At 46.7% G+C, this 288,358-nt stretch overlaps 2 protein-coding genes and 1 long non-coding RNA gene across 11 annotated transcripts; 2 read left to right on the top strand and 1 right to left on the bottom strand.

Moving 5' to 3' along the window:
- The first annotated feature begins 64,078 nt into the window (after window positions 1-64,078).
- On the top strand, window positions 64,079-222,399 carry MBNL2 (muscleblind like splicing regulator 2). 9 transcript variants are annotated; one of them, XM_084767659.1, is made up of 10 exons: window positions 64,082-64,323; window positions 111,596-112,197; window positions 164,585-164,749; window positions 172,423-172,623; window positions 176,047-176,310; window positions 183,247-183,300; window positions 183,990-184,143; window positions 190,773-190,808; window positions 192,100-192,194; window positions 219,629-222,399. In XM_084767659.1, exons 2-10 carry the CDS (start codon window positions 112,024-112,026, stop codon window positions 219,641-219,643), a joined length of 1,158 nt encoding a protein of 385 aa, XP_084623785.1. In that variant the 5' UTR covers window positions 64,082-64,323; window positions 111,596-112,023; the 3' UTR covers window positions 219,644-222,399. The 9 variants fall into 9 exon arrangements, with proteins under 9 accessions (XP_084623792.1, XP_084623785.1, XP_084623789.1 ...); XM_084767660.1 differs by lacking the exon at window positions 64,082-64,323 and adding an exon at window positions 94,887-95,012; XM_084767666.1 differs by lacking the exon at window positions 111,596-112,197 and having other exon boundaries at window positions 64,079-64,323.
- Window positions 152,199-154,743, bottom strand: LOC311589361. Its single transcript, XR_014776520.1, has 2 exons — window positions 154,555-154,743; window positions 152,199-152,467 (listed from the first exon to the last, which is right to left on the bottom strand). It is a non-coding gene; the product is annotated as an uncharacterized lncRNA (long non-coding RNA).
- Window positions 222,400-261,290: 38,891 nt separating the features above from the next.
- Window positions 261,291-288,017, top strand: RAP2A (RAP2A, member of RAS oncogene family). The gene is made up of 2 exons (XM_084767131.1): window positions 261,291-261,996; window positions 284,622-288,017. The coding sequence occupies exons 1-2, from the start codon at window positions 261,683-261,685 to the stop codon at window positions 284,857-284,859; spliced, it is 552 nt and encodes a 183-aa protein (XP_084623257.1). The 5' UTR covers window positions 261,291-261,682; the 3' UTR covers window positions 284,860-288,017.
- The last annotated feature ends 341 nt before the right edge of the window (window positions 288,018-288,358 follow it).

The raw sequence follows: 288,358 nt of genomic DNA, 5'->3' as shown, positions 1-288,358 counted from the left end.
TTTGCTGTGAAAGGGTGTTAGACTCTTGCAGCCTTCTAAAACCCAGCCAGTTCCCAAATAATCTAGACAGAGACCGTTTGTGAATTAATAAGCTTTAAGGCACAGTAACAGGGCAGGTATCAATCCTCTAAGCTATTTTGCTATTTCACAGCTACACATCTCAAGTTATTTGCCATAATTGTTCATGCCTGGGCTGCTTCTGTTTGATCAGGCCGGCCCTCACAGACACACGGCCCTCACGGACACACAGCCCTCATGGACACACGGCCCTCATTGATACGCGGCCCTCACGGACACGCGGCCCTCACGGACACGCGGCCCTCATCGATACACGGCCCACACGGCCCTCACGGACACGCGGCACTCACGGACACACGGCCCACATGGATACGCGGCCCTCACGGACACGCGGCCCTCACGGACACACGACCCTCATGGGCACATGCTTATGGTCTTTGCTGCCCCACGGTGACTTTCTTCTCTCTGGCTTCATCTTCTGCTTCTCTTCCCACCTCATGGTCCCCATCTGATCCCAGGCTGGAAACCCAAGCTCCACCTACTTCTTTTCTGCCCAGTCACAGGCTTCAGCAAGTTTATCAACCAATTAACTTTAAATTAAGTAGAGCAAAGTTTACACAACAAAGACCAGCGTACATGAGGGTGTGCTCGGCTGGGCCACAGTTGGATATGGGAGCCAGTAACTTAACATTTGAATGCATAGCACCAGACCAAGCCCCAACAATAGTTCTCCCTCACTGTGCTCTGCTTCCATAACAAAACCAAAATAAGAGAAATGTGACAGTTTCCTAACATGAATGAATGTTCAATAATAGTGAATTAGGAATGCATGGATATTAAAATATTAACAGCAACTTAACTGCATTAAGAACACAAAATAACAGTATTTTTGTTGAAAGCTCAGGAAGTTAATCTAATTAATTAAAAGAACAAAGTTAACTTTATTGTGACAACTGTAGGAGAATGCCTCCACCTTAAAGAGATGAGTGCGCTGGGTTGCTGTGAGGACCACTTGACTGTAGGTTCCATACACATGACCCACAGTGTATTCCCATTGCCCAGCTATGATAAGATCAATTAATTCCTTTTTAAAAGGTAGATTTAAATGGGAATCACAAAGTAGAAATTCCTATAGAAAACCAAAAGAGCAGCTAGAGAGATGACTCAGCAGTTCAGCGGCTGTTGCACAGAGCCTCGGTCAGGTGCTCAGCACCCACACTGTGCTCTCTTTGGCACGCACAGGCACCTGCATACTTGGGCACAAGCCCGCACATGGGCACATACCACACACACAATAAGAATAAGAAAATATTTTTAGAGAAAAGCTAAAATATAAAGAGGCACCAAGTGGAGAGCAGGGGGGGAAGAGATTCTTTCATTCAATAGATCTACATTTTATTGTTTGTTTGTTTGTTTGTTTGTCTTTCAAAAAGAACAACTCAGGTATATTTTCCTCTTCAAAAAGATCAGCTTGTCCAACACATTTAGACATGTTATAAATGATTTTTTTTTTAACCATGCAACTGAGTATTTTTTTAAAGGGCGTCATTCTGCAAGGATTGCAGGCATGGCCTAGAAAAGACAACCCTGCTTTCACCTGTTCCTCAGAGCTCCGTGTGTTCCCAATGTTAGGGAACATTCTGAGAATGGAAATGAGGTCACAGAAATATGTGCATTCCATGATGTCTCAGAAAAGGTCTGCACAAGTTGTTCCTGAATCTATATATTTATCAGTTTTAAGTTCATTTCTTACAAAATTACCAATATTACGGAAGATGACAGAAAGAGATTCTGTAACGTTTTCTGTTGGCCTTTGTCTGAGTTTTGTTTTTGTTGTGTTTTTAAGTGCTCCAGAGGTTTAAAAAAGAACAGCCTCAAAACTCATCAAACCCAATTAATCCTCAAATTAACTCCCATTTCCCTTGTGGCTCTCCAGATTTGTCATACGCACACATGCACACACACGTGTGCAAACAAACACACACACACACACACACACACGAGTGCAGGGCTGATAATATAATTCTACCCTATCACTTCCTTCACTCTTCTCAACGCTTGTCAAGTTTTAATATTCCACTTCATTTTTACTGGTCCTTATCTTCCTCTTCCCCCAGTGTTCTAGTTTGATCTCTGTCATGGCGAGAGCCACTCCGATCAAAAAGCGACTCAGAAAACGGAAGGATTTACTTGGCTTACACTTCCGGGTCACGGTCCATCATTAAGTGCAGTCTGGACAGGAACTTAACTAGGCGCTTGAAGGAGAAACTGTGGAGGAATGGTGTTGCCGGCTTCATCCTTCACAGGCTCATGCTTTAGCTTTCTTACCCAGCCCAAGACCACGGTGCGCGCACCAGTGACTGACCAAGGGCGTCGCCCGACAGGCTGGCGGCCTGACATCATCTAGACGGTCTCCACATGCAGGCGCCTCTCAGACAAATCCAAGTTGTGAGAGGTTGACAGTTAAGCTGAGCAGGACACCTTGCTGGAAATAAATTTACTAAAGACACTTTTCTGGTGTGAATATTTTCAGCGGCCCCCGGCACACAGTAGGCACTTTATATTTGCTGAAACAAATAAGCACAGTAAATATCTAAAAACAATCATAGACAAATGACTGGCCTGAGTCTCTCTCTCTCTCTCTCTCTCTCTCTCTCTCTCTCTCTCTCTCTCTCTCTCTCTCTCTCACCCTCTGTTTCATTATATAAAAACCAGGGGTCAACCTTTGGTGTATTTCCTCAGACACCCTGTGCTTTTTTTTTTTCCTTTCTTTCTTTCTTTTTTTAGACACAACGTCTCACTGCCTTTGAGCTGGAAAATCAGGCTAAGCTAGCTGACTGGGGATCCTGCTGCCTTCGTTTCTCTAGCAATGGGGTTACATGCACACGATTCCATGCCCAGCTTTCTTTTTATTAAATATTTTTTCTGAGTCTAATTAATTCATTTAACTTTTAACTTTTTTTTTAATTTTTGAGATTATAATTATATTTCTCCCTTCCCTTTCCTCCCTTCCAAACCCTCCCATGTGCCCTTCCCTGATATTTTCCAAATGTGTGGCCTCTTTTTTCATTGTTATTGTAGCCATATCCGTATATACACATTCCTAAATATAACCTGCTCAGTGTGCGTGCTGTCACTTGCATGTATGTTCTCAGGGCTGCCCACGTGGTATCGGATCACCAAGTGGCATGTTCCTCCTTGGGGAAGACTACTTCTCCTGCTCCGGTCAGTCCGTAGTTGCCTGCCGCCTCCATCCTTGTACAGCTTACTTGTGCATCTTCCTGACTTTCTTTAGAGTTCTCAGGACCAAAGTCAGACACTTATGCCTTCAGGGCCAGCACCCGGCTCCCCACACTCCTAGCCCTGATTTCCTGTCATGATTTACACAGCGGACTCACTACCAAGAGGCGTCTTACAGAACCACACAGCTTCCCAGTTCTGAACGTCCACCAGGCTCTATGGGCTGTACCCAAGCTGACCTCTATGCTGTAGCCCGATCAGTGGCCAGTTCATGGGCCAGTGACTTCTCGTGCCAGGCTCAGCTGCGGGAGCTCCTCCTTGAGGGCCTCGTTCTCGCTAACTGCCCTGCCCTTACTGTATGAGGCTAATCGTCTCTGGTGGGTCTGTTTCTTTCACCTCTCCCAAGAGTGGACTGGAAGCAAGCAAGGCAAAGCATGTCAGACACTCAGCTAGCCGCCAGGCAGAAAGCTATGCTCAAGAGAGACTTGGGAACAGGTGGCCTGTCTGACCTCTCCTTATCAGCATTTGGGCTCTTCTCCAAATGGCTCCGACTAGAGGTAAATTGGAAATTTATAAACAAAAAAAGCAATATTTCTCTACACTCATAGCTTTGTGAGAAAATTCAAACAAGTACAGTCAAATTTGCCACTCTTTTGAAAGCTTTTAATGTCCCTAAATGGCATCATGAGCTCAAAGTGATAGTGTAATTTACCTTCACATTTAAATACTTCATCTTTCCTATGGTTTATGGCTGCATTTGTGAGAAGGTCAAGTTGAGAAGTGCACAGGATTCCTGCTGTCTACTGGACCTCTTCCCAAATGCTATCCGATCTCGCTCTCTGTCTCTCTCTCTGTCTCTCTCTCTGTCTCTCTCTCTGTCTCTCTCTCTCTCTCTCTCTCTCTCTCTCTGTATGTGTGTGTGTGTGTGTGTGTGTGTGTGTGTGTGTGTCCCTCCCACCCTCTCCCTCCCTCCCTCCCTCCCTCCCTCCCTCTCTTCCCTCCCACTCCCTCCTCTCTTACTTTTTGCAGTTCTTGCAATTGAACCAAGAGCTTTGTCACTCAGCTATATCCCCAGCTCAAGCTCCCCTGCTTACTGCCTGCCAAGGGGGCAGTGGGGGCGGGGAGGTGGAATAATGGGAGAAAATGTCTTTGCAACAGTACACATTGTCTGATGTGGCCTGTCAGCCATGTCCTGGCGCATTGGTATAGCTATAATAGGCATATGAGACCGAGTAATCCACAAACAGCACAACCTCATCTCTCAAGGCTCTGGAGACTAGAAAGTCCATGTCCCAGAGTGAGCAGATAAGCACCCACTGCCATCCCTTCTCAAGGTGGCACCCTCATGTGCCAGCAGGTAAAGAGGCAAAAATAACTTTTAAAAATCTAAACTGTTTCTCTCTTGCCATTTTATGTCATTAGAGTCATCTTTACTCATGGTTGAATCCATCCCCCCAAAGTCCACATCTCTTAATATCACACAACAGAGACTGTGTGTTATAAAATTGGAGGGGACATTCAGATAAAAATAGTATGGAACTCATAATGGTCCATTCAGTTTCATGACTTTAATCCCAGTGAGACAGCCTCAATTTAACGCATTTTGCCAAAGAAATTCAACTCCTAGAAAGAAGAATCTGATGTACTTTACCCACATTGCAGCCACACCCTAGCAACCCCCACTGTATTGTGCAGAGCCCCAAGGATGAAGTCTTAAGTGACTGTTAGGGTCATTATGACACTGCACACCACAGCGCCACCTTGAGACAGGGTCATCTTGAATCCTTTCCCTCAGGCATGTCTCTGTGACTAGAACATTCACGTCTTACTTAGCCAAGGCCATGCTTCATCCTATGCACATTCACAGCGATGCTCAAAGCCCATGTGTGTACGTGAATGTTGACGTCAGTTCCACGCAGCCAACGTCAACTGTGAAGCAGCCATTAGGTTAAGAGTTTCACGATTCTATCAATTTAACACCTTCATGTACAGTTATGGAGCATAATTAATACAGGCTGGGTGAGTCTGTGCCTGCAGTTTCACAATAGGCTTTATAGGCTCGCCTGAGTTGAAGTCTTGCGTAGGCTGATTCTCTGTGCCAGTCTTAGAACTCTCTCCAGAGTCCAGCCATGTCCAGTTAGTCACAGTAATTAAGCCTCTGTAGCCTACAGCCCGGTGGAAGCTTCTGGTGTCTGCATCTGACCTGCCACTCCCTTCAGTAAGAGTTAATATGGAGCAGTCACCCTGAGTGAGGCACCGCAGCACATAACATTGCTTATACATGGAAATGACCATTGCTAGAACCAAGAAAGTTGAGACACAGACAGACGTTATGATCTTGCTCAAGATCAGCCAGCTTGTAGGTCATGGAATTGAAATCTGAAATCAAAGATCTTCGTGTTGAATTCTTGGCTAAAGATCATTATATCAGTACACTGGTTTCATGGCTTATCAAGCATCTGGGAACACAGCTTTGTCAAGCCATTGTATCTAGAAGATGTTTTCTTCGAAGCCACCTATAATCATGGTTCTCTCTCTCTCTCTCTCTCTCTCTCTCTCTCTCTCTCTCTCTCTCTCTCTCATTCTCTATCTATCTATTTATCTATCTATCTATCTATCTATCTATCTCTCTCTCTCACACACACACACACTTGGAATTCTACTACTCAGGGGACTGAAGCAAGAGATGCCTGAGTTTAAAGCAAACAAACCTTAGCTAAACAGAAAGACCCTGCCTAAAAAATATTAACAACCAAAATAAAAAAAATGATTTACTTCTGGAGTTACTTAGCTTTTGAAACTCAACAAAACCAAACATAGCCTACCTAGCTGGAAGTGACGCCTGTGTGTGCCTCACCTCGCATGCGTCCCTATGGATGCCAACCAAATATGATATAAGTACAATGAGTCTATTCCTACAGTGCATTTTGGATCCACCATTCTGTTTCCAACAGCCAATCGCAGAATATGAGCACGGAGTGTCCTATGGAGATAGCCACCAGGATCAGCAGACACAGGAAGGGTGACCCAAGGGACACAGTGCTCAGGGTTCTTCCTGGCGCTGACCCAAGTTCCTGGCCTCTGACTGGTTCCACTCTTGTGCCAGGGCCTCTTCCCACCCGGCCCTGGGGACACTGTCGCCTCTTTAGCTTTGTTCTCCAGGTAAAGTGCTAACATTCTATTCATGGCAGAACACTAATTTGGTTGCCAAATAAAATTGATTGATTTTATGATTCAGGAAAGGTCGCCTCAAAAGGTGAAATGATTTCTCCTGCAGAAGATCACCCATAAATCCAAGCTACCGTGACAAGTTTTGTCCCACTTTAGGAAGATGGATTCTCAGACCTGCATCTGTCCTAGGAAACGCACCTAACTTCCTCACTTGATTCTTTCTCTCCTCTTCTTTTCAGTGCTAGAATAGAACCCAGGGACGTTCACGTCCTTGACAAGCATTGTACCACCCAGTGACATCCTCAGTCTCCATTAGATTTAGCTCTGAAACTCATGGTCTTCTGGTATGGGGGTTTGAATAAAACTGCCCCCTCCCTTGGGCTCATATTTGAATGCTTAGTCATCAGGGAGTGGAACTGTTTGAACCAATTAGCAGGATTTGTAGATGTGGACTTGTTGAAGGAAATGTATCACTGAGTGTGGACATTGAGGTTTCAAAAGCCCACACTAGGCCCAGTCTCCCCCTCCCACCTCTCTCTCTCTTCTCTCTCTCTCTCTCTCTCTCTCTCTCTCTCTCTCTCTCAGATCAAGATGTAAAACTCTCAGTTACTGCTGCAGTGTCCTGTGTGCCGCTATGTTCCCTACCATGATGATAATAGATTAACTTCTGAAAGAGTAAGCAGCCCCCAGTTGAATGCGTTCCTTTCTTTCATAAGCGTTGCCTTGGTCATAATGTCTCTTCACAGCAATAGAATGGTAAGACATCTGGTGTAAGGAAGTTTAAATATCTTTTCTTTTTCTTCTTTTTGTTTTTAAAGACAGTATTTTTCTGTGTAGCCTTGGCTGTCCTGAACTCACTTTGTAGACCAGACTGGCTTTGAACTCACAGAGATCCACCTGCCTCTGTCTCCTCAAGTGCTGAGATTATAGGCGTGTGCCACCGTGCCTGGCTAACTTTAAATATCTTAAGACACAACTGCTCAGTGAGAATTTGTTGTCAAATTAGTCTGAACATAGAACTATAGAAATAAAAACTTGAACCACACACCACACTCTGGCAAAAGTAAAAGGATATCTGACACGTATGTTGACTACCTCATTGCTACCACATAGAGGCCCTGACTGTGAGTTCTCCAAATGACTGAGAAGGACAGTGTGCATTCAGAAGCGTCTCCTCCATCTCCCCCATCTCCCCCAAAGCAGAGCAGGGAAGTTTTCCCTTTAATATTTTTCATTTTGTTCAAATGTCTATCACACAAAAAAAAATGCTTACCATAACATTAAGGTGCATGAGTGTACAACTTTCACAGCATCTCTGAATCACTTTGGGTTTCTCATCATCACAGTGCCTTGGCCAAGTGGATGTGGCGAGCATCAGGAAATGGGCAGATGTGGTTGAAGAGTGAAGAAATGAGGCGTGCTATTGAGTGGGATTTACACCGGTCTAAAAGAAGATGGCCCACAGCTGAGTTGTCATTCCAGTGCTGCTGAAACAGTGGCCAGGCAAAGGTAAGACACTGGGAGAACTTGAAGTTCTTAGGAGCAAGAAGGAAATGAAATTACAGCCTTGTACCCTGGGAGTTGCAGGAGACACATGGACTAGGTGACCATGGCTCCCTGGTGGATAGAACTAGGGAAAAGACAAAGGCCATGGCTCTAAGTGTGTGGGAACGTGGTTGAATGGTTAACCCCACAGGACTGGCAGCATGGTGCCAGCAGTGACTTTTGACACCAGTGGTTCTACTCAATTCCTATGATCACCACCTTGGTGAAGACACCTCATTGTCACTTGTTAGTGTGCCCTGCACTCTCTGTAGAGCCAGTAGCCTGAGAGAGGCTTCTGATCTCAACACCCAACACACCACTTCTCTTCTTGGATGCCTTGAAATGCTAGCAAAGGTTCTCACGGTCCGTCTCTTGCCCTTACCCTTTCTACCACTTTCAAAATGACTCACAGCCTCTTAATTTCCCCCTCTATGCCCAGTGTTCCCCAAAGGCAGCAGACACTTATCACGTCCAGAGCCTAGTTACTCTATGAGCTTTTTTGGTAACATTTATCCACCTGTTTTTACCTGGGTAGCTTCCTGAAGCATTTAGCTAGGATCTTAATTCTTCCAGGAAACTTGCTGTATTCCCAAATAGATGTAGGTGCCCTCTTCTGTGTCTCTATGGAACCTTCCTTTTTTATATATATACTATAAACATGTATCACACTATGTTATAGCAGTCTATATCACCTGGGTCACTGGGTCACAGGTTCTTTAAAGGCCAGAGCGGAATGCTACACAGTGCCTGTAACTACCCACCTATCTGTGAGAGAAAGACAGGTCTCACACTCTGCAGCCCACGCTGGATTGGAACTCATTGTGTAGCACTTATTGTCCCCAACCTTGTGACCTTACTGTCCCTCAGCCTCCAGAGCTCTGAGGAATTCACCAGAATGCTTGATTCACAAGCTATATTTTAGAAAGCTGTACTTTCTTAATCTAAGAGAATCATAAAGCTAGGGGATTTTTTAAGAGTAAAACAATGTCATCCATTAATAGGATCATCTGTAATGATGCCTGTGGGCGGGATGGAAGCCACGCTTTCAAAAGGAAAAATACAAGAAGCCTCCAGAGGGGAAAGCCTCAGCTTCCCACTCTATAGACAAGAACATGCTTGTTAGTGTCTGTGCTCGCTCTGTGCTCCCCTCCTCCCTCCTCCTGGCCACACGCAGGGTTGATCCTTCCCCCCACTGGGGCTGTACCACTCCCCTCACCCAACCCTAAGTGTGAGAGACAGGCATGGTGCAGAATCCCTGGAATAAACAGGAAAGAAGTGCACAGAGGAAGACAGATGGTTACCCTTAGAAAGGTGGAAGGAGGTGGAGATGACTGCTGAACTAGCAGGAGGAGGAGAAGCACTAACAAGAAACAAGCGGGCTCCTGCTATGTGTCCCAACGCAAGCCGGAGGGCTGGAGGCATGGGTACCTTGGAAGGCAGGCTTGGAGTGGGAGGTAAAGGCAAGATTAGCTGCAGAAGGGGCAGCCTTGAGATCTCACCTCTCAACCCCAGGAAGGCAGAATCAGAAGGATTCTTTTCTACAAAGCCTCAGCAAAGAGCGCTCAGCCTGAGAAAGATGGTGCTCATAAGAGAGAGGTGTTGAGCGACTGCCCCGGGAACAATGATATGTGACATCCGGGGAAGATGCACACACCGGCATCCTCGGTCCCTTCATTCTTTCTTCCACTCAGCTCATAGACTTCTAGCGGCCACACCTGTGTTCTTTGGGCAACCCTGGGGATGGGCTCCAGGGTCTTGTGCTTGGCAAGCGAGCACCTTGCCGCTGAACACAACCCCCTTGCCGACTGCGCAGCCGCTGCCACCAGCATCGCCCTCCTGTTAAACAGTACTTACCTAGTAACAGCCATGAATGTGTGTCTTGGGTTTCCTTAAAGAGAATGCCTGTGGAGAAAATGGTTATTCTGAGCATACAGTTTTTCAACTAATGACTGAATACCTCAGAGACCTGAGCCTAACAGGGAGCTCTTCCAATGGGGCTCCCCAACAGTCTAGTCTAGATACTTCCAAAACAAACCTGTCTGAAGTCTTGGGTCCTCATCGCCCTCTCCACTCACAGGAGGCAGGTGTGCGGTACAGTCTGAAGGCTCTTCCCACCCTGCGCTCCTCCCCTTCCTGTATCCTTCCTTTCCATCTCCACTGACTGTTTCATCACTTCCGGCTCTGGGTCTTTCTCTTAGAAGATCTGAACCAACACAGTGGTTTAAGGAGTGTCTGAGGAAGCAGGTACTGACCTGGAGTTTAGCACCTGGTGTATTCACTCCCTTGGCTAACAAGGATTCCTTCCCCATCCCAGGCCCTTCCCAGGATATAGCAAGAGTATGGGTAATCGCTGGCTGAGGCAATGGCCAGAGCACTGAAGATCTCATGGGCGGTAACCAAACGTTGCAAGGACCAGGAATGTGAATACCCTTTGTTTGTATAATGATCCCAAGTAATCAGGCATTTACAAGCTAAAAGAATAATGCCTAGCCCCACGGTGGAGTTGGCCAGGCGAATGCTAATTTGTACTGACACACTGCAGAGGGATGCTGAGAACCCCCCACCTCCCCACGAGCAACAAACGCACAGTGAAAGGCCACTTGTGAAAGCCGGGGGCCCTCCTCTTGCTGGCACTGAAGAATAAGTGTAGTAAAGGAACAGACCCTACAGCAGATAGACCTGGGACCTACAGACACATCTAAATACACTGGAAAGGAAGATATCCTACACTAATGCCACTGTAATGGTTTATCTTCCTTGTCAACTCAGATTCACTGCAGACACACACACACACACACACACACACACACACACACACACACACACACACATATCTCTGGGTACATCTATTAGGGTGTTTCCAATAAGGATGAACAGAGCAGACATGATCTATCCTAAATATGGACAGCACCTTCCAAAGGCCTGGGTCCGAGACTGCACATCAAAGAAAAAACAAGTCGAGTACCAGCATGCAGCTCTCTGCTCCTTGACGGAAGGTTCCATGTGACCAGTTGCCTCATGGCTGCGCCACCGCCACCTTTCCAGCTTGATGGGCTATACCCTTGAACTGTGAGCCATTTTGTGTGTGACACTTTTTTTTTTCTTCACAACAATGAGACACATCATTAATGCAGCTGGGGTCCTGGTGCTGAGAATCCAGAACGCTGAGCTCTGAAAGAAATAGAAGTATTTCCTCAAGGCTGTTAGCTCTGCACACGTCCCTGATCCCTCAACATTCTGGCTTGTTCTTGCCATCTATAATGAAACATTGTTTCCTCTGCCAGCCACTGCTGAGCCTTGTTCTCTGTGAGGTGAGCCTCTCCCTCCTCGTCTGCCTGCAGTCACGTGGCTCATGGTAAACCCCAGTACAATCAGACTATCAGAATGAGCTTAGTCCTAATAAAGAAAAACATGATTCCCAAAGAAGTGGAAATATTTAGGAGGCATCTTTTGGGTGGAGCTAACAGGGTACCAAGAGATGAAATTTTGAGGGTGATTCTATCAAGGGGACCAAAATGTAAAGATAGATACATGGGAATATATTGACTTGGTGGTACCATTTTGTAACACAAGATTAAATACACCATGTTCAAGGCCCAGAGTTGTGTCACAGTCACAGTTCAGAGAAGCTTAGACGTGTGTGGATTCTAATGAGTAACAACAAAATGCTTTCCTTTCACCCCCAAAACTCATCCGTCTTAGTGAAAGAGGGAACAGAAAGATCGGGGTGCAGGGATGGTGGGTGACTGCGTACACAACAGAGAGGCTGTGCATATGAACTCACAGTGATTGTCATCGCACATAAATGAAACCTATGCAAGCTCACCCCAGAACGTGGGATGGGGGCATGGAATCCCATCACTAACTGAGGAGATCCTGGCCCACCAGTCAGGCTTCTTTAATGGTGGAACCTGTGGCAAGTTGACTATGCTCCAGGGCAGGGCCCACTCTCAAGAGTCACTAAACAGCATTAACTGGACTCCGAGAGTTTTTTGTTCTTTTAAGACTAAAACTCGAGGTTGGGTATGTAGCGAGGGGAAGGGGAGAGTGGGTTTTAGAGGAATTGGAGAAGGGGAACAAATATGATCAAAATACTTTGTGTGAAGTCTCAAATAATTAATAAAAATATTGTTTAAAAACACAGGAAAACACCTACATTTCCTTGTACTGGAAAAGGAAAGCACAAAGGTGGATACACTATACGCCATAGGAGGCCTGGCATACCTTCTGGGGACACCTGTTAGGGGATCTGGGGGGGTCTTCACTCTGGCCAGAGAGCAAACAGTGCTGTTTACAAGCACAGAAGTATTACATAGTGCTTTAAAAAGAAAACAGCTGAGGTACATTGGGGGTGGGGTGGGGTGGGGGTGTTGCCATGAGCACAAGAATAGTGTTGCCTACAGAAAAAGATTATGAGGAGAGGGGAAGGGGGGGAAATGCCTAAGTATTATATCACTAAATGTTGTGATGTCAATGTGAAATATGCCCCTCAGACATTTGTATGTAAAGACTGGGACATGGCATGGTTTTGAGAGGTTCTAGGGTACATCTGAAGAAATAGTTGATGGGGGAGAAGGTCCCTAAAAGTGAAAACTACTTCTAGTTCTAGAGCTCTCTGCTCCCTGATTGGCAGCCCAAACCCGTTAAATCAAGCACATTTCTTCACTTAAGTTGTTCTACCCCACAGTTTGTCACGGAGAAGAGAAAAACAATAAATATACTTAGAAACACAGTAGGCAGCAAAGTCACTAAGTTTACATGTGGTGCTGAGAGTGAGCAATTATATGTCTTCTTATTTGTCCTTGACTTTTTAAAGCTTGATATATGGATTGTTTTTATTAAAAATAAACCACTAAGCCAGGCACGGCAGCACACGGCTTTAATCCCAGCACTCGAGAGTCAGAAGCAAGCAGAGCACTCTGTTAGTTCAAGGCCAGCCTAGTCTACAAAGTGAGTCCAGGACAGCCAAGGATACACAGAGAAACCCTGTCTCCAAAAAACAAAATAAATAATTGAAGATTATCCTTGGTGACTTTTAGCTGTCAGCTTGACACAGACTAGAGCCAACCCAGAGGACAGCCTCAGCTGAGGAATTTCCTAGATCAGATTGGCCTGTAGAAGCATCTCTGGGAGACCGTGCTGGTTAACAATAAGTGCCTACTGTGGGTGGCGCCACTCCCTAGGCAGGTATATAAAAAGCAGCGCAATCATGAGTCAAGGAGCATCCTCCATGGTTGCTGGCTCACTGTCTTGGCCGGTGAAGCCAGTTCCTTGGTGACAGAAATGGCTGCGTGGAAGAGCAACCAATCGTGCCCTGAAGGTCTTTCCCTGGCTTCCCTCCATTATGGATTGTGACCCAGAACTTGGAATTAAAATAAACCCCTTTCCTCTCCTAAGTTGCTTTAGGTCAGAAAATGTTATCACAGCAACAGAAATGAAAGTAGAACACAGTGTGAAGGGAACTCAAGGGACACATCGCCTGCTAGGCATGATCCAGTCACGCCCCTCTGAGGGGGACAGCGCTTCCTTCGAATCTGGCTTCCTCAAACTACTATCCTCTTTATAGACTCATGTCAGCAGCGCTGCGGTTCTTCGTCTCTGCTACGCGATGGCCACTCACTGATCACCCTTTGTTAGTGATCACTTTCTTTGACCCAGTGATCTCTCTTTTCTGATTTTACACTGTTTCATCAGCTTCTTTTGGCTTCATTACCACATTTTTTCCCTCTCTCTTTCCCTCTGGCTATTTCTCATCTCTGAAAGGTCAGCTGTGGGTGTGGTCAGGGGGTGAGCCATCATCCTGAGGGAGGTCACTTTTCTGGCTAGCATGGGCCCTTCCCTAACCTTATCTACCCTCTGCACTGTGTGCTCTGGCTGATCCTAGCCAACTGACCTCTCTGCTTCCTCGGACTTGGATTCCAGACTTCTTGCTTCCCCACCTGCTCACCAGGTACCTTGAACTGTGTCCTGAATCTCTGTGCTTCTTGGTCATGTCTCTGGTCCTCACTTCTCAGAGTTCCACTGAACCACAGAAAAGTTACTGCCTGGCCTCAGAGTTAAAGGCAGCATCACAATGGCCCTAGAGAGAAAACTGTGGTCTGTTGAGAAAACAGTAAAGGGAGATGGGCACAGGTACATGGCGACAGGTGCATGGGCACAGGTGTGTGAGCACAGGTGCATGGGCACAGGTGTGTGGGCACAGGTGCGTGGGCACAGGTGTGTGGGCACAGGTGGCTGGGCACAGGTGCGTGGGCACAGGTGCGTGGGCACAGGTGCGTGGGCACCACTGCAATGCATAAGTATGTGGTAAAGAGATGGGAGAGAAAGAGAAGTGGAATGGTTTGTGCACTATGAAGAGAGGAGGAACTGGAGATGCAAACAGGAAAGGGAACAGCCTAATGTGAGGCCATGATGTTGTCCGGGCCTGTGCTGTTGCCAAGGGCCATGCCTGGGTCTGTGGTCCTGCAGCCACAGAGGTGTGTCAATGTCCATGGGCCACTGCACCACCAAAGGCCATGCAGACATCCCTGATCTGGGCTGCCACCTGGGGCCATGCTGGTGTCTGAGGGCTGCACAGAGCTAGACCCTCACTGAATGCAGCACTTGAGTGAGCTGAAGCTTCCGGTCACATGAGTAGCATGGGAGAGCTGTCCCTTGCTGGCTATAGCACTGTGAGAGCAGGACCTCATTTGGAGGAGAGGTCACCCACTTTTGAGCTTGAGGCATATTTGGGACATCATAGTGATGGCTCCTAAGAAGCCAGCTGGATGCACAATTTTTGAATATAGAAGAAAGTCTGAGTTTACAATCACGTGTGATGGAGTCACTGGTGGGACGGCTTCCTTATTGCCAGAATCTGTTACTTGTTAGAGAGAAAAAAAAAACATTTTTTAAAATAGAAAAAGGGGATAGAAAGAGGAAGTTTCTGATTTCTTTGAAGACTCAGTTGTGCCACGGGGTGTTTTGCCGAAAGCTGGCTTGTAAAAGGTCACGTGATTCTTTTCTGGAAGAGAGGGCTTGTGATGTTTTGCTGGAGCAGACACGGGAGACGGCGCGTGATGGTGGGAAGGAGCATAAAGAAACCCACGGACCGTGAGACGAGGCTTTTGGCATGTCTACGCCGTGCAACACTTCCCTGCTCTTTGCTGGACATCACTGGTCGTCATTGGTCCTCGCTGGTCTTCGGTTCGCAGAGAGAAACATTCCAGGGACCCTCTCATGGCACTCCAGCAGAGTCTGGCTGCTTCCTGGGACCCGTGCCGACTCGGCAGAACCTTGTGGCTTCTGCATGATGGTGTCACCTCTACGGATCGTGTGTTGGTTGGTGTTGGCTTTTGGAATGGACTGCTGGTACCCTGACAACACAGAGCCTGAACTGACCAAAGGAACTACGTCTAAACAAGTCCATAACCCATTTTCCTATCAACGTTCCTTCTCCCCTTCCTCTGGTCAGTGGGATAGGAGTGAAGTTGAATTGTTTAAGAACCCTTTAAAAAGTAGGTTTTTTCCAAAGTAAGTTTCCTTTAGCCAGAGTCAAAGCCTTGGCATGGATGCGATCTGTCTGGAGCCTCTAGAGGGATCTATTCCAGGGCCTCCGCTTCTAGAGAGCGCCTGCTCTTCCTTTTCAGGCATAAGGCAGTGTAGCCGCAGCTTCCCTGTATCTCCAAGGGAATTGTTCTGTCGATGCACAGATGTAGAAACACAGCTTTGTTGCTGTTCATTAAACGTGTGACTTTCTGAAAAGAATGAGGCATTTAAATGAGATGATGTTTTCTCCTCGTCTGAGCAGTCTCGGAAGGATCAGGAAGTAAGGTGAGTCCAGGGAAGCAGTGAGCCTTGTAGCCTTCCTCTGTAGCAGTTACACCCTGTTGTTTGAGGAGGCCTTATTTCCTGCCTCTGTGGCTCTTACATCTGCTGACTGAAGCAGCTCGGGGCTGGGGGTGTCGGACTGCATTGGGGGATGCAGGATGGCTCTGGCAGGGTAACCCTTTTCCCCAATCTGGTCACCTCGAGCCCCTCGCAAGGCAGACAAGAGAGCAAAACGAAGCTACTGCTCAGCTGGTGCATTTAACCCTGACTCCAAGGCATAACAAGCAGCAGCCACCCCACTCTGGAAGGAAAAGGTGAGGGCAGAACCCAGGCCTTACTCTGGCCAGTGAGTGACTCACGCAAACCTGAGCAGGTGGATCCAGTAAAGAGCTCATCACAGCAAAGTCAGAACAGGCGTGGAAGAGGAAGTCACGGGAGCTCGGCTTCACCTGTTGACAGGTCACAGCAATCACAAGCACAGTATTGTTTCCCTCCACTGCTCGGCATGGATTAAACATGACCTAGGTTTGCTTATTCCCTCTCTGTCTCTCTGTCTCTGTCTCTCTCTCTCTCCTCCCTCCCTCCCTCCACCCTCTCTCACAGTGACTATCAGTGGCATATATGCTGGTTAGCTCCCAGGAGGGAGACCACTGGTGAAAGATGACAATGGCACAAAGGGAGGGGTAGCATCACCCAGATGCCAGTGGCTTGGAGGTGGCTGACTTGAAGTCTCACCAAAGCTTTGGCACGGTTTCCTTTTGCAGGTTAGCTCACCGGCGTATCAGTAGACTGTGTTAGTGTGTTGGTGACATTGTTTGATCAGTCAAGTCAGGGCTCAAAATGCTGTACGACAGTCAAGAACCAGGCTGCATGGTTTCTGTGGCTTTCTGTGGCTGCCACGGCTGCCACTAATCTTCCACGCGAACCATGAAGTCCTTCCAGGAATACGTCCTCTCTGTTATGTATTGGTCTTGGCAAGGGACTTGGGTTGATATTGGAAAGGAGGATGCAGGCCAGCAGCCAGTAATTTAAAAAGAAAAGGATAATTTGTGAGCTATAGCAAGTATAGACATGTTTGTTGCTCTATTTAGAAGAAAAGTAAGCTCAAGGCTTTTATACGGTCGATAAAAATACTTGATTCACTATTAGAGACTGAAAATACGTATGGTTTAGTGAAAAATCATGATACCATCTCATCAGCATGAATGCAGTTCAGAAGTCAAATGCTACCGACTGTGGGTCCAATGTCAGCCTGTATCGTTCAACAAGACGCTGAAAAGAGCTTAACGTACAAGTAATTTCCCAACTTTGTTTCCTGGTCTGTTTTCCAGTGCCCAGTTCAACTGAGCTTTACCTGTCTCGACCTCATCCCTTCCACACACACACAGTGGTAACTATTCAATTTGTAGCCACTATGTCTCCCAGGCAGTTGTTTTGTTTTGTTTTGTTTTGTTTTGTTTTGTTTTTAACTTCACTTCATTACAAACCAGAAGACTGCCCCCTTCTTGCATGCCATGAGAGGCCATTGCATTTCTTTCCTTTCCTTGCTGCCTGAGGCTCCCATCTGGGAGACATAGATTGGCAAACACCTTCTCTCCATCCCTCTGGTCTCTCCTCCCCGAGCCCCTCCCACCCGCATGCAGCCCTGAAGACTCCTCCCTCCGCCTGGATCCCCAATCCTGTGGCCCCCAAGCACACTGCTCTTTTACTGTTAGATAATTTCACTCTCACAGCTCCGTCCACCTCAGAAAGTGTATTAGCCGGTTGAGTGGGCATTGTACAGTGTGCTCTCAGTTCCCTTTATTTGTGTCCCTCTCTTCCTGGCACTCTCCTTTTCATGAGTGGATAACATGTGCTTATCTGTCCTCCCATATCCATAAGAGAGATTACCACCCGAGTCTTCTGTCACTATCAGCTTTTTTGGAAGTTGCATGGCATGCGTGGATATGCTTGCAGGCAGGCAGGCTGATTTTCCAGCTTGCACAGGAGAACACATTTGACTATAAAACCAAATCCCTCGTCTCTTTTCTTCCCCTGTTATGCTTTGGGCAGATTGTTCCAAGGAGAGCAAGAAACTGTCTTTTCAATGGGGCTGGAGGTTTAAGGCAGGATGCGCAACACTGCAGCTTATGTAGTCACTAGAAGCCTCCAGATCCAAATGCACACACTAAAGAGGAGGAAACGGAGGCTTGGCAGGCAGGGTCTTTCCCATAGCTAACTAGAGAGCATCAACCTCATCCACTGCCAGGCAAGACTTCTTAGAAGATAAAGTGTCGTCCTAGGAAAAGCAAAAGCATGTTTCAGTGTGATGTGCTCTCACTACTGAGATTGCCTAAAGTTCTTGGCAACAATTAATGGTGCTTTTCCCTCTAAATATAACTACAACACTAAGGGTCAGTGAGGTGGGTGCTTGCTGTCAACACTGACAACCTACATCCTCTCCCTGGGACTGACGTGGTAGGAGAGAACTGATGACTAAATTGTCCTCTGACCTCCACTCATAGACCATGCCATAGCACACTTAAATGCGCACGTGAGTACACACACACACACACACACACACACACACACCAACTTTTTTTACTAAGGAAAAAAACAGTTACCACGCTTCAGTGGCGTTCCCTCCAGTGGACTTCAGTGATATTTGGTCTCCTCTTCCTTCCTGTGGCAGCGGTCCCCAGCTGCTGGCCGATGGTCTATGCCATATCCTCATCTTCTCACTGTGTTCCCACCCCAACACCCAATGCAATTCTCCACCAATCACCAGTGACCCGATGCCTCTCACATCACACAATTGCTTTGTGTTCACTACTTCTTGCCTCCTGTCTGCAGTTGGTACCAATGACTCATTTCTTCATCTCTTCCCTGAGTCAAATAAGTATTCTTTGGCATCTCATGTTTCTAAAAAGTGTAAATTATTTTTTATTATTATAGGATCTTTGAGAAAAAGAAAATAGAACCAAATCATGGCATATACCTAATATTTTTAATGAAATAACAATTATTGGTTGGATATTTTTTCTCTGGGTCTATGTCACATTTTTCCGTAAGAAACCTCAGCTATTTGAGGGGTTCCTATATTTTTCATCCTTTTAAGTATTGCATGATATCCAATAGCACTATCATGCATGCATTTACAATAACACATGATAACCAGAATAAAGAATAAAATCTATATCTAAAAGAAATTAGACAATTGTTTCTAGGCCCATAAAGTATGCATACTCCATTATGATACTAGACTCTAGTAAGATCTAGATCCGTGTGCCTAGTCACTTATTGGGTATGTCTCCTTGGATTCTCTTTAAAATGCTTAGGCTCAGCATTTATAAAGTTGAAATAGTCATTTCCCCAAATCTTTATTACTCTAGGAAGACCCTCAAAATGAGAGGTAAATACAAAATGTGGTGGTCTCCTAGTGACCTAGTATATTTATTGCAGTTACTGAGTAAATATAAATGTAAATATTGCAGATGGCCCCCAACTTGTAGTGATTTCACCTATGACTTGATTTGACTTTATGATGGTGCAAAAATGACATTCATCAGTGGTAAGCTAGGACGTTTAGTATCAACTTACATTATTCTCATGTTGCTGTGAGCTGACCGGGACTCATTTCCATCACAAAGCAAGGAGTGCCTGATTTCTTAAGGCTGGAATAAGGCTGGATGGGCATCTAGTTGCTCAAGCCCTCTCCTAGTACATGCAGCCCACAGTTATCTCCCTTTACATGGCCAAAGAGAGTTAACAGAAAAGCTCAAGGTCTTGGGATAAAGAAGTTGTTTTAAATTACCCACACTATCCTCAATAAAAACCGTAAGCATCCTTCTAAGGGGGAGATAAGAGCCTGTGTGGGTATGTGACCATAACAACTGAGATTGTAGGATATGCTCTGAAGATGGAGGCAGCAGCCAAGCGGCACAGGCATCCTACAGAAGCTGAAAAGACAGGGCCTTGAGAAGAAATGTAGGGCTGCCTACAACCACCCCCAGAAGTGTGTGATAATACATCCATGCACTCCGAGCCACTGACTTCCCGGAAGTTGGCTACAGCAGCACATGAAAACCAGCCCTTCTCCACACTGAATGCAAAAGATGCAAGAGCCTCATCCATCCCCACAGCTCTGCCTCAGAGACGGGGCTTCTTCATGGGAATTCACCCCTTCTTTCCTGCCACAACCTCACTTTATTTTATAATATTTGCCCCAGCTTCTCCTCGATGCCCAGCTAGTGTTGATCTAGATGTCTACCCTAGACTGCTGTTTGTCTTTGACAGGCAGCAGTGACACCTAGACTCTCAGCCAGCAATAAATAGCTCTCTGAGCTCAGCATTTGTCCAAAAGCATTACACAGAGGTTTCAGGACCCATAAGCCATGCACGTTTATCATGACACCAGCATTGCCCTGAGATACAGAATCATGTGTCCAGTCTAATATTGGGTATAGCTCTTGTTATATATGCTTAAAGAGATGTCCACAATAGAACTGATGCTGCTCACAGATCTTTTTCTCTGTTAGCAAACCATGTACCTCCACCACAATTAATTTAGACCCTTCCACCCCCCATTCCCAGGCCCCAGTACCGAAAGATATCTAGTTGTTTGCTTTGAGCTATCTATATTTTCTGATTAAAGTAGATCTTTGCTATTACTCTACTAGAATTAAGCTATCATTGTAAATTGTTGAAAATTACAATATAGTTTTATATAAGAATAAATATAACACTGAAAGTGCTCCATCAGTTAATGCAGGACTCTTCCACCAGCGGGGGGGAGGTACACATCTACCTGTAAAGCTGAGGCAAGATGACTCATTCAAGGCCAGCCTGGACCACACGGTGAGTTCCAGGCCAACATGAACTACGTAGCAGTCTCCTGCTTCAAATAAACAAAACAATAACAAAAAGAGTCCATGGGAAACAGCAAGCATGCCATAGTCCTGAACAATGCTGTTAAGCCATGAGACCTAAATGGCATTTGACATATGTTAGATGTATTGTTCCTTTCCTAACTGGAATGTTGCCCTGAGCCATCAGCGGCCACTCGCGGGCGCTTCCTCTCCTCTTGTGGAGAGTAGCCTAATGTTGCAAGAAGAGGTTATTCCTTGTCACGTGTTCCTCTGATGAACATTAAAGTTGGACACTTAACTTCATTAATACAATCTATTACAGAAAAGAGACACTTTTCTCTTGTCACCTCCTATGCCCAAAACTGAAATTGGGCCCCAGGGGGTTCCCCCAAGTAATCAGAGTGTGGCCCCTTGTTGTAGGGACCCACCTTCAACTACAGTCGTGAGAATTTCTCTCCAAAGGCTTCCCCGTGCTTCGCATTTTTGTCATCCAGACTATGACATTCTTCAAGAGTCTCCCTGAGTTTTGTTGACATCTCACAATGTTCAAAGTGCAGACAATATGGAAATGTACAAACCATGTTCTTTTGAAGCGTAGATGAGGGAGTGTGGAACTTCTGTTTTTCCAAATGGGATCTACTGATATAATTCTCCTGCTCATAAAAAGTCAGTTTCCCAAGGCCTGGGGAGATGGCTGGGGACTAAAATGGTTGCCATGCAAGCACAAGGACCTGAGTTCAAATCCCTAGAACGCATGTAAATCCAGATGCAAAGATTCTATAATCACCATGTTTCTGTGAAGATTTCTGGAATCTAGGGTTCAGCTAGTCTGGGGTACTCAGTAGAAAAACAAAGACAAATAAGACAGAAGTCAAGGACAAACACTCAAGGTCACAAACTGACCTCCACACACTCAAATGAGCACACATACATTTTGACTTTTTTAAAAGTCTACTCATTATTTAAAAAAATACTATATATATACATATATACATATACATATATATACATATACATATGTATGTATGTATATATATATATATATATATATATATAGAGAGAGAGAGAGAGAGAGAGAGAGAGAGAGAGAGTAAAGTACCCCCAAGTAGATAGAGCTGCCAAATAAGCGCCATCTCATTAACAAACTTACCATTGGCACTTGGTTTATTTCCTCATGTTTTTATCTAGTTAACCAATAACTCAAAGCTGTTGTCTGTGTCATAGGGGAAGAAATGACACAGCGAAGCTGAAAGGTTCAAAACTATGGAAGCAGCCTGCTGTCTGTGCCATGGCAGCCGGCAAGCATAAGGCGCGATCAGAGCCCAGAGCCACACGTCATTCTCCCTGATGTAATTAGGAAGCCAAGCCTATCTGTTCCCTCTGCCACTGGGAGCGTCACACTAGGCAACAGGAAAAAAAATGTGGAAGTAGAACAGGGTTGGCCACAATGCACCATGGGCTGGGACATTAGACCCCAGCCAGTGGGAGACTGACTGGGCACTCTGCCAGGGGACATTGGGTTTCTCAGTGCAGCTCAGACAGATTCATGCTCATAGGAAGCTTGGTTTCACTTTCAGAGGGGATGTTTCCCTGAACCACTCACAGAGTAAATGTCCTTCGAGTGAACCTCAGGGTGGACCTTAGGTCCTTAGAAAGTCAGAGGCTGAAGAAAGGCCTGGCTACAGTCATCGACAGGAAGAGGCTGCTTGTAACACCTCGGCAGATCTCCACTGTCCTCTCTGTGAAGTGGCACTACTAGTAACTGCCCGCAGGGCACCTCACAGGGCACCTCACAGGGCACCTCGAAGGGCACCTCCAGGGCACCTCACAGGGCACCTCACAAGGCACCTCACAGGGCACCTCACAGGGCACTTCCGTGATAGCACAGAAGTGGAGATAAGGACACGCCCAGGTGAGTGCTGTCATTCGGAGGCATCAGAAATTATCGCCTCTCCTAGAGCCATAATCACCCTGTCATCACACACACACACACACACACACACACACACACACACCACACACACACACACACATACCACACACACACACACACACACACACACACACACACACACACACACCTGCCTGTTGTTGCTGCTCACATCACAGAACCCACATCTGCCACACTTACCGACATGCCCATAACCTGGCCCCTTGCATCTTAGTTCCCTGAGTAAACTGGCAGAAGGAACCGAACATCTGCCTGCCACTAATGCGTGAATAATTTTTCCCAGAAAAAAGCAGCCGCACACATGCACACCAAGCCAAACAGCAATGAGAGGCAGCGAGGAGAAGGCCTGTCTTGGGGGCTTGCTTTTCTGTAGGCCCACGCCGATTTCCTTCTGGCAAGGGGCCAGCGCTTCCTCCACACCAAGTCTAATCTCCTTAAATCTAGTCTTCCCCGTTAGTCCAGTTCCCTCAGCCGCCCCCGCCCGTCCTTCACCATCCCACGCCTGCCACCTTTCTCCCGCTCACGCCTTGCTCCTCCTCCTTTCTCAGCCCAAACTACCTGAAGTTCTGGAAAGACACCTTCACCTGTATTCATTCATTCATTCATTCATTCATTCATTCTCCCTCTCTCTCTCTCTCTCTCTCTCTCTCTCTCTCTTTCTCTTTTTTTCTCTCTCTCTCCCCACAACACCAGCATATCAGCTGAACAGCTCATACATACCTTTACCTAGCATCTTCCCAATGTGGGATACTAGGCCATCAGAACACAAATGTGCTCTCTCCTACCTGGTCTCTGTAACTGTCTTAGGAGAGAATGCCTTCCACGTTGCTCTATAGGGACATGTGTGTAGTGAGAACCAGTAGGAAAAAAAAGCAGAAGGGACAAAGCGGGGAAAAGAAGTGAGGAAGTCAGGGAGCAAATGTGCAAATTACAGGTGTAAGTAATGCTTTTAGCTTTGCTAAGTTAAAACTGATATCTGATAGAAGAACCAAATTAATTTATTGTCTCTATAGAAAAATGTATATATGTATACTTATATTATTTATGTGTGCATTAACACACATACATATATGTACAAATATGTACATGTGTATACCTACATTACCTGTATACATGTATGTATATTTGTACATATATACACAAGTATACATATGGATGTGTATGTATTATGCATATTTTCTGTCTAAATACAAATGTATGCATGTATATATGCATTTCTATTTACAAACACACACTAAGAATTATGCAAATTCTTAGTCTCCCTGGCCCATCTATTGAGCCAGTTCTAGAGCCCACAGTATGCATATTAATATGATTCCAAGGATTGTAATCAGGGTTCAGCCTGCTCTTATTGGCATGTACTTTTTGGAAGCACCTGAACAGCATGTGTAGCTTGGAAGACTGTGTGGGCCACCTGCTGCCTATGGCCTTTTCAGTCATGCCTGATGATGACAATGAGGGAGAAAAATTCCAGCGAGTTCAGCCAGATATGAATTCTGTCATTCAGTGTGAGTTTGGACAAAGAAGTTCAACCCACGGGTGTCAGCCGTGCAGAAGGTGCAAGATCTCTGCCTCTTGGCACCGTGTCCACGTGTTCTGTTGGCGTGGTGGGACACAAACTCCAATTGGCCACAGTAGGTGTCAGGAGCTAGCATTCATCCCTTCCTGGAAGGACCCATGTCCTCACTCACACCGACAATGTTGTGAATAAATTTTTCAGATCCTTTGTTCCGTGTAAATAAATGTATGAAAAGAAATAACCGCCGTTTTGATTCAAATGCTTGGTGAGGGCCAGCATCAATCGGCTGCCTCCCCTTTGGCTGGCATCTCAGTCTGTCCAGTGTTTTTTGTAGCATTACATTGGCTGCCTCTCAAAATTAAGGAAGAGCGATGGAATAATTTTGTGTTTGTTTTCATAAGAAATAAGAAAATTAGATCCAAGAGGTAAAGTTAATTTCCCAGAATTATCCACTATAAGACGTGAAGTGCCAGGTTTATTTCAGGTCAGAGATTTATTTTTAAACAGAGTGCATTCTCTTACAAAAATGGCAGATTTCAAGGGAGCCGGCCCTGAGTTTATGCACATACAGCTTTGTGACCCGAGGCCACTCGTCCTCCTTGTCTGGAGCTGATGAGCTCATTGTTAAAATGGAAATATTTACTATTCACACAGAGAAGATGCTGTCCTGAGAAGAGCAGCAAACACTGGGCAATTACCGTCCCTGTCCGAGACAACCGCTGTGTGCTCCTTCGTCACCCACTGTGGCTTCCTCCCAGGGCCAGCCGGACAGCTTCAGGCCTGAGGCTGGCCTTCCCATATATAGATTCAAATCCTAACAACCTACGCAGAGGAGACCAGACTACACATTAGTAACTCAGAACCAGAATTTATCTTTCATTATAATTTATTACCTATTGACTAGCACAGTCACCTGTTGTTTTTAATAGAGATAATAATAACACAAAAATCTGTTGCTGGTGTGTGGTGTGTGTGTGTGAGTGTGTGTGTGTGTGACTATGTGTGTCTGTGTGTGTATCTGTGTCTGTATATGTGAGTGTGTATTCGTGTGTCTATGTGAGAGTGTGTGAGTATGTGTATATCTGTGTGTGAATGTGTGTGTATCTGTATGTGTGTTGAGTGTGTGTTTGTGTCTGCGTCTGTGGAATATGTGTGTGTCTGTGTCAGAGGAGAGTGTGTGTCCTTGTGTGTGGGAGTGGGAGTGTGTGTGTCTGTGTGTAAGTGTGTGTGTCTGTGTATAAGTGTGTGTGTGAGTGTGTATGAGTGTGTGTATGTGTGTGTGTGAGGTTTGTGGAGGGGTGCTCATGCCAGGAAATGCATGCAGAGGTTGGAAAACAACTCTGAGAAGGCATTTCTCTGTTTCCACCGTTACCTGGGCTCAGGAATGAACCTCAGGGAGACCAGGTGGAATGGTTGTTGTTGTTGATGATGATTTGCTTTTTGAGACAAGGTCTCTGTGTAGCCTTGGCTGTCCTGAATTCACTTTGGAGACCACGTTGGCCTAGAACTCACAGAGATCCACCTGACTCTGCCTCCAGAGTGCTGGGATAACAGGGGTACACCACCGCGCCCTGCTTAAATTGAGGTTTAAATGAGAGCCTAATACTTTTATTTGGCATAAGTCAAATGAAGTTGGGGCTGAGGAGGTGGCTCAGTCAGTAAAACGCTTGAGCGCAAGCGCGAGGACTTAAACTCCACACTCCAGCCCCACATAAAACCCGGATATCACATGGGGAAGGTGAGGCAGGCAGGACTCTGGGGTTCCCTGGCCAACCAGACCAGCCAGATAGTGAGCTCTCAGCTCAGTGAGAGACCTTGCCTCAAAAAAAAACCTTGAGGCCTGGGCCAACAAGACGGCTCAGGTGATAAAGGTGCTTCTCACAAACACTATGTGTGTGTGCATCCTCCTCCATGCACACACCCATACTTACTTGCCCCTACACACAAATAGATAACAATAAATAAAAATGTTAAAAATATTTTAAATAAAGTAGATAGTGACTGAGAAAGACACCTGACACCACCATCTGACCATCACAAGCACGCACACACATGTGCTATACCCACACACTCACACACACACATAAACGAATTAATAATTTCCCTGTCACACCTATACTCTCATATATGCAACAAAGGATTAGTTCTGTCAAAGGTTCCTTTGTCAACCCTACCCATGTCAAAGCAATTTTCAACTCACATCACAGCATGTTCCTAATGGTCCCTTCTAAGTGGCCTGTTTGAAGTTTAGACTCAAGTTTATCCAGATCTGGCCACCCTTCTCATGAGGATACCATCACAGCATGGACAGAGTACGAGAGCAACGCTGCTTCTGTGCTTTGACTTAGAGGGAAATCTGCATTAGGCAAGGCTGCTTACTCACTGTCTCTGTGGGCAGACATGTTTGTGAATGGTGACAAAAGATGTCGTGGTGACATTGCTATTTTCAGGACAGTGGGGAAAGATGCCACCCTGCCAGTCAGAAGAGGCTAAGGAAGGGAGATTCCCTCTACAGCTGCAGCAAGCAGCTGGCACAGGGCCAGAAGGATCACCCATTCTGCATCTGCCATGCCTCTCGAGGAAGGAAAACAGCATGTTCCAGGCACACGCTGGGGCCCAGAGCAGGGCATTCCTATATATAGGACACTTACATTTTAGGTGTTTATGGGATAGGCAGCGATTGTGTTGCACTTTCTAATCTTTATTCCTTGCTACTCCTTGCTATAGACATAGACGCTTGTTAGCTGTAAGATCTGAAACACAGAAATAACCTGACCCCAGTGTGGTCAGCTCTGTTACTATGGCAGCTTGGCTGGTCTTTATAGGTTACCATTTAAATCCTCAGCTGGAAGAAAAAGGGCAGGGTGTGGGGTGTCATCTTTAGAGATTGAGGCATAACCTATATTAAAGGGTATTTACTCAATTATTTACTCAATAAAAATAGAGGACAAAAAGAGAAATAAAGTATTCATCATTCATTCTGTCACACACACAAAAATAAGTACCAGGTATTTTATTTATCTTTGATCTGACGCCATCACCTATATTTTTGCGACATATTCATTGCCAGCAGGATGGAGGTGGGCTTGAGTGAGAACTGATCCGTTGTTGGAGGAGACACAGCCAGACAGAGGCTACCTGGTGGGTGTCAAAAGTAAACAAGCAGAGGCTGAAATGAGACCCAATATTTGAAACTGAGGGTTTAGCTAGCATCGGGGCTTAGAAAAATAATTACCCCAAGGATGATGCGAGGGAGAATGAGAAGAGAACCGAGGAGCCTGTTACACACAGAGCACTGCGATATTTTTAAATCCAGGCAGTCTTGCAGATGCCCAAGTGAGCTGCCCTATACTACCCCAGATCCTAAGAAAGCACTGGAAAGAGTTTTGAGCCTATACATCAAGAGTTAGAATTGCTCAAGCGCTCACCAGCACACGCGGGGAGGAGGGGTACCTCCCAATGCATCGCTGTGCAGAGAGGGTGCAGAGGCCCCTGAAGTAACACAGGCTAATTTTTGTTACTCTTGGCTGCCCACCATAAGCAAATGGAAATACACTATCAGTGAAGACAGACACATTTCGGTTGCAGCGCATAGAGAGATCAAGTTGCAGATGACCTTGAAAACTCCCTCTCTGGTACCTTATTTTCATAATCGCAAAAGATGCTATGCAGGCTGCTCGGGAAAGAAAACTCACCGACCCTCTTATACAGTGGTGGCGCTTGCACGGTACAGTGCTGATCTACCAAGCCATGTGTGCCCACAAGTGCCTCATGGCGTGAGTGCTGTGGCGCTAACCAACTGCTTTCTGGTTTGTTGGGTCCCAGCCCGCGGGGAAAAATCAAATCAGGGTTCACCTGAAAGAGGGAGTAGGGATTGAAAGTAGGATACAGAGACGTGAGAAATAACAAATCAAGTCAGGACATTTCTGATCAAGATTCACTTTATTGCCGACTAGCAGGAACATATATAGGGCAAGGTCAATAGGATCTGTTCTTATCTCACTCACCCTAGCCCCCGGGCAAGAATACAATAGCCTAAATCGCTCCCTCTAGAACTTCCTAGTTCTCTGAGTAGTTCCTTGTAAGAACTTCCTAGATCCTCTGGGTGGTTCCAAGTTGAGACTTCTCTACTTCTTTCAAAGGTAAATAGCCCAAGGATAGCCTAGAACACAAGACCTCGTGGTGAGGTAAAGGTCAGCAACTTGAAGGTCACAGCATACAGCCTAAGCGCAGGATTTCTGACATGGCAGAATTTGTCATGGGTCCCCACACTGGTTGGAGCTGAGGTGCACGGCAGAGGGGCAAGTTAATGCCTCATGCTGTAAGCCTAGCCAAAAGCCCATAGCTGTAGTAGACACGTGCTTTGCTAAGTGAGCATTATATTAAGCTGCCTTCTACACACCTAGGTTTATAGCCATATACTAGAGCTACTTTCAGCCTTCATCAGTGGGCAGCAGTTAATGTGTGTAATCCTAGTTGCTGAGAACAGGTGACTGTTGAAGGTCTGGCTACAAACAGAGCATCAGGCACACTGTGCTGGGCAATTTCATGTCAACCTGACATAAGGCCACTTGGGGCTATGTCTTGCATTTGAGGCTAGCCTGAGCTACATGAGACCTTGTCTACACACACACACACACACACACACACACACACACACACACACACACACACACACACACACACACCACTAAGCAATTAGGATAAGGTTCCATGCAGGGGTGAAGAGAGCAGGCCCCTGATCCATGTTCTCACTGCCCGGCTTGAGTAAGCACAGGCAAAAATACTTGAATCTCAAATACTTTACCAGTTGCATGGAAGCAATTTCAGGGCCCACTTGGGGCTCTGTGGGGATCACACGTGGGAAGCACGTGGCTGGCGAGCATTAGATGCTACCTGGGATAGAGAGAGCTGCAGAAAGGAGTCTCTCCTTCACTCCCTCAGCCCTGCCTTTATTAATCACCCGCTTCTCAAGTGCTCTCAGACTATTGACTGGCTCCCCTCAGTGTGTGTGCATACACGCTGGGATCAGCCTGGGCTTTCACACTTCAGCCCAAGCTCACTCTCAAATGCAGCTGCTTGAGAGGCTCATCTCCACTCTGCCCTCTGCCCGTCTGCCTCTGTCCTTTCACAGCCCTGTGCCATTAAAACACTTTCTAATGGTTCTGTGGCATTTTTATCAAGCCTGTAGTCATGTGCGGGTAGGTCTCATGAAGGTCTCTCTGCCTTGTTTCGGGCTCCGACTTTCTGTTGCTTACCTCTCTCTCTCTCTCTCTCTCTCTCTCTCTCTCTCTCTCTCTCTCTCTCTCTCTCTCTCTCTCTCTCTCCCTCTCTCTCTCTCCTTCTTACCCACCCCCCACAGGTTCACCTGTTTTCCACTCAGTAAACACACTGGACTTTGTCAATGTGTCTTTTGCTTTTCAGTGGCCTCCACCATGTGTTAACACTTTAGGCTCCTTATTTCTCAGTGCATTTGCCTCTACTTGTAGCTCATGCCCTAGTGTGTCAGTTATGGCCACCTCCTTAACCTTATGATGAAAACTCCTGTCTAGGGTTGGGGGGTTTCCCTCTCTCTCCATGCCTCCCACACTCCTCGGAGTTTAGTAAACCTACTAAACCACAAACAATATCTTGTGTCTAAAATGTTGATTTTTAAAAAATATATTTCCTATCTTGCCACCACTCCTAGATGCCTGCATTTGAGTGGTTTTACCACTGACAAAGTTATCCAAGTCAAAAACACTCAGACTTGATTACTAGGATGCTTCCTCACAGCCCACGTCCAGCTTCCAGAGGACCGAGAAGTGGTTCCCCAGAAAGTATGCCCATAACTGGCCACTTCTGCCGCCACCACCTAAAATCTCCTGCACTCTGGCCATCTTCCTTCTCACCTGGCTTCTGGTCCTCACTAAATGGCATCCGTTCTCTAGCTAGCAGCCAAGGCCACACCCTCTTTAACCATCTTCCTACACACCTCCAATGATCCCTGAGACATGTTGAGTTGCTCATGGCAGCCTCCCTTAAGTAGGCTGTCCCATGAGCCCTCCAAGGCCACCATGGCAGCCTCCCTTGAGTGGGCTGTCCCATGAGCCCTCCAAGCCCATCTCCATTCACGGCATGCTGTCGTTCGAGCATTCGTCTACATGGAAGATTCTTCACCCACTCTGCGTATGGGCGAGTCATTCTGAGCCTTCAGGTGTTTCCGTGGTAACGTCGAACATCCACTCTTGACTCCACCTACATGGCCTATGGGGCTCAATGCCGACACTACCTTTCTCTATCCCATAACCACCTATACGTATTTATGCACCTCATTAGAGTTATTTTACTCTCAGTGTCCACCCTGACCGCACCTTCATTAAGATCAAGGGTCCAAAGCTCATTTTGAGTCACACATATCCTGAATCCTGCTTTTGTACTGGCCCAGTACACTCCTCAAACATGTGTTGAGCAGCCCAAAGAGTTAAACTTACTAAAACTTCAGCGATGTTCTGAGGCTACTTAGTGCGGCTCATTCCCCCTTAGTGCACGTACACTGTGTCCACCTGCCCGACCCTAGTCTCTGAGCATCTTCGTGCAGTCATATCAATCCACACATCTTCGGGATGAAATGCTCTCATGGGGTATTACTTCCTGGAAATTCTATCTATGCCTTGTCCTCCTTAAAAATTTCAGATGAGAAGTTATCTCATGTGAGGGTCATCTCTTCCTAGAGTTCTATAATTCCCCAGATTACCCTGGGTGTGAGCTCACATGCAGACACCCACATGAAATGTGGCCTGATTCCTCCTCCCTTGAAAGTGTTTCAACTGTCTAAAACCATCTTCTCTTCAGTGTTGCATTAGTTCCAAGAACATATTATCTGTTATTATAGAGTTGATGACCTTGCATACCACAAGTGGTACTCAGAAAGAAATGATCAAATTTTAATGAATGAATGAGCATGTGTTTCTCAGCGGGGTTCTTGCCTTACTACAATCAATATGTTGATAATTTTAGGCTAGGAATTCAATATGGCACACAGGGCGAATTAGCATGACATAAGCCGTGGCACTAAAATTATACATAATAATGTAGTTATAGCTGGTATCAGTTAAGTAGAAGTGGCAAGTGTCTTTAAGAGGTTTTAGGTGCACCTTTCACTAATAGTTGATTCCTAGTAATCTTTGGCATTTTAATATTGTCAATAGATGTATAACTGGTGATGATCCACTTCACTCGTGAGAGCCTCATTTCTGCAGACTACTGTTGTTTTTTTTCTTTCACCACAAGTCCCATAAACATTAATTACCCTGGACAGCAGCAGGAAAAGGTAACTAGAAAATAATCTCCCAGGACTCCCAGAGTCCCAGGAAGACTAGCATGTACAGATGACTGCGTTCCTTTTAGTCCAGAGAGTCTTAGTTTTTAAATATTTTAAATATGTAAATATTTCTTGAACAATCCCAAACATACATAGTTGCATTCTTATCACCATCTCCCACACACTGTTTCCCTCTCATCCCCATTATTCTCCACTTTCCTAAAAGTCCCTTTTCACACTCGTGTCTTCTCACTTTGTGACTCAGATTTTAACCCGGGCCATCTATTGCAGATTTATAGATCAAGAACTAGTCAATAAAACCATGTTATTAAAAACACACACCCCTTGGTTGCAAGATAGCTGAGAAATTAAGATGTAAGTGAGCTGGACACTGTCCCTGCTGGCCAGCTTTCAAGGCACCGGACACTCTGTCCCGGCTGGCCAGCTTTCATGGTGCTGAATGGCACAGTTCAGGCTGCGAGAAGGTAGAAGTCTCAGTCATCAGCTGAGAGCCCTACAAGCTAAAATACCAACTTACCACATAAGATGTGCCCACTAGTGTGATAGTGGCATGGCCCTTGTGTGTGCAACCAAGCACTTTCTGATTGCATTTGAGACCCATTTGCAAGAGGGAATTTCTGACTACAGCTGTAAACCTGGTTTAAAAAAACACATATTTTTAGGAAAAGGTTTTTGGCCCTAGTGGGGGAAGCCTACCACTGTTGTTTATTCAAATTGATACAGAGCCAAGCCACTTCCTAAATGCTTGTGTGTGTATCCATATATAAATGTTATTCTTAAGTCTTCATTAGTGAAGTTTCTCCTGTAATGAACGGCAGTAAATGTAAACTCAAGACTGTACAAGATTGTCAGATTCAGTGATGGTTGAACGCTCTAACTTATTCCAAGAGGCATGTGTTCTGAAGAGTTGAAAGCCCCATTATTGTTGGTGGACATGAACAAAGCATCAAAACAGAAACCACTGTTCTTAAAGCAAGATGCCTCTGTATGATAAACTAAACACCTTTATATATAGCCTATAATTCACCAATGGTTTCTGTACATAAGTATTAAGATTGCACAGAATTAGAAGTATCATAGAAAACACCCTGTAGATTATAAAATTACACTTCAGTATTTCTTCTCCTCTTAAAAATCACTTAGCACACCTATGCCATTCAGGGGTAGTAAAATCTATTTTAAATGGCTCAGAAGATTTTAATCAGGGGTCTTCATTTATAGATGGACTATCTTGGGAAACAGCACCGAGAAGAAATACCGAGACACCCAAGATTAGTAACAAGGAGAAGACACTGTCCTCTTAGATCCCAAGGAGAGAAGGAAGGAGCCATGGAGAACATATACCACATGGCAGCCAGTGGAGTTAGTGGGCTTCCTGGTGACTTCCGGAAGTGAGCCTCAGACTGTCCCGTCCCGCAGGACCAGAAATTATGGGGTCGCGAGGGGAGCCATACCTGAAAAGATGGGACGAGAAAGAGAGAGCCGAGACCAAGTAGCATTCCTAGCAAAGTCTGTTTATTGAATCAAAAGCAAAAGCTTATATGGGGTAGAGGCAAGGGCTAAGCAGCAGGGCAGGGGGTGGGGGGCGAGAATGCCTCCAGATGATGCCATCAGGGGAACATCCTGTGGTTCATCTCGGAACACTATCTCTCGGAAAGTCCCGAGCTATCCTGCTGAACAACATCTGCAGAAGGTGAAAGGAGGAAGTTATGCAGAGGCTGAAAGGAGGAAGGTATGCAGAGGCTGAAAGGAGGAAGTTATGCAGAGGCTGAAAGGAGGAAGTTATGCAGAGGCTGAAAGGAGGAAGTTAGCTTTGGAATGGGGCATCAGTATTTTGCCATAGCCAGTAGATTCTTTTAGCCTTGAATGACCCTGGGCCAGCTCCGAACAGACCAGCCCCCACAATAAAGCACAATAGGTGTCTAACTGCTGACCTATGACAAGGTCAGCTAGTTTCTGGTGAATGGCAGACTTCTGGAGAAATAGGAACCTAGGTTCTGACAAGATGGTTGAACATTGGCCATGTAGCCCGTCCCCAACATCAGACCACTGGGGAGAGTCCTTCTTCCTGGATTCAGTCCACAGACAGGCAACCTCTGGACAGATGGAGAGGAGAGACACAATAAAGACAGTAACTCGTCATTGAACAATTCCCCTTACACACTTTCTCCAGAACCTTACCCATTTCCAAGATGCTGTTTGTAACCACATGTTTTTTTTTTTCAGATTCATCTTTGAGAACCAGCAGCTTTAGAAAGCTGCAATTTAAACTGAAGGTCCCCCTAACGTCCCTTCTGTGACCCTTCTTATTCAGATTGTTTACAGAGACCAAGGGTCACCAATTACTTTGCCCCCAGAGCTAGACTGTGGAATGCCAGGAAATTGCTTTCAGTGATACTGCAAATTAAAAAGCAGAGTCACAGAACCTCTGAAGACGTTGATTATCCAGCCTGCTGCTTCAAGAGTGAGGTCAGATGCCTCCCACATCAGCGCTCCTGTCTGTAGACAGGGCACAATGTTTTCCTCTAGTTTGAGTAAAAAAAAAAATACCCTTTGTTTTGGGAGTAGACAAATTGTCTTGGTATCATGCTTCTACTTTTATTTAGAAAATTATTACTCTCTACATGTGTAATTATCCTGCCGTATAGCCTACTCCTTTTCACTAAATCAGAGCAAACTGAAGAATAAATCCATAATTTCTGCACTACTCAAATGTTTTTGTGTGACACTATGCACCCTACATCCACTGTAACCGTGTTTTCTGGCTCCTCGCTGCTGCTGGCTTTCTCTGTCCACCCACCTGTGTGGCAAGAGCCACTTCATGTTTACTTGTTTTCCTGGACCCTTACTGATAATCTCTGGAACGTTTTCTGCTATGACTGGGTTTCTTGTTATCTGTTCCAGAGGCAGTATTTTATTTGCTCAGGCATTTTCAGATTAGATCTTTTATTTTCCAGTCATTTTCGTGCTCATTTTCTGTTTTCTTTCTGGCATTTACATCTCTTACCATAAGTCACACAAACACTGTCTCTGTGTTTTTGATCTGCAAATGCACCACTACTTTATCTGAAATACTTCTGACTCCCCTAATTTTGATTTTAACATCTGAGCGTTTTTCAAGAGAGTGGTATTACTGGGTCTTCAGATTGTGTTGGCCTCCAATTAGACTAGTTAAGGTTATTAACTTAGGAGATGTCTGCCTGGTGTCTATCTCTGTTTCCTCTCTACCTCCATGGTTGGGGAAGAGTGCCTCTGCTGCTTCGTTAGACACAAACACTTAGCAGGGTCAGATCCTGTCCTCGGGGAGATGCCAGTCTGATTGTGAATTCCGCAGCTCCAGGCTCTTACTACTCCATCCTCCTTTGTGCGCGCAGGAGGCATCTGCAGTAGTTAGTTTGATGTGTCGTCAACTTGACTGAGACATAAAATGAACTGCCCAGCTATTTAGGCTGTTTCTGTGTGGATTTTGGGTTGCTTTTGGGTTTTGGGTGTTTTAGGTTTGGTTGGTTAGTTTGGTTGACATTTAAATCAGTGGGTTGGACAGGTACACCACCTTCCTTAAGGTGATAAGCCTTGTCTGTGCAGTTGACAGGCTGAATAGGACAAAACTATATCCCTGAACTAGAGGTAATTTTCTCATTTGGTTCTGCCTCCCTGGAAAATTCAGACCAATACATCACTTCAAATTTCACACACTTTTAACTGACTTTTTTTCAATCCGTCAGTCTTCTCTACTAGCCTCTCTGGTTTCAATAAATGGCAATCCTGCACTTCCGGCTCATGAGACAACATTCATGCAGTCATCCTCGGCATTGGCTTTTCTAGAATGTGCTGCAACAGTTCTTCAGAGAATTCTCTATTCGATCTGTCTCCAAAGCATAAGCAGGCGCTCCCTGTTTGTCACCTCCTCTGCTCCTCCTCTGACACAAGCTATCATCACTCTGAGTCTTCTACAGTGGCCAACTGCCTCCTCCTAGGCCACTGTGTTCAGGTCTCTACTGAAATAGGGGGTGCATTCCTCCATTTCTGGTAGGAGTGGAAACTTGTAAACCACTTTGGAAATCAATCTGGTACCGTCTCAGAAAACTGGGAACAGTTCTACCTCAGAACCCAACTATGTCACTCCTGGGCACATACCCGAAATATGTTCCAGCATATAACAAGGACATTTGCTCAACTATGTTCACTGCAACTTTATTGGTAATGACCAGAATATGGAAACCTAGATGTCCAACAACTGAAGAATGGATAAAGAAACTGTGGTACATTTACACAATGGAATACTACTCAGCTGTTAAAAACAAGGAAGTCTTGAAATTTGCAGGCAAATGGATGGAACTAGAAAATATCATCCTGAGTGAGGTAACCCAGACCCAGAAAGACACACATGGTATATACTCACTTATAAGTGGATATCAGCCCAACATAGAAGTCCTCTGAGAGGCTCCACCCAGCAGGAGTTCGGGACAGATGCTGGGACTTGCATCCGGACGTTGGGAGGTTGGGAGGTTGGGAGGAGATGCTAGAAAGCCAACAGGGAACACGCCCTACACTGACTTTTTACCATCATGGGGCTTACATTCCAGTGCAGGAGACGCCTGAAGGTAGTGTATTTGTTCTACTCATTGATATAAATGGCAACAACCAACCAAACAAACCCAAAACATCCAAAACCCCAAACCAAACCAAAATCCACACAGAAACAGCCCCAATAGCTGGGCAGTTCATGCCACCCCGGAACTGCAACTGTTTTGAATGCCTCCTCCATGAGGACCAGCTCTCATTGGACCAAAAAAAACAAGCTTCCAAAGGAGGGAGGCAACCAACAGTCCCACCCAGCCATGACATCTATGAATAACAACCTATAACTGTAGGGGAATTTTAATCTAGCAACATGGGTGCTCTGATCACACCTAGAGACCTCTAGGTCTGTGTGATCCAGCTGGAAGGCAGACACGCCCTTAGTACACACCTTTAACCCATAGCGATTAAGGTTAGGGTTTGTTTTTCAAAGGAGGCAGTCATGTTTGAAAGTGACATCTAATTGAAAGGCAAAGTGATGACGGAGAAAGATTTGACAGAATGAGTCAGAGACAGGATGCACCCAACTCTCATGAGAACAGACAGGAAAGAGAAACTACTTAAGACCAGCACCGTAGAGTTAAAGGAGTAGGGTGCAGAAGAGAGAGAGAGTGAAAAAGACAGTAGAGTAGAGTAAATAAAGTAGATAGAGTAGAGAGTGCAGTAGAGAAAGGATTTTGAAGAGTTGAATTGAGTTCCCTCATCAGTTGGAAGTCAGTGAGGAGTCGGTGTGGTGAAGTTGAGTACAGACAGTTTGGTGCAGTTCTGCTGAATTCAGTCCGGGGCAGTTCTTTCTGCTGAGTTCAGCTGAGTTTGTGTTTTCCGTCCAGTTTGTAGCATTCAGAACACAGCCATTCAGGAGACGCCTAGAGAAGCCATTTCGAATCAGTCAGCTCGGAGAGGCGTTTGAGCCAGAACAGCTGAGTTGAACCAGCCAGAAAAAGTTCAGAAAGAACTAGAAAGGGTAAATTTATTCAGCAGCAAGTCTCCAGGACGACAATTACATCTCGTGAATTAAAGTTAAGTTTACTTATAACTGCCACTTCACAAAATCAGAATAATCCCTAAGTGCATTCTAAACATTTGTCCTTATACCCACAGATAAGCATAGCCCTCACTCCTCGTCAAGGAACCTTTTGTTTTCAGCATATGGAGACCATTACAGAAAACTACAACCAATCAAAAGGCAGAGTTATAAAGCCCAGTCCCAAGAGGTTCATCTACAATATAACTCCCACACCTAAGACTCAGAAATCATTACAGAGAAGGATTGGAAAGAATGTAAGTCAAAGAAACTGAGAGTTTGCTGTGAGATTGTGTCCCCTAGGAATGTCAGAAACTGTAGTCGTTAAGTCTCCCCAATATGACTGCCTAACCCTGAGCTGAGCAAAGAAAGCAACACTAGACCTAATGTGGACAAGGTGGTATATGAAGCTCAGAAGCCCCAACCTTACAAAAAGAGCTCCAGTCAACTAAAGGAAGCTGAGGAGAGGAGAAATAGTCTTTCCTAAGACAGACAACACCAATTGGTTATCCAGTGCTAAGCAATCAGTCCTAAAAACACATCTGTAACATTATACAGACCGAGCAAGTTGTACTTGTATATTTAGAAATATATGTACATATGACAATTAATGAAAAATGTGGTCATGAATTTGAAAGAAAGCGAGAACTACATGGGAGAGCTCCGAGACCTTGCAACTGCTTAGAACAAATGAAAATTTAGTGGTTTTGTTTTGCACACCTCCTTTAGTCAGTGCCTTTACTTATAATGACTACACTGAGCTACTAATCCTACCAACTAAACTGATAAAGAGAGCACACAGAGAATCAATCAGGTCTGAAGACTGTTTCAGAGGAGCAGCAGCATGCAGAACATACTGCAGGCTCTCTGGTTGCCATGGAGAACAGACACAATTCACACCTCGGAGTGGGGCGGGAGGAGCCAGCCCCTCACCTTTGCTTCCTGGAAAGCAAGAGAACATCCAGCCACTACCTTTGCAATTCCATCAGTATCCGACGGAGTCTATGGGTGTCCTCTAAGTGGAGGTTCATCAAACAGGCACAGTCCCCACATCATAGTAGAGCTGTGAACAAGGCCAGCAAAAAGATCTTCCTGAGCTGAGACCCAGGACAGGACGATGGCAATTCCCCGGACGTGGAAAGGGGGCATCTTAAGTCTTCTTGGAGACCAACACAAGTAACCATCACTGCTGCTCATACTATTTGCAAGCCAGGGTGAGAGAATGTTACTAGGCAGTGGTGACACTTTGAAGAATTGAGCTTGGGTTTGAGCTCCTGTGGGAGATCAGTGGGATATGCCTGGCAGACATCTGGAACCAGGAAGGACACTCCGGGGATGTTGTACCAACATGCAGAGTGGCGTGCCCAAGTGGAAGCAACTGCCTGCTGGACCCTTAAGGGTAGTTTATGTGCATCCATCCTCGATGGCAGTTCTCAGTTTCAAGAATACATGTATAGCTGGTAAAATAGAATTAAAAAGCAAGCCCCAAAGATTTAGCTTGACTTTGCTAAGTAATACATGTGTCTTCTTATTAGCTAAAATGATGTCAAATAGATTGAGAACCTCTGGAATGTTTTAATTTCAGAGCTGTCAGTCTTACTGGGCATAATACTGATTGATAATCATGTTGATGCATTGGCAAAAAAAAACAAGGTAAACTTTCAGCTTGGCATTCAAATAGTTTGCCAATTTGGGGGCTGCTGATATAGATTGGAGAGAGTTTGCTTCCTTCCTACTCTCAATGAATTTCAATTTTGCATGGTTTTGCTGTTTCTTCAGTCAAGGATTGGTCAAGAAGCAGGATTACTGTCCGACACTGTGTAAAGGATGTGTGGGTGCTCAGCCTTCACTTCTGTGTGGAATCTGGAGAGGGAGGCACTCAAAGCTTCAGACTTTTGCCCCTTGTACTGCATCTTGGAGTCTAAACTGTGGAAACCATTGGCTGTTTGTTATACTGGTAAAGACAGAAGAAAGCTGAGTGCGACGGAGAGAACGGCAAGCGAGACCTTACCTTGATGAACTAGGGCCCCACAAGGTCAGTTGGGACAGTCTGGAGGCTGGTCTGTGTCTCATGACCTCTGTCACCAAGGTCTGGTGAGACCTGCTGGAGAGCTACGTAAGCCTCAACACAGTCACATACACATTCTCCAGGCCCTGGTGGCATTGAAGGAGCTCATCTCTTGGGAACTGAAGCAAGGTCAGACGCTGAGTCATGAAATCTCATCCAGCTAGCAAAGAAAAGATGGCTTCCAGCTGATGCTGCTTCAAATGCCAAATGACTCTGCCTCTTATGGTCCAAACTAACCCAGAACCTTCCATGGAAAGGAATCTGAGGAAATGCAGACCCCTACCCCAACTCACCACAGTTTATAGAATATCTACTCATAATATTTACATTTTATAACTTATCTGACTCTATGGAATATTAATACACATTGAACAAAAAAAAAACCTCGGTTACATTCTTCAAAAATTACATTTGTCATGAATTAACTGCAAATGGTTTTTGTTTTGTTTTGTTTTTAAATGGGGTCTTTCTGTGTAGTTCTGGTTGTCCTAGAACTTACTATGTAAGACCAGGCTAAGCCTCAAACTCACAGAAATCTGCTCCTGTTTCTTGAATGTTACTATTAAAGGTGTGTGTTATCACACCTGGCTTACAGAAATTTTTGGAAGATGCATTTATTTTATGTGTATGAGTGTCTTGCATCAAGGACGTGTGTGGACCATGTGCATGCTTGTGGCCACAAAGGCCAAAGAGGGAATGGAATCCCTTTTACAAATGTGAGTGCTTGGAATCACACCCAGGTTATATGAAAGGTCATCGAGTACCCTTGGTCTCTGAGCCATTTATCAGCCCCTTAAAAGAAATTTTAGCTCCATCTCTTTAAAAACCTATGGTTCTCTGCATGCCTCAGGCTTGCCTTGCGTTTGGGTATTTAATGATTTAGTATCCTAGCACCTACATACCCCACCGTGAAAGATGACCAGAGTCACTGTGCTGTCTTCTAAACCAAGTAGACCAAAGTAGACAACTACTGAACTGTGAGGAAGCTCATTGCTTCACCCTTCATTCCTGGACCAAATTCTCCTAGCATCGAGAGGTGAGCGAGATGGCTCCTCAGAGAAAGGAGGCTTCTGACCTCTCGCTGACACTCCTGCTATAGTATAGACCTTCTTATTCTGAGTGTGTGTGTGTGTGTGTGTGTGTGTGTGTGTGTGTGTGTGTGTGTACCAGAATGTCTCATTAGCCATCACAGGATCCAATACCACCTGCCATGCTTAAGTTATACAGACAAGAACAGCCCAGCCTGCTTTTCTTTGTGGGTGCTCAGGGATTGAACTCAGATCCTTGTGCTAACCCGTTGACCCCACTCTCCAGCCCCCCACTTCCCACCTCAGACTCTCTTCTCTCCATGAGGTCATTTCCATCTCTCACTCACTAAGCTCATAAACTCTAGAAAGGGAGGAGAAGGGGAAAAAACTTCCTTTGAAAGCCTCTTCTTCCTTGAAGACCTTGAGTGATGGGCATCTAACGACCCATCACCTTCCTCTTGGTGAAGTGAGCTGGGGTCAGAGGCATCTAACAGGAGGAGAAAAAGCATAAGTGCCTTGCTTTGGAGTCACACAAACCCTTCCTTCTGGGTTGCGTCTGATCTTGCAATTATTTCTTTTCCTCCCTTCATAACACATAATAAATCAATGATATTTATCATGTTCTTCATGTGCTAGACTGTAGGAAATAATAGTTTATATTATTTTTAAAGCCTCTTTAGCTGAACACGGTGGTACATCTGTAATCGCAACAACTTGGAAGGCTGAGGCAACAGGACTGAGAGTTCAAGGCCAGCCTGGCCTATATAGAAAGACCCCTGGCAAAAATAAATAAATACATAAAAACTACTTTTCAACATGTACCTTGCTACATGTGCAGGTAAGCACACAGGTCAGTAGGTAAGTGAACACATTGGTGGATGGCGAATGTGTCATCGCATATACAGGTGCGTAACCAGAGAGAAGGGAATCACTTCAAAGCATTGACTATTAACTTTAAATTCTAACATTGCTACTTTTACAAATCTTCATAGATTTTTCTACTGGGGGGACTTTATTGAATAAAAATCATTTAGGAGCCTACCAGTAGTAGAACTATTGACATTATAACCTGCAGAAAGTTTGAGAATTTGAGATTTTTATATTATAAATCAGTGATCATTCAAGCCCTTGGCTGTCTACAGACCACAGGGGTTGTGGGAGTGTTTGTGAGGCATGTGCACATGGGAACTGGAATTTGTAATGTTGACTTTCTCATTGTTGATCATATTGGATCACTGCCCAAGCAACTTGTGTGTAAAAGAGTCTCACTTGATCAAGCGCTGTTGATGCTCAAAGCCTGAATACAGATGTTGTGATTGGTGGGGTGGTAGATTTGGGGTTTTTTTCTCCCATATAATATCGTACAAAGACTACTAGATCATGACCTTGTAGCTAAACCACAGCCTGCCAGAAGAAATTTGAAACGAGAGGCTTCTCATGGATATTTTTAGATGTAATAATGGTACAGTGATTGATTATATATATATATATTAATATATTTTTTAAGTTCTCATTCAGAAGCACATGCTTGGGTCTTTACACATGAAATGTTCTGGTGTCTTGGATTTAATCAAAATAATATTTTGCTGGAGAAAAGAGATGGAGAGGACCGGCTTTCTGTGACAGGTCTTGAGGCTGGGCAGTGCACGCATGAGGACTCACTACATCCATCCCACTGCTTCTATTCATGTTCACGGTTTCCCATGACAAACGCTTAAAAATAAATAAATGAGCCTGCCCCAGGACTGTAGCGAGCCGCTGATGAGAATGGACCGCAGGGTCAAAGCGTGCAGGATTCTAACAGCAGACTGGCCAGGCCCCAGCTCTCCAAGTAGCAGAGGGGCGCGAGGCTTCAACTCCACTGCCACCTTTGGCCCGGCGCTGGACAGGAGCACAATTGGCAGACTTTGTCATTTGCCAAAGAAACTGTCTCCTCTTCCGGGTCCGTGTTTCTCTTCTCCTTCCTTCACGGGAGGCAGCGCTGCTAGAGAAATGAGCATGCCAGCTGCACAGGTGTCCAGGGGCTGTGCCAGAGATAGAAACTATAGCAGAATCCGCCTTTCGTTAGAATTCGCATTCTAGAACTTTAGCCTCAGCACAGACCACTTGTATGTGAGGAACCAAAGTGAACTGCTTTGCAAAAGATGCTTAGGCGGTTAGGTGGTGGGAGCCACCAAGGTTGGTTCCAGGCTCATTTCAGGGGATAAATACATGTGGAAACAAACCCTGGCGTTGTAATCCATGTACAGACTGATGACTTTAGTGGATAAACAGCCACTGTGCCTAGGCACGGAGGCCCAAACCTCCAGGATGCTATCTCATGCCCAGAGTGGAGCACTTTGGTCATCCTCTGGTCGTGGCACTCTTTTCTGAACACCGCAATTGCTGCCCCTCTGGGCTCCAGGGAGCACACGTCCACATCGATATCTGTGCGCTGTTCTTTCCTCCATCTCAGAAATACCTTCCTCTCAGGCATCTCCATGGCTTTCTCCTCTGCTTCCTCTTGGTGTGAGATCAAATACAAATTCCTTGGAGTGGATGCCTCTGTCCGCTAACTGATATTGGAGACGCCCATCTGACCCTGAATTCTGTCTCTTTTCTCTCTCTTATTAGTCTGCATCACATTTATCATGTTAAACGTGGTATTTCATTTATTTAGTTAGTATCAATCTTTCTTTTCTCTGTAAAGGTATTGTCTATGTATGCTTTACATTTCATTTTTTAAACTTATTTTATCGTATATGTTTTGCCTGCATGGATGTATGTGTACCACCTGAATGCAATGCCTACAGAAACCAGAAGAGGGCATCAGATCCCCTGGAATGGGACTTATAACTGGTTATGAGCCATCATGTGCATCCTGGGAAATGAACTCAAGTCCTCTGCACAAGCAGCAAGTGCTTTTAATCACTGAGCCATCTCTGCAGCCCTTATCTTTCAACAGCTCCACAGTTTCTAAAACCCTACCTGGCACACAGCCTGAAAAGCATATGGATTTAACTGAATGAACGATGAATGAATAAATTAAACCAACAAGAAAAACAAGTACAAAAATGTAAACTTTGGAACTATACATGGTAGTTCGTTCATTTATCCATTTTATTCCACATCCCTTCATGATAAAATTCTCAACAAATTAGGTTCAGAGAGAGCACACTTCCATATCATGATGCTGTGGTTCAAATCCACAGACAACATCATACTGAACTTAGAAATTTGAAAGCATTTTCTCTAAAATCTGGAACAAGAGAAAGGATTTCCTGTTTTGCCACATTTGTTCAACATGCTAGAAATCCTAGCCAGAGCAATCAGGCAAGAGAGAGAAATAAATAACATCCAAATTGGAAAGAAGGAAGACAAATTATCCCTATTTGCAGACAACACAATCTTATATAGGGAAAAATGTAAGTTCTCTACCAAGAAAACTGTTTGAGCTGGTGAATGCAGTGGTTGCAGAATAGAAAATCAGCAAAACCCATAATATTGCTGTGGACCCATAGAACACTAGCTAAAAAGGAAATCAAGAAAGCAATACCATTTCCAATTGCTACCAAAGAAACTATGAATAAATTTTACCAAGGAAATAAAAGATATCTACAATAAAATTTATAAGACACCAAAGATATTGAAAAGACACTAAAAATCAGGAAGACATATCTTGTTCATTAATTGGAAGAGTGAACGTTCAAATATCCATATTACTCAGTGTGGATTAAGTTGTATGTCTCTGTAAAAGTCTGCTGATATTCTTCACATAGATAGGAAAAATCATATAAAATTCATATAGAAGCACAAAGCAATCTTGAGCAAAGATGAAAAACCAGGTGGCCTTGCAATGCCTGGCTTCACACATTACCACAGAGCCATAGTAACCAAAGTGGTTCTTGTCTTCAGCAAAGCTGAAGAGCCTCTGCTGACCACCTACATGTGCCCCTGGGGGCAAAGTGTCAGTGAGAAACACTGGCCACAGTGACACACGACTGCTTCCTGGGATACAGCGGGTAGGTGACCTTCCCCTGCAGGCCACACATAAGATCATTTTCTCAATGCAGAAGGCTCTACTTTCCCAAGGAGCACCATACGTAGAGTGAGGCTTGTTAATGCATCCAGGAGAATTTCTGCTTTTTAAATATTTCCAACATCTTTTCAAAAAGATGGTGGTTTTATTCAGCCATGACCATATAATCAAGCTGTTAGTGTTGTGCAAGCAAGCTGAAGAATCCTACCCTTGTTTCTAAAACATAAATAATTCATTTTTTATTAAGGAAGTTTACTTCCATATGGCTGGTGAAGGCGGAATGGCTTGGAGAGGTGGCTCAGTGGTTAGGACGTGTTGCTGCTTTCACACAAGAGCAGAGGTCAGTCCTCCATACTGTGTGGATCACAACCATCTAACCACAGCAACCAGAGATCTAGTGCCTTCTTTTGGCCACTGCTGGTACTGTACACGGGTGCACAAACTTATACACAGATACACGTAGTTTTTAAAATATTGAAATGATTAGTGGACTTATTTATGAAAACTCTTCTTAAAGAGTAGGGAGTGGTGCTGGCCGTCTCCTGTCAGCCTGGCTCCAAATCTCTGCAGATACTGGGTTCTGAGTCAATGTAGCTGTCTGTTGAGTCATTGAGTGGCGTTTTCAGAGTTCTGTGTATAAAACAAAAGCCAAAATCCAGGTGTGATGACACACTCAAAAGATGAAGAATCACCAAGCTGATCCTGTCCCAGGAGCCAAAGCAACACACACACACACACACACACACACACACACACACACACACACACACATACACACACACGGCAGAACAAAGGTTTGGAACTTGGCTTGATGGCTAAGAGCACTCACTTCCTGCATAAACATGAGGCTCTGAGTTCGAACTCCCAGCACCCACAGATGTGAGGGAGGGGCCCTGTGTCAAGGAAGTAATGCACAGAGTAAAAAAGGAGAATATCTGGCATCCTCTTCTTCTGTCTGCTAAGTGTGTGTGCAGGTCTCCTAACACACACACACACACACACACACACACACTCAAACATGCACACACACATGAGCACACACACATAAGCACATACACACTCACATGCATACACATGCACATGAGCACACATACACACGTGTACATGAACACACACATCTACACACACACACACTCATGCACACACACTCATGTACACATCCATGCACACAGAGTAAATAAAATGAAGTAAGAGCCAGGAGCAAAGTGTTTCCTTTGACCCCACCCCTTGCACTATATTCCTTCTTAGTAGGAAGCTGGGGTCCACCCGGTGGGCACGTGATCACAGAGCTTTCCTTAATGGACTCTAAATGGGACGATGCTGTTGGACTACAAATCCTCACAAGAACTCTCCTTCAGACAGGTATCTGTCAGGGGGCAGCAGCTGTTTTTGTTGGATGTAGAATTAAGTAAACAGTTACGACAGCCGGGCTTTTACTAAGATGATTTAATAAAGCTCATTAATGCTGTTGATTTACTCAGCTGACCCAGATAGAACACCAAATCCAACCCTGCTCCACAGCAACGAGGCATCAACGTGGATCCATGTGTTAAATGCACACTCGGCGTTAAATTTAAATTTTAAATTTAATCAAATATGTTAAGACAAAAACACAGAATGCCGGGGCAGTGGGGGGGGGGGGGGAAATACAGGTAAGCCTGGTGAACCTGATTCTCTGCCTGTTCCCTCCGCTTTCTAACCCAGGACCTCCTCCTCCTCCTCCTCCTCCTCCTCCTCCTCCTCCTCCTCCTCCTCCGTCCTCACAACAGCAGCTTCGCTCTTACATAACACACAGTCACTTCTGAGACCAAAGATCTAGGCTATTAAGTCAGTCGATAGAAAGCCAGTGAGTAGCTAGAGATGGCGTCAGCTCTCAGTAAACATCCCTTTGTGTCTCTCTCGGCTGTATCTGTACTCATGAATCAGCAAGAGATCACTTGACCCAGCAAAATCTACCTGTGGTGCATTCGCTGCCGAGCCTCAGAGTAGAAAGAAGGAAACAGGAGTGCTCTCCTTCGCTGTGCCAGCTCCATCCACCTTGTTAACCACACAGGGATAACAGCGAGGCCACGCTACCCGCAGCCTAAGGTTCATCCTGGACGAGTTGTGAAGCAAGGGGACACTCTCCCTTTTGTTCCTGATGGTGAAAAGCAAGCCCCGGATATAACACTTGCACAATGGTAGAATTAGGCTCTGAACCACACTAGAAGCAACAGGCCGTGTTTATTGAGTAGTATCTCCTAATCCCTAAGGTTCTCACAAGTGTCGTGTGGGTGCCCTTTTCCATTGCACGAATGAAGACTCCGAGGGGCCAGGGGTCTCAAGAAAACACTAGGATAGAGGAGCCTGCACTGGGGGGCGTGGGGGGCACTGATTGGTGTCTGTATCCACCCAATATTCTCAAATGCCTCTTTCATCACTTTGATAATGTTAATGACATGTAATGACATGACAAGTATCAAAGGGGAAATGAGCTTGGGAAAATCGTGGTATTTGGGGATCGGCAACTTGAGTCTACATTAAAAATCCAAGCTGTAGCCGCCTTGAGCAAGGAACTCAGTAAGTAGGGGCCAAGCAACTGGCCTGGCTTCCCTGGGCGCCCTGGGTCCCTCTTTGGGTCTCCTTTTCTTTCACTTATTGTTTCCTCCCTATGGGTCAGTCTCCCTCCTGACTCTCCACGTGCAGGCAGCCATAAAAGCCCACCAGCTGTGCAGAACCTCAGGTGGCCACTTGCACTGTGGTTACCAAAATGGACTTGCAAAAGTTAGCTGCTCAGCCAAAGTGAGTCCAAAGGATTGTTTCAGCTCAGATAGAATCCTTACCGGCTGAGCTTGTTTTTCCGGTTTCCCAAGGTATAACTATTATATCAGTAGGAGTTACCCATCTGGGGTTCAACAATATTAAATGTTTCCCTCCTGAGGAACTGCTCAGAGCCGTTATTACTCCGATGTACATTGGGAATCTCCAAATGTGCACTATTTCCCAAATAAATCCCTTTTTAAGTCTTCTTAAACCATCTTACAAAGGGGATATTTTAGGAAAAAAAAATGACTCTGGGAATGTCTTGGAGTTGGGGGTACGGACTAAATAAATGCAGGACTCAAATATTGCATCTCTGATCTGCGACTCATGGAGGATGAGGTGACTACACAAGCCCGATTCATTCACACCTGTGCCTCATTTAAAACCTTGGTTCACTTGCAAAGCTGAAACCAGAGCCTTTTGAGAGACCTGCAGCCTGGCCCAGACAGCACAACTGTACAGGGCCGCTGCTCCTTGTATTCTTGAAGGCTAATTCATCATTTATCTCACTAGCCTCCTGAGATACAGAAACCTTGTCCTTAGTCCCTGCACCATCAGGGACAAGTGAAGGAATCTTAGTGGAAGGTACATGTGGGTCAAAGGCCTTGCGAAGGATTTCAGAGGATCCTAAGAAAACTAAAAAAGAATTGAGAACATAAAGTATATCCCATGGTGGCCAGCCCCTGTGAACCCACCTGGTTCAACCTTCACCCAGAGCTGTTGGCTAGGCAGGGGTACAGGTTGTACAGGCTGTGTACCACCCAATTCTAAGTGTCCACATACTTCAATAATGTTGACTTGGAAGGATGACCAGTACCTGAATCATTTTCTAGAGATTTAGCTATGTGATGCCATGGTTACAAGAGTATGTAACCCATGGTTACAAGAGTATGTAACCCATAGTTACAAGAATGTGTTACCCATGGTTACAAGAGTGTGTTACCCATGGTTACAAGGGTGTGTAATCCATGGTTACAAGAGTGTGTAACCCATGCTTAGAAGAGAATGTAATCTGTGGTTATAAGAGTGTGTAACCCATGGTTACAAGAGTGTGTCACCCATGGTTACAAGAGTGTGTCACCCATGGTTACAATAGAATGCAATCCATGGTTACAAGAGTGTGTCACCCATGGTTACAGGAGTGTATCACCCATGGTTATAGGAGTGTGTCACCCATGGTTACAAGAGTGTGTCACCCATGGTTACAATAGAATGCAATCCATGGTTACAAGAGTGTGTCACCCATGGTTACAAGAGTGTGTCACCCATGGTTACAAGAATGAATAATCTTGTATATTGCTTGGATGTTCATCCAGCAATTGAGTGGATCAAGAATGGGTTCTCACAAAGCACTGTTGGGCTGAGTGATAGCTATGTTTTCTATCAAACATTTTCTTAAAGGTGGGATCAAAAATTCAAGCTGACCACATCACCAGCTACCAAGACATGGAAATGATAAAAATTCCCACAAAGACATAAGATGGACATATAAAGTGCATTAGAGTTAAATTTCTGTGTATCTTTCAGAATATTCCAGTAAGTTCTCTATATTTTTGTTTTTCCCAAGACAATATTGCCCTTATTCTTCTGTAGGAACAAGAGAATGTACCAAAATTTCACCTGCCAAATCTTAGCCCACTGTCGTGAAACTGGGGCTGAATCCTAGCTTGAGTTCCAGCGCTAGCCCATCCCTGAGAATAACTCAAGTCCACAGCTTACAGAGGGGCTGGTTTAGTGTGTATGCTCCCCTCTCCATACCTGAAAGAAGTCACTTCCCAGACCCACTTGGAAGCAATAAATTACTGTAAAGTGCATTTCAGGCATGTGTGATGAATGCTTAATAATCTTTCCAGGACTGCAGACCTGAAGACAGATAGCTAGCTCTTTTGTCCCTTTGAAAGCAGTGACATATTCCTTACTGGGGCATCAGGTTGTCCAATTAAAGCAATAAGTACTTGTTAGTTGATTCAGGACAAAAACAAAAACAAAAACAAAAATGTGTGATCATCACCCACTTAGTAAAATTTCAGTTTCCTACAACTTTGGTAACCCTATATCTAGTTGTTTTCAATATGAAAATTCCTTTAAGGATTAGAGAGCTGGCCAGTGGTTAAAGGCTCTTGTTGTCAAAACTGATGACCTCAGTTCAACCCCAAGAATCCACATGGATAAAAAAAAGAACCAGTTCACTGTTTGTCCTCTGCCCTCCTAGCATGCTGTGTCAAGCACCTACCCACCTATGTGGAAAATAAGTAACTAGACGGGTGTAAAATAGAAACGGCAAAGTCCTTTAAAGGAAAGACATTGGTTTGTAACCAAAAGAAAATGTTCTCATTATATCTAAGTGTGAAATCTTGAGGTGAGAGAATTTTTCAAAGTGCCGTCCAAAATAATAGTTCAGTGAGTTACGTAACTCAAAAGTGTGTATCTTTAAAGTGAGTTATAAATGCTTAATTGTGTTAAAAATAACTCTTAAGATTTAAATAGATGAAAAATATCATCTGCGTTTCTCAGTCAGGAACCCAGCAAAGAACGAAGTTTCCCAGTTCCTTTCAGAGCCTGACAGTTACTGAGCATCCAACACAGGTAGAAGAACCCTGTGCCTCCAGCCTAGCGTGGCTGGGAACAGCTTCCCGTCTGTTGACCATGATTATCTTCATGTCAATAGAAACAAGCCCATGGGTGGAAATACAACAACAAATGTGGATTTTATTTATCCTACTTATTTTGAGATCAAGGCCAGCCTTGGGCTTTCCAAGCAAATGAGTCATGGCCCAGTTCCTGGGACATGACAGAGTGTTTGATGTTCAGATTCAGTCATTTGGACAACACGAGTTTTCTGTTATGGAGGACACTAGGAAAAAACGAAGAGGGAAGGGTCCTGCTGGCACCACAACGATAACCCAACTGCTAGATTAAAGCACAGGGAGATTTAGTGGCAACCTGGAGGCCAGAGCAAGCCAGCCCTCAAGTCATTTTCTGCTGTAGGTGCAACGTTCTCCATCATCTCCTGTGCTTGAGAACTTGGGCCCCGGTTGGTGACAATCTCTGTGAAGGTTCTGGAACTTTTAAGTTGTAAGTGGAGTCTTGCTAGAGAAAGTGGGCCACTGAGGCGGGCCTTGGGCATCTATAGGGTGACCTCACTTCCTGTTTATTCTCCCTACTTCCTGGCTGAGGAAGGCGGCTTGTGAGTAGCAGCACCTCCTGGTCTCCATCACGTCTCCCTGACTAGAACAAATGCCTCCCACAGGAAGGTAAGACAAAATAAATTCTTTCCTCCCTAAATTGCTGCGTGTCAGGCATTGTGTCACAGGAGTAAGAACAGCAGTACACAGGTGATGCCTTTCAGAGTTGCTCCTGGATTCTGTGTCTTCAGCTTAAAAGAGTCCACAGAGGGCCTGTGTCATGGACATTTGCTTAAAGGGCACTGTCAGGCTTTGAATCCTAAATGTCCCCATGGGTTCAAGTTCTGAAGATTTGGTCCCCATCGGTGGCACTGTTTAGAGGGGTTCTGGTGGCTTTGAGGTGTGGTAACTAGCTGAAGAAATAGGTCAATGGGGTGGGTCCCGGGGGAACCGTTGACCACTTCCTGCTTTGCCTTCTGCCTCGAGTGCACAGATGCCAACATCCTCAATGGTATGTTCCCATAGCCATAAACTGAGCTATACCCTGATGGACTGAGGCCACAAGCCAAAATAAATACTCCTGCCTTTAAGTCCTTTCTGTCAGGTGTTATTGCCAAAGTGACACAAAATTACCCAGTAACAGGCTCTTCCACCATATACACAACAACTTTCCCTCCTGGCTTTGCCTCAGATGCCTGGTCTTGCTTCCAATGTCCTACTTCCTCTTGTCTTAGCATGACACCTTCTAATGTGCCATGTGACTTTTTTTTATTATACTGCAGGATTCTTATTCAAGAGCATAGACTGAAAAACCACCTGCCTGGAGCAAACAGCTTCCTGTTTTGACTAGAGACATGTTACTGGGGAAATTATCCAGTCCCTTGGGTTTATTTTCTAGTGCACAAAGTAAGGACAGAAATGGTGTAATATGTTAGGTAGTGCTGTGCCACACATAGAGTAATCCCTATGTAGATGTTTAATAGGTGGCCTGTTTCTGCTCCTACTCTGTAGGAGCATGCTGGAGTTCAGCATGGGAGGTATTGAGCAGAGGAAAAAGGCATGAAGCATGTTTTCCAGAAGTCAGAATTCTCACTAAAGATTTTTAGACAGTTTTGCCGAGGCAGCTATGTAGTTCACCATCCAAACACCAGGGGGCACTCTGCTAGTCAGAAAACCTGGGCAACTAATCTCTAAAATGGCCGTCTAAACTGAGAAGACTGGTGGCCAAACTAGGCTGGAGGCGCAGAACCTCCAGCTTAAATGTGATTCCCCAAAATGAGGACAATGTACCCGGGAGATAATATGCTTTGCAAGTCGTTGGCCACAGCGAGGACCAAGCAGAAGATGTCGAATTGAAGAAAGGAAGCATCTATGGGCAATGCGAAAGTTAAAAAAACAAACAAAGTGACAACAAACTGTATCCCCTAGATCACAGTCGTTAGATGTGTTTTAAACAACAGAGTCTGTGGTGGAACGAATTCTCAAACACAGTGACCTACACACTCCTGGAGATTCACAAGGCACTTTCTCAAGGCTCCAGGAGCTTTCAAAAAACCGACCATTTCAAACTCCTCATCTTACCACAGAGCCTTTCTGGCGAGAGCATTAAGAGACACACACCTATCCACCTATTTCACTCTGGGGGCCATTCTCTGTGTCACTCATCTTTCATCCTCTGCTCTCAGATGGGGCCCGTGTATTGTGACCAGGTCGCAGACCCTAGGCAGCTGAGAGACCAAGTGATAATTCTGGTCGGACGAGAATAGCCAGTGATAGGAAGAGATACACCCAGAAGTCTTTCAGAAAGGAATATTATATTGGACTAACTCAGAATCAGTTGCTTCCTAAAGAGCAATGTGATGGCGGAACCTGAGGACACAGTCTACCCACCACAGCCAGCCCCATGCCTCCACTGCTTCATTGTCACGAGCACTCAGCCATAATCACACAGTTTTTCCTTTTCAGAGGCACTTAATTCTGAGCCTTTTGAAGAATAGGTAATCCTCGTTTCATGAAAGACACGCTCTAGGGGGACCTGGACCCAACACGATCCATGAAAATCCGATTCACCAGCAGCATAGACCTTGACCTGAGGACTCTGTCCTGCCCCTGGTTTTGAACACTTGGCTCTAGTAGCTCCCCACGTGTCCTTCAGAAGGGTTTGTCCAGCTTCGATGTTGGCCTTGTACATCAAGCACAATTCACATGAAAACCCTTGTTGCTGGGAACTGAACTGCCCAAAAATCAGATAGACGATCACCAACAAACACCAAACAGGTTACTGGTTATGACAAAGCGTGGTGAGTGCCATGGAAGAGCACAGGAGGTAAGGCAAGGTCTCCTCCTACCAGGTGAGTGTCCTGTCCCACCCATGGTTACCCTGGGCTCCCACTTAGGAAATGAACAAAGGGTTATAGGTGAAGAAACCATTGCAGCCAGTCCCACCCCTGGGGGCGGGAGAATCACACTCTTAAAGTATTCAGAATTGGAGGAGGAAACAGGGGCAGGGAGTCTTCAATCCATGCTGCAGGATGAGGTCATCTCAGTGCTGTGCCTCCTTAACTAGCCACAGGGCAGGCAAGGTCCGCTGCTGCAGGGAACAGTCTCCTTGCTGCTGCCCCCATGAGAGTATCGTCACAGTTTCCCAGACAGGAAGGTGGCGATTATTACAAGCTCTGGGCTATAGGAGCTGGCAGGACCCAGGCTTCTTTGCTTTCTCTAGTAACTCCCTTTGGGTCACAAAAATCTGCGGTTTTAGAAAGGTCATAGTTTCACACGTATCTCAAACCTTGTGAAATTTCAAATGATCCTGTCCCTTACTCTGCAGCAGTTTGTTAGAGCAATCGTTTGACTGTTGTTCCCCAAACTGCGGTGGTAAGTATCCTGGGAGCGAGCTCATGGGGATTCTGTGGACGGTTTTATATTTTCAAGGGCAAGATAAGACTTGACATATGTTGGGCGCTGCCAACGCTTAGGCCAAGGTGATTTGCCATTTCTGTATTAGAAGTCTTCTGCCTTACTTTTGATGATTTTTTTTTGTCTTTGCAAAATGAGATTCTCAGCAGCTGTTAAGATGAAAAGCAAATATCTAATATGCAAAAAATAAAAAAATTAACATGGAACAGAAATAGGAATACTGATTCCAGTTGGATCCCAATACTTGAGAGTTACATGCAGCATATGTCCAATAGAAAAACACAATCCATGTGGGGGGTAAAGATGGAGCAGAAATTGAGAGAATAGCCAACCAATGAGCAGTCCAGCTTGAGACCCACACCATGGGAGAGAGCCCACCCCTGACATATTGATAGGATCTTGCTATACTTACAGACAGGAGCCTAGCATAACCATCCTCATAGAGGCTTCCCCCAGCAACTGATGGAGACTGATGCAGAGACCCACAGCCAAACAATAGGCGGAGCTTGGGGAGTCCTGCGGAAAAGGTGGGGGAAGGATTGTAGGACCCAGAAGGAGTCAAGGACACCACACACACACACACACACATACACACACACACACAGCCAGAATCAACTAACCTGGGTCCATAGGGGCTCACGGAAACTACACTGACAACCAGGGAGCCTTCATGGGACTGACCTGGGCCTTCTTCACAAATGTAACCATCATGCATCTGGGTCTTCCTGTGGGACTCCCAGCAGCAAGAGCAGGGGCTGTCTCTGACTACATTGCCCACCTTTGAATCCCTTTCCCCTAACTGGGCTGCCTCACCTTGTCGTCTCTATAGAAGAAGATGCACCTGGTCCTACTGTAACGTGCTGTGCCAAGGCTGGTTGATATTCCACAGAAGGCCTCTTGTTTTCTAAAGAGAAACAGAGGAGGAGTGGATGGGGAGAGAAGGAGGAGGAGGAGGAGAGGAGGGAAAGAAAACAGTGGTCCAGATTAAAGTAAGTTAATTAGTTAATTAAGTAATTAATTTTTTTAAAAGAGAAGAAAAATGCAATCCATTAATAACTAACTGGGGCCAGGTCCAGTGGCACACGCCTGTAGTCCCAACACTCTGGGAGGCAGAGGCAGGTGGACCTCTGTGAGTTCGAGGCCAGCCTGGTCTACAAGGCAACACAGGGAAACCCTGTGTCAAAAAACAAAGTAATTGGAGTTAAATAAAATCTTATCTATGTCAAATAGTTAAATAAAATCTTACTTGTGTCAGATGTTTTAAATTCTTATTTATGTCAGATATTTTGCATTAACCCTCTAGCTACTGAACTTTCAAAACACAAAGTGTAGGCTGTAACCATTTAGTAAGTGTGACGTCAGGACCAGGGCCTTTGTGCCCACACCTAATGTTCATAGTACTTGAAGGTACGATGCATGCTTCACCAGAGCTGAAAGGTCAACACAACCCTTCAGTATACAGCGGTGACCCATCTGCATGACATAATAGTGGCACAAAAGAAAAGCTGTAGGAATAACCAACCACTGTCTGTATTTAAGGTCCGCCCTGTGTGATGCCTGTCACTTCTCAGATGGCCAAGAATCTGAGACTAGACAGATCATGGACCTAAGGAAAAAAATAATACTGTTCCACTAAAGGAAAAAATAATACTGTTCCACTAAAGGAAAAGCAAAATGACGCCGAACAGAATTCTGCTCTGCTCATAGAGCATGTCTCAGTCATCGTTAGAGAAGCTTCTGCTGGCAGCACACAGGGGCTGACACAGAGACCCACGGCTGGACAGTGGGAGACTCCTAACCCATCCTAAATGGGATGTCTTCATCAAACCCGTCCTCTTGGAGACCAGGAAACTATGCAGAAGAGGAGACAGGGAGATAGTAAGAGGCAGAGGGGATGTGAGACACCAAACCACAGTGTCTTATGGACACAGCAGGTCTGAGCACAAAAGAGCTCATAGAAACAAGGCAGCGTGCACAGGGCCAAGCCAGACACAGTCCCAGCTCCAAGATGCGGAAATGGGCACAGCTCCCATCCCAACCCCATTTTTTCTCTCCAATTAACAACTACATGAAAAGGAAAAGTTATTGTCTCCAAAGGAGTCTTACTAGGTATGTAAATCACCCTTACAGGCCAACTCCACGCCCAGCAGTAAACGGCCAACACAAAATGGACTCGAGGGTATTTGGGGAGATATTTTGTCTCATATTGCTCTGTTTTGTTTTTTTTCTTGTATACTGGCTAGTGCACAATTGTATATTATGGTTTCTGATTTGGGATTTTTTATGGAGTGTGTGTGTGTGTGTGTGTGTGTGTGCATTTTTCATGTTATTTCTTCATTTTTTTGTTCTTTTTGTTTGTAACTTTCTTCATTTAGTTTTACTTTGTCTGTTTTACCTGTTTTCCTGAGAGAATGAGAGAGACAGCTTAGAGTTGGAAGGGTGGGGAGGTGAGCGGGATCTAGGAAATGGGGGAGGGGAAACTGATCAGAATACACTGTACGAAAGTAACTATTTTTAAAAGGTAAAGAGTGTATCCACTAGTTGTGTCTTTTTGCCTAGGAATGTGGGGAAGACATAACTGACAACATAGTTCCACAAGGCGAAAGTGTGGCGATTCCTTCCTCAGCCACTGTTTCTGTCTTCTTCTTACCACACAGCAATTTCCTTTTCAGGTGAATCTCAGGAAGGTTCTAGAACTCAAGAGTAATGCTAAAGGCAGCCATAGCAGTGGGTGGACCTAGCCCACCCTGACCACTGGGCCACCCTGACCACTGGGGCCACCCTGACCACTGGGCCACCCTGACCACTGGGGCCACCCTGACCACTGGGCCACCCTGACCACTGGGGCCACCCTGACCACTGGGCCACCCTGACCACTGGGGCCACCCTGACCACTGGGCCACCCTGACCACTGGGGCCACCCTGACCATGGGGCCACCCTGACCACTGGGGCCACCCTGACCACCGGGCCACCCTGACCACTGGGGCCATCCTGACCACCGGGCCACCCTGACCACCGGGCCACCCTGACCACTGGGCCACCCTGACCACGGGGCCACCCTGACCACTGGGGCCACCCTGACCACTGGGCCACCCTGACCACTGGGGCCACCCTGACCACTGGGCCACCCTGACCACTGGGGCCACCCTGACCACGGGGCCACCCTGACCACTGGGCCACCCTGACCACCGGGCTACCCTGACCACCCAGGCACCCTGACCACTGGGCCACCCTGACCACCCGGCCACCCTGACCACCCAGTCACCCTGACCACCCGGCCACCCTGACCACCCGGCCACCCTCACCACCCAGTCACCCTAACTACTGGGCCACCCTAACCACTCAGCCAGCCTGACCTTGTTCTACCTAGGGGACATCTTACACAGGGGACACCTCACACAGGGGCCATCTCACACAGGGGCCATCTCACACAGGGGACACCTCACACAGGGGTCATCTCACACAGGGGACACCTCACACAGGGGACATCTCACACAGGGGTCATCTCACACAGGGGACACCTCACACAGGGGACATCTCACACAGGGGTTCCTCTACACATCCTGTGCAATTTACTTAATTCTCTTTTTCTCAAGCCAGAAAAAAAAAAAGTTCCTGTTTTTCCTCACCCTCTGCCCCTAGTTCTATTAAAGAGAATTGAGAAATGTGTTAACATTTCTTATGAAAAATTGGTTAGTTTTTCTGACAATCAGAAAGGCAGTGTTCTGTTTCCTGTTGTGCTTTCAAAAAAACCCACACACTAAAAAAGAAAAACACGGCATCTTGTACAGAAGGTAAATTTTCTTGGTAATTTTAATTGACCAACCAAAATTTATTCAGTGGTATGTCCATATCGCACATTGTAAACGATCTGTTGTTAATGAATGTTCTTTCCTCAAGGGGCCCACAGCCTCGTTTATACAGGCAAAGAAAAATAAAAAATAGTGCATGATAAGGGCTAAATGGGAAAGTACAGGCTCGGAGTGTCATGTTGAAAGAGGAAGGGGCCTCAAGTTGGACTGCCCAGAGCAGCCGCAGCGGCCCATCAGGTTTCCTGTCTTACTTTGTTGTGAACAGTTGTTACTTCTTCCCGGCTCCTCTCTTCTGGCATGGCAAACACTTCCATATTTCCAAAATGCCTGCCTTTTCCCACTCACAGCAAGTCCTGATTGCTCCCCCCCACCCACGGTTTAGTTAGGGTTTCTACAGCTGTGATAAAACACCACGCCCAAAACATTGAGGAGGGAGGGGTCTACATGGCTTACACATCCAACCACAGCTCATCATGGGGCACCCCAGAGGAAGGAACTGAAGCCAACTGCTGCCTGCCTCAGCCTACACCCCAGGACCACCTGCCCAGGGATGGCTCCCCCCACAGTGGACTGGCCTCTCACGCACCAGTCATGACTCAAGAACATTTGCCACAGTCTTGCCTACAAAGCCCATCTATGGAGACGCCTTTTTCAATTGAGATTTTATCTTTTCAGGTGTCTCTAGCCTGTGTCAAGTTGACAAGCAAGCAAACAAACAAACAAAACTAACCAGGGCGCTCTTGGATTCACTGCCATGCTAAACATCATCAAAAAGTAACGCTCTCCTTGCTTGAAAACTTGCTGACTTTGTTTTGACCATCAAAGGAGGTGCATTCACCATGCGATGGGCCTTTTAGCTTCAATATCACCTCTGCTTTCCTCCCTGTATCCAAACTTTATAAAACACACACACAGTAGACACATATGCACATATACAGACACACATAGATGTGTATATACATATATATCATACATTTTTCATTTGTAGTAAGTGCCCAAGATAGATCTATTACCATATATATGTATAATGTATAATTTATGGATATAGTACTATATATAATGTATCGATACTCAAAGGAAACTGATACTGTCTGTCTATACACACAGACATTACATATTGGCCATCACTTCTGTGGCCTCTCCATCTATCCCTTGTTTTCTTGCTGGTGCCATTTCAACCTTGTCCCTTTAAGCAAGTCAACCACTTAGCCATCCAACACCTATTTAGTTGCCTGTTCAATAACTGTACATCCCCAATACTAGGGATAAGCTGCTGACAAGAAAAGCATTCTTGTTTCTTTCCTTAAGTTTGTTTCTTGTATTAGGCACTTTTCTGCTGCTACAATAATACCGTGACGAAAAGCAATTTAGAGAAGAAAAGGATTTATTGTTGCTTGTAGTTCCAGAAGGGAGAAAGTCCATCGCGGCCAGGAAGGTATGGCAGTGGGAACAGGAAGCTGGCAGATCATTCATACACAGGAAGGAGACGGGGGGGGGGGGGGGGGCAGGGAAGGGGAAGGAGGAGGAGGGAGGGGGAAGGAGGGACAGAGGGAAGGAGGGAGGGACTGAGGGAAGGAGAAGAGAAACACGGACCCGGAAGAGGAGACAGTTTCTTTGGCAAATGACAAAGTCTGCCAATTGTGCTCCTGTCCAGCGCCGGGCCAAAGGTGGCAGTGGAGTTGAAGCCTCGCGCCCCTCTGCTACTTGGAGAGCTGGGGCCTGGCCAGTCTGCTGTTAGAATCCTGCACGCTTTGACCCTGCGGTCCATTCTCATCAGCGGCTCGCTACAGTCCTGGGGCAGGCTCGCTTATTTATTTTTAAGCTTTTGTCGTGGGAAACCGTGAACATGAATAGAAGCAGTGGGATGGACGTAGTGAGTCCTCACGCGTGCACTGCCCAGCCTCAATATCTGTCACAGAAAGCCGGTCCTCTCCATCTCTTTTCTCCAGCAAAATATTACTGTGACGCACATCTTCCTGCAAGGCTCTACTTCCTAAAGGTTCTTCAACCTCCCGTACTGCACCATCAGCTGGGGGACCAACTGTTCAAACGCACACATCATTCAAACCCCCATACTTCTCTTGGGGGAAAAGTGAAGTGCATAATGGAAATGTCCTTTAATAAAAGAAATACTAATTCAGCAAAACAAACCTTATCAAAATAATTGTAATGCGAGACCAAAGTGAAGTTAAGTGATCTCTGCAAGTGAGGAGTGGGGTCTAGATGCCAAGAAATCCAGATGGGGCCACTACGTCCAAGAATCTCTGTGGTCATCCTATGGTTGTTTTCTGGATCATTCTCATGTTTGACGTGGACAGACGGATCTAGAACCCATCACTGCTGAAAGCTGCTATCGGGCAAATCAAAAGTATCTTTAATTTTAGCTGTTCTGTTTCCTTCTTACTTTGGACACAATCTTTTTTTTTTTCCTTAAAGTTTGACAGGAAACCTGATGTGTGTGAGGCATCCTGCTATAACGTATAATCAGCAGTTTTTTGTTTTTTGTTTTTGTTTTTTTGTTTTTTGATTCATAATAGAATCTTGCTAAGTATCCCAGGCTAACCTTGAACTCTCCTCTTAGACTAGGTTGGCCTTGAACTCATAGTATCCTTCATCTGCCTTCAGAGTGCTGGGATTATAAGCAAGTGCCATTGACTATGCCCTGACATGTCATCTGGATGTGTTTTATGGTTGTTTCTTAGCCATTTCCTGTCTCTTTAACATATAGCATCAATAAAGACTACAGGGATTTTTTTTTGCTTTGTTTTCTTTAATTTTTTACATATCAACTCAGTTTCTTTACACACTTTCAAGAAATGTATATGGATCTATAAAAAGCAGAGAATAAGGACAAGGAAGTACTGGAGAGGTTAAGAAGGAAACAGAAAGGAGGGAAATTCAGCTTGGTTCTACAGTGGTCGCATTTGTCAGTCTGTCCCTTTAATGTGCATTGTAGTTGATCGCTTCCTCCCATGTGCCTAAAGATTAGACGCGCAAGAGACCTTTGCTGTCTTCTGGTGCTCACAAGCTGACAGGGAAGGCAAACCTGAAATAAATAATTAACCAAATTAATGTATAACCATACTCTATAGTAAGAGCGGCAGAGAGAAAAGCACCTGTAAAACTGTGCTGTTTGGAGACTCATCCTGGACAGGCAGCAGCACGCTCACCTGGGAGCTCGTTAGGAGAGCGGGGTCTCAGTGCTCACCCAGGAACTCCTGAGACTGGATCTGCGCTTTAACAAGATCCTGTGGGGATTTGCATGCACCATAGAGCTTGAGAAGCTCTGTAGTCACAGGCTGTGAGAGAAACAACAGGTGGACCTAGGCTCAGCCGTGGGTCAGGGAACGGTTCCCTGTGAAGATGGCCTCTGATTGCCTTAGGACTGCAGAGGCTCTGTGGAGTCATTGAGGGCAGGTGGAGAAGTTAACACATTTTTCTTCAGAGCAACTCAAAGAGAGAGAGTTTATATTATGTACGATGAGAGAGAGAGAGAGAGAGAGAGAGAGAGAGAGAGAGAGAGAGAGAGAATATGTGGGCATATATGTGTGTAAGTGTATATGTGTGTGTTGTATGTGCATATGTGTATGTGGCGTGTATGTGTGTGTGATGTGGATTTGGGTGTGTGAATTTGTGGGGAAGTGTATGAGGATAGGTGTGTGCCGTGCATGTGGAGGTCTGAGGATCACTTGGAGTCAGTGTTCTCCTTTTTTTTTTTTTTTTTTGGGGGGGGGGGCAGGTGACTTGCAGTTTGCTGCTCTGTACATGGACCTAACTGGGTGGCTGGCACATCAGCTTCCAGTGATTCTTCTGCCCTCACTCACTGTCGAGTTCTAGGTTTGTAGATGCGCAGGCCACAGCAGGCTTCACAGAGGCTCTGGGGATCCGAACTTAGGACTGCCGCATTAACAAAATCATGTAAATGACATGGTTATACAGTAGAAAGCCATTTTTCTCATAAGGGAATGCTGGAGCTCTGAGGGGAGGAAGTGCCCACACAGTGTCTGCATCTGGTGAGGACTCTCCTCTTGGCTTGAAGAAGGGCATCTCACTGTGACCAAGTCAGAAAGGGAAAAGCACCCCTCTCCGGGATCTTCTCTTAAAAACAGAGATATCCTCAGGAAGATCCCGGCCCTGTGACGTCATCTAACCCTAATTACCCAAGTGCCCCACCTCTACATATCCCTTCAAGGCTTACCTCCTCAGCATCTAACGTTTGGCTGGGGATGTGTACAGATCAGTCCCTAATAATGTTTTAAGCAAAGAAATATGAAAAATAAGATTAAAAAAAATGTTAACTTCTCTGGATGACGTACTCTCAAAGGCCTGAAGGAAGCCAAGGGCACATCCACTGCCAGGGTTGATGCTCAGGCCTGGAACCCCAGCTGCCTCCGGAGGTTGAGGGTGCAGGAGCTCAAACTGAAGGTTGCCTTTGGCCACAGAGTATGTTGTCAATAGCCTGGGCAATAAAAGGACTGAGCTATGTGCAGCTTGGTGGTGGAGAATTTACACACAATGTACAGGGCCCTACACATGTAGGACATCATAGGTTCAGAAAGAGAGAGTGTGGGCAAGAGAGAGAGAGAGGAAGATGAGGAGGAAGAAGAGAAGACAAGATGAGAGGCTCGGGAAGAAGAGAAAGAAACAAACACATGACACGACAGCTGTTATTTCAAGAGCTGAGGCAGAGGAAGTCAGCCGGTGAACAAGGGGCTATTGGCAGAGAAGGAGCCAAGTAAAATGCTCTAAATGTTCAGGTGTTTAACTCAACAGGCTTTGACAATGGATTTCAAATTGTGGTGGGAGAGGAAGGTCAAGAAAGAAAAAAAAAGCCAAGTGTTGGGCTTGTACAACGTGTGTGGTTGCTTGTAATACAAATAGTGTGTTTGCGTGTGGCCTCTTGTCCAACATAGACATTTCTCTAAGGACAGCCATCATTTAGTGGTCCCTCTGTCACGCTAGCCCTTGCGTAGACCTTAATGTAGGGCACAAACCTAGCCTTCTGAAAGGAGATCAGCTCGGGCAAGCCAGCTACAGGACAAGATCAGCTCGGGCAAGCCAGCTCCACAAGGCTACATTGTTAGGGGCTTAAAATAGTCTGAGACAATGAACAGTACAGAAAGCCTTTTGAACATCAGAGAAGCCAGTGTGGGTGAGGTCAGGCACAACTGAAGCAATGCCAGGGGGACTGAGGTGTGCACACTGGGCAAGGAACAGATAAACACAGGGTAGGGAAATGGGAGGCCTGCTTAGGACGACAGTAGAGGTAACGCTGACTGTAGAGGCTGGGGCCACATTTTGCAGGACCTTGATAGCCTATAATTTGGATTTTATGGAGGGACAGGTTTGAGTGTAGAAGGAACATGACTTTACAGGACTTCAGAAAAACCTGTCTGGCAACAGGGCAGGCCGGAGCTGAAGGGTCTGCAATCCCGGAGGCCGTGACTTAGCGTTTGTAGCACATAGGAAAGAGGTCACCGCTCTGACCTAGCCGGGAGGAAAAAAACCTACCAGACTTAATTTCTTTGAGTGAGAGTGAGGCTTGATAGGTGTTAAATTTTAAGGAATAAGATTAGGAAAATGGAGCCGGAGCCGGGCGTGGTGGCACACGCCTTTAATCCCAGCACTCAGGAGGCAGAGGCAGGCGGATCGATGTGAGTTCGAGGCCAGCCTGGTCTACAAAGCGAGTCCAGGACAGCCAAGGCTACACAGGGAAACTCCGTCTGGAAGATTAGGTATTTCATATCAAAAGCAGGGGGAGGTGGAAAAGATAATTTAAGTCTGAGATCACACAGGATGTGTGGCCTAAGTGAAAAGGGTTTCCACCTGTTTGAATGGAACTAACTTAAATTTTCAGAAAATAACAGACTCAACCAAAGCCTACAGATGAGGATATTAACTAAAAATATAAATAAGTATTAAAATCAAAAGGATTAAAATAAGATAGTCTACTGTAGAAAATTAGTCCACAAATCACAAGAAATACTACGTTTTTAAGGATGCAATTGCAAAATTAAAAAAAAAATTACATTCCACTCTGTTGCTCCATCCAGATGCATTAAACAGTTGCTTGTAAAAAAAAAAAAAAAATAGAAAGAGAGAAAGAGTTAGGCTCAATCTTCCAGATGAATAAGGTCTTTGTTCTTGCCGGGAGTTAGTCACGGGACCATGATACTTAATTTTTAAGATCCAAATTGTTGTGCATTGTGGGAGGAAAACGTGTGCTCACTGTGTTGTCTAAGGCCCATATGTTTTTGTTTTTGTTTTTCAAACCATGCAGAAATGCTGTTGGCTGGGGTGAGCTGGGGTTGGGGGATGGGGTGGATAACCCTTTCTGTTCTTTTTTCCTTCTTCTTCTTCTTGCTTTTTCTTGGGGAGTCCTGGCATCTCTGGGCCGTCTTTTTGTAGACTGGGACTGGAGGGTGCCCCTTGGATCAGCTCCAAGCGTTCTCAGCAGTAAACACCGTCCAGCACATGGAGTCAGGCATTAATGACAGGGTGGGCCGACGTGTGAGGACTTAAGACCCGCGCAGTGCCCCTGGGGTGCCAGCCAAGAGCCTCAAAGCTTAATGTATAGATACTAATCTCCCTGACTGAAGTCCCTGGTGCCCTGGAAACTCAGATGGAAGATATATGGGTCCTAGTGACCAACCACTGCAATGACATCTGTCCTCTAGAAAAGCTGTGTGCTGGGGCTTCAAGCATGCTCTGCTCTTGAAGGTGTGCTCTGACTTGGTTATTCTCCCTCGGACATGGGAATTGCATGCAAATGTTCTGTGAGGTATTATTTTCCATGACAAACACTGAATTGTGTGTGTGTGTGTGTGTGTGTGTGTGTGTGTATACACACACACATACACACAATATATAACATATGTAATATATACATATATATTGTTTACACACACACACACACACACAATTCAGTGTTTGTCAAACTGGCGAGAGGACTTCAGTTTTGGGATACAACTGGATTTCTTGGCCATCTTAGGAGTTTCGTGATTTCCGGAGTGTTTACGACGCAACTCCCAGCTCTGGGCTGGCTGTCTCGAAGCATGCTTGTCTGAGCTACCCCTCTCTGTGCTGTGCCAGTTACGTGCCACTTTGTCTCGGTGCTAGCGCTGCTTTCTTCGGGAGAGGGAGATCCCTCTTCCATCAGTATGGACGCACTGTTTTCGGAGCCTGCCAGCGCCGTGTTGCTGTGTCAGTCATCCTATGAGGGCCAGTTTCAGACGAGAGGGCTGACGAGCTGGCCAGGGATTGGCCGGCCGCGCCTGGGCGGGGCCTGTGGGAAGGAAGGGCTGCAGCTCGCAGCAACAGAGTTTAGACTGTCTTTGCTTCATCATCTGAAGGTAAAAATTTCCAGCCACGGCCGGCGGCTCGCAGAGTACAATAAACAGGGACGGAGAACTACTTGCATGGACCCCCCTTCCTCATGATGCGGTGGAGAAGCCGCGGCCACTCGGTCCTGCCAGATATTCTTGGGGTCACTGTCCATGGACAGGAGAAGCAGAGCTAAACACGGTAGGAGGACGACAACACCCCCCCCCCCCATTTTTTTCCCTTCAATGTTTAAAGAGTTTGCTGCAGTGTGCTGCATTCCGTGTGTGTGCTTAGGGAAGCCAGGGCGACCGGATTCCACTCATTCGAAGGGAACACTCACAGGAAACCCTGGAGTTTTACGTAACATTTGGATTTGAGAACAAGAAATGGCAAAGCTGGAATCTACGCCGCCCCGTTTGGGGTGAGGCATAAAACCGAGGTTTTAAATTTATTTATTTAAAGAACAGATTCATTTATTATTTTTTTTAATTATCTGAAAGATGCAGGTTATTTTCTCAAGATAGACAAGGTTTTTACTGACATAGTGAGCTAAAGAATAAAGTTTGCGTGGATCTTATTCTTTGAAAACACACTTAAAATTAAGAATGTTTTAAAAATCATGGTAAATAATCATCGGTTGAACGTTTGGGGCCGAAATATGTCTGTTTCTTGGAAATCAGGGGCCACCCTGGTGCTACAGGGCAACGGCTTTAATTGAGTTTCAAAAGCACATTTTAAGCACCATGGCAGAGGTAGCTTCCTGCCTGGTCTTAGACACTGTAGTTCAATGTTTACATTGCCTTTCCTGGCATCCCCGTCTTTGTTTCCAGCTTAAAAGTGGGACCATTATATTCAAAAGTAAAGCTGGGTTAATAATGCTTACTGCAATTATCTGATCTGTATGCATTTTTAATGAGAACACACAGCCAGCAGAATAATTTAATGAGAGCTGGCTAGCTTTTAAAGCTGGGCTCTCACTATGGCCAGCCAGATCAACTTTCTTGCCGAGAAGCAGCGGCTAGAAAAGGTTGAAGCAGATTTATTTTTAACACACTTGGCCCAGGAGAAGGGAAGGATTTCTGCGTTAACGCATTCTTTCTGCCCTTTTCCGTTTTAAATTCCTGCCAGGCATGAGGAAACCCTGCTTTTTTGTTAGGCCTTGGAAGCATGTGTTTACAATAAATGTGTAACATTTTTAGAATAGTTAGCAAGCACTGGAGCGGAGGGGAAAAAAAAAGCTTGCCTAACCACCACCCCCATGACTGTTCCAACGCTCTTCAAAAAGCGTACTGTCTCTTTAAAAGACAAAGAGTAAGTACGAAAATATCTATTAGGGCATATGTGTATTTAGGCAACAACGAGGAACAAAAATTAGACAGGAGACATTTTTCCCATCTACATAAGAGGAACTTTCTTCCTCTCTTTTGCTCCGTCCTGGGGGACAGCAGTGCTCATTTGAATATGGGCAATGCCACGTAGATTCTTCTAGACCCACTGTTTTTACTTTCAAGGAGAAGTGCAGGACACTAGCCCAGAACTTCTGACGTCATCCCCCAACTATTTCTGCTGTGTGTTCTTTTATTCAGCTTGTGGAGAGGACTGTTTCTCTCCGTTCAGGCCAGGAACATTCGAACTCCCAGTTGGCAGGACTTGAGTTATGTCTTCGCATTTAAAGCCACAATCACCCTTCATAGGCCAAATAGGGCGACTTCTCCTACCGGCCTGTCTGTCCATCTGTCTGTCTGTCCGCACAGGTTTTCTGCAGGCTTTTCTGGCTAGGCCAGTGAAAAGAGTAGGGAGGCTCAGGGAGCTGAATTGCACTTTCTTTCTGGCCTAGCTCGCTGCTCATGGTGTGGACCAGGGTCCCCAATCCCAGGTCCCCCGGATCCATTATCTAAGGCCCAGGGTTTGCCACCAAAGTTCAAGGTTGATTGGATGATGGTGGCAGCTGCTTTCACAGATAAAGCACCACATCCTGGCGCAGATGGCTCAAAGGAAATAAAATACAATAGTGCCTGCTGTTAACCCTGTGTCACAGGTGGCACTCGTGTGACACCCTTGATGGTAGGGATCAGGGGAAAGGTTAGTGTTTATTGAGGTGTCTTTTAAAGAAAGAATTTGGGTTGGAGCACACTGCAGTTCCCAGGGGTCCCCACTATCAGCTGCCCTCCCCTCCTTCTTCCCAGACACCACTTGCTTAATGTGGCCTTGGGCAGACGCCTACCTCAGTTTCCCTCTCTTCACAGAAACAGGTTCTGTCTATTCCACTTCCTCTTATTCTAGAACTCTAGGGAGGGACTAAGTACAAGCAACAGTAGCAAAAGTTGTTTGTCTCTTGGTGCCGTATGTTTTGTAAAGTACAAAGGTGGCAACACTGTTGCCAGTGTCTTGGCACGCTAAGATATAAGGCCACAAATACAAAACCCTGCAGTCTCTGTCAGTTTCATATGATTTTCCCAAAGACTGTATATGCCTATGCCAACAAATGAAATTTCCAAGGAAATCAAAGCATGGTTGTTTGAGTTTCCTCCATCGATCTAGTCTGATGTTCTAGAGGTTGGGCCAGCCAGCCTCTTCCAGCAGGAGGCTTCGCCGAGCTCTGGTGCCCAGTGCTCCGTGCTAGCTTTCCTTTAGTTCCTGCATGAAATTGTGAAAGTGGAGTGCATACGAGAGAAAACTGGGCGGAAGGCAGAAAAAGATGCCTGTGAAAAATACTGGTCATGGAGCTTTACCGCTTAACAGCCTGCCTTCGCTAGGCTCCTTGTTTTAATTTGCTGTTGCCATGGTGAAAACAAATCAATATCACATGGCTCCCAGCCAGTCCCGAGCCAGAGGAGCGCCATAGAAATCCAAGAGCAGGCCCTGGGGATTTCCAGCAGGAACTGGGAAAAGAGGACTTAGCTACTGAGCTTGAGAGAGTTCCTCCTGGAGAAGGAGCTGGGTCAGTCTGACACACATTTTCTTGTCCTTTCTTCTCACATTCCCTTACCAGCAAGAAAAATGTGAGAATAAAGGCAGTTACTTGGCTTGTCTACACTTCAAAATAACAGAAGAACAGCGGTGCAGAAGTAGGTAGGGGACACTGCAGAGGGTGAAAGGTGAAAGGTGAAAGGTTAAGGAAGAGATGGACAGGGACGAGAGGCAACAGTTGTGGAAAACATAGTTTGGGTACTTCAGCACCTCCACACAGAGAGCTGTCCCTGAGAGGCCCTTGGGCGGTTAACAGCTACTGCAGCCTTGTCAGGCAGAGAGACCTGGCAAAGAGGATGCAGGTGGGCAGTGGGGGGTGAGGGGTGTCAGAGAGAGGAAAGCGGGCAGGAGTCATGACAGACCCGCGGGTCAAAAGTCAATCAGGTGAGCCCAGACTGACCCCAAGGTCAGGACCCACAGAGAGCAGGACAAGCTACAGAGGGCCCAGCCTGAAACCCTGTGAGGAGAGAAGGGAAGAGACTGTGGGGAAAATAAAATGAAGGGTTAGGAGCCCAAGCTTCCTTTCTGGAAAGAATCACTCAGTTTAGTTAGACAGGCCCTGTGGAGCCGGGAGCGTGGCATCTCACTGTGGAGGGTGAAATAGTTCTAATTTGGGCCTCATGGATCAGTTACAGTACTGGTTGGCTTTTTTTCCCCCCTCCAGGATTTTAGTCAGTCCAGGTTTTGTTTTCCTTCTTGAAAATGTGTGCAAAGTGCCTCTTGCTGTAAGAGTGATAGTCTCAGCCAGGAGTCAAAGGTGATAGTAGGGCGCTTGCTTCAGGCCTGGGCCTCCAAGGGCCAGGCTCTGTCACAGCTAGGCCCCACCTCTGCCTCCACAGCCGCCTCAGCACGGGGTGCAAGCAGGTATGTTCAGTCAGGCTCCAGCTCTCTTTGCTGAGCCTGCGCGAGGGTGGTGAACAGTTTTAAGCTGGCCTTCTCTTACTCCCCCACAATATGACAAAACATCTTGGACCCAACCATGTTCTTTAGTGTTTTGACAAAGAACGCATTGTTTAAGGTCTCCTCGGCCAGCTAGTCTATCAGTCAGTCAGTCAACAAGTGTTTGTTAAGCGGCCTTCAGGCAGGCTCTTGCATTTTGCGGAAACACCAACCTACCTAGTACTTGCCTTTGTGAATAAGTACAAACGCAACTGCCATAAAATCCTACATTTCAAAGGCTCTGCATCAGGCTAGCATTGTTAGCCGCCAGATGTTGATTTTAATCCAGATGTGATTCTGCTGTTTAGGGATAGAACAGTTTTCGGGTTTTTTTTTTTGTTGTTTTTGTTTTTGTTTTTTTGTTTGTTTGTTTGTTTTTTTGAGCTAGATGTCCATACTTTCTTCACCTCTGCCCCATTCCCTACCGTTAGTGTTGTATAATTAACGTAAAGAGAGGTAAGCCACAGTGTGTCAGAGTGCTTGAAGCATCCAGGAGAGATGGCTTTTGGGAGCACTCACTCTGAGTATTGGCAACCAGAGCTTCAGCCCTTAGTGGCAAGGGGACCGTGGGCACGTCATTTGTAAAGCCTTAAATGCCAGCCAGTGAACAAAAGGAAATCTTAGACCCTCTCACTCCTGAGCTGCTGCCTGCCGCCAGCAGCCCATGATGCAATTATGAGGAAACTCGAAGCTGCCTCTGGAGGCTTACACGTCCTCGCATTCTTTCATAAATGCAGGGGTTTGTTTTGTCTTCGTTGATTCCCCCTCTAAACTGTAAGTTATTTTGATGGCAGTGGTTTGGGAGATTTTTTTTTTTTTTTTTTTTTTTTTTTGCCCCTGAACATCCTTTCTGTGGACAGATGCAAACTATGTGGGGCTAAAGGGTGCAGTTAGGGGCAGAGCTCAGAGCAGAGGCTGGAAAGGCAGCCTGTCTTTTTAAAGCTTTTTTTTTTTTAATCGGCCCTGGGTCTCCCATCCATAGAGGAGCTAGGCCAAGGTTAGGAGCATCCATGGCAAGCTGGCATTGAAGAGCTGTGTAAGTCACCTTAGTGGAAGCAGGAGTGACTGCCATGCTCCTGAAACACTGCAGGTCTCGGTGCTGAGCCGCCTGCAGTGCACAGAAGCTGGGAAAGCAGATCCTCCCACATAAGATAAGAGCACAACTTCTTCCGACGAATGGTCAGCAGATGCGGGGCTCCTTGTACCGGACAAGGGCATTTGCTGGCACTGTCTCCATCAGCAGCGCCAGTGGGGACTTAGGAAGTGAGAACCTTGAGTAAGGCACTCTGGCTGAAACTCCAGGAGATGAGCTATTAGATTTTAAAGCTTGTGTTTGTTAGGAGGCTGGGGATCTAGCCCAGCTGTGGAGTGCTTGCCTGGCATACGAGAAGCCTCCCGTCAATTCCGACCTACTATCTCATAAAGCCAGGAATAGTGGGGGCAGACCTCAGTCGCTAGCACTCAAGAGCTGGAGGCAGAAGTTCACAAGCATGCTTTGTAACATAGTAAGTTCTAGGTCGGCCTGGGCTACCGTGTGTGTGTGTGTTGTGTGTGTGTGTGTGTGTGTGTGTGTGTGTGTGTATGTATACACATACCCACTCCAGGTGTGAGGACATAGATGCACGTCACTTTATCAGACAGGATTTGTTTAGACCAAGGCAGCCTCAGAGACGGACATTCTCAGCTTGGATTGCTTAGGCTGCAGGATGAAGCCCCACACCCCAGTGAGGGGTTATAATGTCCTGAAGGCCAGAGAACAGGCGGAATCAACAACTCCACAGCCTCTGTTTCCCTGAGAGCATCTCACCGAGTCTCTTAAACCCGTAGAAAGATGGGTGTGGGCAGTGGACATGACTATTTTAGGGGCACTCGCCACAAGCAAGCTGAGACTGCTGGAGCCCCGCCCCATCAACAGCCCTCTCAGTTTGCTGATAAAAGATAAGAACTCTCTGAAGACTTGGTTGCAGCAAAAGCCCGCCTGGCCACCACTTAAATTCAGGCCTCTGAGCCTCTCAAGTCCTACAGATAGCCAGCATCGTAGGTTTTCAGCTGAATAAATAAGAGAGATGAAGTAAATAACTTACAGAAAGAACTTTGGTCTCAAGGTAGAAAGACCAATTGTGTTAGAAATTTCAGATATATTTATTCTCTGTTTGATTAAATTCCGAGTGTAATAGTCACATCTACAAATGTTTGCTATTTCAGGTTTTATGTTTATTATCTCCTCTATTGATCAGAACACCCATTTCCTGTTTAACAAATTAAATGAAAACAGGATTGGGGTGAGGGTAAGTAACATGCGACAAGCTTTAGTAGCCCCAAAGTGGAACGGACAGGAACCTATGCGTGTGACGTCTAACGGGCAAAATGATTCACACACACTGGGGTCCAACTTGTAGCTTCTCATACAATATATGTTACATAATTGAACAGGGGCTCAACTCTAGCAGTTTGGAGAGGACAGTAATGTTTTTAATTAAGAAATTGAATTATCCTTAAAAAAAATCTATAAATTTCTGGCATCCTAAATGCAAGCTTCAGTTAATCAAACTGAAAGTCTTGAGGAAGTGTATATGACGTAGATAGTTTAGTGCCTGTGGCTTTAGAGTTCTGAGACGCTGGGAGAGAGAGCTGCTCTGGGGTCAGACAGTGGACAGGGCTTCGTGGAGGAAGGGGCACCTGCTCTGGCTCTAAGTGCAAACCTTTGTCTGCGTCAGCCTCCCTAGTGTGCAGAGTCTACAACTCAGGCCAAGGGTAAGACTGTTCATTCCCAAGAGGGGGCCCAACTTGTATACTATTTAGTGTATCCTTTTGAGCTGCTGATTTTCTTGTGCATTTGATGATGTGTAGGTCACATTGGCATGGTTATGCAAGAACACTGTTTGTAAATAAGGACCGATTATTATGACGGTTGTTTCTGATTTACACAATGTTTCATAGTAGGAGTGTGTGGTCAAAAAGTGTGGAGAGCTCAGGGGTCAGGGAAGAGGATCAGTGGTGAGGTCAGGGACCCAGGAACCGGGAGGAGAGTGGACTGCGGATAGGGTGTTGGGGTTGGAGGACGTGGGGACAGTTGGAACCCACAGGGGAGGGTAGAGCGGAAGAGCCACGCAGCAGAGTTTAATCTTACAGCTTACGACACCTATGTGATACTTAATATAGATCCTATTGGAATCCGTGAGATAGGCCTAGTGGTTAGACCATTTGCTGGGACTGATGGCACTGGACAGGAAAAAAAAATTTAGAATATTCCGGGCATAATGCAAGGAAGAAGTGGAGGAGAAAAGTTCCGAAAGACATCACAACGGGAAAATAAGAGAAGCTGCAAGAGCTCAGAAATGCCAGAAATACAGTATGCTTTCTATCACAAGAGATGCTGATGGTGCGGTGCCTGGGAGGGGGTATAGAGATGCTGATGGTGCCGTGCCTGGGAGGGGGTATAGAGATGCTGATGGTGCCGTGCCTGGGAAGGGTATAGAGATGCTGATGGTGCCGTGCCTGGGAAGGGTATAGAGAGAACAAGAAACCTGAAGGGGAGAGGGTTGGGGGAGGAGGAGGAGAGATGGTGATGAGCTGTGAGCTTTCCACGTGGCGCTCTAGCCAGTAGTGGAGTATACCTGTGGAGCTATCTTATAGACCCTTGCCAACGAGCGGAGGGGATGGCAGTTTCTGAGCCCGAGAGAGAGGTCTCGAAGCTCTATTGGTGTCATGCGTACTCACTGTCACACAGACAGCAAGGGTGGAGAGAAGCAGGCAGCTGACCAGTGGGGAGGAGCCTTGAGAAGAATTAGCGGTGGCCCAGAAGACACTGAGAGCTAGCGAAGAATTAGGAAACTAAATACATGTAAAAGAAGAAAATAATAAAAAAATAAAATAAAATAAAAAAAGGAAAACTCAAGGACAATATCCCAGCCTGCATGAGTCCATAACAGTCATTTGTTTACTCTTCTTGTTGCTGGGCAAAATTCAGAACAAAAGCGCCAGGCAGAAGGGAAGGCTGGCCTTGGCTCACGGTTCGAGGGTGTGGTCCATCACCAAAGGGAAGTAGGGGTGAGGAATGGAAAAGGACATTCTTCGTTCACCCAGGACCCCCCTTCCCCCCCTTCTGAATGGTAACCACCCACATTTTAGGGTGGGGTCTGCTCATCTCAGTCCACCCAATCTTAAAACTTTCTCACAGACTTGCCCAGAGGTTTGTTGCCATGGTAATTCTAAATCCCATCTAGTTGACAATCAAAATTAATGATCACAGCCTCCTACACTTATTTTACCCTCTTCAGCATGAGTCCCTGGCAGTGATCCTGTTGGAGACAAACATTTGCTCATAGTCATGTTTGAAGCCACAGAACAGTGGGTGGATGAGGGAACAGTCATAGCTGCACATTTCGTATGTACAGGTGACTTTAAAAAATAGATTTTTCAAAGGTGAAACATTTAAAAGCAAAATTATCGAGACTTTTGCATCTGCCTTTTAAGATGCGTATTTTCAGGATGTCACCGGTTAGGATGGTAATTCTAGAGTGAAGTGTCACCAGACACTGGTTGTCTTGTTCATGGGTCGGTCACAGTCTCCTGAAGCCAGCCATAAGGCCTGCTTGGAAACAAACCTTAAGATGAGAAAGTACTTGGTGTGGTTTGGAGGTGGCTGGTGCCCTCCTGCCAGATGCCTCTAAGGGGTAAACCAGAACAGCACTGCTCCAACTTTCAGGTACCCGCAGGTCACCTGGGGATCTTATTAAGGATGTAGATTCCGAGATTCAGTAGGTCTGGGGTGGGGCTGACGCTGCTCTCCTAACAAGCTCCCAGAGGGTGAAGATGATGGTACCATTCATTGTACTCGGGCGGGGTGGGGATCTGGGACACTAGGGCGGCCTCGAAGAAATCTGAGTGCCCGTAGATGCTGGGTCTGCAGTAGCTCACCTTAAGGGCCCGTGCGGGGTGCAGGCTGGCGTCTGTGGGGTGCTTGGAGGTCTTACTCAGCAGTCAGATTATGCTGATGTCACCTCCCAGTCTTACAGGAGTCCAGCTAGGGCTGAAAGGGTGAAGGCAGGGATGACAGCAGAGGTGAGAACCTCTGAGACCACACAGAGCCCATCTGTGGAAACCTCCCATGCCTGAGATGTCTGTGGTTGTCATGGACACAGACTCACAACTTGCACGAGTTTGGTCACTACCCCAAGGTGAGGCCTCTCTGCTTACGTATCTGCTTCAGAGATTTTTTTTTTCATTCCCTTAAAAAATATTTTAGAAATCAGCATTGAATATTGCCCCCAAAAGTCTACTGAGTGCACTGCAGACCTTAAACCCCACCTTCATTGGGCCGCGCGTTTAACATCACTGCATTTCAGTTACAGTCTGTAAATGAGACTTCATTACAGAAGACAGGGAAAGGTCCAGGCCTGAGGAGAGCGCTTGCTCTTCTTCTCTGGGGTGTTGCCTCTTTCTCTGTCAACCAAGAAGGCTCTCTCCTTTCTGGAGCCAGGAATGGACCTGAACTGATTTAGGGGAAGTCTTTCCTGCTGGATGGATGCCTGTCAGTCCACACGCAGATGAGTGGGGGTGGGGCAGGGCGTGCTTAGCTGACCTGCCCAATAACCTTTTAAGAGTGAAGCAGAGCAGATGTTTATCGAGTTTATTGAGTGCCTACTGTTGAGGGCCGTGTCCATCAGTTCCGTTAAAATGTCTTATGAAGAAGGTGAAGGAGAGGGAGGATTGTCTGCCAAGGTCACCAGCTCGTCAGGAGCAAAACAAAGGCAAGAGACACTTGGAAGGAATCAACACCTGAACCTCAGTCAGGAGAGCTTCCTTGGGGATTGCAGAAAGGGCCTTGCTTAGGAAAATGCCTGTGCTGGGAGGGGGCGTGGGGGAGGCTTATTCAGAAAGGAACATGGTGTAGCACCACGTCATGGGGCTTGTGTGAGACAGGGAGGGAGGGAGGGACGGAGGGAAGGAGGGAAGGAAAGAGGGAGGGAGGAAAGGAGGGAGGGAAGGAAGGGAAAGAAGAGAGAGAGGGAGAGAAGAGAATTATTCAAGTTTTGTGCTGTTTTGTTTTTGTTTTTGTTTTTGACATTGCTATTGGAGCAAATTCCCCAGAAACACATCTGTGCGCACTGTGGGATAGTTGCAAGCCCACTGAGCTACATTCTTTGTTCTTTCTCTATGTTCAGTTTTGAGGCAAGGTCTTGCTAAAATATCCAGTCTGGTCTCAAACTCTCTGTAGCCCGTGGAGGCCTTGAGTTTGTAAACTTTCTGCTTTGACCTTGCTGGTAGTTAGGATCAGGGGCCTTTGCCACTGGGCCGGGCTAGGAACACTTTCCATCTTCTGCGTCCCTCATGCAGTGTGTTTCCTGCCAGGACTTCCATCCTCCTCCAAGGGCTCTGAGAGGCTGCTCAGGATGTCTGCCTTCCGCTCTGCCCATGCTATGCTAAGCCTCTCTCCTGCTTGCTCCCACCCAAAAGGCCTTCATAGATGTAGCATTCCTGGGGATCTCCTCAGATCGGATGCTTGCATGGGAGACGGGATGGGGATGCTGTCCTGCTTAGCAAACTCATCACTTGGGCCCTGGGGTACCAGCTTCCTGGCAGCCAACAAGAAGACCTTCTATCCCCCCTCAGGAAACAAAACAAGCCCCATCTCTCAAGTCTCCCAGTTTCTTTTCTTTAAAGTTCCCTGGTGCAACTAGGCTACAATTAAGAGGCAGGATCAAAGGGACCTGCTGCCTCTGGGGCTGCAAGGGCCAGCAGACAGCTTTGGTCTTTTTTTTTTTTTTTAACCCTTTACTTCCCACGACTTGCACTCCAGCTGCTCCCAGCTTGCTCTGGGCTCTTTGGCACTGGAATGGGAGACATACTCAGATGGGGGTTGGGGGGGGGGGACACACTGCCTCTGCCACACAGATGGGAGTCAGAAGGGAGCCCTGAGTGAAAAAAAAAAACCAAGTGAGACTCTGGTGCAGGCCATGCCCACCCTCTCCCAAAGCTCTAAGAAGCAGTGTCTAATGAGGGCAGCCAGTGAGTGGGCCAGCACAATCCAGATGCACAGAAACAACCTTCTCCCCTGTGAGAAAATGGGAGTGCTCGCCCCTTGTCAGCTCTTGGGACTCCACATAAGCAGCCTGGATGTCTCCACAGAAGGCCAGGCCTTTGCTAGAGGCTGGAAGCTTCTGATGCGGTCAGTTTCACACCTCCCTTATTCAGGGTCTCATACTTTCATTTACGCCACCTTGGACCCCATGGACCGACCGTTACCGAACCAGCACGGATAGAGAAGGGGTGAGCAGCATTTTCCTCAGTTCTTCTCCTCAGGTCTAAACACAACGGGAAAAGCAGTTGAACGTTCCACAACATTCTAAAATTATTATCGTCTACCCCAACAGTACACTGCTGTTCCAGGGCCCTGGAACCCCTGCTGGCGCACTGGACCTTGGCTTAGACAGGAGAGATGGGCTGGTAGCCGGTGTCACACAGTGGGAGCCTCGGGGTTCGGGCTGCCTTGGACTTTGCTGTTTGCATTTCCCTCCCTCTCCTCCACCCACGTGGAGTGCCGATCATTTCCGTCCTCCTCAGCTTCTCAGAGACCTGCTGCACTACCAGTAGGCTCCAGGGTCACCCCCAGCTCCCGTCAGCAGCAGGAGGAACGAGGAAAGGCTCTCTGGTTTTTCTCCCTCAGTGTGCCCAAACCCACTCAGGAGACCCCAGTGCAGCAGGGGCGGGGTGCCCAGCCTCCCCGCCTGAGACCAAGTTAAGGTGAAGAAACCAGGGCCTACTGCAAGCGTTACCAAGGGGCGCGCCCTCAGGCCGACTCTCGCTAGGAAAGCCCTTAGGTTGATGTTTAACCTGAGGAGCTCTAGGCCTCTAGTCTACCACCACACAGTGGGCTCTCTCCGCCCTCTCCCTTCCTTTTCCTCTCTGCCTCTCCCTGTCCTTTTACTTGTCTCTCCCCCTCCCATCTTCCCTTCCCACCCCCAGCCCCCCACCTCCTTCTCTCCACGCTCTGCCATACTGAAATTTTGCCTTTTCAAATTTGCCTTGCCAATTTTCTCACTGACCACTAAACAGCACAACCCCACCTCCAACCCCGCCCCCCACCTCAGGCTGAGATGTATGTTGCCTTACCCAGACCAGATTAAATAATTGATGAGAAGAAGTAATTGAGGGCCCGATGATTTGTGGAAATCCTGGGCCGCCGGGGGAGAGCTCAGTGTGCGGAGTGGAGGCATGTCGGCTTTCCACAGCTGCGGGTTCCTCCCAGGTGTGTGCGGACTCTCCCCTTAGCGGCCCTGTGGCTGTAGGACTGTGTTTGCCGCTTTCAGCTGCATCTCCTGTTTTGATGAGTTAGAAGGCAAGAAAAAGCAACAACATGGCCTGCACATTGTGTCAGGACAAGAGAGTGGAGTTATTCTGAGGGCCTGAGCATATGGCAGCCAGTGGCCCTTTCTGTCCCCTCTTCCCTGATTCCCCAAAGCTGTTGAGGTGAAGGGCGAGCTTCCTATTACAGTGTGGCAGGGACTCAGAAAACCCTGGAGTTAGGTTGGACACACACACACACACACACACACACACACACACACACACACACCCCAACCCTGAAGGACACTAACCCTTGTGTTTAGTCCAGAAGCCTGTTCCCGGGGAGCACGCTGCTAATTGCTCCTCACCTATCCAGACACGCTCACGTCCTGGGCCTGAAACCTGTGTTGGCCTGGGCTGGGGAAGGCAGGGTAGGAGAATGGCGCAGCTCTGGACTCCTTCCAGCCTCTGCAGGGACGTGGAGCCTGGAGGCTTTGACTGAGTCCTTTGCCTACCTCACGTTTCCCTTCTCCTCACATTCGCAGGACTGAAAATTAGAAACACTTTTCTCCTACACACAAAATGACTCCCTCACGTACATTACCCCCCACCCCCTCCTGCTTTGAAACGGCGATTGCTGCCAGAGCAGGCTTCTTGAAGGAGAGAACCCGCTCTCGTGGTGCAAAGATGGAGCTTTGCCGAGAGCCAGGCAGCGTGACCGAGGGAATGTGGTCATCCCCGGGGAATGATAGGGCCAAGGAGGCGCTAAGGTGCGCCCTGGGACCCTGCCTGTGTCTTAATTTCGTAGTCTGGGTGCATGTTGCACAGATGATGTTTGCTTTGTGAAAGCTGAGTGGGCTGAACACTCAGGGTTTGTGGTCACTTCTGTCTTTAATAAAAAATTTTTGTAGCTGGCTTCTAGCCGCTGGCTGTTATAAAGTACCGAGAAGGCTCATGCGGAAGGCTCATGCGGAAGGCTCGTGACCGCTTCCCCTCCAACCGTGACCACTTCCGCTCCCACCCAGGCCCCCGTCTGCTGCCCCATCTATGTCTCTTCGTCCACTCCGGGCTCCCTCACGTGGGTGTGGCGGGTTCTCAAGACATCAGTGACCTCACCAGAAACCAAAACTGCAAAAGTCTGTGCAGCCAGTCAGCTGGACGTGCCACCCCAGGCCCTGCGGAAATCAATGTTTCAAACTTGAAAAGGAAAGAAATCTTCACAAATGATAAGGACAGCAATAATTATTATCATTGCCCCTTTCATTTTACACAAAAATAATCGCCTTTTCTTCATTTTTATTTTATTTAGATACATGAAAGTTTAGTTTCTAGGGTTTTTTTTTTCTATGTGGGTTTTAAGATTAGTAAAAAAGAAGAAAGAATGGGGTACCTCGGATCATGGTGCCCTTTGCCTTTCATCCTTTATAGTGTGGCCTTTAGTTACTGTTACTTCATAAAGATGGAGGGAGTCTATATCTATATCTATATCTCTCTGTCTGTCTGTCTATCGTATCTAATCTATCTATCTGAAACTGGCAAAATGGCTCAGTCAGTAAGAGTGCAGCTTCACTTGATCCTCAGAACTCACATAAGACACAGCATGGCAAGACAGTGGGTGGTTGTAATCCCAGCACTAGGGAAGCAGAAACAGGCGGATCCCTGACACATACCAGACAGCCACTGTAGCCTGCCTGGTGAGTTCCAGGTCAACAAGAGACCCTTTCTCAATAAAGGGTTTGCCTCCAGTCTCCCTCCACAGGCAGTGTGTGTGTGTGTGTGTGTGTGTGTGTGTGTGTGTGTGTGTGTGTGTGTATCCTCACACACCAGAAAGCACATGCCTCTAATATGCACATGCATATTCTCTCTCTCTCTCCCTCCCTCTCTCTCTCTCTCTCTCTCTCTCTCTCTCTCTCTCTCTCTCTCTCTCTCTCTCTCACACACACACACACACACACACACAGAGTAAATGAAGTGGTTTAGGGCAGCAGGCTCCCACACTCACAGGCCATAAACACAAATTCAAGTCCTGACTGCTATAAGATGCAGGACAAGTGAGCAAATCATTCAGAAATTTGTTTATGTCTTTTGCAAAATCCAGGATGATCAGGTGCAGAGGAGATGGCTCAGTGGGTGGAAATACTGTCAATCTTGAGAGCTTGAGTTCAGTTCCAGAACTGACTTAAAGCTTCTGCGGTGACACACAGCTGTAATCCCAGCCCTCCCACAGCAAGATGGGAGGTGAGACAAGAAAATTCCCAGTGTGGCATACATGGATACATGGCAGAGAACAACAGAGAGACAAGACCATCTCAAGCAAGGTGGAAGTTGGTGATGGAGACAAACATCCTCTCACCTCCAAATGAATGCTATGGCATGCCTGTATCTTCATGCACACACATGTATACACACACACACACACACACACACACACACACACACACACACAAGATTTTTTAAAAGTCAGAAAGATCAGCCAGGTGTGGTGGCACACACCTTTAATCCCAGCACTTAAGAGGCAGAGGCAGGAGGATCCCTGTCAGTTCAAGGTCAACCTGGTCTACAAAGTGAGTCCAGGACAGCCAAGAAACCCTGTCTCAAACAAACAAACAAACAAACAAACAAGAATGAAAGTCAGAAAGATCATGCTTACTTTCTAGAATTGTGTAAAGATGCAGGAAGGCAGTCCTGGAAGGGCCTTGTCCACAGTGGGGGGCCCTTGGTTGGCCTGGGGTTGACAGTGTTGTCAATTTAATCTTGCCCCTCAATACCATTGCTTTCAACTTCTTCCGGTTCCTGTTGACTATAAAAAGCTCTACAGAAACACTATACTAGAGGGAAGATAAGTGGACGCATCATCGCGGTAAAGGTCACATGGGCCACAGTACTCCCTGTGAGTAGATTTCAGCCATCCAGGCGAGGCATGGAAAACTCCCTGCAGGAGACAGCATCATTAGTGGCCTTGGAAAAGAGCGCTGCACACACTACAGAAGCACCCAGGCGTGCCTCTCTGGACCACAGCCTGCAGGACAGGGAGCCATGTAGGGTCTGAATGCCACAGCATGGGCTTCAGGCTTCGTTCTGATGCGAACAGATGTGAGATGGGATCCGTTGTGGCTGAAGGCTGATTTAGACCCAAAGGACGGGTCCTTGGGTCCTTGGGTGCGTCCTGAGGGCTCCAGGGGCTGGAATAGTGGCAGAGAGCGAAGCAAAACGTGATGAACTGATGCAGACCAAGAGCTTGGGTAGGAGTTATAGTAAGTCAAGGGAAATAGAAAACCAGGGAGGACCTGGAGACGCAGAGATGCTCAGTGACCCGGATGGTGGGAGCGTGTAGGAGGCTGGGGTCCCGGGTGTCCTGGGGAGCGCGGGGTGCAGATCATGGTACGAATTTGGTATTTATCTGCAGAAGACTGATATATAGGATCAGAACAGGGCAAAGTAATCCAGGAAAAAAGTTGTTGGCACAGCCTTGAAGAATGCATATTTAAGAAGCTATCCCAGGCACTTTATGGACTTACGCATACAAGGTGGATGACATTTAAAAGAGTGCACCTTGGCACAGGTGTGTGGGCCCTATGGCCTCCCTAAGTGCCTTGGAGTCTGCATAAAGGGATTATGCTATCCACTTCGTCCTACATAAAGGGTTTATATAACCAATGGGGTAGTGCGAAATAATGGTAAACCCTGCAGTTTAGGGAGGATGGGAGTTGGGCGTGTGACTTGGCATGTTGGGGTTAAGAAGCCATGCTTGGCCTTTGGGGACGCCTTAGGAAGGGTGTTGATTGGACCACTGCACTACAGGGGACTGCAGGTGGGGAGTGTAGAGTGTGGAGTGTGACGTGTGTGGCAACCAAAAGAGATGGCGCGGGCAGGGAAGGGTAAATGGGCCACGATGTGGTGGTGGTGGTGCCTGTGGGGAGGTGTGCCGGGCTGGCGGAGGGCACGGTGCACCTTTTTCGCCGGAGGCAGCTTTTGGGAGTGGATTGCCGGAATCCATAGGGAAGAAAGAGTTTGAGAGCAGTTACGGGAACAGGCTTGAGTCTTCCGTGGTGGGAAAGGTGGCTGGAATCAGATAACTTTGCTGGCCGGTGGTAAAGTGAGGTCTGAGTGCTTCTCCAGGAAGCTTCCAGAGCTTCGTCGGAGTGAGGAGTCGAGCTCAGCAGAGTGAGTGTCCTGGGGGGGTGGGCAGCAGACAGAGCTGTTCCCCGTTTCTAATTATAGACAAGCCTTGTATCATATACAGGCTCAGCTATGACGACACAGCAACACCGCTGCTCTCAAAAGTGGGAGGCCATGGGACAGTTGTATTTCTTTTGTTTGTTTTCCTTGATTTTTGCTTGTTCCCTGGGCTTTAGTAAAGGACTGTTCTGGGGGTCTGGCTCTGCTTCCTTAGCTAACATAATCTATCATGGTAGATGTGTGTGTCTGTTGTAGTAATTCTTTTGTATGTTATGCATAAACTGGCATCTGATAATTAGTACATGCTTAATAAATGTTTCCAGAATGCAATGAAATGAATAAAGTATTTTATTATCAATACAGGAATTTTTTTTTTTAAAGATGAGAATTGGCTGTGAGTTAGACTCACACAAATCCATTGCTTCAGACAGAGGTGGACTTTTTCCATTGCAGTGTGAACACAGCACACAGCTCTGTGAGGCAGCGCTTTGTAGTGCTGCAGAGAGGCCAGCGAGGCCCTGCTATCTTCAACCAGGGATCCTTATTATTTGATTATTTATTCAAGCTTTACAGAAGAATGGTGGCCAATAAAGAGAGTGGTCAGAGAGAGAAGGGCTGAAATGCTGAACCGGGAGGTCCTAGAATGTCTGAAGTGTTTTAAAGCAAGCTCTGGTTGCTTAATGGCCACAGGAGTGACACTTTCGGTTGTCATCTGCAGAGTGTCGCCATCACCTCTCACAAAAGGGACTGGCCTGTTTCTTCCACCTTGAGCACCTGGCCACTTAAAAATCAAATAAGAGACAGGAATACCATGGTCCCAGCCAGGATGAGATTTGTAGCAAGGTGACAAGGCCGCGTATCTGTACTTCACCCACTTTCCTCAACTATGATTTCAAAAACTCATCACACCACTCCAAACCTTGGCTGCCCAACTCTATGGAAGCTTGGTTAAAAAAAAAAAGCAGGTATCTTGGCTGGGGCCCCAAGACTCTGACTTGGGGTGTCTGGGGTGGGGCCCAGGAATCTACACTTACGGGAAGAATCCAGTGATTTAATTATTCATAGACCTCTTGGCACTCAGTCTTAGGTCCAGCCAAACTCCATGTTCAAATCTTGGCCTTGTTGCAGAGCAGATGCACAGCTTTAAAAAACTTACAAATCTATTTGAACCTAAGCTGCCCCATCTTTCAGATGGAGGATGTTATCTACTTGCCTGAAGAACAGGAGTAAGTGGAATCATCTACATAAAGAGTAGCTGTTGTAAAAATTACACAGATTTAAAAATTAAGTGCATGCCGGCTAGGATATGTTTTCTGAGGTGCGTATGCAACTACAGTCCTATAAGCGGTTCTAGAAAGATCAGCAATTTCAACAGAGGATTTCTGCCAACTCGTCGACTTCTGTATCCCTCACAAAGACCCCACTGTTCCCAGCAAAATGCAGAAGGCCTTGCACGCTGCAGCAGAACTTCGTGCGAGGCTTGGGGGTGTTTACGTTTGGGGGAAATGGTGAGCCCCTGGCCCTAGGACATGGCCTCTCAGACTAAACGGATCGCTGTATTTCTAGCATAGCTGAAACGCGGTTGTCTCTGTAAACAGGAGGGCCTACATCTGAAAACTTTCTCATGCTGAATGTATGAAAATGGGGCACTTGAGCAATCTCCGTAGCAGGCCATGCCTGGAGCAGTTTTGGCACAGATAAAAGCAATCCTGTCTCCACTCAGCCTATATTTAGGTTGTTCAAGCATATGGTAACGGGACCATGCTAGGACCCAACTCCTGAATTTAAACTTTTGGAACTGAATGAGTGAGTGAGTGAGTGAGTAAATTTCCTCTGGGACTAAGATGTACTCTGTGACACCTGCCAGTCCGGCCTACCCTCTGCTCCTCAAGGAAGGACAGTGGCTTTGTTTCCCAGAGGAAGAATAAGCCAGGGTGCTCCCAGGTGCCTCCTGGATTCAGACCCCCACTTCCTCCCTGGATGTGGAGGTCCAGCTGTCAGTGTGAGAAGACTCTGTCACAGCCTCTCCCCGCACTGAGACCCCATCAGTGGCAGAGAGACTTTCTCTAGTCAGATGCTTGCTGGAGTGCTCGGTCATATGATTTGGGTTACACACAAAGAGAAACAAACTGCGTGCTAGAACGCGTGTGATCAGCACACAGGGAGAGGCTGGAACAGTGTAGTGGAGAAGAAATCTAAAAACAGAGAAGGGGTGAAAATGGAAACATATAATACCCTGGGGTCTGAAGTCTAAGGTTCATCTTTTACTTGAGAAAGGTTTTCCAGCATTTCCCAATGAATATATAACTGAAAAATCTTCAAACACATTCTGAATCTTCTTCAAACGCCTCAGCCTCAGTCCCCTCCCTTCAGAGAATGTGGATTAAGCTCTGTTTGTTTCACATCCTGTTGCCAAGGGAAGAAAGCAAAGCAATTTGATTGGCAGCCAATCAAGAAGTCAGAAATATGCATAAGGACCAACCCACAATGCATGAGCACATGCACACATGTGTACCTGCACACGTGTGTAGAGCAGAGACGGGAGAAACTGCCATTAACCCTATTTGCATTGACCCTGGGTAAGTGACGCTTCGAGTAAGATAGAGAAGCCGGGAAGGCCGGGCCACGACAGGCAAGTTGCGCGCAGTTGCAGTGGAGTGGGCCTCGCCTTGAGCTGTATAGTTTACCTGGAAGAGAACGAGAGTAAAATGCACCCTGTATCAAAGGAAGCTGCTCCAACAATCGCCAATGGGAGGAAATGAGCTCCTATTGTGTGTACACATGGAGTTCCTGGAAAGGAAATTGCCGGCTTCAGTGCACTTCCGATGCCTTCCAAAGCTGCCAAGGAAAGGCTGGGCCTCGACTCACAGTCCAGAGATGGCGTGTCCCTCAGGCTAGACTTACCTGCAAGGAAGTGGGTAGGATTTAAAAAAAACAAAACAAAAACAAAAACAAATCTGCCCATATTCCTAGACTTCCAGAAGCATCAATTATAGACTGGGTCTTGGAAACGCCAGGCGCTCTTACTAAGGCTGTAGTGGTTGCTGTTTTCTAGGCTGTTTGCATGGAGTGAAGGGTGCGTGGATGGCGTAGCCTGTTCTCTGATTGGCCTTTGTCCATTGCTTCGGCTCCATCAGCCTGTCACGTAGGGTTTGACCACTCAGGACCACCTCTCTGTAGGGGAGAAGCCACCAGAGATGAGGCCCTGTGATTGGCTCAGGGAGGCTTCACTTCCAGGTCTCTTGGATGGACAGTGAGACACCAACACTCCTGTTACCTGCCGTTAGCTCTAGAAATGCAGTCTTCTTCATCAAGAGCATTTGATTCTGTGAGGCACAGGGTGGTGCCTGGCGCTTGTCCGGAACCACAGAGACTAGCCTTTTTCCATCCTGGCAGATGCAGGGGTATAGCAAAGGTATAGGATCGCATGTTCCAGTTAACATGCTACATGAGTTACACAGGTCTCTGGAGCCCTTAGGGTGGGGCTTGGAGACACCTAACAGTTTTAAAAGCGCTTGGTTTGAGAAGGGTTTATTATTGTTTTTCCTTCATGTGGCTTGATTGACAGTTTGAGTACAGTTAAGCTCCGATCTGTGGGGACGCTACTATAACTGGCGTGCATGTATGGTGGAGTCATTTTCCACTGACGTCACCCTCTGGAAGCGGTTCCTGAGGGAGGGAAAATGAAAGCAGAGGAGGGAGTGCGGTCCTGCCGTGGAGAGCCGCCATCTTGCCTGTTGGCTCCACCCCCATCCCCAGCCTTGGCTGCAGCTCAGTGCTACTGACCCAGTCCTGTCCCCTCCCCTGAGTTCCCTAAGGGACTGTCTACAACTAGGGCCATGACATCCATGGACATTGTGTGGGAGTGAAAATTTTGATTCAGCCAATATTCCCTGAATGCACCAAGTTCCAATGCAGTTTCAATTGGTGATTTTCAGTTTGCCCTGGAGGGTCAGACAGTCTTGGTACTTATTTTCTTACAAAAGCGCCATTTGATGTCTCTCAGTTAACAATCGGAGGTGAGCAGACAGCCCGTGCCAGACGCTGTTCAGGGTGCTGGGCCTCAGAGACCCTTGCCTGGCCTCAAGATCCTGTTGTCGATTCTTCTGGCTGTGAACAGGGAGCAGCAGGGTCCACCTCAGGGCGATGAGGCCAAGGTCAGAGCACACAGTGCTCAGCGTGGGTGGCCGAGGTCTTTCCGCAGCAGGAGGTCAGAGGACAGGTTGCTTTTTCTGAGACGAGAGGTTTGAACTGAGGCTTCCAGGTTGTGCTGAAGGACAGCAAGCAGAGAAAGGGGAGAAGGGCGTCACAATGTTCCAGTCCCTTTAATTAACACATTCCTTCTAATTACTTGCTCCTGGGATATATCAATTCTCATCTAGAAACCAAAACTAACGGGCAATTGAGCATTAAACTGTTAGCTTTGCTTGCTTCCTGCTTGCTTGCCTGCTTCCTTCTTTCAGGGGAAAACCCTCACGAATTAAGAGTTAAATTTGCCAGCAAATAACATGAGGTGACGGAGAGGAACAAGACTGCTTTGTGCAGTGTGGACAGGGCTGGGGAGTGGCCGTTTTTGCCTTCTGGCACACATCTCTGAGCTCATTACGGTTCAGCAAGACTGTGGGGAAGAGAATACAGGGAAACTCCTGCCTGGGCTCTTGCTTGGTCGGTGCGTACTTTGTCTTCTTAGCAGGGCAAAAACTTCCAAAGCGGCCACATCCTTCCTCTCAGGCCATGCTGTGGACAAAATTTTACTCTCCCCTCAAGCTAGAAACGCCTGAGAAAACAACAACAAAAACGGCTCACATGACACTGAATAATGGTGATTTCAAAACTCCTCCTAGTTTAGTCTAATTTGCAGGGTGAGGTCATAGGACTGCCTGGAAAATTCCAATGTGACTTTTATATTTAGTTTATTCACATAGTAGTGGACGTCAAAAAATTTTTAAAGCTGCCTCAAACTATTTGCCATTTATGTTTCCATGCATTTCAAACATCGTGACTTTTGTAGCTGTCCTGGGTAAAAACAGGCTGTAATTTGAAAACAATAAATTGAAGGACATGAGAGAGAAATAGGCCAGAGTCTAGTAATACAGTTGTATAGACCAAAATCAGAAAACCTAAGGGAAACATAGCATCCGAAGGAAAATTATATTTGGGGGTGACTGCCCTAAAGCATTGAAGTTTGCTGGAAACTGTGGAACTTAGACTTTTTCATGGATTCCTGGTGCTTTTTGGTGACTTTGTTCTGCAATGCGGACCAGCTGATAATGTGCCCTGTTCCTTGCTGGCCTTGTAACCTCAATTCTTTGCCCCTTGTATAATGGCCTGTTTGTTCTGAGGCTGGTGCACACCAGCCAAAGAATCAGGCATTTGTTCCCTGGTGCTTGTTTTGAAGGAATCAGTTCTGGGTACATCTTCACACTGCCCATCAGAATAGATGCTTACCGGGTGAGCTGTGCTATATAGGCATGGGAGGAAAAAATATATATGTATGTATCCCCACTGCGGAAAATGAAAGTGAAATATGATAAAACTTTATTCCAATCTAATTACTAATTATACATCATTCATAAAGATGTACAGTTTTATTAATTATGATGACATACAGCAATTTGAGCTGACCAAGGGTATCTTATCTCATAATGACCCTTAAGAAGCTCTTATTAATGAAGAGATAAGAATGATTTATAAGTGGTGTTAAGATATTTATATCTAAATGAACGGTAATGAAATGCCTGAGAAGTTTGGTCTCCTAAGTAGGGTAAATATTCACATCAGAATTATGTTAAGGCTTCAAGCCGGGCGTGGTGGCGCGCGCCTTTAATCCCAGCACTCGGGAGGCAGAGGCAGGTGAATCGCTGTGAGTTCGAGGCCAGCCTGGTCTACAAAGTGAGTCCAGGATGGCCAAGGCTACATAGAGAAACCCTGTCTCAAAAAACCAAAAAAAAAAAAAAAAAAAAAAAAAAAAAGAATTATGTTAAGGCTTCAATTTATTCATCAGGCAAGCCCTTATACCTTTTAATCTCATAAATGTTCAGAAGTAAACTTTGACCTAGTCTGTGAGTGGTTTCCATTCACAGGTGAATTCCGATAATTTCTGGTGGCTGTCTGCTTGGAAATTTGTGGTGAGATGTTCCTTGGTGCCAAGCCTAAGTTCGAGGGGGAAAATAACCTGGGATCACTTAGTGATGCCTGCCGTGAACGGGACCGGGGAAGGGGCAGACCGGATGGCATTCGTCTTCTATCCTTGGCCAAAGCTCATCCAAGCCATCCTTGGGAATCATCTTCACTATCTACCACATGGCAGCGGCCGTGTGATGCTGTTACACAGTTTCTGGGTGTCTTCAAGACCTAGCAAGTCATGATTTTTTTTTCCTATAGGAGTGGTACTTATTTAAGTATCTTAATTTACTTCTAGCCTGAAGAAGAACATTTGAGTTGAATTTGTTTAGCTACATACATTTCTATTTTCACTACTTTTGAGAATCAAAATCATTTTATAACTTTTTTGAGTGTGTGTGTGTGTGTGTGTGTGTGTGTGTGTGTGTGTGTGTGTGTGTTTTGTTTGTTTGTTTTTTGGTTGCTGTTGTTGTTATTTTATTTTTTTAAGTGGGAGAAGGCTGTTACTCTGAAACGGTCCTTTGATGTTATTTTTTAATGTTACATGTTTAATTTCAAAGGTAATTGTTACTTTAGTTTTTGAAGTAAAGCGAGGAAGCACTTTACTTACCTCCACTAAAATCTGGGCCAAGTTCTCAGACTGCCACCACCTTCTTTCCTCGTGAAGCTAAATGAAACATAACCGTGTAAGACAGAGAAAATAGGGCGACTACTCCTCACGTGTCTGCTAGGGCCTAGGACTTCCACAGTTACTGTCAAAAGCTGTTTTTTAGTATAATGCTATCAGCTACCCAAGAAATGGATATTATTGTCTTAGTACACTGACCAGAAAAACGAGGTTTCGAAAGGCTGACTCCTCACTCACTGCAGAACCGAGTTAGGACCAATTCTCTTTGGAGTCTTAGATTTAAATACGTGTCACCTGTCCCAGCCATTAAACAGGACTCTTGCAGTGATGGTTTGTGCATGGCGCACCAAGGACTGGAGACCTCAGCAGTGTGAGAGCTCTCTGTTGACACTGGGATGTTAGCTACTTCTCTCTCTCTCTCTCTCTCCCTCCCTCCTTCCCTCCCTCCCTCCATCTCTCCCTTCCTCCTCCCATCTCTCCTCTCCCTCCCTCCTTTTTATTAATTTCTCTTGCTGATTTTTCACTCTGTGCAGAGAAACACCTACTGCCCAGAGCACACTTGAGGACCAGCCTCCCAGATGGCGTTCTCCTTCCTGTTGAAGGACACAGACCTGGGCTTTATGAGCTGCTAACAGTCAGTTTCTAGCACGGACCTGGGAGCTTGTCTTAATACACTTAGTGCTGTTCCAAAACTAGCATGGGGTGGGGGTGGATCGTAAATCTGAGTCACTCACAGGGTCACAGTGAGACCCGCCAGTGCTGGTGATCTAGGGGAGAAAGTGTTATGGACCTAAAGTATTAAACTAGCAGTTGGGATTCCTTGCGCTGTGCCACAGCCCGTCTGTTGAATGCCTGTTGTCTGCTGGTGGAATTTAAGGAGGTATGCACGCTGGGAGCCTCTTTATTCACTGGGCAAAACTGTGTAAACATCAGCTGATAATATCCATGGTAATAAATATATGAAAAAATTATAAAACTGTGAAGAGAGTTCCAGGATGGTTCACTGTGTTTCTTTGGAAAGCCGATTCATTTAAAAAAGTGACAGTATATTATACTTTTGTGTTTTTTGTTTTTTTGTTTTTTGTCTGTGTGCTTGTTTGTTGATGTTGTTGTTGTTTTCCTGTTTAAGGCTGTTTAAGGCATGAGCACCTGGATTCTGGCTCATGTCTACAATATCCTGAAAGATATCTTTCTCCTGAAAGATGTTTGTTCTCTGGTAGATTTCTATTCTCTATTAAGGGTCTGCTACTTTGATTTTGAAGATTCCATATTGTCATTTGACCCCTGCTATGCTCTCAGGCCAGGGGTGGACAATGCTAAGACTTCACACCAGTGTTGCTAGTGTTCTAAGGGATGGTGTGTCACACACACACACACACCCACACACCAGTGTTGCTAGTGTTCTAAGGGGTGATGTGTCTCACACACACACACACACACACACACACACACACACACACACACACGCACACACATGCACACATGTGCACATACACGCTGTATACCCTGCCTTCGTGTTTATTGGTTGGAGGTCATGGAGCAGAAGCGATAGTTTGTGTGTTCCAACACAAAGGGTCAGGGTTAGAGCAATGGCAGAGCTGCTCGTAAAACAGCTTAGGAGTATAGATTAGTTCATTCATTAAACAGGTTTAAAAAGAAAGGAAAGAAGAAGATAACAGTGAATTCATTAACCGTAGCACTCCTTATTTTAAGTCACATTTTGGTTTATTAGCATTATTTTTTTATTTTAAATCCCTTTATTGATAACTAATATTTGAATCTCTAGATTAGTCAATTGATCTTCCTGCAAGTTTATCTCCCCAGATAAATTTACCTAAATCTAGAAAATGTTGAGTAAAAATTAAATTTTTTTTTCTTTTTCCTTTTTTTTTTTTTTTTTACAAATCTCTCGCCATGTGCCGTAAGCTTCTGTCTTTGCCACGGGACAGCCTTGTTCTTGTCTCCTGTTTTTATGTCCCAAGGGAAATACCATCTCTTGGCAGACAGTCCTGTTATTTATTACTCCCCAATTTAGCATGTAATTATTTGTTTTTCCATAACAGTTTATTCTTCATAATATTTTGTAGTTGTAGTTGAGACTCTGGTACTTGGCTGGGCAGCCAAGTTGGTGAAGCATCAGACACTGATTAGACCTCCTTAGCACCCCGGATTCAGGATTTTCCACACATGCTGGCCACCCGTCTCCAAGCCAGAGCAACCGTTGCACAGCACAGTATCTCCATGTAAACCCATGGGCGATCAGAACCGATGTGCCCACCACTGCTGTGAGAACAACGCAGTCACACTGAGACTCTCCTCAGAGCCCTCCTTTCCTTCCGAACTCCTCTGAGACCAAAGCAAGTGACTCCCTTTTGGGGCAGAGCCCTTCGTGCAGTGTTCTGGCTGCCACTTATGCTGTCTTGGTGGTTACTTTTATATTAGTTATGTTTTATTCTTAGAAACAATAATAAGCAGTTATAGTTCAACATTTTTTTTGCCAAGCCTATGAAAAGTGTTATGCAAATTTTACTATTATTAGAAAGCTACAATTTTCAAGCCATTGTCACTCTCTTCTATGTCTTTTTTTTTTTTTAATTTGATCTCTTAAACAGTGGCCAGCCCCTCACTACAGCCCACTTACTGTGAATTGGAATTATCCAAATTATCATCACGTTGTTCAAATACTAAACTGTATTTTACCTCATGACTTTTTCTTCATAGCACATAATTTCTGATACACAGTTTGAACAACAGACCCTGATATGTAATACGCCTCTTGTCGTGTCTAAGGCAACATGGCTCTCAACAACAGAGCTGTATGCAGGCTTAGTGAAATCATGTGCTTTCTCTATTTCTTCACCTTTTTTTCATTTGGGAATGTTCTGGTGTTCTGGAAGGTACCCACATTGCAAAACTGATCATGCCTTGATCCTAGTAACATTTGACCTACTGTTCACTTATAAATGGAAAATTACATGCTTGTAAACCTAAAGGCCCAAGGGGAATTTTCAGATTTAAAAAAAAATCTTAGATTGTTTATATTTCAGTTTATTTTCTGAGAGTGAAACCCTTTTTCCTTAAAAAATGTGTTTAAAATCATATAGTAAGTATTTGGACCTGCCATCCTAGAAAATCCACTTTTAAAGTTTTTAAAATACTGTTCTTCAAATGCCAACAGATTGAGACCATATTTGTTTTAACGTTTCTTGTGACTTAATACTGTTGATTCAAATTGCTTATTTTTATACATTATACTATGGTTATAACCTGAACATATAAGTTTTAATTTTCTAAATGTTTATTTTTACTTATTTATTTGGTTTTTCGAGACAGGGTTTCTCTATGTAGCCTTGGCTGTCCCAGACTCTCTTTGTAGACCAGGCTGGTCTTGAACTCACAGCGATGCTTCTGCCTCTGAGTTTTGGGATTACAGACATGTGCCACTGTGCACGGCTAATTTTTTATTTTTCTAATTTCTGATTGCTTTTTCTCTCCAAATGGGATTTGATGAACTGATATTTTTAAGCCCTCACATATTTCAGAGTGTTTTTGTTTGCATATTAGAACTCTGATGTGATTGGATATTTTGTAATGGCTACTAAATTTCTTCCTTAAACCTTAGACATGCTGCTGTTGGCTTTTACTGTTTTGTGTTGCCAAAGAGAAACTGGAACCCCTCAGTTCACTTGTAGTTCATTTTGGGGCCAAGGATTGCAGTAATTTTCCAGATCTTGCACTGTCCTCGTGACTGCTGGGACAGCCCAGAACCTTTCCACGGTGCAGCCAAGCCCGGCGTTCCCGCTGCATCTTCATTCTCCACTCTTCCATGAATCCCTGCTTGCGTCTACTTTATTCTTTCATTTCATTATTTTCCATCCGTGGACATTTAATAGTTCTTCGACGGAGTCTTTGTCTTCTGACTTCCATATCAGTCAACAGCTCTCAGATTACTTTAATCTCTTCCCTTTTTTCCTCTGCAGCTCATAAATTTAGTGTGTCTCCATCTCATGGATTCTATTCTGAGCGTTTTATAGTGCGTTTTACCAGATTCACTTTAATTCTACAGTCAAAATGTCAGTGGTCCCCCCTTCTGCACCAACTGGCTCTGCCTTTTGTTTCCTTTTCAACTCCTCTTCTCTTCCTTTTATCTTTCCTAAGTTCAGCTTTCTTGATCTCCATTGAATATGAAAACTATGCAGCTACATGACATCTCTCAAGCTTTACTTTTTCAACAGCAGACTCTGTACAATCCTCTTAACCCTCCTTTTGGTTTGTGGAATGTCTCGCTCAGTCCTTTCAGGTCGCCCTGGCACACCTAGCTGTTTGTTTTTATCCGTTCATTCATGTCGACTGAGAGGAGACCTGCTCGGGCCTGCCTCTGCCGCCTTCCAGCCAGGGCGCCGTGTCTTACAGCCTATGCTTATACGTAGAGCCCTTGCCGTGATTTCACTCAGCTCAGTGTTGCAGCCACTTCAGAACATCTTGGCCTCAGTGTCCCCAGGAGGTACGTCATCTTTGCTGAGGGTCACAGTGTCAAGGGTCACTTCTCCCTCCCAGTTTGCTTCCCTTCACCAGGATGCCAAGCATGCAACTCCTTCCTGTTGCTGCTTCCACTTGGAGGAGAGTGCGCTGCGCTGTCAGCTCTTTATTTGGCCTCACTACTGGACAAAGCTGAGGGATTTGCTTCCACTGTGACCGGTGGAAGCCGAGAGACTTCAAAGTCCTGTGCCGCCCCGGTTCCTAATCACTCTTAAAGGTTTCTTTGCGCTGCAGACTTTGTGGGACAAGTTAGGCCTGCTTAATGGTCAAGCAGACTTAAGCTATAATCAAAAGCTTTCATTTTATAAAGATTTATTTACTGCTATGTCCACAGTGTTCTGACTACATGTATGGCTGCTCACCAAAATAAGGGACCAGATCTCATTATAGATGGTTGTGAGTCACCATGTGGCTGCTGGGAATTGAACTCAGGACCTCTGGAAGAGCAGCCCCTGCTCTTAGCCTCTGAGCCATCTCTCCAGCCCCTTGAGTTTCAACTTTAAACCATTGGATTTTATATCATTTTTGTTTGCTTGTAGTAGTTTTGATTCTCCGAGGGACCCTTGTGCCTGTTTTTAACAAGAGAGTCCTATTTCCCCTCCCTTTTGATTGTATTTTAAATCTAATCAGGTGGTGACTTATTGGAGAACAGTGTAAGTTTACAAGTTAGCTTACTCTTTTTATTTTCCAATTTCCAAAGTAATATTTGTAGAGTTGAGCACTGTTTCTCCACATGTGGTTCTGTTATCTGTTATTATGTACACTAAGATCCCGTTCAAGAAGCTTGTAGTTGGGGGTTCCGGTGAGAGCGCTCAGTGGGTACAAGGGCTTGCGTACAAGCCGATGGCCTGAGTTCAATCCCTGGACCCACAGTGAAATAGGGAATGAACTCCCCAAAGCTCTGCTGTGACCCCCAAATGCACATGGTACAGGTGCACACATGCACTGCCATGCACACACATAACAAATAAAAAAAAATTAAGAATTGATTCCACTGATTTATGTGCCTGTTTTCTCAGCGGTAATAAATAGTAGTGGCTTTCGTTGTTTTAAATAGCATCCTCATGTTCTAAGCCTTATCCCCGTGTACTCTGGTTTCTTTTTGGAAATCTCTGTTCAGTTCTGTTTCTTCTTTCAGAGAAATACCAGAATAAATATTCAAGCTTTCCCCACACTTAACACCAGCTTTCCCTAACACTAAAAACAACCTCTGAGATGGTAATAAAATTGTATTGAATCAACAAATTTTGGTTAATAAGGACAAAAATTTTAATTCTCATTGATTTTTATTTGTGTGTGTCCTTGTGTGTCTGTGTGGGTGTATGCCACATGTGTTGGAGTACCAGCAAAGGCCAAAAGAAGGCATCGGATCCCCTGGAGCTGAGCCACCCACATTTGGTACTAGGAACCAAAATCAGCAACAGAAGCAAGTGCCTTTGAGTGCTGAGCCGCTTTTCGATTCTAAATAATAATGATAAAGTTGGAGAAATGCGTCAGTGGAAAAGAATTTGCCTACTCTATGCAAGCTCCTGGGTTCAATCCTGAGAACAGAGACATTAAAAGAGAAACAACACAAACCTGTTAGCCTTGGATTTGACTCGCTCAACTGCAAGGGAAAATCAAAAAAAGAAACAGAAGAAGGAGAGAGAGTTAGTGTGCACCTTATTAAAATGTTACTTCTCACCCTGAGGTGAGAGGTCCGCTGATGTTTCCGTTCATCCAGCATATTGCTCAGTTAGAGCCATTCCTGATGCTACTGTAAATTAAATATTTATATTATGTACTCTATCGGGTTACTGGTAGAAAACTCTTGCTGCCATTGACCTTTGTTTCTCATTTCTAGCAATCTGACTGAGCCCACTTTTTGCATGTGAGGATTGAACTCACTTCTCTCGGGTTTCCTGTGTCTGTAATCACACCGTCTCCAGATGATAGTGTGTCCCCTTCCGTCTAGCAACTGCGTCATATATATTCCTGTTTCATATCAATGCCCATTTCTTGCCTTTTGAAGAATCATGAGTACCTTGTATTTCACATCCCCCAAGAGACTTCTTAATGAATGACAGCACCCAGCATCAGAGGTTTTTCATCCTGATAACTAAAATCTACTTAGTGCTGCAGATTCATTAGACTTTTTTTTGTTATAAATGTTTCAAGTCATACATTTAAGGCCTGTTGCGTGTAAAGCCGATGCGTTATAGAAGGTTTGGTTGTGATGTGCATGTGACTTAGGGATGACTGTCCTTTCTTGATTTGGTTCATTTCTGCATCTACCTCGCATTAGGTTCATTAATCCATCCACCCAGCTGCTCCTGTCTCCTACAGCTCCTTAGGCTGCCCTTGCTAGGGATCTGTAGCTCTGCTTGCATCATTTTAGTCTCAACGTGCTCATAGCTGAGAAATGCTGCCAAGCAAAAACATGCACACTCACTGAGCTTTTCTTGTTCCAACGAATGCTAATACGTCGGAGACACCCATGAAGGAAAAGTTAAAGTAGAGCTCATTTGTTGACGCCATCCACTTCTTACTGGACGTCTGGATTCCTGGGCCTCACAGAGTCTCGTCTGAAGAGAGCTTGGCATTATACAGAGAAGTTAGAGAGAATTTAAACAAGTTTCAAGGTTGATAATTTTCCTTCTAAAACCTTTTACTTTATGGAAGGGTGGCACATGGACGTTCTCTTCAGAGACGGCACTAACACGGTATTATATACTAGCACACAGCAATGATTGTAAGATTGTTTTCTGGAAACGTACCTTGATGAAAGTATGTTAGATTTTTCTTGGGAACTGTCAGTTAATTTCTTTTTCTGGACATGCCCAGTTTTAATTATTAAATGCTGCCAAAGAAGCATTTAAATACTTAGATAAAACTTTCATAAAACTGAGCCACGTGCTGGTTAGCTTTTTGTCAGCTTAACGCAGACATCCCCGTACCTGGGAAGCAGGAGCCTCGATTACGGCATCGTTTTTTCGGCAGATTGGCCTGTGGACATGTCTTTGAGGCTTTTTTTTTTTTTGATTGCTGGTTGGTGTGGTAGGGCCCAGCCCACTGTGGGCGGTGTCATTCCTAGGCGGGGGGTTGGCCTGGGCTATATAAGCAAGCAGGCCGGCGAGGCAAGAGGGTAAGCTCCACTCTCCCATGGCTTCTGCTCCAGCTTCTGCCTCCAGGCTCTCACCTGGAGCTCCCGCCCGGTTTCCCTCCGTGCTGGACTGACACACACGTAAGTCAAATCAACCCTTCCTTCCGGGTATCGGATGTCTGTCATAGCAGTAGAGGAGCAAACTGGAGCAAACCATTTCCAAATTGGGTAATAATTATAACTTTTCTTTGTGAAAGTAAGCTATAACTCACATGAAGATTTTTTGAAACGGTGACTAATTCGAACTTCAGATACACAAGGAAAGATTGGTTATGACGATTGGGAAGGAAAGTGCTCAGCAACACTATGAAGTTAGGCTGAAAAGATTTTGCTTGTAAAGGTTTCAGCGAAACAAAATCACTGCTATCTACTGTGCCTATGAGACGTGTGTTTCCAGAACTTAAAAATATATATATATATATATATATATATATATATATATATATATATATACATTTTATTTAAACTTCCCTTTTGACATGTTTATTTTCCTGTGCCCCTCCTTTACTTTTGAATTTTAAGATTGTAGGAATATATGCCCCTCTACAATTCTCAATCTCTTCCTAATTTACTGTATTGTGTTTAGACAGAGTGTAAATTTTAAAGAAAAATGGGTATCTGATGGATATTTTGGAAGCTATCATGCCTCTTACTGAGATGAGCAATTACAACTGAATGCCGTGGCACACACACTACTTTGCAGAGGCAAACACAGCCGATTTCCTTATTTTTCAGTAAATAAACTGGTGCTTTGGGTTTCCCAGCCGGGCGGCGGTGGCACTGACGTCAGAGGGTTCTTGGGCGGTCCCAGGCCCTGGGCTCAGAAGCAGCAGCGTCATTACCTCCTCTGAGGAGGGCTGAAAGTCAGACGGATTATTAGCCATAATGAATCCCAGCTTCTGCCCCAGGGTTAACGAAGAAAATCCCGTGGGTCACAGGCATCTCCCTGGAGAGCGAGAAACACAGTTGTTAGTGTGTCCGAGGTCCGAGGAGCCTGGGATAGCTTGCTCATCAGTATTTCTCTTGCCGCATCTGCATAGCAGGCCCTCTTCAGGCCTGAAAGGGTGAAGGACCCTCCTTATTTATTTACAAAGGCTTTCAGATCTTAACTTTCTACCCTACCACTCCCTGTGCTATTATCAGAGATACATTTTAAATTACTCGCCACTTCAAGTCTTTGACTTTTTCTTTAGCTACCCACAACTGGAAGTCCAGCCATGCTACTGAGAGCCACGGCAGTGTTTATATTCGGCTCTTCGGTGGCTTACATCTCTGTCTGACAACCACTGCCTTGTGTGTGGGTAAACTGAGGCTGAGAAGGCAATTGTGATTTGCCCCAGATCTCCCAGCTCTGTCCATTTTCAGACAAACAGACACTTAGAGTACTCCCAAAACGGGCCCTGTAAATGCACAGAAGGGGCTTTCCTTTCTGCACTCTGGAGGAAGGAACGCTGGCCGTCTTTTCTCTCTGGAACCTAATGAGCCTTGCACCTAATGAGCTGTGTTCAGGGTGGAGGAAGAGGGCAGCCGAGTCAGTGTTCTGTGGAGCATCCGCCATCCACACAGGCTCACACATTCCAAGGGCTCCTTGTTTGGAAGGAAAGCAAGGGAAACTAGGCCACCAGTTTATGACAGAGAGCGGCGAATCCTTAACAGTGGGCTAGCTTGGGGTCATAGATGTTTGCTTTCTGATTGGTTTAAAAATATAAAAAATATATATATAAATAAAACCCGTAATTTGCAAAGGTTTGGAATGCTTGCTGGCTGAGTGACGAGGAGGCCTAGTCACAGCAGCTGCTGCCAGTGATGAAGAGATAGCTGACTTGAGCATCTGCAGCTCATGAGTCATTCTTACTGGAAAAGCAGAGACAGGCAGAGACTTCCATCCCGGCCTTGCTGCTGCAGGGCTGGGCAGTGACCTCAACCAAAGTCCCATCGGCCCTTGTTGCAGCCTCCCCGCCATGGCTTCGGCTGCCACAGTGCCTGTGCTAGACTTCAGGTCTTCCGGAGTCTTCTATGGGCCGGCGTAACACTCGGGGCTCAGTGGCGAGTAGAGACGCGGCTAGTGAAGTTTCAAGGTCCAGGGTTCCTGGTGGCGCCTCCCTCAGCACTGTGAATTTAACTGAGCAGTGTGTATTTTTTTTTCCTCATCGGAGGCATCTTTTTGATAAGTTGTGCGTGGGGTGTTTCGACCACCACCAAGAAGACACATTTCAGTAAGTGAAATGCCGTTCATGTCCTCATACAGGGGAGTTCCCTTCTAGTCATAACAATCACGTCACATTCCATTGCTAGTTAAAAATAGGTGGTGTCAGCAAAGTCACACTTAAAAACAGAGGAGTGATGCGCGGTCACGATTGCCCTCTCAGACATGGGCTAATGACAAAAACAAGTCAGAAGTAAACCACTTTGCTTTTTTGGAACATGTCAGGCACATATCCAAAGCACTTTAACTAAGTAGCTATATAATAATCTGCATAGCAAAGAAAAGTGTTACTTGGATTCATATTCTCCTTCTTTCCCTTCGTCTCTCTCTCTCTCTCTTTCCTGATTCCCCCTCTCCTTTCCCTCTCCTCCCTCTCTCTTCTCTCCCTCCCTCCCTCCCTCCCTCTGTCAGGTTTGGTTTGATTCTAAGCCATTGGTTCTCTTGAGAAAGAGGTCAGACCAGTTGGAGGAACCGGCAGGCTTAGAGGAGCAATTGAGGTATGCACATGGGAACATGGGTGATAAAATCATTTCAGGAAAATAATGAACAAGTAACTTGAGAGTTTGTCTTGAGGGTGGTATCACAGGTTATGCCGGGTTATTAATTTTCCAGCTCAGCAGTGTGTCTCTTAAAAAAAAAAACCCAACTTAAAGGGAAATAGATATGTTCTTAGAAGAAGCGCAAAGCCCTGGGTAGAGGGAATGTCAGGGCTGACCGAGTCCCTGAGACCCTGGGCCTGGGAACCCAAATGCGCTTACATCTGGGCGCGGCTTGTGTGTTGGGAAATGAACAGTGACGTCAGTTGTGCTGGGCGCACTGCAGCCCAAGGGGTCGCAGTTCACAGACAAAACCCTAAAGCTGAGAGAGAGGTTTGCTGCAATGCAGGCTCGGCTTCACTGTAGGCTGCACGAGTTGTCCCTGGTGCTTTCAGCTTCCGTGGACAAAATTTAGAAGACCCTTGACTTCCTGTTCCTCAGTTTCCCCTTCCATAAAGTGGGAAGAAGCCTGTTTGGTTCCTAAATGTGACTGGGGACCAGGGCCAGAACAGCAGCTTTCTTTCTCCCGGCTTCTCAGCGGCAAACTGTTGGCCCATGGTTACCATGGTGACACAGTGAGGTTGCTTAGAAATAATGACAAGTGGTGGCAGTAGGGAAGCAGGAAGCAGCACTGGGTGGTGATTAGCCTCTGTGGAGTGCCTGGGTCTGAGGGAAAGTAACAAAAGGAACCAACCGTGCCCAAGGAAAGGAAGAGACAGAGGTGCCCACTGCAAGGAGCCAGTCACTGGCGCTCCCTCTGCCTCACCGACGTCATTTTGTAGTGCCCACGTGCGCCTGGGCTTATATGTTTTACACAGTGGCCTGGGTCTTTTTACTCCTCAGAGTTTGGACTTTAAACACACTAAATGTCGGTTGTTGGTTCCAGAGTCTAACAACTCAGTTTTCTTTAAGATAAGACAAACTGTTGACTCAAACCCGCTTCTGTAGCCCAGCTAATTCTCATGGCTTGAGTCACTCCGTGTCAAGGGCAATTAAAAGCAGCATGGCTGGAAATTGTCCCCCTTCCTTTGGAGTTAAGTGAAATTGTTGCAAAACAAAACCTTTTTGTGAGCTATTGTCAATCATTTCTTCCTGGTGCTCCTGAACCCTTGGGTTCAGGAATCTTCTTAAGTCAAATGGTAGGGTGTGGGGGAAGCCTTGCTCTGTTGGGCAATTAACGGAGTATTGTCATCTGTAGGTCACATGTCTGTCCATGCTGAGGCCTACAGGCCTCAAATGAGAGAGCAGGTTTCTATCTTTCTGTGGCCTCAGAAACCCATGGAACTTTCTTCCCCACATCTCATATCTGGCTCTGTTCCAGGATTGCTGTGTCCTGCACAAGTCGTGGGGTTGGGTCAGATGTGGAGAGAGGCCGAGAGCTGGGCTATTCTTCACCTCAGAGAGCACACTCTGGCCCTGTCTCTCGGGAGCCAACTCTCCCAGGCATCCTCAGAGATGTGCCCTTACCAGAGTGTTGCTTACTCTGAGCTGCTGCTCAGATTGCTAGAAAATGCCAAGCCGAGAAGGAGGCCTGTGGAGCGCCATCTTTGAAGGGACCTCCAGCCCGTAGGGAGCCCAAGGCAGCAGCACCGCCTGCCCCTGCTGCACAAGGGAGACTGAGGTGGCTCTGCTTGAGACCTAACGTACAGAAACAGCCCTTATCCTGTGTTGGTGGGAGAGAAAACAGGAGGAAAGACACTTCCACCAGCGAGGTGCCAGGTGTCCAGACCCATGTCCCTCAGGCAGCAGAGGCTTTGGTCCACTCAACCCTCTTCCTTCCCGACCTCCTTAGGTGCTGAGCTACCTCCACTCCCCCCTAGACTCCCTTTTGTCCTAACCCCTCACGTCTGCACTCTGCAAATGTCCCCCTTCCCGTGACATACGCTCCTGTTAAATCCCAGGGCTCAAAGGGCCTGCTAACAAATCTAGGCCAGATGCAGTTGACTTGATAAGATTTTCACAAGAGTCCCTAAAAATACATTTCTCCTTAAATCAGCCTTGCTAGCCGCCAAACAGCCGCAGAACCTGAGGGACAGAAGTGACTTTAGAAGCTGCCAGGCCCCCTCCCCCTCGAAACCAGGTTCCTGAGGAGCAGAAGTAACAGCGAGAACACCAGTGGCCCAGGACGATTTCCAGCCCCGTCCTGAGGACGGAGCAAAGCTCGCAGCGAGGGCGGGTGCAGGCAGCGAGCTCTGGGGCATGTCTAGCCATGTGTTTGCCCGCTCATTTGCTCACTCCTCATTCAGCAAGCATTTGCCCAGCGTTTGCTATGTCCCAGAGCCCAGAGTTAGGGCTTTTACTAGATGTCACCAGGCCGGGGGTGGGGGGGGGGTGGGGGGGGGATGGGGGAAAGGCGGGGGTGGGGTGGGGAGGCATATACAGAGCTTTCTCCCAGCCATTCCATTCCAGCTGTAAAGTTACTACAAGGCCTGCGGAGGGAAATGCAGCAGGGTGAGCCGGCAGGAGCCAGGAGGACTGATGCAACATTACATCAGAAAAGGTCTCCCTATAGGGTGACTTCCAAGATGTGACTATGTGGGAGAGTGTTCCCAGCAGAAGGATCCATGAGGTTAGAGCTTGGAGGGAGGCTGCATCTGGTCACCCAAGGACCCAGATGAAGGCCAGAAGGAAGCACAGAGAGAGATTGCTGAAGCAGCTGTGGGACCGGTTACGAAGGTCATTGCAGACTGGTGGTCAGTGAAGGCCTGGGGCCCGACCATGACGGTCATTTCAGACCGTTGCACGGCTCTTCGCTGTCACATCTAAGGGGGAGGGGGGTGGGCAGGGAGGTGAGCCCATCTGCCTACCTTCGTGACTAGATTGCTTTATGCTAATTTGTTTGATGGGAAGTAGAGGGGAGGGTGGGAGGTAGGGGTGAGGGTGGGAGGTAGGGGTGAGGCGGGAAGTAGGGGTGAGGGTGGTAGGTAGGGGTGAGAGTGGGAGGTAGGGGTGAGGCGGGAAGTAGGGGTGAGGGTGGTAGGTTGGGATGAGGATGGGTAGTAGGGGTGAAGCGGGAAGGAGGAATGAGGGCAGGAAGTAGCATGGGTAGACGGCTGGAGAGGCTATAGCAGAAATAAACACAGGAGAGAAGTAAAGGTGGTGTGGGTGATGGAGAAGCACAGATGGATAGCCCAGATCTCTTAGGAAGGTGGCATCCATGTTGGCCATCTGTGTATTATGTACAGGGTATCCGAGGGAGGAAGGGAAGGACAAAAGAGAGAGAGGAGCAGAGAGAATAGATGTCTGGGAGACATCATTGTCTACAGTTATAAAAGCTGATGTAAAACTGGATAGAGACGTGCTTAAGCGGAGGCCTAGTGTGTGTTGCGGTTGGCCCGTGTTCCAGTCCTTCCTGCTCCTGCATGCGTCCCCTCGACCTCCAGTTAGCACAGACCACCAGGCATGACCTCTGCGACAGTTCTCATCCTTATTACCTCCCACCTGGAAAGCCTTATCGGGGATGATGCTCAGTCAGTGTTTGTTCTAAGCTCTACCCTGGTCTTATCTCTCCGTTAAATATGCTAACCCCAGGGCAAGAGCTGTTATCTACCCGCCAGTCCCACACTCCCTGCAAAGCTGTCCAGCTGGTGCCTTTTTCTCGGTGACACCTTGTGTGTTTGGGGAAGCCGCAGACTCTTGTGCCTTCTGAGCGTGTGCCATTGTGGTGTGCTGAGCCCTTCTCTAACCGGTCCTGGTGACAGATATCAGCCACACCCACTCCCTGTGGCTGCTCAGCATGTGCACAGCCACACATATGCACACATGGAGGTATTTATGGACTCCGTGATGCCATGCGCAGTTCCTACTCACCCTCCCACCTCAGCTGCTGCCTCTCGAGCACTAGTCTCCCCAGCCCTCTGGACCTTCTGGTAGTGTACGGGGCATCCTGAAGCCCCTAACCCTTTGAGTGTGCTGCTTTCCTCTCTTGTCGCTGCTCTGAGCCACAGGAATGGGTAAAGAAAGAGACGAGTCTAGAGGCTTCTGTCCAGGACAGTGTTGCCATGGAAGCCCGGCTCTAACACAGCAATGCTCTGCCTCTGCTCTCCTCTCCTGTTGCACTTCTACCTGAAGTCCACAGTCTCACTCTCCCAGGTGTCTGAGGCCCCAGCCCCACCCCTCCTGCAGGGCAGACAGGCAGTGTAACTGACTGGAGGGCAGGGCTATGACACAGCCAGCTACTTAGAGTTGATTTTCCAGTAGTGTGGCTTCCAGCTGCCCTCTTTCCACCCATGAGGAAGAAGTGAGCAGCTGCCTTTTCATCCCAGGGGCCAGTGGCTTCTTCCATGCTTCCCCTTCGGGTCTTGAACTGTTGAAAAATGCAGCAACTGTACAATCTGAACTGCTTTTCTTAACTGCTTGAGAATTTAATTCAGGCAGGTGCTGTGCGCGTGCACACGCACACAAACACATGCACACACACAAACACAAACACACACATACACACACACATACACATACAAACACACACACATACACACAAACACATGCACACACACACAGGCACATACACACACAAATACACACACACACACACACACACACATAAACACACACACACACACACACACACACACACACACACACACACACACACATACACACACACACACAACCTGTTCTCTCTGAATTATCCCTTTACTACTGTGGGCAGCCCTGAGGTTCCGGAAGCGGAACTGCCCAGGGTTCCTATCTGACATCAGTGCAGCTTGGAAAAGTCATGCCGCTGGCCGTGCTTATGACAACCTGTTTCTGTGCCCACCAAACATATGCCCCATCCATGCCGACATCAGCTTTTGACCACTTCCTGTTGTCCGCTAACATGTGCCTGGGTAGCTTGATGGCCTGCAGTTATGGCAGTGCAGTGGTTGTTTTGGACATGTGTCCATTGAGTTTATGAAGCATCCCTTCCACTTGACAATATTAAAGTAGGTCTAAGGGAGCCCCAGCATCTGTAGGGCTGCTTGTTGTCAGCCTTTTGTTTCCCTGTCCCTACAGCACCTGACAGAAACAGCTTACGGAACGACACCATTGTTTTGGCTCATGGTTCCAGGCGTTTAATAAGTCCTCCTGGGGAAAGCATGGTGGGGCTCTCAGTTCAGGGTGAGCAGGAGGATGCGACAGAGCCTCTCACATCCCAGCAGCCTGGGAGCTGACTGAGAAGTCCTGCATCCTCTCAAAGGAGCGCCACCAGCTGAGGAGAAAACATTAAAAGCAGACGTACAGGGGGTGTGCAGACTCCAGCACTCCAGCGCTAACAGCAGGCAGAGGAAGTCACCATGAGGCAGCTGTCCAGGAGCAGAGAGAGAAAAGGACAGAGGTCACCTGGACAGAGTTCTGTTCACAGCAGACTGTGGCCAGGGAAGGAAAGGGGTATTCTACAGAGAACTGTGGAGCTCAGTCACCCTGCTTAGCTGCAGCCATGGGTTTCTGGCCATCCAGAAGACAAACGCTATGTCATACTTGCTTGTCACCTAATGTGGGGTTGTGCTGTGTCACTCTTGACATGTGACCTAGTACATCACCTTTCTTCTAATCGTAGCATCTCCTGAGTTGTATTTTTATTTAAAAAAAAAAAACCACAATAGGGAAAAAAAAAGCTATTTGAATACAAACATGTGCTGAACATATTCTCTCTAGCTGTGGGCTTAGGAGTATATTTAGAATTTTTCTTTCTTCTAATTAAAGATGAGATTTCTGTCTCTGGTGTTACTGGAATTGGCTATGAAAGTAGATTGAAAATGTTCTCATATTAAAGGAACCCTGGGTTTTTATGGCTTTTTCACTTATACTCTAAGAAGACATGCCACACAGATAAAACATGTTTAGCTGATATTCTTTTCCTTCATTGCTTTTGTCATAGATAATGTTGACCTGTTGTGTGGCCTCGGTGTGTGTGTGTTGGGGGGGGTTTCTGTGTCATTTCCTTCAGAAGGAGATCAGAAAGTGTGTTCAATAGAACCGAGCAGTGTGTGAAATGGAGTTGCCGCTGACAGTCAGAGCTCTGTTCCCACGCGGAATGAGAGCTTGCATTGTTCAGAGGAACCTTTGTCAAAGGTTTCCAGGGCTGGGGGGGGGGGGGAGGCGCCATAGCTCATATCTCTTGTCATAGAGAGAGTTCTCCACACACACATACATGTGTGTGTGTGCATGCATGCATGCGTGTGCATGTATGTGTGTGCATGCATGTGTGGGTATGTGTGTGGGGGGGTGTGTTTAAATATAATACATATTTCAGAGGCTTTCAAGGCTGTTAGTGACACGGGATCTGTCCACCTGTCATTGTGTGTCTGCATGGCCATGTGCTTACTAACACCCAATAACATGGGTTTTCAAAAACTCCTAATTCGTTCTGGTAACATTCCCAACAAGGCAATGCACAACTTTATGCCAGTTTATACAATTGCCTTGTTCTTAAAACATGAGTCTACTAAGACAGCTCACGTGGTAAAAGTTAATGCAGGTCTCGCTAAGAATCTAAACGAATATAGGTTAGCTACCGTGAGGGGCGGCCTTCTGATAAACTGCTCATCGTGCTACAGTAGGTGCTTATGGGGGCGGCGCTATCGCCCGCTTCATCAGAACGCTCAGAGTTTAAGTCTGACTTGCAGTTACCTGGAGGGAGGACTGGAAGCCAGGCCAACAGAGTTGCTTTTCGTCCCTTAATCTCTCAAAGCAACATTTTATAGATAATTTTTTAAATAAGTTAAAAAGACACCAATTTAAAAGAGTTTGGAAGAACATATCCTTCTGGAGATAACCAATGCCCGCTGCCCTCTGGCTCTTTCCTTTGACTGCCTCTCACTGTCGCCTGTCTCTTATCCCCTGGCTGACTGAGGGAAGCCTGGTTTGACGTCTCTTCTCCAAGGCCGTGATTATTGCACGTTATCACGCCCCACTCCTCAGAGTCAAGTGGCTCTCAACCCTGGTGCTTCAGCTGGTGGCTGTTCCAGAACCTTCCCAAGTCATCAGGGTGTCTGCACCTGGCGGGCCAGGCATGTGGCTATGCCACTGACCTGCGGACAGAGCTCGCCCTGCGCTCTTTTAAACCAGTCTGTAGACATAGAGGAAAAGATGCACAAATATCAAGCTGCTCCTAGAAATGAAAGTGTGCTTTCTTTTCATGTATTTAAGTCACGTGCAGCGGCATAACCTATAAGTCCAGTCCCGGCCGACTGAGGCAGGGGAATTGCCAGAGCTCAAAGCCCATTTGGGTTATATACTGTATACTCTGCTAGCCAAGGCTACAGAGTAAGGACCTGTCTAAAAGATCTCTCCTGCTTCCCACCACCGCACCTAAAAAGCTCAGTGGGGTGTCACACACCCGTAGCCACAGCCCTCTGGAGGAGGCCAAGGCAGAAAGGTCAGTGTGAGCTCCAGGCTTGCGAGCGCTACAGGGAATAGAGAGACCCTGGCTCAAACCAAGAAACAAAACATGTCTCAAGATTTTAAATGTTAAAAATAGGAAACCCAAAGACTGTAAACATGAGAAATAGGAAGTCAAAGAGGCAAGAGCTCTTCACCGTAATTAGATGTATCCAAAATAAACTGAAAGGCATCCTATCCTGTGCGCTTCTCAATGGTTAATGAGTCCTTGACTGTCTGACTCAGAAACTGGTTTGCCTTGTGAGGATCCTTTAATCAGTGCCAAGGGAGGCCTTGTCTGGCAGACAGCTAAAGCAGCCCAGGTGACCAGAGAGGGAACCGGAGGGCTGAACTGTGGTGCCGAGCGGTTTCCCTTCAGGCAGTCTTAAATTCTGATCAGGCCCCGCCTCAAGATTGGACGTGACTGACTGACATTTTCTCCCTTCAGAAATGTGCAAATTACCCACAAAGTGGGACACCTGGGGGGTCCTCGGCCTGGGCTTGTCTGAGGGCGCTGAGCACAGGGGAGCCACCTACCTCCTCCTGTCCCACAGCGGAGGGCCAGGCATTCCAGACTTACTGGCTGCATAATTTAGCTATTGTCATAGAATCTCAGCAGCAAATTCCTTTAAAATATAGTCCAGAGTCACAGCTCTCAAAAAAGCTAACATGGAGAAGGGTTTTAAACAAGTTTTGAGAAACAGAAGCGCCGTCTGAGGAAAGGACCCTAAAAATAGTTGACATCCGCGTGTGGAGTTGAATAGAAGGCCTCCTGAACTCCAAGAAATACTATAGAAAGCCATTTGTCTTTGAACTTGGAGGGAGTGATTCTCTCCTTTGAAAGTAGGGAGCTGAGTATTGGGCTTAGGAAGGATGTGTGCATGTGTTTCATAGAGTAGCCCTTTTTCCTCGGTGAGAACGGAGTCACAGGAAGAATGCCCGCCCCTCCCCCAGAGGCCTGTGCCCGGAGCGTGGAACGTGTTGGTCTGAGCCCTCACTCCCCAGGACACTCAGCTAGAACAGCTCTCCTGAGTGATTCTGCTCACCAGCTTTGCTTTCTTTTGATTGGCTAGACTTGGAGCCACTTAGCTGCTTCTGTGGGACTGTGTGACCTCAGAGACATCCTGCCGCTGGCTGGCCTGAGGCAGCCATCTTTGTTTTTTCAGTATCCAAGAGGAAGACGGTGTACAGAACAAGGCAGCAAGGAGAGCTGGTTGAGTGGCTCTCAAGCTTGCACACTGGTCACTCCGGACGGTTTATTGAACACAGATTGCTGGCTTGCCCTGAGCTTCCAGTGTAGGGTCTCTGGGGGCAGGGCGGGGGCGGGGGAACCCAGGAATGTACATTTTTTCACAAGCTTCAAGGGGCTGCAGTGCTGCTGGCTCGGGTCCTGCGCGTTGAAACTCACTAAACTGAGGAGACCAGGCGTTGAGGTTGCGATGATCCTCACTGGGGCAGCTGCCTGCCTTCAATCTGCTTGACAACAGCAGTATGAAGCAGGCACCTGCCGGGAGGTTGCTATAGGTTAGAGCCAGATGACCCCCTCAGAACCTTATTCCTGTAGCCTTGAGTTTGGTCTGCATTAAAATGCAGATGTTCATCGGAGGAGGAGCTTGTTCAACAAACGTTCATAGAGCGTTTTCTACAAACCAAGTACTGAGCTGAGTTCAAGAGATCTGAAATAAGAGCCAAGATGTACGTACTATACACACAAAACAAACCCCTAGGAGTTTCACTGGGGTGAGGTGATAAGTCTGCATTTCCTGTTATATCAGTATTTATACTTGTCTAAGAATAAATGGCCAGGCTTCAGGGCTGTCACAGGTGTGGGCCCCATGCAGGCATGTCCTCTATAAGACAGTGTCTTGTTCACAAAGATCCCACCCAGATGCAATCGTAGAGCTTCTGTGGGGAGGAAGAGACTTGAACGTGGCCTGCGTCAATGAACGCTTGTGGCAGGACCTTTCCAGTGCTATGCACTGGAGTGCCATGCTGTTTACAATGTGCATTTGGATTTCTCCTCCAACCAGTCCTGAGGCAGCCACCATGAAAAGGTGGGAGAAACTGAGGAAAAGTTGTTGCCTTGCGGGGATCAGGGACACTGGTGACACACGGTGTAAAAGTTTGTTTGCATGCTAAATTTTCATTGTGCACATACAGTGTGTATTTAGATTTAATAATGTTTACAAACTGAAAACGCGAGCCCATATACCCAATTTGGAACAATCACACTTGAACAGTTTTCCCAATAGCTGACTCGAGGGTCAACTTGAAGTTGTATTTAAACGAAAGGGTAAAGATTTAAAGTGTAGGGCTGGAGAGATGGCTCAGTGGTTAAGAGCACTGACTACTCTTCCAGAGGTGCTGAGTTCAGTTCCCAGCAACCACGTGGTGGCTCACAACCATCTATAATATGATCTGATGTGCACTGTATACATAACAAACAAAAAAGGTTAAAAAAAAAAGATTTAAAGTGTAGTCCCTCGGTCACACTAGTCACATAGCCACATGGAGGGGCCACTGGATAGCCCAGCCCGAGCCCAGCCGTGTCCAGCCTAGCAGGTCCACTATTGAATTAGGTCTCTGTGTAGGCATAGCCAGCCTGGTCCCTTGGTAACAACTTAAAACTCAGTCTTCTCCATCATCTCTTGTCATCATCATTGGTCATCAGCTATGATGGCCTCACCCAAACCTACTTTAAGTCTGTTTTGTCTTCCAGAGTCCCACAGCTCCTTGCTTGTATCCACTTATGACAACAGGAGGTAGTGCCTTCCTTAACTAGCTCCATAACCTCTAGAATAGAAGCAGAGCATGCTGGGGAGGACACATGCTGCAGATTCGTGATAACAGACTTAAAATAGAAGTGTGTTCCTGTTACAGCGTGCACGCCCCTTTCTTTGACATAAAGTAACTGACATCTAAAAGCTTGCCAGCTGTGCTCTTAAAAGCAAGTTTATATTAAATATTTACATATGGAATCTTTAAAAAAAACATTTATGCATGGAATCTTAACCCCTCCCCTGAAAAAAAAAAGAACTTCCAGAAGCCAAATGTATAATTGTGTTAACCAGGGACTATAGAACAGGGCATTGGGGAAGGTTGATCAAAATTTTGAAAACTTCAGTTTGATAGGAGTGGAAGTTCCATAGTGCAGTGACCATAGTTAAAAACAAGCCACGGAGTTCTTGAAAATGGCTGGCAGTAGATGCTAAGTGTTCTCACCAGAAAAACAGAAAAGTATGTGAAGTGGTGCATGGTTGATAATCTGCAATGGATGCTTGATTTAAACCATTGTCATGCTCCATAAAATGTACTATTCCACTGGCCAGTGAAAATAAACACAATTAGGGGCCAGTTTGTCATGATAGTCTGTAAGCCCAAATTCTTGTGGCTTTTTTTTTAATCAAACTCTAAGTGGGAACCCCTTTTTCTAGACTGAAAGCACCACTGTGTAGCTTTTGTGACTAAAGACTACTGAGTCTATTCTTGTCGTCTATGTAGAAATGCCTGGGTTTGCCTGATTCTGTCCTACCTGGGAGGCCTGGGGGACACTCCTGCCTTTGAGGACAGCCTCATCCTTGTTGTCCTGAAATCTGCCTAGGATTTGAGGGCTTTGTATAATGGTTCTGAGTGTGAACTGAGTGTGTCTAGGACATCATCTGAGGTCCCCTTATCACTGACGCACCACGCCCACTGATGAGCAGAAACAGTTCTTGGCTCTTGCTTCCCTCGTCCTTTGTTCTCCGCCAGGTTTGGAGGTGGAGAGGAGGGAAGGAAGCTGCAGGTCCAGGCCAGTCGGTGAAACCTGAGACAGGGTAAATTTGGTTATTAAACTTATCCTCTTAAGCTCCCCAGCCTAAGCTACTTGGTGCTGCTGCTGCTGCGAACACACACTGCCAAACAGACAAGCAGGAGCCTGCCTGACTCCCTCAAGTATTTTATAATTGAAGTTAGCTATGTGCCATGGCTTTCCTTGTTGCCCGTTTCCTTTAATGTGCACGCACATATAACTTGTCCTAGAACTTCCACAAACAAATATGAGACCAATGGGGAAGAAAAAGCAGGTCCCACCAGCACAAAAGGAGAGTCTAGCTAAATCAAGGTAAAGCACCAGACAGCTTGTGGAAAACTGCTGTGGCCTCTCCCCTCTGAGGGTCATGGCAGCGCTCTCCAGGATGGGAAACCCCCAACTGCAAGAAAACCTGTTTGGTTTGGTTTGCCTGAAGTTAACTATTCCTCATCAATTCGGGGACTCGCTTTTTCTGGGAACCTTTGTGAACCACCTAACAATTACTGCTCTCTGAACTTACTTAGCACATGCTATTCTGAAACACAGTTGGCGTCACTAAGTGGTGGGATACATTCTGATAAGTGCATTGTTGGGTGATCTCATTGAGCACGTATCATCAGAGGTATTCTTGTGAGCCCAGATGATGTAGACCAGTCACTTGATGTGACCTTTCGATGCAATCAAAGGTTGTGGTAAACACAAATGTTGAGGCTGCTAGTTATGCAATGTGACATGATGCGTACCATAAACACTTTTTCGTAAGTACGAAGAGTGCCTGCCACAGTGGTGTAAGGTACAGTGACTTCAGAACACAGTCACAGACTCATTCCTGACCACCAGTGTTAAGGCTATGCTCCACATGACAGTGTACCAGGAGCATGCAAACCCACGAGAAGTGCATCACAGTTGAGTTTGGAAGTTAACAGAGACCAAGACCTCATCCAGCCATGGGAACCTTTAATACCCAATCTAATTTTATGACAATGCCTTATAAGTGGCATGCCATTGATAGAAATCTCCTTATGGGTTTAGCATGACTAATCTATTTCCAATCTTCATGAAGTGCCCTTAGCTATACATTTTTAGGAGGGCATCAAGGCTTATGTTACATACGATTTCTGCAAATGGTCAATTAACAGGCTATAGTCTTTTATTAGTGTTTATCTTGATAATGTTCAATTTTAATGACACCAATTTCCTAATCCTTGAAAAATGAAAACAAATGCAATATGTTGATCTAGACATCTGAACTTTAACCTAAAGTATTGTTGTAGGTATGATTTTTAATCCTCACATTCTAAATACATGAGAACATTTTTTAAAAGTTTATTACATTTTTAAACTTTATTGTGTGTGAGAGGTGTGTGGAAGTCAGAGAACAACCTTCAGAGGTCAGCTCTCTCCTCACACAATGGGAGGTGGGTGGGTTCCCGGAGATCAAACTTGGGTTGTAAGGCTTGGCATCAAGTGTTTTTACCCACTGAACCATCTCACCAGCATGGGGAGGATAATGTTACGTTATGTCTCAGTTTTTAGTAAGCTGAACCGAACTGAAGTTCATGTGTATTCATCCCGTCCTAAGTTCAATTGGTCAACAAGCATTTCTTGGGGTCCTAGCAGAAACCATGAAGTATGGCATCTGGGAAACAGAGACTTACCCAACAGCACATTGCAGGAAAGGCAGGCATCCACCCAAGTAGCAGAAGCAAGGAAGCATTAGCGTTCAGAGAGAAAAATCTCAGGAGGCCCATCTTCCTACCCCAGCATCAAATCTCTGTAAACTCAAAAGAACTCAGGGAGCAGAGAATTCATGCATCCTCCAAAATAATATTATCTCCACCCTGTAGGAGAGACACATCCCTATAGTTGTTTATAGACTTCCCCACAGTATGATCAATGACCTAAATGTGAAATTAATTGGGAACCACAACCCCAATGCACTGTGTGGTGACTAAGCATATTAGATGGGATTGTTTCAAAGGGCCTAATTACCGTGTCTGCCACACTCATCTGTTTGAGTCACTCCTAACTCTTGGGCTGCTGCCTAGGTCATTCTGCCATACAGTGTCATTTGTTTCATTGCCCCTCATGATACTGAGAAGCAGAGGTCTACTCTACTCTAATTCTAGACCCAAGCTTAGTAGATAGTTCAAGCGTTTGATTCCTCTGAGCTTGGATACAAGTTGATGTCGTATTGTGTTTTGCAGGTCCATGGTTTTAAATTGCCTTGTACTATCACTTTTGCTGGCATCATCCCTCAGGGAGCTCTTTTTGTGTTCACCCATTGTGTTTTTTGGTTGGTTGGTTGTTGGTTGGTTGGTTGGTTGCCTGGCTGGTTGGTTGATTGGTTGATTAGCTGGTTAGCTGGCTGGCTGGTTCATTGGTTCAATGGATAGATGGATGGATGGATGGATGGATGGATGGATGGATGGATGGATGGATGATTGGTTGGCTAGTTGGCTGATTGGTTAATTGGTTGGTTGGTTGGTTGGCTGATTGGTTGATTGGTTGGTTGGTTGGCTGGTTGGCTGGTTGGTTGGTTGGTTGGCTGGCTGACTGGTTGGTTGGTTGGTTGGTTGCCTGGTTGGCTGGTTGGTTGGTTGGTTGGCTGACTGGTTGGCTTGTTGCTTGGTTGCTTGGTTGCTCGATTGGCTGGCTAGCTTGTTGTTTGGCTGGTTGGCTGGCTTGTCGATTCGTTTTGTTGAACACACTTTACACTGACCCTATTAAAGAATGAACTGATCTGACTTTGCTAATCGTTTAATTTCAGAATTTAAAAAGGACGAAGGAAGGAAAACACCATCTCACTGAAATATAAAGCTCTAAGAAGCATTCTCAAAGCTGTGAGCATCAGAAGCAACATTTTCCCAAAGAGTGCCATTGTAGCGAAGTCACTTTATTACGGAGAGGTCTATCAGCAACACAGTCTCAAGACTAGGACCCTGAGAGCCAGAGATGACAGTGAGCAGGCGCTGCTTGTGGCTCAAAGTCTTCCAGTGGGGCCTGTCAATCAGTGAGTGCTGCTGCTGAGACCTTCCCTCTTCCCCATTCCCCGGAGACTGGACTGCAATCAGGAGTTCATTGCTTACCTCCAGACTTACATGTGGGAGTTTCCACAACAGCAGTTTTGAGATCATTGAGACTTGGATTGATTTCATCCTTTAACAGAAAGGAACAGAGTCCAAAGTAGTCTTCATCATGGCCTTGAACGTTGCCCCAGTGAGAGACACAAAGTGGCTGACGCTGGAAGTGTGCAGACAGTATCAGAGAGGGACGTGCTCCCGCTCCGATGAAGAGTGCAAATTTGCTCATCCCCCCAAAAGTTGCCAGGTTGAAAATGGAAGAGTAATTGCCTGCTTTGATTCCCTCAAGGTAAGACACTCATTTTACATGTCACCTCCAGGCCGAGCTGGGTTTGCAAAGGGAGCACTTTGCACTGAGCTCTGCAGATGTTACCATTCAAATTGGTCCTGTCTTCCTTATGATGGCTGCTGGGGGAGTGAGTGTTTTGTTTTATTGGTTTTTGTTTTCACTAAAACTTATTTATACCAGGCATACATAATTTTTTTTACATATCTGTGCTTAAATTAAAAATACATGGTGGTGTATTTCTGGTTTGGCTTGACACTCTGGTACCCAAGAGTTTCAAATTAAAGTCAGGCTATTGACGATGGCGGGAAATATCTTATTAGCTCTTGATCTTTTCCGGGTCACATAAAGGTAAAAAAGCGAAACCTGTCACTTCTGTGTGCCAGTCACCCTGACTCAAGTCTCAGTTTCTCCTCTGTGGCTCTCCCTCTCAACTAGAGCCTTCCTAAAATGCTTCCTAGGATGACTGATGGCTGGTGGGGATTACTGAGCGTACACTCAGTTCTGGTTCTGCTGTCTGTGAGGAATGTCGTGAAAGAATCATCATGATTCAGATGTGTCCACTTGATGAGCTCATGTCTGGAGGAAAGTAGGGCACAGTGGCAGATAGTTGTGGCACAGGAAGAAAGATGTGTACTCTATGGCAGAAGACAAAATGCTTCCCTGGGAGATCTGACGAGAGAGCTGCCTTCCACCTGGCCAGAAGTGTCTGTGGAGACCAGCTTGCTCCAGTTGTATATTCAGATGAGTTGAGTTTGGGTTTGAAGAAATGGGAGAATTCAGTGAAAAACTGGTTACCCGGTTTAAAAAAAATATGAGGGATGCTCTCCACATCCTGTCTGAGAAACCGTGGTGCTATGAGTTTACCGATGTGATCCAACCCCATTGTCAGGTGTTGAAGAAACTGGATGTTTAAGGTGATTGAATCATATGTCAAAAATTATGTCTCAAGGCAGGAAAATACCTCAGTTTGAAAAGGCCTTGTGAGGGCCTGAGTTATTGCCTAGAAGTCATATGAGAGGGGGGAAAAAGTCAGGCGTGGAAAGATGCATTTGTAATCCTAGTGTGCGCTTGCAAAGTGCAAATAGGAGGAGGCGTGTGGCCAGCACAGCCTAGTTAGCCAGTTCCAGGCCATGAAAGACGCTTCAGCAAAAGGTAGATTGAATCTGAAGACCAGCACTGTAGGTTGTCTTCTGGACCTACATGCACACCACACACACACACACACACACACACACCACACACACCCACACACTCACACCCACACACCACATACACACACACACCCCTACACACACACACACACCACACCCCCCATACACACACACACACACACCACACACACACACCCCACCCACACCCACCCACACCCACCCACACACTCACACCCACACACCACACACACACACACACACCCCACACACACCCCTACACACACACACACACACACCACACCCCCCCACATACACACCCCCCCACATACCACACACACACACACCCCACTCACCCACACACCCACACACCCACACACTCACACCCACACACCACATACACACACACACACCCCACACACACCCCTACACACACACACCCACACACACCACACCCCCACATACACACACACACATACCACATACACACACACATATATACACACACCACACGCACCATGCACACATTCATGCACACCCACCACACACACTCACACACATGTACATATACCACATGCATCAAACATGTACAAATTACGTCTTAAAAGACTTATAATTCACACTTACCACTCTTGCAAATGTCTTCAAACCAGTATTAATATGTATGGTTCTTTTAGAAAGGAACCGCCTCTGTTCTAAAAGCAGAAGAACCTGCTTTTAGCCCAACAGAAGAAAAACGTGACAATTCAGACAGGCTCTCCACATAGTTGGGAGGCCGCTCAGTTGCCAGACTAGAGGAACAGCAAAGCTGGGCGATGAGCCGTAATCGGTCGCATCTGTGGTTGCTGACGTCCTCTTGCGTGTTCATACTCCTTCCTATTGCTGAAGAAGGAGAGGCAATCTGAATTTGCCTTTCAATCTTCACCAGTGGACGTGCTCCCTGGGAAAAGCAGTGGGTGTCTACAGCTGGCTCCCATGAGCCTCAGCTGTGAGACCAGGGGAGACCACACCACCCAGACACCTCGCTGGTGACGTCATGCACATAAAACATGTCGTATCGCCTGCACACTCAGAGGTACCGCTAGGACCTGAACTGGTGAGTCACCCAGGGTCACGCAGCTTGTAGCAGCTTCACCTCCGGCTCTTTCATCTAGGAAACTATACTGATTATATATATATATATATTATATATATATATATATTTTTTTTTTTTTTGCACCCTTGTGACATCTTGACATCTTTTTTGGTGTTTTTTGTTCATTTTAATTTCTTTGTTTGTATAAGTAAAGGTATATGTTAGTTTGTTTTGACGTTACCACTAAAAATATCCAGTGAAAGAGGAAATGAAATGAAGAAACAGGCCAGATGGGGAATCTAACTTGTCAGGTCTTCTGTAACTCCTTCTGCCGGTCTAGCCTTCTCTAGGCGCACCGATAATATTAAGTCTCATCATGTTTGTAAGTGTCTTATAGTTAGAGAAATATAAAGGAATCTTCCTGACCGCCGAGGCGCAGTGCCCATTAATGACCTCTGAGTGAAAACTCCCATCCAAAGCCCTATTCCTTATACTTTGCCATATCACCACGGGCTCACCAGGACTGCACTGGGTCCCTCACCGTGTCACCACAGGTTCACCAGGACTGCACTGGGTCCTTCACCACATCACCACAGGTTCACCAGGACTGCACTGGGTCCCTCACCACATCACCACGGGCTCACCAGGACTGCACTGGGTCCCTCACCACATCACCACAGGTTCACCAGGGCTGCACTGAGTCCCTCACCACATCACCACAGGATCACCATGACTGCACTGGCTGCCTCCTCACATAACGTTATGGTTAGCACAAAACTCAGTGAAGGAGTCACAAGGCTGTTGAGCTACTCAAGTGCAGAGAGACTGCCAGATTCATTTCCAGAAGTTTCTGGTGCACCCTCTTTCAAGTGTGGGAGCTTCACAGTACGTGGCCTCAGGTTACCGGTCCCCTTTGAGAACTGTGGACTCCAGGTGACTTAATTTGAATGTGGTGTTATATACGTTTAGAGTTAGCAAACTAAAGAATGTGAAAGGAGCCTACAGGCACAGGACCTCGGTCTGAACACCTGCTCACCTCCTCCCTGCCTTCCCTGGGTGATTTACGACTCAGCAGCAGTGGGAATAGATACTGATGAAGACGGCGGAGGCTCGCAGAGCACCTGGCTCGCTAGCATGTGGATTTTGAAGCATTGTTTTAAGGTTAGAAGTCCCTACAGCGGGACACACTGCTCACAGATGCAGAAAACAGTAGCTCAAGACATGAGTCTGACCCCCTGGAGCTCCTCTCCTCATCCCCCAGACCTCAGAAGCGCACACCTTCCATCACGGGCCTAATTCCACCAATGGAAAATTCTATGTCAGACTTCATGGGATGAGTCACAGTAAAATGTAATTAAAAAAAAAAAGATTTAAAATCTGGGGAAGCGGGGGGGGGGGATCTGAAATGCTTCTAGATAGGCATCGGGGGTGAGGAATAGTCAAGCTGTATACTGAGCGGAAGAGCATGGTTGAGTGAAGGCAAATGTAATGGGCAGCCGCTCTCAGCCACGCCTCCCTGGCCTCAAGCTTCTCTTCAGGACGGTTATTCTCTCTCCTTGACTCAGTTTCCTCTTTTTTTAGAGTTGATGTGATTCCTATGCGATTCCTGTGTCGTAAGGTTATTGCACATTTGACCTGACTCCCTGCGTCTACGCATCTTAACCCAGGGCTGTACACATCAGGAAGCAGCAATGCTGTTTTTTTTTTTTCTCTCCCTTCCAGAAGTTTCCCAGTACTGCCTCTGGTTTTGATGATGGGCTCAAAGGGCAGCTGTGTCAGAATCACCTGAGTGAGGGATGGTGGCTCCTCAGTCCTACACGTCACTCATGAGATTAAAAATAATAGTAACAAGACTTGAGATGTTGATGCCATTTGCCACAAGGTGTCTTATAAACACTACGGGGTGCTTGTGACCGTGAGTGCAGTCTCTGCTGCTGCTGCTGCTGCTGCTGCTGCTGCTGCTGCTGCTGCGTCCATAAAGGGGCCACATTTTTTTTCTCTTGTGTTGATATATTTGCACATTTGGCTAAACTTTCTATAAGAACATGCTGAAACAAGTTTGTAGGTGTTGAAAGAAGTTTGCTGAGGTGTTTGGAAGGGAAGTGGTACATATAAGAAGATGCTTTAATAAGATCTGTTTTAGAAAAAGAAAAACGTCATAGAGTTCTGACGGTGGCGTTTGTGCACCATACCGCCACAGGAAGTTCCGTTCAGTTGTGAACTGGCATCACATACACGCTTTCCAGAGGGGCTGTGTTTACTCTGGAGCACTGCCCCATGCTAGTGTGACTCTACAGAGGCAAGCTGGACAAAATTATCTTATGGGCAGAGAATTCATTGGCTGCCAGGGCTTTGACCTTGATCAGTTAACCCATCTGCTAGGACTCTGTGAGCCACGAGCTGCTTTTCCGTCACGGTTGCCATGTTTGGGATTTTGTGTTTAGATTCTTTTTCTTGTAACTGTCAGGAATTAATCTAGGCTATTTTGCAAATAGGAACATCTGGAAAGAAATACATGAATTAACGCTAATGTTTACTGAGACTAAGGGTTTCCGTTTTCTTAAACAGTTGAATTCAGCCTTTAAGTTGGAAGCCAGCTAATAAAATCATATTGCTAATTTAGGTTGAAAAATGTTCTTAGAATAGCTGGGGAAACTGTTTACACAAATTTTAGAAATGTAGACGTTACCTTTCTAAATAAAACTGAGTTGATGGGCTAGGGATTGCCTGACTATGCAGTGATCACCACCACACAAGCAAGAGGAGTCCAGCCCCCGTATGAAAGCCGAGCCCGAGGATGACCTTGTGGCTCTGTGACCCCAGCACTGGAGAGGCAGAGGCATGTGCATCCTGGGGCTCACTCGCCAGCTGGCTAGCTGAAATGGCAAGCTCCACGTGCACACACGCATACTTGCACCCCCTAGGCACACACACACAAGCACCTGCACAAACATACTGGTTCCAAGAAAGATGGTGTGACTCTTTTGGCACCTCAGTCGGATGTCACTTCTCTCTGTTCAGAATCTTGGTGTGGCTTCTTATGTCATTCAGAAAACATAGCCGCACATCTCTGGCCGCAGTGCGATGCGTCGGCACCCACCCGAGCCCCAGATTTCCTGTGACTGTTGTCTGCTACCCCAGCAGGGGTTTTGCTCTCCTCTCAGTGCCCAGCAAGCTTTGCTTCTGGGCTGTTTTTGACCTTTGCTCTCCTCAGGGCTCTTGTGCCTCAAATTCTGGAACAGTTTGTCCTCTTGTGTCCTTTCGCAACTTCTCTAAAGCATGTCAGTTTGTTAGTGAAACGATCTGCCAGTTCTACCGTGTCTGGGATCCCACTGCCCCTTCCCTGGGCCTTCCGTTTATTGGCATTTCATCAGTCTACTACCTCGATCCCGTGAGAACCGAGACTGCGTTAGGACAGCAGTCTTGTAAGCTGAGAGCACTGCAGTGTCCCCAGGCCTAGAATGGAGTCTTATGTATAGTAGATAAAAGTCTGTCGGAAAGGTAGCATCGTAAAGGCACACCAGCCTCTCGGACGGTTGCAGCGTCTGAGCGTCTGGAGTGTGCATCACTTCAGGTAGATGCTCTGACTATAGTCTGTGACCTGGCCCCTGACTGCCACGCAGTACTCTGCGGCCTTGATGCAAACATTACAGTAGCGGTTAAAAACAGGAGGCTGCTACAGGGATCTCAAGATAGGTGTGACTATGGAAATACAGTGGCCTCTGAAAAATGAACAAACCATTTGCTTTTGTAAACTGTGTGTGTTGTTGTCACATCTGCCTTTTCCTACCCTCTTAATTCTTTCTAAATTTTAAGATAAAAAAAAAAACCCTCACTATTTATCCATAGGATATTAGCCATAAGCTAGCTGGTGGTAAATATAATTTCGGCTTATAATTTATGAGTAAGAATTTCAGAATGAAAAGTGAGAAATCGTTTAAAACCTTGTCAGAATGTATAATTGACTTTGCCCCAAAGGTCAGGTGCTTGAATTGCTGCCGGACTCTAGAATCCAGGCTAATTATGGGCAGTAATTACCTGGATATTCTGTAAACCCAGTTTTGGCTAGAGTTACAATACAACCTTATGCATTTGTTGACTTTCAGTAGTATGCAGTCCAGGCATATAGGACTGTCCTCAGACCAGTCACTTTCTGTGCTGTCTCATAACCCTGCTGGGCAAATATGGTTAATCAATGTGACACATGGGGATATAGATTCAAAACTTTAAATGTTTCACTTGTGACCCATGAAACATATAAATGATTGAGAAAGGACATGACCTCAGGCAAATGTGACTCCAAATTTGATATTATCCACTCTTTCCTCTCAACTCTGCTTGTGGAATATACACTGCTGGTGTGGTTAATTTTAGAATTCCTACTATCTTAACAACATTTGTATTTAGTGACTTTAGTACATTAAGTGAAATGTTTTTAACATACAAGCCCCCAGGAATAAACATAAAATGTTTTACATGCTAGAAATTTTAAACAAGAGAGAAATTATGAGGAAAAGGTAAGCTATATACAAAGTTTGGTTTTATTTGTTTTGTTGTTGTTTATTTTATTTATTTTTAGTCACATAAATTTTGCCTACATATCCCTGACTAGCCTGAAACTTGCTCTGTAGACCACACTGGCCTTGAATTCATAGAAATCTGCTTGCGTCTGCCTCCTGGATGCTGGATGTGTGCTTGAATTGAAGGTGTACGCCAGCATACCTGGCAGGCTCTCTCTCTCTCTCTCTCTCTCTCTCTCTCTGTGTGTGTGTGTGTGTGTGTGTGTGTGTGTGTGTGTTATGCCAGTACTATATTACCTATCACTAGGTTGATGTCACAAAAATGATTTTGGCTCACGTTGCTGTCATGGGGTTCATTTCATGTCATGCTTTAGGGACCTCAGAGTCACTCCTTTCCCTTCGTGTACAGCAAGGCCCCTGTCTATCAGCTGGCTTCTGCGCTGCACACGCCCCCGATGGCTTTGTGCCCTTCATATACCACCTAATCCTGGAAGTCAGGGCTTCATAAGCCTCTAGTTCCCACCCCACAGGAACACATCTCAGTCCCGTAACAACCAAGTAGAGAACGCATGTGTTAACAAAGGGATGGCCGGCTGAGTGTCATGGCTGCCGCTCGCCACCTCACCACTGTATTTAATGCACCCGTTTCGCGGTGCAGCCTTGGTCATGCTGTTCTCTGGACTCTCTGCCCTCCCTCCCCTGTTTTTGTCTCCTGGTGCCACCTGGTCTGTCCGTGGCTCCCCAGCTATGAGTACATGCAGGCTTGCTGCTTCCTGCTCAGACTCAGGCGTTTGCGCTCAAAACTTGTCCACACTCAGGGGTTCATGTCCCAGATCTGGGTGTAGACCTTTCCCGCCCCTTCCGTGCTCCCACGTTACTCTGTAAGTCCCCATCGGAGTGGCTCATTGTCACCTCCAGTTCAGCAGATTCAAGTCCAGACCCTCGCCAGGCCTGTGGTGGCCTCTGTCCCTGGACTTCTTCCGCTGGTGTTTTCCTGTGTGTCTCCCTCCCTCCCTTATATCAGACTGGGGCTCTAATTCCCTAGCATGGCTTCACCTTAATGAAGTAAATCAGAAATCACTCTTTTTGTTATTTATTAATTCATTCATATTACATCTCAATTGTTATCCCATCCCTTGTATCCTCCCATTCCTTCCTCCCTCCTGCTTTCACTCTCTTCCCTTCCCCTATGACTGTGACTGAGGGGGACCTCCTCCCCCTGTATGTGCTCATAGGGTATCAAGTCTCTTCTTGGTAGCCTGCTATCCTTCCTCTGAGTGCCACCAGGCCTCTTCATCCAGGGGACATGGTCAAATATAGGGCACCAGGGTTCGTGTGAAAGTCAGACCCCACTCTTCACTCAACTGTGGAGAATGTCCTGTCCATTGGCTAGATCTGGGTAGGGGTTCGAGGTTTACTTCACGTATTGTCCTTGGCTGGTGCCATAGTTTGAGCAGAACCCCTGGGCCCAGATCTGCCCATCATAGTGTCCCTCAGTAGAAGAATGGATAAAGAAACTGTGGTACATTTATACTATGGAATACTACTCAGCTATGAAAAACAAGGAATTCCCCAAATGTGTGGACAAATGAACTGAACTAGAAATGATCATAATGAGTAAGTTAACCCAGAAGCAGAAAGACTCAAATGGTATATACTCACTTATATCTGATTATTAGCCCAAGGGGCATGTCCCATGAAAGTCTTTACCAACCAGGAAAGTAGGGTAGATGTGAGAAAATCCTACTGGGACTCTAGGTGAGAGAAGTATGGGAGAATGGGGAAATAGAAGGATCCAGAGGGTCCTAGAAACCTACAAGAAATCACTCTTTCTGAGTGTCAGGTCCTACTGGTGGGTGAGCTGGAGGTTACCATTTTAACGCAGATTTTGGAAAAGCATAGTTTAAGAGAAAGCTCTACAGAGAGCTAGTGCATAGTGACACCTGTAATCTCCACACTTGGAAGCCTGAGGCGGGTAGATTGTTGCAGAGGTAGAGCCAGCCTGGGATACATAATGAGTTCAAAAGCAGCCTGTGTTACATAGTCCGCCCCAGAAAACAAACAAACACTGTCGTCTAATTCAAGCCTAGTTACAGCAGCCTGCCTTAGCCACAGGGGCATTCGGGTAACCGAGGGCTAGAAGTTTTATAAAAAGGAATTGCTTCTGAGCTGAATCCATGCGGACCTGTCATGCCCTAAGCAACAGCGGCGCAAACATGCACCTAGCGTTTGCGTCCCGTGAGGAATTCTGAGTAAGCCAGCGATGAGTGCATATGGCAAGTATGGAGGGTCAGCAGTTTAAAATGCTGTGGGAACTTTAGGTGTGGACACTGTACCATCTGATATAAGGAACCCGGGAATCTAGGGAGCTTAATATCCGCTGCGGATACTGGACTGTGTTTCCTATGCTCACTGAGGGACGGATCGTTCGTTCATTCATCCGCTCACTCTTGGTCATTAACCAGTTGGACAAACTGAAGTGAAACTAAAAACATGACACACTAGTGCCTCAGCTCTCACAGAGACTGGGCAGTTGGTGGACAACGCGGACATCGGCTGCAGAACCTACGGTCCCTCTGAAGATGACAGCTGCCACCTAGGAAGGCACAGCTGTTGCTGCCTTATGGTGACCCAGGTACCAGAAAGAACCAGTGGTCTGACTAAACTTGGCAATCCCTGGGATAGCCTTAGACCACAGCAATCCCTGGGATAGCCTCAGACCGCAGTAATCCCTGGGATAGCCTTAGACTGCGGAGTCCTAACAGAATGGACCAGGAGGATGTGTTTGAGCAGCAGACTGCCTTGTTTATCCTCTGAAATAAGTAACCTGGAGCGTGAGCTAGGCACTGGCACACGCTGAGCCTAGCCCTGTGCTCCGTGCCTCCCATCCACACAGCGCTAGAAGCACAGTGACCCTGTGAGCTGCCCTTATGCATGAAAGACTTTAGCACTGCACTGGCGAGCGATCCCTCTCTTGATTTCTCACAGCAAGGTTTCCCCATCCTCACTGATCACTCCTTCAAAGCCCAGTGCTTGCTGACCCGTCCGCCAGAAATCCTGACTCTTGCTATGACCTTGTCGGACACAACGTCCAGAACTGTTGCTGAGTATTTCTTGCATCCCGTCTTCAGCCCTCATTTCTACCCTAACTCTGAGCGTCCACTGCTTACCTGAGTCTCTGCATAGGTAGGAGTGATGAGCGACTCAGTTTGTCTCCTGGCAAATTCTTTGTCTCCCATTCTCATTTTTCCTGGTACTGGGGATTGAACTTAGGACCTCACACATGCTAGGCTAACACTCTACCACTGAGCCACATCCTCAGCCCCATTCATACCTCTGTTCCCAGCATTCTCATTCTCAGTAGATGGTACTGTTTATTCAGTTGATTAATTAAGGACCTTAAGCCATGTTTGAGCCTGTTCTCACCGTCTGTGGTAGTTCGAACAAGAATGACCCCCATAGGCACATAGATTTGAATACTTAGTCACCAGGGAGTGGCACTGTTAGGAAGTGTGTCCTTTTGGAGGAAATGTGTCACTGGCTTTGGGATTTCAAGGGCTCCCACCAGGCTCAGTAGCTCTCTCTTCCTGCTGCCTGCAGATGCAGATGTAGAGTTCTTGGCTCCCTCTGCAGCACCATGTCTGTCCGCACTCTGCCATGCTTCCCGCCATGACGATAATGAAGCCCCAGTTAAACGCTTTCCTTTATACGAGTTGCCTGGTCATGTGACTTCACAGCACTAGAGCACTGACTGAGACAGGCGCCGCCATTTTCAGTACATTGCACGACGTGTTCTCTCTGTCTTCTTTAATGGTGTGTTATAACTGCCAGGGGAGGAGGGCTTGCTTCTGCTTCCCCTACTCATTTAATATAAGAAGCGTATGCTATTGTGTGCCCGTTTCCAGAAGTTTCCTGTTTCATTCATGAACTCTGAAGATCCTTGAAGCCCTCTGGGATCTGGCCTCCGCTGTATAGCTGGCCTGGTGGACTTTTCATTCATCCCTGAGCATTCTCCAATCACAGAGCATGTTTGCTGTGCAAGGCCTTGAAAGCAGCTCTTATCTTCCCCTGGGCTGGTCTCGTCCAGGCAGCTGCAGCCTGGGGTCTTCATTTTAGTCTGGCATTACCTTGACTATCACAGAGCTGCCACAGAAGCCCATCTAGATCTTGTGCTTCAGCGGTGTCTTCTATTTGTCCGTTCCCTGTTTTCCCCCACAGGGATGTAAAGCTGGGAGGCAGCTCTTGGATGCCCACGAATATGGGTTTACATCCCAGGAGACGTCTCTGGGTCATGCTCAGTAATGCAGCTGTTCTAACAGGCAAGATACATGGAGACCTGCCACAAGTGCCATTTAAAGGCTATTAAGATGCATGGAGAAGTGGGCTGGGTGTGTGGCTCAGTGGTAGAGTGCTTCCATGGCACACGTGATGCTCGAGGTTTGGTATACACACACACACATACACACACACACCACCACATGGTGGGGCGGGGGGGGGGGGTGGGGTACAGGGTGTGAGTGGCTTTTTGGATCACCATGGGGCATTTCTACAGTTCTCCAAACTCACTACAGACAGAAGCTAGTGTTTGATCAAGTTTTTTCACCACTCGTTCTCAAACTAGAACACTGAATTATGTCGTTTTTTCTCTGAAGTTAAATTCCTTCAATTCAGAAGTTTTGGGGATTTTTTTGTGGGGGAGAGGTTAATTCTAGGGTCTTTTTCTTCTTGTTTTCCCAGTTAGAATCATTATCTTTAGCTGCCGTTGCTTTTTCACTTCAGTGCCCTGCCTGGGCACTAGCACTACCAAAAGCAGTCAATGCTTTGTCCTCTTCCAACTCTAATTAAAGAGCACTGCGCCACAAACCCAAAGGCAAGGGTCTGCCCTATGCACAGCCTGCAGTGAGCTGTCTGTCTGCGCCTTAGCTCTCTCCCTATGTCATACATCAAAAAAAAAAAAAAAAAAAACCAAAACAACAACAACAACAAAACTGCTGGTAAACTGTGCGTTACCGGAGAGGGCTTTGGAAGTTCCTTGAGCAGTTTGCTGTTTGTAAACACAGACGGTTTGGCCCATCAGACCAGTACATTTGCATTTTAGAATGGGGGATCCCCTTGTACCCCTACCTCCACTACAGAGACCCTGAAATATGGAGTGTGTCTGTCCCTACATAGTGGAACAAATACCCAGAATGCCGAGGGCAGGTGTCAGACAATGGCAAGTCAATTCCATGCCAAGGGGCACAATCCGGGAGCTGTGGAGACCAGGCTTGCTCGGCAGGGGCTACACCAACAAGGAACTTCACCTACTTCACCATTTTCCCGTGAACTGACCCTACTCCTGCTAAACAGTATGTCCTTCCCACTTGGTGTGATTCCATTTCTTAAGGCTCCGAGGTCCCGGCGCAGTCTGCGTTGCTCTTTCTCAGCAGCACCCTGAGCTGGCACAGCACAGCACGCTGAGGACAGGTCCCTCCCCAGTGCTGACCTTAGGATGCGGGAGTGAGTGGGTGTCGCTTGTTTCTTTGTTGTCACACTTAGCTGAAGCCACCATGCCAGCCAACTAGAATTTTAGGGGTGTGACCAACGGACAGAACCATTTTCCTCTAATGTGAGGCTGTGCACCACACCGAGGGTTGAGCCTCTCCAGAGGATGAGAGACAAGAACGGCCTTCCAAAGCCTTAGCCTAGTTAAAGCCGAAGAGCAACTTCCCACTCGCTTTTCACTTCATTTGAACTACCGTCACCTTCACAGAATACTTCCCTTAAAACCAGACTAGCGCACGTAGTTTTTGACTTGAAGAGTTCTTGGCTGCTGAAGACGTGTGGATAATCCAGTGCTGGGGAGATGGCTGAGTGGGTGAAGTGAGTGGGTGAAGTGCTTCCCGGGCACGAGTGGGGACCCGAGTTCAAATCCCAGCAACCGTGTAAAAGTCAGGTGTGAAGAGAAGCATGTGGAATCCCAACATGGGGGTGGTAGAAACAAGAATATTTAGTGTGTTAATTTATTTTGAAACAGGTGCTCACTAGACTGACTGGCTGCTAAGTCCTATCTCAGTTAATTAATTAATTTAGCCAGATAATGATTGGGATGTGACACTTTGAGGTAACCTCAGGCCTTCATGTAAACCACATATGTCCACACACATGCACGCACGCCCCGCCAAGCCACGCCACGCCATGCCACGCCACGCCACGCCATGCCCAGAAGATGCATTTATCATCATCTTAAAAATAGGAAGCGCTCACTTGGGGACCGCATAATATGTAAGTTGTTATTAAATATCCATCCAGCTCAGGCCCAAATCTCATATGAAGGAGTATTTTCAGTGCTCCCAGCCCTTAGGAAAAATCATTAATGACACCAAAGAGATTATTTCCACACCTGCCGTGAAACTCGGCTCTGACCCAGATGCTTGGAATCTAAAATTAATCATCTGTAGGCTTCGCTGGAGCTGGCTAACTCATGGAGCCCTGTTTCCATCCCCACTGGGCACCGGCTGTTCACAGAGGCTGCAACATCTGGGAAATGCAGGGTTACAGCATTCTTCAGGAGGAAGTCCACTCAAACCGGTGTGTTCCAGATGGGCCGTGAGGCGGAGAACAAAGAAACTGCACTTTGTGGAGAACTTTAGACACCCGTGTTCATCATGAGGTCTGCAAAACGACCCTTCAGCCTCTACTAGGTGCCGAGCACTGTATTCGGTTCCTGAACAAGAGCTGGGGGACCTTGTTCTCATGAAGTTTGCAGGGTTTGGGGGGACACAGGGACAGCTGCAACACAAGAGCAGACCAGGTTGAAATAGACACCGGTCCTGAAAAGCTGCTGAGCAGACACACCTGAGCCTCGCGTGTGACCTTGGCTTTGTTTAATTTGCAAACATAAGCAAACCTTAGCACTTAGATATTCACTCTAAGCGCCTCCACTAAAGCAAAGGGGAGTCCAGGCTCACCCGATCCGAAGCACCCAGCAACTGAATTGCTCTTTGTTCAAATAAAAGCTTTAAGCTTTCATTGTTCCTCGGCTTACTCTTTAACAAAGGAAAATGATCATAACTTATCAAAGGCACTATTCATTCATGAAATAATGAGCGAATACAGCGTGTCCACAGTGTGAGCACCCTCGATCCAGGCGTTGGAGGTTAGTTTGTTGACCTCGTAGGGTGCCGTCATCCTATTGGGGGGCTACATGCAAGTAAATCGGATGTAGGTTTCCTCCCCTTCCAAGAATATGTTCTGTGTTTCCCACCTTCTGTGTTGGAAAAGAAGCAAAGAGCACCAATGTCCTTAGAGAAAGCTTCGTGCAGGAGCCATGGCTCGGGTGCCACCTCCAAGGTGTTGCTTTGGGGGCTGAGGCCTTGAGGAGGAGGAGGAGGAAGAGGATGCCCTGTGAAGAGGGACTTTCCGGTATAGAGAAAAGGAAATGGCTAGCCAGGCATGGCAGTATTTGCCAGTGCCTGGGAGCAAGGTGCCTGGACAGTGGGTAGGAGAAAAATCGTGCAGGAGCTAACACTTCCTGTTTGACACATGATCGCAGTACAGGGTGGTAGGCCCTGACTTGTCTTGTGGAAGGCCACTCTGCCATGGGAAGCCACAGAAGGCATCTGGGACAAAAAGCTAAGATGGACAGTGGACCTGCCTGGGGGGTTGGGGGCAGATACAAGCAGGTGTGTGGGCACTTACAGTGTGTGTGGGGTGCACACAAGAGTTCATTTTATGCCCTCTGAGGTTGTCTTGCAAATTTCCCACCACTCCTTTCTTCCGCCTCTAACATTAACTTTTCCTAGCCTGATACCATCTCACCCTGTGCTTGGTGTTTCCATGTTCTCAGAGTATTTTTAAGGTTCTGCCTCACATCAATATGAGCATGACCTTTGGTTTAGTTTATTCATTGACATGAGTAAAGACATGACATGAGTATACAAAAAAAAATTCATGCTTTCCTGATGTATCTCGTTCCATTGTTAAATTTCTAACTTCATTCTATTGACTTTTAACTCATGTGAGCATCCTTTTTTGAATTTGACATTTAAAATTGGGATAGATCCTGAATCAACACAGAGTCACTAATCTTGAACTCACAGTCACTGTGATGCTAGGCTACATAACAATCTGAGACACCCGGGATGCTTGTTTGAACACTTTTATCAGGGACCTGCAGGGTGAGTCACCACCATATTGTATCAGCTGAGAGGTTCGCACCCAAAGAGACAGAGCTCATTGAGCTCCATCGCTTATGTAGGTTTAACATAGAAAGCGCGCTAACTGTGAGTGTCATACTGTTGGACACGCAGCATCAGTAGCAGGTCTTCCAGGAAACAGATACATCAACTACCACAGTCAGCAAAGAATGACCAGGAAGAAAGCTTTAGGGGCCAGATGGGTTTTAGCTGAGGGAAAAGAACGCTCTTCGTGTTGACCCCGTGACTCCATGTCAGTAGCCTCCCAATGCCTTTGCTGTGGGGGAGGGGGCAACTTCTGGGGTTGTTCATTGGTCAGGTCCAGGAATGGACTCTATGTTTACATGTAGTTTCCCCAAGGGATTTCGATGCATGGCCAGAAGCACATGCTCTCATCACAGACCCTGGAGCTGCTTTTACGGTGTGCAAATCCATTGTGCGTATCTTGCTGGCTGTTTCCATTAGTCTTACAAGGTTCAAAGAAGACACATAACCGTGATAACTAAACACAGTATTTTCCAAGTAAGTCCAAACTCCAAACCGCTTAACATCTTCCTCCTATGTCAGTTTTGGTTACTGCCTGTAACTCACCGACTAAGACTCCGGGCAGCAGCATGCAATCCCAGAGCTATGACTGGCTCAAAATAACAATGGTGTCATTCATCAGGAGGGGGGAACAGTAACTGTGAGAAAACATGTGGTATTGAAGAGCCAAGAGTTGGCATGTAGAGGAATAAGGAGGCTTGGTCTCTATGAAGAGTGGGGCCAAAGGAGAAGATCCGCAGAAAGATGGTCTTTGCTCAGTATGGGAGTGCAGGAGCAGCAGGCCTCAGGGCCTGAATGTTCTGGTCTTGGGAACTACTCGAATAGATGCCTGGGATTGATTTTTTTGGATTAAGTGTCTTTTTAAAATTTGTTCTACACCAGGGCCACTAAGAGACAGTCCCATGCAGAGCTAATTGCTAAAGCGACTGATCCTAGCTTGGCAGTACATATTTCCTCTGGTGTGTCCTTGTTGAAATATTTGGTTGCCCAGCAACAAAGTAAATATCTGCCATGCATCAGAAAATGGTTGGTTTGTGTGGGTGTTGACTGTGCAGTTCCTGACACCACATTGGCTCATCCCAGTCCTCACAAAGATTCCCATTAGAGGTTGCTATATGTCAGAATGGCGTCGAGCTGTAACTGGTACCGTCTAATGTTTGTCAGCTTGGCCGCCATGCACCCTCTGGGAATGTGTCTGATCCAGGCAGGCAGTGGTGAGACGGCAGCGAGAGCATCTTCAAAGCTGTTAAAGATGGTCCCACCTGGGCAAGTTCTTGGATTGGTGGCACAAGTTGAATCATGAACTTCAACTTTGGAGTCCTGTGAATACTTAACGTATGACTCACACCAGCATTTAAGGTACAGAACAGAGTGTAGACACATAATGCACTTTAAGTTGTAACTTTCCATTCATGGTCTCCTAGGAAACCAACAAAACATATCTGGATCATTTAAGAGTTTGATCTCATTTATAAACAGCTGCTTTATGTTATAAGAAGCAAAGGACTATGATCTGCCGTACTTCCACAGTAAGCATCTGCTAAGATGTCTCCTTAGCTTTCCTTTGCAATAATGACTCAGTACATAAGATAAACCCCAGAACCTGTCTGCCTGTCCACACTAAATAATAGAGACACTCATTTCCACTCCTTTGTGTGATCTCGCAAATCCGAAGTATAGTTTTAGAAAGTGATTGATTTTTGAGTAGTTTCTCTCTCTCCTTCCCTCCCTCCCTCCCCACCCCCACCCCAAAGATTTAGAGATGCTCTAGGTAACTTTTTATTAGCCAGTCCAAGACATTGGTGCACAATAGAATTAGTCACATTTTTAATGAAAATGATGGCACATTAATTGGTAATTTGGGGATGAGAGTTCTTCCTAATTACTTATTAACCTTTAAATCGGATATACACAAGGGAACAGAACAAGACTGGTGTCTGCATATCAGGAAGTTTTTTCAAGGTGCTTTTTATAAAAAGAATCTAATGAAAGTGTCCCGCCTCCCACCCAGAGGAGCCCTTTTTACATTAGGAGCTCAGTGGCATGATGCTTAACATATTAACTTGCTAAAGAAGGTTGCAGGTGTCTATTCTTGGCCCATTGGTGATTCATCATTAATAGAATAATGGTTGAATAAGACAGAAGAAGTGATGCTATCAAAAGGATTTTCTTTCTTTCTTTCTTTCTTTCTTTTTAATTTTAAGCCTGCACATTGGTTGCAAAGGATTCTGGTAAGAGGTCAGATGCTATTTTTAGTTGAGATGGTCTATTTGAGAATCTTCATCCACATTCGGGAAAATGAAGAGGGTTGCATCTACAAACAAGCTCTAGAACTTTGGTCTGACACTATGTATGAAGACACGGAGCCGCAAAGGTTAGCTTGGTAAGCTGTGGCGTGAACTAAGCTCACTGCCAGTTTGAACAGTCAGTCCCTTTAACTGGTTGGACATACAGTGGACGAGGAGACCAGTAAGTGGGTTTCAGGGGACCAGGGTCCAATTTCATTTTTTCTCATGGGAAAGCACCCCCCCCCCCGCCGCCGACCCTGGGGCTGGTCCCCTCGCTCCTGTTCACTGAGGACAAGTCGTCTAAAGGTCAGAGTCCCTCTTCTGTCTTGTCTACAAATTTGTTTTCTGTCTGTGCCTTACCTGGGGCCTTCGCCCTGAGGACTTCCCTACTTCTCCCTGTGTCTTCACTATCTAGTGGGAGAACGTACTGAGGGCCTGCTGGGTGCCCAGCTCTGTCTGAGGGTACCACAAGTGACAGACTATTCTCACAGGAGTTGGAGGTGAGTATCAATCAGGTAACTGTCAGGCAGGGTGGAGGCCAGTGAGAGGGCCATCAGGGAGATGGAAGTATGTGCTGGTGAGGCCCATGAGTGAGGGGTAGAACTCTGAGAAGTCTGGGGAGACGGCTCACGGACTCGGAGAATGGGGTAGAAATGAACTCAAGGGCAGTTTAGAAGTCTTAGGAGGTTGCTTGTCCTCGGCCACCCCACTTTTGGTTTCCTGCATCTGTTCCATCACTGTTCCATCATCTCTCTGTCACTGGCGAGGACCACCCATGGACCATTATGCTTCAGTACAGAATGATGTGCTGCTTAATGGACACGCTGTGGTTTATAGAGGAGACAGAGCATCCATTCCACTGCTGTGGTCTGCATCCCATTTCCAGGAAACTGTGGCTCTGTATTTTTCCACCCTCCCCCCTCCAAAAAAAAAAAAAAACTGTAGTGCTAAAAACCACGCAAAGAAGATGATTAACTGGCCAGAGTCACAGAAATAAATAAATAAATAGTCAAAGAAATAAGCAAATACGCAGGTGAATAAATAAAATCATTCAAGGGAGGGAATGATACTTACAGATGTCGTTTCCAAAGAGGGTACTAGATGTAGTGTCCTCGGTGGAGCCTTTTTGTAATTCTTCAAATAATTTCGGAAGGTGGTAAAATAAACTAAAATAACAACAACAACAACAACAACAACAACAAAAACCCAAACCTCAGTTCTATGGATAGTAGTTGCAAATGGGGGGGGGGCTATGTTGTTTTGAATAAAAACGGCCCCCATAGGTTCATGTGTTTGAATGCTTAGTCATCAGAAAGTGACTTTGTTGGAGGAAGTCTGTCAATAGGAGGTGAACTTTGGGGCTTCAAATTCTCAAGCCAGGCCCAGTGTCTCTCACTTCCTGCTGCCTGCAGATGTAGGGCTCTCAGCTACCTCTCCAGCAGCAAAGTCTGCTTACCTGATGCTATACTCCCTGCTTTTGTGACAGTGGACTAAACCTCTGAACCGGAAGCCAGCCCCAGTTAAATGGTTTCCCTCTGTAAGAGCTGCCACCACCGCCATGGGGTCTCTTCAGAACAACAGAACACTGACTAAGACAGGGATTTAACTCAATAATTATTTCTTGAGTTAATTAATGAATCTGTATCTTGGAATGTATCCCCCACCCCACCCTTCTCCCCAGAAACAGATGTTTCCCAAGGGCAGACACCGGGAATGAAGGCTGCCTCAAGATCCGTACCTAATGGTACTTACTGCCTTACCTAAAAGATGGCAAAATGGAGGCTTGACAGGATTCAGCACTTGGTGCAGAACTGCACAAGAGCCAGGATGACGGTGACAGTTAACCCATGCTCCAAACAGCATCTGCTACACCCCAGCTTGGCTGTCTCCTTCTCCTTTATGCAGCTGCTCTCTAAGTTTCACGGGCCACTCTCAAATCCAGACATACTGTCTTCTCTCTCTACTCACCAACAGGATTCTGTTTTTAGGACACTGGGGGGTTACAGTGAGGAGGGGGTGAGTGTGTGTTCCTCCTCCTGCCTGTGCCAAAAGAAGCCAGACAGATTGATTGGCCTTCAACAATGGAGCTTATTCTCCACGGTGCAAAGTTGAACCTACCGGCACAGGAAAGCTGGTCCCCATTACTACTGCCCAATGCCATTCCGGGAAACTAGTGTGTAAATGCCCTGTAACCCTGTAGGATCGCATGGGCGCAGTGAAGAACTCAGAGTGTGACCGCATGCTTTTGGGGAAGGCATTGGGGGAGGAAGGGGATTGGAGCTCTCATCCTGAGAAGTGCTAGTGAGGGAGGCGTCACAACCATGTGCTGTTGCAAATGGTTGAAGTGGTGTGGGCAGAGGTAGCTTGTGCCCCTCACAGTGCTACAACTGTGCTTCAACTGCTTTTTTAAATAGTTGATTTACTATCTAGTTACTTGTTTCTCTGTTTTCCTATGAGCTGAATAAAATGTGAAGACCATGGATAAACGGTGTTAAAGGGAATTGTCCAGTTTCATATGGGCATATATTTGTTTCTACCTTCATGGAAATAGAAATTGGCTTTCACTAGCAGAACATTTTACAAACACATTGTATCATCCAACGTTCTTTCTCTTCAGCTCACCTGTCCATCCCACTTCTAGGGACTTTTTCTAGAGGAATACTATTGTACATGTGCACAAAGTATGTCTGTGCCAATGGTGTTGGTAATAGTGAGAAGTGGATAGTTACGAAGCTGGCAAGTGAAGGCAGCCACAAAGGGAATATTGAGACCAAACATGGCTCATCAGTATGATGAAATCTATAAGATAGTTCAAATTTTTATGATTCTGCATATCTATTTGTGTATTTATCTGTCGTTTATAGCATGCTTATACTTGTATGGCCAGAAAAAAAGAATTGCCAAAACATATAATTTAGAAAGAATGAAGCTGGCTGCAATGTTTTGTCCACTATTAATCTGTTTGTATTTAAAATACAGAAAGTGTGTGGCTACAGTTACATATATTACTTACAATATCTGTATCTCCTTATATGTCAGTAGTAGAGGACCCAGCAGTTATGTAGCTTTTAATTGTATGACTTGCATGAATAAGTGTTTCCTCTCTCACCAGAGGATGTATGATAGCGGTTACACAGTTAAAGGCCCAGGTTCCTTCCGTGTCATTGCTCTGAAATTCTTCAGACCATAGGACGCCCCCTTCCACCTAGAGTTTGGAGATTCTAGCAAAATGACCACTTATACAACCGCAACTGCATTGTAAAAGGAGCAAAGGAAATGATTCACCCTTCTCCCAAAGCTGCACGCATAAAACAGAAGGGCACACTAGATTTTAGTCTAAGGTGATAACAAGGTGTGGTGCAATAGGAGGACTTGGGCCACTTGTTGCCATTCGGGCAGACTATGACTGGGCCACCACCTTTCCCTGCCTGTGGTCCTGTCTGAGTCAGCATGCTGTGGCTCTCTGCAGCGCATTTGACCTTACAGCTGATTTTCATAACACTGCCTTTCCTTTCCACTTGTATTCCCAATATTTTAATCCTGTGCCCACATGTTAACCACTGTTGGAATGCACAAAAGCCCCTGGTTGCCCCTAAGCACCTGATTACAACCAACAGGAAGTCGGCTTGTTGCTGCTGCTGCTAACCTCTGATGCTCACTGGAATTTTCCTACTCGTTTCTTGGCCCCCACAAACACACTGGTCATTCATAATAATGATAGATAGAGCGAGAGGCTGGAATTGGCATTGGCACTGGCTTCTCCTTCAGAGACACCCACCTACGAGACCGTGTAAGGCAGCTGCGTCAGAATGAGTGAATAACAACGGCAGGTGGTATGCTCAAGCCAGCACTCAACCTGTTAAGCTAAGTGGGACTTGAGAGTGGAGGTGAGGGTGAGCACCAGGAGGTGACGCTTGCTGGAGGTGAAGGTGAGCACCAGAAGGTGACGCTTGCTGGAGGTGAGGACGCGCACCAGAAGGTGACGCTTGCTGGAGGTGAGGACGCGCACCAGAAGGTGACGCTTGCTGGAGGTGAGGACGCGCACCAGAAGGTGACGCTTGCTGGAGGTGAGGACGCGCACCAGAAGGTGACGCTTGCTGGAGGTGAGGAGGAGCACCAGAAGGTGACGCTTGCTTAAGGAGATGAGACCGGAACTGCTCAATCACAAAGATGTCAATACGTTTCAGGAATATGTAACTCAGCACATCGCTAGAATTGATAGCCTAATTTTCCTTATCTGTAAAATGTGGCTAGAGAGATGGAACCATAGTTATGAGCCCTGAATTTTCCTCCAGAGGGACCCAGGTTCAAGTCCCAGCACCCACATATCAGTCAGCTCACACCCATCTGCAACTCCAGTACCAAGGTGACCTAGCACCCTCTTCTGGCCTATGTGGGTGCTGCATGCAAATGGTGCGCGCGCGCGCACACACACACAGCATGCAGGCAAAACAGCCATATGAATAAAGTAAAAATGAACAAGACTCCAAAGTTTAATTAGACAAAATGGCTGACATTAGCGATTCAGGATTACATAAGTAAGTATGAAGAAGGATTTGGACCCAAATCAAAGATATAAATAGTTCTAGCACTGTATGGGTTCCAGTTACCTCACTGCGCCTTCGAGCGGTTCAGACTGGACAACCCTCAGTGATGCCATGGCGTGTGGGGTGGGCAGGAGACAAGAAACCCGTGGCGGGGTGTCACTGAGGCCTCTTAGGAGAAGGTCACCCTGGTGTCTGAGGTGCTGTGGCACAGGAAGATTGAGTTACCCACAGGAAATGCTGTATCAGGCTCCACCTGGCTCTGTGTTCTCCCTCAGCCCCAGGGAAAAGAAACCCTATAAGGCAGTGCGGCTCCCTGGCCCAATTTTACAAATCAGTTCTGATGAAGGTTTTAGCAGGCAGAAAGAGAGCAGCTTGCATTCGCTCTGAAGTAGCAAAGGCTGCCAAAGAGTCCCGGAGCCTTCCTGTCGCGAGAGCACCAGTTCCTCCCTGTTACTTGCGGTCACTCCCTGGAAACAAGAGCAGGCTGGCTCTTCCTGTTTCCAGAACTCCTGGCCCCCAAGCAGTAAACTCTGCACCTCTCAGATTTCCTCGGCTCAGGCTCTTCCTGAGGTCACTGTTTCCCCTGTGCTCACACTCTTTAATGTCCTCACGATTTCCTAGGGCTGCTCTTGGGTGACCTCGAACTCAGAGGTTACGGTTCCTTCCTGGCACATCTGGCTTCTGCCCTGTCTCTCCCCTACAAAGCCGCTCCCCTCCTGTGGAAACTGAGAACCATTATGTGTCCTACTCGTTTGTTTTCTGACCCAAGCCATAAGCAAGTCTCAGCTTTATAAAGAGTTTTCCTCTAGTTTCTTTTTCTTTTCTTTTCTTTCTTTCTTTTTTGGTTTTTCAAGACAGGGTTTCTCTATGTAGCCCTGGCTATCCTGGATTCATTTTGTAGACCAGGCTGGCCTCAAACTCACAAAGATCTGCCTGCCTCTGCGTCCTGAGTTCTGGAATTACAGATGTGCGCCACCACCACCTGGCTGTAGTTTCTTGTCAAAGCTTTCAGTAATATGGAGAAGCTGGCTGGCAGAAGTGTTTCCACTGAAGGAGTTGCTACTCCTCAGAGGCCTTTGAGCAGAAGGGCAGGATACAAGAAGCCCTCGCTGAGTGTAACGCCTGGCGTTCCTCACAGGCTGGCTCCGGGTGTAAAGACTGCTCACTGCCCCTTGTGGGGCATATGGCCTGCACCATGCCAGGCTCCTGAAAAAGTATCAATTCTCAAAATCTTTATATGCAACGCTGAGGTCATACCCATTTGTCGGCATCAGAAGCCTAGAGAGGTTTAGTGTTTGACCACAGAACGCCATTCCTAAATATGAGGGAGGTAAGTACCTAGCTGTCCCCTTCAGTGATTAGAAAACACGGGCACACCCTGGGGGATTCATGGGATTTGAATGGTGGCTTCGAGGACAGAACTGAGAGGAGAGATGAGGGTACCTCAAGGAAGGGCCACTGGCTGAGCCTTAGAGGACAGTGAAAACTGGCAGAGAAGACATTAACCAAGGGCCAGACCAGGTTCCCTCAGTGACTCAGTAACTCTGTGAAAAAGTTCTCCCATTGTCACTTCCACAGTTCAGCAGACAGGCTGAGAGACAAGAAGTAACCACAGCTCCCAGGTGGCTAGGGAGGGATTTGAACCAGGTCTCCTAGCCCACCGAATCTGGAGTACTTGGTGACCTCTCTGCAGTGTTTCAACTGTGGCTCCAAGCTTGGGTCCCGAACAAGGAAATTGTACTGGGTGGTGAGCATAGAGTGTTGACAGGGGTGGGTCAGAAGGAGTCTGTTCAAGTAGAAACTTCCTAAGTGTCTGCGGTCAAGAGGTAGCAGGTTTGGGTGGCAAACATCATAAGACAGATACCCAGGGAAATGCCAACCAAATTGAGGGCACCATAAGCTGGGCAGACCAAGGTGTGCCCGCACATAGAGTCCAGGAGAAACTACAAATGCCAGTTTAAAAAACAAAACAAGAGAAAAACAAACAAACAACAACAACAACAAAACAATGGAGGGCAGACAGTTGACATCACAGGGAAAACTTAGAGAGAGCCAAGGTCAAAGACACTCAAGGTAGGAGACACATAAGCAAGGCTCCAAGCTCAAGAGTGTCCCAGCCAGCCAGCTTTTAGCTCACTCTAGCTGGCCTAGGATGCTACCATGATGTTTTTGATTACGTCAAATTTATTAGGATTATATTATGTTCCGGTAAATGCGGAGCCGTGAAGGACGATGAAGTATTTCCTCTCCCAGGCCCCACTGCTGTGGTTACAGAACGCTCTGTTTCACGGTGGCTCCCTCTGACTGCGTATTGTTTCCTAATAAAGTGTTACTGCACATTTACCTTACATAAACAAATAGAAAAATAATAATAGTTTATACTCCCACTGAACGTTATAGGAAAACACAGGCTTCCATTTAATGATGTCTGGAGACAACATAGCAATTTTGATATCCTGTCAAGCTTGTTAAATTGCAATTCTACTAGGATTTTACATGGAGACCGAATTGGCACATCCCAGGGTACAAATTAGGCATAATTGGATATGCACCAGCTCCTTCGGGTCACTGGGATATAATTTAATGCCATAATTGAATAAATAGTACTGTTGTGACCTGGAAAACCCTCTCCCAAACTTTCAGCCCTCCATCAGAAAGTGACTGGGAAGTTGAGGCCATCGTGTGATTGTCGTAATAACACAATCTGTTGACGCTAAGCCCTCAGTCAAAGAGTCACTGTGATTTCAGAACAGTTGATGGGTATCTCCTGTTGAGTGAACAAGGGTTTGCATTTTTTAAAGTTCTCTGGTTAATTCAATTGGAAAGTGGCATAGGAAAGAAAGCGTTGTCATATGTTTTATCCTCTTAAACTTTGCAGGAATTGAGCCAGCCAGTGGGACTAAGTGCCAAAGGCAATTTCTTCTTGCCTATGCTAGCTGTTTGTCTGAGTTCAAGTTTATATTTAAAACATACCATTTTATGTAAGTCAACACTATAAGCAAGCTTATTTACTTTACTAACTTTTATGGGTGGTATTTTGGTTTTTTTTCAAGATAGAGTTTCTCCATGTAACCTTGGCTGTCCTACTCTCGCTTTGTAGACCAGGCTGGACTTGAACTCATAGAGATCCACCTGCCTCTGCCCCCCTGCATGCTGGGATTACAGGCATGTGCCACTGCATCAGGCTGCTAACTTTTTGTGTAATAGTATTTGCTAATATCCTTTGCTTTCTGTGTTCTCTGTTCCCCATCTGAAGTTATAATGACCTGAGGGGTGACAGATGCCTTAGCCTTGGTTGACTTTCCCCAAACCCCAAGTCCCAAATCTATAAAATTAAAAAACAAAACAAAACTAAAGCCTCTGAAATGCCACACAAAGTCACCAGTGGGTAACTGTACACTCTGAAACTTAGCTTCATACACGAAATTACTACTACGGCATTTGTCTGCCTTCAGGATAGGCATATAAAATGCACATAAAACAAAGAAATCTCATGTTTAGGCTTGGGTTTTAGGTCCAGGTAATCTAGACCCTGAGACCATCTGAAATAATAAATAATTCTGGTCTTAAGCATTTCAGCTAAGTTGTACTCGACCTATGTGCTCTGATAGTGGCTTTCCTTCTGCCCAGTAAACCTACATTTTTTAATAATATTTTTAGTTATTCAGTTAGATAAAAATATTTTAGTGTATGTGCTTGCATGCATGTGCATGTGTGTGCGCATGTGTGCGTGCGTGATTGTGTGTGTGTGTGTGTGCACGCGTGCGCACACATGCATGCCTGTATACATGCTTTTGTGCCATGCAGGTCACAGGACAGCCAGCGGGCGTGGCTTGTTTCCTGTGATGCGGGTCCTGAGATTGGACCCAGGTTGTCATGCTTTCTCTGGTGCCTTCACTGGCCCCTGAACCTTACCCTTTATAAGGTAAATGACATCGTGCCGTGCTTCAGTGACAGCCTCCGTCAGCTGTTACAAAGGTGACATGATGGCCTAGAAATGCCTACAAATACAGCGTGTCACTCCATAGGGTCAGGGTAGCGCGCTCTGTGGACAGGTCTTGGGAAGAGGACATCGTAGAGTCGGGCTCTGCTGAGCTGAACTCGGCCGCCTTTGAGCCTCAGGCCTGCTCTCTGACTCATAAGTTGATCAGCCACCTGGGGCTCCAGGGGAATTTCCCTCTTCTGTGTCCGTTGGGCTTTCTACCCGTATTCTTCCTTCTTTTAATTACCATTTCCTCTCCCTGAAAGCAAGGAAATGTCCATTATGACCTTTGTGAAACTGTCAGAAAGATAACATTCTGTTTAGCTTCCTGCCTCCTTTCATCAGTATCCGGGCTGCATTCTTTGGTTGGAGCTAGTACCAATAGTTAAAGTGTATTTTTGCATGAATTACTATTATTTTCAAATTCTCTCTCTGCTACTCTTATGTGTAATTAAGACCTTTCTCTAATAGGAGTGTTTCCTCCTTAACTAAGTGCAGCCTAATGCTTGGCAGTGAGAATGGAATATAAGATATACATAAATATAGGAGAAATCAGCAAGTGAACTGGTCCCCAGTGCTCAGCCAGTATTGGGCTGGTATAAATTTAGACTAACTGCCCGAAAGCCTAGCTTGTTACTTTAAGATCCAAGTTCTCTTTCAGTGTATGCTTCTCGTAGCTTTCACATGAAAAGTTCAGTGCATTTGGACCAGGCAGTAATTGTATCTACTGAGACCTGAACAAGGGGAAAGGGGGAGAGCAGGGTTAAAAACAAAAAAGGTCATAATAAATGGAGCGATTGCTGTTGTCCATGTGTGTGTATACACACCCATGTGTGTAGAGAGATTAAAGGAATTTGGAGAGAGTTGGCCCTCAGTGCCCTGACTGAGTCACTTCTGTCGCTAGCCCACATCTCTTTCTTCCCGACTCACATACAGGAAAGGTTGAAAAATGGAGATTTTTCTCTATAGTATTAAAATCCATTTTCTTTCCATCCTCCAACCTCCCTGGCCAGAAGAATCTAATTTAATAGGACATTTCAGATGAAAGAATCATTCAGCCTTATTTTCCCCTGCCTCCCAACTCTCGCAGCCCTGCCTTTGATCTCATCACCAGGATGGATTTGACCGACACTTTACGTGGTCTTTTTCTGAAACCCTTATTTTCCTTGAGTTCTGCTCAGTATTTAACAGTACCGAGGGCTCTAGCTTGCTTTCTGTCTTCAAGCCTGGCTTTCGCTTCTCCTAGTACATATTTCTGAACCCTTCCATTATCACCTGGGACAAGCTGACGGCAGTGTGTGTGCCGCAGGATGTTGCAGGCTGAGCGATTGGTTCTGGGCCTGAGTAGCAGCTTCACTCCTCCCCTGTGGTCCTCCCTTAACTCCACTCCTCCTCGGTGATCCTCCCTTAACTTCACTCCTCCCCTGTGGTCCTCCCTTTACCCCACTCCTCCTTGGTGATCCTCCCTTAACTTCACTCCTCCCCAGTGGTCCTCCCTTAACTTGCACCATCTAAGGCAGGAAAAGAGGAGCAACTGTTTCTAGGGAAATCCCAAAGACTCCAAAGAGAAGCAGGACATGAGAGCATGCACGGGTAGACGTGGTCTTTGGACATTGGTCTCTTGGTGTTCACTGGTGCCTGATTCTGGCTCCCAAGTACCCGTGACTTCCTGTGGGGCTGGGAATGGATTCTTCACGGGATTCCTGGGAACTTACAATGTGAGACCTTGTCTGCACTTTGCAGAGGTCGTGAGGACCCCTGCATCCACTTTAGATCCTCAGTTCCTAGCAGCATAGCACTTTAGTATTCTGTGCGTGTTCCGTTCGCTCCCTAGTCAAATTCATAACTTTCTTAAAAGACAGCAAGAAACAGAGTCTTATAGATTCTGTTTCCCAGCATCCAATGCAAGGTATATTTGCCATAAAAGCATATTGATTGAGGGCTGGGGAGATACCTTAATCAGTAAAGTGCTCGCCACAAAGGCACAAGATGAGGGCCTGAGTTCAGTCCCCAGCACCCACATTCAAACGGTCGGGCGTACTAGAACCCCTGGAGGGCCAGCTGGTCTAGCCAGCCAAAGTGGGAGGCTCCTGCTACAATGGGAGACCCTGTCTCAAAACAAGCAAACAAGCAAACAAACAAAATAAGGGAGACACCCAATGTCAAGCTCTGGCCTACACATGCACACCCACACACGTGTGCGTACACACACACACACACAGACACACACACACACAGACATGCACACACATACACACACACACCACTACAGACAGCGTATTCACTGACTGACTGTCTGCCCTGCCATGGTATGGTACCTGGTTGTTAGAATCCTTCCTTGTGTTTTTCTCGGTAGACACAACCTCAGGGACATGTGCAAAGACATCTTTTGCTTTTCAACATTTAACTTCCATTGATTTCTTTCATTCTCTGTGCCAGAGACTTAAATTGATTCCAGTTGTTTAAAAGTAATGTATATTTTTTCTTCTACATATTTTAAGGGGAAAATATTTAATGTATTTTCCCTAGACTAAACCAAAACCATATTCTTTTTCCAGAAATGTATGAATGGACAACAAAGTGGTTACTTTGGAAGCCAAAATACCATTAGATTGGGTTTCAGAAAAGTGAAGGGAGAGCCCAGGTGGAAGAGAAAACCTTTAGTCAGCAGTTGGAAAAGGAAGACTCAATCCGGCCGCTCCGCTCTCTTGCTCAGGCCTGTGATGGAAAAACTTCATGTAGAACCCATGGAGTGGATATAAATGGATTTCCTAAAACAAAAGAATATTCATGACATTTTTCTGTCTAAAGATAAAACAGTCCCCTTTATCGCGCAATCATGAAATCTTGGGTCTGGAAACTTTGGAGAATTGGATTATTTTCTCTCTAGTGCCAAGCTCCTGTAGGGCAAGGATCATAATGTCTATTTTCTATTCGGAATGCCCGCAGTGCTGAGCCAGAGCAGCAGCGCCAGTCCCCCAGATAGCGGGCGGCAGCGAGGAGGTGCTGAGGGCGCGAGCTGTGGGGGAGGGTAAAAGAAAAGCCCTCGCTCTCAGGACTCACGCTCCCCTTTGATAAAACCCGCGCGGAGACGCGGAGCTGTTGTGATAATAGGGATTATTCCCCTGGGGTTTCCCTCCTCTTGCTCAACGAAATGACATGCAAAGCTCTACCCTGGCACTTCTGTTGTGAGAGCACTGGCCCGCTGCCACGGCGCCTGCAGCCCAAGTTCCTGTAAGCCCTGCGCACTGACCCGCCGTGTTGTGAGAGCCTCTGTGAACACAGTACAGCGCCTTACACCAGGAGTTCAAGATCAATGCCCAGCTCAGAGCCGGTTCAGGAAGTCCTACCAGCTGTCCTGTAAGGGCAATTAACACGTTTCTCTCAATTATGCATGCTGGTGGAAGAATTTCAAACATTTGGCTGGATAACAAATCCATCTCCCCCTGTTAGAGAAAGGTCATCCCTCTGGCCATCTGGATATTTGCTTTTCTTTAGAAATGAGCTTCATGGAATTTTCTGTTGGTGGGGGCAGAATGCTGAGGACAAAGGGAATTTTCTAGTAAAACTGATACTGTCCCACATTCAACATGGCCCAAGCCTACACACCGGGAGTCTTGGATCTCACATTAACCCTTGTTGCTTTTTATTACGTTGTTAACACACGCCATGTTTCGCCTGGATGTCATCGTGACAAACACAACCACAGATAACACTGAAATGTTATTACCATTGACCGCTGTGGCCATATATTTCTTTCTGAACTCAGCAACTGGCAGAGCCAGCTAGACAGAGGCCTGTGGAGGAGGTTTGCCTCAGTCAGGAGCTAGGAACTATGGGAGGTAGGCCTGAAGAGGCAGGGTGGTGCGAGCAGCAAGGCACTCCGCAAAGAGGAAGGGAAAGAGCCTGTTGTATTTGGAATCTGAGAGTAATGGGGTGGGTGGCGGGGGGGGGGGGGGGGGGGGGTGCTTCAGGGAGAAGAACTGTGAGGCAGGTGCGGGAATTATTGCTGATGAATAAAATAAAAGCTCTTACATCAAAGTAAATGGAAGTTTATCTGAATCCAAACTTGAGGCAGTGTGTGGCCTAGGCAACGCGAGCTCAGTCACTCCAGGTTGTGTTCCCTGTGGAATTCGGTGGATTTGTACAGTAACAGAACAAAGGGAATTGTAAGTCAAGGGGGTTGAGGAACACATGGGTGGAAACTTAGAGAGGCCCTTACAGCAGGATGGCAGAATCTCCCCTATAGGCCTCAGACACCCTGTGATCACATTCTTAGCCTGTGGATTGGTGGAAACTCATGGCCAACTAAGCTAGCAGAGTCCAAAATGTTTTTCCCTATTTGTCACAGGACACAGAGGTGGGCGTGGAATGGCATCTGGATGGTGGGGGCTGTAACCTGGCCTGAGATAAACTGTGCTGGACCTGCAACAACAAATGGCCCCTCCCCATACACACACACACACACACACACACACACACACACACACTGCAGCTCTAACCACTCGATCAGTCTTGGCAGACATGGACTCTTCCTGAGAATTTTTGTGCACAATAGAGATGACAGTGACACCATAAAACAGGGTTGGGAAAGATCCAGAATGCCAAAGAGGTGAATCTAGACATTATTATGTTTGCAACAAGGAAAACTGTTGAACAGGGGAGGTTTTTAAAAAAAAAAATGGAAACACTTTTGTGATCATTAGGGAGTAAAATGCAAACTCTTGCACCTCACAGCTTGGCTGTGGCTTTTGGAAGACATTATGACATTTTCACACATGCATTGTTTATTTATTTTAGTAGCATCCATCATTCCACATTATCCTGTTGTGTCCCCGCCTACTCCAGGTGTCCCCGCCTACTCCAGGTGTCCCCTCCCACTCCAGGTGTCCCCTCCCACTCCAGGTGTCCCCGCCTACTCCAGGTGTCCCCGCCTACTCCAGGTGTCCCCGCCTACTCCAGGTGTCCCCTCCCACTCCAGGTGTCCCCGCCTACTCCAGGTGTCCCCTCCCACTCCAGGTGTCCCCGCCTACTCCAGGTGTCCCCGCCTACTCCAGGTGTCCCCTCCCACTCCAGGTGTCCCCGCCTACTCCAGGTGTCCCCTCCCACTCCAGGTGTCCCCGCCTACTCCAGGTGTCCCCGCCTACTCCAGGTGTCCCCGCCCACTCCAGGTGTCCCCGCCCACTCCAGGTGTCCCCGCCTACTCCAGGTGTCCCCGCCTACTCCAGGTGTCCCCGCCTACTCCAGGTGTCCCCGCCTACTCCAGGTGTCCCCGCCTACTCCAGGTGTCCCCTCCCACTCCAGGTGTCCCGCCTACTCCAGGTGTCCCCGCCTACTCCAGGTGTCCCCTCCCACTCCAGGTGTCCCCGCCTACTCCAGGTGTCCCCGCCTACTCCAGGTGTCCCCTCCCACTCCAGGTGTCCCCGCCTACTCCAGGTGTCCCCGCCTACTCCAGGTGTCCCCTCCCACTCCAGGTGTCCCCGCCTACTCCAGGTGTCCCCTCCCACTCCAGGTGTCCCCGCCTACTCCAGGTGTCCCCGCCTACTCCAGGTGTCCCGCCTACTCCAGGTGTCCCGCCTACTCCAGGTGTCCCCGCCTACTCCAGGTGTCCCCTCCCACTCCAGGTGTCCCCTCCCACTCCAGGTGTCCCCTCCCACTCCAGGTGTCCCCTCCCACTCCAGGTGTCCCCGCCTACTCCAGGTGTCCCCTCCCACTCCAGGTGTCCCCGCCTACTCCAGGTGTCCCCTCCCACTCCAGGTGTCCCCGCCTACTCCAGGTGTCCCCTCCCACTCCAGGTGTCCCCTCCCACTCCAGGTGTCCCCGCCTACTCCAGGTGTCCCCGCCTACTCCAGGTGTCCCCGCCTACTCCAGGTGTCCCCTCCCACTCCAAGTGTTTCTGAGCCTCTTTCCAGCTAGTTCCTGTCTAGTTTGCTCTGTTTTTAGGGTTGGGACCAGTGAGTTCCAGGCCTCTGGCAGGGACACTGAGTGAAACGCTGTTTACAGGAGCGTGGACTTCTTACCAATGTCCTACAGTACTGAAGTAAGTGGAGATGGCATCTTTAGAGAAATAAGCAAGTAAAACAGGGACACTGGGGTCAGGCGTAGGTCAGCACGTCTGGTGTCCTCACTAACGGGGACATTTGAACAGAGACAAGTGTAATATGAAAAGACATCCAGGGAAGACATTGTCTAAAGCCAAGGAGAGAAGCCTGGAGCAGACCCTTTCCTCTCAACCCTCAGAGAGGGCAAACCTGCTCACCTCTTCCCTCACAGCCCCCAGAAGGAGCAAGCATGCTCATTTCTGTCCCCTAGGGCTGTAAATCTATCCTGTGCTGTGAATCACATGGCTCAATCATGTGGTACTTTGCCTGGGTAGCCCAGAGACACGGGACAGTGTGTAAGTGTGGAAAGTGAGCAAGAGTGGAACCATGCGGGTCTAAGATGACAGTGGCAATGACAAGAACAGTGACAGTGTCATAAAGAGATGCTTCTCTGAGTGACAACAGCAAGGTCAGGACACGGAGAAATGCCAAGGGACTTGCACTGTGCTCCATGCCTCTCTTTGTGCCTCTGTGGATAAAAGATTTCAGGAACCATCTTAGACTTCCTAACCAAGAAATGAAATTACAGTGTCAGTTACACAGAGTGCTGCGTTGGATAGAGTCAGTGTGTGCCCATGTGCGCCTCTGCAGTCGGGGGAGAGTCACAGCCTACCTGTTCTTAAAAGGGATTTCAGGGACGTTTTAAACTTCAGCCTCTTAGCCAGAGGCTAAGCCCAGCACTTGGGAGGCAGAGGCAGGTGGATCTCTGTGAGTTCAAGGCCAACCTGGTCTACAAAGAGTTCCAGGACAGCCAGAGCTATTACCCAACCCTGTCTTAAAAAAAAAAAATCTAGCCTCTTTTTTTTTCTTTGTAAAGGAATAACCAGATAGAAAACTGACCCAAGGAAAGAAGAAACATATTACAGAGATGAACTCATTATTGGATTTGAGCTTTAGCTCTGAGTTTCCTGGCAGTTAAGGCGAAAAGGAAAACGTGTGCTTAATGTCTGATACAGATCAGGGTAATGTGATTAGCTCTTGAGGAGAACGTGTAGATAGTCTGAGTGCTCGTATGAGGTTACATTTCAGAGGAGACCAATTCACAACGCACTAAGAGCCATGCGAAAATCCATACTCTTCAACCCAGCAGTTCTACTTATACCAAGGAAATTTGAAAAAGCAGAGAGGCGGGAGTGGGTCGGACTGTGTGTGCGGAAATGCTTGTCTCAGAGTCCCTGTCAGAGTGCGGAACTGGGAGGAACCAGAGCCACTGTGCATTTGCTCAAGCGCGCGTAACACAGACTTTGCAGCGGAGAGAAGCAAGGTTCACGGAGGCTCACGAAGAATAGTCCAGCGAGGACCTGGGTCAAGATGGCTTGCTCATTTAAGTGCCAACTGCACAAGGCTGAGGCCCCAAGCTCAGGTTTCTAGCACCCACACAGGCAGAGCGTGGTGTCACGTCACTAGAACCCAAATCGTGGAGAAGTTTAGACAGAGGATCCTGGGGTGTTGAACTTTCTGGTCATCTGGCCTTACCCAACTGGTGAGTTCCAGGTTCAGAAAAATTCTGTCTCAAAAGACATGATGGAGAGCAATAGAGGGAGACACATGACATCAGCCTCTGGCCTTTGCACTCACACACACACATACACACACACACACACACACACACACACACACACACACACACACACACACCAGTCGGGAGATGAAATCGTGTATACCAAGATTACCATTGTATAAAAGTATGAAACGTATCAAAGGCGGTTCCTCAGTGCTAGAACTCTGCTCATGAAAGTGAAGTTCACTCCTCATACCTATTTCCCCATTTTTGTAATGTTTATGGTTAAATGTAAGAAAATAAGCAAAGAAAATGAACCAGTTCACATACTTTAAGCGTTACATTTAAGTAATGTTTTATAGAATTATGCTTTTTAATTAAAAACAAAGAAAAGGGGGCAGAGGCAGATGGATCCCTGTGAGTTCAAGGCCAGCCTGCTCTACAGAGTGAATCCAGAACAGCCAGGGATACACACAGAGAAACCCTGTCTCGAAAAACAAAAAAGAAAAAAAAAACAAACAAAGCAAAAAACAAAGAGAAGACAACAAACTGAAATTACGTTACCTAGAAAGAAGCACTAATGACTTTCTTGAAATGGCTTTAGTTAGAAGTGTCTTCCTGGAGCACAGTCATGTGGATGGTCCACACTGCGGTCCTCGCCTTTGTCTTGAGGCCACTGAAGCTGTGGACGCAAACATGTGATGAGGAAGGTGCAGTGAGCCCTTAACCCTTAAGGCGTTTCTGAGCTCCACACTTGGGGTCAGTTCTCAAGGGAACTTCTGGGTACCAGTAGTTCTCCTGACTAGCCTGCCCGTTCTCCTTCTTCTGCGCAGCTCCCGACATATTTCTCTGAAGTAAGGAAAAGTTCTCTTTATTCCTTCGGCCCACTTGATTGCAAACAGTTATGACCAATAATTCACCTTAACTGTTCGGCTGAAGCACTGTAACTTTTTACATTCTCAAATCTTCATGGCGTGTAAGAACATTCTAGAAAAGACTCTGCCTAGGCCACAGCTTGAAAAGAAATGGCACATAGAAGAAACATTTTGGTGCACACGTCAAAAACTGCTCCATCTTTGGGCAGAGCCCTTCCAAGCCTGTGAAAACCCATCACTTCCAAGCACAGTGATAGAGTTGGGCGTCACTTTAACTATTGAATAAATAGACATTAATAAAAGCCAGTGTTCTCTCATGATCAACACAAAGATGTTTCTCTTCCACCTTCAGCGCTTCTGAGTTCCTTTGCTAACTAACTCCATGGGCCCTTTGGGTCACGAGTGCTCCTATTTCCTACTCTGCCATCTTTGACTGGGACAGGTGATTAACAGATTTGTTTGCGCTGCATTTGTTAACGGCTTCTGAGTTGTTTTAATTGCAACAAATAGGCAGAGCAAATAGGCATCACCTCCAGGAAGTGAGTGCACAGTCGGAGACCCATGCAGCGGCTCCTCTTCCCAGTGTTCTTAATGACTTGTGGTTTGTCCTGACCACAGCCAGTGAGTACGAGGAGGGAGTTCACAGCTACCATTCCACGTCTGACATGATTTTTGGCTTGTGTGTTTTTGAAATTTTTTAAATGTCTCTTTAAACATCGAAAATTTTCTACTGTTTTTTAGCATCTCTAGAAGAAAACATACCTTCTAGAAATCTCTGCATATAATTAATGATTGTCTCAGTTAGGGTTTCATTGCTGTGAAGACACCATGACCATGACAACTCTTATAAAGGAAAACATTTAACTGGGGCCGCCTAACAGTTTCAGAGCTTTAGTCCGTTATCGTCATGGCTGGAAGTAGAGCAATGTGCAGGCAGACATGGTGCTGGAGGAGCCATCTGCAGCAGATGGAGACTGTGTGCCACACTGGGCACAGCTTGAGCATAGGAGACCTCAAAGCCCACCACAGTGACACATTTCCTCCAACAAGACCACACCTATTCTGAGAAGGCCACGCCTTCTAATAATACCATTCCCTATGGGCCAAGCATTCAAACGCATGAGTTTATTAGGGCCATACCTATTCAAACCACCACAATGATTATATTTGAATCTCTATTTTGTGTCTCACAGTAGAATTTATAACTTTGGAAATTGTCGTATGGGTCTTCGCCAAAAGCTGTTTGTCTGCAGCTGATATTTGGTGGCGCATGTGACCACATAGCCCTGGTGAAAAACACACCACTATCCCATGGACAACAGTGCTCACTAAGAGGAGCAACCAGAAGCCCAGAGAGAAATAAACTCTAGAAAGTTCTTAGGAGAAATTGCATGTGTACATGACAAAAAAATGAAATAAAAAGTAAGTGCCCCTTGCCTCAGAACCTTGGCCTTGACAGTGGACATCTTAGTTCTGTCCCCCAGATCTTTGAGTCCACTGGCTTCTTCTCAGCCATCTACTTGCCAGGCTAAAGGCCCATCACATGGGTTAGCTTAAATTCTAAAAACAGAAGCTGAGCTACCAGGCTGGCTACTCTGTGGCAGTGCTCAGTGGCCCCTGCGTTTCCTTCCTGCACATTTTTGTCCCCTCGGGGCTCAACTTGCCCTGCCCCTGCCCAGGGGACAGAGCAGGAAAAGCTGAAAAGACTTCAGGGGGATCTGGGGGTGTATCTCAGTTGGTAGAGTATTCGCCTTGCACTTACAAAGACCTGAGTCCCATCCCAAGTGCCTTACAAAGCTAGGGTGTGGCCGCACACACACACACGTGCGAACACTAGGGTGCAGGAGGTAGAGGCAGAAGGATCAGACGTTCAAGGCCACCGTCAGCCACATAGGGGCTTTGAGGCATGACACCCAGAGTACGGGAAAAGAGCGAAACGATCAGCGGACGGATGAAGTTGAGTGGCGGGCACTGGAGGGCTTCCCTTGGGAATTTCAGACTGGGATGGGACGCTGGTAAATGACACCCAGAGCTCTTCTCCGCCCTGTCACAGCGAAGCTGCCACTGCCACCAGGGATGAATGGCTTTGTCCTCACCACGTAGCTGCAGGGGCGGCTGCAGCAATAGCCTGGTCCTTTCCCAGACGTTTGTATCTTAAGGTTGAGATGAGGCTTCTGGAGACGCTGAGGGCTGGCGTCCTGGAAACTCGAAGCCCAGTGCCTCTGCGCTCCTTGTATTTAAGCCTCCCGGACTCTCCCAGCTCCGACCTGCTTCCCCATCACAAGGGCAGTGCTAAATGGAGTTCTGTATGAGATCAGCGTATTTAGCGATTGCAAGTTTGACATAATGCACTTCCTCATAATTTATTAAAGTTGCTAATACATCTAAAAAAAATATGTGGAGAACATGGAGGCCTCCCGGTAATTCAGTGCAGTGCATTAACCCTCCATTGATTTTTGCATCTCACCAGAGTGAAAGCAAAGCCTCCTGATGACCAGTGGGCCCCACCCTGGCCACCTTACCCTTCTCACTCCTCAGACTTAAGTCTCGCCCTCACCTCACCAGTCAGCGCAGTGACGCACCCTGGTGGCCATTCCGAGAACACTGGGGCCTGCCTCCTGAGCCCCTCGAGTGGCCTGCACACATTGAGATCTTCCTAGGCTGCTGTAGCAGAAATTGAAGCGCCCTCAGGTCACACCCTCTAGGCCCTTACACTGCCTTTTCCCCAAGTGCTCACAACCATTGTTCTTGCTGTAGTGTGTGTGTGTGTGTGTGTGTGTGTGTGTGTGTGTACGTGTGAACATCCACTTGTGTACTGAGACCAGAGGAGAGCATCGGGTGCCTTCCTTAATCATTTTCACCACATTTGTTGAGATAGGACCTTTCTCAGAGCCTGGAGCCCCCCAATTCAGCTAGCCAGAGTAGGCTGCAAGCCCCAGGGGTCTCTGAAGCTCCCTCCCCATCCCAGGACATCAGGATGCACCACCCACCCACAGCACCCAGCCTTGTATTTGGTGCTAGGGCACTCAAGCTTGTGAGGCAAGCGCTTTGATGACTAAGACAGCTCCTTGGCCCTTCACTGCTTACTGTTTCTTTTATTAATCGTTTAATTAATTATTTACTGTTTGTTTATTAATTTTATTAATTTATTTATTGATCCTGTTGAATGTCTATCTTTCCGGGGGGAGGTTGTTTTGTTTTGTTTTGTTTGGCTTTTTTGTTTGTTTTGTTTTGTTTTTTGTTTGTTTTTGTTTGGTTTGCTTTAGTTTGGTTTGGTTGGTTGGTTTTGTTTTTAGAAACAGGGTTTCTCAATGTAGCCTTCGCTGTCTTGGACTTGCTTTTTAGACCAGGCTGGCCCAAACTCAGAGACCTACCTGCCGCTGCCTCCCCAAGTGCTGGGATTATAGGTATGCGCCACTGTGTCCGGCATTATCTTCCTGTTTTAAAATTTAAGTTCCATTTAGAGAAAACTTTTGCATTTTTTCATTGTTGCCTTTTCTCTGATGCTGAGAACAGTACTTACCACAGACCACAGTCAAATACACAATGAGTGGGTGAATGAATGAATGAATGCATGCATGCATGAATGAATGAATGAAGTGGACCTGGTAGCATAGTCCCTGCAAAGACACTCCTGTTGCAGTCATCTTCCTGTCACAGTTTCCTTCACTGAGCTAATCGCTTCGTGAACACCAGGGTTCGAGCTCTATTGTCTGGGGAGGAGGGCGGGTGGGGGGGGGGCAGGGGTGTGAGGAAGTTTTTGCCCTTGGCCTTGTAGAGAAGCCCATCTGAGTCTTTATGGTACCACCCGCAGCTCTGGAACCAGGGCAAGCTATCCGCCTTAGGCCAGTTCCTCCCCAGCCTTAGCTCCCTGCAGAAGCAAGAGCGGCGATGAGGACTCAGGATCCCAAGGCTGTTGTAAGAAACAGAAGCAGCCTACGTAAAACAGAGTGCGTAGAGAAAGCCTTTGTGGACGCGAGATCCATGCTCCTGCTTAAAAACACCTGAATTAACGTGCAGACGACTGCATTACTATCCAAGTGGGAACCTCTTTCCTTGTTGGCAGTTGTACTTTAGGGAGTACATTGAATCTATGTCTAAAAAAGAAAAATAAAACTTTTGGCACTAGTATCTTTGCTTTGGTCGGGGACAGATCACTATATACATAACACAAAGACCTCCAAATGCAGAGAAACAGCGCCCACATCTGCGCAAGGCCTGTTTGTTCACCCATAGGCCTCATTCATACCCCAGAGTTTGCGAGGCTCTTGCCTTGGGAAGTCTATCTTTCAAAAGCTCATCTGTATCTCAAGTGCAGACTCAGCCTTGCTCTCCTGGGGGCCTGCCGTTCCTCGCTGTTGGCTGCTTACGGAGGCTCAAGTGCGTGGCTGCTTGCAAAGAGCTTAGAGGGTGTAGCCAAGATGGAGCCCGGCATGGTAAGGGCGGGCATCTGGGGTCAGGTGCCACCCAGACATGCCGGTTGTTTGAGAAGTGCACAGAAGGACAAGTTGTTTCCCCCAGAACTCCAGGGATTGGTTGGGGAGTCAGTCAGGTGGAGGAAGGTCAGCTGAGCTAGACTTTGGCAGACAGCTTCCAAATGGGAAAAAGGAAAGGAGACTATCACCTGCGTTCATAGAGACACCCTCCTCCTAGGTGTTAGTAAACAAAAACACTGATGGGTGTATAAATGGAACAAGTAGAAGAATAACTACAGTGTTTTAGGCAGTTGCTCCAGGTCTGTATGCCTGAAACCTGGGGGCTCAGGTCTGCCCCTTAGTGGGGGCAGCCCAGAGCCTGTTTACTAGAACCTTCAGCTCCAGCAAATAAAAAAGAGACCAGAGCAGCCTGTTAGGGTCATCCTCTCTGATGATTAGTTTGATGTATTAAAATCTAACCAGATGTATAAGATGTACTCCATCACTTTAATTGAGTTTGTAAAGATGGATGATTTATGGGCCATTACATGGGGCCCCTCTGGCTAATGCACTAGGCTCACGCGTAACTTATCACTGCAGTGTCTTTTCTCTCTGTCCCCATGTCTATAGACTACAGGTCTATGTGTCTACTGTTCCTCATGGGTGAGGCCATCTTGCTTTTCATCCTTGCCTGCCCTCAGGCCTAGCATGGTTCCAGACTCAAGGCAGGAGCCAGTGATATATGTATTCACAGCTGGTCCTTGGACTAGACAAGTGAGTGGGATCAGGCCTGGGACCTTCCCCCTACAGTGTGTGACCTTGGGCCAGTTGGCCTCCATGCGTCTCGGCTCCCATACTTGAAACTAAAGATGAAAACAAACCCCACGACACAGGTGAATCGGGGGCCTTAGTAAGGTCGTTTCTGTGAGCACTTACCACTCTGCTTGGCGCAAGGTTTCGATCGACGTAATTTCTGATAATTACGTGAACATGTGGAAGGGCAGTAGCCAAGAGGGCCTTCAGGGTCACTGCGCCATGTTCACACCTTGGCTCTGCCTCTTGCTGTGTGTGTTCACAAGGGTGTGAGCCGTAGTCTGTGCAGGGCCTTGTTCTGCCATCTGTCGAGTGGAGGTGTCTCCAGCTCTCACCACTAAGCAAAGCACTTGGCATAATACCTAGTGTGTAGCTGAAAAGAATCATTTAATAACTAATAACAAAACTGCATATTAGTCAACAAATGTCTCCAAGTGTTATCACCACACACACACACACACACACACACACACACACACACAAACATATATATATATGTATGTATACATAATGCTCTTTTTCAAAAGTATTATTTTTTAATAATGGATCAGTTCATTTACAAATAAATCAGTTTGACAGGCAATTTCTGGACTGCTCTCAATCAAATATCCAACTGGTAATGGTGGATGGGTCACAGTTAGAGTTTGCTAGGAAAATTGATGTGAGGAAGTGATGTGTTGCTCGGAGTTTGACTTCCATCCGGACTTAGTTCCGTTCAGCTGCTGCTGGGGAGCCCGGTTACCTGTGTCCAGACGGGCCACAGCAAGAGCCGTCTAGATGGGCCTTGAGAAAGAAAAAACCTGCGTATGATCAGGGCTATCTGCGGTGTGCAAGCTCCCCACACCTGACAGCGAGGACAAAAGCAGCCCTGTGGCGTGTTCGGCATGAGATCTTCGCTATCCAGTGCCTGATGCGAGGCAAAACGTTGAGGCTGAGAAGAAAATAGCCCCGTGCTTCTCAAAACTGGGATACCAAGGGGGCAGCAGCCAAGGCGGAGATTCAGGGTCACTTCCGGCTCATGCTGCCTGGGGAACTTGGACCTACCTTAGGTCAGTCAGGACAAGGAGACATTAACGCGTTAGTGACTGTGCATTAAACAGCAGAAAGTCTTCCCTTCTCTCTCTCCGTACCAACTCACTCTCTGCTTCAAACCGCCCTGGTAGGTGGCCTCGCCTCATGTGTGAGACTGTGGCACCCTGCGCAAAGCGACTGCAGAATGCTTGCTGCCCAAACAACGTCTCTTCGCCTTCCCTTCTTTCTCGCTGCATAGTCCCCTCCCCCCAGGCAATTTTAATATTAAGGACCATTTTTATCAAGTCACTCTCTGTAATCAGAATTTAAAAATTATCCCAACATTTCTCTTGGAGAACAGATCTTCAGAGGCTCCGTAGGCCTTCCTGAATTACTAATGAGATCCTCAGTGAAACATTTTTGTCTGTTACTAAAATAAATCTCTCCTATTAGATTTTTCCATATGAAAAATTGGGTAGCATCTAGACTGACTGGTTTCATTGGTAGAAAATCACTGTACTTGATAAAGATTTACAAACAGTGGCCTTTCATTTCTAAACAAGCAAGGTGATCTTGTCTCCCAAGTTAATTAAAGAAATTAGTTCGTCTACAGAGGCAAACACTGCAGTATGGTGCTGTAGTCCCCATTCCCAGGAAAAATACACATTAAAGCTGTTAGCTTCTCACACTGCTGTAACAGATCCTGGGCACAGGGTGACTGAGAGCAGTGGGAGTCTAGGCTGTCGCTGTTCCGGACGGCCACAGTCAGGGTCAGCAGAGCGGACAGGAAGAATCACTGTCCTGCCTCTCTCATCGACCTGCTGACCTTGGCTGTCCCTCAGCTTAGAGTTGCCATCTTCTTTTTGTGCCTCATCACACTCTCCTTGTACACATTTCCCTTATTTGACAAGAAGCTGGCGCTGACGGCCTGGCTCTGTACTGTCAGCCACTCTGGAAGCTGAGGCAGGAGGATCACAAATTGAATGCTTGTGAGGGCATACAGACAGCTTAGCGAGTTCTTTCTTCATGTACCTTGTTTGTTTTTATAAGAGTCAAGTGAGGTCCAGGAGGGCACAGCTTGATGGCAGGATGCTTGACTTGCCCAGTATATGCAAAGATAATTCTTACTACTTAAAAAAAAAAAAAAAGGAAAGTAAAAAAAAAAAAAACTAGATCCCCGGTCACGCTGGCTCAGGCTCACCTTAGTCGCATCTGAGAAGGCTCTAGTCCAGGTCACGCTCACTCTCAGAGGTCCTAGGCATTAGGGCTTTAGTATATCTTTTCCTTGGAAACACAGTTCCGTGCAGAACGCTGACCACCCAATAGTATGCCCACCCAAAAGTTTAAATCATGCCAGACCATAATCCTTGTCTTCTTAAATTAATCTTTCAAACGTTGAGCCAAAAATCTGTCACTTGAGAGTTTCTCCCACTGTCCCGAAGAGGCGGCAGAGAGGGTTCGTGTTTTAGCAATGCTGAACCAAAACGTGCCCTTGTTTAACTTTGACACGACCTTGGCAAGTGCCTGTAAGTCTCTCTCTGCGTCTCTTCCTTCCTTGCCCTGAATTTTGGGTAACAGATTACAGGAGTGTTGTGCAGCAGCAGTGAGGCGCCCTCTGTGAAGACTGCTTTGTAAGGTGTGATGTGAGTGCTCCGGTGTGGGTGTGAGTCTCTTAAAAATGGCTCTCCTGCAGAGGGCAGACAGCATGGGTCGGAGGCCAGTCAGTCTGCCTGGATGGCGGCCCAGGTCTGCCGCTTGTGAGCTGTATGCATGGCCTTGGGAAGCTGTTACCCCAACGCCCACCCCACCCCACCCCCATGCCTCTCTCCCATCCCATAAAACAGGGCTGTTAACAGTACCTCTTTTAAGAGCTTGTAGTAAAGATTAAACAGGAGCACTCTTGGAGAAGCTGCCTGGAAGCTGCCTGCTACATGATAGGTGCAGTATTACATAACTCTGCTATTTTTGTCAAGGACAAGGCCACAGCGTCATGTCCCGTGTGCAGCTCCACTCCTGCTTCTGGCATAAAACAGATGCTCTGAAACTATCTGTGGTGGCGGTGGGGGGGGGGGATAAAAGGGATGGACACACCGCTAGCCCCCACCCTCACCGCTAGCCCCCACCCTCACCGCTAGCCCCCACCCTCACCGCTAGCCCCCACCCTCACCCCTCCCCCTCCCCAAAACTGCTGCACCTTCTTCTCCAGCCAGTGCCCCCCCATGTGCTATGGTGCAAGCCCTGTCCTGCACCTACCCAGCCTGGCTTTTCTGAACAAAGTGCAGGCTCCGTCCACTTCAGTTGGTCCTGTAGGTCATTCCCTGGCCACGGAATAGGGCAGAGGCCACCTGAGAAGAGTGTCCTTTGCTTCTGTGACTCAGCAAGAGAGCACTGTTGGAAAGTCCCCCTGCTTTCTTATTTTCCCATATTTCTTCCTTCTCCTCGCATCTCCCTACTCTCTCTTCAGCCCACCCATTTCCCGGAGCACCATCCGTATGACACCCAGCCCCCTCCCCCCCCCTCCCTGAAAATGGACCCACCTCTAGTACAAGGAGCAGCCATGCCCAGTCACTTTGTCACAAATGTGTTCATCACCAGGTGCAAGATTCAGACCTGTTTACCTTAAGTGCCTGCCTACTGGGCTTCAGGCTTCCTGCTAGGTTGAGTTTAACTTTTCATGGCTGAGATCCTGCACTGTCCGGTTTCAAATTTTGGGGGGTGGCAGAGGAGTGGTCAGAAAAAAATGGCAAAGATATTTGCCACCAGGCTTGGGAAAGTGGCTATTTTCTGTCTAGAACAGTATTCCCTGTGTTTTAAAAGATGGCACAGACACACGACTGCATACTCGCTAAATGTCAGCCTTAAAGGCCGCCTGTCTATCTGGGTCTGAGCTCCAGGAACCGAAGTGGGCAGGAGACTCACCAGACAGCGGTTCCGTTAGCAGGTAGTGTGGGTAAGATTGTGTGCCTCTGTATAGTCAACACATTCTTGGAGACTGAGCAGCCTCTGGGGTGGGTAATGACTGGTGATAGACATGGCAGGCAGCGTTAGCCAAGCGTTTATTCTCCGAATAGCCATGTCCTACTCTCTGTCAGGACCCTGTGCTCTCAACTAGACAATCTGATTTAGAATGTAACATCAGTGCCCACCCCTTTCTGCTAAGGCTGGCAGGCAAGCTCCTGGCAGTGTGTTCACATGGCACCTAGAACCCACAATGGCATTCACCTCTCTGAACTTTTTGCATGTGTGTGTGTGTGTGTGTGTGTGTGTGTGTGTGTGTGCTCGTGTGTCAGTGAATGCTTCTGTGTGTTCATGAGTACGTGAACATGTGGAATCCAGAGGACAGCATCAACTTTGATATAGCCTATCTTATTGGTCAGGAACAGGTAAGCAGCCTAGGTCGGCTAGCCATGGGGTCTCAAGGGTCCCCACGTCTGTCTCCATGCCCCCAGCACTGGGATTACAAGTGTGTGCTTTGTACCACTCTGAATCTTAATTATCATTTCCTACCATAGAGTGTGGCACATACTTGTGGAAAAGAGGAAGGAAGGCCGTTTGTAACATACAGTGCATGCCACCATGTGACAGTGAGTGTGAGTACCTGCACATGTGGGCTCTACGATGAGGTAACAAAAGTGCCTCCCCTCCCCCAAAGGAAGAACCCTAGAGCCAGGCTGTGACTATTTCATGGCGTCAGTTCTTCGCCCTCGGCACTGCACACATTTGCAGGTTTCTTGCTAGGTTGGTATGTATCATGGTCCACACTAACAAACACCTCCTTGTGACTCAGAAGACACATTTTAATTGGGGGGGGGGGGAACGGGAGAATAGAAGCAGAAATTTTTTCAAAGGAGGCCTTTGCTGCCCCGAAATTTGTCTCCCTGAATCTCTGGAGACCTTGGGGGTTATTTTTGGTTTCACTGATTTCTTCTTACTGCCAGGTTTTCAGTTCTAGCATATAAAAGGAGGAGGAGGAAGAGGAGGAGGAGAAAGCTCAGCATCAAGACAACAGTGAACACTCTCCACCACGTGGCACGGTAGTGTGGGAAACCAGTGCTGCCAAGCAACCAAAACTCATTTCCAGAAACGATGCTTACATAGGCTTTGAGATGCTGAATGCCGAGTGGTTGACTCTTTTACCTTTGTTCTCCGTTTATTATTTTAAGGTTTTATTTATTTAAATTTGTCACAAAATTAAAGGAACGCACCAGTACCACTAGCTTCCACCAGAGCGGGCAGTTCCTTGGCGGTCAGCCTGCAGACCTGTGACAGAGAGCCTCCATTGCCCACCCTCTAGTCAGGACATCTGCCCATGACGTGGATGTAGAGAGCAGTAGCAATGACACTCAGTTCCTTCCAGAGTAGGGCTCCAGCCCTGTGGGGCAGAGCGAGCACCCTGGGTGGCAGAATGACACCTGTAGGCTTTCTGGGAGGAAAAGACAGCAAGGTGCACAGCCCCCTGTGTCCCCAGCCTTCTGCTCTGCTGAACTCCAACTGTGCTGTCAATGGTCGGGCACAGCTAGAGTCACTAAAGGCTACCTGCTAGCATCTGTGGCTTCTCCCTTTACACATCAGCCTCCTCTGCAAATCTTCCTCAGAGCTTCCTGCATGTTGCTTCCACACCAGAGAAGTGACACGGCAGGGAAGGCACATGTCCCAGAAGAGAGGCAGCTGCGAAGATCCCAGTTTAATACCTTTAATAAGTGTAACGGTTTTGTTATTTACCAGGAAATCGTTGCATATAAAGTCTACAAAAGATGAATTGCATTATAGGTTGAACCAAGTAATAAGCAGAAAAGGCCCATTTTAGATCTGTGCGCAGTGCCAGCAACACGAGCAGCTGCTCTGGTTGTCACTTCGCTCCCAAGCCTCCAGCCTCCTCCTCATCCCAAAACCCTGTGTTCTTATGTTTTATCTGCTGTATCTTGTGGTTGGTGCTAATAATGCAAGAACTCATGCGGCTCGATTAGTTTATTTAAATTCAAAAGAAAGCTCAAAGCCTAATGGGTCGCTTGCCCTGAGCAGAGCTGTTTCAGGCCCGTAGTTACTGTTATCAGTGAAGTCTGGTGCAAGTAGCCGTCCCATCCCCACACTTGGGAGTTCGAACCGAATGCTCAGCTCAGCCTGGCTTATCTGACTCCTGACTCCGACCCCTAAGAACAACAAAGCTGTAAACGTGTACTCACGGGCAGCATCCCACCCCACACTACCTCCGCATCACAGGTTTTGAAACTACAGGGAAATCGAGGCTGCGGATATCTGGCCCAGACAGCTGAGCCTCTTTGAAAATATCTGCTGAGCTACATCCGGTACAAGGATGGAGACGGTGGTCTGTCAGATGAGGGTTTTCATTTCCAAGCCATGTATACAGTTGGCACCTAATAAATCCTCCTAGTCCTAATTAATTTGGACTCAGTCCTTCGCTGCCAATATCCCTCACAACCGACTATACCAACTTTTCATAATTCTCAGAACCTTTATGGATCTTGGCCAGCAGCCGTCCCCAAAGCCACCTTGGTTTATGTGGCTTCTTGTCCTTACCAGGTGGGGAGGATTCAAGAACAGAGAATTAGAAAAACCATACTTGGCCTTTTATGTATATTTTTGGGTCAGCTTCTGCTGTCCCTCAGGCCCTAGCAACTGTTAGAAGGCATTAACATAGGAGAGTAGAATCGCCCTCATTTCACAGATGAGAATGCTAAGACATAGGCTTTTATAAGGCACTAGTAAAAGTTCCCACAGCCATCCGGGGAGGGAGTTACACCCAGGACTTTCCGACTACAACACTGACTGCTTTAACTCTGGGTGAGTCATGCTGTGTGGACCAGCCCTGGCAAGTGTCAGCAGAGGAGACACATATTAAAGAGAGACAGACCTAAGGCTCTTTGAAAAGATAAATATCCAAAGTTGGCACCGAGTGTGAGAACAGGAGTAACAAAGGGGTTAAAGAGCTTGGTGCACAGCCCAGACAGAAACACAGCTGCAGAGAAAACTACACGCAGTAGAGCGGCTTTTTAAAATAGTATCATTACCCGTTGAGTAAAGAAGGGGTTAATAGTGGTGAAGATGGTAATTATGAGAGTAAAGCCTAGATGCGGCTTACTGTGTGCCAGGCACCATTCCAACTACCCGACGCTGGGTTTTTATTGAGAAGCCATGAAGTTTAGTGACAGGTAGTGTCTCTGTTTGCAGATGGGACAAATGGCGGCCATAGGTCACACTTCCTACGTTCCCCCCAGCAACAAGAGTAGAGAGGGTTTGTGAAACCTGGTAGTCTGGTTCCTGGTAAGCTTCTTAATCCTTAGTTTAAACTACTTCTCCAGGCCACAGAGGGAATGTAGCCAAGGGCTAGGGCGGACTTCCTGAGTGCAGGTTTCAGGAAGTGGAGCCCGTGGAATGTCAGGAATCTGAGAGGCTCTGAGGTGACCATTCTACGCCGGTCAGTGGGGCCCAGGAACCACTCTCATGGCAGCAGTGGGCTCTAGGACGAAAGTGTCCCCCACCGGGAAGACTGCCACTTTGAAGACACATGTCACCTGCCCTGGTAGCTGCAGTCTGCATTGCCTGCCCGTGCATGGCTCTGCTTCTTGTGGCCTGACCACGTGGACAAGGCTGGGAGGGGGCGGAGATCAAAAGAGTAATTTGGGAGCTGGTCCTCAGCAGCTCCCCAGAGGACCTTTTCAGAATCCAGGACCCACCGAGGCTGAGGCAAACACACAATTACAGTTATTGCTCATCAACTTGTTGGTTCTCTTAGGGGTCTGTGTTCAAGTTGTAAATCCACTAACTCAGGGAGAGAAGTGGGATCCTGTCTGTCAGCTCCTGCAGGCAGAGGGCAGGTCCTCTGCTCCCTAGCTGATATCCTGCTCCCATACTCTGAAAGTTACTTGTTAAAAAAGAAAAAAGACAGTTTTAAAAACCCCACTTCTCTGTTACACTTTCTTTCTTACTCCAACCGATGCTGGAGTCTTTTCTTTGCCTAGGCTACAATTCTTTGCATCCCTGGCCATATAACTCAAAGACCATGCAATGCTGATAGCTCACGTCTGTTCTTCTGCCAAAGACACATTACGTACTCAGGATCTTGCTCCATCCTGTTGCAGACTGACTAATAAATTCAATTCTGCTTGAAATTCAAACTTCTTTCTAACCACCGCCCCTAATCTAAATCTTCCTGGGACAGATCTTGCTTAAGGAAGTAAAACAAACCACACAAATCCAATCACAATCCTGGTAGGCCTTTCGAACAAGTCACACCAGCAACAATAGAATTAGGAATGTAAAAATCGAATGATCAGGGTCCGCACTTAAACGTACAGTATGTAATGCACAACTGAGATGTGTTGATCTCCTGCCTAAACCTTTTAAAGGCATCGAGGACCAAGTCCCTTGACTGCAGTCGCATTGCTCTTGTGATTTGCTTTCTACCCACTTCTTCCTGCTTCGTCTTTTCTCACCTCCCCAACTCCTCCTCACGCTCACTGGGGGCTCCAGCCTGGGAAAGCACATGTGTGTCCCCAGATGGGACATCCCTTCCCATGGCATATTCTCTTCCTCTGGTGTTCTTAAATTTTGTTCCTCCCCCACTACAAGCAGCAACACGCCACAAACATGCTCGGTACATGTGAGCATGCCAAGCACAACGTGTGTAACCACATATCACGTGCACCGGCCATTCAACATACATGTACAACACATTAAACACACAGGCATCGGCCACCATCCATCCCTTGCTGGATTCCTGTGCATCTTGCAGCTCTCAGTTTGGATAACACTTGTGATTTCTGGTCCTCTCCTACAACTGTTGCTCAGCATCTCAGCATCTCTAGGGCACATCTCATAACTTGTAATTGCTCAGACTTTGGTCAGCAAGCATCACCTTTACCACCAGCCCATGGGCGTCGTGAAGGAAGACAGTGTGTCTTGTTTGTGCTCACGTCTGACAAGCATTGAGCATAATATTTAGTAGGAAACGTCTGTGGAGTGGATCCGAGACTTGGCCTGACGCTGACAGCCGTCCGTGCCCCTGGCAGGTCCCCTCATAGGAGGTGAGCAAAGCTTATGTGAGCCGTGAGTCCTCAGCATCGGCCTCCAGCTGCGTCTCGCTCAGCTGTCCCAGGGCTAGGCCTTGCTTCCTGCAGGCCCTGAGAAACGTCACCAGGAAGCACAGAAGATAAGGAAAATGAGAAGCAAGGCCTAGCAGCCACAGGGAAATTTTCTACATTTTTGTTTTCATCTCTTGGGCTAACCTCAGGAGACGCTGTCTTTGACACCTTGTTATTTTTTTTTTCCACGGTGGTCTGTGGAGATGCTTTGCCGTCTCCACAGTGCCCCTCTCAGTCACTTAGGGACAACCTGCTTTGAGGAGCGGCAGCTTTGTGTACAAAGATGCATGTCCCGAGAAATCTTGGGCCTTCACAAGAATTTTTCTACAAATTGTTTACTGTGTCAAATAGCTCATTGTATTTTGACAGCAGCTTTTCTGTTAAGGTTTGGGAATCCTATAGGGTCCCTTACTAAAATCCTGTCGCCTGGAGTCTTGCAGTGCTTGAGTTAGAATGCCTCAGATAGCCACAGACAACATTCCTTAAAATACCCAATGCCAGCCTGAGCGAGGGTTCAAAGCTGTTTGTTTATATAGGGACAGTTGCAAAAACAAAAACAAAAACAAACAAACAAACAAAAACACCAAACCAAAACAAACCCTACTCCATAGAACTGAAAAGATGCTCAAACACAATATTTGAGTAATATCATTAGTTAGTCAATCTGAAAGCTTATCCACAGGAGAAGCAAAGAGCTACTCAGAGAGTAGTGATCTGCGGTCTTACACTTAACTCTAAACAGTACCATATTACAATTGCTTTTCTTTCATACTTATTTTAATTCTCAGAACTTCCTGTACACCAGACAGCTCTGGGAACGTTATCCATGTCTTAATTTACTTGGCTGCATAACAGTGCTAAGAGGAGGGCACAGGCATTACTTTCAGAGTATAAATGAAGAAAATAATCAGTCGCTCCACCTCATACATGTAGAAAAAGGCAGAGCTAAGCTCTGAGCCTAGAACATGCATGTTCACTACTCTTTGGCACACTCCACCAAGCATAGACCCGGCAAGTACCTGTCTCTCGGCCCCAGAGCGTCACACACGTGGAAAGCGCTGTACTTAACTTTTGCCCTGCTTCGTGTTGTTTTGTGAAGGACAGCGTTACGTTTTTATCTCACTGAAGTGGTAGGACTGAGTGGAGCAAGCCGTGGATTTGCAGTCCAGCCCCACTCCTCAGCAGAGAGATGACCCGGAAGTGTTCCCTTACTCTTCGGGTCCTGCTTGCTATTCCGTGAAGTGGGGAACCGTCGCTGCTGTTGTCCAGAGAAAATGAGATAACCACTTATAAATTGCCTGGCGCATTTATGATCAATAATATTCTATACTCTGGGTGTGTAAGTGAGGACAGTAGGAAATTGGAGTAATTCTCGTGAAAAGGAAGGTTCTATTACAAACCATGTTCCGTCACCAGAAAAAAAAAATGGTTAATAGAGTTCCCCAAGGTTCCGGTTGTAAGAAAGGGCAGCAGTGTTAGCAGAAACCTGTATTTCCAGCCAGTTGAAACCTGTATGAGTCACAACAAAACATTAAATGAGAAGATTAGTGATCCAATTGATAATTATACGCCGAACAATCTCTCATCTTGATGCATGTGGACTTGCTGACTTCATCCCCTGCCCCGCCCCCTTAGAATCCTGCTTCTCCAAGCCCCTGCGCATGTGCACACAGACCCACGAGTGCATCGTCCGAACAGTTCCTTGGGTGTCACATGCCAAGTGCAGTGTATATGGCTGAGGAGCTGGGGCTGAGAGCGGCAGAGGTGCCTTTAGTTTTTATACCAGAAATGCCCTTCGTTTTAATCCCTCTGTGCCCAAGCTGATGGGAGGTGTCTGTGTTTCGGATCCCGTCACTGCCTCCCCGGGCAGATGACATCAGATGTGAAGGCGCTGGCTGTCTGATGGGCTGCTTGCTGGACCATCTGAACGCCCGCTCTCCCGGAGATTAAACTTTAACAAACCAGGAGACTAGGGGATTGTCAAGAGAGAAAAGAAAAGAGATGTAAAGTAAAAGATGGCTGAAATAAATTCATAGGCATGATGGGGCCCTGGGAAGTCACAGAGCATTGAGCAGAGCCTGGAGTTCTGTGGCAGTGCGATTCCCCGATGTCCTGACCGTTGGCATTGCCTTACGATGTCTGTTTGCACACAGGAAGCTGAATAGGAAATCTGCAAGAGCTTGCGGCTAAGAAGCTGGTATTGCTTTTGCTAAGGATTCATGAGATACCCAAGCCAGTGAGGCAATTTGTCATGCTGTTGAGCTTCAGGGTGGCATGGGTTGATGGCACAGACCACCAGGACGGAGCCTGGGACTCAGCTCTGCCCATCACCGTGGCTTCAAGGGGAAACCCTCACCAGAGGGGAGGCTAGAGATGCCAAAAGTGCAGCTGGAATTAGAGAACAGAGAGAGGACTCCAGATGTTATATATCAGAATGCCTATAGAGGAATTCATTCCTCCAGCTCCACCAAAGTTGCTTTAATTTTTATTTTTTAATGTGATAAACAAACCCATACTCTCCTTGCCTGGTTGCGAGTAAACTAATTCTGCAGGGGATGGTGATACCCAACTGACTGACACAGCTTGCTCTTCTTTCTCTGGAAGTTGCGTAACTCACACACACACACAAGTTTAATTCTCATATGACTGGTAGCTTTGCTAACTGTGGAATTTTGCAATTCCATATGCAATCGCTTTTCAGGGCTGCTTGGATACCCACCCGTCACCTCATGGTTTTTCTCATTGTTACCAGCTTCCGTGTCCCGATGATAGCATGGCCATGAGTGCCCCTCACTCTGTCACTTTATGATACTAAGTCGGAGTCTCCTGCCATGGGGAAGGGCGAGGAACAGGAGGGCACCCTTGTTTACAAATCAGACTTGCAGACTCTCGCCCCAGCTCACCCCAGGGAATCACCTGGGTGACAGCACAAGCAGTCCCAGGAGCCCTGTCCCTGTTGCCTCACCATCAACAGTTCAAACTGATATCTTTAGTCTGTCTGGGATACACACTTAACACCCTTTTTTTTTTTTTAAAGATGTATTTATTTATTATTATGTATACAGTGCTCTGCCTGCATGTACACCTGCAGGCCAGAAGAGGGCGTCATGTCTCATTATAGATGAGTGTGATCCACCATGTGGTTGCTGGGAACTGAACTCAGGACCTCTGGAAGAACAGACAGTGCTCTTAACCTCTGAGCCACCTCTCCAGCCCCACACTTAACACTCTTACTCACATCTTCATGGCACACATGTGGCAGCCAACTACTCACATGTTCACATCACTCTAGCATGTGCAAAGCAGTGTGCAGTAAGTTCAAAGACTCACGGGTCGAGATAAGCATGCCCCTCTCCTTGCCCTCAGCTGTCATCTCTTTGAAATGAGTTATCTAGGTTTAACATAGAGAAAGAAGGAAGGGAGGAAGGGAGGGGAAGACAGAGGGAGCGGGGAGGGAAAGGCAAGGACTTTAGATAATCCTGCAATATTTGATTCATTTCCTGTAACACACATATATGCACACAGACACGCACACCCAAGTGCACACATCCACACACATACATATACACATGAACACACATATACATACACATACACAGGAGTGCACACACACGCACACACACATGCGCACACACAGACACACACACACACATGTGCACACACATGCGCACACACAGACACACACACGCGCACACGCACACACAGCGGAATGAAAGCAGTGACTATGACATTGCTGGCACTGGACCCGCTGACTCCCAGTGCTAACCCCAGGCTGTTGGTTTTGCAGGGCCGCTGTTCCAGAGAGAACTGCAAGTATCTTCATCCTCCAACACACTTAAAAACCCAGCTAGAAATTAATGGGAGGAACAATTTGATCCAGCAAAAAACCGCAGCAGCCATGCTCGCCCAGCAGATGCAGTTTATGTTTCCGGGAACACCGCTCCATCCTGTGGTGAGTGTACTTTTCTAAGGATGGGCTGGGTGACTGCAGTGCCATGGCACTGTGTGGACAGCACTGTGATGGCCAAAGATGGCCTCCCCCCCATACTCTGTCACCGTGGCTCCGATCAGGGAGGGTAACCCTGAAACTCAATGGGTGATGGAAAATGAGCTGCATGTCTCTCTTAACTCAAATGGAAAGATGTGTAGAAATGAGACAAGGGCAGCCTCTAATCAATATCGGGGAAGTGTACACTAGTTCCTCCTTATCGGTGAACTGTGTTTAAACCATCTTCGTGTGGGAATTTTTCTGAGAGTTTGGGCTGTGGTACTAAAAGAAGGTCGGCAGTGTAGCAGATGCTCCGTGCAGCTTAGCTAGCAGCATCGTCTTCGGGATGAGGAGACGAATGGGCCCCCGCTATCACGCAGCTAATGAGTTGAACTCGAACTAGGTCATTAGCCAGGCTGGCTCTGTACAGTGTGCTGCAGCTGGGAGCAGACAGCAGCCATGTCGGGATGATGTCACAAGCAGCACAGCACCAGGAAATGGCCCGGTTGCTCCATCTCCTGTCTCTCCCAAGCCCGAAAAGGGTGTGGCAGCTACTGCGAGGAGAGCCACGGATTCAAAGCCCCAGGGAGTTGAGCCTATGAATATGGATTGTGCAATCTTTTCTCCCTGGTATCAGTGTTTGAGACTGCCTCCTTAAAGGTCTAGAAATTGCTTCAGAGCCGAGGGCCTAAGGGAGAAAGGAGTGCATTTGACTTCAGCGGGTCTCACTTACAATGTGAATTATTTGTCAAAAACAAGCTAATTTTTTAAAAAGCCAACGTGAGTGAATTTTCACAAAAGACTATTATATAAAAAATCAGCGTTATTGTACTAAAAGTCTGTGTGACTGAGCGCAGCTAAATTGAAAGGGGTGGCGGCCAGGGAGAACCATCTTCTCTGTTGTGTTTCTGTGAGAGGGAGGATGGGCAGGAAGAGTTGAGACACTCCAGCTGCTTTTAGCAATTCCGCTAGCCTCCAGGCAGAAACTGACTCGAAGGTCCAGCTTTACCCAGAGTGAAGAAAAAAATGCAGATGATTCCAAGGTGAGACAGATCTAGCCTTTTGGGATAGAGACGCACTGACAGGAAGAGAAGGTTGCTTGCAGGAAGGAAGTATCAAACACGTCATCATGCAAGGCTGGAAAGAGCTATCCCAGAAGCACAGGACAGCGCAATACACTTTATCCTGAGCACCAGCCATATCAGTGGCTCTATTTAAAACTGCCCACGTGCGTAATTTATGGTTCATTTTTTGATGTGCACATATAAATTATTTTATTAAGTTACTTAAGTTTTAAAAATAATGTACTTACCCATATTGAATAACGTCTATGGCAATAAATGTAATATGAGCCAGGTCGATGTAACAACAGTGTGTTACGCATTTTATTCATCCAAAATATACACTTCCTGTTGATTTAGAATTAATAAGAATTGACCCTGGTACTTGGTCATGTTCATTTTAATATGAAAAAAAAACCTACTCATGTCATTAAGAATTAGTTGAACTGTTTTTTAGAGTAACATTTATGTATTTGCCTCAAATGTTAATTAGGAGTTGGCGTTAGTCGCCACTCTGCTAGGAAAAGGAGATGGCCCATTAAATACTATAGTGCTGCCTTTTGACTATCACATGCTTCAGGGTGGAGAATGCCCGAGTCTCCCCTCCACTGCTTGACCAACAAACATCTTCAGAGTTTTAGAAATGAGGATGTGTCCTAGTCAGGTGCAGGTCCTCTCTGCAGTGAAAGCCTAGGAGACCTCTCGAGAGCTGTGGCTATTAACTTCGTGTTGAAAAGTGGAAGATGCTGGAGGCTGGTGCACATGGAGAACAGGGGCTGCCGTGCAGGCAGTGCACGTCCCCAGAAAGGAGGGACCGCAGCAGCGCACATGCTCAGCTTTTGCTTCAGACTTCTTCTTCTTCTTTTTTTTTTTTAAAGATGTATTTATTTATTATTATGTATACAGTGCTCTGGCTGCACATACATCTGTAGGCCAGAAGAGGGCACCAGATCACATTGTAGATGGTTGTGCGCCACCATGTAGTTGCTGGGAATTGAACTCTGGCCCTCCAGAGGAGAAGTCAGTGCCCTAACCTCTGAGCCATCTCTCCAGCCCCTCCACCCACCCACCCCTTTTTTAAAAAATCTGGACCACCTGCTGGGAGGCGTCCGACAACGCTGAAGATGCCCCCACCCTTGGCCTGTCACCGTCCCATATAACAATCCTGTGTGGAAACGTCCTACAGACACGCGGGTGTGTTTCACCAGTGCTCAATATCTCTTAGTAAAATTGATATTGAGGGCCAACCACCAAAGAGGAAGTAGGAGCCCTAAGGGGTGGGATCGGCGTCCAGAGGAAAAGAGATTTGCCAGAAGCAACCATCTTCCACCTAACAGTAGCCAGCCAGATGCTCGGTGGCTAAAGCGCTTGCCACCAGGGTGGACCTGACTTTGATTCCCAGCACCCACATGATGGAAAGAGAGACCTGATTCACACAAGTTATCCACATGAATTCATGGGGTGTGACAGACAGACAGACAGACAGACAGACAGACACACACACACACACACACACACACACACACACACACTAAGCATGTAATATGAACCAGCACGTGAACCCTCACTATACATTTAATCAGCTGATACCATCACCTTGGGTTTCCCTGCCTCTGGGCCTGTGGTAAATACATTTCAGGTGTGTAAACACCACCCAGTTTATGGTATTGTGCCCTCACAGACCAGATTCACGAGTGGAAGTATGCCGGGCCTCCTAGCTGCACACGTATGCGACCCCATCCCGGTACACAGTCCCTCGCATCCCTCGTCACTGTCCCTTCTGCCTGATTCATGCTTCTCAGCTCTGTGGTGAAATATCCAGAATAAATATTTCAATATTTCTTTCTATTTACCCTCTTTTTGGTAACCTAATTTGTTCCAAAAGCTGTGATTTTTTTTTTTTTTGCGGGCTCAGCCCCCCAATGCGTGTTCACATCACCAGGCCTCACCCTCTCCCCAGGCTCATAGAACCGTGTTTGTCTGAGCTCGCCTTAAGCATGTGTTCAAGGCCGAAGCCTTCACTCCACTGCATCCCCATTTCAGTAAATGTAGCCGTCATCGAGCGGCAGCCTTGAGCGGAGCCCAGCAGAGGCTCGCCCTCTGGCAAGCGGGTCACCTCAGGTCCTGTCCCGTCTGCCTTCAACACCATCCACCTCTCCACTTCCTGTCTCCCTTACACGAGCCACCATTAACCTGGCTGTCAACATGTTCCATAAGCACTGTCCTTCTAAAGTCTCAGTTTCTCCTCTTGCTGTCCTCCAGGGTCTCCTGTGGAATCGTCAGGGCCGGTGGTCTTTTAAAGCATAAACAGGGTGTTACAACTCCCTGGATTTTATTTTTAGCTTAGAAAGCAAGCCTTTCATTTTGGCCGAGTCGCCCCACAACGCCCTTTAGCTCCACTTCATCTTTCTACCCCCGTCTTTTTTTATTGTTCCCTTTTGCTCACCCCCCAAGTACCTAAGGACCCTAAATGTTCCCCATGTCACTGGGGACAATGACTTAAATATTAAACTTGACTGTGGCCCATAGAGTCCTGTGAATTCCACTTTCCCCGCAGCTCTGGTTACCTCAGAGCCACTGGTGTAGCGTTCTAGGACAGAGGAGTGGAGGGCGGGAATATGGAGGGAACGGGGCGGGGTGGGGCAGGGGGAGAGAAAATAAGAACAGCCCTTCAGAAGAGATTTTCTTCAAGAAGCTGTCCGGGGCTCTTGCCCTCCGGCCTCTTCAGCTGCACATTGGCGCTGAGAGTGGACAGGCACCAAACGGATAGTGGCTCGGACCTCTTGGCAGCAGCACGTGCAGAAACTATGAGCTGGTCATCAAGGCTGGAGCTGATGTGCTTCTAAGAATGGAGTCCCCCAGAGTGACTGCGCTGCTCGTGTCTCCGCTGCCTGTGGGAAACTGGGCAGAGACGATGTGATGCATGGCTGACATGGGCTGTATCTCAGGAGTCCCACTTTAATCTAGGATCTCAGAACCCACTGTCCCTGGTTCCGGTCCAGCTGGTCAGGGCCGACTCACACACCCTATCCGTGGAAGGCTCCAGCAAGGGGCATACGGTGCTCTCTGTCGATGCTCCACAGACATGTAGACATGGCGTGTGGGCTCCAGGCCTTCCCCCATCCATGCTCTGCTCTAAGAAATGACTGACACAGTCTGTGGAACGCAGCAGAGTGGCTGTCAGCCCACAATGGAAGCCTTTGCTTTGCCTCACCCTGGATCTGCCTTTGACCAGTTCTCACCTGCGAAGGTGTAAATGCCCCTGCTGTGCTTGCTTCTTGTGGGCTAGGTCCAGGAGACTACACGTGTGACAGTGCTTTGGCTGTGCTAGAACCATCCACAGATGCCAAGCATTACGATATGTGATAGTGCTACTAGCAAATACACATCTTAGCAAATGGCCTTAAGTGCCTTCCTTTACTCATCAACTTCAGTGAAAAACACTGTGTACGGAAAGGAAACTGTCGCGCGTCTAATTGAATCGGCCTCTATAAGGCCTATGAACTTGAAATGTCCACGTTTCCCATGACAGAAAGTATTTTCCCAGCAAACATTTTAAAAAATGACGACAAGGCATTGGCTGCAGTTAAGGCCCGCGCTCTGCATGTGTTGAGCGTGTTGTCTGCTGGTTATGTTCATGCTAGAGAGGCCTAAGTTGAGGCCAAGGCTGTAATGATGACTATTAATGCTATCAGTGAGAGCAGCTACTTATTGAGTTGAGACAGTGGGAAAAAGAAGAGAAACCGCCATTTGTTTAGCTGATCTGTTGTGTGATTTGACCTGTCCATTACAGATGAGAAAACTTTAACCCAAAGAAGGTAATTTCCTCTTCAGGAAACAAAAATAGGTGGGAAAGGACTGGATTTGAATGGACCGCTCGGTACACCAACACCTGTAATCTCTTTATGCTAAATGGCACTGTCTTAGTGAGATGCTACCTCCACCCTCCATAACACATGCTGGATGTATTTCAGAGCCTAACACTGGATAAACAAGCCAACCACAATTTGGCCTCTTACTGGAATAAATTTGTTGGTATCAAAGGGGACTTTGGGAAATACATCTTTGCGATCTCACTAGTAGATGCCAAGGTTGATGTGCAGTTATATCTCCGTGCTCATCTGTGGGAAGAGGGGGATGGGATTCTACATGCATTAAATGGGGGGGCGGCTAGAGAGTGGTTCAGCAGTGGAGAGTGCTGGCTGGTTTTCTAAAGGACCCGAGCTTGTTTTCTAGCACCCATGCGGGGCAGCTCACAACTGTGGGAACTGGAGCGCCAGGGCAATCTGATTCCCTTTCTAGCCTCAAAGGCACCTTTAGACACACGTGTGTGTAAATAAGTACATAAATAATAAATGCAAAAATATAAGAAATCTTTATATTCTTAAAAAATCAAATTGGAGATTTGCAGTGAAGTTCTGTCTTCTAAATACATGCTTTGTTAGTTCCTCTCTGAACTGAATCATGCGGTACAAGTGTAAATACCTATTTTCATTCCTCGTTTATGAGAGCGGTCCCTAAATTTGGTCACACACCCCTCTCCTCACATAGTAAGTCTTTTCAATGAGAATCTGAAGGTTCCTGCCAAGACTTATTTATTGCACCAGCATTTACCATTTTAAAAATCCCCACACACACACCCCAAGGCAGTTCAGATACAACGGGCCCATTGACTCGCTCATGTGTGTGGCCTTTCAAGGTTGATATTTTTAATCCTAGCATAACGTCGTCCTTATACTATTAAATTACTTTATTTTTCTTCGATGGTACTGAATTACCAAAGTGACAGTTACTAAAAAGCCACAGCGGTCTATAATTTTGACTCCAATGAGTAACACAGCACATCCATGGAAAATTCTGTCAAAAGTCAGGGGAAGAAAACATGCTAAACTGCTGTCCCTGCCCAGTATGCCGAGATCATGTTGCAGTTTCTCCCAAGGCAAACATTATTTCTGAACCATAAAGATGTAAGGGTTCCTCATGGAGAACTGCCCGGTGTCCCTCCGTGACCACTGGAATCACTTCCTGTAGCCTGCGACCTCTCCTGTAAAGATACTGCATCCTCTCTAGAAATCTCTACTAAGATCTGCCATTTCCCAACGTGGTCATTCCTAGCAGACATTGCTCTGTTGTCCTAGAGGAAACTACACTGACTAACACAGACTGTTAGTCTCCCCACGTATTGAACAACTCGTCTAGAGCCTGAACAGACAACAAGGATGTTACCCGCGATGTAAAAACAGAGCAATGTTATGACACGTGGCAACAACACAGCTCCGTGCCAGAAAGCCACATTAGATATGACTGGGAATATCTGAAAACAAATAGGTTATGAAATTGTCTGTAAATCTGGGGAGACAGCTCAGTGGAAGAGCACTTGCCTGTCACATGTGAGACCTTAGATGCAAGGCCCAATACTTCAAAAAGGGACAAAAAAAAAAAAATCCATAACTGAAAAACCAAGCAAACAAATAAAGGGCCATTAGTCCAGTTCATGTACAGTTTATTCTTAGAAAAATCTTTGGCGACCATGTTAAGAGTGGTTCTTCAGAGGCAAAAATGCAGCGCCTGCACAGTGACTCACACTGGAATCCCAGCACGCGAAAGGCTGAGGCAGGAGGACTGCCAGGTGTGCGGCCAGCATGAGCTATATAGTAGCCTTCTATCCTGGACTGTATGCAGAAACTTTGTTTAAATATTAAATATGAAATAAGATTTGTTGTCTAAGTGTGATAATATCTTTCCTGAAAGATAGCACTAAGATATTTATTAGATGGAACAACTAAAATTAATTATCCTACCAAGAGGTACCAACGGTGTACCTCTATTTAGCCAGGACTAGGGTGATGAAAGACACACTTGGCAAGGCACTGGGCGTGCTAGTCAGCTCTTCTCTGATTGTGTGACCAGGAAATAAAACTAAATTTCAGCATCATGTGAGAAGCTGATCAGTTGAAAAGCGCAAGATCTCCCACCCAGTCTTTCAAGAATAGGGTAGGCCTTGGCACACAATAAGGCGGAGCGGCACATACTAGGTCCACATGAAAGCTGCCTATGAGTTGGGGACGTACCTGCTAGTGATGAAAGACTGAAACATCCATGCGTCCGGACAATAAATCCCTAGGAAGTTCCCCATTTGAAACTGTGAATCTGGCTAACTTAAGTATCAGGCTGTCCGTCATCAAGGGGTGTTCTATCATGTGCCTTATGGAGACTAGAGGGAAGTGCAGCTCTCAGCAGTTTGGAGTGGCAGGCTGGATGGAGATGAGGGCACTACCACAGGGAGAGTCTACTTAACCTGTCCCTTGACCCTGGGTTTCTTTAATGCTCTTCGATATGCAAGAGAGGACGTAGGACGTTCTCAGTTTTGAGGAGCAGAAGAAAGAAGAGGAGGTATTTGATGAACTTTTTCCATTCAGAGTTGAGTTTCATAGCTGATACAAAGGACACTCTAGGCAGTGGATAAATTTCTCTCAAATGACCATGTCCTAGTGATTTTGTGAATTTGCGTTCAAATGACACTTGCTGGTAAGGTTTGTACTAAGAAGGGCTTTCCTGTGTTCTTCCTTCCTGCAGCCCACCTTTCCTGTAGGTCCCACCATAGGGACAAACGCGGCTATTAGCTTTGCTCCTTACTTAGCGCCTGTCACCCCTGGAGTTGGCTTGGTCCCGACGGAGGTTCTACCCACCACACCGGTCATTGTTCCCGGAAGTCCACCGGTCACCGTCCCGGGCTCAACTGCAACTCAGAAACTTCTCAGGACTGATAAACTGGAGGTACTTTAATTACGTTTGTGTGTGGAGCTGCTTTGACGGCAGCAGTGTTACGTCTGTGGGAGTGGATGGATGCGTGCCGAAAATCCACGCACACTTAGTGCACACGCTGTCGCAAACATGTGTGTTCACAGTTCTGTGCTGTAAAGTTAAAGCCAAGTATAAAGGAAACTAGCCCGAAGGCAAAGAATAACCTTGGAACGAGCAAAAGTCAGCAGCATGGGGTCTGTGCGTAAGGAGGAAATACTAAGCTAGACATGATGGCCCTGTGTCTGTAACCCAGCAACAGGAAGGTTTAGCAAGAAGCCTTGCCACAAGTTCAAGGGCAGACTGGGCCACAGAGAAGTTCCTGGTTAGTGTGGCTGACAGCGGAAGGCCCTGTCACAAAATAAATATCCATGGACAGAGTATGGATGCCATCAGAGTGGGCTATTGGCTGTAGCAGTCGCCCTGCTGTGCTCCCCTGCTGTTCACAGCAGCAGTAACCCTTACCAGACTCCAGAATGTTCTGGAAATGGTCAAAAGCCCAGCAGCCAGGGACTTGGGAGCACTCAGGGACAAGAGTGGGAGTGAAAGCGACTTCAGCTCTCAGCAGCTGTGTGAATCCGGTGTGGGTGCTTCCGGTGTGGGTGCTTCTGGTGTGGGTGCTGAGTCACCACCGGTCAGAGTGGTTTTGTTAGTAAATAGAAAGTCTGGGCTGAGTTAATGTGTTGTTGATATGTTGTCTTCAATGTAAATCCAAATGTTCTGTAAAAATTTAAAGGATTAATTATGCACATACGCTTTTACATTTGCATCAAACAAATCCCCCTGGACTTTGTTGAGTAAAGTTTTTCTTTAATCAGAGCCAAGCATTTTCCTACTAGCCATGCCTCACTCTCCCTGTGGTAGTCAACCGAGGGTGCATTTGTAAAGATTCTGACAGATTTTTGAAAGGCATCCTTTAATTCCATTATTGATTAGAACTGTTAGGTAATCTGCATATGCTTAGAAAGCAGGCCTCTTAAGGAATATCCTTCCAGTGTGCATTCGTTTAAATAGTAACCAAATACATCTTGAGGGCAAGAAATGTTTACTGCTTAGCCCTTGGCGAATGTTTCAGAATTCAGGATGTCAAACTACAAATATTCTCACAGATGCATTTTTTCCCCACCCCACTTCTGTCTAGAGTATGTAGTTCTCTGGATGAAGAGAATAAAAACTCTAGCCACTACTGTTTGGGAGACTTTAGGCTAGCCTGTGGCTACGGAGATCTGTCCTAAGAATGGAAAAGTTTGGGGCTCCACCTGCTGGGGCAGAGGGAGCTTAGGTGCTCAGAGTAGGACAGAAGAAACCAAGTGAAATGAGAGTGGGGGGGGAGCAAACGGTCCTTACCAACAGGATTGGTAGCCAAGGCACCTGCTCTTCACAGATGGTCCATTGCATCCAGGAAATGATGTCAGCCGCACCCAGTACACCTGGGTGAACTCCAGCTGTACCTGTGAGGGTCAGTTAGAGCAGCTCAGAGCCTGGGTAACCCTGACTGTGTGATCCCATCAACAGGGAGGTAGAGGCTTGGGGATTAGGGTTCAAGGCCAGCCTCTGCTACACGGTGAATTTAAAGCCAGCCGAGGCGACAGGAGAATCTGTCCAAAAACAAAATAAATGAACAGGAACAGAATCTAGGTGTCTATCTGACTAGAATTTAGTTTAGAAATGTTTGTACTGATGGTGGAACTTTGGCCAGTACCCACGTAGGAAGAAATTGTGGAAAACTTTGAGGTTCAGCCACGGGTCAGAGAGATGCTTTCCCAGAAATGACTGACTTTACAGACTTGGGCTTCATATCTCTGTCCCTTCAGTCACATCACAGAGACAGGAAACAAACCTGTTTACATTTATTGGCCGTAGGGGGGTGGGGGAGGGCAGAGCCCATAAGAAGCAGCTTTACCATTCTCTGGGCTTTTTCCTGTTGATATGCATAAGCAGGAATGCATTACATAAATAATATGCATATGCCTTTCTTATTTTATACCATCTAGAATGAAGAATACTCTTCCGTGTCTACAGAAATCCATCTGTATTTAGTACAATCTTGGCTTACTGAAGTTTTCAGAGGATAGAGAGGTTCAGTTGTTTGAGATTTTAGGAGACAGGGGAGCTAAGAAATTTATAGAAATCAGCATTTGTAACTACTCTATTCCTTCCATTTATTTTACCTTTTTTTTCCTCTTACTGTATTTCTCTCTCTGTCTCTCTCTCTTTTTTTACCTTTTATGTTGTTTGGGAGCTATCAAAAATACTACAGTGAGCTTAAAATGAAAGTTTTGGGGTCTCAGGTGTCCCTGGGATTGGGTGTTTTATGAGTAGCCCCTTTGTAGAGTGGAGAGGGAGAAGGGGAGGCGGGCGTCCCCACAGTCACTGAGCTTTGACCCCCTCATCCTCAGGCGAGCACATGAGTCGTTTGCCCAGGACTAGTTGCACCCTGTGGTAGCTTGGTATACAGGCAAACCACCCTTTTGTGCCAAGAACCTATGGAACTCCAGAGTTACTATCAGAGTAGGAGGTACCAGCTGTACGAGTGTGTGTGTGTGTGTGTGTGTGTGTGTGTGTGTGTGTGTGTGGTGTAACCAGCACACACTCACTGTAAGACATCGGTAGGTAGAGTGACTGAAGAGAACCTTAAGAGAAGAAAAGGGGAAAGAGGGGAAGGGAGGGGAGGGAGGGGAGGGGGAGGAGAAAAGAAAAGAGAAGGAAAAAAAACGAAAGGAGAAAAGATGCTGTGTGTGAATTACATAACTGTGGCCACATACGCAGTGTAGAAAGGAGGCAAGAATGACTGTAGATAGATGATGGACGGGTAGATAGATAGATAAATGGATATATAGATGGATCGGTAGATAGATGGATGGATGGCAGGTGATTGATAGGGAGACAAATAAATCACCACGCACACGCGCGTGTGTGTTATGTGATGAGTAAGTATGTGCATGTGTTACATAACCGTGTCCATACAGGCATTCAAAGACATATGTAGGTAATAAAAATAAACACGATGTGCTTTGCAGGATATAGTGGCTTTGCTCAATTATTTTTCCTTTGTTGTTTTTAGGTAAAGAAAAGATTTCAGATTAATCTCTCCATTTCAATGTTCACCCTAGAAAAAGGGACAAAGCAAAACCCAAGTCATTTTGTTAACAATCTCCGTAACTTGGGTACTAGACCAAAACAGCTTTACGCTCTGTGAACCCAAAAACACCGTGAGAGGAAGTGGAAACGGTGTCTCCTCGTCCTCCTTCCTCTTCTCCATCCTCCTCCTCCTCCTCCTCTTCTCCTTCCCCCTCCTCTCCCTCCTCCTCTCCCTGCTCCTGGTCCTCTCCCCCACCTCCCCCTCCACTGGCCGCCAGGCTTTCTTCTGCAGCGCTCTGCTCTTTGCTGTTGTCTCAGGTATGCAGGGAGTTCCAGCGAGGAAACTGTGCCCGGGGAGAGACAGACTGCCGCTTTGCACACCCGGCAGACAGCACCATGATCGACACAAACGACAACACCGTAACCGTTTGTATGGATTACATAAAGGGGCGTTGCATGAGGGAGAAATGCAAATATTTTCACCCTCCTGCACACTTGCAGGCCAAAATCAAAGCTGCGCAGCACCAAGCCAACCAGGCCGCGGTGGCCGCCCAGGCAGCCGCGGCCGCGGCCACAGTCATGGTAAGTGCGCCGCCCGCGCCGCCCCGCACTGCGCCTCCCTGGCCGCACGCGCGCGCGCGGGTGGTGCCTGCGGGTGGGAAGGAGGTGTGCCCCGGACAGCTGGGAGACAAGGCTGCATTCCCGCTGCTCCGCTGCCTAAGTTCTGTTGTCATCCCCGCCCCACCCTGCCCCTCCCACCCCGCCCCTTTTTGTTTTGTTGTGTTTTCCCTTTTGTCCCTTTGCAATAACTAAATCCCCAAGGCGCAGGGAACCCAAGCTGTGAGCTCTGTCCCCCTGGCGATCCGGCGATCCGGTCTGTGAGCCACCTCCATCCTTAACTGGGACCTTGGGCCTAGGGTATTGCAGTGAACCAGGCTCAGAACTCAGAGAACAGAGAAAGCAAAGATGCTGCCTGCTACTGAAGTCAGTCCAGGGCGGAGGGCAGTGGAGCTGTAGCCCTCAGAGATGGCCAACAGCCGCTGATGCTGTCAGGCACTAGCTTCTCCTGTTCCCAACAACCCAGGGAAATGTCAAGCCCAGCGACAGCTCAAGAAAGGATGGCACTGAGCTAGCCGATGCTAAAGCAAACGAACTAAAAGACCTAAAATCCAGGCTAGCCCTTTGCTTCACCCCACTGTCCTTCAGGAACCAATGCTGATATAGCTCCTGAATTGCAGTCTCCCCTTGGCCACCGGGGCCAGCGTCATTTTGACCACCTCGGAGCCTGTCTACGAAGACTCTAGAACCCTGAGACTCACCTAGGAACTGAAGTTAACTTTTAGAAAAATAAAATAAAATCCCAGTTAGGGCCCAGGATATAAGCTAGCTAGATGGTTAAGAGTGCACAGCCTTTGGGGGGACTATAGTTTGATCCCCAGCACTCAGGTGGCTCACAGCTGCAGGGCATCTGACTCTGGCAAATGCATACCCTCAAACACACATATACACGTAACATTTTTTTAAAACCCCAGTCGCTTTGTGCGCATGTTGACATTTGAGAGTCACGAGTCCAGACTACTCCTCGCGTTTAGCAATCAACTGAATGGTTTAAAAAAGGATCTGACATTGACTGATGCCTAACCCCAGAGTAGCTTGTTGGAGTGCTGTGGTTTGGGCCGGGACCAGGAGCAGGTAGCCCCTCTGAATTTTCCAGGTGGCTCGACTGCAGTGCTCACCCACAACTAAGAACCACAGGGCTAGGTCACACACGTTTCCAATGAGTTTACTCTAAAGTGAGACGTCTAGCTCATCAGAAACCTACTCTAACGTTCAGTGGACACGGTGCCAGCTGCCAAGCACCTGCTGGATAGCGTCAATAAGGGAGACAGGTTGCTTTGCCCTCAAGGAGCTTGGCGTGTGTGAGTGTGAGCTGTGGTGCTTCTCAGTCCCAGGATGGAGACACCATGGGCTCGTGAGGCAGGAAGGGCACAGAGGCCAGGCCTTCCTGGCAAAGGATGGACAGGACCTCAGAGAGGAAAGGGACAACCCAAAAGCCCAGCCTGCGGGCTGGAGAGATGGCTCAGTGGTTAAGAGCACTGGATGCTCTTCCAGGAGACCAGATTCTATCCCAAGCACCCACACGGTTCAGAGCCACCTACAGGCTGCTTCCATGGCACCCAATGCTTGCCCTCTCCTGGTCTCTGCAGCACTGCCCGCAAGTGGTGCACAGGCACACAAACAGGTCAGACACACTTACATACAAAATAAGAATAAAGGTTTCGAAAGTGGTCTCAAGCGCATGTTCTGGCCTAGCAGATACCCTCTCACAGTGCTGAGCATCCGAGAAGGAAGGAAGAGGAAGCGCACCACCCAAAGGCCTCCTCCTCGCCACCCAGCCCCGTTTACATGACGGTTTCTGGAGGTTCAGAGCAGCCCCAAGAGGTGGTGTGTAGGCAGAAAGGCGCTCTGAGCTTCCCGCCACAATCTTTTGTGTTATACAGGCCTTGATGGTCTGAGCTCCAAGCATCTTCCGAAGTGTGCCTTGCTGGGTTTTCTCTTTCTCAGGCTCTATCACACTCTTGTTTCTGGTATTCTTTCCTTTCCATGTCTGTCTGCACACAGTACACTGAGTCCCTGAGTTCCTGTGCATGTGAGGTTAAATGTATCCACGTGAGGGGAAACGCTCCCGTTAACTAAGGCTTTAGTGAGGGCGAGACCTTTAAAACACATTATACTTGAGAACTAGGGGAGGCATGGAAAGGTAAAAAAAAAAATACAATAATTGAAAGTATATAAAAAGTGAAATTTTTTAGAGGAATGTGTCCTTCACATGTGTGTCAGTGCCGAGGGCTGTTTCCATCCGTGTAGCCCTGTGTGATTCTTGGCCCGTAAGGTCATGTTTCTTCATGTCATTCATTCTAGAAGCCACACTAGGGACTTGGGACACTCCTTGGGCCAATCAGGACTCAGGTGCTGAGCAGTGGTTAATTGACTGAAGTGGTTAATTGGCTGAGCCAGACTTTCCTGCATCCCTTCTAATACAGTTTCTACTCTCTGAGGCCAGCTTCTCCCCGTGACCCTGCCAGTGGCTACTCTCTGAGACCAGCTTCTCCCCGTGACCCTGCCAATGGCTACTCTCTGAGCCCAGCTTCTCCCCGTGACCCTGCCAGTGGCTACTCTCTGAGACCAGCTTCTCCCCGTGACCCTGCCAATGGCTACTCTCTGAGCCCAGCTTCTCCCCATGACCCTGCCAATGGCTACTCTCTGAGGCCAGCCTCTCCCCGTGACCCTGCCAATGGCTTGAGACATCTGAAGGACACATCCTTACATCCGATGAGAGAGAAAACATTTTTTTTTTGGACACAAGTTATAATTAAGGGGGAAATCGCTGTCATTTTGTCATCTTTGTGGCTTTCTCTGTGGCCAAAGTGAAAGGAGCTGATGATTCTAGGTCACTGTGCCCTCTTTTAGCATGAGACACAATATGCTCTGGAGATGAACGTGGAAACGTTTGTATCTCTAACTAAAATACCTGTAAAGCTTGGAAGCCACGGTAGTCACAATGACTATCATGCTCCGCCCTGACTTGGCTAGCTCCGGCTTTATTTGTTTATGTCTCAGAAATAGGCGTTCCAACACACACACACAGTCAATACCAAGTTCAGTCCTGAAGGGACCTTGTACCTAACCAGTGTCAATGTCAGGTGAGCCAAGGCAGTGGGGCTATGGGCAGAAATTTCCATTTACCCAAACGGGTCGTCCCGGAGCCTCGCAGTCTGAAGCCACAGATGAGCTCTGCCACAGGCCTCGCCCACGTCCTCACGTGAGCTCATCAGAATGCATGAAGGTGACTGCAGTAGCTGCTGTGAGAGGCAGTTACCATAGCTCCTTGGGTTGTTACGCCATGCCCAAATTTGGAGTGCTGAGAAGTCACAAGATCTCAGAGCAGCCTCCGAGGCGGCGGCCCAAAGCGATGTAGCTGCAGAACAATGCCAGCATCTTCCTGACAGTGACAGGAAGATTACTGAATCTGTCATGTCTTTCCAGTTGACGTGAGAGGCTCATTTGAAACCAGTCTAGGTACAGTTTGATGAACCTTACAGTGAGATTACCCAGAACACCACAGAAAAGACTGGTATTCCCTTTCCTTGTTTAGTGGGAGAGCCGGGAGTGATGGCTGCAGTAGAACTTGCTGAGCTGACGGCAGCACACTTCCACGCTGGAATTCCTTATTAGTGTCCGGAGACTCCCCCTTTCTTTTAAATAATCAGACATTAAGGAAGAACTTGAAGCTCTGACTATTGAAAGGAAGAGGCCTTTGTCTCCAGTTGAGCCCGTCGTAAAGCACAACGCTCACCGGAGTTTTTCCGACGTGAGGCTAAGCTAGTTGAGGGGCCCCTGGTAGTTTCCGCACAAAGAGTGATTGAGCTCCGTGTGTAATCTGTCTTTGTTCCCATAAACCAGCACGGGGTGACAAAAGGAAGAACTAGTTTGCAAAAGGAAACAGGGCAAGCTGCTCTCCACCAGAGTAGTTCCGGTGTTCCCGGAAACACACACAGGAGCTCAGCCCCACGCCTCTCCTCTGCCTCGTTCTACGGCCCTGGTAAAGAGGCGAATGGAACTGTTTCTGCCGGGGGCTCCTGACTGCTGGCTTAGGTCCTCGCCTGTAACACTGGCCTGGACAGTTGTTTACTCTCATCCTTGGTCTGCAGTGCAGTGGGTCCTGGTCTCATCTTCATACGTGTTTTGTCATGTGTGTCCATCCGTCCAGACCTGGCCACAGAGGACAGTAATACCAACAAGGCCAGCAAGGACGGAGGCCACGTGCCTGGCGTGCAGTAGACTTAAGCTCAACTGCCCCCCCCCCCCTTTTTTACTGGTGCCAAGCAGGCTCCTCGCACACAGCGTTCGGTCCTCCATCCCTGAGGTGAGGTCTAAGCTTGAAGGTTGATCATTCAGAGCAGGGGAACATGCCACAGCCAGTGTCACCTGGAGCAGCTCCTATGTGCCACAAAGCCCGTGGTGGTCCCGTTAGTCATCTACACAGACTTAAAAAATGTTCTACATGTGATTATAATGTACATAAAGCCTTAATATGTATGAAAACCTTCATACTTCAAGGCCTCAATGTATTATAGAAAAGAAAAGAAACACACTGTGCAGTAGAAAGGAAATTGTCAACTCCTACGTTATTCTAAAGTCTAAAAACTAGGATTTAGCAACCAAAACAAATGACCATTAAAGTTCCATATGACTGCCATAAAATAATTACTTAGCATTATTTATTCTGTTTGGAGGACTCGCTAAAGTTTGCTCTGTTTAATCAAGATTGTGTTCCTGCATACCAGAAGACCCACGCACTGGGAAGTTCATTCTTAGACCCTGGGGGCTGGGAGTGGGAAACTCCCCGGGGAGTTAGGGAAGGAGCGATGTGGGACTCTCCAGCAGTGAGCATTCCTCAGGTGGTTGGCAGAACCGCCATGTCCCCTTCTTTACTGAATCAAGATGAGTGTGGGCTCCAAACCCACAATAAACCCTTGGGTCAACAAGAAGGGCCAGTGAAGAGCCGTCGGCTGACAGCCCTGATGACCCATAGTGAAAGGGCAGCTGTCTCCACAAGTCCGCACATGTGCCATCCTGCATATGTGTACAGGAGTACATTCATACATGCATACATACATGTATACATGTTTACATACATACATACATATATAGTTACATACCCTGTATTAGGGAACATGTAAAACTGTACAGGGATGAAGGATTTGAACCAAAAATCGAATCATGGTAGTTTCATGGTATTTGAATTTACATTTAATAATATCCAGGAGTTGCTAGGCATTGTGGCCCATGCTTGTAATCCTAGCATTCTGGAGGCTGATGCAGGGGAATTGCTGTGAGTTCAAGGCCAGTCTGGACTACAAAGTGAGACTCTGTATCAAAGGCAAAACAAAAAAAGGAGTATCTACGACCACAGGCTGTTTTTATTTTCAATATTGTTTTATTTTGGAAAAAAAAATCAATTCCCTGTTATTCGATGACCTTTATCCAAACTGCCTTCCAGAACATTCTGTTCCCTGTTGGCCGTTCTCTGCCCACAGCTCTTTGCACTCCATTCCTAGTCTTACCCGCCCAGTTCTGTGGCTCCTAAGCTACCTTCTCTCACAACTTTTTATCCTGAATCATCGAATGATGAGCAACCCTGCATTTACGAGAGAAAATACCACTAATTGTTCCCACTGAGCAGAGCCGTTCTCTCCCGCAGAGCTCGGACTGAATTCGCCCAGACAGGCCTTGGGGATTTACCTATTGTGCTAACCGTGAAAGGGGGATGCCCATTGTCCCTCTCTGCACTGAACCTGCTCCCTGGATCTCTTTATTTTTCGCAGAATTCTATCATAGAATTTTTCCACCTTTTAACAACTAACCAGAAAGAGGAAATTTTTTCCGCTGTGGTCTAAGTCAGTCTATGTCCACACTACCTTGGTTGTTTAAATGAAACTCTCTTCCCCTAAGTATGGCTGTGGGTTAAAGGCAGTGGTCCGCCTGCCTGAAAGCAGTCCTCCGCTGTCTTAGCTGCTTGTTCTAGCCAAAGCCCCACTTGTCGTTAACGGGCTTGGTCAAAAAAGTACAAATAATATCACTAAAGAGAAATGTACACGCAAGGACACAAAATGCCTTTTTAAAGGGCGTTTTCTTAATATGAGCCGGTAAGTTGTTTGAAATAAAGTATAATTTCAAATGTGGTAGAAAGAGAACGGACGATAAGTTAGTACCTGGAAATGGAGCAGAGTAAAAGCAAAAACTTTGGAAATTTCCTGTTTAAATTCAAATTGTGCCCGCTTTGTCACATTAGTCCACATGGTGAGATCCGCGCCAGCAGAGTGAAGAAAAGAACCGAGACAATTCCCCACGTGATTCAGCCAAAAAATAATACCCCAAGCCCAAACAGTTTTGCCTAAGGAATCTTGCGTTTGAATATTTTTTGCCTGAATTGTTTTGTCTCGGTTTGCCCCTTCATTTTGTTGGGGCATCCAAATGAAGGCTCCCCGCTTGGGGGGTACCCGACCTCTCCGTTACTCCGTGAGGGAACTAACTTATCAGATGTTCTCCAGCCCCGTGGGCCTGAAAAGTTTTGCATCCCCCGCCCCCCTGAAGCAATATAAAAGAGTGCTTACGGTGTGTATGCAAGCTGCCATTTTAATTAACTTTCCTGAATTTCAAACGTCTGTATTTTACTCTCTTATATGCTTTTAACTAAGGTATAGTAGATGCGTTTTTTGCTTCGATACTAATTTAAGGTGTAATATTCATTTCTTTAGAGAACATTTTTGTTGTTGTGCATGCCTAGTGTTTTGTACGTTGTATATTGCATTCAGAATATTTTTTTCCTTCTCACCTATCCACAATGCAATGCCGCTCCCATGATGCACCTCTGCTTGCTGTTTACCTGTATGTTAATTCGCTTGAATCCCATTGGCCCACTGCCATCATGTGCTCGCTGCCTGTTATTAAAAGACTCAGTCGACTGCCAAAGCACTGAAGCGACCTCTCGAAGCAACTGTAGACCTGGTACTTTGACCTTTCACCTTTCGCTTTGCATGTAGCTTTTTCAGAGAACCAGCTGAGATTTGTATGTTAAAATACTGTTTGCAGCCAATCATTATTATTAATTTTAAAATGGAGGAAATTCAATAAGGTGTGTAGTCATCTCATTTGCATATGTGATCTGGGAAATAAATTAAATCTAACAAAAATTAATATCTTTTCCAAAAGAGTGAAGCAAACTTAAATTATGTGGCTCAGGACAAAAAAAAATACTCATTTTAATTCTTATTAACCTTTAAATTCAAGAATTTGCTGTTCAGTTGAAGAATAGATATTAATAATAACGCAAATGCTCTTCTCTCCCCGTCCCCTGTAGAGTAGTTTAACTTGTTTTAAAAGCTGAAGCCATTTTTTCCCATTGTTGTTGCTTGATAGTTTTTCTTTTCCTTAGTTGAGACGCTACTGGTTTTGGGTTACAGAATTCATGCTTCTTCTGCTGTCAATAACAAACCCTTGCCCATTCGACATTGCCGCTGTTTAAATTAAGGTGCATGGCAGAGGCATCTCCTCGGCTGTCATTTTTATTTTAAAGAAAGAAAGAAAAGCCAAAAAAAAAAAAAAAAAAAAAGAATGTTGCAATTAATGATCTCTGTGGACGTTGAGCACGCGTTTGCTTTACATTGGACACATCCTGTCAAATTCTTCCCTCCTAGGCCTTCCCTCCTGGTGCTCTTCATCCCTTACCAAAGAGACAAGCACTTGAAAAGAGCAACGGTGCCAGCACGGTCTTCAACCCCGGCGTCCTGCACTACCAGCAGGCTCTGACCAGTGCGCAGTTGCAGCAGCACACGGCGTTTATTCCCACAGGTACGTGCCCTCACCGTCCACGTCTCGTGTCCTGTGTCCTTCCGGTCATGTGCTTTCTTCTCATTTCTCTAAGCTGTTTGGTGGCGTCTAGTTTGCATTTAAAAGGTGCAAATACAGCCTGGCCACCACAGCCCTGGAGACTTAGACCTGTGGACCTCGCTTTGGTAGCTGCAGGCAGTTAGCATCCTAAAGCCAAGTGTTTGGTGGAATTTAGCTTCAGAAACAGGGCAGTTAAAGCTTTGGGTTTCTTCTACTGATGGAAGCCCTGTAAAATAGTTTATGTAAGTAAGGTTGTTTTTTTTTTTAAATGTGAGATAATTGAAATTTGTCCTTAACACTCAATGACTTAAAAATATAAATTCCGGTAAATACTAACCATTTCTCCCCTGCTTCTATTCAGAGCACTAAAAAGTCTAAGGCTATTCAAATTAAAACAACCCTCTACTCATATTTTACATCATTCTATCTCTGTCTTCATCCTCCTTCTCAACTTTCACTAAAGTTCACAAGTGTTTGGAGTGCTTGCCCTCCATCCCTGAGCCAGTGAGTGAGGAGAGCAGTGTCACCCTTAGCCGCGCACTCACTGGAGACCCCCGCTAACACAGCTCTCACAGAGCAAAGATGAAGGCCTTCATGAGTTCCTCGTCCAATTGACTGTTTTACAAATGAGAAAACTGAGGCTCCCACAGGAACAAGAAGTGACTTTCCAAGGTGGCACAGCTGACACAAGCGCCCGGCTGGTGTTCCAGTGCCTGGTTTGATTGACGGAACCTTGCACCCCCACACACACTGGCCCCCATACCCAATCTACAGACTTCTCCCCAAAATAGGATTAAAGTGGTTTTTGGTTTGCACTTTTTTTTTTTAAGTGACAGGAAAAAATCAATTCAGGTGAAAAAAAAAAATACAGTGTAACATTTATCTGTTCTAACTGCCCCCCAGCCATACCTCACCCAGTCCAGTGACAGCGACACAGCCACATGCACACCCTCATACATGCTCACAAATACGCTCATCCTCACTTGACCAACCCTTTAGTCTCTGTTAGAAACAGGTGACTTACACCGTGGTGGAGAGGACACCTACTGAGTTTCCCAAGGCCGGCTTCTTCATCCCATGATAACGAGGAGACATTGCTGCTGATCTTTATGGTTGGGAATGTTAATTTTAGAGTCCACAGCATGCAGGCGGTTAGGATTGGAGGCAGCTAGACTTGATTCCAGTAGCAGCCTTTGTGTGAAAACTATAAATAAATAGTAACCTATGTGAACTGGTATTTTAAATGAGTTAGTAACCTATAAACTATATTTGTATTAATAAAAAATGCACTAGGTCAGAAAGTTTCTGAGTTCTGGGTCTATCTTAAAATACTTTATTATTTTTTTTAATCCTATTGCTGCCTTAATTAACGGCGTTCCCCGCTCTTCTAGTTTAGCCCAATTTGTGGTTATAACCCACCTGACATAGCAAAATTACCAGATGGCGAGCCCTCCCTGAGCGCTGTATGGTTACCACAAGTGTCTCCTCGTAGACCGCGTGACAATTATATATTTTAAGAGAGAAAGAAATCACTGGGGGGAAAGCATGGAAGCTAAGTGTGTCCTGCAGAATGGGTAATGCCACCTCACCGTCCCCTGGGAGCACCAGAGGGACCCTTTTCCACATGTGAATACTCCACACCAGTTAGGACTAGTCAGCTAACTCACTCAAAGATCCTGTCAGGGTGCCCTTTGGTGTTTCCCAAGCAAGGGTGGATAGTGTAGCTTCCGCAATAACCTGATGTTGTGCAGGAGATGCATCAAAGGATAATCCCTGTTAGCTGTGGCCCTGTGTGCCCGCCCTCTGGTGGATTCCCTGGGAACAGCTCAGCTGTGTAAGGAGGCAAGCCCAGTTATCTCTGCATTGAAAGCATTTATAGCATATTTACTATATGCTATAAAGATCACAGTGGATCACCCTGTGGATTTTGTGTGTGGAGTGGTATTGGAACTTCCAAGAAATTCATCACACTCCCCTGAAGTAGTAAAAGAGGAAATAATTTTATTAAAATAAAATTAGCATAAGGCTCTCCCAATTAAATCCGTAGCAAAGTTCTCCACAGTGGTGATAGGACGTTTTTTGTTTGTTTGTTCGTTTCAGGATATCTTTCTTGTAAACCATGTTTTCAACTTTATTTCAAAAAATGATAATGATGAAAGCCATTCCAGGTTTACCCTGGGTGTTTAGAAGCCTCTGCTGACATGTGATGAGGTTGTACGGTAATTTTTAGCAGATGGTCAAGCCATTATTTTTAGTGAACAATTTTTTTTTAAATAGTTCTGTTGTTTTGCATAAGCAGCTTTCATACGTGAGGACCAAAGGCATTTTGTGCCCTCTTGGCGCATTCCCCTGCGGTGGAAGGCCATTCAGAGTAGAGCTTTGATATGTACGAAAATCTCCCCACTAATACAATGTGAATTTGGATCTTAGGAAATCTGCCTCCAGGCTGTAAAAATGTTAATGTAGAACATCACACAGGGCATGGGATTCTTCTCCACAACCGTAGTGAGATAATCATCACCCTGGATGATGCCCTGACATATTCATAGTGGGTGGGGTTTCTTTTTTCCTTTTTCTTTTTTCTTCTTTTTTTTTTTCTTTTGGGATAGGAGTTATTTTAACTAAGAAGCTATACATTTCCCTTGCTATGATAGGAAAGTGGCAAAATCATGCAAGGGGCCAGAAGCAGCAGTGTAGTAAGTAGCCTTGGCCTCTCTGTGACGAGTTTTTCCTGAGCTACTGGAACTGTTCCTGAGGACAGGGCCGTTGGTCTTTAAGGCATCACAGTTCTATTAGGGGCAAACAGATGGGAAAACCAAGGCTGTTTACATACAAAGTGGCATGTAAAACTAAGACAATTACCCGGCCAGTTCTGGCTCACAGAAACTTGAGATGATGTATCTGTGCAGTGGAGGAAGCAAATATTTGAGAAGGCTTTGTCCAAAGCGCCAGCATCCTGTGAGATGCCCCAGCCAGTCAGAGCGAAGGCGGGCAGAGTCCTTCCTTCATCGACCTTAAAGGATGTCATTACATAGGAACTGCATGTGGAAGGTTCTAGGCCAGACATTTCCCAGTGATGAGGAACCATCAGTGTTACATAAAGTTCTCCCACACTTGTAAAGGGTTTGTTCAGTGGAAACTGTCTGCCTAAACTCAAGATGTATGGATTCCATTCAGATCAGGGAGCGATCCTTGAGCACGTCTTATGGTCAGAGACGCAGACCCAAAGTGAAAATGCAAAGGAGCCCAGAGCTGGGTAGAAACCAGAGTCCACAGTACGAAGGATGAGCCAGGAGTTTGAGTATGGGGTTGGGGGCGGGGCGGCACGAGGTGTTCATCGTCAGAAGATAGTGGTACAACAATACAGGAAAGGAAGATTTTTCCAAAGCAGGAGAATTTGCTTTGAAAGAGGAGTAAGATTTTTCCCATCAGAAGAAGAGCATCCTGGGCAGGGATGACACAAACAGGCTTACAGAATAGTGCATCGTTCCCTGTAGTAACAACGTCAAGTTCTCACAGGGCCTGTGGGGGAACAGAGGGTAGGACTGACATCAAACGTGGGACGCAGCCTGCCAAGCAGAGCAAACAAGAATCTAGCCCTAAGAAAGCAATCCACATGGCAGAGGTTCCACACACCCCATGCTCAACTCACTCCTGGCCCGTAGAGAATGGAGCCCGATAAATAGCAGGGTACAGGCATGTCTCAATCCAGGACACGAGCCAGAGTGGCACGGGTCAGGCCCTGTGTGCTGCAGGAGCAGTTTGGGGTGGCTCACTCCCTGTGGATACTCACAAGGGTAACCCAGGAAGCCCTTGGAGAAAGCCCATTCACTGCGCAACACAGGAGTAAAGGGGGATTTTTCAGGAGTGGCTGTGAGGCCTGACATGGGGTTGACTCTAAAGTGGGGTATTTTACAAGCTAGACCCTTTAGTAAATTTCAGGAACAGATTTCCCCCAAAGCCCTTCTCACTAGGGAATATTGACCCTGCACAGGGGTACCCCAAGGTGGCCCATGCATCTAGTCGAAAGGCAGAGGCCTTTCTGCATCCACAGGAGAATGAGAAAGATGCTAAACACTCATATAAATAGGTTATTTAAAAATTAGAATACCATGAGTGAAAAAGCAAAGAGCTCAAATGATTAAATAGAATTTAAATGGAAACTGACTTAGGTGGCAGGGGGAGGCGGGGAAATTAAGAACAAAATGACTCTCTGAAGAAAAGACACATCCTTTGACACCCGAGAGATGAAAGAAATGGCAAAGGAGCATTCTAGATAAGGAGGGGTTGAGGGAGCTGTAGGGATCCCGGATATAGGATTAACAGGATGATGTGCTCAGTTGAAAGCAGTGGAGGCCCATCCAGATAGACCCTGGTACCGGGGCAGAGGATGCGGCGGGGAGGTGGTCAGGGCCTGGAGTAGATGAGCCTCCATACTCAAAGCAGCAGAAGCCAGCAGAACCTTCCCAGAAGTGGGGTAAGTCCCAGCAGAGTGGAGCCTGGGGTAGGAAGAAAGCAGGAAGGAAGTAGGAAGGAAGCAGGAAGGCCCCATAGGATGCTGCCTTACAGCTGATACCAGTAGTGATGGGACAGGAAGTTGCAGAGCAGCAGAAGTGACGTAACCAGACAGATGCTCCAAAGCATCCTCATGCTGGGGAGCTGGACCAGGGGACAGTGTGAGGGAAATGCATCACTTAACCGGTGAGGCTGAAGCACTGTATGAGCGATGATACCCGCCAGGTGTTTCCAGTTGTGGGGGAGACAGTGTGGGAGGAGCACTGCTCAGCATGAAACCCAGGCAGAGAGCCCGCAGAGCAGTGAGGTAAGGAGGCCTGTGATCTGGCAGGACACAACCGTGAAAGACATCAGATCACTGGTAGCTTTGAATGGGCAGGTTGAAGGCCACCTGGAAGGCTCACAGAGCAGAAACAAATGAAAATTTAAAAGGACCCAGGACAGATCTAAAATCCCCAGCATATAGATATAGATGTAGGTATAGATATAGATACAGATAGAATTCATCACAAGCTTTTAGAGAAGTATGTGCGTGTGCGTCTAAGAATTCAAAGGAAGAAAGTGGCTCAGTTTGCAAGGTGTAGGCAAGTGCAAAATGGCCCTGAAATTGTGGATGAGCTGAAACAATGTTCTGTTAACCTGGGCAAAATAGAGCGAACATAAAACCATATTGGAGAGGACTGAAGGACAGACGGCAGCAAGGTAGTGGAAAACGGATATGGAAGGAACTGTCTAGACACTTGTGAAAAACCGAAAGATAGGGCCGGAGGAGATGGCGTTAGCTGCAACGGCTTTGAAGCGTGTGAGCACATCTGAGTGTCTTGGTGCGTGTGCAAAGTTGGATGTACACGCACATCTCTGTTAAAGAAGCCAGTGGTAGCCCCATGTAAATAGCCTTTCCCTAAGTCAGTAGTGTCGGCCCGGTCAAAACAGAGATCAAGCAGCAAGCCCTTATCAAAGTGAAAAAGGAGACGTAGTTTCCAGACTCACATCCAGCCTCTCAATGCGTAGTTCCAAAACCTGCAACAGACGCACATAGCACTCATTAAAAACACCACTCTGACACCTGTGTGGCCCTGAACTGCATCCTGAGGAACATAACCGGCACCACATAACCCCTCAGCGCCCACAGCACATCTGTTCCATCCTCCCGACTTGCGTCACTGTTCATGGTCAGAGTTGCATGACATGTACGTTGTTAAGAGCACCCACAGGTAACCCAGCTCCTCCCAAGGATGCGCTGAGCTTGTCTCCTTCCCTCACCCACCCACCAGCCTAGACACCAGCCGGAGATTTCCCAACTCTTCCATCCCTTGGAAGCTTCCTTGGAACGGCCGTGACCGAAATCGAAGTCTCTCACCGGGGTCCCAGTGAGGTCTCAGATCCGTACAGCCACTTGAGTGGCACTCACACGTCACCATTGTGTGCCATCCCTTTGCCACAGTGACGCTCACAGCCAGAATAGATCCCGGACCTACATAGCAAGGCTTTAATTTAAAGGAGATGAGATCTTAAGTCACTTTTTTTTTTTGTTTACACATCGCTGTAGACACAATACCTTGCATCACCAAACAGACTTCTAACACAGTGAGTGTAGCGCATCCTAGCATGCATCAAATCTGACCTGAATTTAGCATGGAGCTCTATCTCTGCCCTCGCCCTTGACTCGCACTGCACACGACCTTGGAGGAGTTACTGTGCCTCAGATTTTTCATCTGTAAAATACCTACTCTCCACCTTACAGGATTAACTTGATTAATGTCTGTAAAATACTTTGAGGTCTTTAAAAAAGGACACTGTGGTACCATCACATGTCATCCTTATTAGACTCATGTCGACATAGACCAGAAAGGGGAGGGAGGACCAAAGGATGGGACTGGGGATCTTAGTGGCTTAAAGTAAGTTGGATTTACCTGTGTCTATCCTGATGGCGTGAACGGCCCTAAGAACTGTGTAGACTAACCCTACTTATTTCTGCTTGTGCTTCAATCTCACTTTGAATGTTAACTCTAAACCGCTAACCTGTTTCTTTCCCTTTTATTCACTTTTTCCACCCCCCCATTGCATGACTTCAGGGTCAGTTTTGTGCATGACACCCGCTACCAGTATTGGTAGGTTTCAACCTTTTTTTATTTGTCTCTTATATGATGTACAATGCCTTCACTGTGTGACATTTACTTATTTCAGAGATGGTAGAAAAATGCTTTAGGAAGTAGATCTGAAGGCTTAATGGCTTTAGAGTTAACGTGTAAGCTATGCTTGTGTGATTAAGAAAATGATGGTTTTAATGTGCCCTCTTATGCTAGAACAGTCACTACAGAGACATAAGCCACAGGGCAAGTGTGCTTTTTAATGACTTGTGTTGTTTCTCTTTATAGTTTCTCGGGTTTAGCATGAGGCAAGCAGAGGCAGGCTAATTTCATCGGTGTTTTAAAGTTTCATGGTGTGCCTCTATCTCCTCTTTGCTGTGTGTTACAGTTATCAGAGTTTCCCAGAAGTATTTATTTTTGAAAAAAAATATGCATGGATGTATTTTAAAAATCAAGTGTCCAAACTTTCTTGCTTGATTATCTTTTTTTAGAGTATTTGTGATGGTTTTGGGTCATTTTATTTTTTCATTTTTTGGTTTGTTTGTTTGTTTGTTTTCTGTGCCTCCACATTCCCTCAGATGGGGAATTTTAATAGTGGAGTCTTCTCTCACATTCAAGGCCTTGGCACAAAAGTCTGTCTTCAGGACATCTGGTTTGTTTCACTTAGGAACTCAGAACGTAAACATTGCCAAAATCGACCTGGTTACTTTATAGTAACAGCTCTAGTATTTACACCAAGGCCATTTCTCTTGTCTCACTGTTCAGTGACCCAAAAAAAAAAAAAAAAAAAAAAAAAAATCCACTGAAATTCCAGTTTACAGATGCGATTCCAAATTTAAGAGAAAAATATTTTTTTTTTAGTTTAGCCACAATTAATTCCAAAGCTCATCTTATCTTAAATTAGGCCTATTGAGCCTTTGCTGTTTGAAAATTTATGATTGGTTTACTTTGCTTATCATTCATTGGCTATTGCCTGTCATATTCCAAGAAGCAGTCACGGTGCACCCTGAATTGGGAATGGCTCTGTTGGAAGCAAAGTGTTTATAAATACATCGATCAAAGCGGTGTGCTTTGGCCTTTCTGGGAATCACTGATTGTGTTTGGAAACTTCCTTTAATTGTACTTGTAATAAGCTATTTTCCCTTTTTATTTCTCTCCCATGCTTCCCTGCTTTGCATTGTGACTGCATGCCATCTGCTGGTTTAACCCATGATGGCTTGCTGCTCTGATATTCACCATGCCAAAATACCACTTCTATCCCCATAATGCTACACCCTCCTGTTCATTGCTTCCATGGTTCCCCTCCTGAAAGTACCCATGATGCACAGCGCTACGTCCGCCACTGTCTCTGCAGCAACAACTCCTGCAACAAGTGTCCCCTTCGCAGCAACAGCCACAGCCAATCAGGTTTGCTCCTTTTAAAGCTTTCTTTCACGAATCCCGAACTCTAAATGAGTGCTGATATTTAAAAAAAAAATTCTCGGTGGAGAATTTTTTTTTCATGTTTATCCATCAAATTTTATTTTTTCTGATTAGTTTTATGGCAAGCGTTTGTGGACAGGTTGCACTTATTTAGAGTTAACATTTACTGCAAATAATGATGTAGCTATGTTTTGTGTTGCACTGTTTGTTTTCGTACCTAATATTGTGTAATTAACCTGACAGGCTTAAATTCCTTCTAGTGCAGCATTGCTTGTCCAGTGGTTTGTGAGTTGCCACGTAAGAAGTGGAGGACCTCGCCTGTGGGTGCTCCCTAGCCAGCCCCACTTTTCAACTTTTCGATTTGGCTCATTCCGTGATGGGAGGAAAATGAAAATTCTCCTCCCATATCCTAAGTGTCAAATTTGAGGTCTGAATAAATTCCTGCGAACACTGACCTTGGTCAGAGGTGCTGACTCAGTATCCACTGGAAGATCTGGTCAGATCCGGCATACGAGCCACGCCGCTCCAGGGAGACCAGCTCGCTACCGCTGGCCTCGCCGCGGCTGCTTTAACTGAGTCTGAGAGTTCACTGTGTTGGCTTAATGCATGTGCCACTAGGAGCCTGGGGAGAATTCTCAGTGGGGAGAGCCAATGGGCTGTTTCCTACTCTGTGGTCATAAGCTGACTGTGTCCCTGACTCTGCCCAGCCCGTTTACACACACGCTTGCGGGCCCATGAGGGACAAGTGTGAGTGGCAGAAGTGGCCTCTCATCTCACCTAGAAAAGCATGTCCACACGAAGCTCCTCCCTTCATAGAATAATTTTAGGGTTTTTTGGTTTTTTTGTTTTGTTTTGTTTTGTTTCATTTTGTGTTTTGTTTTGTTTTAAACAAACTCAACTGAGTGCTGAGAAAGGGTGAAAAAGATTTAAAAATAAATAAATAAATACAAAGTAGGTTAGGGCACTGGAGGAGGGCCAGGCAAATGGGGGAAGCGGTGAGTTAAACACTGGGGGAGATTGTGCCTGGGCGTAGATGGCTGTTTCCAGACTTCAACTCCAGTGACCCCAGTGCTCTGGACTGGCAGGAACCCCAGAGGCAGGCCTGGGGGTAGGGGGATGAAGGGAGGAAGCCAGGACAGTGGGCAGCAGAGACAGAGGGCACAGTCACCACCTCACTGCTCTTCACAAGTGCCAGGCTCACTCCCGGGAAGGGGTGGGGGTGGGAAACGGGACACCAGCTTGGCTCCTAACACCATCACAAAGAGCAGCAAATAAGTCCCTTACCTGGGGAGATGGGTTCCAGTTTGTTACTCGGTTGGTGGGTTGGTTCAGTGGTTTTAAGCAGGGATGGGGGAAAGGTGAGGCTCTGCCGCCTTGTAAGTGGGTTCAAAGCCCGTCCTGCTCCCACGCTCCCTCCCTCGTGTAGGGCAGTTGAGCCAGATGCCTGCTTTGTACGCCTAAGTCCTGCCAGTTTGATCTAGTTTATGTTAGAAACTCTGGTCCTAGGAACACAAGGTCCTGATGTCCTATAGGAGTACCTGCAGTGAAGTCCCCCCTACACTTTATGACAGGTTGAGCAGCTCGGGCCCTCAGACCTCTTGGCTAAGAAAGGAAGGGGGCAAGATAAAGAGCCGCTTTAGAAGTGAATCCCCTGCCTGTGTCACACGAGCACCCGTGATAGTTTCCTGGCCTGGTTCTTCAGTGCTGTTTGTAGACAGAACCGAAGTCCTAAAAGTAGGGGGGGCAGGGCTTCCGCTAAGGAGCACACGGTCCACCGGAAGGGGTGTTCTGCCTTCCGGGTGTATTGGTAAAGGAACTAGCAAGTTTATCTTTGCTTTAATCCAGAGGAGGGAAACCAAGGGAGACCGGAGTGGCTGCCCCAATCCTGGATTCCCCCTGAGTCTTATGATCTGGTAGACAGCTGTCTGTCGCCCACCCCGGGAGGCACTGATGGTAAAGAGACTGGGGTGTCAGTTCCTGCAAAGGTCTGCTTACACCTGTGGGGGCGGGGATCACAGAAAAGCAGACCGCTGCACTACAAGTTTCCGGATACAATATTATTTATCTCAATGAACGTCGTTGAAGAGCTCTCAGGGCCTAAGAGCAGGAAGCGCAGAGGTGGTTAATGACTTGTGAAATGGCAAGTTGTCATCTTGTTTAAGTTCACTCTGTAAATGCCAATTGAACCCGGCCCATGTGACTCACAAAAGTCAATAGGCCAATAGGTGCTCAGGACCAGATAGGTGGCCTTGGAGATTTGTGAGTGTTGCAGACCCGCATCAGGGGGTCAGGAAGGAGGACGTGGGGCTGGGGAGGGTGGTGCTCCCTGGGTGACCAGGACTCCCCTCCTGTTCTTCAGGAGCCATCCCTGTTGGTCACAAAATGCAGTGCAGTTTCAGTGGTGTCTTGGCTGATTCAGATGGCCATGTCAATCACTGCAGGCGTCGTGGGTGCTCCTAACTAGATACAAGACATTCAAAGGAGAAAGAGCGCTGGCCACAATCCCCGGGGCAGCCTTTCCACCCAGGCCTCTTTACCCCGGGCCCAGGAAGCACAGCACAGCTGGACCACCTGTAGAAGGTGCACACCTGGAGAAGGTGCACACCTGGAGAAGGTGCACACCTGGAGAAGGTGCACACCTGGAGAAGGTGCACAACCTCACACCGGCAGTTTGAGATAGACGGACTATAAATGCATTCAGGATTTTTTTTTTTTTTGAAGAAATGGCTGCTTAGCTCTAGGAATGTAGCAAAAATATAACAAGCAAAATTATTTAGCTATATTCTAGTTCAATTAATATCTTTTGATCTCAATATATTAGAATATGCCTAATAATAGTAATATAAACCTCACTCTATAGCAGGTATGATTCTATGTTCCCTATATATTTGACCTTATTATATATTGTAGTGTGTGTGTGTGTGTGTGTGTGTGTGTAAAATAGATGCCCATTTGGTCTTCACTGTGGTTTTATGAGACTGGTAAAATGTTCATCTTTCTCACTTTATAGATAATAAAACTAAAACAAAAATGTGCCTGCGTTAGCTCAGTGACTAATACGTGGCTGTGTAGGGTTTAAAGCAGGCCGTCTGGCTACGGAGGCCTTGCTCCTGTGTCTGTGTAATCATGAATATACGAAAGTCACACCTCACAGTGTAACAACAGTCAAGTGGGGCTCACAGTAGGAGGCAGGAAGCAGCCTTGCCACTGTCCCCAACTAAGGAGAATAGTAAACTGGGAAGAAGAACGTGGGCACAGAGGCCAGCTAGTTAGATAAGTGCCAGGAAGCAGGCATTCCGGATGGGACCTGCTAGGCTGTGGACATTGGTGTGGGAGGAGATCCCTTTCTGTCACAGGTCTAGGGGAGGGGAGTAGGGTGAGAGAGGGAGAGGGGGGAACTGGAAGATACAAGTCAAGGGATAATAATCGGGATGTAATCTGAATAATAAATTTTAATAATAAAAATTAAATAAAATTTAAAAAGTTAAATAAAATGATTTGATATTCCTTGTTAAAAAGAAAAAGAAAAAAAGAAATTATACAGTAGACCTCACCACAATTAAAGTTAGGTGATGTTATAATCAAAGAAAGTTATCTATAATTTCTAAAAAATAAATCTAAGAAAGAGTTAGCCAGCTGTCTTAGTAGAGTGGGTGTGTGGCACTTTTCTTGTGTAGATTTGATGACTAGCATCTACCAATCTCAGGATGCCTTGGCAGCAAACAGAACCCTGAAGTAATGTGCACACTGACCAGTCTCAGCCGAGACACGAGGCTGGAATGTGTGAAGTAGAGGCCCCTCCGTTTAATAAGAGACTCGGAGTAAACAGCCTAGCGTGTGGCTTACCTAGTTTGTTTATTATAGACATTTATCTATGAAGAGAGAAAGGTGTGGATTAAAATTCCTGAATCCTAAGTGATTACAGAACCCTGATGCACACGCTTTTTCAGGATTTTGGATTTTCAAAATCAATGTCTGTTATCTGAGAAAGAGGAGACATAAATATATTTTCCATTTCTGCTGCCTTGCTCATATTCAGAGGCCATTCCGTTCCCTTGAGCCGCTATCCCTTTAAGGGCCCAATTAAAATCCAGCTTGTGCCAGGTCTCCCTGAGGCCCCGGTACAGAATACTCTTGTCCTCTGACTTCCTCAGGAACCATGTCTGCACAAGCCTGAAGCCCCTCCGGGCAAGATGAGTGCACAGGTGCAGCCGAGGGGAGGGGAGTTTAGCTGGAGGAGAGCCAGCCATCAGATTGGTCACCGGGTAGTGCGGCCCCAAGTGTGTCTGACTCCAGTTGGCAGTGACCTTAACGCCAGGTTAAAGGATTTAGCCCTTCGGCCACTTTGGGGCTCTCAAGCAGAATAGTCCTGTGAGCAGAAGCTAAGAGTGCTGAGCACATGGGCTCCAGGCCAGGAAAGGCTGCAGAGACTTGAAAAGTCTTAACAAGATCCCACACTGGACAGTGGCAGCCCGCAAGTGGCCCACTTAGCCTCACACTTCATAGGAGTATAACTTAAAGCCGCAGACAAAAGTCTAAACACCGCCATGCTGTGACAAAACCTGTCTGAAGGAAGTTTCAGGAGGCAGAAGGAGATGTAGGACGGTGTGAGAGGTCACCACAGGAAGTCATTGCGTGGGCTCCGAATTCCTTCCAAAGCAGCAGCTTGGTGGCCTCCTGGCCATAGGCGCCCAGTGTGCCTGCCCCAATCATCGTGGCCCCATCCCCACCGCCACCCCGGCTGGTCCGCTCAGCCGTGAGGAGACCCCTCTGGCCTTGGCTCTGCATCACGCTTCTGTGGATGGAGAAGGGTCGCCACCCACCAGTTTGTTCCAATTTGTGGGATGTGTAGGGGAAAAAACCAATTACAGCCTGAGCATTAGCAATCTCTGGAGCCCCCACACGGTGCCTTCAAAACTGAGGTCACATGACTGCCAGCACAGAGTGAACTAACACGTAATCCATGTCGCTGAAGCACGCTGATCCGTGTATGTGGTCATGGCCTTCCCACTCCATCACACCTTCCTGTACACTCCTCGGGAGAGGAGGCCCGCTCAACGGATATTTAGCCTTAAGAAAAGTCTACTGAAAATTAGTTGATAGTGTATATATCATGTATTTAGCACCATCCTTTAAACTCTGTGTGTGTGTGTGTGTGTGTGTGTGTGTGTGTGTGTGCATGTATACACACCACAGCATGTATGTGGAGCTCAAAAGACAGCTTGCAGGAGTTGGTTCTCGCCTTCCACCATGCGGGATCTTGGGACCGAACTCAGGCCCTCAGACTCTGCATCCAGGGCCCATACCCTCTGAGCCGTCTCACCAGCCCCCATCTTTTTATCAAAATATCTCATAAGCTAGAAGTTTTCATTTTTTTCAGACACACCAGATATAGGTTTGTTATATCTGACATTCAACCTCAAAAATATCCGGCCAGAAAAAAAATGGTATCGTTGCTTGTAACGAGAATCATACACTGTGTTTTAACTGGCCTTACTAAGAACTACTTTTAAGGAACAGGGTCTCACCTCACTCACTCCTGACTGTCACTGTGGACATTTCCCAGAGCCACAGAGGTAAGGGTGTTCTGCTTCTCCTCCCCCCCCCCCAGCTCAGCCTTGCAGGACTTGCATTATGCGGTGCCATCTGTTGGGACTATATTCAGACAAATGTAGGAGGCCCTCAGCATTTCCCAGGATCATCACTTGACCCATTTTTAGGGCCCGTGTTTGTCTCACAAGACAGTACCCTGGTTCTGCAAAGCCCAGGGTGGGGGGTGGCCACCCTCCGTCGGACCTCTCTCCTGAAATACACACCCGAGTGGCCAGCCCCCATGCAGAGGAGCAAATGGCCAAACACCCCTTCCTCATAGTCTGCCCAGTGCTGAGAGCTGAGGGCAGGGAAGTGCTGGGCCACAGGGATGTTCTCCCCAAAAAGCGAGCACCGCAAACCATTGCAAACCATCAGAACCTACCCTAGTGTGCTGCGTGCTGGATGCAGTCCTTGCTCTCCCAACTTTCACCGCCAGGCTCTTTAAATATGGTGCGTGCGTGTTTAGTGTGAGCCGCTCGCTGTCTGGATCTAACTTCCAGAGTGCAGAATGGAGTCTAGATTTACTAGCAGGGGGAACGTGTTTTCAAAGATGAGCGTACACTGTCGGGCCTGGATAGATAAGGAGCAACATAGAGGGAGGGGTCATTTTTCCTTTCCTTTTCTTTTCTTTTCTTTTCCTTTCTTTTTCTTTTCTGTTCGTAGGCAGAGAATAAGCTGGTGAGATGGCCCAGCAGGTAAAAAGTACTCACCTCACAAGCCTGAGGATATGAGCCCCAGAACTCACAGTAGAAGGAAACGATCAAGTCCCACACACATGTGCACCATAACACACGTGCAGTAGCATTCACACACTGTGTGCACATGCATCAAGACACACATGCACTAGCATTCACACACGTTGTACACACATGTGCACCATCACACACATGCAGTAGCATTCACACACATTGTACACGCATGCATCAAGACACACACACTAGCATTCACACACATTTTACACACATGTGCATCAAGACACACACTAGCATTCACACACATTTTACACACATGTGCATCATGACACGTGCACTAGCATTCACACATTGTACACACATGCATCATGACACCCATGCACTAGCATTCACACACATTGTACACACACGTGCATCATGATATACATGCACTAGCATTTGCACGCATTGTATACACGTGGGTGGGCACACACTCAAGAGAAATCAGGAAATTGAGAGACAACAGGCCTTTTCTGGCCTCAGATGCAGCTCTTGGGGGGGGGGGGTGCAGGGAGGCTTAATTAATGAAAGCACCTGCAGATTCCTTAGGGAACGTGAGTTATGTAAGTGCTGGGACCCAGCACAGTTTCATTTTTCGTGAATACCTCCCACTTCGTGGTAAGGATCTTGGGAACACCTCTGTTGTATGTAGCACCTGAAGACACACAGCAGCTGAGGTTGCCAGCCGCTGACCTGTCGGAGGTGGCACTCATGCCTGGTGCTTTAAACCCCACAATCTCTTGCCTTTGGTTGGGTCTTTGGGGAAGGAGTTTTGTTTTTGTTTTTTTAGCAGGTCATATTCCTCGGAGTATTTTGGCTTCTGTTGGTAAAGCCATGCACCACCTCTCAAGTTTTAGGCTGCCGGCTTGGAGCTGCCTGCATATGGATGTGCAGTTCGTCCTGTGTGTGTCATCCTCAGGGAGGACAGACTAGCTGCAGGGCATGAACTCAGTGGTGGACAGGGCTTTTCTCCAGAACAGCTACTCCAGACAAAACAAATGTTCACTCCATTCTGCACCCAAATCTGATGCTTTTGCCGTCCTGCCCAAGTGCTGGGGAAGTGGCCAGCCTTTGTATGTGTTTGGGGGGGGGGGGTAGTGCTGAGAGGCTGTGCCTGCACTTACCAGAACTGGAAGAGGCAGTGACTGCCAAGGCCACTGTGTTTTCATCCACGGATGATTGCAGACTCTGTTGCAGTTGGGGGGGGGGGGTGATGCCAGAGATAATTAGGGATCAGTGGCTCAGGGAGGAGGTGTGAAATCATCAGGAACATGCCCTAAGAACATGAAGCCCCATATGTAAACATCACTGCATGGAAAATAAGGTCAAGGTAAGACTCCATCCCTAAAGCAGCCAGGGGCACACCTCCTCAGAACATGGGGGAGATGGGGGCACACCTCCTCAGAACATGGGGGATATGGGGGCACACCTCCTCAGGACGTGGGGGAGATGGGGGCACACCTCCTCAGGACGTGGGGGAGACTGGGAGATGGTAAGGTGCAGACTGACTTGGCAAGGATGTAACAGGACCCAGGAAGGTGGCTTTGCCAGTGAGACACTAGCTGTGCAAGCTTCAGCAGCTGCGCTCAGTCCCCCAGAGCCCAGGTAAAGGGTGGATGCAGAGCTACACCTGTCATCCCACAGTGGGACGGTGGAGGCAGGAAGGTGGCTGGGTCTTGCTGATCAGCCGGGCTAGTCAAATATGCAAGCTCCAAGCTTAGTGAGACACTCTACCTCAAAGCAGGAGGCAAACGGACTAGAGAGAGGCTCATCAGTAAGGTGCTGGCTACTCAAATGTCAAGACCCGGGTGTAGAGCTTCAGCAACCCATGTAAAAAGCTGAGTGTGGTGGCACACATCTGGAACCCCAGCAGAGACACGTGCAATCCAGGAGCTACTGGCCAGCTAGCCTAATAGAATCTTTCAACTCCAGATTCAGCAAGAGACCTTGTCTCAAAAGAATAAAGTAGTGAGTGGCTAAGGAAGACACCAGATGTCAACATCTGGCTCCCACATGTACACACACACACACACACACACACACACACACACACACACACTTACTCACTCACACATACTCGCACACTCCACATGTGCTCACACACACAGTGGAAAGCAATTGAGGACGTCTGAGATTGACCTCTGGCCTCACATGCATGTGCACACGTGTACATGTGTATCACGCACATATTCACAAGCACTGGAAGACCTGTACACATGAAATAAATGAGTGGTAGAAACAAGGGTGGGGTGATAGGAAAAGGGAATTCAGAAGCATGTTGCTTTACATGTTACCACCACATTTAAGCCTGTAACATGGGCTCTGTTGTCGCTACCACATCTCAATGAAGGCTTGCGCTTGGTTATGGCCTTCAGAGGTAGCAGGGGCCGGACTGGACCTTACACTTGTCTCAGTTAACTTCCTGCCGTGTGCCTAAATACCTAAAATGATCGACTTCATGGGGACTGAGTTGGCACCTCAGTCGTGGTCCATTGGCCCATTGCTTTGGGGGGTGGACCAGCATGGTATGTCATGAGAGGGGTGCTCACCTCATGGCAGCCTGGGAGCAAAAGAGAGACTGGGAGAGAACAGGTCAGGATATTCCCTTCAGGGGCCACCTTCCGAGACCTAGTTCTCCAGTGACAATTTGCCCCTCAAAGGTTGCCATCATTGCCCAGTGATGCTTAGCCGGAGGTGAAGCCTTTAGCAGGTGGGACAGATCCAGAGTATTGCAGATTCACTGCCCCCCCCACTTCCACCCCCACCCCCTTACTCCTCAGCCCCCCACCCCTGCCCCCCACCCCCACCCCCCCACTCTCACCCCCCACTCCCCCAACCCCACTCCTGTTATACACGGCCCCTGTAGAATGCATAGCCTAGAAAGGATCGTGGGATCAGTCTCGGGGCTGGCAAGGCAGCTCAGCAAGTAAGGAACTTGCAACCAAGCCTGAAGACCTAACGTGTACACACACACACACACACACACACACACACACACACACACATTGGCTCAGTTTATTAACAATTAAACTTTATTATACAACCCAACTAGCATATACAAGAAGGAAAAAAAGGTTAAAGGGACAGAAGATTAAAACCTCCTGGAATCCGTTCGGCAGGACGGGTCCTTAGGTGTTTCAGTCCCACGAGCTGGTCCGGTCCTTTCCTCTCTCTCCGCGCCTTCTCCTTCTCTCCTTCTACCTCTTCCCAGTCATATGCAAAGGGCGGTCCCTTCTCCCTTCGAGGGTCAATTAGGAAAACAATAGCCACGGTGGGGTTCCTAGGTAGGCTTCCTGAATTCCAAGCCCAGGAAGGCTCCAAACAGTCTCTCACAAGGTATTCATGGTGTGCCCTAAGGGTAAAGCCCACCAAGACTGCTTCCACCTGCGACAAAGCTTAATCTATCCTACACCTCACCCTTCTCTCTAAAAAATTAAGAACTATATACACATATATACATATATACATACTCATCAGGAATCAAGAACATAACAAAGTCCTTTTATACTTGTTAACCTAAGGGAAAGTATACCACTATCCTATCAAAGAGAGTCCTTTTCTTTCATGAGAAATTGTAATTATTAATCTACTAAAGCTTCTAGTAACACTGTGGCTATCTAGTCTTTAATCCCATCAGAGACCCAAGAAGGAAAATCTATCTAATAAAGGAAGTGTTGGCAGGCAACTTCCAAGTTGCAGAGTACAGAGAGAGCAGACTGCCTGGATAGTCACCGAATTCTCTCCTTCATTGGGGCAATCAGTCTTCAGCCTTTCGGCCCAAAACATCCAATGAACTGCTTTTTGAAGCAGGAAATCCGACGGTCTGGTCCATCTGTTCTCTTTAAAGCTGGACAGTCATCTTTTCAGCATCATTGTTGATCGTTGCAGACAGTCAGCCTGTCATCAGCCGTAGAGATAAGAGCAGTAGCAGAGCAGTTTTTCCGTCTAGTGACCATTCTGTCACCAGCGTCTCTTGAAGCCCCCATCTTCAATGATGCAAATGGAGAGGCGGCCAGGAGCGGATGTCTCTCTCTGTCAGGAAAGCCCTCATCATTAAATGCCATATTCTGTGGATCTCTGAAGAGTTTGAAGAGCAAATCTATCTATTTTTACAGTTATCAATCTATTTCTTTGAAGACATAGACAAGCTATTAAACAAACCTGCTCTATAACAAAGTGAGTATCTAATAGGATTTTTACGTAACTAAATACCAACTTTTATCCCCGATGATTTCAAACAGTTTTTTATAAGACATTAGTGGTACATGAATAATACATCAAATAAACATTGAACAAAAAGAACGTAAATTTTTGACATACAATATACAATATTTTGTCAACATATAACATACAATACATAAGGCAAAAATGAATGGAATATACAATTTAAGTTCATATCAATGTGAAGCAAAAGTTGAAGTCTTAAATTTCCGTCAATCAGAAGTCTTAAATTTCCATCAATCTACAATACCAATGTAGAATTTTTTAAGTTAGTAGATTCAATAATCTACCTTTTATTCTACACACACACACACACACACGATGCTCGTGTACACACATGCACACATATGTACACACATGTACACATGCACATATACACACACATCTAATATATCAAATTTTTAAAGAGATGCTACAGTTAGAACAGATTTAAATAGGGTAACAGATTATCTCAGATGAGCTAAGAAGCAGAAAATGCTGTGGTCACTCATAAAAAATAAAATTGAATAGAGGAGACCCAGCAAACTGTGTCCATGGAGCGTGTGTGGCAGCTGGGAGAGCCTGGGTAGCAGTTCACCGTGAGGCGGCTCCTGTTAGTGAGGTGCTAAAATCAGGACTGAGGGAAGAAAGAAACCGGAGGTGGGGGATGACTTATCACTGAGCAAGGCCAGAGAGGCTGCCTGCCACCCGGCCCTCCTCCGTGACAGCTCCCGGCTGACACTTTGTGGTCTGTGGAGGTCAGGCTGGACGACTGGTTTTCTCTGACAAGGGCTAATGACGAACTCTAAGCTGCTCCAGCCATTGCAATCCGTGGCGCTTCAGCATCGAACTGATGGACTGTGACTCTTGGTCTGTTTCTTTGGCCTTCAATAGTCTGTTGTTTGTCTTACCGTCGCCCCGTGCTCTGAGGTACTCAGACATGCGGAGCCCAAGTTGATAAGCTTCCTGTATCACGTATAGATACTCGCTATTCTTCCCCATGCGGTGTTTCTTTTTTTAATATATATATTTTATTAATTCATTCATATTACATCTCAGTGGTTATCCCATCCCTGGTATCCTCCCATTCCTCCCTCCCTCCCACTTTCCCCCTACTCCCCTCCCCTATGTCTGTGACTGAGGGAGACCTCCTCCCCCTGTATATGTTCATAGGGTATCAAGTCTCTTCTTGGTGACCTGCTGTCCTTCCTCTGAGTGCCACCAGGCAAAAGCAGCCTCGTTAAAGTGACTGCTGCACAATACCACTCCTGTAGTCACGGCACATCATGTCTGAGGGAACAGCTTTGGTTAAATCATTCAGATGTAAGTCACTCCAAAGAGCAAACTTAACTGCAACGCCATACCTGTGGAATCAAAAGTTGTGTGTGTGTGTGTGTGTGTGTGTGTGTGTGTGTGTGTGTGTGTGTATGATCATATGTGTGTAGGTATGTGTGTGCAGGTACACACACATGTTGAGTCTAGAGGGTGACAGCAAATGTCTATCCCAATCACTCTTCACCTTATTGGTTTTTTGCTGTAGTGCCTGTCAGTGAGCCTGGCGCTCACTCTTTTAGCTAGCCTGGCTGGCCAGCAAGCCCCAGGCGTCCTCCTCCTGCCCTCCAAGCACTGAGGCTGTAACTGTGCCCGCCCAGTAAGGACAGCACTGCGTCTGGCGCTCCCGTGCTTGTGAGGCAGGCACCTTTCCCACGAAGCTTTCTCCCCAGCCCCAGGAAGACATTTATATGTGGTACAGGTTACATTATAAATTGTAATAGGAGCTGGAATCAGTCAGCAACGTGCCTGGCCCACCTCACATAATTTGGCAAAGTAAGCAAGCCTAGAACGTGATTAGAGGCGCTGCCTGCCTGAGAGGGCGCTGTAGATGATCAGGGAAAGACCGCAAGGCTGATATAGCACACAAAGAGGCAGCACAGATGTAACCCAGGCCAGCACCCTGCCTGAAGCATCTGCCATGTGCCAAACATCACGCACGGCCTTCGATGTGAAGACAGAAATGTCCAGAAGGGGCCATTCGAAGTGCCAAGCGACATGCCCAAGGTCACACTGCTGAGGAGCAGAGCCAGCTTCCAGACTTCTCTAAACTTCTTAAGCTCCGTCTTATAATAAAAAGCAACCAAGAGCGACGTGCTCACGATTGTGCAAGGACGGGAACACTAGTCTCCTAACACTACATTTAGGCCTCTTTTGTTCCACCGAAGCCTGGTTCGCATGAAGTTTCTAGCCATACATAGTTTATGAAATATGGAGCTTTGCTTCCTCCTTAGACCAGGAGGAGTTTGTGACTAACCAAAAAAAAATGCTCTGAGAGGCTCAACCTTGTTTTTGTACAAGTATTTTTCTAGTGTTAATTTCATAACTGTCCCGTCAGTCACGCATCTCACATGTGCCCTTGTCGTTCTGCATTAAACGATGAGGCCAGGAAACTGCTTTAGTTATCCGGGTGCAGGACGGGAGGTTATGCTTGACTGGGCACCTGTTGCTCCTGTTCCCTTCTGGGCTCTGTCTGACCTCCGAAATGTGAACTAGGACAGAAGTCTAGAAGGGAAGACCCAAGACGTGTGTGTAAAGAAAAAGAATTCCATTATGTCCCCTGGCCCTGGACAGGGAGAAATATCCACGTGTGCCCTGGCCCTGGACAGGGGGTTCTGAGTAGCTTGGTTGAGGTTTTGGGTTGGTTTGTTGAGCATAAGTGGGAAGCCCCTGCTGCTTCTGATGTGTCCGCAAGGAGCAGTGAGCAGGGAAGGCTTGAAAGTTGAACTCCAGACATTTATTTGTTAAACAACATTGGTGCATAGAAGTGTCCATAAACAGTCATTTTTCTCCAAACACAGTAATCTAGAAACAAACACTAAGTAATGTAGCTTGTGAAAGTATTTACATTTTGTGGCTTTGACTAGGAAATTAAAAGAGTTCTGAAGCTGGGGCTGCAGCACAGTGGAAGGGCACTTGCCTCCCGGCCATGACGTCCCATGTTCAACCCCCATCACTGCCAAGAATGAAAAAGCAAGTTTAGTGTTGTTGTGCAGCACTGTCCTAGCAGTGGAGTGACCCTGAGTTCCCTCACACAGATAAGAGGTACCGAGAATAAAAGAGAGGCTTGGCCACAGGCTGCAGCTGCTGAGCCTGGCTGCCGGGGTTGACCCCGCACAACTAGGAATGGGCAGTGCTGCCCTCAGGAGATCAGCTTCTCACTGGGGCGGACACTGTCCAGCAAGCATGGCTGTGGACGGCATCCTTACAGTAAACGGTTTCAGTTTGCAAAATGATTATTATGAGCTGGCAGTCAAAACTTTAATGAAAAATTTTTTAAAAAAAGGAAATTCAGCCCAGTTGGCACATGTGTTGTAGATAGGGGAGGGTTTGATATTCTGAAAAATCTTAATCTCGTTAAAAAAAAAAAAAACAAATGAGCATATTCCCATTTAAATAGAAACTGAAGCCGAATTTGATTGAGGATTATGAATCCTAAAACAATATCCCAGGGAAGGAAACCAACCTTGTATCAAAAGCCCCCATCACACATCAGGCTCTTCACATGCAGTTTCATCTGATGTTCATCCTGGCTTTGTGAAGTACCTCATGTGTTTCCCAGATGATAACAAATTATAGAGAATAAATTATAGAGAGTGAATTATAGAGAATAAATGCCTTGCGGTTCGGGCAGGTATGTGGTGGCTGACAGGGTTGGGCCTCGGGCTGCCATGTCTGCCAGTGCTGTGCTCCCCAACCCATTTGAAAGACTGCAGTCAGGCGTTTGGTCCCAGCAGGGCTGGGCTATGTGGCTCAGCAGCTCAGCCTCTGCCCAGCATACATGAAGGAATGTGTCCAGTCCTCAGCACTGAAAGATCAGAAACAAAGAGTTCCGACTGTGGCTTTGAACATTTTAGCCATTTCAAGAGAGATGAAAACATCCTACAGCGTAAGTTTGTTCGTGTCAGCAAATGCGTGTGGCTGGCCGGGTTGACAAGGGAACACAGATTTCAACTCAGCAGCAAAAGCTAGGCTGTGGGGACAGGAGGGCGCCATCTTCTTGCCAGCCAGGAGCTCTGGAAAGAGTCAGCCGCAAGGCCTCTCATCCCAGACTTCTGCTTTTTATTTTGTTAGCAGTAAAAAAGAATTTAAAGACATAGTTTTTCTCCATTCCCCACCCCCCGAAGTACCTCGGGGTAAACTGAGTCACTAGTTAAGAAAGAGTGTGTGGGCAGCCTGTAGGAGATGGGCAAAATGATCAACCCGAAGTCCCATTTATTCCTAAGTGAAAGCACAGAAGTGAGTGAGGAAGTCAGCTGAAGGCACAGTGATGGGGCGTGTGCAAAATCCCAGAAAGGATGGAAAGAAAGGCAGGTCAAGTGGAAGGCAGTTAGGGTTTGCTAAGCACGGTGTGCAATGCAGTGTATGGGACCACAGCACCCAGAAGGCTACGGCACCAGGGTATCGGGTCAGAGGCCAGCGTGAGCTGATGAGACGCTATCTCAGTGACACAAGGGCCGGTGGTGTAGCTTGGTGGCAGAGGGTGTTCCTATCGTGTGTGCACAAATCCCTGCTTCAGTTCCCGGCAGTGAGAACACTAGTGTCAAGAAAGGAAAATTCGGAGTTGGTGTTTAATTGGTGCAGGTTTCAACTAAGAGGGAAAGTCCGGGAGGTGGGCTGAGGTGACAGTGGCAAAGTGAATAGATACGTGTCGCTGAACTCTGCGCCTACAGTGTTTAAAGCAGATTTTATGCACACTTTACCACACTTTCAAACAGACAGAAGCACTAAATGAACAGTTCTCCAAAAGAGAAGGGATTTAAAAAGATGTCAGAGTGCCTGGGCTGCCACTGGTCTTGTACAGTAGGAGGATTCCTCTCCTGATAAAAATTCCTCTTGTCCCGGTGCTTCTGTTCGGTGTGCAGCTGCAGGGTTTTCCTCAGTGGGCTGAGGCTGGAAGAAGCAGGGTTTATCCTGGGACAGCAGCCTTTATTAAAAACGCGCGCTCTGTGTTCGGTGACAGTGTGTCTTCTTGCCCCTTCTCGGCCATGGATATTAGGAACGGTACAGCTGGGGTCCTGGGGATGAGTCAATGAAGAGACAGCCCCTTTCTCATGGGCTTTACATAATAAAGGGCATAGGCAATGAAAAATGTGCAAGTAAGTATAGTCAAAGTGATTATGAGTTGCAAAACACCTCATAAAGACCCAACCATTGATGGAGGCATTTAGTAATAAGGAAATAAAGAGAGTATGACCGCTCTCCTTGATAAAGCTTCCTCCGCCGGCTTTCATCCTGCCATGTCTTAGTCTTTTCATTCATTGCTCATTCTTGAGTTGTTAATGCATAGCCTGTGAACACTTTAAGATAAACTTGATGTCAAAATAACTATGAGGAAATAATAGACACATTGATTGTTGTCCGTTTGTACAACAAAGAGAGTCTTCCTGTTACCTAAATTAGCTTTTCGTGTACATTTTTCTTATGTTCTGATCCATGCCCAGAGATCTCAGCAGTGAGATCCCTCAGGGGAGAGTTCCCCACGTAGGCACAGCGTCACTTCCTACACATGTCACTGTAAACACTCCAGGTATCTTAGGGTACACGCTATAATAATCTGGCCCTGATTTTATATGTTTTGATCCAGTAGGATCCAGTATGTTTCTGAAGTCCTTATGCCAGTGGCTTTGGGGCTCAGTTTTCCTGTAGAAACAGAAGTGGTCCCGGTGGTGATGTCTCCAAGGTGACCTAGAGATGCACTTCAAGGGGCTGCATCCTGTGGATGGAGACAGGATCTTTCAAAGACAAGTGCTCTGTGGTGTTCTTTCTGACCAGACAGATGCCTTAGGTGAGCTCAGTCCTCAAAGGGCTTTCTGCAGCAGCCTTAACCAGAATGGGGCTTCTAGGTGCCCTTATGATTTAATTCAAGCTCATGCCATGACCCTGAAAAACCACGGTGGACAAACACTGTCCCGTGGATGTGGCTGCTGCTTTGGCATTCAAGAGAGGGAGACCCAAAGCTCGTGCCTAACCCAGACACCTAGTGTGTGATCAAACCGGCCAAGCGCCATCCTGCCCTGTCTGCTGGGCATGGAGAAGACACAGCCTACCTTCCAGTCCAGCCGGCAAAGGCAGCGAGGGTGTGTGCACAATAGTACTGGGAAGTGCAGTGTGGTGCACGCCCGAGGGGCGGAGAACGGCTCAGCCAGTAAAGTGCTTGTCAGGGGAGTTTGAAGACATTATTTTGACTCGACCCAAAATCCCACCACTGGAGAAGGAGTCATGGAGAATGTGGGGACCCCTGCCCAGCCCATCCGGCCAAGTCAGTGAACTCTGGATCCCAGAGAGATACTGTCCCCCAAATAAGGTGATGAGCGATTGAGAAAAGTACCCTGGTTAAATTGACCTCTAGCTCCACACTCGTACATACATACACATGCATTCACACCATACATGTACACATTCACACCACACACACCCACGCAGACACACACACACATGTGCACATGAACAAAATCTGAGACTGGACCCTGAGCAGCTAGCTGTGCACTCCTCCACACTACCCTGGCCCCATTTTCATGAGGCTGTGGCTTTCTCTGCCTATTTCTTCTCTTTCTGCCTCTCATTGGACATTTCCAGTCTAAGGTTTTGCTTTAGCTTTTGCCTTCTTTCACAGCTACAGAAAAAAAAAAAACCCATAATCTCATAGATGTTCTTTATGAAACAGCACTCTCAGTGTGTTGGTACTCACACCGGAACAAGATCAGGGACAGAAGAGAAGTGGGGGAGGGCTTGCCACATCCTTTACCTTCCTTCTCACTTGAATGTAAGAGCCATTCTTAGGGGACGTACATTAGAATGCCGCTGTTCCGTTACAACAGAACATAGACTATGAGTGGATGGTGATCTGAGGGCAGCCCTCCCACCTCAGAGGAATGACCCTCAGGATTCGCCGCAGGTGGGAGAGAGAAGCTGGGGCTAGCGTGGGGAAGAGAAGCCTTGCTGTCAGAGTTGCATGAAGAACCCCCCCCCATTAGACTTGATTCTTCCCCCAAGGGTGGGCAGGCCCTGCACCCCATCATGAAGGGATTGTGAGGAGAGCAGTCCCCGTTAGAGGGAGCCACCATGACAGGCAGAGCCGCCAGCTCTGCACACAGAGATGGTGAGCAGCCATCTCAGGGGAAGGGACTTTCACCTGGTTTGCAAGCATTAGCCATCTCCTTTCAAGTGCATCCAAGCCCCTGATGTCCCTGTACTATATACTGCATTATATTTCCACTGCATTATAGTTGTGGACACAATTTTTAAAGCCATCTAGATATTTTATTTATATGGTATTTGGCAAAGCAGGGGGAGTTGTTTGTGGTGAGTTATACGTGGCTTAGAAATATACTTTCTAACGGAAATGGTCACTATGGAGCAACCGTGAGTGTTTTTAGAGCACACTTGTAAGGACCAGCCCTGCCTTAGTGTGAAAACACTACAGAGCTGTGGGTCAGATGACCCGGAGGTCACAGTCACAGTGCAGTACACAGGAGTCTAAGATGCTTTTGCACACGACTTGTTTTAATGTGAGGCATGGATACTTGAACCCAAGTCAAGAACTTCCACTCACAGATTTTATCCTGGTAGCTGTTAACGTGGGCCTTGGCCCATAATCTTTAATGAGGATGGCGTTACCACTTGTCATATTGAGAGCCCAGTTACTAGTATTTTACATGGTGTTTAAAAAAAATTTTTTGAACATACACCCAAGGCCTTCCATTTGTTAACAACAGAATGGGAGGGAAAAAACACTTTTCCAAAAAATGAGAAGCCCAAAATTGACATCAGCGAGAACAGGGAAGTCATATCTTGGAGTGCTAACTTTCTTGAACAGCAAAAGCAGAACAGGTGGAACAGAACTGCTTGTCAGAGGCGCGCTACCCAAGCCCAGCCTGCTTCTCTCAGAGTGAAACCCTCAGCTTGACCATCTGCTTCCAGAACCCCAGGTGATGCCTTTTCTGCACCAATAAAATCTGCACTTGAAAGTCAGATAAATGTGTTAGCATTCTGCCTTCCCTCAGAGCAGTACTCCCCTAAAATAGCAAGTAAGGCCAGTCTTCAGAGGCTATGGGTATGAGGGCACTGAGGGTGAGTGACAGTACGCTAAGTGCCTGTGGTTCCAGAACACACCTGCACTTCCAGCCCACACCTGTGCTTCCAGCACACACCTGTGCTTCCAGCACTCACCTGTGCTTCCAACACACACCTGTGCTTCCAACACACACCTGTGCTTCCAACACACACCTGCGCTTCCAACACACACCTGCGCTTCCAGCACACACCTGTGCTTCCAACACACACCTGTGCTTCCAGCACACACCTGCGCTTCCAGCCCACACCTGCGCTTCCAGCACACACCTGTGCTTCCAACACACACCTGTGCTTCCAACACACACCTGTGGTTCCAGCCCACACCTGTGGTTCCAGCCCACACCTGTGCTTCCAACACACACCTGCGCTACCAGCCCACACCTGTGCTTCCAACACACACCTGTGCTTCCAACACACACCTGTGCTTCCAGCACTCACCTGTGCTTCCAACACACACCTGTGCTACCAGCCCACACCTGTGCTTCCAACATATACCTGTGCTTCCAGCCCACACCTGTGCTTCCAACACACACCTGTGCTTCCAACACACACCTGCGCTACCAGCCCACACCTGTGCTTCCAACACACACCTGTGCTTCCAACACACACCTGCGCTACCAGCCCACACCTGTGCTTCCAACACATACCTGTGCTTCCAGCCCACACCTGTGCTTCCAACACATACCTGTGCTTCCAGCCCACACCTGTGCTTCCAACACATACCTCTGCTTCCAGCCCACACCTGTGCTTCCAGCCCACACCTGTGCTTCCAACACATACCTGTGCTTCCAGCCCACACCTGTGCTTCCAACACACACCTGTGCTTCCAACACACACCTGTGCTTCCAACACACACCTGTGCTTCCAACACACACCTGTGCTTCCAACACACACCTGTGCTTCCAACATACCTGTGCTTCCAGCACTCACCTGTGCTTCCAGCAGTAGTGAGTAGAGGCAGGATGGTCCAGAGTTCAAAGTCTGAGGCCAGCCTTAGGCTACATGAGACCCTGTCTCAAAAACAATCTTAAGATAACTTTTCAAAGTATCCTTGCACACACCACTATCTGTCTCTGAACATGGGTGCAGTTAGTATGTAAGTAGGCATGAGATATGGTTAGTATGTAAGTAGGCATGATATGCAGTTAGTATGTAAGTAGGCATGAGATGTGGTTAGTATGTCAGTAGGCATGAGATGTGGTTAGTATGTAAGTAGGCATGAGATGGGCCAGAGAATGTGTTTACTTGAAAGTATATGTGTACTGACATTAACATTTTAGGTTTAATTAATAATTTTAATATGCTACATGTTCACCAAGAGACAGAAGGCATTTGTGTTTGGCTTCAGTAGTTCATACTGGGACTTAAATAGCAACCAACCCAGATCCAAAAACCTGCCAATGTCTGTGTGCCGCCATCACAGTACTCCATCACAGTAACAGTACTCCATCACAGTACTCCATCACAGTACTCCATCACAGTACTCCATCACAGTACTCCATCACAGTGCTCCATCACAGTACTCCATCACAGTACTCCATCTCAGTACTCCATCACAGTGCTCCATCACAGTACTCCATCACAGTACTCACTCACAGTACTCCATCTCAGTACTCCATCTCAGTACTCCATCACAGTACTCCATCACAATACACCATCACAGTACTCCATCACAGTACTCCATCACAGTACACCATCACAGTACTCCATCACAGTACTCCATCACAGTACTCCATCACAGTACTCCATCTCAGTACTCCATCACAGTACTCCATCACAGTACTCCATCACAGTACTCCATCTCAGTACTCCATCATAGTACTCCATCATAGTACTCCATCACAGTACTCCATCTCAGTGTTCCATCACAGTACTCCATCTCAGTACTCCATCACAGTACTCCATCTCAGTACTCCATCACAGTACTCCATCACAGTACTCCGTCATAGTACTCCATCTCAGTACTTCATCACACTACTCCATCGAAACCTGCCAATGTCTGTGTGCCGCCATCACAATACTCCATCACAGCACTCCATCGGTTTTGCCCCTCTGGCGATACCAGGAACTTTGACAGTAATGGCTGCCACATAGATGAGGTGGGAAGTTACAGAGAAAAGAGGGGGAAATTAAAGAGTGGAGAGCGAGGAGAGAGGAAAGCCAGCAGAGTAGTAAAGGAACATGGGGGAGAAGCTGGGATGTGCCTCATCCACAGAGCTTGTCTTAGTAGTGTTCAATCCCCATCACAGATAAGTAAAGAAACAAATGTCAGGCTGGTGGGCGACCAGCGAGCCTCTATTATACTTTAAAGTAAAGTATAGTAAAGTAAGTAATAAGCTTAGTTTTGGGAAGTCAGGAAACCCCCCTTCTGTTGTTATGGAGCCTGTGGCCATGGGAAAGGTCTTCTATGGTTGCCAAGCTTCATGTCTGTTGAAAAGTCCTTCTGAAATATTGCCACACTTAGAAGTTTTCCTCAAGTGGAATTTTGTTTTGCCAGCCACATTTCCCTGGGTGATGCTGGCCCCGGCCTTGAGACCTGTTCCTCTTAGCTGTGTATGATGAGAAGTGAAGACGGTTTTCCAAGATATTCACACACCCCGGAAGGCTACAGACACGTCTTTTTGTGATCTACCGGTTCTGCTCCTGCCTGCGTTGCCTGCTGGCTCTAATCCACCTCATGGTCCTCTGTGAATGTGGCAGTGTCCTCAGTTACTTCCTGTGTGTTCATCCAGGCACTCAGCCTGATCCTGGGGACGCCTGTGTGCCAGCACCCATCCCAGACACCAGGGACATAAGGATTAATGAGTTCAAATGTAGCGCTGCCGTTTCTGCACAAACCATTTCACTTTCAACCAAAGGCATCCCACATGCTGGTCAGAGCTCTTTGCAAGTGATGGGTGGTCATTGTAAACCCATCATCATTAGGAAAGAAACAAGACGACATGAATGCTTCCTAGCTGGCGATTGATCAGGGGCGGAGTGGTCGCGTTTTCTTTTAGGTGGCAGGTTTCTGCTAGCCTAGTGCCCTAGTCCTGGGAGTGAACACTAAATGTCCGAATTGCAGGGTTAACTCCCCAGTGGACATTCTCGCCCTGTCCCACCCACCTTCCTGCCACCATCTGCCTAAAGCTGCCTACAGCTGTCCCCCAACTCAGGAAGAAGCAGTCCACACTTGATTGGGTATCTTTTACCAGGATTCCAGGAAGTGAGTCTGATGCGCACACACACACACACACACACACACACACACAGAGCCTGTTGCTGAATCCATCCACAAGATGGATCTGAGACACACACAGACATTTTCTGTAATGTAGATCTGTCACACTGAGAGGCTTAGTAAGTCCGTATGCAGGGCCTAAGCCAGAGGACCTGTTTATAAGTTTTTCTGCCATTCATCACTTCACTAACAGTACAAGAACTAGTCAGTGGCTGCTCACGGATGTTATAGGAAGACATATTTGATGCTCTTGTGAATCATTCATGCTGTCTTCAAAAACAGCAGGCTACTTATGTACTCTATTAGCATGGGCTAAGGAGAATCATCAGACTGTTAAATACAGCAACCGAAGGGATATAGTTCAATTAATTCATATGATTTCCTTTCCTTATTAATAAGTGGATTCTATTGCAGCCATCCAGAAATTTGTATCATCCATATTGTTACAGCCAGCTGGCCACGATTGATTGGTCAAGGCGCTCTTAATCAGAGGTCAAGTTTGCTGTGTTTTCTAAATTGAGCTGTAGACTTTGTGCGTATTGGCTGGCTTCATTTTTGTGTGTTCTTCTTTTAGTAGGAAAGGGATTTGAAAAAATGAAACTTTCAGTTCAAAGTTTTGATTTACCGTACGTGACAGACCATAATCATACTTAAGAATTGGCCTCCTTCTGCAGTCGTGGTTCTGATACAGTAAATACTACTTACTTAAGGGACCCACCCACCAGGGACATGCATAGAAATGTGTCTTGTTCAATAGGCTTCCTTTATTTCCTATAGTAGCCTGCAGAAGCCAAAGCAGTGGCACCCTGTGGGATGGGATGACTGACAGACTGATGTTTCTTGCATGGGGTAGAGTGACAGACGTTTCTTGCATGGGGTAGAGTGACAGACGTTTCTTGCATGGGGTAGAGTGACAGACGTTTCTTGCATGGGGTAGAGTGACAGACGTTTCTTGCATGGGGTAGGGTGACAGGCGTTTCTTGCATGGGGTAGAGTGACAGACGTTTCTTGCATGGAGTAGGGTGACAGATGTTTCTTGCATGGGATAGGGTGACAGGCGTTTCTTGCATGGGGTAGGGTGACAGATTTTTCTTGCATGGGATAGCGTGACAGACGTTTCTTGCATGGGGTAGGGTGGCAGACGTTTCTTGCATGGAGTAGGGTGACAGATGTTTCTTGCATGGGGTAGGGTGGCAGACGTTTCTTGCATGGAGTAGGGTGACAGAAGTGTCTTGCATGGGGTAGGGTGACAGAAGTGTCTTGCATGGGGTAGGGTGACAGAAGTGTCTTGCATGGGGTAGGGTGACAGACGTTTCTTGCATGGGGTAGGGTGACAGACGTTTCTTGCATGGGGTAGGGTGACAGACGTTTCTTGCATGGGGTAGAGTGACAGACGTTTCTTGCATTCACTGGAAGGATCTGGGGCAGGATGCATGTGGCCACTCAGGCTCGCTCCTGCATTAGCCCCTCCAGACAGTATGCATTGTCTTCCACTTTGTGTAGCAGGCTGGTCCTTCCAGACCCACCCTGGTTCTCTGATTCATAAGCTCAAGGGGGCTCTTCAGCACCTTCTTCTCAACTAGTGTGGTCAGAGGTACCCAAAAAAAAAAAAGCCTTTGGAACCACAGCTTCTGCCCATCCCCGGCATGGGTCTGAGGTGGGCCTGCAGTTTCACTCCCTGAAGAGAATTCTCATGTCAGGAGCAAAGTGAACAAATAACTACCTGCTGTGGTTGCAAGCCAACTAATACTGAACGGGCTTCCATGTCTGCAGAGTTTGAGTACAGCAGATACTAAGCTCACACGTGAGAGATGCTCTCAGAGCCGGCTGACAGTCAAGAGAGCGGACGCTAGAGCTGAAGCAGAAACAGAGAGGCCTTCTGGAGACTTGATAAGTTAGCTCGCCACGTAACTTACACGCAGACTTTTGCATCCCTAAGGAAAGTTTTCAATTACCTCCTCCAATAATGTGCGGGACGCTGGGATGCTGGGACGCTGGGGCACTGCGGCGCTGGGGTGCTGGGACGCTGGGACGCCACCTCAGCTTGGACTAAAGGCAGAAAGGAAATCTCTGGCATCTAGCATATTGCACTTATTTTGGTGTGCTGTTTTAAATGTTGTTTTTTAGTGTGTTTGCTGTGCGCAGGGTGTGGTGTGTGTGTGTGTGTGTGTGTGTGTGTGTGTGTGTGTGTGTGTGTTTGTGTGCGTGCGCACACATTCATGTGAGTAAAAATACCCATAGAGGCTGATGCCAAAGGCATCAGATCCCCCTGAAGGTGAAGGTGCAGGCAGGTTGTAAGCCACATGACATGGGTGCTGAGAACCGAACTAATGCCCTTTGAAGAAGTTGTAAGCACTCTTAAGCCACCTTCCCAGCCCTGATAGTTTAATTAACCATTTTTAAGTGTACAAACTCAAAGTCAGGGTGTGTGCACATCAGATCTGTAGTGTATTACCAAGTCACCTCTAACACCTATAAGCCTAGAATTTTAAGAATCTAGCTTGTGCCAATATTCAAAGTCCAAACACCTTCTGAGGGCGTCAACCCACCTGGTGTGAAAACCGTCATGAAGAGCAGTGGGGGAAGGGAGGCAGAGAGGTAAAGGGTGTGCTGGAAGATAAACAGATGGTGCAGAAGGAGAGCTCCAATGAGGCAAACCAGTAGAAAAGCACACAAAACATTCCTATTTGTCTTTAAATTGTATCCCCTCAGCACCAACTAAAAGTATAACCCGACAAGGTCAGAAACTAAAGAGAAGCTTCTGACACCATCTTCCCACTTCCTGCAGCACCCCCAAACACATGCAGGCCTCTCCTCTTGCCCCCTGCTTAGTTGGTCTGTCACACACTCACCTGGGGCCCTACAGATGGAAGTGCATTCCTCCTAATGTGGAACACGGCTGCCAAAGGGACGGTGTTGAGATGAGCAGCCTTGGTTGGCTGCTGTTCATCACCCGGGTGTCCTGCTTCCAAGGGACACGTCACCCCAGCCACAGTGAACCTCATTCAGACAACCCCAGACAGTAGAGCTCTCAGAAAAGAAACTTAACAATAAATGACACTTTCCCCGAGATCGTTGCCACCCACAAATGCAGCATCTAAGAGGAGCACCTGGATGTTTTACTGACTGCTACGGTCAGATCCCAGAGCCTTGTGAAGTCCATGGCGGTGAGGTGTCTTACCCTGTTTATCCCACACAGTCACTCTGCAGACAGACAGAGGTACAGCCCTGACAGCCAGTTTTCTAGTCTAGACAAAGGCTGCACAGCCATGACTGCAGCAACCCCAGAACCCGCGTTTACCGGAGAGGGGAAGGGCAGGCTGGGTGAGTCTAGCTAACGCTTTGAGAAACAACTCTGAAACTGATTTCCAGTCCAGCTGATCCTCAGTAGCCTCTTTGTCACACACAAGGTCAAAGAATTTTTCTAAGTTTCTGTAAAGCGATCTGCCCACTTTCATTTTACGGGGTTTTCTGTAGGGCACCTGTCTTTCCAGGTATTTGTAAATTTTGTTCTGTCTGGCTTTTTAAAATTTCATCCAATAAGCAGGACCGTGTGTATTCCAAAACAGACATTATTATATGTTCATATAAAAGCTAGTAGGTTGCCCTAAATCTTATCAGGGTCTCTTACCTTAATAAGAAAAAACAGGGAAAAAAATAGGGCATGATTTGGTGCCCTAGGAAGTGGTCCTGTTGTACAGAGAGTGTGGAAGCTTGGGAATGAAACAGAAGAAAGTCCTATTTAATAATCAAGTATCAGGCCAGGTGTGGTGGCACACACATTTAATCCCAGTCCTTGGGAGGCAGAGGCAAGCGAATCTCCATGAGTTCGAAGCCAGCCTAGTCTACAAAGCGAGTCCAGCATGGACAGGGCTCTGTTACATAGAGAAGCCCTGTCTCAAAAAACAAAAACAAAAAAGTCAAGTATCTACATCTAAAAGCAAAGTTATAAACTGACTATTTGTAGAATCTAAACACTACCTAGTGGTAATGATGGCATTTGAAGATAATATGATAAGTACATTCCAATGCTATATCCTGTGATAGTATCTACATATAAAATTATATCTTGTTCTTAGTCACATCTACCAGTATATGAAGCAAGGAACACTGTTTTCAAAGAAAAATGAAGTAATTATTTTAATAACAAAAAATAGTGTAGAGGCTTCCAGAGAACCCACAATTCGGCTCAGAACTCCCAACCCCCCCTTCTGGGCCCCCACGCAATGCAGTGTCCCCACTCATAGACACTCATCCATCCATATAAGTAAAAGTAGGTAAATAAATCCTAAGTGAATAACCTCAGTTTCTGAGGTTTTGAACTTCCCTTTCACACAAGTATTTCTGTAATCAGCTCCATTTTTGTCAGTTTTATAGACAGATGTATGTTTCCTTTATGCCTCGATAAAGTAAAGGATGCACATATTGATCATTTGAACGTACTGAAAATATTACATATGTACTGCTGAAGTGATCAAAGAAAAGTATTCATATGCGTAAGTTCTGCTATAACAGGATAATAAATTACATTTGTAGAAATGACCCTTTTACTGGTGACTGAAGGCGGACATGTACCAGTATTAGCTAGCGTTACCATATGGGGTTTCAACAGTTATTTCTTACTTGTTTTTGGCTATTTAACAAATGAGCTCTTGTTCATTAGTTATGCAAGGTCACACCAAAGCATTGCCAAGAACAAACACTTATGATAAAGCTTTATACGTAAGCTTGATATTTAATGGCCTTGACCACATAGGCCCAACTCCCTCAGCTCAAGAGCATGGGGTCAGAGAGGGACTTGTCTCAGTGGCAGAGTGCACACCTAGCGTGTTCCAGGCCCTGGCCTCACAGCCCTGTAACACAGAAGGCAGGGCGGGAACCTCGGCAGCTGAGCCCAGGAGCCGCAGCTCGAACTAAGCAGGGAAGCCTGACTCAAGCTTTATCTGTGCTTTGGGATTTATTCTGAAGATTTTAACCGCCCAAGGAGATGTTGTGCCTTTTCTCTTTACTGGGACCTGGAAGCATGCCCTGGGTTTGAACCTGGGTGCTGTTACAACTTGGAAACAAGATTGTGTTTGATAAGACTTTGAATTATAAGTTAATAGTCAACCCACCTAATTGATTAAGTCAGAGTATTTATAGTTAAGCTCATAAACAACTTTCAAAGAATAAATTCTCTGATTAGACTTTCTGATCACTAGAGCAAATATCAACTCGGTAGTCACAGGAACTCATATCAAAGAAATAGGAAGCAAAATAATTTAAGAGATTGAGGCCTGAACAGACGGCCTGCCCACATACATGCTGTCGCGGTGTCAGAGAGCACATGTGCACTTGAGTCATCAGCCTCGCCACAGCCATACAGAAGAAGCTTGCTAAGTGCAGAAATTCAGCCTGAGGGGTGGAGCTGTCACAACATGAGTGACTGTCAGAGTGATGGGAAATGGAAGACTATTCTTCTCTCAAATATCTGCTCGCAAAGAATAAGACTTAAACTCTTTCTTTTCCCCACAGAAGGTCTAAATTGCGCTTCTCTTTTTCTTTCACAGATAATTCTGAAGTAATCGACAGAAATGGGAAGGAATGCCAGGAATCTGCATTGAGAACAACTAGACATTGTTACTGTACATATTACCCTGTTTCCTCCTCAGTAGAGTTGCCACAAACTGCATGCTAAATTTAGTTCTTCCGGACAGACCACACCCCTAAGGCTAGTTCTGCTCTGTCATATATGAGTATTAAATATGATATGCTTAGTATATTCCAGCCCGAGATAGTTAACTACCTGAGACCAGCTGCGATGTTCAGGGACATTAAGAATGAGGTTTTCTTTTACAGGGTTCTAAGCATAGTTTCTGTCCCAGGAATATTATCTTATCTTCCCTAACCATAGCTGATGCAGAGAGCCCACACAATGTACTCATTTCGACTCCGAATACTTCAAATTTAGCAATAAACAGTTAGCATTAGTTTAAGTACCTATTCCAAGGGCAGGTTCGATTCTCACTGCAACCACCTCCATTTCATTTCCTGACTGGATCAAAGGGTAATGATTCACTTCTTGACGAGATGAACGATGCAGCAAAGAGGAGAAGTGAAGTGAAACGTACACCTGCCTGGCAGGTCTAAAATTTTAATGGCAGTTCAAGCACAATTGCTGCGGACACATCAGAGTGTGGGGTTTGGTTTGCCTGGAGATGCCGCACTGAATCATGGGATTCTAGAATAACACTGCATAGGTTGAGAGAGGAAAAAAAAAAAACTTTGCACGGTATGAGCTTCATACCCACCCAACAAAGTCTTGAAGGTATTATTTTACAAGTCTATTTTTAAAGTTGTTTTATAAGAAAGACTTTGTAGAAGTGCCTCGATTTTTGCCAGACTTCATCCAGCTTGACAAGAATGAAAGGCTCATGCCAATAGTCGAATCTAAGGGATTGGTCTTTCAAACTCACCCTCCGGTTGCCTGTTACCGAGTAACTCTTCTAAACTAAAACCTAGTCGAACAGGGAAGCTGTAGGTGAGGCGGTCTGTATAATATTCCAGTTCAAGTACGTCTGAGTTCAGTCACTACAGATGCAAACTGTGACTTTAATCTAAATTACTATATAAACAACAACAAAAAAGAAGTAGATAGTTTCACTTTTTAAAAAAATCCATTACTGTTTTTGCATTTCAAAAGTTGGATTAAAGGGTTGTAACTAACTACAGCATGGAAAAATAGTTCTTTTAATTCTTTCACCTTAAAGCATATTTTATGTCTCAAAAGTATAAAAAACTTTAATACAAGCGCATACATATTATATATACACATACATATATATACTATATATGGATGAAACATATTTTAATGTTGTTTACTTTTTTAAATACTTGGTTGATCTTCAAGGTAATAGCGATACAATTAAATTTTGTTCATAAAGTTTGTTTTAAAGTTTATTTTAAGCACTATCGTACCAAATATTTCATATTTCACATTTTATATGTTGCACACAGCCTACACAGTACTACATAGTTTTTAAATTATTGTTTGAGAAATGAAACAGCTGTTATAAATGGATATTATGTGTAATTGTTTAAAACATCCATTTTCTTTGTGAACATTTTAGTGATTGAAGTATTTTGACTTTTGAGATTGAATGTAAAATATTTTAAATTTTGGTATCATTGCCTGTTCTGAAAACTAGAGGCATCAACCATATCATTTTTTTTCGATTGAGGAAAAAAAATCTGCATTTAATTCATGTTGGTCGAAGTCTAATTACTATTTATCTTACATCATAGATTCTGATACCTGTATGAAAAGAGACATCACCTTCCGAGTGTAATCTTACGTAGTGCTTGTATTGTGCCTGTTTTAATTTGTGTCTAACGTGTATCACTTCGATAGTTCTTATCTTTATGTATTGCTGATACTTGTAACTTTCTCAGCTATAACAATGTAGTTATGCTACAACTTGCCTAAAACACTCATACTTATTTTTTTTTTCTTTGCTTATTCATTTAAACTCATTGAGAAGATAGTAGACGTTACTAAAAGGTAAATTATGGGAATCACTGAAATATTTTTGTAGACTAATTGTTGTACTGTCTTTTTTTCTTTCATTTCATGATTTTTATTTTAAGATTCTTAGCACATAGCTATTTTCATCCCTTTAGTAATGGAGCATCCAAAACATCACCTGTATCCCCCAGCCAATATAGATGACTGTATTTTTACTATGATGTCCATTTTCCAGAATTGTGATTATAATATGCAGAGAGTCAAATATGCCATTTTCAATAAGGAGGAGGCAAGGCAAATGCATAGATGTACAAATATATGTACAACAGATTTTGCTTTTTATTTATTTATAATGTAATTTTATAGAATAATTCTGGGATTTGAGAGGATCTAAAACTATTTTTCTGTATAAATATTATTTGCCAAAAGTTTGTTTATATTCAGAAGTCTGACTATGATGAATAAATCTTAAATGCTTTGTTTAATTATGAAAACAAAATCACCAATATCCAAGACAGGAAGCTATCAATTCAACAGCTACTGTAGTCATTAGGAGACTAACTCCGCTAGCACGGAACTCCATTTCACTCTTGGTTTTCAGGATATAACAGCACTTCACGAAAATACTCTTTCAGCCATATACCACTGGTCACATTTCTACTAGCTCTTTCTGTAACACTTCTTAAAGAATTCTCTCATTCGTTATCTTACAGTGTAAACAGGAGTCTAATTTGTATCAATTCTATGTTTTGGTTGTAATATTCAGTTCACTCACCCAATGTACAACCAATGAAATAAAAGAAGCATTTAAAAGGCGTGTGTGGTCCTCCTTCTTGTTTAGGCAGATAGTTAGTTGGGCAGAAACGTTTTTACCTTGGTGTAGATACCACTTAATGATCCCAAAGAACAAACAGTATGTATTCTTCATAGGGGGTTGGGGGAGGGCAAGGACTGACTGACTGATTTGGCCTTTGACTTTTTTCTTCTATGCTTTTGTTTGGGGAGGGGGTGGACAGTTTTAGGGAGCTGATTTTATCCTGCCACATGGGTCCTAAAGATTTAACTCAGGTCATCAGACTTGGCTGCGAGCACATGGATCCACTGTACCATAATTTCAGCATCCTTTAAAATTAGCAATAAAACATCCCAGCATCCAGTCCCTTTGCTTGTGACTCTGACTATTAATGAAAAGGCATGAACATTGGTGTGCACATGGGAGCCAGGAGCAAGAGTGCGAGTTTCATTAAAAGAAAAGGAAGTGCCTGTTGACCTGTGATGCAGACTAGGAGGAGGTTAGGTGGGCAGCGTGCTTTGTAGCTGCTGAGAGGGACAGAAAGGCAAAACTGTTAGGTGCAGAAGGTCTGCACAGGTAGACCGTGAGCGGAGCAGCGCCGTAGGTTGGAAGGGAGCCACATCTCAATGGCTGGCGAGATGGCTCAGCAGTTAATAGCTCTGGCTGCTCTTCCAGAGGACGAGGGTTCAATTCCCAGGATCCATGTGGGGGCTTGCAATGGACTGTAAGTTAATTCAGTTCCAAGGAATTTGACCCCTTCTTCTAGCCATGTTAGGCACTATGTGCCTTTGGTGTGCAGACATGCACGTAGATATGTCACACATACATATAAATAATAAAAACAAATGTTAGCAGACATGCATGTAGATATGTTACATATACGTATAAATAATAAAAACAAATGTTAACAGACATGCATGTAGATATGTCACATATAAATATAAATAATAAAAACAAATGTTAACAGATGTGCTTGTAGATATGTCACACATACATATAAATAATAAAAAGCAAAGGTTAATTTTTTTTAATCCTTCATCTCAAACACAAAAGTCTATAAAAGCAGTCTATCTCCTTAGCATAAAATTATTTAGGTATAAAATATCAAGTATCTTATATAGTTCTCTTAAAAAATAGTATTTCAATTTTGGACTGTCTAAAAATTATATTTTAGACCTAGAAATGAATTCTTTCTCCCTAACCAATGTGTTTTTTGCACGCGTGCGAGTGGTGTGTGCACGCGCGCGTGTGTGTGCATGTGTGTGTGTGTGTGTGTGTGTTTGCAATGCTACAGAATTACAGGCAGCCAGGCAAACTGAAATAATATTCAACATTCTGATGCCTCTAAAGCGCCAGAAGTATTCAACATGCTGACTCTCTAAGGAATAATTCCCCACTTTGACTAGCCAAGGTCTGAGAAATTGAGCAGCTGCTGCGGTTGGACCTTCCCCCTTCATGAAAACAACTGCGTTCTTGTCAGTAACTGTGACTTACAAATGAACTGCTAACGACTCCCTCAGTTCTTTGGGGGAGGCAGCGGGAGAGGTGAGTGGCAGGGCAGGAGATCCAGGCTCCACGCTCCACGTTAAGCAGATTTTCATCAAGTCCACGCTGTGTTGATGAAGAGAGAGAACGGCTAATAACTGACATGTGAGTCCGGCTTCTGCTGAGATTCCTAGCTCAGAGAGCAGCAAACACGCACTGTCGTGGACAGCGGGATTCTACATCAATGGGGCTCTGCAGTGTCTGCCCTTCCAGGAGAAGTGACCATAGCTCGCCTGGCACATCCCGTGGCCAGCCAGCACACAACTTCAGTTTCTTCTTCTTCTTCTTCTTCTTCTTCTTCTTCTTCTTCTTCTTCTTCTTCTTCTTCTTCTTCTCCTTCTTCTTCTTCTTCTTCTTCTTCTTCCTTTTCCTCCTCTTCCTCCTCCTCCTCCTCTTTCAGTTCCTTTAAAAGCTGGTTGCCTGCTGACTGTGGAGGTGTCTTTCTGGCGCAGCCCACGTCGTTTTCATATGTGCTGATTGGCTTAAGTTTAAATAAGAGCATTTCATAAACCCCCCTCACATAGGGATCTTTTCATGAAATAGGGTAGAAACAGTGACTGGTTTGGTTCACATACATTTTACACCGTCTCCAACTTAACAAAGGATCCCTTATACTCACATGTAGAGGAAAAATAAAAATTCATAAAAACTAGGCAGCCCTTTTATGGATCAGAACCTCCGGCTTTGGCTCATCCTAACTCCTTGGCCATATTGCAATGAGCTTACTTTGTGGCATTCTTTGAGCCAAACTTTCATTAAAAGTTATGAGTACAGTATTCATGTAGGTTTAAAGTAAATGTTATTTTTTTTAATTTTTTACTTCAAATAAATGGGTTTTCTTCCCAATCACAATAATACAATTTAAGAAATACTTGTAGTTGCAAACTACAACGTACTATTAAAGATTTAGGAGAGCTTAATTCTTTATTAGGACCAGAAGTGCCCGCTCTCCGGGGTAGCCCAGTTTTGTTTAGCCTTTGTCAAGTTCCATACGGTTCTCCTAAAACACAATCGAATGAGAGCTGTTGAATTTTGCCTGGTAATGATGTTTTATGAAGTCCTAGAGCCGCCAGACCCATATATAGTCCCCGAAAAGATGAAAGTCTGGGGAAAATAGCCAGAAAGAACACAGCTCTGCATAAAGGTCACGAAAGGTCACACATGGAAGGCATTCCACTAAAATCCAGTTGTGTCCGGTGAGGCTAAGAAGCTGGATATCACTCTTGTTTTTCTTTGTGTCCTAACTTTACTGTGGGTCTTCCCAGACCTTTGGCTTATGTAAGCAAAAAATACCCAGACTGGTTTTCATGTGCAGGCTAACACAGCAATCAAAATGAGGCCAGTTTCTGTCTTTTCTTTTTTCTTTCTTTCTTTTTTTTTTTTTAAAGAAAATCTTTTGTTCAAAGGAAAGCTCTCATAGGCACACAAGCCAAGCACTGTGGTTGGCAAGGTTCCCCTTTCCTGGCCTCTACTGAGTCCTCACATTAGGGATGGAAACTCAGGCATTGAAATACAAAATACATGGACGTAGAGGGGGAGAAAACACACCCGAAGTAGGCTGACAGTTTAAAGAACGCGAGCCCCAGAGCTCCAGCTGTATCTGGAGAAATCAATCCGGGTTTTGCCAATGTTCCTAACAAAGCGCGGCGTGAGTGCGTATGTAGGACTCTCGCAAGCCTATGTGGCATGTGATCCAAACATTTACCATTGGGGATGACAAACTTCTCTTGGATCTACAGAAAGATCCACATCTGCGTGTCACAATAGCTTAGTGGCTAAGAGCTGAATTTCTGCCCTAATTGAACCCTCAAGTCTGCATTTGCACAACTTCTAAGCACCAGGTTTCCTCACCCAGAGTCAGACTGAGTCTGTTTCACTGAGACACAACAAGATGTCACTAAGAGGCCATGTGCCAGCCCTGTGAAGCAGGCTTTGACACGGCACACCTGCCTGCTGGCCCTCAGTTAGTCTACCCCCTAAAATAGTGTTCAAGTGAGTGTGCGGGTCCCACGGAAAATACTTATCTGCTTGCTCTATCCAAACATCTATTGACAATGAGGAGGCACCCCTTCTATTTCCTCAATGACAGTTAAAGGCAGAAGCCAGTGGGTAAATTATAGGAAATTTATAATGAGCCTCGTTCATTATGTGGAAGCCTCCAATTACGTCAATTCAACCAATATCCAATAAGCCCAGACTAAGCAGCTTTAGCAGTTCAGGGGACAGGGACGTAAGGAAAGCCCAGGCTTCCGCCGTCCAGAGGTTCTCTCCGTTAGTTAGCTCCTCAGGAGGCTCTGAAGCCTGCACAGTTCAGAGTCGAGTGGATGGCGCCACCAACCCTTGGCGTCCCTGGCTTGTCGCTGCACTACCCCAGCCTCACGTGCTCCTCCTTGTTTGTATCTTCAGGTTACCTTATAAGGACACTGCGCACACCGAACCAAGGCCACACTAAGGGCCTCGCGTTAGTTAACTGGGTAGCATCTGCAAGACTGTTCTCAAATACAGACACATTCATGGGTGTGAAGAGTTCAGGATGCCTTTTGGGAGAATGCATCTCGACCCTTGCCAGGTAAACGGGGAAGCTGGTTTAAATGGAGGATGCTCCCACCAAGTGTCCTGTGTTTAAAGTTTAAACATTTACTTCTGATCCGGCTAGAAGTGGGCCTGGAGGTGAGGACTAGAGGAAGGGCGCGGGTCATGAGGCCTTGATGCTTCTTAGCTCCACTCCCCAACAAGGCTTCTACTTCCTGACTGTGGATGCGTTGTGACTGGCCGCCTCACACTCTGCCACCCTGCCTTTTCTCACAGCATCCCCTTATCGGTAAGCAGAAATGAACCCCTCAAGCTTCACTGCCTCCTGGTTTCCTGAGACTCGTGTCCTTGGCAGGCAGCATCCCCAGAGTCATCCTGTCCTATGCTCCTGACTTAGTCACTGGCCTACCACTGTGAAGAGTCACCATTACTAAGGCACTTTCATGAAAGAAAGCATTTGGGGGCTGGGTTACATGTCAGAGGGTTAGTCCCTTATCCTCAAGGCAGGGAGCACAGCAGGCATCACCCTGGAGCAGAAGCCGAGCTGCATGCAGAAGGCAAAGAGAGACACTAAAACCTGGCATGGGCTTTTGAACCCTCAAAGCCCATCCCCAGTGGCACACCTCCTCCAACAAGGCCACGCCTACCTAATCCTTCCCGAACAGTTCGCCCACTGGAGACCAAGCACGCAAGTAAGTACATGAGCCTATGGGGCCGTTCTCACTCAAACCACCACAGCCCTCATCCGTTGTAATTAATTTAGAAGTGTGGCCCAATAAATATTTATTACTAGGCTAGCTATTATTATGGCAGTATTTTCTAAGCAGCTGGCAATCGATGAAAACACAGACACCTGATGTATTTTATAATAAGCCTTTACTGGACAGGGCAGATATTACCTCCTAAGCTGTCCTCCGATATCTCCCAGTCTCCGCCCCATCCATTCCTTCTGCTTCCAAGCATTTCTCTTTGGCTACCTCCCACCCATAGTCCCCAGATGCTTGCTACTGTGTTCCATCTCTTTCCCTGAGGAAGCCCAGAGTGCCTTCTCTGGCCCGCGCGGCTCTTTTTCTATCCCATGGTGAGTCTCCTCCTCCTCCTTCCTCTATCCTGTCGCCCCTCTCTCCCAAGATTCCCCCTCCACCCACCCGCCCCCTGTCTTCAAAAGCCTTTGAAACTTAGCCACACCTATCCCATTTGATTGCCCAGGTGTGGCTGCTTTTTATTGGTCGAATAGGAATAAGTTTTAAGGCAAGGTTACGTAGCAATACTTGAGGCACAAAGACAGCAAGCAGAAATTAGCATCAAAATACACCAGACCAACCTCCAACGTCCACCACAAACCAACTACTCTTCAACTCCTCTGGCGTCTAATTTTCAGGCACATGGAGGAGTCCTTTCCTCCTGAAATCGTGGATTTTGTGTATGTCTTTCTCTCATAATGCCAGGTCAGTTTCTTCTGAAGACAATGTCACCTCACCCTGGCTCTAAATGGCTTTGTCCATTCCACCTCTGTGTGCGTTGCTCTCATAGCACTGACCACGATTTTTCTCATCCACATCTCATGATGTGGATGTACAGTGTATCTCTCTCATTAGACTGTGACACCATGATGAAGTTCACCACCATGTCCTCCCTGTTTAAAATAGTGTCCAGCTCTGAGTTAGGTGGCACAAGCCTGTGACTCTCGCAACCAGAAGGCTGAGGTGGGCGAAGGACCATGAGTTCCAGGCTATTCTGAGCCACAGTATACTATTCTGTCAAAGGAAGGGAGGAAGGGAGGGAGGGAGGGAGGGTGGGAGGGAGGGAGGGAGGGAGGGTGGGAGGGAGGGAGGGAGGGAGGGAGGGAGGGTGGGGGAGAATGAGAGGGAAAGAGAGGGGGGGAGAGAGAGAAGGAAAGAGGGAAAATAGTGTCTGGAACAGACTGGCATTCAATAAGTATCAGATGGATGAGTCACTAGTGGTGGAAGAAAGTAAGAAAAAAATCTAAGACAAGAAATACAGTTATCTTTGCCTCCACCAGATCCCATTCCTGTATAAGGAACTAAGTAGCAGAATAATCATTAAATAACATCTTTGATCCTTTATGTATCCCAAAATGCCAGAAACACACACACACACACACACACACACACACACACTCTCTCTCTCTCTCTCTCTCTCTCTCTCTCTCTTTCTCTCTCTCTCTCTCTCTCTCTCTCTCTCTCTCTCTCTCTCTCTCTCTCTCTCTCTCTTTCTCTCTTTACTTCCTTAATGGACTATAAAATAGTATGAAGCTTTCATAATCTAGTTACAATCATTTCAGGGAAGAAAAAAATAGATGCAAACAAAATACAAGATGTATTTTGAAGGTGTTTCTTAATGTTTTCCAAATCCCTACATAGACATCCAGTCTAGAGAGTGGTGAGATCTGGAGATGTTCAGGGTGTTGCACACAGGGGAATGCTCTGGGGCAGGAGCAGCGGTGGGGGGCGGGGAGCAATGAACACAGACTTTGGCAAGGTGGGAACTCCTGTCACAGCAGGATGAGCAGGGGTATAAATGTAGGCGTCTCTGCTGAGAATGGACGAGGGAGGCCACTGTGGAGCACTTGCTGCAGGAGCCTGAGGCTTAAGTCCAGTCCCCAGAACGCAGGTAAGGAGAATCAACTCCACAGTGCCGTCCTCCTACACACACACACACACACACACACACACACACACACACACACACACACACGTGCACTGTGGCACTAGAGGAACACACATACACACACACATACAGAGAGACAGAGAGACAGAGAGAGACAGAGAGAGACAGAGAGAGACAGAGACAGAGATCCAACTAGACTAGATTAAGGGGGTTCTCCATGCAGCCATGCAAACTCTGGAGGGAGCCAGCGGTGGTGCTTACTGCCTGTAAGCCCAGCACTTGGGCAGTGGAGGCAAGAGAATCAAGTAGAGCTCAAGGCCAGCCTGTGCAACATGAGACCTCACCTCAACAAGCTGCACACAAAACAGGAGGCAACATCAGCCTCTACAAGACAAACACAGCTTGAACACAAACAACATAGTACAACGAAAGCAAGGTCATCCGCCACACAGACAAGATCATGGGTACTGTGGTGAGCCTCTCTTCCCCAGCATCTGAGAGCACTACACGGCCAGCCCACGGCTTTCAGGGTTTTGTTTTTTGTTTTTGTTTTAATTAATTAACTAGTTAATTAATTTTTTATTTTCAAGGCAGGGTTTCTCTGTGTTAGCATTGGCTGTCCTGGACTCACTTGGTAGACCGAGCTGGCCTCGAACTCACAGTGATACATCTGCCTCTGCCTCCTGAGTGCTGGGATTAAAGGCATGCGCCACCACACCCAGCTCTCAAGTTTTTTTGTTTTGTTTTGGTTTTTTAGAATCATATAAACTAAAGAGAAGCACCCCATCCAAAGTCTCCCCATCCTTCAGTGAGGCCCCATAAAACTGCATGCAGCCTTGCCCCAACTGGGACACTCCTGCAGTTAGCCCCAGTCCCCCCTGCACAAGGAGAGGCCTACTCGTGTCAGCTTCACAGCCGCTATCCAGCAGTGCTTAAATAGGTCAAGCTTGGGGAATCAACACCTTTGGTAATGCACTATTGATAACAGCCTCCATTAAGACTGCAAGGAGTAATTTTTTTTAAATTACACTGGGTCAATATGTAGATTATCCCAAGTACCCAAGTGGGTATAAACATGTGTCTGCTTGGATCCCAAATGTGGGATGTGAAACAGACTTTTGTGAGGGTGTGTGGTGTTTGCTGGAAACAGACTTTTGGGAGAGCACGTGGTGTTTGCCTGCTACAAAAGGAACTCCCTCATGAGGGGCCATAGTCTATGCCTGCTGATAAACACCCTGGTACAGACTATGAGAGGACACATACACACACACACACACACACACACACACACACACACACACACACACACACCTCTGTTCATCACTTCGAGATGCTCCTAGAGAGAAACACTCCAGAGAATGCTTTGAATTCCGGGTTCCGGCTGCCGTGGTTGCTGTTGCTTTTTGCTGACTTTCTGGCATGCTGTTTAACAGGTCCTCAGAGAGAGAGGAATCGGCCCAAGGAACTGAGTCTAGAAAGTTCTACTTCTCTTATCCCCACTAATCTCTTTACTCTCCTACCTAAGGCAGGTGGGTTGGAAGGAAGGTATAGGCGTCAAAGAACCCCAAATAAAGTAGGTGTGTAAAAGATCAAAGCCTACACTCTAAGAGTCATCGATATGTTTTTAATGCAAACTACATATTAGGAGGATTTGCTCTGGTCAAAATCTTTACATAGATCAAGCAGCACACTTAAGGCATGAGCCCATGGCTAGCTGAGGACACACAAAAAAATGTAACTTTTATGTATTCTAGGCTTAGGAGCCCACAGGAGCCCAGACAGTTGGTGGGCGTGAGCGCCCCCTGTTGGTCGCTGGTTTACACTGCCGCTCATGAAGCTCACTTCGTGCTTTGACCCTCCCGGGAGGCAGCAGAAAGGGCTCCAAGCATGGACTTGGCAGGCAGGCATGCTAGCTGAGGACCACAGGTAAATGGCTGACTTCCTGCTCCATGTTTCTTTTCTGAAAAGGGGATTTGTGTTTTGGCCTGGTGGGGTGGCTGTGAGAATTAAGTCAGTTACTACACATGACAGTTTTAGGGCTATTCCTGGAGTACAAGAGGGAAAGGTCGCCCTTGACACACAGAGCCCACGCCCGGTGTCTACTGCTTGCAGCGAGCGTCTCTGTAGACGTCATTCCTGCTCTCAGGCCTGCTCTGGGAAGGGTACCTTGGATGGACAGTCAAATTCCCTTGCAGTGGGATTAGGTAACCAGGGGCCAGCTGTGAGGTACTGGCCTAGCTCAGCAGGCAGTTCAGCAGTGACTATCTTACTGCAATGAACATTCCAGATAATTCTGCATGACCCAACACTATATCTATCGTCTCCCAATAAACTGGACTCAGCAGGAAGACCCTACTTGCTACAGGCAGAGAGGCTGACAGAGGAAACAGCTGACAGCCGGAGGGCAGGGCCCAAGTTCACTAGCCTGCCTCAGGCGCAAATTTAAAGAAGAGCCCAAACCCCTAGGACTCAGGGAATAATTTGAAGTAAACAAAACAAAACAAAACTCAAAATTGTTGGTACTGGAGATACAGCTCTTTAATTAAGTGCTGCCCTGCAAGCATGGGGACCCGATGTTCAGTCCCCAGCACCCATATAAAAATGCCTGATGCAGCAGCACATGTGTGCAGCCCCAGAAGTGGGGAGCCGGCGTAACCCTACTCAGTGAGCCTCAGGAGGCTCCCTTTACTGCTGTCAGGAGCGCAGTAACTGTGAAACAGTTGCTTGGTTTACACACCGTACAGCCACTGTTGGCTAATAATGGGCTACGAAAAGTGAAATGCAAGCCGGATGTGGTGGTGACCGCCTGTAGTCCCAACACTTGGGGAGGCAGAGGCAGGTGGATCTCTGTGAGTTTGAGGCCAGCCTAGTTTACAGAGTGAGTTCCAGGACAGCCAGGGCTACACGGAGAGACTCTGGTTCGAAACCCTCACCTTTCCCCCACAAAAAAGAAGTGAAATGTACAAAATAGAAAAAAGAAGAAAAGCTCATCAATTACTCCAGATTGTGTAATGTTTGACAAAGAAAACACCAATGAATTAACTGCTATTTAGATATTTATGCAAATGTGCATAAGTCAATATGAACTAATTAAATTAATCCCAATTATTGTCGTATACACATCTCAGTGACTTTGCAAGGGAAAAAAATGTGTTTCCCATAGAATAAGGCTGATTAGTAGAGGGGCCGGGCTCGTCCCAGTCACCTGGGAACACAACTGCCGAGAGACGCCCCTTGCACATCACGTGACTTCCAAAGATGCCTGGGCCTGAGCGCCCAGCAGCACAGCAGCCATGGAAAGCAGGGGCTTTAATGGTGGTGGCCGTAAGCCAGAGCCAGAGGTGAACAGACAGGTGCTCACACTGCACTCCTCACAAGTCAGTCAGGTGTGTGGAGCCTGGAGTGTGAGGACAAAGGGGAACAGCCTCCACACAAAGCACGGGCGTCCACCAGCAGATTAATCGATAAAAGTGATAGCGACTAAGAGGGCACGGAACCAGGAGATACCATCTGAGCAGAGAGGGGGAGGTGTTCACTGCAGATCGCGGCTAGGCAGAGACGATGCAGTAAGTGGTACTGGGGCATTTGTTTGTGCACTAGATTAAAAGTAAATAAACAAGTTGCATCCTTACTTCCACCATACAGGAAGATTGCTGATTCGATTCTAATTAGATGGGGGAGTTAAATGTGAAAGCACACATTTGAACAATAATCTTAAGTGTAAAACTAAACATTTTGGGGGAACACGGTTGTGCTCCCTAGTTTTTTTGTTTGTTTGTTTGTTTTGTTTTGTTTTTTGTTCAACTTGACATAAGCTTGGGTCAGCTGAGATAAACATCAGTTGGGAAAATGTATCCATAAGACTGAGCTGTAGGCATTTTCTTTATTAAAGATCTGGTTGGAATGCAGACCAGCCCTTAGCATACATTTTTAATCCCAAATAATGAAGGGAAGGTTAGTTTGTAGAAGGAAGCAGCCATGTTTAAAAGTGACCTGAAATTGAGAGGCAGACAAAGTGACAAATCAGAGAAAGATTTGACAGAACAAGTCAGAGATGGGATACGCCCAACTCTCACGAGACCAGAGAGGAAAGAGGGGATGTTTAAGAGCAACTCAGGGAGAGAAGAGAGTTTTTTTACCAAGAGGGTTGGTTGTTGTTGTTGTTGTTGTTGTTGTTGTTATTGGTTTGGTTTGGTTTGGTTTGGTTTTTTGCAGAGACAGGTTGCAGAGAGAACAGGCCACACACAGGTGAAGACAGAATGAGCCAGGGAATAAGAAGATTAGAACATATTGCCAAAAATAGTTTGAGTCAGCCATCTTGGAGAGGAGTTTTGGGCCAGAACAGCTGAGTTGAAGCCGCCAGCGAGAGTTCAGAAAGAACTAGAAAGACTTGGGTACAGCTCTCACCTCACCTTCTCATCTGAGGAAATAAAGGCAACGTCCACAATCTGTGTTTTCCAGTGATGTTAGGCAACCCCTGTGCAAAGGTTAATTGACCTCCAAAGGGGTTGCAGGCCACAGCTTGAAAACCATTGCCTTAGATGCCTACAAGGAAACTCAGACTCTTAAGAAAAAAGATTAACAAATTTGAGTATTTTCAAAGGGAGATTTTAAGAGGCCTAGAGAGATGGTTTGCTGGATGTGGTCACTTGCCTGAAAGTCTGACTACCATGAAGGCAGAGAAATAGAGCTGACTTCTTCCTATAAGCTGTCCCCTGACCTGTGCATGCAGTACGCCTGAACAGATCCCTCCTTCTCTCTCTCTCTCTCTCTCTCTCTCTCTCTCTCTCTCTCTCTCTCTCCCTCTCCCTCTTCCCCTCCCCCTCACAAACACACAGACACAATAAATAAATAAATAAATAAATAAATAAATAAATAAATAAATAAGTAAAATTTACAAAATTGAGACTTTCCCATGTATTTAGAGGTGCTGAAGGGACACTGAGACGGCACAAGCCAGAGAAAGTACTTGATGTATTTACAAAGGGTAAAGGCTTAGTGTCTGAATATGTGAAGAATGCCTGTGTGCCAATGTGAAAAGAAAAACAGCACAATATAAAAACGAGTGAAAGACGGGAATGGGCATTCATAGAAAAGACAATAATGTGGAAAATGCACCACTTTGTTAGTAATTAGATAAATTCCCATTAAAATCACAGTAGTCTGGCCATGAAGACCCATGCCCATCACCCCAGCACTCAGGAGGCAGGGGCAGCAAGAGTGGGAGTTCGAGAGCAGCCTCAGCTCTGTAGTGAGCTCCAGGTCAGCCTGAGCTACAAAGCAAGATCTTGTCTCAAAAACTACCAACCCATCAGTTAGTCAGTCAAGCACAGGCCGGGGCAGTGCGCCTTGATGAGCCACTTGTACAAGGCTCAGCCTCACCCCAGTTCAGACCTACCAGACCATCAGAGATGACTGTGTGGAGCAATACGTGCTATAGCATAGCGTTGCTGGGAGTTCAAATTGCTACCATTACTTTAGAAAACTTTGGGGCATGGGGCACTGTCTGTGATAGTAAAGGCCTGAGGTAGAAAGCTAAGCCCAAATTAGCCAGTGCTGACAGTAGCCAAGACTGACAAGCACACAGCGGGACCACCCGCATGAGCCGCTAGCTAGCAGTAATGACTATTGCAAACGTCATCAGTTATAGTAGGGTGGTTGGGTGAGTGGCTTGGAAATCAGATTTTCTGGGCTCCAGTCTTGCTCTGGTCACTTAGTAACTGTCATCTCTGGACAAGACAGCCTCTCACGGTCTGTGTTTCACCATCTATAAATGAGAACTCGGAAGATGGATACTTAGTGGGTGCTGTTGTCTTTATGGTCGTTAACGCAATGAAAACTGTAGTAGAGATGAAGACAAAGCAAGGCCAGAGTGGCTCATCCCGGAATGGTCTGCACTCGGCACACTCAGACTTCACTTATCTGATTGTGACAGAAGCCATGGGTGTGTCCCAGGGGAAGGCCTCTCAGGACTGTGACAGAAGCCATGGGTGTGTCCCAGGGGAAGGCCTCTCAGGACTGTGACAGAAGCCATGGGTGTGTCCCAGGGGAAGGCCTCTCAGGATTGTGACAGAAGCCATAGGTGTGTCCCAGGGGAAGGTCTCTCAGGATTGTGACAGAAGCCATGGGTGTGTCCCAGGGGAAGGCCTCTCAGGACTGTGACAGAAGCCATGGGTGTGTCCCAGGGGAAGGCCTCTCAGGACTGTGACAGAAGCCATGGGTGTGTCCCAGGGGAAGGCCTCTCAGGACTGTGACAGAAGCCATGGGTGTGTCCCAGGGGAAGGCCTCTCAGGACTGTGACAGAAGCCATAGGTGTGTCCCAGGGGAAGGCCTCTCAGGACTGTGACAGAAGCCATAGGTGTGTCCCAGGGGAAGGCCTCTCAGGACTGTGACAGAAGCCATGGGTGTGTCCCAGGGGAAGGCCTCTCAGGACTGTGACAGAAGCCATGGGTGTGTCCCAGGGGAAGGCCTCTCAGGACTGTGAGAGAAGCCATAGGTGTGTCCCAGGGGAAGGCCTCTCAGGACTGACAGAGGCCACGGGTGTGTCCCAGGGGAAGGCCTCTCAGGACTGTGACAGAAGCCATGGGTGTGTCCCAGGGGAAGGCCTCTCAGGACTGTGAGAGAAGCCATAGGTGTGTCCCAGGGGAAGGCCTCTCAGGACTGACAGAGGCCACGGGTGTGTCCCAGGGGAAGGCCTCTCAGGACTGTGACAGAAGCCACGGATGTGTCCTAGGGCCAGGCCACACCTGCACATCTGCTTTTCTTACCTAGAATGTGTGTGGTGCGTTCTTAACAATTTCACCTAAGTTAGGAAAGGAATCTCAGAAATCCGATGTCCAGCATCCAAGCATCAGTGTAGAAAATGAGGTCACTACTGTTGTCTAAGCTGATTGCTGGACTTCCACATAGCCATCTCCAGTGGACTTAAATCCTGCCTTTGAAATAAAGGTCTCTGGCAGAACCATTCAGCAGTACCCTGGTTCCAGGCGGAGATTTTTCCTTTGGTACAGAACACACTGTACCCATAACAGAAAATGTCTGACTTAACTTTAAAGGGGAGACAATGAAAGCATATAATTGCCAAGCACACTTAAAAATACCTACACCACATCGTTAAAGAGAAAGAGGCATTTGTGAACATTAGACTTTGAAAGTTCTGTGATGAAAAGAGATCATAAAAGATGATGTGTGTGTATGTGTGCATGTGTGTGCATGTGTGTATGTGTGTATGTGTGTGTATGTGTGCATGTGTGTAAGTGTGTGTAAGTGTGTGTGTGTGTGCGCGTGTGCGCGTGTGCGCGTGTGCGCGTGTGCGCGTGTGCGCGTGTGCGTGTGTGTGTGCGTGTGTGTGTGTGTGTGTGTGTGTGTGTGTGTGCAGAGCAGAAGATAATAAAGCATTTGACCACAGCATCTACATTTTGTCTATGGTGTAATTTACAAGATTACCATGTCATCAAATATCAGCTTTAATGGTTGAGTGCTCCTTACAAATACAGTTACATGACTCAGTATTTTCAATTTTTAGTAGTTTTTTACATTTATTTATTTGTGTGTGTGTGAGAGAAGGGGGATATGGAGAAGAGAGACAAGGAAAGGATGCATAGGCACCTTCTGTGGTGCTCAGCGGGCAGCGTGTGGGAGCTGCTGTCCTCTTTCCCTGATGTCAGCCCTGAGATCAATAAACGGATACGGAGAGCTCAGTGCATCTGTTCATTCAGCCATCGCTCTGGCCCCACCTCCTCTACACATGTGTACAGTCTCTCTACACATGTACAGTCCCTCTACATGTGTACAGTCTCTCTACATGTGTACAGTCCCTCTACATGTGTACAGTCCCTCTACATGTCTACAGTCTCTCTACATGTATACAGTCCTTCTACATGTGTACAGTCCCTCTACATGTGTACAGTCTCTCTACATGTGTACAGTCCCTCTACATGTGTACAGTCCCTCTACATGTGTACAGTCTCTCTACATGTGTACAGTCCCTCTACATGTGTATGACTTGTCCTTTCAAAAGAGATTAAAGAATATATATGAAAATTTCTCTTGGATATTTTTTCTCATCTTGATTCCATTCAACAACAGTAGAAATCACTTTCCCTAAATTGAGCACAGTGGGTTCTCAATCTAGTTGCAGATGTCAGCTCACCTCAATGTTTGTACAGATGTTTGGCTTCTTCTAAATCATTTAGAATCAAGAATAGAAGATAATTTCTTTTCTTCTCCTCCCAGTAAAAAATAGAGGCAAATGATTCCCATGTATTGTCTGTTTCCTCATCACTGATGATTATAGAAGCTCATTGTGAAATTAAGATATAAAAATGTATACGGAATAAAGCAAGCATTATGGTCCCACCTCCAGGCTTAATTATATATATATATATATATATATATATATATATATATATATATATATATATATATTCCTATATTTTCTGGTGTATAAGATGACTCCCAATTTTAACTTTTCCAGGTAAAATATAGAGTTTGGAATATACTCACCATATAAGACTGCCTCTCTTCCAACACACACCCTGTGCAGCAAACTCGAGCTGCAAACTCTTTATCTTAACTGGAAAAGTTAAAGTTAAATTTGGGGGTCATCTTATATGCCAGAAAATACAAATACAGCCAAGTCCCCCAAGAAGCCTTCCTGATTTCAAACCTCTTCTGAGTTTGCACCACACAGATCTTCATGATTAAGAGGAAGGTCTCCTCAAACCATGTGGAATGCTACTTTGAACTTTTAAACTTCATATAAATGGTGTCATAGAATATAGATTGTCCCGTGACTTACTTTCCTCAGGACTATGTGCAGAGAGTTGCAACTATACATGCATAAGATTCACGGCCATCACTGTCACTGCTGAGTGGCTTTCCGCTGTGACCACTGCCCTGGCTTGGTGCCTGCTGTGAACTCATTCACTAATGTGCATCAGCATTGTGTACTGCTTTCCTCACGCTGTGATAAAATATCTAATGGAAACAACCTAAGAAAGCCAGGCATGGCGGAGGCCAAGGCAGGCAGAGCTCCAAGAGTTCCAGGTCAGCCAGGGCTACATGGTGAAACCCTGTCTCAAAAACAGAACAAAGAAACAAAAAGCCTTACGGAAAGAAGGGTTGGTTTTGGCTCACAACTCATCTGAAAATACAGAGGGAAGGATGGAAGGGCGAGTGTGAGGGGGCAGGTCACACTGCACTCTTAGCCGGGGTGCAGACAGATGACTGCACCCCACTAGCCTTCTCCTTCTCCCTTTCACTCTGCCCAGGACCTGGCCCGATGGATGCTGAGTTGCACACTCGGGATGGGTGTTTCCTACTGGGTCACCCTGTCTGGAACATTGTCACAGATATGCCCTGAGGGATGTCTCTTGGGTGCTGTGTAGGCTGATTAGCCTTCAACCGTCATCCCTGTCTTTTTATATGACACCATTCCCTCCCTCTGTTATTCTCTACCTACCTGCTGGCCTGCTCTCCCATTGTGACTTAAGGTGTTTTTGTCGTTGTTGTTGTTGTTTGTGTCTTTGGTTTTGTTTTTTTGTTTGTTTTGTTTTGAGACAGGATTTCTCTATGTAGCCTTGACTGTCCTGGACTCACTTGTAGAGCAGGCTGGCCTCGAACTCACAGTGATCCGCCTGCCTCTGCCTCCCAAGTGCTGGGATTAAAGGCCTGTGCCACCACACCTGGCTGCTGTCTATAATTATCTTTGGCCATTGCAAAGAGAAGTTTCCGTGATCAGGGTTGAGAACCGCACTAATCTGTGGGCATCGGGATAAATATCTAGAATGCCTAGGAACGCTGGCTGGCTTGGCAAAGCGGACCAGGAACAGGCAAGGAAGTAATGCCGTGAGGGGAGGAAGAGCCTCCCCAGGCGTGAAATACGGAAAAACAACATGCCAGGCAACAGAGAGAACACAGAAACGCTTCCTGTGGAAGCACAGGAAAGCAGGAAAGGGGGAGGGGATGCCCCAGAGAGAAAGAAAGAGACAGAGACAGGAAGAGAGAGGAAGAGGAAGAGAGGAAAACAAGGTGAGTCTGCCCTTTTTATAGCCTGGTCACCTGGCACACCTAGTGACCGGCAGGTGATGATGTCATAGGTTGCTAGGCAGCCTGGGGGCAAGCCTCTGAACCTGCTTATATGCTAATATCAGGGAACAGTGTGACAATTGGTTATTGAATGGTCATCCCTGAAAACAAACATACAAATAATACTATATGGGCTAAGAAGCTTGTGTTTATATATTATAGACACAGTACATTAATGATTTAAAAAACAGAAGTAAAAAATTAAGACAGGTCTTGGAAGTTCTGCCAGTGTTAAAATAATGGGAAAAATAAGATTGAGGCAACTTTCAGTCAAGCCTTTCCTAGTTCTTTCTGTCTTCAGATTGAAAGCCAGAAACTGGCGTCCATAGGAAAGCCAGCTTTAGGTTTATTTGTTCAGCGGCGAGTCAGCCATCTTACTGCCTCGGTCACAGTAACTTCCAGCTCAAAGCTCACTACTTGATCACAGTCGCCCGCAGCTTACCATACTTGTCTTTCCTAAGTCTCAGGAATGCCAGCTCCAGGGTGGTTTTTGAAAGGCACAGGAGATGTGTTTCCAGACCTTTCCTCACCAAATGTAGGCCTGTCCTCGCAGAATGACCTTCAGCAGATAGGGTGAATTTATTTGCACACGCACTCGCGCGCGCGCGCGCACACACACACACACACACACACACACACACAGAGAGAGAGAGAGAGAGAGAGAGAGAGAGAGAGAGAGAGAGAGAGAGAGAGAGAGAGAGAGGCAGCCTCTCTCTTATGCACATGGCTGAGACTGCCATGGGGAAAAGATGGCTACTACCCTGTACAGCAGTGGCCCATGCTGTCCACAGCTGGTAGCCCACATTTCCCTCCTGTGGCCTGTCCTTGGGCTTGCTAGGCTGTAGGGAAGGGGTGTGGAGATTGGGGTGGGGTGGGGTGGGTAGGTTGTTGCCCCAGGGGAGTTCTGCAGTTGGTGGGGTGGGGAGTGCCTCCGGTCACCTACCAGGAGAAGAGTTTTGACTTGAGCAGGATGCAATTGCTGTCCTGCATTCCTGGAGAGACTTGAAAAATAATAGTTATGAAGCCGTAAGCAGAGGATTCAGTCACAGAGTAAAACTGAGAGATTGCACCTCCAGGAGGTGAGCAGAGAGAGGGCGGGTAGCAGAGGAGGGGAGAGCCGATGAGTTGGTGAGAGGAAGTGGGCAGTGTCGATTCAGGGTGATCGTGACTGGTCCCACTGGCAGGAGTGTTCCACCAAAGTGAGCTAGCAGGAAGCCACAGGGGGCTGCGGGGCATCAGAGGAAGGGACAAGAAAAAAAAATGGAGAAGGTATGGAAAGAACGGCATCTGGACTGGGGTGAAAGGGTCTTTTGCAGGTGGATGAGGAACAAATGCAGCTCTTGTGGGATGAGAGCCATCGGAACAGCCCTTGTGGAGCATTTGCTGGGATCCAGGGGTTCAGTGAGCAAACATTGAAAGGACAGGGTAAGATTATAAGTATGAGGGTAACAAGGTAGGATGGAGAGATCAAGGGGAGGAGCGAGGGTGGTTGGATTTGCGTCTGGTCCCAGTGTTTGAGGACACAGTAGGATTTGTTGGTGTGACAGCATCCTCCTCCTGGGAGGGGGTTCAAACCCACCCTTGGTAGTACTCAGACCCGTTTCAGAGCACCGGGTGTAAAGAACCTGATGGTCCTGGAGGGTGTTAGCTGGTCTGAGGGTTTTCTAAGGTGGTTCGAGGGCTGGTGAGACAGAAAGGCTAACTAGTAGAAAGAAGGCCCAAGTGCAGCAGTTCTTGTTTTGAGTCCCAGAGCAGTGCCAGAGTAAGTGGCAAGAAGAGGGATGGGTTGGGTGGTCCAAGGCCCATTAGCTCCCCCCCTTTTAAAGGTCACCCAAATGCTTTCAGGGTATTGGGTTTTGAGGTGCACTGATCTGTCTGTAACCGCTTCAAGCTGACAAAGGTGGGCATATAAAAACGACCGCAGTCAGAGGTTCTCAGGAGACAGTCCATCTCTAGGGCCACAGTAAAACGTAACGAGGTGGCAAAGATCCAACATAAAACAGGAGGTATAGCCTGGTGGGGAACAGTAAAGTTAATGAGAAACTTTTGTTACATCAGTTACGTTGCCGTAAGTCAATACAAGGTTAAATACAAAGCTAACATGAGGTTAAATACAAAGCTAACATGAGGTTAAATGCAATTATACAACTGGCTGGACCATGTTCCCGAGTTCTGTATAGGATAAAGGAACTGTAATTGGCTCTTTGTTATATCAGACTCCTGTATAAGGAACAAGCACCTGGAATACAGAGAAATTTTAATTCAGCAACATGGCTGCCAAGGGATCACATCCAAAGACCTTTTAGGTCTATGTGATCCGACTGGAATGCAGGCACACCCTGGGTTACAATACGAACCAGCTGGAATACAGACATGCCCTTAGTGAACACCTGTAAGCCAAAACAATGAAGGTAAGGTTAGTTGATAGAAGAAGGCAGCCAAGTTTGAAAGCGACGTCTAATTGAGGGACAGACGAAGTGATGAATCAGAGAAAGAGATGACAGAAAGAGTCAGAGATAGGATGCACCCAACTCCCACAGCACAGGAAAGAGGCCACTTAAGAGCCGCACAGCGAGAGAATGGAAGTTGGGTTGTTTGTTTGTTTGTTGTTTTAACAGAGACAGGTTACAGAGAGAACAAGCCAGACACGAGAAGCTTTGTGAAGGAAGCCAGTTAGAGTCAGCATCTAACTGACAGTGACAGTTTAAAAGAGAAATGGAATGATACTGAGTCATTTCTTATAGGATTGTCTCGCAAGGTTTTGAAAAACACTGCTTGGATGTCCTGAATAACTTGCCAAAGCTATAAGCTTGCTGACAGTCTCTGGAAGTCTCCTTTGAGCAGGGAACATGGACAGTTAGGGTGTGGACATGGGGATTAGCTTTTTCTAAGAAAAAGAATTGAAAACCTGGGTAACAGGCACTATCAATTGGACCAGCACTGGGGTCCACACCAGTTGGTGGTAGGCTTAGGCACAGGGTTCTCCTGGGCATCCCTGTGTGTTCAGGAGACATGGAGGGCAGAGTAACTGTTACTTGCCTCTTTGTTTTTTAGACATTTAGGATGTGTGTGCAGACTCTGAGACCCTCCACTAGGCAAGAGAATCCATCCTCTTGTGTGAGATGCGAGGACTGATTCATCTTCCCTACAGATAAGGAAGGTTTTCTGGTTTGCTCTATGCAGCCAGAACTGGTCAGGCCTATCCAGCTTGGGGCAGAAGCAGCAGACTTCGGGGAGCCTTGTCTCCCCATGTGTTCTTTATTCTGTAATGACACTAGCCTGAGACTTGCTTTGGTGGTATGGCGTTCCTTCTACGTGAGTTACTTGGGCCAGGGGACATCCTGCCATGCAAGTGTATTGTAAATTTAACCCATTTTACTCAGGCATTCAAATTTTCATATCCTGTTTTATTTTAAACATACTTGATATTGAACATTATTTTACATTAAATTAATTTTTCTTTAAACTTGCTTTGAGTCTGAAGATAAGACAGAGGGGGCTCCCATGGGTCTTGAAGACCTAACGAGGTGCCTCTTAGTTAGGTCCTTTGGGCCACCTTACCCAGATATTTGGCTGTATTGCATGCACGGTTTGTCTGAGCATGGCCTTCTATTAAGAGGTCAGATTGTGTCAGAGAGAGAGAGACAGAGACAGAGACAGACAGACAGAGACAGAGAGATAGAGAGAGAGAGAGAGAGAAGCTTGACCGTTCATCACACAGGTTCATGGGTGCACACAGCAAAGGGGCAGCCTCCCACAGGCTGGCTCACAGCTGTCTGCTACTCACTCCAACACTTTCTTCTGGCTCTGCCCACACTAGGTACACATGTGGTGTATATACATACATACATACATACATACATACATACATACATACATGCAAAACTGAATATATGTAAGGTAAAAATAAATCTTTAAAAGAAGAATATGAGTCGCATACATTTTACAATGGAACAGGGCAATAGGAGGTGTGAACAGCTGTGTCCTGAAGTTTTTAATTTCTCTTTTTTGGGGAAGTGGGAGTGTTCCTGACTCTTCCCTGAGCCCAGAAACACACTTACAGTGCCTAACTCTTTTCTTCTCTCTGCACTCTCGAAAGAAAGTCTGTCACACGAAAACAACTCAGCAAGAATTCTCACCATCAGTTTTTCAGAGCGGCCTGTCGCTGGATTTAAGGACTAAACCAATAGAACATTTGACTCCATTTTGAAGAAGGATCTTATGATAGAAAGCAATGTTACAGAGTTGGTGTGTGTGTGGGGGCCTGGGGCTCAGTTGAGAAAGTGCTTGCCTTGCATCACAAGTACCTGAGTTCAGTAGTCACAGCCTGTGTCAGGCATGCTGGGCAGGTGGACATGCGCTTCTGGCCCAGGCAGGGGTGGGGGTGAGGGTGGAGACAGATGGATTGCCAGCTCCCAGCCTAGCTGACCTGGCATGTTCCCGGCTACTGAGAGAATTGAGCAGCTCCTGGTGAATAACAGCCAAGGGTGTCTCATGGTCTTCATACCCAGGTGCACATACACACACATGTGTACTTCACACACACACACACACACACACACACACACACACACACACACACACACACATGCCCGCACAGATATTACAAACGGAAAATGAAAATAAGGGGCCCTGGTACATTCTATACGTTTGACAACTCATTTTTTTTTCTTGTTTTGTTTTTCAAGACAGAGTTTCTCTGTGTAGCGCTGGTTGTCCTAGACTTGCTTTGTAGACCAGGCTGGCCTCGAACCCACATCAATCCACCTGCGTCTGCCTCCCAAGTGCTGGGATTAAAGGTGTGTGCCACCACCACCCAGATGGAAACTAATTTTTTTAAAACAACATTGCCAAAGCTGGTTTCACTGATTCAGAGTGACTTTGGAAGTGTTGAATTCTGTTTTCACCCACTCACCAGCCAGCACATTCTGGTTTCTGCCTCAGCAGAGGCCACACATTAATCCCCACCCGCCTCCGTCTTTCTGACATGCAGGATTGGTGGAGAATTTATTAATTCACCTTCATGACTCAAATAGGCTTTCCTGCCCCGCACGGTCTCCAGCACTCTGGACAAACCGTATCTATATTTTCAGCATAAGGTAGGAAGGGTCAAAATGCTTCTTCTCCAGCTGGGCTTAATAAATAAAACGAGTGGCTGAGGCTGGTGGTAACCCTTAGACAGCACAGCACAACGCTTACGATGGATCGTGTAATCTGCAGCTCTGTGACATATGTTACATTCCAGATATGAGATAAAAAATGCACGTGATGAGCAAGAGCTGACACCCAAGAATAAAGGACAAACTTCATGAACTCTTGACTTAGGGTGTCCTGTTAATGCACTTCCAATTGGCACTTGAGAGTGTGGTGTCATCTAAGAAAACCCTGCTATCTGATTTTTAACTAGAGACTTGTGGGGATTTGTGTGTGTGTGTGTGTGTGTGTGTGTGTGTGTGTGTGTGTGTGTGTACATGCAAACACATGTGAGAAAGTACATGTGTATGCATGCATATGGATGCTATAAATTGACATCTGATGTTGGCTTGGTTTCCTTCCACCTTGTGTTTTGAGACAGGGTCTTTCATGAAAGTTGCAGAGCAGTGATTCAGGTGACCATGAGGCCGGCCAGCCAGCCTCAGGGGTCTTCCCATCTCTCCACAGGCAGCACTGGAGTTACCACTGCGAGCCACTATGCCTGATTTAGCCCCATAGGTGCTAGGGAACTGTGTTCAGGGCTAATGCTTGTATGGCAGGCACCTCGTCAACTGAGCTGTCTATCCAGACCCTAGAATGTTAAAATAAAATAACAAGAAACTAAACAAATGTCCAGACCTCTAAAGAAGTAATTTATATGTTGGAGGTTGGTCTGATGTGTTTTGATGCTAATTACTGCTTGCTGTCTCTGTGCCCCATACTGTACCTTGCCTAAGAGCCTAACCTGTTTGACCAATAAAGGGTCATCACACCTGGGCAGGGCAAATGAGATGGGTGTGGCTAAGGTTCTAGGGCTTGGAGAGACAGAGAGAATCTTGGGAGGAGGAGAGACCGGAGGACAGGAGAGGAGAGGAGAGGAGAGAAGAGAAGAGTGTGCCAGGCTTAGGAGGAGGAGAAGCACATGGCTGGGTGGATGGAGATTTGCCCCAGATGATGATAATTAGCAAGTATTCGGGATTATGGGTGGGAGGTAGCCTGATAGGAATTATTAGAAGCAGATGGCATGAGACTGGGGCAGGGATCCTATACCTGCTCCAATATGGGAAGTAGTTTAGGGGATTAATATCTGCCCTGCCCCAGGTTAACTAAGGCTATTTTAAAATATAACAGGTATCTGTGTCTTGATTGATTGCTAGCAGGTTAGAAAATACTGCCGTAATAATAATTATAGGCCTGATAATAAACATTATTAGGTCATACCGGTAAATTAACCCCAACAAATTGGCCCCAACATTTACAGGTTTTTGTTACACGACTGTTAAGTGACTCTCCGGTTTAGAAGCTTTGAAGTCCCTCCAATACTGTGATTAGGGGAGGGGCAAAGCTGCCATGAAGATGTGAGCAGCAGATGCTTTCATTTCCTACTGAGTGGATCTCTGAAAGGAAAATATGGAGTAGCGTTGATATCTAAACTTCTTATATATTTAAATTAGTATGGCTCAGAGTAGCATAATCATTTATCTCTAGCTAGGTTTTTAATCTGAAAGACGTATATGGGCTAAGCCCTACTTCCAAGCCTTACTTAGGCCAGACAAAGCCATGACACCACTGAGATCCTGTCAGAAGATAAGCAAATGGGAGGTGGTTGTGTTTGCTTTTCAGAGTCCTCGGTTAAGCCCTTTACTCACTAGCACTGCCTACAGATGAGAGAGGGCTGGAGTTCTAGTTGAGAAAAGGCCCATGATCAGACGGCACAGACCTCTGACCCAGACATGCAAAGGTAAGGTCTCCTACAACAGCTCACAGCGGACTTGGGCGCTGGGTGCTCAGTCGGGAGCACAGTGCCTTGGTTGGTCAATTAAGTTCTGCCTCGGTGTCTATAAGCAGCAGACTGGGTTTTTCTGGAATGCTCTAAAGATGCTTTATAAGCGTCATGACTTTGTTGTGGCAACTGTTAAGCAGTTTTGTCCTTAGAAGACAATCATCATCGTTACTTCCGTTTTACACGCAAGAAAACTCTTGATGTGTCTTTTTTAAAGCAGCAGAAATGTGTGTGACACCAGCCCTCAGCACTCGCCCTGTCCTTCTGTTCATGAAGAAACAGAGACTTAACACTTGGGCTCTCCTTTGTGTTAAGCGTGTCTCACAGAATTAAAGGTTAACCTGTCTTTATTAGGGATGCTGACAGGAATGTTAGAAATGTCCGTGTTCTTTGATAAGGTGTTGGAACCACAGCGGCGGGCGGCCTGGCCAACACCGTGAGCTTTCCAGGCTATGAGCCTCAGGAGCTCGGATGCCACCACCAAAGCCAGAACCAAGGCAGCGCTCTGCAAGCGTCTGTGGAGGTTAAGGCTGAATCAATGAGTAACATTTAGACCAAATCAAAGGCTTCCCATCTGGGCCTTTGGTGGAGTGACTGGATGCCTGTGAGTCCATGCAAGCAGGTCTGGTACCCCGACATCTGGGGTGAGGAGCTGGCATAGAGACCTCTGGAGTCACCCTGTTGTAGGCCCGGACGCCCCCTTCTGCCATCATGCCTGAACCCCGTACCTTCAGTGTCTTGTGCTTAACTTGGGCCTGACTGCCTGTTTGCTTGTTCCATTCATTGATTTTTTTTTCTGTGCTGCCACACTTCCATTGCTCCTCACAACCCTTTTCTTCCTTCCTTCTCTTTCCCTTCCTTCCTTCCTTCCTTCCCAGAATAGTTTGTGCCTCTAGGCACCAGCCTGAGCTATATAAGGAAAAAGCAACCCCAGGCTAACTGCCCACTGTTTAGGCTTGCCTTCACTCCAGCTTAAGGTCCTGCGTGTGTCTCATGGGTCACTACCAGAATTTTAAGCTATGCTTAATCAAAGACATAAGAAAAAGGACATTTCCACCTTTTTCCCAGAATGGCACTCCTCCTGCCTTTTCTTCCTCAGTGATGGAGAATGTGTATACTAATATACATAGTATAAAACTTTCTGCATAAACCTAAGTGTGCAAGCTCACCAGCCTGAGCACATTTACAGTGTACCCATCACTGTGACCCCCAGAATTCCTTAGGCCCAGGAAACACTCACCTCCCTTCTCTCTTACCCCCAGCCTCTAGCCTACGCGGCACTGGAGATTTTTCTTGGACTCACGTAGCACATCTGTGTCTATGATTGCCTAATTCTACTTTGCACAATAAGTTCATGTTTCACGCACTGCTGTAGAATGCTGTCCTCCCGGCAAAACAGTTGTCATCTCCATCCCAGCCACTGTGCCTGCTTGTAAGAGGCCGTCGCGGTCAGGCCTGTTGATGTTCCCTCTGAGGCAGAGGTGTTAGGGCAGGTCACTGGACACCCCCTTCCAGCAACCTGTAGTCAACTCTGCTTTCCTTGTTCATGGCCTGGGACCTTGGGATGTGCTGGGAAAGGTTAATGGAGGTGGGGTACCACCTCCGCAGCTATGGGGAAGCCATCATGAAGGACAAAGGCTGATCCGAGCATCTGCTTCGGGGGATAGCCTACAATTTTGTGAGCAGCTCTCATTCCTGCTCTGTAAACAAGCCCAGTAACTTTACTGGTTCCCCACAGTGAGCTTCCTTGGAATGGTGCTGTGGCTTGACATTGGGATCTTATGGGGAAGTTACCCGGGGAAAGAGTTTCATCAACATTCAAAGTATAGCATACATGAGGGTTGCCTTCTTTTCTTTATTTTTTATTATAATTTATTCAGATTACATCCAGATTGTTATCTCCTCGTATCTTCCTGTTCCCACCTTCCCTCCCTCTCCCACACTATTCGCACCCCTAGACCTTGACAGGCTGGCTCTTCCTTCTCCACCCACTGACCACAGCCTGTCAGGTCTCATGTAGATAGCTTGCATCCCCTTCCTCTGTGTGCTGCCACGCCAAGGGGAAGTGGCCAACTCTTCTGCACCAGAGTTCATGTCAGAGGCAGTCCCTGTTCCCCCGACAACCGTGGAGAATGAGCTGTCCATTGGCTAGAGCTGAGCAGGGGGTCTAGGTTCGCTGCATGCATTGTCCTTGGTTGGGGCATCAGCTTGTGCAGGCCTCCCTGGGTCTAGATCTGCAGCGCTGATGGTCTCCTGGGGGGGCTCCTGAGCCCCCTGGGTCCTCCCATGCCCTATTCTTCTATCCCACTCAGGCTTCATCCAGAGCCCAGCATCGAGTCCCAGCATCTGTGCTGATCCCCCACTGGGTGGAGTCTCTCAGTTGGGCTAACATCCACACATAAGTGAGTATATACCGTGTGTGTCTTTCTGGGTCTGGATTACCTCACTCAGGATGATCTTTTCTGCAAATGTTTGTCTGCAAATGTCAAGATTTCCTTGCTTTTTATAGCTGAGTAGTATTCCATTGTGTAAATGCAGCACGGTTTCTTCACCCCTTCTTTGGTTGAGGGACATCTGGGTTGTGTCCAGGTTCTGCATTCCCTTCTTTTCAATGGCTGGATAGTAATCGCTTTACATAGAGATGCAGTATCACACTCTGAATATTTGGTTTTCTGATGAGAGGCATTTGGATTGTTTCCCAAGTGTCTATGCAGAGGGAAGTGCTGCATTTATGGTGGGCATGTGAGAAGGGCAGAGAGGAGAGTGGGTCTGGGAGAGAAGAGTGCACTTGTGGATGTCTTACCCTGGTTTCCCTCTGTGTTCCTTTTCTTGGTTCTCCTAAGGCTGATGAACAAGGGGACCTTGGTCCTTGGGTGCAGCTCCTGGCGCCTGAAGTAACTGCAGCTGCCTCTGCTGTAGGGCGCCAGAGACAGGCATTTTATAAGGTTGGCAGCCTGGTGCATAGGAGGAACATCAATACCTTCTAGTGCAGATTTACCACAATGAAGCCTGCTATTTTTAAACAGCAGAAAGAAAAAAGAAAGGAAAAGTAATATTGAGAGTCTGTATGCATCCCTGCTCCCTGAGGAGGCCTCATCAGTCCCTGTCAGAGTGTAGCCCTCGCAGACTGCAGAGAGCTGTCACTGAGCCTCAGGGAACCAGCCAACCAAACATGTAAGCAAATAAAAACCCGGAGCCCTCGAGCAACTATGGGTGGGTGCTTTTCAACTGAGGACCAGGTTAGGTACCAAGTTCTACACTAATATGAAACAGTAGAGTCTCAGGGTTTGGAAACTGCGTGTACTGGTGGGCGCTCTGACATCGTCCGGGCAGGCATGCAATCTGCGTCCTGTTCCAGGAAGGTGGAGTTGATTCAACATTAATACTAAAAAATGTGCCTTCACAGATAACTGCCCACCTCAGTGAATAGACCCAGTATTGTGATTTTTATTCTTAAATGACCCCGAAGGCCATATGCTAAAGACTTGGTCTCCAGTCAGCGGCACTACAGGAAGGGGATAGGATGTCCAGGAGGTGGGGCCTGCTGGCAGGAAGTTAGGTTGTGGGGGTGTATCCTTGAAGGGAGGGTGTCCCAACATGCCCCTCCCCCTTGCCCATGCCCTTCCTGGTAGCAGTGCAGAGAGCAACACTGTTCCACCACCACAGTCTGCTCTGCTCAGCATGAGAGACCCAGAGGCTAAAGGGGCTGTGAACTACTGCAGAATTTTCTTCCTTTCAGTTGGCTACCTCAGGTACTTTGTGTCATAACAGAGAAATAACAGACGTCGTAAAATAATATCCCCAGCTCCTTCCCTCAGCTTAGAGTTTGAAGTCTCACAACCATCAAGCCTTAGATTTGATTCAGGATATAAATATTTTAGACTGAGACTGTTGTTCTGTTGTCCCAAACAAATCTCTGGGTGCCAAGTTTCCTTCCTGTCAGTTCTGTTCATGGCAGGCCTTAGGCATTGCATCACGGGACCCTGACGGTCAGAAACTAAACCTTTATTTTACAGAATATTTTTCTGGAGTCCAAAATGATATAGAAAATCCCTTGGTCCCATTCCAAACCCTTATAAAATTAAAATATAAAAACAACTAAGGTCAGGGTTGGCAAGATGGTTCAGAGGCCTGCTGCTTAGTCTGTCTGCTTCTCAGGGAGCACACGGTGGAAGGGAGAACTGACTCTCCCAAGTTGTTTTCTCTCACTGTGGTATACACACACACACACACACACACACACACACATACACACACACACACAAAATTAACGTCAAGAACGGAAGCTATGACTATGAGCTGGGTGTGGTGGCACATGCCTTTAATCCCAGCAGTTAAGGAGGCAGAAGCAGGTGGATCTCTATGAGTTCAAAGCCAGCCTGGTCTACAAAGAGTACAGGACAGCCAAGGCTACACAGAGAAATCCTGTCTAAAAAAAAAAAAGGAAGAGGATGAGGAGGAAACTCTGGGTATGGAAACAGAAAAAATTCAGACCTAGAATACAAAGTAGGAACTAGGGCTGAGTGAGGCTGGCCACAGGGCCACAGGACCCCAGTGGAAGTCCAGGGCCATGCCTGGAGACAGGTTGGTCCCTCAGTCAAGGGTCATAAAACCATGCCATGAGTCTACAGGGTTACTCAGGAAGCATAACTAAAGCCCAGGAGTAGGGCTACAGCTTGCCCAAGTCTGACCCCAGCACTTCTGTTATAAGCTTATTTTTAATCATGGCTTGGCCCCAGAACTGTTAAAATTTAGGTGATTAATTATATGGCCTAGGAGTTGTATTTTAAAGCTGTTTAAATATACTTATTTGAATATCAGTAACTCTGAAAGACATCAAAGATGTTGTACGCCCTGCGGCATTATCCAGCCAAGCTTTCTCTCTGTAAATAAGCAATGCATCTCACTAGTATGTCCTTCATCCCTGCTAAATGGTAGAAACATATGCATACCAAAGAATAATTTTAAGTAAATTTATGACTTATTATAATAAATGTTTGATTTTTAGACCCATTTTATATACTTACTCAAAGTCTCTGGCCCTAAACCCAAAGCCCGAATTGGAGCTCAATGTTCCAGGAAGTGAGCTTCTTAGGAACTGCCGAAGACAAGTACCTGACCCTCACCCCAGATACAAACAGACCCTACAGTTTCATAAACAACTGTCTAAGGAAAACAGCCAGCTCACCCACTCTGCCCCTAGTGGAACCCGCTTCCCTGGCCTTAGCTGTAGAACACCCAGCTTGAAGCACGTAACCCATGCTCTCTTGAGCTCTCGTCACCGTGTTTCTGGGTCCTGTTCCCTGATTACAGTGTGGCACCACCTTTCTGCCAGACGGGTCTAGCTGCTGAGGTTGTCTTAAGACCCAGCTTTATTTCTTCCCATGGATCGATATACTCGGCGTTGTTTTAAAGTGAGCATGCATTTAGGCAGCTGTCGGGCTGTGTGATCCTGAGTCACTGCATCCTGTCCAGGACAACGGTTTCTCCTGGGCTACTCCCCCGACAGGTGCAAAAGTCAAGGTGGGGTGACTCAACACAGCAACAGTGGAAACCAATCAAGTTTTAAATGAAAACCACAGTAAGTTTTGATATCTATTTATTTGTTGTCTCTGGGGTGAAGTACCCTGAACCCAGAAGACTACTCGTGGAAGTCAGTTTTCGCCTCCTACCCTGCAGGTCCTGGGAACTGAACTGGCTTGTTAATAGCACACGCCTTTAACCACTGGCTGAGCCATCTCATTGGATCACACTCAGATTTACCAAGACACACAGTAGAGCAAAATACAGTTAAAATAAATAAAGAGTGAGAGGGAAGAAGAGAGGTGTGCAGGACAGAAGGAGGAAGGAGGCACAGGAGGGAGGGAAGGAGAAAAGATGGAGGACGACAGCTTGTTATGCCACCTGGTGTCAGACACACCACACTTATCAGACTTAACCAGAGGCACACAGACCACAAGGAGAAGTGTGCGAGACTGCAGTACAGCACACAGGTCTCTGGCCCACGGTGGTGCACTAATACACTGGCCAAGGAGCCTGCCCCACCTGCCGACTGCCCCCAGCTCCAGCTCAGTAGCGTCCTCCCTGCCGCCTGCGCTGCCCACTTGAGTGGCCTCCAGGTCTTTTGCTCTACAACTCTGGGTCAGTCATTGTCCCAACACCTACAATGTGGCCTGAAGAAATCATATTGCTTGAGGCCTGAGGGGACAAGTTGTCCCTCTGGAGATGACCACCTCCCCATCATAGACGACAACCCAAAAGAGGGGACTGGTGCGACATGAGTGGCTAGAGCAGGGATCGGTGCTGAAGGTCGCCCTGTTCCTGGAGTTCAAGAGGACTGCAGGTGGAAGACAGGGCTTCTCTCTCTACTGCCAGCCATGAATGGAGAAAAGAGGCCAGGCAGACAGACAGACGGACAGACAGACCTTGAGTGATTAACAGCGGATGCTGAAGTTAGGAGAGTGGCATAAAATAAAGGCAGAGACAGCAGACCTTCATCCTGTTTAGTTACGTGGGCCTGAGGGAGGGCCCAGCGCTTCTAAGTCAGAGCAGCTCCATGGGCCTCACAGGCAGCCGTGTTGTTGGTGTGCAGTCCTGACTCTTGAGTCAGTCAGCTTACAGGACATTTATCTCACCTTCACCTTGGTTTTGAGAAAATCCTCATTCCTTCTCCTTCCTTTGCATCCTTTTTTGTATACAGAAAGCCCTGGGTTCTAAAGGCAAATGTACAGCTCATGTAATCACTCACTCATTGACAAACGTCCTCTGGATGTCCACTGTGTCTTGGGCAGTGAGTGTTAATGTAACAAAAATGCACTGAGGCCCGGGCCCTACACGATGCCCACACGCAGGAGGGCAGGGCACTGAGGCCCGGGCCCTACGCGGTGCCCACACGCAGGAGGGCAGGGCACTGAGGCCCGGGCCCTACGCGGTGCCCACACGCAGGAGGGCAGGGCACTGAGGCCCGGGCCCTACACGATGCCCACACGCAGGAGGGCAGAGCAAGCACAAGCTACTGGTACAAGGAAGAAGCCAGTTCACTATTACACTTGGGGTCACAAAAAGTGAGCAGCAAATTGTACCTCTGATAGTAAAATATGTGTTTATAGGGCCTCCTATAGCTTAGATTTTAAAGTATTCTAATATAGGTATAAAAAATAACGTTAGAGATATCATTACAACCATATTTAACCAGAAAATGCATAATGGGAAACAAACATGTGATGTTTATTACAAGTTTTTATTGCAGTTCTTCTATTACCTGAGCTTTTTTTTTTCCCCTTAAAACACTTCATTTATCTACAACTTGCTATTCCTTCCAGTTTTGTTTTGTTGTTGTTGAAGAGATTTTTTTGGTAACAAGGTACAACAAAGGCATTCTAAAGGAAACATTTAAATGACATTATTAATGTAAAAAGATTATCTTTATATTTACTAGTGTATTGCTTCTTTTTAACCAAATTCATCTCATTTTTACGTAATGTATGTCAGGACAGCTACCATGAAAAATAGCTACAAGCAAAACATTTTCCTGCCTGCTTCATTTAGCCTACTCTTCATTTTTTATTTTGGGAAAGTTTGAGTCCTCTCCTTCCAGTGCCCCTCAGCTCATTACTTCTTACGAGAATATTCTCTCATGGCACCCACAGTACTGAATAATGCCTTCCTTTCCAATGCAGCCTGGCCACTCCTCTTTGCTCTCTGTATACTTGTGTACGCGTGTGCAGGTTTGTATGTGAGTGCCTGTGTCTGCAAGCTCACGTGCACGTGTGCACGCACGCATGTGGAGGCCACAGAGGACGTGGATGCTGTTCCTTGGACAGTTCTGCCTTTCCCCGCTCTTCTCTTCCAGGCAGGAGATTGGAATTCACCAAGTAGCGTAGGCTACGTGGCCAGTGAGCGCCGGGGCCTGCCTGCCTCCCCCTCTGCAGCGCTGGGTTCACAAGCACACGCTTCATGGATTCCAGGGACCAGCGTCTGGTGCCTGTGTCAGCCCCCGCTCGGTACAAACGAGTCACAGCCCCAGTCCTCTCTCGTACACATTGTCTTATATTAAATCTACACATTCTGCCATCTCGCTTTGAGATGCCTGGCCTCTGACTTTCCCTAGGGAGTGTCTGTAGATGGTAACGTCCACACTGAACTAAAACTTAGCTAAGACCCATGACATACAATCTCTGTCCACAACACTGGAGATGAAACTGGGCTTCAAGTCCATGCCTGCATATTCTGGCAACTTCTCAAAGCAACATGTGTTACAAATAAGGATATTTGGATTTAGGTGAGGTATCGCCCTGCAGATCCAGTAGGTAGAAGAGAAGTTAAGCTCCCCCCCCCCACCCCTTTCCTCACAGCAACACACTTCTGAAGCCAAAGTGACCCTGCGGCGACAGTATCCAGTGGTAGGTCTGCACTGTCTAGCAGGTCTACACAAAGCGACCCTGCGGTGACAGTATGCAGTGGTAGGTCTGCACTGTCTAGCAGGTCTACACAAAGCGACCCTGCGGTGACAGTATGCAGTGGTAGGTCTCCACTGTCTAGCAGGTCTACACAAAGCGACCCTGCGGTGACAGTATGCAGTGGTAGGTCTCCACTGTCTAGCAGGTCTACACTTATGAGGCAAAACTGAATTTCCTGTAACAATGTTTTCTTTTGTCTTTCTCACACACACATGAACGAGGACGTACGGCTCTGGAATCCCTACTGGGATGGAGCTCATATCCACATAGACGTGAGTGTGATTACGACCAGGACACAAAGCAGGGCGAGGTGGCGCACGCCTTTAACCCCAGCACTCAGGGAGGCAGAGGCGGGTGGATCGCAGTGAGTTCGAGGCCAGCCTGGTCTACAGAGCGAGTCCAGGACAGCTGGCTTACAGTTCAGAGGTTTAGTCCACTATCGTCATGGCGGGCAGCATGGTGGCGTGCAGGCAGACTCAGTGCTGCAGAGGTAGACGACAGTTCTGCTTCTGCATCCTCAAGCAGGCAGGAAGGGAGGTGGGGAGGGAGACACTGGGTCTGGCCTCAGTACTTGGGACTTCAAAGCCCACCCCTAATGACACACTTCATCCAGTAAGGCCACACTTCCTAAGAGGGCCGCTCCCCGTGAACCTATGGCGGCCATTTTTTTTCAAGCCACCATAGAACCTAAGGCTTTTTACTCTCTGTGCTAAGCAGATGTCTGGCCATGTAGCCACGTTAACTCTTCTCAATCTTACTTTAAAAACAGGCCCATAATAAGTTTCCCTGCCTGGCCTTGAACTTACTGAGTACTCTAGGCAAGCCTTGAATTTTGCCTACTTTTACATTAGAAAGCCTGAGACAAGACAGATGAAACTGTCCCCAGTCACACAACCTGGGATAAATCTACATGTTTAAGGAGAAATTGCTTTAGTGTGTTTTACTTACTGATAAAGAAAACAGATTTGCTTGTTTGTCTCTCTTGTCCCCATCTTCATCTTGCTTTCTCCGTCACTTCCATCCCTCTTCCGACCCTCCAAAGTGGGCCACTTCCTTCACAACAGGGCTCTATATTAATTCTCCTTAGATAAGCCTTGGCTAACCCACTCCTCTTCTCCATTTTTTTCTTGACCTCTAGCCTTAGCGCACTGAGAATGTTTACAGGCGAATGTGCCCTTAGCGCACTAAGAACATTTACAGGCAAATGTGCCTGCCCTTAGTGCACTGACAATGTTCACAGGTGAATGTGCCCTTAGCACACTAAGAACATTTACAGGCAAATGTGCCTGCCCTTAGTGCACTGACAATGTTCACAGGTGAATGTGCCCTTAGTGCACTGAGAACATTTACAGGCAAATGTGCCTGCCCTTAGTGCACTGACAATGTTCACAGGTGAATGTGCCCTTAGCGCACTAAGAACATTTACAGGCAAATGTGCCTGCCCTTAGTGCACTGACAATGTTCACAGGTGAATGTGCCCTTAGTGCACTGAGAACATTTACAGGAGAATGTGCTATTAGCACACTGAGAACGTTTACAGGCGAATGTGCTTTAGTGCACTGAGAACGTTTACAGGTGAATGTGCCCTTAGCGCACTAAGAACATTTACAGGCAAATGTGCCTGCCCTTAGTGCACTGACAATGTTCACAGGTGAATGTGCCCTTAGTGCACTGAGAACATTTACAGGAGAATGTGCTATTAGCACACTGAGACCGTTTACAGGCGAATGTGCTTTAGTGCACTGAGAACGTTTACGGGCGAATGTGCCCTCAAACACTCGCCGCTTTCTAAGCACCATTCTGTAGCATCACAAATAAGGTGTCTGCTTCCTCACACCTGAAGCCCACACACAGTCTGCGAGGGAAGAACGGGGCCATGCTATCGGCTCTGGACAACCTTGGGCAGAGTCAAGAACTCTGCGGCTGATGGCCGAGCCTGACTCTGCCCAGCCTCTTCAGCACTGACCTAGGAAGGCTGTAGAGTGTGCCAGCAGCACTGCCCGCCCCTCCCTGTGTTACCCGAACCACACTGAAGCTCTCATCACCTCAGAACCCTTGAGCTCTTAGGATTCACCAAGCTTTATTCCCAGGCACCATCAAGCCTTCTCTTTCAGAAACGACCTCCTTAAAGCTGCCTTTTTGAAGCACTTACGCTTTCACCCAATGGACTTCTTTCACAGACCCACTGCATACTGTGTCTGCATTGTAGTCTTTCCTTTCCAAAGCACCAAGACATGCTAGGTTTTTATAAGAACCCTCCCTTTCTGGGCTTCATGTCTGAAGATTTCTCTCAGCTACATGAGCAGCCTCAGAGGCCTGGAAAGTCCCCACCCCGTCACAGTCACCAGCAGCATTGCCAATAGGCTGTTGTCCCTTCACTTCACACACCAGGCTTCAGCAGGGAGCAAGAGGAGCCAAGGCTCAATGAGCAAGAAGCACGGGTGATGCCACAGAGCCCACTACGAGCTTGTTTGTGTTAAGGTCGGCACATATCTGCTTCTTGCTGGACTCACAAAGTCAGAAAACACAGTGCATTTCCTATTTCATTCTACCCTTTTTAACATGTTTTATGGAAGGAAAGGAGCTGGGTTTCCATGGTAACACAAGTGTGACAACTGAGGATATCTGGATATAGGTGAGATATCTCCCTTCAGATCCAGTGGGGAGAAGAGGAATTAAGTTTTCGTTTTTCCCCTTTCCTCCCAGCAGCACATTTCTGAAGCCGAGGGACCCTGTGGTGACAGTGCTCAGTGCTGGTTCTCCACTGTCAAGCAGGTCTACACTTCTGAAACAAAACTGAATTTCCTCTTATCATGGTTTCCTTTTGTCTGTCCCAGAAACACGTGAATGAAGACCTCAGCTTTTGGAGTCACAGCTGGAGTAGGGCTCATAGAGACATGGAAGTGACTGCCATTAAGATCAGGATATAGACACCAGTATCTCACCTAAATCTTCAATTTATTTTATTCTTATACTGGGGGTTGAACCTAAATCTGTTACTGTACATGCTAAGCAGATGTCCTACAAGGAAGCCATATCTTTAACCTCTTTTAATTGTACTTTATAAACAGGCCTTGCTAAGTTTCCCAGCCTGGCCTTGAACTTGCCATGTAGCCTAGGCAAGCTTGAATTTTGAACCCTTTTGCATTTAGAAATCCTATTAACTGAGATCAGAGCTGGGCACCATTCCATTCTAGCCTGACATCTTTCTAATTACAGCAACTCACCTTTGAACCAGTGTCCCACACGCCACCAGCACAAACCAGGACTGTATCAGCATCCAGGCCACCATGGTAAGAAGATATATTCCTGCCCAGAGCTTTTGTTTTGTACGTTGGTGGCACAAGCAAGCAAGCAAACAGAGAACTACATTCATGAAATGAAAAACTGAGGCCTGTCAGAACGGGGAACAAATGAGCTGCAACTACTACATCTTTACACCGCTGTCTTTATAACTTATCACAGCGTAGTGAAGGTTGGTGAAATGTCAGGGAAACAGCTCAAGAAATGCCTCTTCCCGACTGGGTGACACAACTAGGGGATCACGCACAACCGGTGACAATTCTTACCATGTGCACTTTAATTTACAGTCTCCTGACTCTGAGGGCTCTGGGAATCACAGAAAGATGGGCTTCGCTCCTGCACCCAACATCCTAATGCAAGCCCACCCATCCCACCGGCCCGTGTGGACAGTTAGCTCCACACAGTGCATAGACAGGTGGAGCATGACTGGGTGACAAAGCAGCTAGCGTGCCTCGGGTATGTCTTTGAGGGCTTTTCCATGGGGATTAGCTAAGGACCAGGAAGACCAATCTTGGAAGCATTTGCTCCCATCCCACCAATTAGTGTGCCAGGCTGATTAAAGAGGGAAAGAGAATTCAGACCCAGACCGTTTAGGTCTTCAGAGCTGTGAGGAAACAGCCTCCAGCTGTGACCACAGGAAGCCAGCCTGCTGCTCTATCCCCTGAGCCAGGAGCAAAAATAAGCTTTCTCCTGTAAGCGGCTTTGTCAGGCATTTGGTCATGGCAGTGAGAAAAGCACGCAGTACAGGTTGTTACAGCCACCAAAAAAAAAAAAAAAAAAAAAAAAAAAAAGTGGCGCTTCTAGGCGCTGTAGGATCCCCACCACTATGAAGACGCTAGCACCCAGACACAGAGTCTGAATCGTACCAGAAGCTTTCTGCCTTTCTCCAGAAAGCCAGCGGCGACTGAGCAGCAGTAGTCACAACCCAGCCGACTAGTCTTACAGAAAACTAGACGTCTGAGCTCCAGCTATAGTAGCGCTACCTACATCCGCCTCTTGGAGAGTCACCATTAAAGTCACCGGGGCACGAGCCACCAGGGTAAGCGTGCTCGATTTTAGTTCACTTCCTTACTAGCTTACAATGAGAGATATCATCTTCAGTTTCCATCGCAACAAAACATCCCTGATGCTTCCACGCACATTTCCTTGGCTGCTTGCTTGTACTCTAGGTTTCAACTTCTTGAACCTTCTCAATACAAATAGGAGAAGTGATGACCGACCTGTATCGGCTGCATCGGCAGCCCTCTGTATCCGTGCATCCACCAGCACTCAAAAACATCGAGGTGAGGGGCTGGAGAGATGGCTCAGAGCTTAAGAGCACTGACGGCTCTTTCAAAGGTCCTGAGTTCAATTCCCAGCAACCATGTGGTGGCTCACAACCATCTAAAATGAGATTTGGTGCCCTCTTCTGGCCTGCAGGTGTACATGCAAGAAAAACATTGTATACATAACACATTTTAAAAAGACAACAGAACAACCCAAAAAACCCCACCAAGCGTGGTGTTCTGTACTGAGCCTGTAGGTCGGTTGTGTGAGTCATTCTCCCATATAGTAACGACTGACCTAGCATTTACAATATATGCGGCCCTAATCTAGAGATAACTTAAGGCTGAGCCCATTTCATATAAGGGACTTCAGCATCTGCAGGTTTTGGGTTTGAGAGGTGTTTTTTCAAACCTCTGTGGATATGAAGACAGAGAGACAGTAGTTTACACTTTCAATATAACAGGGCACTTGCTCTAAATCGTTTTATTTTTATTTTTTTATTTTTTCTAAATCGTTTTAAATAAAAACTAGTAGCTAGACTGTAGCTAGGTAGTTCGAGCATATGGAATCCTCTTAAATGCTCAGAACCAATAGGCAGCCGGGGACTCCTATATCAGAATGCATTTCTGTACTTTGACAAGTGACAGAAAAGATGGCAAAAGAACGCCTGCCTGTCAGAGGAACTCAGACCCAAACCCACTCTACAGCGACCTTGTGGGAAATCAGAATGAAGGAGAGAGATACCACGCTCCGGACAGAGCTGAAAAAAAAATATAGTTTTCTCAAGAAATGTGAGGTATTACTGGCCAGGGGTCGCCATTTAAGGACATGGTATAATGAAGAGAAATGTCATGGCCAGTTATTTTAGGTTGGAGGGTGTAACTTCTCATAAATTTGCAATTATGGCTAGGAGTGTATGACTAAGTTCGGGGCCAAAGACACGCTGTTTTAAAACTGAGTACAAAATACACATTTCAGGAGGCACGTACGGAGGACCACAGCCACTGCTGCCAGATGGACGTCTCCTGAGGGACCAGAAATTTTCTCACCCTGAAGACAAAAGTCCCTGTTTTCTCAATTCAGCCCACGATCCAGCCCGCATCCTTCGCCACCACTTCCATGCCCATCTCCAGGCAGAATGCCACGGAGGAGGCGACGTGAAAACAGAACTCATCCCTCTCGCCTGCCAACGCAACCCGCCCCAGTGCCAGAACGCCTGGGAGCTGGGCTCGCCAGCCTCCGCCCCTCCCGGTCCCCCAGGCAGCCCTGCACTGTCTCCAGACCGTGGCCCTGGGAGGCGCAGCAGCAGCGGGAGACCTCTGATTGGCTCCGCCCGGTCCTCCGTCATTCACGAGCTGGCTTACGATTGGTGCCCGGAGCGAGCGCAAGCGCCCACGCCGGCCGCCGCCAGGCGATTGGGTAACGGGCGGAGACGCGTTCTTATTGGTCAAGAGTGGCGTGATAAAGTCCAGACGCGCGGCCTGATTGGCTACAGTGAATCCAAGCTTCCGCGTAGTCACCCGAGCAGGCTGTTGCTGAGGTGTTCTTCGGCATCGCCTGTCCGTGGCCGGCGGATCCACGATCCACGTTTTCCGGGAGCCCATGGATGTCTACTAGGGCGTGGGAGGAGCTCCGCTTTAAATTGAGCTCGAGGGGGGCGGGGCCAGACGGCGGTGGGCGGACCCGGATGACGTCATCGGGCGCCGCCGACTCGCCCGAGTCCTGCTGTCGGAAGCTAAGCTTCCGTTTGCTTGTGTAGCCTCGGGCGGCGGCGCCGAGGCTCTGTCGCCCTTACGGCCCGCATAGTTACGTCTAGCAGGATAAAACCAAAGCTCTCCGCATGCCGTGGGCCAAAGGCCGGCCCGTCATGGGGCCCCCAAGCGCGGCCCCGCCACCGTCCCCTCCCGCGAATCCCGAGCGTGGGAGTCTGACGTCGCCCGCCTTCGGTGGGAGGAGAGCGCGCAGGCGCAGTACGAAGGCCTGTGGGGCTGGGTGGTGCCGGCCGGGTGCGGAAGCTGCGGCGCCGCGCCCGGCCTTGCCGGAGCGCGCGGGCGGTCGCTAGGCGACGGCGAGGGAGGCGGGGCTACATCCAGGCCCCGCCCATCCGCCTGGCCCCGCCCCCGGCAGCGCTGCGGCTGGGGCTCGGGCGCGCGCTCCAGCGCTTGGGAAGCGGCGGCGGCGGCGGCGGCGGGAGCTGGGCGTGGAGGCGCGAGGGGCGGGGCGGGCGGGCGGCATTGCGGGCCCGCGGTTCGGGCGGCTCCGTCTCGGGCTCGCGCTCCGTTGCTGTCGGCGCCTTCGGGGGGCTGCATCGCCGCCAGGCTCGACCCGCTCTCTCAGGGCCGCGGCTCGCTCGGCTGTCGCCCAGCCTCCGGCGCCCGGGGCGCTGCCGCCGCGGCCGTGAGCCGGCGTGTCCGCGAGGGCGGCGGGGCCGCGGGGTCGGGGCGCGGCGCGCGGGCGCAGGTCTATGTCGCGGGCGGCGGCGGCGGCGGCGGCCGCGCAGGGACGATGCGCGAGTACAAAGTGGTGGTGCTGGGCTCGGGCGGGGTAGGCAAATCCGCCCTGACCGTGCAGTTCGTGACCGGCACCTTCATCGAGAAATACGACCCCACGATCGAGGACTTCTACCGCAAGGAGATCGAGGTGGACTCGTCGCCGTCGGTGCTGGAGATCCTGGACACGGCGGGCACCGAGCAGTTCGCGTCCATGCGGGACCTGTACATCAAGAACGGCCAGGGCTTCATCCTGGTCTACAGCCTGGTCAACCAGCAGAGCTTCCAGGACATCAAGCCCATGCGGGACCAGATCATCCGCGTGAAGCGGTGAGCAGAGCGGGGCGCGCGCGCGAGGGCTCGGTGGCGGGCGGCGGCAGCGGCGGCGGGGATCCCCGGCCCTGGCCCGCCCGGGGCTGCACTGCCTCCTCCTGGGGCTCAGATTTGAGGGCTTTGTTTCAGCAACTAAAATTGGGCAGCCCGTTAACCCCCAGCTCAGCCCTTTGTCTCTAGGACGTTGGTTGCGCTCCTTCTAGACCCCAGAGAAAACAAAGTTTCAAACTTGCCCAGAGAGAAGGGATGAGTAAGTAAGTGGGTGCTAGGGGAAGGGGAGCTGTCTAGTGTAGGCACGCCTGCGCACCTTTGATTTGGCTTGACAGCCAAAACTTGCACATACATATCCTGTGACAGTGTCAGTACGCATTGGGGGGGGGGGGATGCTTTCTCATAGTGGAAAAGATTAAATGTTGCCAAGAGATTGGCAGAAATGAATTAGTGTAAAACTTTAAAGACACATTGGCAAATAATTTGAAGACCTGGCAACATTCAGTGGAGTTGGCATATAGAGGTATGCTTTTGACATTTGCATTGAAAGAACACAGCTCCATTTCTCTCTCTTAAAATCTAGCCTCCCCGCCCCCCCCCCCTCAAAAAAGGAAGGTGGCTATTCTTGGAAACCAAATAGAAGTTTAGTGTGAGCTGTGGCTTGTGGATCAGCTATCTTAGAAGTTAATGCAAAAATAAAATTTAAAAAAGGTTGAAGCAAGCAAGCTTTTTCCTGATGGAAAATGTTCAGAGAATGCATTTGGATGTGGCTGGTAGTCTGAATGTTTTCAGGGTTTGTTTTCTCTTAAGTTGATGTATGTATTTCCCCCTTAGCTTTTAAGTATTGAAAATCTAACATGCTGTTGCAGAGTTTTGGCAACATTTTCTAATTCTTCTTTACTGATGACTTTCTTCTCTGATCCTTATAAACTAAAACTAATCTTCCAGGATTATTCTACCTGTAGCCAAATTTGAAGTGACTGAAAGTTTAAGTAGAAACAGTGACATTTATCAGTTAGCGTGTTTCCATTTCAGGGCCCAGAGCAAGTCACTGTATTGAGGGAATACTCAGAGATTCCTTACAAGTGGGGGTGGGGTTAACCCTGTGTGTGAGGTCGGAGGAGAAGCCCTCCTAGCTGCTTCAGTAGGCATGTTAACAGCCAGACTAGAAATGTCTGTATTCTTGTGCCAAGTTCCAGGTTAGTTAGAGAGCAGTGGATATGTGTATGGTCTCCCCACAAAGTCGCTGACCCTGATAGCTTTAACGTCTCTCCTGTTTTTTTTAGGAATGTGTTTCCTTGTGTGGTACACACATGTGGGTGTTTATAGAGACAGTACTGGTCTGCGTGCCCCAGCTGTCCCGCCCTCCCAGCTCAGCTCACACTCACACGGGTGCAGGGGTGACTCTTCAGTACCAGAGCATGGCATAGACAGGATGCCATGTCTACGTCCTGTTGTAGTTCCTGGTGATTTTGTGCAGCTCACGTTTCTCAGTTTACTAGAGCAGGTTGTTGGCACCTCAGCCCAGGACAGCTGACTAGGAGGACCGTTGATCCTGTCATGAGGACTTCCTCTTTTCTTCTTTGAGACAGGGTGTCTCTATGTCGCCTTGACTGTCCTGGAACTCGCCGTGTAGACCAGGCTGACCCCAAGTCCACAGAGACTCTCCTGCCCCTGCCCAGGCAGTGCTGAGATTAAAGTGCCCGCAGCCAGCCTGGGCAGCTGTTTCTGTGTCAGAGTCTGTACCTCGCTGTAACTTCATCATTTGCCTTCTGGGTCCATCATGTCTTCTCAGCTTCAGTCTACACCGAGAGGGTGAACCGTGCCTGTTTGTGCCTCGCTGCAGTGTGGATGTAAGCCCTCTCACTTAGTGAACATGGTTTTTGCATAAATGGCTTTCCTGCCCTTTGGAAGACCAGTCTTTAACTGGCCAGGTGCTATAGGAAGCAACAGTAGCTCCACCCCGCCTTTGCTCAACTGTGTGCCAGCTACCTGCTTTACATACTATATATAGTAGTTTGGGGTGGCTATTTACAGTGCCACAGTGCAGTTGACAGCACTGAAATGCAGAGATTGGACACCTCACCCACGGCCAGTCAGTCACGAAGAGGATTTTAAGATCTCGTTGAATCGGTATTGCCTCCTCTACACAGGTGGTCTTTCAGCTTGGTGTCTGCTGGTCTGTCTAACCTACAGCTTGCATGCTAGGTCCACACTTTGGATAGAAATAGTGAACCATATGGATAGTTGGAAAATTTGTGGTAGCTGAGTTTTTTAAATGAGCATAAAGAAGTAGTAATTTAATAGTACATTTCTTTAACCAACTATTATCATTTCAATAATCCATTCAGTATTAAAAATATTCAGATATTTTACTTGCTGTGCTATCTTAGAAGTCTGTCATGACTAAACATTCTTCAAGTGCTTGGTTGCCATAGATACTATATTGGACTTCACAGCTCTAAGATGTATGTGGTTAGGGAAATACTTGCTTATTTTATAGGCCTACGTTTCCTTTTCTGTGAAATGGAAAATAGCATTCCCCCCTCCGTGCCATTGGGATAACACGACATCCACACAGTCCTCGGCACACAGAGGCTGCTGCAAGTCCTTGTCATTCTCTCAGCTTGTGTCACTCTAGCTACCTTTAGTTTTACCCTTGGTATATAGTTGTAGTTTTAGAGGAAATAACTCATATTTATAATCACAGTTTGGAATTCATTGCCTGTTATAAACAGACAAAAGTGCAATGTAAATTAGTCTGGGAAAATATTTTGTTGGTTTTGTAAAATATGTTCCCTTAATGGGAAAAAGGGCAAGAGAATGAACATTTAACTCTTTCAGAGGCAAGAGAGAAGAGGGGCTTTTCATCGTGCGGATACGTTCTGGAGTGTTTAATTTTTAAGAATATTAAAATAGGCCCTTATGTCTTTTTGTGTTGTATATTTGTGTGTACATGTACACTTGTATATGCATTCATTTAGAGGCCAGAGGTTGACATGAGCCTTACTCATTTGCTCTAAACATCATTTTTAAAAGACATTTTTCATTATCATGTCTGTGTGTGGAGGCCATGTGCTGTGATGCACATGTGGAGGTTACAGGACAACTTGACTTTCCCTCTGTTGTGGGTTCTGGATACCAGACTTGTGCAGCAGGCAGCTTTACCCAGTGAGCCATCATCTTAGTCACTGTTCTGTTGTTGGGAAGAGACACCACGACACAGGCAACTGTAAAATAAAGCATTTAACTGGGGACTTACTTAAGTTTCCGAGGCTTAGTCCATTATCAGCATAGTGGGAGCATGGTGGCATAGTGGGAACATGGCATCATAGTGGGACTATGACATCATAGTGGGGAGCATGATGTCATAGTGAGAGCATGGCATCATAGTGAGGAACATGGCATCCTATTGGGGAGCATGGCATCATAGTTGGGAGCATGCTGTCAGGCACGCCGTCATAGTGGGGAGCATGGCATCAGGCATGACGTTGGAGAAGTAGTTGGGAGCAAACAACCCCATCCACCGGCAGAGAGAGGCAGTGTGGACCTGGCCTGGGCTTTTGAAATCTCAGCACCCAGTGACATACTTCCTCCAACAAGGCCACACCCCCAGTGACACACTTCCTCCAGCAAGGCCACACCCCCAGTGACACTTCCTCCAACAAGGCCACACCTTCAGTGACACACTTCCTCCAACAAGGCCACACCTCCAGTGACACACTTCCTCCTACAAGGCCACACCTCCAGTGACACACTTCCTCCAACAAGGCCACACCTCCAGTGACACACTTCCTCCTACAAGGCCACACCTCCAGTGACACACTTCCTCCAACAAGGCCACACCTCCTAGTCCGTCTAATCCTTTCAGATAGTGTCACTCTCTCATGACTACGCATTCAAATAGATGAGCCTATGGGGCCATTCTTATTCAAACCAGCACAGCCATGTACCTTCTTAAAAAGATGTATTTATTTTTTATTTTATGTGTATGAGTGTTTGTGTAAAGATATGCTTGTGTACTACATGTCCACCATGGAGGTGAGAAGAGGGCGTCAGGCTCCAGGGAGCTGCAGTTACGGGTGCTTGTAAGTTGCCATGTTGGTGCTGGGAACCAAACTCAGTTCTTCTGCAAGAGCGTCAAGTGTCTTAACCTCTGACCCTTCTCTCCAGCCTGCTACCTTAGGTTTGAGACAGAATCTCTTACTGAACCTGAAACTTGATGATTTGGCTGACAGCAAAGCCCAGGGATCCTCCCATTTCTGCCGTCTCAAATACTGGTTTATATCTGTGCGCTGTTGTGCTAACTCCTACTTAGGTACTAGGATTCTGAGCTCAGGGCCTTAGGCTCAGATCACAGGTGCTTTACCTAATGAGCCATCTACACACACACACACACACACACACACACACACACACACACGCACACACACACACAAGCACTCATACTTGTCTACATAAGACTTCTTTTCAAAGTCAAGTGGATCATTTCAAAATGGCTTTATGTATAAATCATATGCTGCTGCCTCCTCCTCCTCCTCCTCTTCCTCCTTTTATTCTTCCTTTCCTCTTCCTTCTCCTCCTCTTCATTTTTTCTTTTTACTTGAGTTTGGATCAGATTTTTTTTAAAAAAAAAGAGTGGTAAGCACATCTATTTGAATAAACTGGAATTCTTACTGATTTCACGGTTTTCTGTTGTTACTTGTTCCAGGGTCCGCTGCGGCCCTGACTTGAAGTATCTTGGAGCATACTGTTCCAGGCCTAAAAGTCCCCAGACTGTGAGCATGACCTTTCAGTGCAGGTGTGCCCCGGTGCCTCGCTGGCCGTGCAGATGCACCTCTCCACCAGCATCCTCGCCTTCTTTTGGTTGTTTGGAAACCTCTTTCTCTGCTTTCTCCTGCCTCAGAACTTGTCTTCCTGCAGAGTTAACTTTTACCCGTTCTTTCATCTGTGCTTGAAAGATCTCCCCATCCTAGAGAAACCTTTTCCTCTTACCAGACTGAATGGCTCCTGCCTGGTTCTCCTGACTGACGTCACACCTGGGCCCCACTCAGTGGCCCTCTGCCCCGCCTTCTCATGGTGGCACAGCTGCATATATTTAGCTGGGATGATTTGCACACACTCTCACTGAGCTCACGCCCAGGTGGCTAGCATGACAGTAGCCCACAAGAAACAAACAAAAACTCTGGCAGCAGAGGAAGGTGTAGGAAGGGAAGCATTTGGACTCAGTTTCCCCAGGCACTTCAAGGTTCCAGGTTGATTTGCAGATGGAGGCGCTAGCTTTCTGCAAGAGTGCTTCTGGTTTGGCCAGCAAGGAAGAGGGCAGGTGTCAGGCGAGCTGACAGAGCCAGGGAGGATGTCTTGTGGACAGACGCAGTGGCGTGGGAAACGCAGAGTTCTTTCTCAATGTTAAAGAGACCAGACAACTAAATCAGAAACTTACATAGACGTGTGGGGAGCTGAGGTTAGGTGACAGGTTTTAAAGTTCACTGATGGACAGCTAAACCTGTACTGAGAACAGTAATCAGAATCAGCATGGAAACCGCAGCAGAGATGAGGTGATGGGTGGCAGAGTGGTGGTGGACGTTCTGTTTTATGACAGGAGAGTAGTTCGCAGCGGTGCGGTTTAGTATCTGTGATATGTGAAGCCTGCGAGCTGGTATGGTGCCTGTAGAAAGACGGGCAAGGTTGTCAGGAATGGACCTGCACACGAGTGAACGAGACCAGAGTGGAGTAGCAGGGAGGCTGCTATTGATAATCACTCCAATAGCTGTGTCTAATGATTAGAGTAGTTGAAAAGGCCTTGAAGGCCAGGTTCTGTACAAGTGGGAAAACTCAGACCCATCTGCACAGCTCAGGTTGAGAGGAGCTGAGCCCACAGCGCAGGGCAGAGCTGGATAAATGTGGCTGGAACAGACATTGGAAACAACGGATGTGGTGAAGGACAGAGCTGAGAGTCAGGTGAACGGCGAAGACTGCGCGCAGTGTACTAGGCTGCACGCCACCAAGCCGCCAAGATTGGGGACGAGGTGTTCAGCCCTTGTCAGAAACCAGCACTGAATCCAAAGCTAGGCTTGCAAGGTCCAGAGCCTAGTAGTCATGAGTCACTTTTTAAAAATTAATGACTGTGTCATCAAAGTTGATGACCTAATCCTGACAGTCAAACAGAGAAGGAATAAATATGTAGAAAAAGATTTAATAGGAAATGTTGATCCACTTAGACACAAAACTGAGAGTCAAAAACTCTAAGAATTGTAGTTATAAAACAATATTAGCATTAAAAACTTTAACAGTATGAAAGAATGTGACTAAGTGCAAACACGAGGAAAGAATGCCTAATTCTTTGCCTTATATTAGAGGAACTTAGGAGTTAAAAACATAGTTTACTTGAAAAATAATTCTAAAGACTGTTGTGCTAACTGAACTACATCTTATTTCTTTGGTGTTCTCCACACACTGGCGGAACCGTCACACAGCTGTGTTCAAGCCTGTCTGTCACTTCCATCCATTTTTCTTTGAGTCATTTGTTTTGTGTGCTCCAAGAATACTTAGGATGTGTTTCCTTGGCAGAGTTTTAAGTACCTGATAGCTTTGTTACCTAGAGACACCCTGCTGCACTCACTCTGTAGGACTCAACTCATTGCATAATAAACGCTTATGATGCGTTGCTTTCTATGTTCCAAAGGTGGTTGGTTTGTTTGTTTCCTCTTCCTGAAGGGGAAACTTGTCTTTTCTGCATTGTAAAAGGATAAGATAATATGATTATTATGATACAATGGCTTTCTCATGGCTGTCCTAGCTTTGGAGTTTTTAAACTTAATTAACATTGAGAAAGATTAGAGGGACTGATGAAAATGTCTGAAGAAGAGCTGAAAGCATTCAAGTCTCACTTGCTAACATTTATTAGTGGTGATAACACGCAGTTGACTTAACAGCTCCAGGAGCCTCTAGGAGATCACACACAGCAGAGTAAAGTGAAGTGTAGGTCACATCTGTGTGTCTTTCCAGGCAAGGATTGTCGCGCAAAGCCGTGTACATTATACTTGGTTCAAGGGAGTTCTTCAGGATTGTTTTTATCAGTCCTCATCCTCAGATCCTAGGCCCTGGGGCCACAGTGTGAGTCCACTCAGGGTTCTTACCAGGGTTTCAAGGCTACCTTAACTCTGGCTCTTTAGTCTTAATCTAATGCTTTCTTTTACATTGCTGTTTTCTAGGCTAATGACTTTGGAATCTGTTTGGGAAAGTATTGGAGTTTGACTTTGGGTACACTAGCCTTTTAAGGCAAAATGTAAAACGTATACACTGGGTAGTTCCAAAAGTAAAGTGTGAGGAGGAAATGCAGGCAAATGCTTGCTGTGCAGGCCACATTCGGTTCCCAGCACCCGCTGGAGAAGCTGGGTGTGGTGGTACATGTTTGGAATGGCAGCAGGTCACTGGGATGTCCTCACAAGCCAGCCCAGTGGAATCAGCCAGCTCCTTATCTCAGTAGTCAGAAGTGTCAGACAGGCATCCAGAGTCAGTATAAGTATTTCTGCAGGAATCTTTTTTCTATGTAGCCCTGTTGTCCTGGAGCTCACTGTGTAGACCGGGCTGTCCTGGAACTCACAGAGATTGTCCTAACTCTGCCTCCCAAGTGCTAGGATTAAAGGTATATACCATGATGCCCTGCATTTTAATGGAATTTTTATAGTATACAGAAATTAATAATATTGAAGTATGTAAATAAAACATAAATATATCTGTAAAATTTAAAGAAATCAAAAATATTTTAAAACAGTCACTATAGTTTTGTAATGGTATATACTGAATACTAAATTGTTTAGCTTTGCACTTTTTTTGTTTTTATTCTGGTTTTAGCTTTGCAGTTTTAAAAATGAAAATCTCTTTGGAAATAGAAGGCCTAATATTCCAACAATTTCACCTTTATTGCAGTTTTGTGACAGCTCTAATAGAAAACAAACAGAGGTTATCAGTTATATGTATGCTTCTCCCCTCCCCTTCCCAGATGCTACCCTTCCCACACGCCCAGCTTTGTCCTTTAGAAAAAATAAGTAGACCTTGGAACCAACTGGTGCTGCCTGAATACCCTTGGATGTGTGGTCTTCCACTGGAGCATGGCTGACTGGAGAAGGCAGTCTCTCCCTCTCCTGTCACCGCACAGTTGCCCATAGTCCCGTGGTGAGGGGTGGGACTTGTGTCTGTGTGTGTGATCTGCGCAGGTGTTGTGCATGCTGTCTTCATAGTCAGCCACCGCTTCTGCTCCCTACACTTTTCCTGCCTCCTCTCTCTGCGGTGATCCCTGAGGCTTGAGGGTGCTGGTGGAATACATTTCCTTTAGGGCTGAGAATTCTGCTCTGTCTGTTCTCAGCACGTAATTGTGGGCCCCTGCACACTGTCCACTGCTCAGCTTCTCAGATGAGGATTTGGGGGGTGCCTTGATTTATGGGTACAACACTAAGTCCTTAGGAGTAGGTATAAATGTTTTTATTTCCTCAGATGAGGGGATGAGATGAGAGCCATTCACGAGCCTTTCCAGCTCTTTCTGAGCTCTGGCTGGCTGGTCCAACTCTGCTGTTCTGCCTCAGACTTCTCTCCAAGCTGACTGACTCAAACTGGCTTCTCTTGACTTCTGACTGAATTGCTCTGCCTGGCCTCAAACTAATTCTGGCAGTATGCTTTAATCTTCTGGCTCCTTCTGGCTCACCTGTGTCTGGCTTGTTCTCTCTGCAGCCTGTCGAGCTCCCTCTCTCCCCCTGCACTGCTCTGAGGTAGCCTCTCTCCTGTCTGTTCTCGTGAGAGTTGGGTGTATCCCATCTCTGACTCATTCTGTCCAATCTTTCTGATTTGTCACTTTGCTCCTCAGACGTCACTTTCAAACATGGCTGATTCCTTCTACAAACTAACTTACCTTCATTGTTTGGGATTAAAGGTGTGTGCTCAGGGCTGGTCTGCATTCCAGCCAGATCACATAGATCTGGAAGATCAGATGTGATCCCTTGCCAGAGCAGCCATATTGCTGGATTAACATTCCTCTACATTAGGTTTTATCCCTTATCTGCTTGGCAGCATAACAGCAGGCTCTCCTGTGGGGTCTCTAGAGATTCTTGGCCCAGGAATGGGTTTTAGCTTGTGGAGTGAGACTTAACTGCAATCAGAAACACCTCACCATGTTTGTGCTATTGTTGCATCGGTGGGTGTGGCTTATCAGGCAGTCATTGCCGTCATCCACAGGGGTCATAGGTGAGGCAGATGGCTCCTTTCTCCTCTGGTAGCCTGCATAGCACCTTCCAGCACTGTGAAAGCTAGCCAATAGGAATGAAGCTTCCAGGCCACACCAGCTTGATTAACATGTCCTGATCTCCAGTAGCCAACAAGGAAGAGGAGCGGGTCCTCGCTGGCCCTGGGCTGTCAGTCAGCCTCTGGTGTCTAGTAGGCACTGTCACCCTCCAAAAGAGTCTAGTCTTTAAACAACTTTCTGTTTAAATAGAAGGTTATACGTGAAACAGGATGCTTTGAAGTATGTAAGTTAAAGGAGGTTGTGGGTATTGAGTCAGTCATCAGCGTGCTTTGTTAAGGTCTTGGTTTGGGAAGCCCTGTCACATGTTAGCACTGGAAATTTGATGCAGGTAGCTACTGAATGCTGTAGTTTTGATCAGTGTTGCTGAAGCATGTTTCTGAATACATTTTAAAATAGGTTGCAGCTGGCCAAGTAAGCACACTTAAATTGCACATTCTTGGTTACGATGTTGAAATGGTTTGAGGAGGAGGTGTGGGGGGGAAGGGGGGTTATGACCCACAGATTTAAAGACATACCAAAAATGATATGATATTTTGAGGAGACATACAATGACTTAATAACTTCTGTGTGTTTAAAAGTTTTGAAGCAGTGAAAACACTGTTTACTTCTTAGTCCATTTACCAGCCGCCTTCACATTGTCTTATGCACCTCTGCTTTAACCAGTGCACAAACACACAAAGTGGGATGCCGAGGCAGAGGCAAGCGGATCGCTGTGAGTTCAAGGCCAGCCTGGTCTACAAAGGGAGTCCAGGACAGCCAAGGCTACACAGAGAGACCCTGTCTCGAAAAACAAAATAAACAAACAACAACAACAACAAAAACCATGCAAAGTGAAACCAGTGTGCCCTTAAACTTGCTGTGTTGCTTGTGCCCCATTTTCTGGTTTTTTTTTGTTTGTTTGTTTGTTTGGGGGGGTTTTCCCTGTTACCAAAGTGCTCTACTCACACATAATTTGGAGATCGCTGTCTTAGATGATTCTACATCAGGAACACCAAATGGAGCTGTCTCATGCTTTGGAACAATTCTTCTCTCCTGGTTTTTCTAGTTTCTACCACAATACAATATTTAAGAGTGTAAAAACAAAATACTTCCCCATGTGAGCTGGCATTACAATTACAAGGAAAGTTAGTGTTTAGTCATGAATCTTGTTCATCCAGTGAGGAAAGATGGCCCCTGCCTGTTCCAATCCTAGAGTAGAGTGAGGGGTGATGTCAGGGTGAGCATCTCAGCTCTTCACTTCACCTGGAGCCAGCAGCTCTCCAACCCCAGCCCGAAACCTCAGTGGGAAACCCCAGCCTGCTTCGTGTGGCCACTTGCGCTCCAGTCACAGGTATAGGACAAGTGCTGTGGGCGTGGGTGGCGGGCTGCATGCCTAAGATGTACATGAGACTTCGTGTTGAGGCGTGAGCTCCAGCCACAAGACTGCCAACCTCCCCAAATCTACCATCTGAAGCGCACCAGGCCCTGTGTGTTTCAGATAAGGGGTGCTCAGTCTGCACTTGGTATTCGGCTCTAACCGTGTGATGGCAGAGACGGTGGTGGGTGGGGGTCACCTACGAAGGTTCTGTGAGCAGGCGAAGACAGTGGAGCGAAGAGGACTCTGGTTGCTGATAACTTCAAATCATTTAGTAAAACCACCCAGGAGGAACATTGTAAACCTCTGCTTGACACATTTAATTTAAGACAGTTGTTTCCCATACTTTCTGTCACCTCAAAAGTTAATAATTCAGAATAGAAATCCTGCATCGTATTAATTATTCAATACATATTAATATTTTCTTCTTCACCAGATGTCTTTATAGCTCTCTCTAAATGAAATATTACTGTTTTCTTCTGTAATTGGTTATATATTTCATTATAGAGTCTAAATATGCCCATCTTCTACTTTTCAATGAGTGCTTCAAATAGTCTGTATATTCTCAAATATGAAATTTTATTGTGCATAGTGATCTTGCCTTTTCATCTCTGGAGACTGAGTGTTGCCATGGTAAAAGCTGAACTCCAGCCCTTAAGGTTATGCAGTCAGCATTCTCTGCTTTTAATTTCCTCATCTGCAAATGGGAATGATATATAGCCAAAGAAATTATGTACATGAAGTAATTCTTTACATAACAACCCTAAACTACCAGCTCCACGGTGCCACAGCCTCTCCCCCAGCTCCACGGTGCCATGGCCTGTCCCCCAGCTCCATGGCCTGTCCCCCAGCTCCACGGTGCCATGGCCTGTCCCCCAGCTCCATGGCCTGTCCCCCAGCTCCACGGTGCCATGGCCTGGCCCCCAGCTCCATGGCGCTTTGGCCTGCCCTCTTTCAGCCTCCCAGAGTGTGCAGTGGGACTCAGGCTGTAGACCTGCCTTGCTTCGAGTTCTAGATCTTTGCCTGCCCCTGGCAAACTTAACTCCGGTGACAAGTACTTTTTAGCTGAGAAGAAATTGTGGGGTTTAGTATATGTGTTTAATTATAAAAATGACATATAAAATAATGAGCATAGAGTATTAGTATTTGTTAAATGACACTTCTTGAGATGTTGGCGGTGGTAGTCAGACACCTTTTCATGAATGCCTAAAGCTCTGTGTGGATAAAGAGACGTTTAACACTCTGCTGGTTAGTTTTAGTAAAGTGTTGACAGTTTCCCCCCCCCCCTTAATAAACCAATTCCAGAAAAAGTTTTATCTGACATTGTATAAAAATTATCATTGTCAACATCAAATAATATGGCTTAAGCCACGTCATTTGCATAGCATCGCCCTGGGCACGATGCAGAATAAGAACAGGTGCCATCTTTAGCTGATGCACTGTCAGCGAGTACAGATTTGACAGTTCCAACTTACACACACGTACAGTCTTTAAAACAACTTGATTTTTAAGTTTCAAGATATCTTCCACCAAAACATTTGGGTTTTTTTTTATTGTTGTTGTTGTTGTTGTTTTTATTTTATTTTGGTTTTGGCTTTTTGGCCACCTTTCTTGGGGAATTTTTTGTTGTTGTTCATTCTGACTCATTAAAGGTCAAAACATTGTCCATACAAGAAATAACAATTAGATATTTACTTTGGTAAATGCCTTAGTCCATTGGGGCTGCTGTAACAAGAATATCCTAGACTGGGTAATTTGTAAACAATAAAAATGAAAGTCTAAAATCAGTGTCGGGTTGAAGGCCTGTTTGTAGATGCCTCCTCTTGACACATCTTCATGACACTGGGAGAGGAAAGGTGAATGAATCATCCTTGAGCCTTTTGAAGGGTGCTAAGACGGCCTTTCAGGGGCAGCTGCTCACCCCGAGTCTTCAGACCACAGTTCCATCACACTAGGGCTGGGGTTGTAGCCTGTCAGCAGTGGGCAGGCTCAGCAGTCAGCGCACAAGCTTTGTTCAGTATGTTTTATCTACTACCCAAACATAATTTCCTTCTCCCCCTAGTGAGCCGTGTTCACTTCCACTGTTCGCTTTTCCAGCTTTGGAAACCAACAGTCTAAACACACTTGAGCCATCAGTGACCTTGGCTGATGAAGTCAAGGGCCACGTGTCCTTTGCTAAGACCTGTAGTTAAGGACGTGCATACCTGAAGGCTAGCTAGCGTCACACATGAGCACGCACACATGAGAACTCACAGAAGCTTTACTAAGAAGATGGCATACATGCATGAAAGCCAGGCGGGAAATGAACTGTACTTCATGTTTGTAGTCCTGCTCTGCTTATAAGAGCAGGGGCTGAGAAGAACTCTCAATGACTTATATTCAGCTTTTGCTTAGTAATGTTGACATGAAAGGCTTGGTTTTTGTACTCTGGCATCGAGTCTGTCCTATGCTCAGTGGCCACTGACCATGGGGAAGGATGTGGACAGAGCCTTTTCTGCACACAGGGCTGCTGACAGGGCACTGGGCAGGGGAGCCTCCAGCCGGATGCACGGGTGGAGCAAGGCATGCTGGAATCCCATCCCCTGGCAACATCACCCCAGCAGCATCCGGGTGCTGGTGTTTCCCTTCTCTATCTGACAAACCAGTACCCACCCCAGTTGTGACAGGCCACCCAAGCACACCACCTGGCTTTATTGCAAAAAAATATCTGCAAGGAGGTTTCTTCCTATCCTCTCAGCGGCGCGTCCTCTTCTTCCATCAGTCCCTTTGAATAAGCATTGCTGCCTGGATCTGTCCTCTGCCCCACAGGTGCCCACCCGCCTCTGCTTCCCTGGGTCCTTGAGACTGGTGCCCTGCACCACATTCCGTTCCATCTCAGAGTACCCCTGACTGAGCAGTAGTTCACGTGGTTGCTCCTGATCTCTCCTCAGACTCTTGTTAGCAGAATCTGAATGAGCTCGGTCCGTCTGCATGTGGCTTTACGGAGTGGTCCGACCTGGCCACCATCCTCACTGCTCTTGTCTATTGTGTTAATCCTCGAGAGCCAGAGACTGGTCCAGTTTTAGGAGGACGTTGCTTTGACTCAATGGACTGGATTAAAGATGGCTGCACACCCGTTGGTAAACTACTCTTCATGTGAGTCTGGGCTGAACGTTAGCGTATACAGAAGCGGTGCTCAGTCAGTCAGGGCCTGCTGTCAGTGGTCTCACGCTTCGCCTTGGTTCTTTGGTCCCCTGAGCTGACGTTGAAGACATATAGGAAGCCCTTGGCTGCTCCTGGGAACTAATGGGGAGGCCCTGCAGCTACGTGGAAGGGGGATTCTCTTCTCACCACCCCAGCTGAACCCCTCTGAGTGACCCGTTAATGTGATGGAGGACAGGAAACTCATCCACGGGAGGGCTGCCCAGATCATGGCCAATATGTGCAGTCTAGTAAAGGGCTTAGTGAAACCATCAGCTCAGGACAGCCTTTGCTTCTGCTTTTCTTTATCTTTCTAAATGTTTAAAAACCAGTGATACATTTTGAAATGTTTACTGAGGAAGAGTAAGTGATGATGGATCGATGGATGGATGAGTGAACCATAACTCTTTAAAAATGGCCCAGCCCCCTGCCACCTGTCCTTGGAATGTACCTAGTGTCATTTGGTTGCCCAGGCAGGACTATAATTTGAAGGTCATATTGAGTCTTATTAAGAACATAACGTATTAGGGGCTGGAGAGATGGCTCAGCATTTCAGAGCTCTTTCTGCTGTTATAGGGACTTGAGTTCAGGTCCCCTATAAGCTATGTTAGACAGCTTACAGCTGCCTGTAACTCCGGGGCCGTCTTTTCTGGCCTCCTGTGTACCTACATTTGCATGTTCATAAGCCTGACACAGACATATAATTAAACACAAAATAAATCTTTAAAAAATTCTGCTCACTAATGGGTTTTTAAAGGATGTAGCACATCAAAGCTGTCAGAAGGAAAATCTATGTATGCTATAGACTTTGGCTCTCCCACCCTTCAGTGTATCTCCTGTGTTTGTTATTTATAAAAGTGGGTGGGGTGTGCCATCTGATTTATGTTAGTAAAAAACTTTTTCCACGTATTTGTTGTTATTCTTCTCCCATCTTGACATCTACAACCCTGGGATATAGAAGAAAAAAAAACAGTAGACACTGTTAGTTAAATTTATGAATACAAGTCCCTTTGGGTTATTACATGCTGTGTTTTGACCATCCCCCTCCCCCCCAAACCTTCAGGGACCCTTAATAAATCAATGTAAGCGTTAACATCATTTATTATTTATCATTTATCAGGCAAGGCACGAGAAGGCAGAGCAGCATTCTAGGGCGTGCACATCAGAAAGGCTGTGTGCTTGCACTGTCTCAGTGACGTGTCTGTCACATGACACAGCGTGAACATCATCACTATAGTTAGGCTCTGTGTACCTATAAACACCAAGCTGCAGGGGAGGGTCAGACATAGCTGCTGGCCCTGGCTTGGGTTGGGTACAGGCTGTGAGGCAGCCCAGATGTTGTGTGCTGGGCTAAGACCTCAAGTTCTGTGCAGAGTTGGGGAGTTGCTTCTTTTCTTTTGTGTCCCACATTGTCTTACAGGGACACCAGAGCCCATGGTTCATACAGTGACAGCAGTATGTAGCGAGAAAAAAGGATGCTTAGAATAAGGAAAAATACTTGTTTTTAAAAGATACTAGATTGTCGGCTTACATAAATTAGAGGGAATGTTGTCTCTTATTTTTCTTTTTTCCATGGCAATTAATGACTTTTAGACTAAATAATTAGATTGGTCATACTTGGGTCAGAGAGTGTAAGATAGAAAAAGGAGGGAAAATACTTAGAAACAATTTGAATACATTTTTAGTTGAGTGGGGAGTCTGGCGTAGACCAAGCCCTCTGTGGGTGCTGGTTGTTAGTAATGCTATTGCTCTCAGCACTATTAAGATTACACATCATTATTTCTGTTTCACAAGTAAAGAGCCAGGGTTCAGAAAGGCAGGCAGCATACCCAAGGAGCAAACATCTTTCTGCTTGGTGCCCTCTGTCATGGTTTTAGCCTCTGACCGACCATGACTGTTAGCCTAGGAGTAAGGCTCTGTTAGCCTAGGAGTTCATCCGGGCACCATGGCGTCTCCACACATTTTTATCTGATAGCTGGGATTGGGGGGCAGCCTGTGAAAGCAATGTTTTGATTACATTGGAGTTGGCATAGAGGGGGTGAAAAATAGATTAGTGCTCCCGGAGAGGAGCTCTGGTGAGTTGTGCTAGAAATGAAGGGTTTGTGCACATGGAAATGACGGGCGGGCTTCCTCACACCCAGTAAGGCCTGCTCTGCTTGTCCCCAGGCCGTTGTCACAGACCCTCATATCCTGTGCCTGAGGATGACTAGAGGCCTCCCCACCTTTAGCTTCCCTCCTGGTGGTTTTACATGAAGCTGCCATGTGTCTGGCACTTGTCACTTTCCGGTGGCCACTTTAGGGGCTCCTCTCTGTCAGTGATGCTCGCCTCCTTCACTTACATTCTTTCTTTTTCTTTTTAATTTCTGTTTTATTAATTTATTCAGATTACATCTCAATTGTTATCCCCTCACTTTTATCTTCCCGTTCCTCCATCCCTCCCTCTTTCACCCTTTCCCCTCCCCTAGGTCTGTGACAGAAGGGGGACCTTTTTCCCCACCATAAAGTCACAGTTTGGCTAAGATCAAGTGTAGTATCTGTTCTTATCAGTCTTTCTTTTTTCACTGCTCACCTGTTGTGGTTTTTCCTGCTTCAGATTGTAGCCCTCCACAGTCATTCTCCTGACAGTGGTGCAGCCTCCCTGCCGGGGTGTATATAGATGCTACCCTCCTCCCCTCCTGAAGGAGGGTTGCCTTCCTGGCAAGAGGAAATGCTGGCTGAGTCCATTACTGTTTCAACCTTCATTTTCTAGAAAAGTGAATTGCTGAAATTTGGCATTTTTGGTATTTTGAGGCAAGATCTCACTCTAGCCCAAACTGACCTTGAACTCACTGGTGGTTCTCTTGCCTCAGCCTCCCCGGGGCTACGATTAAAGGCAGAAGCTGCCATAGCCTGTGGCTGTTTGGGCTTTAAATCTTTATTGTGGGGCGGGGGTGAGGGGTGTGGAGGCCTGTGCCTCTTCATTTGGAGGACAGAAGGAAATAGAAATATATTTAAGTCTTTTCATGATAATAAGAGTGTTCGCCCAGATAAACAGCTCATAATTCCTACGCCCTTAACTCTTCACAGTTTCGGACATGTTTAAACCTCCCTCGCTCAGGGGCAGTGTTAGCAGTGAGTTATTCTGAAACGGGGTCCCGAGACCCTAAGCGTTCTTGTAAACACAGGCACAGCTGCTCACGCGGCTCCTATCCTAGCAGCTGACTCAATCTTGTCAAACCTAAGAGTTGGCCTGTCTTTAACCATAGATTTCAGCTAAATATTAAGTGCATGGCTTAGGTTCCAACGCCTTCTCCCCTGATAGAGGATGCTGTGTTTTCAGGAGTGTGCCCTGTGATTTGCTTTTCAATGGTCCAGTATTATTCGGAGCCTAAAGGCACCTGCAGACTAGAGTAGGAGGAAGCCGCACAGTGGGTCTGGCCAACAGCTGTTCCTTCCATCTCTCTGCGGATCATCCGTGTGCTGCCTTTAGCAGGAGCCATGTTGATTCTGTTTTCCCACTCAGCTCCAAATACAAGGCTTCAGGTGTGTACTAAACATCTTCTCACAGACACACATTTCTGTCAGGAGTAATCATTTCTAATGACAAAAGGCCAGATTGAATATCATCATAGTTACATTTTACAAAACAATTCTCCCCCCCCCCCCTTTTTTTCCTGAGACAAGGTTTCACTGTGTAGCCCAGGCTGTCCGGGAACTCATTCTGTAGACCAGGCTGGCCTTGAACTCCACCTGCCTCTGCCTCCCGGGTGCTGGAATTAAAAGTGTGCACCACCACTCCCCAGTTTACATTTCCCTTTTTAAAGTGGGTTCTAAGTACTGCAACATCTTGTGTCTCCTGAAAAGATTTGTGGGTGCAGTTTGTAGGTGTGAGAGTGACAGGAGCCTTCAGAACTATTGTCGTTTTATCTCCAGGAACACACTTTCCTTAGTGTTAGTATTCCCTATGCCAAGGATGGGAATTTAGCAGCATAGGAGTTCAACTTAAAATTGATTGGCAGGATTTAGCTAAGTAATAAATTGACTAATTAACCTAATTGTGCATTTTATATTACTGAACAGCACACCCCACACGCATATGTGCTCCGTTGTCTTGAAGGTATTCTGCTGTTCTGTTTAAATGAGGACTTTATTTTTTTTTCTTATTTTACTCTATTTTTATTGAGGCATAACTTTCATACCATAGAGTTCACACACTTTGACCTTAAGATGCACAGCTAGATGCATCTGCTGGAGGGACCCCACAGCGCAGCCCTGCAGCACAGCAGCCCCGCAGCGCAGCCCTGCAGCACAGCAGCCCCACAGCGCAGCCCTGCAGCACAGCAGCCCCACAGCGCAGCCCTGCAGCACAGCAGCCCTTCCGGGTGCAGGGATCCTTGCATTCCCTTCACCTGTTCTTAAGCTGTGCTCTTGGCGTCTTTGGCCTCCTGTGAATTTCCGTTGAGTAACATGGAGATTCCTACCACACCGTGCAGACCACAGAGCCTGTTCTCCTGGCCAGAAGCAGGGTGTTTCTCTCACCATTTTAGCTTTTTGCCCTCCACAGAGTTCTCGCAATTGAGTTCGTCTTCCAAACAAAATGAGTTCAGAAGAGAACCAGGAAGGCTTCTCTTAGTTTTTTTGTTGACTTTCTTCGCAGGGTGAAACCCTCCTCTAGTAAGAGTTCCTGAGGCAAAATGGCCAACGCTCGATGCTTCCCTCACTTTGGGGCCAGCCTTGGCAGAAGTCTTTGCAGTGTTTCCGACATCTTCTGTGACAAAGAACTCACACTACGGGCAGCTTGCTTTGTCTGTCTGTCTGTTAAATATTAGTGTTAAGAATTCAGAGTTTAAAAGTTTGGTGTGTTCAGATCTGTGAGGTCTGCTCTTACTCCTTCCTAGGCTCTGCCTTGCAGGGAAAGGGACTTTTTTTTCCCAAAAGGAAAATAGGTTTTCTTCTTCAATCCTTTGCCAAGCGGAAGTCAGAGGCACTGCATAGATGTCGCTACTGTTTACCTTGAGGAGTGTGTGAAGAGCAGAGACACTGATCTAGAGTCGTAGCTGGGAGGTGGTGTTTAGGGTCAGTGTCAGAGAGTAGTCCAGTGGTTCCTGACGTCCCTTAAGCTCGGAGTCACACTGCAGAGCTTACGTGTCCATAGCACGTTTCAATATGCTCGTGATGCACAGATTCAGACTCAGTAGCTCTAGAACAAGGCTCAGGAATCGGTACTTAAATTCTCGAGTTGTAATGGCCAGCCAAGCTAGGACATTCCCAGAATAAAGTGTACATAAATTGTGTGTGTCCTAGCACACGTATTAGGATGGGTAGGAGAGCACACTCACTCTTCTAAGCATTGGAAGTTAGCGATCTACCTCACTGAGACAGATGCCCATCAGCGTTCTACAGCTAAGTTCTACAGCTAACCGGTGCTTTGTGCAGTCCATTAAGCATGGCTGCTTCAAAGAGCAGCCCTAGTTATTCCTACATTATCTTATCACACCCATGAACCTAACATGTTAATAAGCATGTAAACTCATGTTAATAAGACAGCTGTTTCCCACAATCTACAAACAAAACTCATTTGATCCATATCAGCCACCTTCTGGCCCTGACTCTGGTGTCCCCTCCACAGTCAGGTTAGCAGAGTGATTTTGTAATCTTGGATTTTCGACTTCTTCCCAAATGCTATCCTTTGGAAGGGGGGAAATAAAGAAAATCCATGGAGCTGTGTTGAAAATCAAACAAGAAAGTAACTACTGTCACTTACTGACCACGTGGCTGACCATCCTAAATAATAAAGTGACCGCGCTGTAAACGCTGTCTGGTGAGGTCACTTCTGGCACCCCCTTTCCCGTTCTTAGACGAAGTGTGTGTCCTGCACTGCAGGATTGAGCAGCCTGGGAGGGCGTTCTGCGGATTGATCTCACAAGCCATTTGCTATTCCTTGAGCCAACAGGCACACCCCCCAGGCTCTTGACGTGTAGTCCACAGCTCGTTTGGGAGTTTCCCCTGATACTTACATGGCAGTTTCCTTACCCTTGACTTAACTTCGCATACCACCTCCCCAGTGAAGCCTCTGATATCTTTCCTAGTATGGCACCCATGCCCCCAGCATGCTCTCTGGTCTGCCCCTTGACTGTCTGTAACAGACTGTAACTTACTTATTTACTTCTCCTTATTGTTAATACTTCCTCCGCTGGGCTGTAAACAACATGAGGGCGGATGGCTTTGTCGTTTCTTGCGTATCGTAAGTGGGCACAGTGGTATCTAGGATGCAGTAGCTCTGAGAAAGTAAACATGTTGAAAGGACGGCAAAGTATATGGTCCGAAGTACTGCTGCTCCACCACCATTCTACTGCTGCTGCACAGCTGGCATTTCCCAGTGCAGCCCCTGGTACCCACAGAGTTAGGGCATCTCACACACCATGTGCGGCCAGGGTTGCTGCTTCACTGTTAGGTGCATCCTCCCCCTGCCAGCGAGGCAGAACCCTGGCCCCACAGGCTCGCCTGCTGACTCCGCCCCTCGCGTGTACCTCGGTATCTCTTCTAAAGATCAGCCTGCTGTTAGTCCTCAGAACTGAGTGCCAGACACTCAGCCGTCAACTGTCGATTGCGGCTTGGGCCACCATGTCTGATGTGACTTTTAACCTTCAGGTTTAAGAGCTCTTTAGACCTAGTCCAGCAAACAGGCACTTAGGAGACTGTACTATACGAATCTAAGTCCTCATGATTAGCTAGAGTTGCTTCTAAGGCTAAAGCCTTGATCTGGTTTGGGAGTTGTGGTGTTGATGTTTTAAACGCCATGCTGTTTGCCATGGCAGTAGACAGCACTGCGTGGCCGTCAGCACAGCCTTTGCCCTCTGCCTTCTCATCTGCAGCCCAAGGGTTGCTTCCCAGGGTTCTTCCCAGGCTTGCTTTCCATGTAGGACCCTCCTGTCACCCAGCCCTTCCCGCTGGTGCCAGTATCTTAGGCAGAGCGCTCCGTTTCTTGATGGTTTCTGAATTTCCTAAAACTCTGTCTTTTGCCAAGCTGTGGTCTTACATAAGTGGGGGCAGCAGGAGGGGGCAGGCACAGTCCTGTACCGTCTAGTCTGCATTTCTGTATTCTCTCGCCTGGCTCTTACAGCATCTATGTTGCAGTAAGTGCAAACAGGGACTTGAGCTCCGTTTTACCAGCAGAGAGATGAGATACTGATATCAGGAAATGCTCTAGAGCCCTGCAGCCTCTCCTAGACAGCAGTGGGAGCCAAGCATCTATCCAAACCACAGTTTTTAATATTTTCCACAGTCCCAAACTTTAATGTTAACAGATACAAAACCCATCACCATCTGTTGTTTGGAAGTGTACTATTTTATTTTGTTTTGTTTTCCCCTCAGGATTTTGATGCTTGTCAGGTGTGTGTTCGGGTTATTAATCTGCATTTCCTAATACCCTGGTAGCCGAAAAGCCCACTGGTGGTTCAGTTAGCAGAGGTGGACAGATGCCCCGATTTTGCCCCATTATTGCATGTTCCTAATACCCATTGGAATCTGTTATGTGTGTTACACGTGCACACGTGTCTGCGGTGTGGAACAACACCAAGTGCTCAGCTGTCTAACCTGGTAAAGGATTAGGTTACCCGCTGTGTGTCGTAACTTTGACCCTCCGGAAGGAGGAGCCCATGTATCAGCCAGCTGCTACAGTTTGATATTTTTACAAGTTTTGAAAAGTCCACATGTTCTAATAGATCCTGTACTTAAAAGTATGTCTCCCTTAAATATAAAATACTAATATAATATCATATTTAGGGTTAAAATAGTCTTTCAGATGGTTTTCTCTTAGCTAATAATAGAAAGTGGTTTGTTTGTTTGTGTGAGATCGAGCCCAGGCTGGCCACAAATTCACTGTGTATCTGAGGATGATCTTGGACTCCTGATCTTCCTGCCTCCACCTCCTAAGTGCTAGGGCTACAGGTGTGTGCCACCACCAGCCCCAGTGCTAGGGCTACAGGTGTGTGCCACCACCAGCCCCAGTGCTAGGGCTACAGGTGTGTACCACCACCAGCCCCAGTGCTAGGGCTACAGGTGTGTGCCACCACCAGCCCCAGTGCTAGGGCTACAGGTGTGTGCCACCACCAGCCCCAGTGCTAGGGCTACAGGTGTGTGCCACCACCAGCCCCAGTGCTAGGGCTACAGGTGTGTGCCACCACCAGCCCCAGTGCTAGGGCTACAGGTGTGTGCCACCACCAGCCCCAGTGCTAGGGCTACAGGTGTGTGCCACCACCAGGCACTTAGATCTATATTAAGTATAGTTAGCCGACTGAAGTTAGGGCTTCAGTTTGACTCAGTAAGGTTTGTCTGTCATCATCTGTAAGTGTCTTCATTAACAAGCTCTTGTGCTCTGTGTGTGTGTAGGAGCTATTTAGAGTATGGTTTGTTCTGTATTCTTATAGAACATAGCACAATGCTGACCATTATGCCACCAGGAAAGTTAATGGCTGCAGGAGTGGCTGAAATTTTGAGAGAGCATCTCATGGAACAGACAGCATTTAAATTAAGAGAAGTCAGTCTGGGATGCTGCGAATAATTCCCCAAGTGTATCTGGAAAAGATACATAATTGATTTTAAAGGATACATAATTGATTAATTGAAAACATCATTTGGAAAGCCCATTTACGGTCCCCTCTGAGAGCAGCTTCAGAATGCCCTTGCTAGACACTAAGCCAACCCTGGTGCAGGTCAGTTTTCCTGTGGCTAAAGAAGTCATTTACACCACATAGCAGGAAAAAAGAAAAAGTCTGTCGCCCGCTTGCTAACTGGCCCAATACGTGTCTGCTCTTTCAGGTATGAGAAGGTGCCGGTCATCCTCGTGGGGAACAAAGTGGACCTGGAGAGTGAGAGAGAAGTGTCCTCCAATGAAGGCCGCGCCTTGGCTGAAGAGTGGGGCTGCCCCTTTATGGAGACTTCTGCTAAGAGTAAAACAATGGTGGACGAACTCTTTGCTGAGATTGTGAGGCAGATGAATTATGCCGCCCAGCCTGACAAGGACGACCCGTGCTGCTCTGCCTGCAGCGTACAGTAGCGCCTAACACGGCTGCCCTGGGCTGCGGGCGGCAGTACCTGTCTCCTCCCTACAGTTTGCAGGATGGGTGGTGTGCATCCACAGTGCTCTGCAGCCTTCAGGCTGGAGTCCCGGGGGCTCAGTGACTACAGTTTCCAGTAGTCCTCTGGCCTCAGCCTTCTGTACGTCCGCAGCCTGAAGGCACCACCATGGAGCTACAGGGTGATCTCATATGGAGTAACCATGGCACTGCCATTGAGTTAACAGAAGCCACTGCTGCGTAAGCTAAACATAACCAGGAGAGAGAAACCAGAAGAATCCCTATGATCACTAATAACTAAAATATTTTGTTGTCTTAAAAAAAAAAGTAAAGGAGAAATATTTTCCTACAAGAATACTGAAGTCAGGAATGGGATGGATGGACCTTCCAGCCAGTGTCTCCGTCAAGTAAAGCAGCACTGCAGGAGCGTCTCCCCACTGACGCGTTTCTGTCTTGCAACTCAATGCTTACTTGTAGATGTCCTCCTAAGCTGTGACATGGAACTCACTCAACGCATCAGTCCTCAGTAGAGTAAAAGTCAGAACAAGGCTCTGTGAAAATCCATTCTGGCTTTAGAATTTGTTGAGTCACCTGCTTTGCCACAGAAAATAGTCTCTCGTGAGGGCTTAGAGAACTGCAACGCACATCCACATCCACTCTCTGTTTACGGAGCAGGGAAGGAAGCGTCTGAGATGGAGATTGCCTGGCCTTACTAACAAGCATGAGCCGATTAACCATCGCAGAAGGAAAACAAAGCCATGTTACACCCACACACTCCCGTTTGCAGACACCTCATAGGACAGTACAAATATCTGGCTTTTGTGTGTGTGTTTTCGTGGAAGCAGCCTTTAAGGGCTATGGTTGCAATGTGACCCTTGGCTCACCTGCTTTGGGAATCCAGTTTGCTGTAACAGCTTTATTGTAGGCATTAAAAAAAAAAAATCACATTGAGTAACCTGTGAAATAATTTGGGCTTAAAAGTAGAATATAAATTATTTTAGAGTGGATAGAAAGGGACACAAAATCTTCCCTCTTTCTCGTCCTGGAGAATCATGGGAGGTTTTCTTGTTCCTGTTCTGCCCTTATTGCTGAAGTGGCCACGCTGCCCGAGCGAATCTTTTGCTTTGAAAGGGTGCTCTGGCTCTGGCATTTTTGGTTTTTATAGCCATGAAGTGTTTATCATTTGCATGAGTAATGGCACAGGAAAAAAAAAATCGATTCAGGAGTTTCACAATCAAGTGTAGAAGGGCTCTCAGCTCACTTCAGAGATGTCAGCGCTGAAAGTCCTGAGCCCGCCCTTGGGAGCTCAGATTGGCCTTCAGAACCGCAGTGTCGCTGAGCCTGGATGTACCTAGCACCCACACCTTCTGTTTCCACAGTCTCGTGCAAGTAGCCGCTTAGTCTTACGTGTGTAACTGAGAGAAGAGCGTGTGCTTGTGTGTGCATGTGTGTTTATTGTTCCTAAGAATTTGGCACAATTCAGAGATCATGGCCTCGGCTGAGGATCTACACTGCAGAACATAGTGCATAAGCAAAAATTTTTAAAAAATTATTAGTCTCTATAAGCCACTGAAATCCCCCCAAGTATTCAGCAACTGGCTTTAAGCCTAGAAAAAGGTCAATGGAGTTTGTCGTGTGTGAGAAGAAAACAAATAATGTGGGAAAACCGGGTCATGGGTGTTAGTGAGTCTTTGAGTATTTATGATCTTCAGTGTCATTTTCTCTAGTTAGGAAGCACATTTATAGGACAAAGAAGTCCGACCAGTTTTCCTGAAACACAGTCCATTCTGTGAGAGTTGATTTGACCCAGACATGTCCCGAAATTGGAGTCAAGAAGTATGTTTTCTCTAATGAAGTAGAAATGGCAGGGCTGGACCTGTAAGGCCTCTCACCTGCCAGACTAACTCTTAATCTTTAGACTCTCATAATGAATAGCTGTTTATGACATTGCACATTAGAAGCAGCTCCACAGACTGCACAGCTTTACGTCATCAGGTGGCTTTGCCCACGGGAGAATGGTGAGCTGTGAGGAGCCTGGCTGACATGGAGGGGCCGCTCAAACCTCGGGCAGGCTCCTTCTGTGAGACAGTCCTAGCGCCTTCACATGCCCAGGCACTTCCATGGGGCAAACCGTGCCACACCGTCTCCCTGCTGCCCTGTGTGAGCTCCCTGTCCAACTCCTGTGTATGGCGTTTGCTGACAAACGCCTTGGGACAAAAAACCCAAGGACAGGAAAATGACACTTGCCACATGACTAACACGATGCATGGGAGAGCTGGCCGGTCTATTTCTTTAAAGCCCCGATCCACCTAGCAACTAGATAAATGAGACGTTTGTTCTAACATGCCTTAAAAATATTATAGTTTGACCCAAAGACCCATTATTTCTTTAGCTATTATTTAGTTTGCGTTGTTTCATACTTTTATACGGAGGCAGGTCTTTTTAGGTTTCTTTCTTTCAAGGTGTAGCTTCCGGGTTCTACTAAGCTGTGGTCACGATGGTAACCGACACCTTTCCACTGTTGTGCTTCCACAAGACAAGCCAGCATCTGCTGGGAAGCCCTCAAGGTCTTTCCTTACATCACGGAAGGTGCTTGATGCTCTCCTGCCCCGCCCCCTTTGCTTTGTAGAATTAGGACTTGACCCAGTCACCACAGTTGCCATCACTCTCCAGTGAAACTACTGATTCTTGCTCTTCTGTGTTTGCTCCCCGTGTGAGTGTTGCTGGTGAGTGGGAAGGTGCTTTGTCCACCCCATCAGTAGCTCCCCTGCTAGCACTGGCTAAGCTTTAATCCTCTCCTCAGCCAATCCGATGTTAAGACCGAGGGGCCCTTTTGTTGTTTGACTTGTCGTTGTGCGTCTGTTAAACCTCCATCAGGGTTTCTAGAATGGCTGCCGTAGATTTTAAAAATAGACTTATCATTATGGATTTGGGGTTTCCCGGAGATACAGGTCACATTCAGTGTGGAACTCTAATACAACTGACCACTTCAGATTAACCAACAGTTTATTGTTTTGTCGCGATGTCGGGTAAGCCCCAACATTTCAATTGAAACATGAATTGTACTTACAACTCAATGCAAATTCAACAGTTGTATTTGGAGTTAAATTATTTTAACAAATAAATTTATTTAATGAAAGTCTGGCTTGTGTTTGTTGCTTGCACCTGTGAGGTGCATTCACTGTGTGCAGAAGCAGGCCACTGCCCTGTAATGAGTCCAACACTCTGCATACAGGTCCCCTTAAGTCAGACTGTTAAGGAGGGCGCCTAACTGCACATTTTCATGGCCTTTAAAATAGCGCAAGGAAGGTTTGAAGCCAGCATAAGTACTCATCTTTATAAGTATTGTATTTTCCTTATTTTAATGATAGCTGGTTAATTTGGGGATTAATTCACATTAATTAGGTAATTCACATTAATTAGCAGTGGCTTTATGGTCCTGCCATACGACTGAAGATCTCAGGGTCTGCCCAGCGACAG

Source organism: Acomys minous (genome assembly GCF_964271855.1).
Source record: "Acomys minous genome assembly, chromosome: 18".
NCBI lineage: Eukaryota > Metazoa > Chordata > Mammalia > Rodentia > Muridae > Acomys > Acomys minous.
Note: the sequence above shows the minus strand (reverse complement) of the source record. Positions and strands in the feature narration are given on the sequence as shown.

Bases quoted from the DNA above. Each gene is read 5' to 3' on its own strand.
- RAP2A (XM_084767131.1), top strand. From the start codon at position 261,683: ATGCGCGAGTACAAAGTGGTGGTGCTGGGCTCGGGCGGGGTAGGCAAA. The intron at 261,997-284,621 runs GTGAGCAGAGCG...CTGCTCTTTCAG, and splicing joins CAGATCATCCGCGTGAAGCG to GTATGAGAAGGTGCCGGTCA.
- MBNL2 (XM_084767659.1), top strand. From the start codon at position 112,024: ATGGCCTTGAACGTTGCCCCAGTGAGAGACACAAAGTGGCTGACGCTG. The intron at 172,624-176,046 runs GTACTTTAATTA...CTGTTGTCTCAG, and splicing joins TCAGGACTGATAAACTGGAG to GTATGCAGGGAGTTCCAGCG. The intron at 183,301-183,989 runs GTACTTTGACCT...CTTCCCTCCTAG, and splicing joins TCGAAGCAACTGTAGACCTG to GCCTTCCCTCCTGGTGCTCT.